The following is a 288,358-nucleotide window of genomic DNA, read 5'->3' on the forward strand; positions in this document are numbered from 1 at the left end:
TGGGTGTGATCCAAAGTCTTATAGCACCACAGGTTTTTGTTTTCCTCATGGAGCTTTAACTACCCTCCTTTTTTTCCCAAATACATGCCACTTAGGGTCAGATTCTGATTGCATGGACCTGAATCCCACAAATGCTGGAGTAGAGCATAAAGCCACAGGGCTTTTTATTTATTTATTCATGTATTTTAATGTAGAGGAATTCTAAAGGAAAACTCCAGGAATTCAGTGGAACAAGAAACTTTTACCATAGCTAGTAAGGATTAACAGCCCATAAAATATTAACAAAAAAAATTATTTCTGCACATGCATAGCACTGATCATGCAAAATATGTTAGCAGCTTTCAGCAGGCAGGTCAACAGGGAAACTCGCATAATCTTAAGCGCCTGACAGGACTGGACCTTAAATGTCTCTAGACACAATAATAAGTATGGAACAGATTCATTTTGTGCAGTATTTTCAGCACAAACTGCATCACAAAGTGTTAAATAATAAATAATAGCAAAGAAAAGTATGCACAAGAGAGGAATGATATATTTCAGAGGAGACTTGAAAGAGGATGTTGATGAGGTGGAGGTTTTACCAATTAAATATTAAAACCTCAAAATGCTGGTTTGGTCTGGAACTGATTGTTTGACTCTGCTGAGAAATAAAGGGGCTTTCTAACCTACCTACTGGACAAAGATGCAAGGCTTACTGCCAGACTGTTCAGTGGAATCATCACTGTACTCAGAGTCTATTTTTAAGAGAAGGCAAAGGATCACAATTAGCAAACTACAGCCCTCTCCGATTCCAAACGTCTGTTTTGTCCTCTACCTCACCTTTCTGTTTATTTACCACTTAACAACTCCACCCGGAGTTGGCCTAAGTTCCTGAAGTGCAGCAGCAGTACAGCCCTTGGCAAGAGCAGGTGGGAGAAGGGTAAGACGCCATTACAGAGCCCCAGTACACCAGCCCCTCTTCCTCAGAGACACCAGTAGCCCACAAGGCTGCAGCCAGGCTCTCACAGATGTGCCCCCAAGAAAAAGGGAAGGTGCTTTAAGCACCAACCCACGCTGTTAAATCACGCCATAATGGGCTTATTTCCTACATTTGGTGGCAGCATAGTATTCAGGATAATATTATCGCTACTTGCGCAGGTTACTGCCCAACCAAAAGATGGAGATGAGGGAGTTAAGTAACAGGGATGGGGACTGAATCACTGAAAAGTCTTTCCCAGAGTCAGTTCTCAGTTTGGGGGAAGTTATTTTAATTCCGTGTCTCGCAAACAACCCGCAGCCTCAGTGTGTCCTCTGGAGCCAGTCTGACTCGCATTGCAACAAGATTTTTAAATAAATGATGTGCAGGGGCAGCTCCTGTTTAATAGGCATAAAGGCAGCCCCTCTCCGAAGCATGCAGTACAAGTAACACGGTACCTGTGCACAGCGCGCCGGGGCGCGGGCAGCGCCTGCTCACGCCTATGGTTTAACGGAGGCACGGCCCCATGGACACCGCCCCGCCATCAGGACCGGCCTGTGCCTCACAGGTGAGCTAATTCCGGAGAGCGCGGGCTTGCGAGGAAAGCAGTAACCGGGAGAAGGAGCAAACACCGGGAGGAGCACTCGCCGGGAGAGCGACGTTCTGCTCTCTTCCCGCGGAGCTGCCGCCGGTTCCCCCGCGGCGCCCACCTGGGCCCGCAGCCCGTGGGGTGCCTGCGCGGGATTGAAGCGTCCCCGCGTCGTCTCCCCCCGCCCTGGCCAGGCGCCCAGGCCGGCGCGCGCTGGCCGTTATCCCCCTCAGTGCGGCGCACGCGGGGCGAAAGGAGGGGAAGGGACGGGACGAGGAGACGCTCCCGCGCTTTTGGAGACGCACCTGTGGGGAGCGCCCGCCTAGGCGGGAAGTCTCTTATGTAAGGGATGGTGGGGAGCGGGGCAGGCCCCGCGGTGGGACTGAGGGGGGACGGGGGGCGACCGGCTCCGCGCATGGCTGTATAAGGGGGGAAAACCCCACAGAGGGAATGATCAGGAGGGGAAAACCCCACAGAGGGAGTGCTCGGGAGGGTGAGGCTGGCGGCCCCTTTTGGGGGCAGAGGGGTGTTCAGGCTGGGCAGGCCGGCGAGCAGCTCCGAGTCTAAGGCACTCAGCCTTCCGCGGGCGCCTCGGAAGACGGGCTGGGCTCGCCGGGCTGCCTCGCTCTCACCCGCACGCCACTCGCTAAGGCGGATTTCCCCTTTGGCGGCAGCCTTTCTCCGCCGGCTGGATGCCACGGCGAGTCCGTCCAGCCTCCCGCACTCTCCCGACGCTTCCCTCGGGTTCCCCCAGCTGCAGGCGGGGCTCGGCGGGCGCCGTGGCTGGCTAAGGGAGTTTGTGGGAGAGACCGCGCCGGGCTCCGCAGGGGAGCGGAAGGTGGGTGCCCCCGGCGCCTGCACCAGGCAGCACGGGGGAGGCTCCTTGCTCGCCCTCTTTCCTCCTTCCCGCCCCTGCAGCGTCCTCGCCTCAGCCCTCCCGCACCGTGGTCGCCTCCACGCCCCTCTCGCCATCCCCTTCTCCCCAGCTCGCCGCGCAGCACAGCGCAGTGCCCCGCACTCCTACTGCCACCTCCACCCCTCGGTCCTCCTCCTCCTCCTCCCGCGCGCTCCCTCTCCCGCGCACTCCACAAGTGCTGCGCGCTCGCGGGCTCTTCGGCGGCGGAGCGGCGGCGGGCACTGCCCGGGGGCGGCGTCCTCCGCCCGGCGCTGTCCGGCCCGCTTGGGGCTGTCCGTGGTGCTGAAGGCGAGCGCGGGCTGAGCGGACGCCCGGCCCCTGACGGAGCCCCTTTATGTTTAGCTCCTGGCGCAGCGCAGCATCCAGCAGCTCGAGCGGCGGCGGCGCCGGCAGCAGCGGCAGCAGCATCGCGGAGCCGCGGCTGGAAGGCAGAATGGAAGGCTTTATTCGGCTGCTTTTCGGCTACTTGGTGGCGGACCTTCTCACGTTGGTGTGTCGGGCTCAGGAGAAAGCTGGCCAGCAGCTGGGGAGCTTCGTGGTGCTCTCGGGAGGAAACCACTCCAGCCTTGGGGAACAGCTAGACCCCTCGGAGCCACCTCCCACCCCGGACTTCTGCAGGGGCTACTTTGACGTGATGGGGCAGTGGGACCCCCCCTTTAACTGCAGCTCGGGGGAGTTTATCTTCTGCTGCGGCACTTGTGGCTTCAGGTTTTGCTGCAAGTTCAAGAAGACAAGGCTGGATCAAAGCACCTGCACAAACTATGAGACACCGTTGTGGATGAATACCGGGAAGCCTCCTTCCCGCATAGACGACCCTCTGCATGACCCTACCAGGGATAAAACCAACCTCATTGTCTACATCATCTGTGGGGTTGTGGCAGTCATGGTGCTGGTGGGGATCTTCACCAAACTAGGGCTGGAGAAAGCACACAGACCCCAGCGGGAGCACATGTCCAGGTAAGCCTGAGTGCCAGGCAGCAGTGTCCCCTTCCCCCCTACCTTTAAAGAGGAGAAAGGAGCCCATGTGTTCCTACTAAGCAAACAACTCCTGCCAGGCAGGCTGCATTCACCTGCAAGGCAACCAAGAGAGACCAACTTTTGGTGAGCAGAGTTCCTGTGGTTTCACAAGTCCAAGTTATCAAAGTACATGCATACCGAGATAGATTAAAAATAGTTGTGGAGTCTGCACAGACAGTAGTCCATATTTATCTGCAGTGTCTGACCCTCTCCCCAACAAAATCCAGCAAATGCTCTCAGATATACTGTGAATTAATAGGGAAACAAACAAACAATCCTGAAATCAACAACACTGAATTATAGACAGCCTGATGGGTTCTCTCTCCCAACTGCCTCAAAGCTTGGAATATGTTTTTACTTCTCAACAGAAAAATGTAAACAAATGTCATCTCTGTCACCCTATCCAGATGCAAAATGGGTTTGGCAGGACCTTCCCTATTCCCCCAACCCTTGCAAGTGTGAGCTATTTGTAACATTTCTAGGATGTGAAAATGAGCCAGGGTGGAAGGGAAGAGTGAGACACAAAAAGGAAAAGCTATTGTAGAATTTCTTAAGATTTTTTTCAGTTATTGTTGAGGGGTAAAAAATGGAATGTGAAAGTCATGTCTCATCCATACATGTGTCTTGTAATACTGTATATCCACAGTGTAATGGCTAAGTTATATCAAAGAGAACCTCCCCCACCCACAGTAAGGCATGCTATGTACCTTCTACTCCAGATACTGGCAGCCTAGTGGTGGATAGGCAGGTGGGCAACTCAGGACAGAGCCCAATAGTTTTAACAACATATTCCAAGGCATAACACATTTGTCAAGTTTGCAGTCTGTCTGATTCTTTATGCTAATCCCAGGCATATGAAAGTGAAGCAGATGGGGGAAAGGCATTAAAAAAGGCAAACAGCTCCATTAAAGCATCTAAATAGATTCCAGCATATTGGGCAACTTTAGTGATGAAATGCAATTAAAAGAATACCTCCTACTGGAAGTGCAGTGTGGCAGAAAGCTTCCTCTTGCCCTGACTGGTAATGGTGTACTTCACAATCTTTAAAGCTGAGATGAAGAGTCATCCTTAGAAACACAGTCCAAGAGGTCAACTCAACATCTGGAGCCTTATTTTTTACCGAAGTTTCTGCATGGCTTTTTGATTAACTGCTTATCTTCAAATGAACAGTGAAAGGCCACTAAAACACTCCTGCAAATGCATCACTAGTTCACTAGCAATTATTTACTATTTATAAACTGGCTGATATGGATACACTTTTACTACTGAGGGATGAAGCACATTGCAGAAATTCTAGTCAACATTGTGTGTCAGTGGTACTTTCACAAAGATAGATTCTGTTGATCAAAGTATAATAATCCTTTAGACATTCTGAATATTCTCAAGTACCAAATTGAGAAAAAGAATACATGGATCCCAATTTTATTTATTTTAAAATCTTGCTCTTAAACTACAGATCTTGTTTGGAAAAAGCTCTCCCTTGCTCTTTCTGTAATGTCTTCATGCAGGCAAAAAGGCAGGGCTCGTAACAGCTACAAAAACCAGGACAGAGTGAAGGTGCATCCATCCCTGCTTATATATGGCTTAATTAGGTCCTATTCCTACTAGCAGAAATAGTTTTTTATCTAAAATACAGGTGTGAAGTATTCTGAAAGGATATTCTGTCTTGGTTTATGGGAATAGAATTACAGGGGATTGGAGAATCATTCTGAAATCCTTCAGTCATGTATGCATAAAGATTAGGTTTCTGAAGTGGTTCTTAGAAAAGGTCGTCTGTTACCCTGATTACTTAACGGTGTCTGAGATCTTGTACTTTTCTTGCCATGAAAACATTCAAGTCAGGATTATACAGAAACTTAGAAAGTCATGATCACATGGAAAAACAGTCACCCACTCAGTACACATAATAGCTAGTCATGTTCTGAAAAAACAGTGCTGGAGGTTTTTTTTTTTTTTTTAAAGTTCTCACATTGCTCTTACAGCTGTGGGGTGGTCTTACCATTCATTTGCAAAAAGAGTTAGATTTGTAAATCCCTTTGGCAATCTAAAAATCTGTTCATTTACTGAAGAACTGAAGTAACTTCTTTGTCCCAAATTGTGTTAAAATATTGCATTCTGGCTCATTTTACACTACTAATGCTCTGTGGAAAAAAGGCTGCAAAGCTTAAGCAAAAACTAATTTATCTGTTAACAAAGTTAATAGTACCAACAATTAAAATAAGATGTAGCCTATATTCATATTAATGTTTTTTATAACACTCATCACTATAATATCAAACAACCAAACCCAAACAGAACACTTCTCAGTTGTAGTCCAGAACCTTATTAATAAGCAAAACTAATGCATTGACAATGTTAGGTAGGCCAAACCAAAAGTACTGAGGATTACTCCATTTTGGCTGGCAGCAAGAAACAGAAAGGGTGATTTGTCATCTATTTTTGTGAGCTATGGCTGTTTCCATTCTCTTCCTTGGCCAATGGCTACATGAAACATCTGACTCTTGTTAATTCCTATGAACAAATTCACCTATGGAAGAGATGCTGCTATCAAAAGAGACAAGGCATAATGTAACCTGATATTTTTATGAGGGCTGATTTTTTTAATAAGTGAACAAAACACAACTGGTGTAAATTATATATTTCCAGTTTTGATGGACTAAATATATTTAAAAATGTGAGCAGAGACTTGACACATGAGAGTAAGAACATTGCATTATAAATGGGAAGCAAAACTGTGCCACACTTATTAATCCCTTGCATTATTTCATCTTGCAGTCAGTGGATCTGCTGTTGAATTAAGGCACTGGTGTGTGCAAGGGTGGTGCAATGTTAGTAAAGGAAACTACAGGCTTGGTGAGAGTTGTTTCTATACACTTGCTTTCATTATATTTTGTTTACTGCTATAACAAAACAAACCAAAAACATGCCAATAATTTCATGGAATTTTCCTGAAATATTTGACAATGAAGAAGCATTGGGGAAATGTATTTATTTAGTGTAAATAATCCACGGGGGGGAAAATCTCTATTGGGCATGTCCTGTCAGGAAAAAAGAGCCACAATGTGTCCTTTATTTTTTGGCGAGCTTGTTACTTTCTTTTGTTTTGAGAAAAAAGGACAAGTGTGACACTGTTGACATTTTCTTTCTTGTTAGATCAGTGCTTTTCAGTAAAACACTTACTGTTGGCATGGAACTGTAAATCTGGAAGATGAAAATGTAGAGGAGACTACAGTACTAACTCTACACAACATATTTCACTTTAGACATTATGATAATGCTTTGCTTATATAATTCTTCTCATTTAATAATTTGTTACTTGACATTCAAAGATTATTCTCTTCAACCACAGCATCCAAGAAATAAGTAATAACAGTAGTACCCAAACAAAATAACTCTTCCTTTATCCTCCTGCTTTCTAGGAGAATAGGGGAATAAGATTGTGTATGTTATCAGATATGGCAAAGGGAAGGAATGTGGCAGTGTTGTGCTTAAATGGAAACAGAAACTCATCTGTCTCTTGAAGCAGACCTAGAAGCTCTGTCAGGCATGTGAGGGCAGCATGTTCTTGCTACTTAAGACTGCATCAGTGGGACATCCACTGATGGGGCTCCATCAGTTAAAGTGAAGAATACTCTCTTGAATTTGAGTGGAAAGGGAGAAACTTCATTTCTACTTCATGGACCCTTTTTTGTAAATAAAAACATACCTTTGTTTTCTTCACTAGTCTTTGTGGAGAATGTGCAAACAAGGCAAGAACTGAAAGGACAGTATTTACAATCATGCTCTATGCTATAGCTCCTGTTTCTTTCCAATAGTGCTTCTGGCAGTATGTTAGCAGCCTTCCACATACTGTGAACCACCAGCTCTTCTTTCTCCTTTCACAATGTGCTGAGCTCACAAGCTAAGTCTTTTGTTGATCATTCAGAAGGCATGTACCTGGGGCCAAAAATAGTCTGACTTGCCAAAAATCCTGAATCCTGTAAGTGAAATTATTTCCCTTATGGGTTTTGACCTGGTTTTGGAAGCAAAATGTGACAAGTGACCTTTCATGGAATAACCTGTGTTTTGGCTTCTTTAAGCTTCTACCTATAAGAGAAATGCCTGGTTCCACATACTTTATTACACTTGAAAGTAGTATTACATATCCAAAGAGAAGAATCTTATGGCAAAAGAAATGCTGTGTTTTTGTGATGCTTGACTCGTTCTGGGCCCTGAACTCCAATACAGATAATGGTTATCCACTTTTGTAGTACTGCAATCAACATCAATATACAGGACCTACTGATATTGCTACCTGAATAGAAAGTTATCTTGAGTTTTGCATTTTATAGCAAAGGTGTATGTATATATACGTACTCCATACGTATAAAATTTTTCAGTGGGACCAACAATTTCTTCAGATAATAAACAAAATCCATATGAATATATTCAATTGTGACAACTGCATGAAGATATTATTACAGACCTTGGCCTATGTGGACATTTTCAAAGCAAACATCTGTTTGAGGATTTTATAATGTACTGAGTCACAAACTTCCCTTTATCCATTTCATTATATGGGCAAACCTCTAAAAGAATGAAACACAGGCACAGCATTTCCTTTGTACTTCAGTGATACAAGCTGCTACAGATAAGGACAAGCTCTTTGTTATATGAGCTATTCTGCTCTGAAAAAAATGTACAACTTTAGCTAACACAGTATAAGCATAAGCATAGGTGCTGCATTGTTAAAAAATAGAACTTGATGTTGAGTAGTTAATTTTTCTTAATAGAGTGGGAGTTGGACAGCTAATTCCTTAAAACCCCTTCAAATAAAAGCCTCTCTAAAATGGTAGAAAACTTAGTGGGCATTTTCACAGGCAGGCAGTAGTTAATCTGCTGTCATATGGGGTGTTAGTTAAAGTCTCTAGTGAACAATATTTACCATCAGATTAAGGGCAACGAGGAAAGCATTTGTGAAACCTCCTCTCACAAAGTTGTATCTCACAGTTTTAACTCGCCCACTGAAGTAAGGAACTTACTTTTGCTGTTCTTCCCTTCCCAGAAATGTGTCCAGTTGCCTCTGGAATTAGATGTAATATTGGTGTCAGTAATTTCCTTTGCATAGACACATATTTGCAAAAATTTACTATATATTAATGGCTTTGGTCCCCACTTATTTTAACTGTTTTACAATATACTGCTTTCTTCCTGCATCATTTTTTACATACCTTTGTGAGAGTTCTTCTGTTGCATTTTTATTATTCTGCTATGTAGGCCAACTCTGCTATTTCTGCTGTATAAGCAGTGCTTTAAATGGGAGCATTGCTCTGATACCATTAATCATTTTTTTACTGTCTTCTGACCTTTTACAGCATCAACAGAGTATTCTGTAACATGTTGATCACAACTGTAACTAATATTTTAATAACATAATGATAGCCATAAACACAATGAAACATCAGTATCTTTCAGCTGTGTACCAAAGCTGTGTACAAAGCTGTGTTCCTGCAATTTGAAAGCAAGATCCAGCTCAGGATTCCTCTCTGTTAACTTAAATAAGGCTACTTTTTAATACTTAAAAGTACAGTGCTTCTTGACCAAGAAATCATTATGTCAGAGAAATACAGTGGAGGAGCTAGATAGTACTTGCCTTAGCTTTCACCAGTGAGTGTGCTTATTTTTATTTATTAGTTTATAAGTTAGTCTTTCTTGATGCATATCTGGCACACTGTATGTAATTTTGTGGAAAATTAAATGGTGCCCAGAAAATGCATCCATTCCCTTAAAAGGAAAAAAAAGCCCAGGGGTCTAAAAATTAAAACTAGTAAACCAAAAAAAGAAGACAAATAATGGTCATTGATGCATTGACCTGAACAGAAAAAAGAATTTCATTGAACCCTGAAGACACTGGTAACACATACCATAGCTTTCCTTTGCCTAAGGCAACAGCTTCTGCAGGTGGGCCAATTACTTTGCACGTACAGTAGTTCAGGCAGCTATGTGGTATATACCTACAGGCTAATCCTGCTTCTACAGAAGTCAGTTGTGAAACTCCATAGCCCAAAATCACAGGGATTGCCATGCTGAGAGTTTCAAAACTTAAAACTTACTAACTCTGGCTGCAGAGGGCTGGTACCATTGCGTGTACTTATCTGTATGCCCAAGAATAAATTTACACTCAGTAGGACAATTGGCAGTGAAACTAGTCCTTAGCAAATACACCTGGGGGAGATGAATCTGTCTCTCAGGTAGAGTTATTGCCTGCAGGTCTGCAGAAAAAGTCCACAACCAGCATCAGGTTGAGCCTGGCTTAACTGTCAGGAATCCTTTTGCTTGCTCCCTCTGTGCTAGCATAAAGCTTTCATCTTGTTTCTGTACTGGCTTCAAAACAGCAAGGATTGTTCCTGTGTAAGTTTTGCTCCATCTTAATGACTAGGACATTCAAAAGTTACCCAAGGCATTTCTGATCTTCCCTTCTGAATGGGAAAAGCTTAAATCACTGTTCATGAAGAATACTATGCCTACTGGATTTCTACATGAAAATCATGTGATCTTTCAACTTTGGTGACATTATTGAATGAAAAGGGCCAAGACCACTGTTGTGTGCAAATGCATGTGTGAGAATTTACTTCATCAGGCCATTGCTTGTCATGTAGGTGTGAAGATATCTAGTTTGTGGAAGCTACACAGACAGGGTCTAGGTACTGAGGTGCTCACCTAAACCAAGAAGGCAATGTTACTGACCACATGCATGGGCAGAACAAACATCTCAACAAGCTTAATCTACGTTCTTACAAAGCCAAGACAGGTAAAGACCTTTACATGTGTCTGTGTGTTACTGCTGGCACACTAAGACAACCTAAAAAGAGCCTTAGGTATGAAGTCTCGCTATGACTCGGGTGCCCTGATTTTCCTGTGAATAAAGCTGGTTTCTCCAGCAGTCAGTATGATGACAGACTGCATCTTAAACTTCAAGTCCTTGCAATGTATTGGTAATATCTTGCAGATTTCGCAGTTTAATTCTGATTCTGTTTGACTTTCAGGGCTCTTGCTGATGTTATGCGACCTCAAGGTCCCTGTACAACAGATCACATGGAAAGAGATTTAAACATTGTAGTACACGTGCAACATTATGAAAACATGGAGACCAGACCTCCTCCAAATAATTTACGTAAGTTGCATTATAACTTTTTCAACATCTAGAATGCTGGCACGAAAATGAGCATTATGAACCCAATATTGCTGGACCTCAAATGGGTATCAACAGTACATGGGATCTTGCAAATTAAACATATTCCTTATTTCATAATTAGAAATATTTTGGATTTCTTATTGCAAATAGTGCAACACTAAGAGAAAAACATTTTGAACAGAAACATTATTTATTATGATTATTTTCCTAATATTGGGTTTGTATCTTTGTCCCTTTCTATGCAGTGTTTTTGCTTAGCTCATTAAGCTATGCCTTATTCTGTGTTTTGGTATACTAAAATACATGTGGTTAAGCTTACAGAAAGATTGAAAGAGATGCTTCATAGGGCTGTAATATCCAATAAGAAAGCAGTCTCATTAGGCTGGTTTATCATCTCCATTAGTGAAACAGTCACAGGCTTTCCTGGAGAGGATGTGGTTGTATGTGGTTTTCACTTTATTTTTTTTTTTCCTAAGGGAAAGGTGAGAGAAAGATCATTATTTTAAGTTTTAAATAATTGTTTAATTCTGTATCTGCTATTACATGTTATATGTTATTGAAGGCAAGGTAAAAGTGCACCCTGAAGCTTCAGAGGAAATACAGTGACATTTCAAGTGGTAATGAAGTCCTAGGCAACTTATTTCTCAGTTTTATGTTAGACCACAGTACAGATCTTTCCCATGCTCAGATAGATTTTCCTTTTGTGATGCACAATCCTACTGCAATTTTGTGTTTATATATTTATGTATGTTGATGTATTTTATATTAATACATATCTATGCATACAGATTATAGATAATATATTTTACAAGTTCAATATATTTATAAAAGAAAAGGGTATCATTCAGGAAGGTTTTGATTGGTAGGCAGTGGATCACTTTATTCTGTGCTGTAGATCAATACAGACATGCATTTTACTGCAAATATGCTTTTACTGCATTGGTATTTTGATTTTGAAACATTTAAAGTACATGCACTAGTCTTTTACTTATCTTTCTGTAACTATGGGAAGCAGAAAGTTTGCTTATATTTGGACAGCTAATGAATTTGATTTGGACTGCATTGTGCAGTTGTGAGATTTTACTGCTTGCTTTTGGGGGAAGAGTGTAAAAACAATGGGAGAAAGAGAAGATTCATATGCTGCATGCACTCCTGATGGTTGTTTTCTGGTAGAGGCTGACTGCAATTTCTTATGCGCATTGTTACAGAGTAATAGGAGAGAATTAAAGCTGTGACCTCTAATAAAGATACCACATAGAGTGAAGTGTGACACCTAATCTGTCTGCACTGCTCTCCAGCAAAGTACTTCCACCTCGGCCTGTGCAGTGCTACACTGCAGAGGGGGAAGTATTATATACTGCAGCATTACATCCATAATTGTATAAAACCACACTACTTCTGGAGAGGAATTTATGGTTCTCCTGCAATCAAAGGTGTTCTAGCCCCCTGGAGCTCTGTGGTGGTGAACTTCCGCAGGTTTTAAGAGGATGGCAATATGCACTATATCACCCTTTGCTCTGTGTACTAGCTCTTTGCTAATCTCTGATCCTTCCTGTGACCATGTTTTCAAGAAGAAAGATGCCAAATGGTAGAATGATAATTTTCTCTCCTACACAAAATGTTTATTCAGAGTCCCTGTTAAAGAAGGAGCCAGAAAATGAATAGATTCTTACTTCATAGATTGTATCTAGATTTTTGTAATCATCACACTGAGATATTTTGCTTACCAAACTCTTTGTATGCCACAACATATGCCACAACATGGCAGGTCTTTAAATTCATTGTTTCTTGGATCCAAATTCAGATTTAAGCCTTACTTCTATAAAGTCTTGCATATAAATGAAACTAGGAGCCACACAGTTGCTACATCAAGGAAGGGAAAAGAAAGATACATTTAATAGTACCTTAGGATCTTGGCTTGTGATGACCCCAGACATCTGTACCACCTCTGTCTTGAATTTGGTCCTCTGGCAGAGATGGAAGAGTTATATATGAAACAGCTCTTGCATCATTGCAATTTACAACATAGAATCAGTACTGCTACTTTGGAGATCTCTTAATTAATTGAGTAATGAATAGGGGCAGCCCCATGACTGCTTCACATCCAGCTCAGGTATTCCTGCTACAAATGGAAACTTCAGAAGCAAGCAGCTTCTGATGATAACTGTTTCAGTTTTTAATCAACTTTATGGATTAAGCCAATCATTTTGGATGGTTCAGCACAGACCTTCAAGTGGTAAAATTACCAAGGGCTTTCCATAGCCAATATTACATACATTTACTTCATACATAGTAGATCATTATTCTCTATTTGTTGCCATTATATTCCCTCATAAACACATCTAAAACATGACTAAATGACCTATGAGAATTAGCCAGAACATCACAAGTGGTTCAAGTCTGTTGAGAGCATGTGCCTTTATGGTGCAGAAGAAATCTTTATAAAGAAAAACTGTTAAGACAGATTTTTCCAAGTCTAGTATCTTAGCATTTAAAAATTTCATAGTGGAGTTCTGAAACACTATGAGAATGGATATTACTTGCAGAAACTTTGGTACTGCAGCATTACTTGTTATAGTGCTGGAAAAGTGACAGTCTTTGGCTATCTTTACAGGCAAATAAACAATCAGATCTTTACTAGTACAGAGAAAATGAAATGGCTCAAAATTATAGCATCAGACACTTTGATATGTATTTTGAAATATTTTGTCTATGTTACCACTTTCTATGTAATAGCCATCCCAAAATCAAACTTTAAAAATTGAGACTTTTCTATTGGTCCATAAATATGAAGAGAGCAGGAGGAAATTTCATAGGCATTATACCCCTTTATATTGTGCCTTTCAGAATACTGAAAACAAACTATTGGAACCCAAACTTTATTAAGAATGATCTAACGTGAATGTCCATTTGCTATTTCTGCCCTCTTGAAAACATTTTGGTGGTGCTGTCAACCCGTTCTGAAAGTGTTTTGTGAAGGGAAGCTGACAAAATTGACATGATCTCTGGTACTGAAAATGAGCATGGTTTTGGATGGTTTATTACCAGAGGGCAAAGATTTTCTAAGTTGCCTGCAGCTAGCACAGCCCTTTGCCAACACGAGAAGTCCAACAGAAGGTGAAAAGCAGAGATCTCTTTTCATAATTTTGCAGTTTCCTCAGTTTCTTGTCCCTTCTTTTTTGATACTCACAAAAGAACAGACACATTGAAGGTTCTGGAAAAACACAGGGTTTTGTAATTTGCCCATGCGAATCCAGACAACCTAGATGCTTTTTGTAAAAGCTATTTTGTCCTTAGTGGTTGTGAGTTGTCATAATTTTGTTCCAGAACTCTGCTTTACTTAGGATTAATTTTCTGTTATTTCTTTTCATTCACACACACTAGAATGTAGTGATGTAAAGAAGCAGGAGGTACCTATCAAGAATCCTAGCATATAAGTTTTCTAACGTGGAATGCTCAAGAAAATATTTATTTTTTTAAAAAAGAGGACATTTAAAAGTTATATTAAAAACATGAAACCAAACACAAACCTTCCTGAAGAATTTGATTTGTTTTATTAATCTCTGACTGTCATGAATCCTAACAGCAGTTATTTCTGGTGTTGTTTCTAATGTGGAATCCATGTTAGTAGACTGAAACAAATAATTTAAATTAGTGCAATCCAGAGTCACTTTTCCTAATAATCAGTAGAAGCCTCCCAAGGTAAAGGTAATTTTAAAGGGAAGTCACTTCCAGATTATGGAGGTTTCAAAATGACAAATGCTAGCCTTTAGTTAGTTTGACATGTATGGATTATTTCTTCATTTTGCATCTAACATTAAAAAAATAGAAGTGAGTTGTAAACACATCACTCACTGAAGTAAGTGTTGTACTCTACTGAATGGCTAGTTTTAAAACTGGCCAAGGATTTGCAGCATGTGATTAAAGTGACTGTTTCTCCTCCTAAATATATGCAGGGGAATAATGTGTTTGCTGCTGTATTTGATTGTCAGTTGTCCTGGATACTTTACTGACTACACATGCTAACGTAGAAAACAAAGCTAAGACATTTCTGTAACTGGTACATTAAGATAAGTTAACTTTTGTTCCTTCTTTGTTTCTGTTGAAGTTCTTGCATGTTGGAATAAGCATTCTGCAGTACTATGCTTCCCCTCATTTCTGTAAATTGAAGCTCAGCCTCTGTTTTCCAGTGAGAGAAACTGTCACCAGAGTGACACTGTGAAAATGCAGAATTTGCAAGAGTTTTTTTCACTCTTTCACCATGCTTTTTATTGTTGTCGTAGAGCACAATGGTCTTTGGCAAACTCATAATTTTTATGTGTAACCTACATAAGCATGTTTAGATCAGATGATTCACTTTATTGCATTGCCTAAATGTAATCCCTACTGTTGCTTATTGGAAATAAGCACACCAGCATATTAAGAAACTTGAGTAAAGACAACTACTTCTATTTGAAATGCAAAGTTCCTGAACTATATGAAACATGATAGATAATTTATTTATACAGTAACTGTTGGACAATGAATTGCATAATGCTGAAGAAGCAGTAATTGAGAATGTGCAGGTATTACTGCAACATTGGTAATAGGGGCATTGACATTCTTCAAGAAACCTTGTTCAGACAGAGGGCTGCTAAATCCAAAGGACTGAGCAAATAACCGCATGCATGGCCTCACTGGTGTCTAGGTTCTTCGGTTGCAGTAAACCACTTTTTTCAAGCATGGCTATATGCATGAGTCTACCCCAGAGGAACTGTTCTATATTCTGCAGAAACTTCAGTTGGATGTTCATTTCCTCACTCAGAAAGACAGGGTTCCAGCCATGTTTTATGAGTGAAAAGATGGACAACACTTGTAAGTTTTTAGCCAAGAAAAAGATAGTTTTAGCACAGTGACAGAAAGAAGTGAAGAAGTACTGCTGATGGAGTACTTCAAGACAGTGAAGAATGAGGGAGAATAAAATGGCTATCTTAATTGGAGGACATACTTAGTTCACAAGAAACTACAGTGTTATGACAGAGAGATGGGACTGTAGACACAAAGTATTGGGAGTTTGTTTCCACTTAAAGCCTTCGTCTTAACTGCCAGTACGCAAAACCTAATTTTACCGGGGGTTCTCCAATCTACACAGGAAGAACTTCACGCTGTCCCAACCCCCCTGATCATTCATATTCAATTCCTGAGGTAAAAGCCCTAGGGGAGGGCTGCTTACTACATTTTGATTGTAATATACAAGAAGGAGGGAAGAAAAAAAATAATCCACATTTAAATGATACGCTTTAGAAAACTAATCATCCTATAAAAACCCCACACTGCCAGCCATGTCAAAGAAACACTGTATTTTAAAAATATAAAACTATCTTGAGACTACTTTTTAAACCTTTTCAAATTAATTTCTACATATGGACTTGAACTGAAACGATGATACCAGTACAGCTTCAAAGCATTAACAAACCGGTGATGGAAGTTTTGTTAATATAATTACAGCTATATCAATAGCTCTAAAGCTTCCATGCTGGAAACAGTTTCCCACATATTGGAGTCTGAAGATGCATTTCTCTTGCAAATCAGTCAGCCACTGTAAAACAGTAATGTTTAATCAGTTCTGAATGTGTTTAGCCTCACATTCATTAATATACAAAATGTTTCTAATTTACATTCAGATTTTAATTCAGATGCATGATGATGATTTAAGTGAAAATGCTATGAAACTTCTTGAAGCACCTATGAGTATTTTCAAACAAGTGAATTACAACCTGAGAAAGAACTCCTGACTTTGTCTATGAAAGAAAAAAGAAATACTTCATTTGTCATTGACTGTTGTACATGTCATCAATTAATTCTTTTAGAAAACAGGCTGATTTTGAAAAGGCATCTTATACACAATAGCATTGCATTTACAAGGACACCAGTCTTTTTCAAGCATAGTATGTCAGAAGTCTAGCAATGCTCATACAAGACAATTAATTGGATGCCTTTGAAATCATCCTGTCAGGTTAATCTGGCACATGAAAAAAAAAACCAACAAACCAAACCAAACCAAGCTAAAGCAAATAGTAAACAGAAAATATTGCATGAACAAAGACTGAGGAATTGCATCTATAGATCTATAATCAATCTGTGAACTTAACAGCATTATGTATATTCAGTGGGTGTCCTCTTCATTCCAAAATATTTCTTTTTAGATATGATTTTAGTGGAAACTCTGTGAGAATGTTATGCATGCTCCCTGCAAGTTTATTTACTGGGATATCTTTTGAACAACATTGGGCAGGTCTTCACAGGCTTTGCTCCATATAAGCATTTCCATTAGGACTGAACAATAACGTTTTTGCTCTATGTTTCTTCATTTATTGTACAATAAGAACAATTAGATTAGATTACTGCCTTGCATCCTATCATTTACTTCTACTCAGCTTTTAATTCAGATAAATTTGACATATATTTATAAAAAAAAAAAGTGTATTTGGGAGAAATAAATTTAATCACTGACATTATCCTTCTGCATCAATAATTAACATTGTGGTAATAAGAAGTATTTAGAATATAATTTTACACTTTATAATGTAGTTTAAAAGGCTGATTATTTAATAAGATAAAAATTATTGTCATGACAGAAGAGAGCATCACTGTACCAGACTATTATATATAGGCAGCTTTGAGTCACACAAGAGCAGACTTGAAAAGCACCTAAGAAGGATGAGGCTCATTTTGCTGTCGTTGGGGTGCAACTTAACATACTTTAAAATGTTGTCCAAATAGCACAGGGATGTATTTACCATATACAAAATGAAAAGTTCAATATCTAAATGTAGTTTGGCTTTGGAAAACAGTTATAGGTTTCCCTTATGATTCCACTTCTACTCCTATTATCAGCATAATTATTTAATAAGGGCTTAGTTCTGTGGGTGTTTGTTGTTAGACAGCGATATGTCCTCTTATCAAATATTCACCTGATGAAAAGGCAGTGCTTAGAAGAATAAGCATCCTCTACTGTTTTGGCACTTTGCAATCTAAGCTTTACTTACTGAATTTTATTAACAAAGTGCTATTCCTATTAACTACTATTCAGTTGAATCTCCAGAATTGTATTTTATCTTTGGACAGGTGCACTGAGTAATAGTGTACTCAATGCTGAATAAATCCCAGCGCAAAATATTCCCACTCTTAACCACAACTCTTAGCAAGATCAGTGCTTCATGCCTGTTGCAATCTTTCATGACACTGGGATTCCTGATGTCAAAAACTAGTATAGAAACCACTGCCAAACTGATAGGAATCATGTTTTGGCAGATAAACAACAACAATGCAACCTTTCAATGATTGTATTCTGCCAGATTTTAGCTCCTTAAAATGAAGAGGATAGAGACTGAGAGACTTTTTTTTTCTTTTTTTTTAAAATATGGCATGAGTCACCTCATTGAAAGGCAAACAAAAACTACCTTTTGCTTTCTCTGCTGGTTTGCCAATACCATCACACAGCCAAAGTACGCCTGTCTTTTCCACGGCAAAACAATATTGTTTTTAACTCTTAACTTACAGCTTAATTGTATCTTTAAATCCATTAATTCCCACCCTCGTATTTTGCCTCAAACCCCACAGATTTGTAACACATATCATAAAAACATAAATTCATGAATATACCTGTTTCTGCCCATTAATTTAGGCACAAGCATTAACTATTGCAAACTGAAAGCAATAGCTGGACATATACATGTTTTATCCCTCTGGCTGTGTGAAACTTTGACACTGTATTTTAGATGTTAAAATGCTCTCATCAGAAATTTAACATTCTGTAAAATTACTTCCCTCTCCATTTCTATATCAGTCATACCAACTTTGTCAGGCAGAATCAATGCAGTGCTTACAAAATAAAGTAGAAGAGGTTGGCTGCATACATTAAAAAGCTTATGAATACCTATTGCTGTATTACGAAGCAATTGTGATATGCTATGCAGTGGGAGACACTTCTATGAATTTCAATCTACTTTTTCAATCATAAATGACTTTCAGTACCTTTGTTCTATGTTCTCTGCTTTACATCATAACTTCCCTTGAAATGTACACGTTGGCTCTGATTCCAGTTATATCATCACAAGGTAAAGTCAAGAAGGGAACCAAGGGTGATTAATATTTATGAAATGACTGTGATGTTGATTTTTATAATAGTAAAAGTAGTTGAAAGATATCTCTGGAACCATGATACAGAGCTACACTGGTGATAATTTCTAGATCACAGTGTAGTTTTTAAAGTTTTCTTAGCTGTACTAATAAATTTAATCTTTAATTTTCCATTACCACGTTTAAGTAGCTTTTAAGAACTCTTCAGTAACATTTTTGATTTTAGCTCTTAGAGGAGAGTTGGACTCAATGATCTCTGGAGGTCCCTTCCAACACCTACCATGCTTTGATTCTGTGATTTAAGAGACATGTTCATGCACCCAAGCTTAAGACTATAACTATGCCTCTGAACTCATTATGAGTTTGTAATGTAATCCAAAGTTATTCACTTGTCTTTTACCATCTATTCCTTACCAATTACAGGTAATGAAAAATTTAGGTATTTATACATACACGAGCATACACAAAAGAGAGTGTGCCTGACAAGATTCAGATACTTCTGGCTTAGCTGGAAGTATCCAGAATAAACTAAGTGTCTTAAACACAGACTTGTTTTTTACCCTGAAACATTTGTCCTCACTGTGTTAGTTCACCTTTTACACTCTGCAGTACTGTCCAGAAAAATCCCTCAGCCTTTCCTATATCAACAGTTACTTTTCCAGGACTAATGTGAGCATTCATTACCACTTTTGAACTGCGTTTTTATTTTCTCTTAACATATCCCCCATATATACTATACCCTGTGCTTCCTATTTCTGTCTCTTCTGCTACTTGTAACAAGCTGGTCTTCTATGACTACAAATAATATTTGATAATGCTCATTTTGTTGTTTTAAAAAGCCTGTGGCCAGCCATTCTGGACAACATATGAAAGAATACCACAACATAGAAAAGTATGGCAAATGACTGCTAGCATTTCATCTTATAAGCAGGGTACTGAAGATTTACTGTTTTCAGCCACACACTGGTAGTGCACATGATTCAGAGGTGAGGGCAAGCACAGCATATGAACCTTGCAACAAGAGTAGGATTTTGACAGTGATCACAGTAATAGCTAGTTTAAACCAATTAGGTGGAATTCTGAGTAGTTGAAAGTCCTAGTAAAGTGTTCACCATCTTTAATGGTTCAAGGATTTTACTCAGAGCCACTTCAACTCATTTAGGATCTCATCAATATTTTATTAAGGGGAATTATGTTTTTGTTATTTATCTTGAATAAGAGGAGAAATAAAGGGATACACAGAAAGTTTATCTAACAGCTTCGCAGAAGTACATGACACAGCTTAGAGAGTTCAGTGTTGGAGAAGGAAAACTGCGTGTTCATTGCCAGGAGTAATAAAAGCTGCTCAGGGGAAGTGCAGTAAAAACTACCAAATAATTTACTAATTCGGTAAACCCTCTGGAGAAGTGTTTTGAGAAGGAGGGTAGAATTAGTTTCCAGCTAGATGTACTTTCCATTTTTATTCTGATTTCAGGCAAGTTTGGGGGTCTCAAATGAGAAAAATCTTCATGACCTTGGCACAGGGGGGAAAGGGAACCTTTCTTGCTCTTCTTCCCCACTCCTTATCTTTAGCATCACAGCTGCTGTAATTGAACAACAGTTGTCACCCCCACTATGCAGAACAGGCCTCTTGGAGGGCTTGTGAGGATATTGGATTCTCAACTGCTGAACCCTGGCACAAAATACAATTGCAGGTGGCAGCCTTCACTTAGGTAAATGGTCTAAGATTTCCCTGGAACATTACATGAGCAGACAACCATGCACAATGGAGATCTGTTTTACTGAGACACTTCCAGGTACAAAGGGAGCCAAGTCAGCACATTTGCTAGGGTGTAGCTGGCCAAGAACAGGGAGACTAACTGGTCTGGTAGTCTGGCCAGGTAGGTCTGACCTGTGTAAAACAATATGCTTGTATCATTCAGAGGCAAATTAATAGTTGAATTCTTGAGCATCCCTGTGTTAAAAAGAATGAGGCCTACTGACAATATTTTATAAAACAGCTTCCAACAAAGGAAAAGTAGTCCTTTCAACATCATTCTCAACCAGGAGTTAAGCTAAAGGAAGCTGATAGCGATGTATATGTTTTTACTCTTTCTTTCATATATCTGAGGGCCCAGAGGAGTTGCTGTGCAACATGCTCTCAGCAATTTCTGCTGGAGGCTGGGCTAAGAATCAGGAATGCATTTTTTTCCCCTAAGAGCTTTGCTCTACCTCACCAAATAAATAACTCCAGTTTAAAGAACATATTTTGCATCTATAATAATTTATTAAACTATTTCTCATTTTTTCCAAAGATGGAAGCTTGGAGAGTTATATTTCTCCTAAAGTAATTCACATTCTTGTTAGGGTTTCAAGTGAATTTCTGAAAATCCAGCGATACTGTGAGGAAAGGTTCCTTATTCTTTTACAAAACCAAACCTGGCCACCATTTTGATTAGAACAGCTTGAAGTTTCTAGTAATGGCTCTTTAGTTAAATTGCTGTTTAATGCTTTAATTCATTAAATGAACTCCTGTAAGAATTTATTAAGCAAAATAATTTATGATTACTTTCCCCTAATTTCAACACTTTATTTTTCTTCAGTTCTTGCTTTTCCTCCTTGCTTAAGGACCTCCACTTTGGAAAAGAGGTCTGTGAAAATGAATAGTTTCTCTCAAAAATAATTGGCCCCAGAAAGGATCTCCAAGAAAGTATAGAAAATCATAAAAAAGCATGAACTCTGTGGAATAAGACATTTGCAGAAGTGTTTTGTTTCAGACATTTAGCTAGGAAAAAATATCCTTTTTAAAAAGAGTTATAATGAGGGAAAAAAAGCACTTCTATCAGCCATCTTTTTATTCTCTAGTATACATTTGGCTTGTCTTTTGTCTGCAAGTTCTTGCATCAAAGTCAATGCACTAAAATGATACCTTGGGAGCCCAGTATCCTACTCCTTAATCATGCAAAGCTAGGATTGTTATAGAGAGGCCATGCTAAGCCTGGATAAAAATATTTGTAGCAAAACCAGTAAAAGTTACCAGAAACTTCTGAATCTTGAATAATATTAAAAGTAAACTTATTTATGCTTCTATGAAGATGTCCACAGTCTAGCAGATATAGTATGGAGGATAAGCAGATAAAATATCATGTATATTATTAAGGTAGCTCTTTCTCTGACTTAATTATAATAATGAATTCATTATATTAATAATATAATATTCACAACTGAAAATTACCTAACTCACTAATTATTTTTCTGATTGTGATCCTATGTCTTTTATAGAGAGGTCTAAATAACTATATGCAAATAGATTAGGCTTATTTCCTCTCAGAGTAAGCAAATTACAATAGCGAACGAATCACCAGTGCTGCAGGAATCTTTTAAAGTGTGTACAAATAACACACTTTATAATATGATGATCTTGCATTTTTGTAATCTAGCATTTTATAGCCATTAACATTTACTTGTGAAAACCTGGTTTACAATATTATTTGCAGGCTACAGCTTATTTCCTAAGTAAAACCATTTCCATAGAGACATAGATGAAGATGCCTCTGGAGCCAGTGTTACCTTGCAATGTATGAATCAGCTATCCTGTTCTATGCATAGGAAATTATTTTCAGATTTTGTAAGCATCAAAATCACCCAAACATTTTTAGAAAGGAAGACATACTGTCCATGAGGCCTGGTCTCTGTAACGTAGTGCTTTACTCTGTTGAAACTGTCCACTAGAATTGAACACTAGTGTACCCCTTTACCACCTCTTACATCTGTTTATTAGGAAGAGGAAGGACTGTGCCTCTCCAGTCCAAACCCTCTGCATCTCAATAATCCATATGCAGTACCTCAGTTTCTTCTTGTGTTTCTTGATTTAGTCTGGACAAAGAATCCAAACCTGTTTCTCTCAGTTATCGATTCTGCTATACATACACTGACAGATTATCAAACAGAACAAATGAAGCAAACAATTGGAGATGTTGTACTTTAGCCTTTTGTCTCCATACAGCCATTTTTTTTTTTTTTTCCTATCAGATGTAGAAATACCTAATCCATGAGATCTCGAGAACACCAGAAGGGACAAATGGGTTAAAAGTTACCAAAGGGAGTAACAGATAGCTAGACAAGAAAAATTACATTAGCCTTGTTCTCTTTTAAGTAAATAAATCTAGACTTATTTACTGAGTGCAACAAAATGCTACAGGGCATTGTTAGCACAAAATTTGGAACTGTAAATCAAGTAAGTATTGAGATGCTGCTTTGAGAGTCTGTAATCATCAAATAGGGAAACCTAGCCATCAAAGACCAGGAATGTGAAGAAAACAAGAGAAGAGGATAGAATGATCTATGGGACATCCCCTTCCCTGTGGATCAAAGAAATTCTATCAGTATGATGCCTGGTTTGTAGCTCTATATTAATTGTATAGGACAGTCTGAAGAGAGTTGGGATACGTTCACAGAGGAAGATAAAAGCTCAAAACTTGGCAGATGATTTCTTAATTGTTAATTATTCTTATTTCTGCTTTATGTGATATTGTTTGATACTGCACAGCTTCAGGAATGGAAAGTTGATCTGCTGGAGGGTAGAGAGGCTCTGCAGAGGGACCTCAACAGGCTGGACAGATGGGCAGAGTCCAACGGCATGAGATTTAACACATCCAAGTGCCGGGTTCTGCACGTTGGCCACAACAACCCCATGCAGAGCTACAGGCTGGGGTCAGAGTGGCTGGAGAGCAGTCAGGCTGAGAGGGACCTGGGGGTGCTGGTTGACGGTAGACTGAACATGAGCCTGCAGTGTGCCCAGGCAGCTAAGAGGGCCAATGGCATCCTGGCCTGCATCAGGAACAGTGTGGCTAGCAGGAGCAGGGAGGTCATTCTGCCCCTGTACACTGCACTGGTTAGGCCGCACCTCGAGTACTGTGTCCAGTTCTGGGCCCCTCAGTTTAGGAAGGATGTTGACTTGCTGGAACGAGTCCAGAGAAGAGCAACAAAGTTGGTGAGGGGTTTGGAACATAAGCCCTACGAGGAGAGGCTGAGGGAGCTGGGGTTGCTTAGCCTGGAGAAGAGGAGACTGAGGGGTGACCTTATTACTCTCTACAACTACCTGAAGGGAGGTTGTAGACAGACGGATGTTGGTCTCTTCTCCCAGGCGGCCAGTACCAGAACAAGAGGACACAGTCTCAGGCTGCGCCAGGGGAGGTTCAGGCTGGATGTTAGGAAAAAGTTCTATACAGAAAGAGTGATTGCACATTGGAATGGGCTGCCTGGGGAGGTGGTGGAGTCGCCATCACTGGAGGTTTTCAGGAGAAGACTTGATGGGGTGCTTGGTGCCATGGGTTAGTTGTTTGGGTGGTGTTGGATTGGTTGATGGGTTGGACGCGATGATCTTGAAGGTCTCTTCCAACCTGGTTTATTCTATGTATTCTAAAGTCATTGGCATTAAGCAACCTGTGGCTAACTAGCAAATTGCAACAGGACAAATCCTAAACACACATTTTCCTGTGTGAAATCTATGTATGTAGATGTGGATTTCCTTACCCCATATGCCTGTAGCCTATACAGAGTTTGAAATTAGTGCATCCTAGAAGTTGGTCAGCATGAGCTAGTAACTTCAAGAATATTCTTCTCATAGTTACTGACAAATCTTTCCAGCTCTACAGGAATTAACACAAGAGGAATAATTTTCTCTTGGTTATTATCCCAGTAAGTTAAAACCAGAACATATGCATGTCTTAGTCCAACATTATGGCATGACTGAATCCTGGCAGTCAGTATGCCATGATCAATATTCTATCATCTGAAGAATCCTTTTGAAATATTTTCATAGTAACTTGCAGCCAGAGATTTCACTGTTCTTGACCTGTGTGAGATAATTGCAAGTGGTATGCAAATTGCTTGTTCTGTCTTGTGGATTTATATCAGTGACGGGTCTTAACTCTGTCATTCTCACTGGTTTTCCTCTGGTTAAGACATGGAGTGCTTTTTCACACTGTACCCAGGACTATAGGAACTGCACACTTCCTCTTGTGTTGAAACAATTCCTGACATGCCCCCTGTATAAAAAATAGAGGCCTTACAACTAGATCTATGTCCATACAAAGCAAACCTGAGGGTTTTTTTCAGTCTGCATGCAAGATGAGTGCCTCTGGGCATCAGACTGTAGAAAGGTTTCAGAAGCTTGTTTGGAGCTGGCTGTGATCCAACGATACAACATCACATTTATAGTTAGATACCTACAACTCGATAGCACAGGTTGCTGCTGCCACAGCTATCTGAAGTTGTATCCACTGATATCACTACCAGTCAGAACAAACTAGGTTTGGCAAGCTGAAGTATACAATATCAGGAAGCCTGGCAGATCCAGTTCACAAATGAGGATCAGCATAGCCTTAACATAAAGAAATGCCAGATGAAAAGGTAACTTGCTCAGAGTGGATGTATTGAATACATGGGATAAGAGAAGCTGTCAAAGAAAGATGACAATGAAGAGCTTCACTTCACAAGGAAGATGTCAGAAATCACGCAGAGAGAGTGGGTTTGATTTAAAATGCTCCAGAGATTCTTTTTTCAGAAAAGGATTCACAATTTCAGTACTAGGTAGTTTATAACACCTGGAGCTGCCTACATAGCTCAGTGATCTTCCAGAACAGAGAGCTGGGTCTGCAGAGCAGTCATTCCAGCATGAGTAAATTTACCTGGACTGACTATGTGGCACTGTATCAGCTTAACTATTTTGTAGATGTTTTGGTGATAAACATCACATATTTTTCTTTTTAAGCCACAGGTTAATATTAGCAGAAGATAGTAAGTAAAAACAATCCTGAAAAGCAAACTAATTTTATACCAATAATAATAACAACAACTACTCAATGATTTACCTACTTGTGACTGAAAAGCAGTCCAGGCAAAGTCTCATTCTCCACACCCTGAGGGAGTATCTAGTGGATGATGCCATTGTTTCAGCTCAATCTCTCCCTCTCACTTGATCTCTTTCTCACTCATGAAAGCTTTTCTTGCTTTCCTGTTTGTGATTCTGCATTTCTGTGCTTGACAGTTGTAATGAAGATATACCACAGTGACAAGGCAAGTATTCCAGAAAAGTACTGCCAGAAGAGATGAAATGAAAATGCTAATACCTGATAGCAATTTCTGGAAGTGATCACCAATATGCAAATTTATGTCATGCCCTGTAACAGAAAAAAAAGTATTTGTTTAATGCTTATCATTAACTTAAACAAAACCCCCAAAACAACAAAAATCAATGAAAACACTTAGAAATGCAGGGAAGACAACAACTAACAGTTAAAGTGTCATTGCAGCAGAACGACCTGTAAAGGTGATATGGGGAAAGACAGCATATGTTTGTCTCGGTTTCAACACCAACTCTAGCTGAAAAAGTGTTATGAATTTTCAAAAGCTCAAAGTTGTGAGACTTGGCTTAGAATACAAGTGTGGGGTTTTAAAACAAATAATTGTGTGTTTTCTCACACACATTAATATTCTTATCACTTTAGGATACTGCATCTCTCTGTATGTTCTACAATGGAATATGACCTTATTCTCTCCCCACCAAATTTCTGAGCTTAGGCCACTATTGTACAAAGTACACACAGCGACATAATTCAATATATATTACCCCCACACGTGTTATGTAATATGTACCATATGTACCATGTGTACAATATGTACACATCATATTGATGGGCCCACATTGGATCAAAAGAGTAAATGGAAAGTAATGTAACTCATTCTTTTCCTCCATTTTGCTGTCACTTCACCTTTATTAGCAGGGGAAGAACCTGTTTGTTATTAATATACTTTCATATGAATATAGAAACAAAATTGCCTTCTAAGAGATGTGCTTTCTAATATTAGCTGCAGTTTGTGTTACAAGATTCCCTGAAGTAACTCACTGCACATTCTGAAGCAAACAAAGGTGTTTTAGCAGTGGCAGCATGATTTTTCACCCATTATTTACAAAAGTTTATAATTATGGTGATGATTAACTCTACAGGCAAGGAGATTTGTATCTTCAGATTTTAGGAATTAGTGCAAAATAATGAGAAAATGACAACAGCATACTGATGTTGCTACAAAACCAGGGAAAGTCAGGTATTGTCTTTCAGTGTCTTTGACAGTCTTTGAATTTCATCCACTCTGTTTTAAATAAATACACTTGAGATGCAACAGTATAGTTTGTATCAGCATAATGCTGTAATAATTTCAGAACTATAATACAATAAACACTATCATTGTTTACATAATCAAGATATTCTCATCTCATAATCCAAGGATGCTTGTAACAATCTGTTGTATCATTTACATTAACATTATTACCTACCCTGGGTACACGGAGATGTAATTTAAAACAGAAACAACAGTGTATTGGGGATAAGGAAATGCTGAACAAAACCTTAAGGATTTCTAGAGGTCACAAACATCCTGGCTGTTTGCCAGGATCGCAGTCGCTGACTTGAGAACACTTTCTGTTTTCCCTGCAACTCCAGGTTAACAGAGTTACTAAAATAAACCTTTGAAGAAATTAGGAATAGGTTCTAAGCAGGAGCTCATTTTAGGGGGCAAATGGGAGAACCCTAAGTTTTATTACATCTATCCTGCTTCAAATAAGAGTATCAAAATACAAGGCTAAAATATTTACTTTTGTGCAATTCACTAGGAAAATTATGTTAGTTAGCAATACCAGTCCAAAAATCTGATATAAAATCCCAGTGTACAAAACAGCATCTATTGAAGTGAACATGGGCATTGACAAGAACATACTGTTGTGAAAAAAACACCAAACTCACCACCAACAAGCAGACAAACAAACAAACAAAAACCACACACACATAAAAGCAAAGCCTGAAGGGACCGGATGGTGATGAAATAGACCATGGTGCTTGTCACATCTGGATCTCCAGTTTAAACAGTTGTAGTGTGTACAACAGGGGATAGGTTGTAAGTTTGCACCCTCAACTATTTGTTACTAAATTTCTAATCTTTTGAGTATTAAATAATCTGGAAAGAAATGGATTTGCCTGTTTGTTAATAGTGACAATAACCTGTTCTGACTTGCTTAAAACAGAGATGAGAGTGTTTATTAGCAAATGTTTTATTTATGAACACATTTGGTCTTAAGGAAGAAAAAGAAGTCTTTTAAACAGGGCACATTAGCTTTATTGATAAACTGAGTTTTGGGTAGAACTGTTACTTGGGGGGACTAATTTTGTGACAGACTGTCAGAGTAACTGGGCTATCTGGTAAGGTGGCATGCCTCTGCTTTCTCTTCTCTTACTGTTGTTACAGCACACTTTGGGCTAAAACAATCTCAGTGGCATTCAAATTCCTTCACTGTGGGAGGAAAAAAGGGAAAAGCAAATGGGCAAACCTGTGATCCACAGCAATATGCTCACATGGGCCAGTCTCCTCTGACCGCCTCTTAGCTGCATGAGCTGTGTAGATTCATAGCTTTTAAAGACAAGTTCTATTAGATCTATGATCTGTACAGACACCCTTTGTATAATACAAGTGCTGTAATTTTACCCAGCAGCTCCTATAATCAGCATGTGGGCCATGAAAGCCAAACTGCTGATATCCTTTTGTACTGAAGGTCATATTTCAGTGACTTTTTTTTTTCAAATGGTAAATGCTTGTTCAATTTTTTTTACTTGCTTTGTTGTCATATATTAATACAAACCAGAAGGGTAAAATATACTCATAATCCTAAGAGTTCTGTTAAACCCTACCCAATAGTAGGAAAAAGAATACTACTAATGGAAATAGCATATACAGAAGATTTTGCTTCCATGTGAATGCAATTAGAGCTTTTCCCTTAAGCTAATAGGATAAGTAACTATATGAGGAAATCAACAGACACTGCAAATGTGCAGAAGGGAGAGAGTAGTGTTTGCTTGGTGTTCAATGGTCCATGTGTAATAAGCTGGCAGTTCCATCTAGTTCCTACTGGACAAATGTCTGCATCACAAATTTCTGCTTCTCCCTACCCCCAGCTGCACATTTGGAAGTTTCAGTGCTGAAGCCAAGGCTGAATTAAGAGGGCTACATTTTCAAAGCTATTTTAATTTTCATTCTATAGATAAAGATATGCACACAAATAAATTCCTACTGCATATATAGCAGTGTGATTCAGGACATCAGTTAATTTCCTGAACTTGTATGCCTTTCACCAAATTATCCTGTGAGAGCTATTCTGATAATTTCTAAAATTTGGTCTCCCAACCTGATATAAACAGATTAATACTCTGTCTCTTGAGGGTAAAATAATGTTTTATAGTTTTCAGTAGTTGCACTGATTCCTGGATGATAGTCTTGTAATAATGTACACAATGGATCACAGTTCCTATTCATTTTTTAACAATGTTGAAAGGATTCCTCAATACTGCTAGTTCTTCCATAGAAAATGTAGTGTGTACACAACACAAACAAGCAGTGGTAGTTTGGCACAGTCATTGTTGGCATTAATTTGGGGTATCTTATTTTTTTATTTTGCCTGCACAGATATTGCACTTCAAAAACCATACTGAATAACCTCTGCAGCAAACTGTGGTTACATGTAGCTCCCACAGCTCAACAAATAAAACAGCAGGAAATTGCCAGTCTTGCTTTGGTCCACAATATTTTAGCTTGATCTTGGCCAGGACATGGACCATTTTTTGGTAATGTACCACATACAAACCATATTCAGTTGGACCTGTCCATGCCCAACTAGATGGATTAAGGTGAGAAGGGCCAGGTACAAAAGTTGGGCAAAAGTTACCTTAAATATCTAGAGCTGCGCCATCCTTTTTAGGAACTATAGCAAGCACCAGGGACTGCTGCCCTTTTACAAGGAAGAACAGGGCATCACTGAAGTTGTCCTTGGAACAGCAACCCCAGATAGTGCTGTAACTTGCTAGGAGCCAGGATGGCTTGCATAGACTTGAGGCTGCACTAAAGCACATTGTGACTGAAGAAAACACAGAATTAGGATATAAGTGGTGGAAATACAAAAGACTCTTCTCAACTGTTCCTTTAGTTATGGGCAGTCCTTAATAACACAGAGCTCTTAACACTACATATACAGTGCTATGGTTTAATGACTCAACAAAAGCTAGGAACAATGTTTTATTTTTTAAAATCTTGAGTATTGACAAAGTCATACTGGTATTTTAACATTTCTAAAAAGGAGTGGCTACTTTCACATAAAAATATTTCAAGCACTACATATGTCCTTCTTTGTCATCTAAACCAGAATCTATACTTTTTGCCCTCAATACTCCAGGTTTGAAACAACATTTAGCATAGTTGGAATGGGGACATGAGTATAATTCATCCTCTTATTGTTATAAATGGTCTCTAGTGTATGAAATGTGTTTTAATTTGTGGGCAGTATCTTGATAACCTAATCAACTCCCACTTCCCTATCTAACTTCATAAACTTCAGCCTCACTCTGTGCAATCTCTGTGGTTGTTTAGATGCATACTGACTGGTTGTTTGCATCCCATGAAGCTTTTATAACAATAGCAACTTCAACTAAACTATGCCACTTGGCTTCATCATATTTCCCCCAAAATGTCTTTGCCATCAACAGTTCTGAGTGGTAATTCTCCCCAGCTTTCCAGCATGTATAGGTCACAGGTAAAACAGCATGTTCTTGGCAAATGTTAATGAGTTTACAGACTGCTGAGTGTTATAATGACAAATTTGATAATATTTCTCTACTGACTTTATGCAGTCTTGGCACTGCAGTATTTTTATCTTATATTAGGTCTCAAAGGGCCCAATCCAAAGCTCACTGAAGTCAAGAAAAAGAGGTGTATTAAGACAAGCAGCTTTTTGATCAAGCCTGAGACAGTCAGTGCTGTAAAAACATCCATGCACAGCACCTTGCACCACTGCAGGTTTCTGTATCTCATTTTCTTTGCAGCTTCCCACCTGATCAGGAAATCTATTAAAGTCCAAGCAGCGAAGGCAGCTATCTTGAGTCAGATAATTTCCAGGTTCCTAGAAAGAGGCAACTTTATGCCCACATTACTGTTATAGCTCACATGGTATTGTGAGGGTTTTCAGAGAGAAGGGGGGCAGAATGCAAGCAGCAGTGATTTCTAAAGCCCTCTAGTGAGTCTTCTCCTTTTGCAATAGGATCCCTCTCCTGCTTTTGCAGATATTTTCACCAGCCTTCTTGGACACAGTTCACTTTACAAAGTAATTGCTATAGCTCTTAAATAGGGGTAGACTGCAGACTGTGAAAGCAGAGAAGGTTGCCTTCCTGTGTAGTTTCTCTGCTGATACTGGTACAAATAGAGAACTGTAGTCTGATGTCTTTCCTGGGCATTTTAATATATTCACAGATTGAAAGATGACCTTTGTTTAGAAAGTCTTTATTTGAGGAGGATGCAGAGATATTTAGTTATGGTGAATGACGGCATTAATTATATAGCATTCGATGTAACCAGAATTAAAGCTACTTTTAGAAAGTAAGAAAACTGTTTACACTTGCTTTGTTGAACAGTCTTCTGCAACAAATTAATTTAAAAAAACAGATTACAAAGCTAAGATTTTTCAGATGAGACTCTCAATGAAATGTTGACCAATTACTGTAAATATCTGGTGGTAACATATCAGCTATCTGTGTCACTGAAACATACATCTTAACCACCAAACCCTTGGTAAGGGCCTAAACCAAAATCACTAAACTCATAAAGGCAATTGTTCACTGTTGTTTGAAGCTATTCATATACATGTGTGAAAAAAAGTTGTATTTAATAGTTCAGTCAGATTGTCTCAGTTATGTCAACCTTTAAAATCCATATGGTCTTTTTTTGGTGTAGGAAATGGTTTTCAATCTACCTTTCCTATGACATTTAAATATGGGGGAGTATAGCATCCATTTATTTATCAAGATAAATAGAGATCAATGGAAGATGAATGAAGTAAAGCAGACTCTTACAGAAAGTAATGTAGCAGTATGGCATTGGTGTTCAATCACCCCAGAGTCACTACAAGCATGGCTTCCAAGCCAAGATGTTACCAAGCGAAGACATGTATTACATTATATAGCAAGGTTATATATACTCTTTTTGAAAGCAGATGTGTCACATCTTAATTGGTTATTTTCTACTGGCATGCATGCAAGCAAGGCATACAATAGGTTAAAATTAGCAAAACAACTTTTCAGCACATCCAAATTCTGCCAAGTCTTTCTTTCCAGTTACAAGATGTTTACATTCTTTTCTATGTCAAAGACTAAACGTAGCTTTCTCTAATTCGAGCAAAGGCAAATCTTCCTCTACAAACTAACTAAATAGTTAGAAAGGAATGAATAAATAGGACTGCCTTGGGCTTTTTTTTTATTTTTTTTTTTGCAAGTCATTAAGTTTACTTTCACACAGTTTAGGGACTAATAACTAGGCATGAGTTAGTATAAACACCTGTTACCTCTGCCAGATAAACCCTTTTCTGTTAATGAAATAAATTTTGTGGGAGTTTTAGTGTCATGCTGCTGAACATGTGGAAAAGGTTATTATCTAACCTGACTAAATATACTGTCTTATGCAAGTATCAGAATTTTCTCTCCACATTAGCGATTTTGTTTAGTTTAGACACTTGGAGGACTGACTGCTTTGGAGTGCCACTAAACATTTAAATAATAGATTTTATTTTTATGTTGAAACTGGTTTTGAAACACTTTAGTTTGTCAGCAGTCAGGTGCTTCTGAAATTCAACTGCATGACTATTTTACAGTTTCCTGAGAGCCCACTCTCATGGTAAAGACACAGAGGATGACTGTTTTCATTCCTGGTTCCAGTTTTTGCTAACACTCTGGGAAAATAAGTAGCATAGGCAGTAGTCCTTTCCATGCAAAGATAAAGATCCTGCTCAAGGGACAATCTTAATCCCTCTTCCATTCCACACAGCTACAATGAAAAAATACAAGATTCCCCAAGTCCTCAATATTAGAAAAACTAAAACTACATTTTCTGATCTAAGACACCTGCATTTTTCTTTCCTCCAAAGCATCTGCTCTAGTCAGGGTAACGTATCCTCTATAAACACTGTGTACATTCCACATACACTCTAAATATCTGGTGAAGCGGCACTTTGATTCTTTTTTCAGGGTGAAGGATGAATGTGCAGTGAATTCACAGAAAAAGCTGTGTGTAGAGATTATGCTGATAGGTCAATTTATTTTTTATTTACAATTCTTCTTTTTCTTTTCTCTCCCGCTGTCTGAATTCAGAATCAAACAACTTTGCAATCTCACAATGCTGCTTCAAACTCTAAAGAAAGGGATTATAGCCAAAGCCAATTTGGGGCAGCTATACAAGATTACACAGCAGCTACAGAGTGCAATGTAATCTTTCTTACCTTTGTATCATGTAACCACAATATTTTTTCTTCTCCCCCTTCCCTTGAGGAATGACCTTGTCTGAGTTGCTCCCATCTAGGAAATGTGCTAATTGTTATTACTTTACTTCCTAACATGAATTATGTTTAATCCTCTGCTTGCCAAATGCCTGAACAGTACTTTCATTGTACATTGTGTTCTGTTTGGAAATACGGAGCATAAGCACTGTTCAAGGTAGCACATGGTGCATGATCCGTTTAGCTCTTTGTTTTGAAGGTGAACTTTAAGAAAATGCTCTTCATTATTTTCTCCTTCTTACTGTATTGGAAATTCCTCTGCTAGTTTTGGAGAGACATTAGAGCCTACTGGTCACAATTCTGACATCTTTAAACACAGCTTCATTAGGGAACTAAAGATGTGAACGACACACAGAGCAACAGCTGTGCTGGCTGTTTCAGATGCACTAGAAAGTGCCTGGAGTCTCAAAATCTTACTATTTGCATTATACCTATCTTGGTTTTGTAAACACAGACGAATGAAATAACCTACTATTCCAATATATACTTAAAACATAATATATCTTATAATTAATTATTTGAGTTAATATAATAAGTGCATTTTCATGAATTAGCAGATTTAAATTTTTTTCCCAAACAGTATTTTTTCAACACCATCTTTACATGGCAAGATAATGACAGCAAATTGGCAGTTTAAAGTTATATAGCATGTACTTCTGAACAAATGTTTGGCTATAGTTTACTACTATCAATTAATTGTTTCCACCTACAGTGGTCATGATAGTGTTTTCAATATGAAAAGCAGGTCAAGGGAGGTGATTGTCCCCCTTAGACTCAGCTCTGGTGAGACCCCACCTGGAGTACTGCATCCAGTTCTGGAGGCCCTATTACAAGAACGATCTGGACATGCTGGAACATGTCCAGAGAAGGGCCACGAGGATGATCAGAGGGCTGGAGCACCTCTCCTATAAGGACAGACTGAAAGAGTTGGGGCTGTTCAGTCTGGAGAAGAGAAGGCTCCGAGGTGACCTAATTGTGGCCTTCCAGTATCTGAAGGGGGCCTACAAGAAGGCTGGGGAGGGACTTCTCAGGATCTCAGGTAGTGATAGGACTAGGGGGAATGGAATGCAGTTGGACGTGGGGAGATTCAGGCTGGATGTGAGGAGGAAGTTCTTCACCATGAGAGTGGTGAAGCCCTGGAATGGGTTGTCCAGGGAGGTGGTTGAGGCCCCAGCCCTGGAGGTGTTTAAGACTAGGCTGGATGAGGCTCTGGCCAGCCTGATCTAGTGCGGCGTGTCCCTGCCCATGGCAGGGGGGTTAGAACTAGATGATCCTTGTGATCCCTTCCAACCCTGACTGATACTATAAGGCAATATCTATATCTCAATATATTATATATAGAAGTGAAGAGGTACAATTATTTCTCAAATGATTAAGAGGCTTTTCACAAAACCTTTGACAAATCCATATCTAAAAAAATCAATAGTTAAATGAGCCTCAGACTCCAAGATTAGACAACAGATCCTATAATTCACAGTACCTGATATTTCATACCTTAAAAACCCACCATTTAGTCATTACTAACATTTCAGCAGAACATTAGTACAAGTTAACTTTATATGGCAATGTAACCAAAACCATTTCAGCATGTTTAATTCCGTATTATATGGAAATGGTAAATGTAATCCAGAAGCTGAATTTCTCTACCTGAAGCTCTTACATTTCTGCCCAGTGCTTTTCAGGAAATAAACACTTAGTTTGGCCAACAATTCATAGGGAAACTGCTGCTGGTTTGCATGGAAGTATACAGGTAGCCTGTTCAGTAAGTGCCCATGATGGCAGCGGGTCAAATTAGTAGAGAAGTTTAGCAAACAAGACTTTTGGAGTAAAAAAGAACACGTTTATGTTGGGTTTAAGAACTCCATCCTGCTCACATTGTAAAACATTAGCGCTCATCAACTCCTGCAAAACTAAGCAGAACTTAGCTTTTTGTATGGATTTTGTTGAGGACTATGAGGGGGTAGTATGCCTTCCATTTATAGCACACCCACAGGTTTTGTTATTGCACTTTTATTAAAGTCATGATAGAATCATTAGCTGTGCAAATTGTTTTCTTACATAAGAAGAGAATGTCATGTTGTTTTGGTTCAGGGGTGAGTAGCAGCCTGGGTACCATCCTACTGCTGTTGCGGGTACTCCCTCCCTTTGCAGGCCCTGCTGCTGCTGGATCATTTCATCTTTACTCTGGATCACAAGGCTTTGCAGTCACTCTGTTCCCATTGTCCTGCCATGAGAATGCAGTGAGTGGTGTCATGGGTCTCTGGTGAGTCCCTCAAACCTGTCCTCTTGTGCATACTGCAGTCCTCTCTGGATTATTGTTGTCCAGTTCTGGGCTCTCTGGTTCAAGAGAGACATGGGGCTTACTGGAAAGAGTCCAATGGAGGGCCACAAAGATGATCAGGAGATTGGAGCATCTCTCTGACAAGGAGGGGCTGAGAAAGCTGGGGCTCTTTAGCTTGGTAAAGAAAGGACTGAGAAGGGATCTTATCAATGCATATAAATATCTAAAGGGTGAATGCCGTGAGGATGGGGCTGGACCCTTTTCAGTGGTTGCCAGTGACAGGACAAGGGAGAATGGGTACAAACTAGAACACAGGAGGTTTAAGGGAAAAACTTTTTACTCTGAGGGTGCTGGAGTACTGGAGCATGCTGTCCAGAAAGGTTGTGAACTTTCCTTCTCTGGAGACTTTCAAGATCCACTTGGATGCATTCCCTGTGCAACCTGCTCTAGGCAAACTTGCTTTAGCAAGGGGGTTGGACTAGATGATCTCTTCCAACCCTACCATTTAAGGATTCTATGATTCTGTTGCTCTTGGGAAAGGCAAAACTCAAGGTTTTCCCACCCAGCTCCAGCTGTCTCATGGCTGCCATATTCTCCATACATCATCCTTCTTGCTATAATCCTGTGATTACAATAATCCACAGTAGTTCCTTTGAAACAATGCACCATCCCTTAACACACATGCACACACACGCAAGTGTGCATGTGAACAATAAACACCTGTTACAAATACTAAAGCTATGCATGGTTTGTGTGCCTGGCTCAGTATTTAAAGACTTTGGTGGCCCACATATCTCAGGTATATTCCATAAAACCTGTGGTTCATGCAAATTGTATCCTTCTGTTCTTTGTGGCTGTGGTTTCACAGATAACATTTTCAGCAATAACACCTCTCAGAGTGTGCTCATTTCAACCCCCAGCCATTTTTCTTTTCCAGCCTCTTTATTGAGCAGTATTGCCCTCCTCTTTCCCACCAATTGCAATAGCATTGCTGCTTCACAGCTGTCTTTTGAGTCAGCCTGAAGGGCTGTTACAACTTTAATAAAACTTAGGAGAAAAAACCTGTATATGTAGTTAATGCTAGATAGGTTCCTTTCACATAGTCCTCACTGTGGCTACACAAAATGGGGCTGGAAGAACACCAGGGCAGCAGGCTGCAGCCTTGGGGTAAGAACAAGCTCTTCTGTTTGCATCCCTCCACTTTTAGCTGCAGGAAGCTCATATTTCTGTAGACACAAGGTTTGTTTTCAACAATTTGGTGTCCTTTTGAGTTTGAAATGTGAGAGAAATAAGCCTGCTAATCAGATTTGAGCCAGGAAGTGGGCACTCCTAAATTAATGGCTATTTTCTTAAGGACTCTTAATTCCTTTAAGAACCTCTGATTTCCTTTCTTGCTGATTCCCCAATAGCTCAGAGTTAAACAAAGCAAATCCATTCACATATTTCAATATACCAACACAAGCTGCATAGTGATAAAGTAATTGTACATTAATCCTGTGTTCTTCGCATATGTATACAGACATATTAGACTAGGCAAGTCATTCTTCCTAGAAGAGCTAATCAAAGGTTTTAATTTAATCAGTTCATTTTATATTCATCTTTTCTGTTTTGTCAGCCTAATACACATAATAAAAATTTAATCTCCTCATTGTTTTAGTAATGTAGACCACTATTTTATAATGGGTACTTGTCTGACAGTTATAGCCAGATAAACAACATTGGCCTGCCTATCAAGGACTGGAAATAACTTTTTTTTATTCTATGCCTTGCCTAAAATATTTTATTCCTCAGCAACATGAGGGGCTAACAAGAAGCTTTTTTTTTTTTTTCCCCTGACATTGGTTGGAAATTTAAAAATATAAATAATTCCCAGCCTGTGCATAAATTGTCTACCATATCATGGTTTCCTGAGCCTCCTAGGAGTACTGTGAGGCAGAACTGTGGAAAGGTAGTGCTATAAAACCCCCAAACAGCCTTGTTTTGCTCACTGAAAACCATTAACAATCATGAAAATAGTGGTGAGTAGAAATGGGGTTTCAACCCACAAGGCATAGAAGAATGAACAAGAAACAAAGTGATTTTGCTTTCACAGCCACTGACCTTTTATGATGGCCAACAGAGCACCAGCAATAGTGTGAGGGCAATATGCTCCAGTGTGGCAGCACCGTGCCCATCAGCTTTCAGAACACACTGAAAATAAGCAAATGGTCCCTGTGCTATGGAGCCCAAAGAACTGCTGGCCTTGCCTCCTTTTATCATGGAAGATGCACACATGTTCTTTTTCATTATTTTTGTCTTTTCTTTCAGCCAATGCAGACAATCAGGCAACCCTGGAAGGAACACAGCAGCTCAGTGACTGCACTGTGGAAAGCACATTCTCAGCCTTTCCATGATGTTTTACACAGATATTTTCTAAATAAAAGCAACAGGTTCCTTTCCCCTCATTTATTTTTTCCCTGTCAGAAAAGCCTTTCAAGTACCATTTGTAACTTTTGAACTTGTTTATGCCATCGTTCATAGCACTGCCATTATCCCCTGGAACATATTGTTGAGGGAGGATCTCCTTTCTATAATGCTTTTTTTTTCACAGCAAATTTCTTAAAGATACTGATTTGAATTAATTGAGCAGATTAATAGCAGTTGCCTGATAGATTAGAGGAAACCTGATATGCCACACATAATTTATGCCAGGATTCAGACTAATTCAAGGCTCAGAGAGCTGAAAGCCTCCTTTGTTCTGTACATAGATTACAAGATGCAGCCCCCTGACAAATCCAAAATTACAAACATGCTGCATTTGCTGTCAGGAAAGCTGCCTGCAATTAAGAATTTTTGCCATCAACAGTAAGAGTGAAAATAGGAATATAATCAGTGACCCTGAAATGTAGTCAGGTATCATTTTGCCTTACATTTTATTTATTGGTACAAAAGAATTAATCCAGCTTGTCTCAAACAGAAAAGTTCTTAAATATTATTCTATTTTTCTATATAGATGTAGTTACTTGAAACCATTTGTATTAGCTGTATGAAATATATTAAACCACTTAAGATTGTACTATAATCATGCATGTACACACACACATTTGTAGTTTTGCATAAATGTATATAACAATAATCCTACTTGGACTCCCACAGATGAATTTAAGTAGATTTCAGAGAAGCTAGCAATCCCTGGTAAAAGCATGCCATTTTAGAAAAGGTTTTTTTCTCAAGCTGTAAAGTGAAGCAAAGGAAAGGCACTTTAAAACCACATATATATTTACAAATAAGACACTTCTGTTCTTGCTGCTAATAGGCTGTTCATTATCTTTTAGTGGTGCTACATAAAACTGTCTCCTTTATTTTTTCAACCCTGAAAGCAAAAATGCCACTTATTTCCTTTGGCCAGCACAAGATTCTTTTGTCCCCAGCCTTTATAGACTGAACAAAGGAATCAGGATGACATAGAAAACACTCAAGAGTTGTCCATGAGAAAATCATCCCAGTGTAGGCCTGCGGAAAGCCCACTGTAGAGGGTATGCCAAGACAGCCTCACCCTGTTAATACACAGGCTGCTGAAGAAAAATGGGCAGTGTAACCAGCTAGGCACTGCCCCTACACTTCTGCATTCACTTTCTGACAAGCTGGAAGCTTCTTAACACCATATGCCTGTTCTGTAAATACAAGGCTTTATCTTTCCCAGTGTTCCTAAGGTTCTTGCTACTAAACCAAATCTTTTTTATGACAGCTTTCCAATTCTCTCTTTCCCACAGACTTTGCTTGTTACAGAAAACACCTAAAATATAAGTAAAATACCCAATCCAGGACATTAGCTAGGTGAGCAGCCTGAGACCATTGATTTGGTTTTAACAATTTTGTACAGATACTTTGTAAAATAAATAACTGATTTAATAGCTTATAGGAAAAGGTTAGAAGGCTCTCTTTTCTCACGGTGCACTAATTTCAAGGCTTTTATTATTTTTCCTGGAATACGTGGAGTCTGTGGGCACAGTTTCAGGTCCTCTCCTGTTGTTTTGTGGTGGTGTGCTCCTGCAGCTGGAGATGGCATTTCTGAGAAAGCAGGTGTGTGGCCACAATATCCCCACAACTCAGTAATCCCTGGCTGCCAGAACTATCCCATAGGACTTTGGGCTGCCAGTTATCATTAACTTTAAATCCATTATTCTTCTGTGAGGGAAAAAAAAAAAAAGAGCAGTCTTCCCAGGCTTCCCAGATCTTGTTTGTATATCACATGGAGGGGAAGTACATGTTGGTTGTGTAAGAAAGCTTGCTCAGTATCAATTTGGAATATCCACAAGCAAGTTTTTTAAACCACTGCAAAAAGGGACCCAATATTTGCAGAGAGGAAAGAAGAGCAGTCAACAAACTGAAACAAGTGACCTGTAGCAAAGAGGCTTACAGTCTGATATTGTGGTGCATAACAATACATGGAGGGTCACAGTACCCACCTTTGCCATGCAGTCAGTTATTTCAGGATTTCATCACTTTTTCTTTTATTTGAGGATGATTTCTGTGTTGCTTTCTTATTTTTTATAACAATTACCCCATTTTAAAGGACTGTGACTTTTAGAGCTTTTTCTTATCTCTTTCATATGCTTCTCATACAGTTAAGGTTATGCTGTCTTTTTGTGTACAAACACACTAATCAGAGAAATTAGAGAAGTATTAAAATATACTTGTGTCACTACTCTGGAGCTGAAGTCATAAATAAAATGATATTGCAGTAGCCATGCACAACAATTACCTCAATTAATATAAGCTTTGAAGAATGCAACATTTAAAAAGTGCACTGTACAATAATATATAGTCAAAGAATGAAAATTTAGGCTGGAAGGGACCTTCAGAGGATATCTAGTTCAACCACATGCTAAAACCAGATCAGGTTGTTCAGGGCCATGTCCAAGCAAGTCCTGAAGTCTTCAAAAGGCAAAGATTCTGCAACCTTGCTGGGAAATCTGTTGTAGTATTTAACCTGTAGAGCAGCACCTTTGCAGCTTGTACTGTTGCATGATATTAATTCACAGATACAAGATCTCATTCTTTCTATTCTTGAATTTCATGAAGTTCTGCTCAACCCATTTCTCTAGCCTGTCTGGGTTGGGTTGGTTTGAAGAGCATCTGTTTGCTCCAGTGTATTCAATGCTCCCCTCAGTTTGGTGTCATGCACATATTTGCTGAGAGTGTACTTCATTCCCTTCTCCAGGTCATTACTGAAGACATTAAATATAATTGGTCCCACTGCTAATCCGTGAAGGACCCCACTAGCTACTGGCTGCCATTTGGACTTAGCACCACTGGTCACGATACATTGATCTTATCACACCAGACAATTTTTCACTCACCCTGACTATCCCATCCACATCTCATTATGGCAGACAGGGACATAGACCACACTAAAAATTAGGGTATAAAATGTCCACTGTCCTCTTCTCTACAGGGCTGGTAACCTCATCTGGGAGAGAGCAGTGAGGTTGATCAGGCATGATTTGCCCTTTCTAAATCTCCTCTGGCTGCTCTCAGTCATCTTCTTTTCTTTCATGTGTTTAGAAATGAAGATAATCCCCTTAAAAGCCATAACTTTACCAAGGACCCAGGTGAGACTGATCATGGATTTTACTGCAATGAGTTGTGTTGTTAGTATTTCACTTGTCTCAGTTAAAAAAATAATAAAAAATTAAAGCCAGATAAATTACTTTGGCTTCAAATATAGGAAAAAGCTGCAAAGTTGTTTGTAGCAAGAAACATCTCACTGACTGAAGAGGGCTGGAAGCAGCCTGTTACCAAATACACATAATAACCATGAGTCAGTTAATTTCACACACTGCTATAATGGAGATATTTTACTACTATTGTGCAAAATATTGAAGTACTTTATTAAAAGGCAGATAAATAACATCTTTTCAGAGGATGTGTGAATAATAAAGCCAGTTAAAAAATACCAACCTGAATCACTGTTAGTCTTTGGGACTCACAGTTAAAAAATACCAACCTGAATCACTGTTAGTCTTTGGGACTCACCCTGTAAAGTGCTGAGCAAACACTTACTGAATAAAATGCGCCTTACTGAATAAAATTCTAATTAGAGTAATTGAGTTCTGATAGCTGCTATGTCATTAAACATAAATTGGCTTTAAACTAATTGTATTTGCATTGTATTATGACTTCTATTAATGAATGCATTAATGTTTATACTCTGCAAACTCTTTTGAAGTGAAACATTAGAGTCTATACAACTTAATCTGAAGTGGAATGCCATTTGAACACAAACGTGGCACACCACTAGTGCAAAAGGTTCACTAAAGTAATGTGGTCCAGATCTTCACTGTTTATGATTAAGAGCAGCAGAAGAAAGGTGTCTGTCAGTTTTTTTGGACTTCATTCTAGACAAGGGGATCTGTGTGTTGGTCTCTGCAGTGTAAGTCAGGATACGGTTTGGGTTTTCTCTAATCTGGCCAGCTACCCCTGGCCTTGCAGAGCCTATGATGAAGTCTCACTGAACAGCTTGCTCTAACTATACTTCCTATTCCAGTAGCAAATTGTACAGTGGGACCAAATAGTTTCAAGTGAAAGGCAGAAAAATCATACAGCTGTTTTCCACTTACGCAGAATTTCCCACCAACCAATCCAAAATAAAGAGGTAGGAGATGTACAGTGATACTGGATACACCATAACTGAGCTACATACTGCATTCTTCTTGTGGCAATGAGAATGAATATCATGAACTCAGTCCTGACAGACCTCTCACATTGGGCAGATCAGGAAAACTCAGTGCCTTAGCAATGCCAGCTCCTATTGTGAAGCCTTATTGGCCTTGCCTAGGAAAATACCCCACACTACTCCGAAACAACACAGCAAGCCCCCAGACCAGCTTTATGCAGGTTTAACCTGAAAGGGAACCTCAGGCCACAGTGACATATTCAGAATAATTATCAATAAGCAAGTATTTGCTCTGGGAATTCTTTATACATAAAGCTTGCTTTCATATAATTGGTCTTCCTTCATTTCATTTCAGCTAACAATGGACAATATTCAACAAAGAATCATAAGACTTACTTGTCTAGTTGAACTCAGAAACATGAAGCCTGTGTTGCTGTTCTTGCACCTCTGCCACATAACTTGCCACAGCTTTTTTACCAAAATATTACAATTTCTACAGTACAAAATGCAAAAAACCCCACAATCCAAACCCTGTACTAATCTTCTTACAAACAATTACTTTCATCAACATTCCTGTGTTGACCTTATTCACTGGAATATTTGCAGAAGGCAAAGACTGGAAGAAAGGAAAATAGACACAAACTTGTTTAAATATTCTCATGAATATTCATATGAACAGGTGTGCATTATTTTCAAGTTATTGCTTCCATAAGGAAAAGGGTGCAACTTATGAAAATTAGACACAGTTCAAGAAGCACACTGTAATAAAAGTATCAGGGAGAAATTCTGAATTTAAAATCTGCTGCTTTTCTGTTAAAAATGATTGCCTAAAGCTTATTTTCAGGAGTTTGCATTTCCAAATACAAGTAGGCTAAAATAAAATAATTGATTAATTATATGCCAGCTGACCATTAATTTTCTTTCATAATCCAAATCATCCAATTGTCTGACTCAAATATGTTGAATATTCAGTGGCATCCCATAACTCTGGAATAGAAGGCAAGGATCACTTTTTGTCTAAATAATTCTAAACAGCTGGAAATCTGAAACTCCATTTGTCAAGACACTAGCACATTTCAAAGAGCTTACAATACCTGACACACTACAGGACAGATCTTGCTGTTTCTGTCTTGAACATTTGTTGGTGTTCAATTTCTGTTAAGCTTAACTCACTAACTAATACCACACTGCTACTTGGACTTCAGAAACATGGAGTCTGTTGTCTTTTTGCCTAGATGTGTATTGCAAACATTTCATGCAACGTGAATAGCTGCTCTATAAACCCAGACCAAAACTAATTCTCTCTGGGTGTGAGCATTACCTCCAGGATTTGGGTAAAAGCTGAATGTGAACTTCCCTGGATTGCAGGATGGTTTTGAGTTGAACTCAGCTTGTATTCTCAGCCACATGAGATAAGATGAGAACAGCTATTACTGTCACAAATGATAAAGCCAGAAGTAAACAAGGGAATATCTTGACAAAGTAGTGGTTTACGTTTTGAACTTTAAAATGGAAAAAAATCTCAAACAATTAATGCCTTTTATTTGCTACACACATTTTACCTGCAAAGTTTGATTAGCTCCCTCAATAGTTTTGACAATCTAATAGTGAAGTCTAACTTGTTCAGACCACTGCATAAGTGGTGTACAAAGGGGGGACACCTTTATCCCTGACTTCATGTAATGAATGATACACTGCACTGCACTCTAGGCATGCAAATAATTGACCTGGAAATCTCAGGAGAAAAGTAGAAATGGACATACTGGTGGGCAAGTCTGAGGCCTTTAAGATATACTGAACTCGCCCTGCAATTTACAGCTCTGTGCATGCACCTGCATTCCTTTTAGCATGAGTTAGATTTACTTCATACTTGACATCCAAAGAAAGAAAATCTAGGATGATCTGACAAACCATGCTTTTCTTCTTAGTATTTGCCAGCATTTCCAGTGAAAATCACTGGTAAAGCAGTTGTGAATCTCCCAATGGATATTAATATGTGGAGCTAAAGAGATGGAACCACCAAGTCTCCTAGCATTTCAAGAATGACAATTATGATGTGTCCAGTAGTATAAGCATACCTTTTATGCCTACTGAAAAGTCAGGTTGTCTTCATAACAAGACTATTTTCTAGAATGATGCTGCACATTCTACTAGAAAGCTTTTGAGTAACTGCATATTATATGTATGTTTTAAACAAATGTAAAGCCACAACCAACACTGTAGTTTAAGTGTAAAGACTAATTTTTACTTTTTCTTCTTTAAATTTCTATCAGCTGTCTCTGAAGTGCTATTGGTCAAAGGCAATAGTGAGAAGTTCTTTTTGAAATTAATCTCTCTCCCATATGTCAGGATTAAAATATAGTCTTACTGCAGCCTAACGAAAAACATTGAGCCTGCCTCCCTACAGTATTCAGTTTTCACCAGAACAACTCTGTTGACTTAGAATCTAAGCTGTGATTAAAGCAGTGTGGGAAAAAAGCTGAGCAGCTCATACAGAATAGATTAAATAATTTATAATTTCTTCCCCATCAGTAACAAGGGAAAAATACTACCTATATACACCTGATAACAAAGACAAACCTAATTACTGTCATTTTCAGACTGGCCACATTAGGTCAAGGAATTCTTAGAACTTACAAGAGGACCATTATGACAAAGGTATTTTGGATAAAGAATGTGTTGTAGAAGGAAATGTAGAGAAGAGATAGTACAAGAAGTAAAGTGCTGCTTTGGTGTCATGACAGCACCCCATTCCAAAATCTTCTTTCTACAGTGCTACTCTCCCTATGAAAATACACAGGAAATGTGATCTTTGGAGTGTATAGGTCTCTGTAAGTTAGGTGAATAAGATTTTTCATAACAAATAAAAACCTACTATTTCAGATGGTGGCTTTAATAACAACTGGGAAATGTAAACAGTCTGCACAATGTGGTACAAAGATTAAAGGTGACAGAAATATATTCGAGTTCAACAGATTGTCTTATGGTGAAAAATAACTTTATACAGTAGTTTAAGTGCTGAATAAAATGTTTTGTGACAGAAATTTCCTACAAAGGAAAAATTGAAGCAGGCATGTTTCCAGTCTAGGGTGCATATACTTGACACACTGCAAAATTCACAAATATTTAATTGTTTTCATAAAGTAAACACAGTGAGCTCTCCACAGTTTTTAGCCAGTCCTGTCTGATTACACTATTCTGAGCTAAACGTTTCAACAGTCACAAGCAGCCTTTGCTAAATGATTACCTATGATCAGCCCTACCTGATTATCAGTGACTGCACTAGCTAAAACATTCTGGAATATTTGTCCCTTAGGGCTTTGCTCACACTGTCGTTACCCACACATGACTTTTTGCTCATTTGCAAAGGTGGATGACTACACAACTTGTGGAAGCCTCAGCTCTTGCCCAACAGTTGAAATTTGACATTGATTAGCATCATCAGTACAGGTTTTGTCCTCTTCCACCCTACTGTTTGCAACGCTCTTATATCACCTATGATTAGGAACTAAACTGACTTCCCTACATGCTCTGCTCCATAGCATTACAGTTAAAAATCTCATCCTTGTCTAATAAGTACATGTCATGTCTCTGTTTTAAGAGCAGACAGATGCTCTTTACCGCTTCCCAAAGGAGTAAAGAAAAATGCTCCACACTGGATTGGAAAGAATGGGAAGTTTAAATGGAAGTATTATTCATAACTACATATATCAGTACAAAAGTATATAAACCACACAAATCTATAGCCCACCTCAGCTATGGTACCCCCCAAAACCCCCATTAGGCCAAAGCTTTCCACAACCTCCCTCCAAACCAGGCCAAAAAAACCCAGACCTCAAATCTCCCCCTGCCACCACGGCTCTCTACCCTGCCCCATACCAAGCCCAAGTGATGCCGCTAAAATTTCAGCTTGCCAGCTCCAGGATGCTCAAGGCCAAAAACCTTACCTTTCCTGTAAATATGGCACAATGAGAAGAGAGCAGAGAGAGGAAAGGGCAGAACAGATAGAAATGCCTGTTTATAAAGGGTTGCAGGGCTTATGGAACTGAAATAACAGATTACATTATCTGCTCTGTCCCTGGACCTTGCTGGTCCTCCTGGAGGTCCTCAACTCTGTAGTTCTTAAAGGCATCCAGCCTCAAACCATAACAGTACAGCATTATGGTATCTTTGTCTGCAGTGATAGAGGGAAAACTATAGCTTTGCAAACAAAGCTAAGTTGAGGATAATTTAGTTTGCATCAAAACCTGAATCTACTAGTGAAGACTACATTTCATCTAACATTTGGCCACTACACTTACTCTGTGGGAGGAAACAAGAACATAATAGATAATAAAGAAAATAATGTTCCTGCCTATAGATCATCTCTCTTTTATTAATGTCTCATGACTGGTGAATTCAGATGTATTTTGTAAATATAATTTTTTTTTTTCATATCAGTATTAGGAAAGAAAAGCAAACAAGACCAAATCTAATTAATGAGATGTTTTAAAAGATTATTTGAAGCAGACTGATTACCATGTATCTGTCTTAATTACAGTATACATAAACCAAATCATATGAAATATTAATCTTCTGTTTTTAGACAAAAAAGAATCAATACATAGAATGGAAGTTAAGGTTTTTTTCTGTGCACTTAAGAAATTAAGATAGCTTTATGTAGTTTTAGGATAGTTCTGGAATTTGACAATTAAATTAAAACAACCAAAATCCCATTCCTCCAAAACAAAAAGTGTGAGTCTTCAGAACTAAGCACTTGACTGCTTTTTTTTAATTGAATCATTAAATATAATCTATTATTCACTTGCTTCTTGCAATGCTAAATAAAAGCATAAATAATTTAATTGAAAAATTCAGGAGAATCAATTTGTGACAGATAGAGTAGTTCTCACACAATATTGAGCAACTATAGTTCTTATTTAAAAACCATATTTCCTACATGATCATAATGAATGATTTCAGAAATGTTAATTGTTTTGTTTGACTTCTCTGGTTCTCAGATTCTTACTTCTTACTGACATCCTAAAACCGTAGCTCTAAAGCTCAGCCCTGTGTTGCACCCTGCAGAAGATTCAGATGCAAATGTGGAACCTGATGCATAGGGAACATATTCTCCATGCTTCAGCCCTTAGACTTGCCACTTACATTTTCTAAAGTTCAGATTTGAAACTCTTTTCACTTGTGTTGCTCCTGTGCACTGAATACAAGTTTCAGTCCTTGATCTCCAGGATTTTAAGACCTGAAGTTATGCCCCAATATATTGTGGTGCTCTTCGTGCTCTCCTCCCCAGTGGAGCAGTGAGCACCACCCTACCTGCAGTGCAGAATAATTGGTCTCAACATGCAGCAGAATTTCACACACAGAGGACTAAAATGTTCAAGTTTGAGTTTCTAAAAGATACTGTATGAACCAGTAAGTGATAAACAGGATTTCACTGTGGTTTAAAGTGGTAGAGAAAGTGAGGCAGGATAATGCAGGCAAGCGGCCAAATAGGAAAGTCAGATTTCTCAGCACAGACAAGACCCTTAAGCTTACAACTGTACTAGTAAACAGAATGAGCTGGGAATAACTTTCTGGCTTGAGGTCAAATGGTGTTGCAGAGCACGTGGCCATACAGCTAACTTCTCTTACATCTCAGACAGGGTGGCAAAATACAAACTGCCTGTTGGAAACAGTTTGTGGCCTGTGTTGTCACCCAAGCCACATCCAGACATGCAGGTCAGTGCTGCTGGGCCACACCAAATCTGCAGGGGCTGTGCAAACTAGTGAATGATTTGGAGAATTGTGTGCTAATGCCATGGCTGATAGAGAGGCTCTATTTAATTTACTCTTACAGTTTGATTATCTGAAAGATTCACACTTAAGCAGAAAGGAGATTCAAGCAGATTCCAACAAAAACAGTGCAACAACAATAGCCTAAAATTATTTCAAGTTAATTTTAACCTCTTAAGTATTTTGTGTGCAAGTTTTGCAACTCTGGTACACAGAGTCTCAAGCCATGCATGCATGTTGGGCCAAATAAACTAGACTCAGGGATTGCACATCTCTCATTCTGGAGCAGCTGGTATTGATAGATTACTTTACTAACACTAGAGCATTGTGTGACTTCCACTGCCCTCTGGGGCTGGCAGTCACAACAATTCAGAGACGTGAACACAGTGTTGAGCATACCTCCTCCAACCTGCTCCTGTTCCTTCTCTCCTCACATCTATTTACAGCATCATGGCTTCACTGAAGGTCAGCCATGCAGCTTCCAGAGCACTAAGATTTTGTAACTAGGATTTGGCACTTAAGGTGCTTTTATTTTATTTTCAAGCAGTATTTTTGCTATTTCTCTTTGAGTATTAGTTATCCAAAAATGTCAAAGACAAATCCCAAGCAAAAAAACTGAAAACAAATAAACATTTATTTTTCACTCTTTCTGTCTGTGCATACACACCCAAAGAGCTAGTTTTCTCTGTTTACTTTTCTTACACTGAGGACAACCATACAGGTTGGGGCTGTTGGTTCATTTGTTCAGCCGATTTTGCAGAACTGTCCTTGGCATTCAGAGACAAATAATTCATTCCAATCAGCAAAAAGGAGACAAAAGAGATAATCCAATACTGCAGTAGATTTGCAAGCAGTTCAAGGTCTTATCAGGCTTAAATATCTTTTTTTTTTCCAAAGAGATGTAGAGGTTTCTCAAAGAAATGTATAGACCACTATAAACTTGAAGTAATAGTTACAACAGAGACAGCAGTGCAGAGGCAGTATATGATTTCAGAGTCAGATGACCTTGACACTGTAATTATCAGCACACAGTCCATTATTGTTATGTCTTTAAAAAGACAATGATTGCCCCTACATTTCCTGATTGTCAGGAAAAGAGATTTTGATATTCATTTGTCAATTACTTGGAAACATTTAATACCAACTGTAGTTCCAAATTTCAAGTTCAATTTGCTGAGAGAAAAGATGCCAGTAAATTTTCATTCTACTATACTTGGGCCAAGACAGATCTTAAGACAGCACTTAAAAAAAAAAAAGACATAGGTGCCATTACCTATCTACCAACACATGCAATTTTATGGTTTTTTTCCTTCATAATAAACAATTTTGCTCAAGAGTAAAATACATCACTGACTTAACATGTAAAGCAGGAAGGAATAATTTAGGAAACAATACAGGGACTAGGCCTTCCTATTGGTTTTAGTGCTCATCATTTGACAAGGTTTGACCAGGACCAAATAAATTACTTGGATTGCATTATTTCACTCCAGCTGATAGACATCATGCTTTAGCATGAAAGGAAGCCTGAAGAGAATTCTGTCATGATGAATGAGAGTGCAAAAAGTAGCCCAAAACCCAGCCAGATCCTGAAATTAAATACCTGCTCTCTCTCTCTTCTATCTAATATCTGCAAAATTTTCTTTGTACTTCTAAACATAGCAGGGATCAATTTAAAGATAGCAGAAATAGAGGTGGCAGTCAGTGGCTGCTCTTAATCTATTAGAGTAGCTGTACCTCATTTGGATAAAACTCCTATTAATCTCAAATTCTACGTGAAAAACAAAAGTAGGCATTAAGATGGCTTTCACCACTGGCTTGTGCTGATGGCCAGCATAAGATCTGTGCATCAGTAGTTTCTAAAGGCAGGTTTAGTTGAGGCTGGACCCCTTCCCTACTGGCAGCATGCACTGGCCAGACATGAAACAACTCATTAAGAAGCCATGAACTATTGTCTGCTAAAGAAAGCTCCCCAAACCACAGACACACATTCTACCACAAAATCACATTCAGCACTTCATGAAAGGGAGATGTAATACAAGCTTGTTCTTGTTTTTTTTGTCAGCTGGTTGTAAGTGTAGGTGACTGAGAGAGGCCACGCACCTCAAGAGCTTCCAAAAGTTTTGCTTCTCTTGGGCAAGGAGATACAGTTTCCCTTATGGTTCCAGATGGTTACCAGAGATTAGTACTGCTTAGCTATGTTGCATTCTCAGAGCAGGCAAGCAGTAATTAATTGATTCCATCTGTATCTACATTTGGGCAGTGAGTGATTTATAACGACCATTCCTACAAAGCAGCAGAGGGCACAGGATTAACAAGTCAGCCCCGATGGGCTGTAGTGCTGTTGAGAAATTGACAGTACTGACAAGGCCCTCCATAAAAACATTGAGACTGAGCTATTGCAACCAACTTGCTATAGCTTGAAGACTGAATACAGAACGTGCTATGCTATTGAACAGCAAGAATTATTTCAAGACAAAATTTGTCCAAATGCAGACACTGAAAATGGGATCTAAAACTACTATTGTGTAATTTTTGCTTAGAAGGTCACATCACCTCAGATAAGTGAAGCACTTTCTATCAAAATTTACCATTTGAAGTCGAAGCAGAAATTCTGTCAGTGACTTATTTTAGGAAGGACAGAGTGCAAGATATTACAGTGCATATACTGAAATTGTCTTCCATTACTACTCTTGGAGTACCTATTATTCTGATAGGTTATTACAATTACATATTCATGAAAGAACAATATAACTTTTCTCATTGCTACAAAGCTTCCAATATTTACTGTAAGTAAGGATCTTTTGAAGATCAAAGTTCAAAGACTGTTCAAAACTCAGCCTCATATGTGCCACTACATGTGGTCAGGGTTATGATTCATATTGTGTTAACATTCTTATTCTGAATCAGTCAGCTAATATAAAGGATTTTGTAGGATTTGCATCAAAAGTTCCCTGAATTAGTGTGTTTGCAAGTGGTCTTCCTGACATTGGGAAGCTCAGCAGAGAACCAAATTCTTCCTATTTACCTGATTAATTCATAAAACAAGATCTATGGCAGTTCCTTATTTCCATAAGGCAATGTCTACAGTATTGAAATGATTCTATGTAGTTTTGAAGCATGTGACTTGTATCACAGAAGCATCTGAAGGACAAGTGCAGTACTACTCTTGTTAGTGATGGCAGTTTTTCTTCAAAGGAATACTTGCTGGGATTAGTACTTGAGTACAGTCACTGGCCCTAGACTGATGGATGAAATAGGCTGGACTTTGGTTTAAAATGGGTCTTTCTGAAGATTTTGTACATTTTGGTTAGAAGCCTAGCCAATTCTCTAAGTGTATTCGCTTGATCACAAACCATTAAAAAGTGCCAGGTAAAAATGTGATACTTGGAAACAAGTGACTTCTGTGAAAGCCAACCAGCACTCTTTCATTTACAAAGGCAAACATGGCTCATGCAATTCTTTATGCTCCTTTGCAGTCCTGGTACAAAACAGGTGACTGCAGTGTTTTAGCATGGGCCTATCTATTATTAAAATAAACTTGGAAGTACTCTATTCTGGCTGTGCTCTAGTAACAGCTGTCAGAGTGAGCAGCACTTTGTAAATCACCTTCTGTTTAACATGCAGGTGTTAAGAGTTATTTATAACTGTACCGTATAAACGTCACAAAAGATGTTTAGTGATTCACAGACGATAACAAAGAACATACTGTGGGACAGACATGGGAGAGAAAGCAGCATGTTTTTTAGACAGAGCCATTTGGAGTTCTTCACACTATTCCTGAGCAGTCCCCAAGGGCATCAGCATTGTCACTGGATTAGACTTCTACTCAGTTGCTTGAAAACCCAGCTCTGCTGAAGCTAGCAAGAATGTTGCCCTTGTTTTTCTGAAAGCCAAACTTTCACTGATGGCTTCATGTGACAGCAGTATAGAAAAACTGAGTGAAAAATTGATTGTGGTAGGTTTGCATTGAATGCAGTAATCCCTTAGGTTCTATCTACCTCTGAACCGTCTGGTACTGCTCATATATAGAAGTGACATATATGCTGTTTTGCTAAATACATTGTAGATGACAGCAAAAAAGTGGCCCAGGGGTTTCACCAGCCTGAGGGGAAAAAAGACCTGTTCTGGCAAACTTGCCTAAAACTGTGCAAAGCAAACTTATTTCTAATTTGACAACTGTGATCTCTTTAACATCAGAATTTTCAAGAAGTCATCAAAAACTTAAATGAAAATTTGAAGTGTCAGAATATCCTGTGAAAGGAGGTCCCACGCCATTGAAAGCTTGATGAAGCCCAGCCTTCAAACAGACTGACTCTTCCTTTCAGCTTTTTGACCAGAGAACATATGTGTTCTGAGGACCTCGACACCATTATGTAAAGAGCTAACCTCAGAGTTTGCTGTTAATGTATAAGACAATTCAAAACAAGCCACAGATGTTTCCTCAGACTTTCAAAATATATATGCCATTGACCCCATGGTTTATGAATATATTTAATTTTTAATCTTAAGGCCTTTGTTTATGATGTTGGCCAGCGTTCTCATGCCTAGTGATCTTCAGTCTCTTTCATGGCTCTGATCCCTGCTTTGGGATTTCTTGTTGATGCTCATCACATGCAGATAAAATGCAAGAATTTAAAAACCACTGATAAATATGAAATTATTTTATCTATATGGATTACCAGAGATTTAAGCTCTGATGAACAAGGAAAAGCTTTCTTCCTGGTTACAGGGGTTCTTTCTCCTTCTGCTGTTTGTGATCTGTTTGATTGTCTCACTCAGGTATGACTGAATCTGCCAGAACCAATAAAGGTACCACATTAGTATTTGCACTACTTTCAAATCAGTAGGGATGTAAGTTTTGGTCACTTACATACATCTGAAACAATTGTTAGAAGTGTTTCCTAGCCATTGTGTGAATTTAATTCTTTGTGGCTGACAACAGTAGTTTTGACTGTAAAGGATGGCATAGTGAATTATTTCAAGGACAAAAAAATACTTAAGCAAAAATTGACAGATGGAAAACAAACTCAAAAATAGTATCAGATGTACGATTCATGTTAAAAATAAATGATTGTGATGCAACAGAAAAGGTACAGATGCATCCAAATATTTTTTTCTTTCTTTCTTTTCAAGTTTAGAATTTATTTGTCCTTTGCTCTTTTGATTTACTCACGTTTATAGCAACTTTCAGAAAAATCATGCTACAGGAAATTTGTCTTTTCAAAGCACCTCTAAAACCTCATACCATTACCTGGCAGCCAACACAAATCTAATCAACTCCTCAATTGCTTGTTGAAATAATGTCTTACAGTTGCTCTTGGACAACCTAACTACTGCCCCAAACCTGCAAGCTCCAATATCACCTATAAACCAAGTGAGCAAACAAAAAACTCACAGGCTTTATTAAAGCAAAAACAGTCAAACAGATCCTGACAAAACAGACCATCTAAATGCTATATTTATCTAGATTCTTCACACTCTTTCTTTGAAATGAGGAGACAGTGTCCACATCTCCTTCACAGTTCATTAATCTTACAGGGATCCAATGGCATATTAATCTAAAGTAGTGAGAAGAATGCTGACCACAGCTGACTGTAATACACACAAGATGTCTCATTGCATTTTTTTGGAGAAAAATCCAGCAGAGTATCCTGAAGGATGTAATTCCAAATGTAGGCATCCCCAGCATTTGCGTAAATAAAAAGGCAAAGAAATCTTTGCCAAGAATTCTTTTGTTTTACTTAAAGTAACTTTGTTGTTCAGGCAAGAACCCAAAAGATTTGGAAAGTTCTCTGTTACACTCCTTTAAATTCCACCCAGGAGTGAATTTATAACTTCATTGAAATGGGCTATAAGAGATGAGATGGAGACATCTGCTGATTAATTAAAGAAAATTAATTTTCTTTAATCAGTCCCACGGTAAAAGACAATGAAAATGAGTATTAGAAAAGAGAGCTCTTTGTGCAGCTTGACAATTGAAGAACGTATATTACAATACACAACTTTGGAGCGTACCCTGGCATTGGCAGGCTCACTATGATATAGAATCTTGGGAAGAATAATGATAACAGATTCTCTGGCTCAGCTTTCACCACTTTGACTGATGGATAGAAGTCGGTATCGCAGCTGTCACAAGAAGTAATGCCATTGACTGCCTGTTCACTGCTTTTTCTGTCTTCAGGAATTAAGATGTTTGAAGTCACATATGATCAATCATTAGTTTAATAATTTTGCTGATTTGTGTTTTATCAAGCAACAGATATTAACCTTTGAGGTTTTGAATTCTTAATGCAGTTTCAAATCATAATAGTTCTCTGCATCCCACTGATATTTCTCCCATACTATTACAGTTGAAAAAACAGAAGTCGATACAGCAAATCTAGAATGCATTCATGAACCAGCAACATATGGAGCTTGGAAATAGTTGCTTAGCACAAAACCATTTTAAATATTAAGAGGCATTAACATCATAACACCAGTAACTCAGAACTGGACTTTAAGGAACATATACACATGTTTCTAATTCTTGCAATAGCATATTCCTGACTATTTTACTGTATTTATTTGGTTTTAAAACTCTTCCTCTCTTGTCTCTTCTCTTTCCTACTTGGAATATATGTTCACTTGACTGAAGCATGCACTCTTCCTAGGAGACCTCACTATCAGTCCTGGCTACAAGCACTCCTCAAACTGTGATTTTCTGTATGTCAATGTCCTACGCTGATGCGCTTTTTTGGTGTTTTACAAAACCCAAACAACCAATACCAGAAATGATAGAGTTTTCCAGACTTTCCAAAATTAAATATAGATGTAAAATTCAGAATAATCCACTTGGATGTAAGGATTGTGTTTTGGCACAGGCATTGCAGAACTAAATTACTAAAGAAAAACAAATATAAGATAATCACTTACCAGAGATGAATTTTGCTTCCCTGCCACTTATTTTGCACTGAGGAAACCACTACAATGATCTGCCCAGACCAGGAAGGAAGTGCTCTCCCCACCCTTCCATCATCATGGTCAGGTGGGGCCATGGCTTTTAAGTAGACTCATCCAGTCCTTGTAAGGAAGGGTTCTGAAATCCTGTAGGCATTGATTAAATCAACATGATGTTAGGCTTCCTCTGAGAGATCCTGGGAGTGAGTACATTGACATGAGTAAAAATCAGTATGAGTTAAAATATATTTATAAGAGTTATATGAAAAAATAACATGGAGTGTAGAAGTAAAGTAATATCCCAGGTGTTTGGGCTGTTTTATCTAACCCTTAGAGTCTTCATTCAAGGAACATGATGCTACCAGCTTAGACTCCCTCTCCCTATTCTAAGTAATGGCAAGAATTGGAAACTGAGAACTTATGCTTAAAACCTATGTATTTGATAAAATTAGAGCACATATAGGCATCAATTAAAAAAAAATATTCTCAAAACCTTAAAGAATCTGTAGATTTTTGTCTGTAGGAATATGTTGCATTTTAAATAATTTCTGTATTTTTCCATTTAAGAACAAAGACAAAAATGGGAAAAAAATTATTTAATTTTATTTCCTGTGTTGTTGAGATTAAAGTTCAACTGGTTCAAAGGATATACATGGCAGAGAAGACTGTTTTATGGTAGGAATAACTGGACATGTTTTCATGTTACTCTAACCAAAGAACAACTCTTTCTGACAGCAGCTCTTTCCTAAGAACTGTGTCTTAAATCCAGTTCCTCACAAAGGGGAATTAGTAGAGCAGGAGGCTCTGGCTGTTCTAAAAGGCAGTTCATGCATTGCACTACATTAGACTTGTTTTCAAAAAGACAAGTAACACAATCTCTTACACTGTTTTGCCTCTTTAGCATAATAATAGGTGTACATATCTTATCCCATGTAGATTTTTAAGTACTTAGGAATGCTACTAAGCAAATGTAGTAAAACACTGTAAAGTAGGAGGAATGTGGACAAGATCAACTCATGTTTTAGTCATATTAATCACTTTTCTTATTAATCTACAGTTTGCTATTAATCTAGTTTAGTAAAGAAATTAAATATTTAGGAATTAGGGCAACAGAAACTACTTGCCAGAGGTAGAATGATCTACCACAGACAAAGGAGATTTAAACATGAGTTTGTATTACTCACAGAGGCATCCTCGGGCTCTGTTTTTGATTCTTCTCTGTGCTGTCTGAGGATGAACACTGGAATGCAAATGAAAGTTGGTCTCAGATCATCCTTATGCTACCAGATTTTTTATTATAGTACCCTTACTGGCATTCTGGCTTTTTATTTTGATTTTGCCATTTTTCCAAGCAAAAGGTTTAGAAAAGCTAAATAAGAAATCTCTGAATTTGTAAATCTGAACTAGATGAATATTCTTATACCCACAAAGAATCAACTAGATCTACTCCTCAGTCTCCTTGGCCCAAGGTATCTTTCTAGCTAGTAAAAAGAACTCCAACATAAGAAGGAGCTGCTCTTCCCAGAAACAGGTAACATGTTTCAGGAAGTGAAAGCTGTTAAGGAAGTGAAGATGAGCCAGGCATTTAAGATCTTAGTCAGTACTGATCTTCTTGGGCTTTGTTATTGTGAAAACGTTTTGGAAAATAAAACAATGATTAAAAAATTTGTGTAGATAATTTGTTCAGAAAACCTTTCATCAGTGCTTGTTTTAGCTTGCACTCACATGGAACAGCCAAAAACAGGCAGTTGCCCAAGGCAGCAAACTGGGACAGCAGAACAGCCACTTTCTTCCCAATTACTTTTCTTCTGCCAGAGCTTGGAAAAACAGAGGGGGTCTGCTAGTAACCATATGATAGAAAATTTACAAACTGATAAAGGAAGTCAGCTCACCTTACAGATTGCTTCTCATTTCCACTGGGAAAGGAGAGAGGCATGAGAAGGAGGCAAGCAGTCAAGAGTTTGAAAGACAGTTCATGCTGCAAATATTCAAACTTCCATGGAGAGAGGCTACTCGACAGTGCCCACTGGTCTCAGCTAACTGCACTCCGTGAAGGGGAGGGTGCTACTTGAAAGGCTATGAGCTGGTTCTGGCAATGCAATCCAAATGTATGGAGGGAGAAATAGGGTTCATAGGAGCCAGGGCTTCCATGTGTGGCTTTGAGATCTGGTTGAGAGCAGAAGCTGAAAGCAGCCCAGTGCAGAGGACTGCAGTGGCGGGGGGTGAGAACCTGTTAAGGGCATTTATTAACAGTTGGTTGCTATTAAATTAGCCTTCCAGCACAGCCTTTCTAGCTCCCTGTGTGGTTCTGACATCATGGAGTAGAAGCAGGAATATTTCATCCTGATATTTTTTCTAGCACTAGAGCTGGGAAGGGGAAATGTGTCAGAGGACGGCTCCTCCCATTACCCATCGCACTGGTGTGTGGCTTGGTGTGCCATCCTTCAGGGTCTTGTGAAGGAAAGAGGAGCATGCTGAAGACGTGTGATGTTTTCCTTTCTATTTTCTAATTTTCTTTCCCATGTCATGCCTCTGTGTGTCTCATGGGAGCTCCAAGTGATTAGCCACAATCTCTGGTTGATGATCCCTTTAAAAGCAGTTTGCTGTGCTCCTGTAGAAAACCACACTGTCCTTCAGGCAAAAGCAGCATATACAAAATATGATGTATTTGCTAATATTGTGTCTTACACTCTTTGAAGCTGCCTGTAATTACCTATCTAGGGAATAGTTTGATGTTTACATTTTCAAGTATATGGCTGGTTGTATTTAGCATAATATTTTTCATTTTTTCCCTTTCTTGTTGCACTTTTTGTGGCCATAAATTAAATTACATTATGTTACAACAAGAAAGGGGATTGAAAACAAGACACAGCATTCATGAAACCAGAGACTAAGAACCGCTAAAGAACTTTTAGGTGGTGGCCATCTCCCCTGAGTACCTGGCTATTTCCCATGACGTACAATGCCCAAAGGGATCTACTGACTAGTCTGACATCACTTCTCAAGGAGAAAAGCTGGCCAGCTGCCACAGCCTCACTCCCTGCAGCCAGACCAAATGTCTTTTGCTCAATAAAGCTGGCTTTGGGCCTTTGGGTTAAATCTTCTCTTGGATTTAGGAGCATAAATTCTGAAAGCCTTCGTTGGCTTCAAAGGAGGTATTCCAGATTTACACCAGTTTTCTTGTGATTGGAGGCCAAAGTGAGGTCTAGAGTACATAAAATATATCCAGGCTTTTGGTCTAAATTTATTAGGTTCCTTTATAAAGCCTTCAAACAAGATTTATCCTCTGGTTAAAAATACATTTCAGTTGACTTCGTCTTTGTCAGCCATTGAATAGCCTCCTAAAAATCTTCTTTTGCCACTAACACAGCCTTTATTACATATATGATATATGTGTATACATGCGAGCAGTGCCACAGTAATAATTTCAACTATAAATTTACTGTCTTCACAAAATAATTGTGGCTTTGTGGTTTTTCTTGAATTCATTTATTGCTTTCAAAAACTCAATCTCTAGAAATTGTAGTAGAGTAATTTATATTCTTTAGGTTGGTAGTTAATTTTCTTCACACAAATAAACTGTTAATGCAACTTTACGGCTGCAGACATGAGCTCCAAATAACGGCCTCTAGGAAGCAGGCACTGACATCAGTGGGATTTGTGTTCGTTTCTGCAGGCAAAATGTCACTCTGTGTTATTAGGTTTTGGGCAGTACTTGTTTGCACATTTTGGTTTTCAGTATCTCGGTCATTAGAATTAGCAAGGCTTAATGATGCCTATTATAGTTTAAGTCTTTGAATACTTAACATATTCTTTAAGTGTTTTCACGTGGTTCCTGGAAAAATTCCTGCTGATTTTCATCAGATGCTTTATGTGCTGTTTTATGATATCAGCTGGCTTGACACAGCATTTAGGAATCCTAGACATTTTTAGAGAGATAAGCTACTGGCATGTTAGCAGGGTCTGTCTCTTCTGAACACTGCTTTGTACGAGCACGTTTTCAGCTGCAAGCACTGGGAAACATCAACCGCGAGTTGTATTTTCTGTGCAGTCTGCTTCAGGCTACTTATTTTTTAACTAAAGAAAGTTTCAGACAGAGCAGTCCAGCCTTTAAAAAACATTTAGCCTAGCTCAGCAAATGAGTGGGAGCAGGGCACAGAAAGTGGCAGTGGGGATGGAAAGTAGGAACCCATGGGAAGGAAACTAATTTGGGAGGCAGTTATTGGGAAGGGGAAAGACAGCTCAGAGAAGGAGGATGGATAGGGTATTATAATAACCAGTGAAGTCTGCATTGAAGTGAATGATATTAAAGAGATGAGTTTAAACTGGAGTCTTGAAAAGTGAGCTGACAAAGTTAGAATAGAACTGGAAAAGGAAGAAGAAACAGAGGAAGAAAGTTTTTGGAGGGAGAGGGAAATCTGTGGAAGTGGTTTCTAGGAGGACTTGCTCCATTATCTTCCCATGGATCGTAGTGAGGCTGACTAGCCTGTAGTTCCCTGGATATTGAAGAAAGAAGTGACATTTATTTTCTTCCAGTTCTCAGGAACCTCTCCTGATCAGTCTTTCAAAGATAATAGATAGCCACATGCAATGACATCAGCTTCTCCTCAGCACTCATGGGTACAGCCTGTCAGGTTCCATGGACCTGTGCATATCTGGTTTGTTTAAATACTCCCTAATCCGATCCTCTTCCTCCCAAGGTGAGTCCACTTTTCTCCAGACCTTCCCAGTGGTCTCAGGGACCAGGTATTCCCAGAAGATGGTCTTACCAGTAAAGCCTGAGGCAAAGATACTTACTGAGTACAGTTATCTTTTTTATGTCCTTTGTCACCAGGACACCAAGCTTGGACAGTGTCTCTATTTTCCTCCTGGGTCACTTGTCTCTGCTTCCATATTTTGCATAGATTTCCTTTATGGCTGAATCTTGTAAGGAGCTCCTTGTTCATCCAAGCAGGCCTCCTGCTGCCTTTACTTGATTTTCTGCTCACAGAAATGGACCATTCTTGAACTTGGAGGTGGTGATCTTTGAAAATGAGGCAGGGAAGCTGCTGGAAAACATGTCCTGAATGTTAAATGCTGCCTCAGAAAACCACATTATAGTGCATTTGTCAAAGGTTTCCTGTCCTCTGATTAAGAAAGACACTTAAATGAATTTTTTCATAGACGTTCATTTCTTATGCTCTGTCTGTTCTGAGCTGAGGCTCTGACTGACAGAAATGCTAAGCACTATTTATTGCAACCAAGAAAATAATGATTTGTAATTTGAACATAAAGAGCTTTATTGCTCCAAACACTATGTTCAGAGCATCTCAACAGTGCACCTCTAAGTTAGAGGATACTTTTGACCTTCATCTCTCTGTGCCTCAATTAGATGCCAGCCCTTATCTTGCAGGAGTTTGTGAAGCTAAATTAATTAGTCAATGTGAAGCCCTCAGAGACAGTAGTGATAAATGAGACAGAAAAGTCTATGCAGGAACTATTTCTCTTCTGAGACCATTTGAACAGTGAGAAACAAATAAGACTGGTGCCACACAGAGCACAAAAAGTGTATGAGAATGTGCTGAACAGCTTTTTGTAGAACTCTTCACCCTTGGCACTTAAAAAGGCAAAGTTCCTATAGAAAAAAGTGCTGAGAGATTATGAAATGCATATACACAAAGAATACAAGTACAGTTATATAGACCATCTTAAATTCTGGCATTTTTCAACATTTAAATGATGATTTTGCAAACTTTGAGGTGTTTCTACATGTAGTTATGATAGAGTATTAACTCAGCAAAACAGGTGGTAACATCAGGAGGCTTTGTTTGTCACAGCCCTTTGGTTTTCCCTTGTGACTCACATTTTTGTTAAGATACTTTCATTATTAACACTAATGAAACTAATGAAATTCTGAAATGAAACTACTATTCACTAATGAACTACAGGAGTATCTCTGGTAACGTAAGAAATAATCTCATTAGAAATAACATGTTTCTTAGACACAATACTAAACCATGACATAATGGAAAACATCTGTATTGCAAGGACAAATATGTATTTTATTTTCATTAGTGTAATGGAGCATAATTTCTTTAGAATTATGGTACTGTGACCACTGCAACTCCATACATATTTTGTTACCGTCCTTCATTTGAACAGGTTCAAAGCCTGGCTACAAGCCTAAGCTAGAGAATCAAAACATGAAGACTCTCTCCTGTCACCTTTCAAAAAACTTGGATTCTCTAGTGCCATATGGAACATGAACTTCTGATACAATGCTTGCCAGTCATACAAAAAAATGAGAAACTTTTCTCCTGTTGACTTCAAAGAGATTTAAAATCAATGAACTTCAAAACTGAAAATGCAATCTGTTCAATAAAAATTTTGCTGTGGTTAAAGCCCACTTGAAACCATGGAGTCAGCATGGTTTTATAGCAAGCTGAGACTGAAAGAAATGGGATGAGTCAGTGGCCACATGCTGCTGGACCTTCAGTACTTCTTAAGTCCATCTAAATATGTCTGTTTCACGTTGCTGCAAGGCTGTTCCACAGCCTAACTTGCCTGCTACTTAGAAATCTGCTTCTAATTTACCTGTTGCCAGTTAAAAACACCTGGGTTTGTACTGTCCCTTCTTCCTCTGTGGTATTCACCTTGCAGATATGTTTTCCAAGAGTAATCATACCTCCTCTCAGCCTTCTTTTGTTGAGCTGAATAAGCTAAACTGTTAAGCTGCCTCTCACAGAATAGGCTTCTTGTGCCTATTCTTTTGGGAATGCCCTCTCTGCATTTCCCATGTTTTGATTTCAAGTTTTTGATCTAGCTGTCCAGAACAAGAGTTTAGAGAAATTCTTTCAAATACTTCCAATAGCAACCCTGTTATTTAATCTTTTCAGGCTGCAAAACACTTCATCTGTACTTACAAACACTGTACTACCTAGTAAAAGGCACGTTTTCCACAGCTGTGGCTTGTGAAGGTTTACAGGTATCCTAAATTTAAAATGCCCACATTTTTTCCCTAATCTGCTGTTCAGCACAGAAAGAGAAGACTGGGACAGTGCCTTGTGTTGGGAACACAGACAATATGCAGTGAAACTCTGAACCAGAGCTTAAGCCTAACCATCTTTTATTGCAAAAAGAGCAGCAAAGAGCAAATAAACATGTAACCTACAGGAATGTTTTGTAATATTGAAAATTCCTCAGAAAAATGATGATTACTGCCTAGTAATGCTAAAAGCAAAACTGTAGAAATGAGCTTAGAGAAAGTCAGTCCTATTCCTGATGAATACTCTGTAGGGGTAGTGAATGGTGGGGGTTGGAGTAGGATTCAAGTTTCATTGCTTCTATTTAATTTTGGGATATCAGGAACACATGTAACACAGCTCCTCAGGCAGCTTGGCAATACTCCAGCTCCCTGCTAAGTCAGTCCCCCACGAACGTTGCCACCTGCCCCTCTGCCAGCAACCCTGGGTAGAAACTTGTGTGAATCACTTCTTGTGCCTGGAAGAGGTTGCATGACTAACTGCATCCTTTCCATGTGAACTTGCAATCACCACCATAGGAAGTTTACACTTTTATGTCATTTATACACTGAAAAACTATTACTCTGAATTGTGACAGCTGTCAATTTTCACATAATTAGAGAAGGCTCAATGCAGCACAAAAAAAAATAGTAACTTTGCACTTATGGTCGCTCCCATCCACCCCCTCCCAAGAAACAAATATATAATTTGATCAGATTCGTTATGAGGGAAAAAAGTGGTACTCAGAGGGAGCTGGGATCTGAACCTTCAAGTTTTAACATTTATAGTATAAAGAATTTTTCATTAATGACAGTAGTATCTGGCTGATGTGTCAGGTACTTCACAGTTTGAGATACTGTTAAAAATGTTACCGGCTGCAGAAATTCCAAGAGGAATCTGGGTATACAAAGAGAGGAGTGCTGCTGGACCTGGATAATGAACAAAGAGGGTCCGGTTGGGGATATGAATCACAGAAAATTCCAGTTGGAAGAGAACTCAGATATCATCCAGCCCACCCTTCGACCCAGCATTGAAAGGTCAACACTAAACCATGTCCCTAAGCACCAGGTCCACATGCTGCTTAAACACCTCCAGGGATGGTAACTCCACCACTGACCTGGGCAGACCACTCCAATGTTTGACAAGCCTCTCTGTGAAGTATTTCCTAGCATCCAGCCTCAGCCTCCCCTGGTGCAGCTTGAAACTATTTCCTCTAGACCTGTCGCTTGCCACCAAAGAGAAGAAGCTGGCCCCCTCTTCGATCCAATGATCCTTCTGGTAGTTGTGAATGTTGGAGGCAGCCTTGGCTGCAGTGACCATGAGGTGGTGGAGTTAAGCTGATACAAGATGGTATGAGGGTAGTAAGTAGAATTGCAGCCCTGGACTTCAGGAGAGCCAACTTGGACCTCTTCAGAGATTTACTTGGAGGAATCCCATGTGTTAGGGCTATAGAAGCTAGGGGAGCCAAAAAGAGCTGATTAATATTCAAGCACCACCCCCTCCAAGCTCAAGATCTGTTCATCCCCATGAGTAAGAAATCAGGCAGGGGAGGCAAGAGACCTGCATGGATGAGCAAGGAGTTCCTGGAAAATCTCAAGTGGGAAAAGGAAGTTTACAGTATGTGGAAAAAGGGACTGGCCACATGGGATGGAACAAGGAAATCAAAGGCCTTCTTGGAATTTAATCTGGCAAAGGATGTGAAAAATAACAAGAAGGGCTTCTTCAAGTATATCATCAGGAACAGGAATACCCCTGTTCCCCAGGGGTCACTACTGGGTCCAGTCTTATTCAATGCATTCATCCATGACCTGGATGAAGGAACAGAGTGCAGCCTCAGCAAGTTTGCTGATGTTATAAAACTGGGAGAAGTGTCTGATACACCAGAAGACAATGCTGCAGTTCAGTGAGACCTGGACAGACTGGAGAGATGGGCAGAGGTGAACATGAAATTCAGCAAGGGCAAGTGCAAGGTCCTGCGCCTGGGGAGGAATAACCCCATGCACCAGTACAGGTTAAGGGTTGATCTGCTGAAAAGCAGCTCTGCAGAGAAGGATCTGGGAGTGCTGGCGGACAGCAAGCTTGCCATGAGCCAGCAATGTGCCCTTGTGGTCAAGAAGGCCAATGGTATTCTGGGGTGCATTAAGAAAAGAGTGGCCAGCAGGTCCCTTCCAACCTCTACCATTCTATGATTCTGTGATGTGGCATGCTCCAGTTGATGACAGAAATAAATCTTTTACATACAATGTCAAAGGCAGAGTTCTTCAGCCTACACAGACACAGTGAAAAGGAGGATGATCCTAGGTGATAGTTTTTAAGTCTGTAAGTTTTAATTCAGGATTACACAATCATTCATTTGACTTAAGAAAAGATGAGAAGACCAAAGAAAGAGGAGAGGTCTTCAGAATTGTTCAGTTTGCAACAGGTACCAAAATTTTGTCTAAGAAGACCACACAAGTAAGTGAATGAGAGACCAATGAATTCAGTGAATCATATGACTATGAACCATATAATTGTTTCTTTGAAGGCCCATAGGTCTCTGAACAGTTATGTAAACAATTTTCTTTTTTGATTTATTTTTTTTTTTACATTTTAAAATGAATAGTTACAACTATTTTTATTCATGACAAAAACTACATGTTTTGTGGGCAGCAAGAGTGCAGTTCTGTCTGGTAAAGAATTCTGTGTTCACACATTTCTTCTATGCAAAAAAAAATTATCACCTTTGCAAAAACATTTGGCCATCGTGAACAGGTTTGAGTGATTTTTCTTAAGTCAGTAATGGTTTTCTGGGTTAAATGCAGGACTGTTTTATAGTTTGGCCTTTTTACTGTCCACTTGTTCTGCCTGGGTCTCCTCCACAACCCTCAATTTTCCCCCATTGCTCCCAGTTTCACTAGATCCATCCCAAATTTGCCAACTCTGATACCATTACCCAGGTAATCTCAGCCTTTTGTGGTCTTGGTGATGCAGTTACCGTAGTGCCTTGCGAGATGTTACTCCTCCAAAGGTCTCCAGAACACCTCCCCAGTTATCTGTGAAGCTGGGCCTTCTGTTTCATTTCTCACAAAACTCCCCCTTAGCCACCTGTGAAAGCCAGCCATCCTGCACAGCGCTATCTGTAACTTTAGTCATTGCCCACACTCTTATCAATCACCTTCAGTGCTTTCTCATGTAATGTCCAGTAATTTTCCACATCCTGTTCCTTTGCCTAACCTCTGGCCTAGTTATTTGCTCACACATTGATTCCCTAAGTTAGGTTTTCCATATTCCTTTTTCCCATCCTTCATTCATTGCAGGTGGAGCCTTTTCAGTCTCCTTAATTTTCAAATTCCACTGCATCATTTAATTATAAGCTTCTTCCTCACTTATCTTTCTCCCTGCTCAGTTGATCCACTTGTTCCCCAGATTAGGGATGTTACAGGATAAATTCTTCTTTTTCTTTACCTCCTCCTATCAGCCTGTTAAAATCTGTCAGTGGCTGGCCTCAAAGAAAATATAGTTAACTGCAGAAAGACTTCAGAAAAGAGAGGAGTCTTACTGTCAGGCAGAAGCAAATGGAAGTGCTTATCTCAGAAACAGTGGTGGAGCACTAATTCTTCCTTGTACACATCCTAAACCACCTCCTGCTGTCTATTACTGAGCGCAGAAGTACAAACTCTGATGCAGGAAGATAACCAGGTGCTTTTACATGTGTATTACAGAAAAGAGGCAGTATTGGTATAAGATTAAGAAAATTAGGTCTTCTTAACCTGAAATACTTTGACACTGTGTCGTGCCCCCTCCCCCCCCTGGCCTTTTCCCCCCTTTTTTTCCTTAATATAAATTTATACAATTCATGGCTCTTTGAGGGATTCCAAATTAGGAACTCAAAACCTGACATGTCCAAAGTAACAAGAAACTCAAAAGATTTTGTTAATAACAGGGAAATATTGCAGACATATTCTTATGTACTCCCATCACAGTGCAGCACTGAGACAGATGTAGCACACTGCATTACAGCTTTTTGTCACTTCATATTTACTCTCTACTCAAAGCGAGATCCAGCCGGTGCTGTAAGTCTCTGCCGTAAGGAGTTGAACATAGCACTCCAGCAGCAAGGAGAGGATCTGCAGAGTAGGAGGAGGTAACACAATGTGTTTGGAAGTAGATGTGGTACTGATGGGACTACTTGGGTAATTAAAGTGAGCAGGGAAACTGAAGTGATAATACAGGCATCAGGATGACTCCAGTGAATTTGAGATTGTTATATTGTGGCTTGCCATTTTCTCCTTTTCATTGCTCTCGCTCAAATTTATAGAGTAGAACAGAGATTTGAGAAATGAATTATTCAGATTTCATTAGTGTCTTTTGCCTATAAGCACACATTTTGAAATTAAAAAATTACAACTTCTGGACAGTCTGTAATAGTGTGGGGTTTGAGGATGCAGAACTTACAGTTTGTCTCTTGCAAATGAAATATCAACTGTACCTACAACATTTCCTATACAAACATGTATTTAATTTCTACAGCCTGACAATTAGTGCATTTTTTTAACATTAGGTATGGATTTACCAGTGTAGCATGTGTTACTTTTGTCATGTCTAAGTGGAGCAGCCATAAAAGATGGCTCTGCCTCTTAGATGAGGCTGCATCCTACTCTGACGTTAATTATCCAGAGGTACAAGAACATCCCCTTTTTAACTGCAGTGTTACATTCATCATATTCTGAACAAAACCGTATTTAAAACCCCACAGTAAATGCAAAGAAAAGCTGTTCTCTCTTAAATGTGCCTGGAATTTCACTACCATGAACTTTTTATAAATTCAGATTTCATTACTATCCCTTATTTACATTGGACTGGAGGAAAAAAATGGAATTGGAAAAAAAAAAAAGTCATAATCTCCTCTTCAGATTCACCAGCCTCTCAATTCTCCCAGCCTGCACAAGAGAAGGCAGCTAGTATAGTAAGGATAATCTGAATAGCAGCGTTTCAATGTGAACAAAACCAGAGGCATCTAGGGCTTTAGAAGTTCATGACAACAAGGTATTCTCAAACATTTTTCATGGGGGCAACCTCGGTATGGTAATGGGTTGTAGCTTTGCCTAAAGCAATCCTGTTTTTTTTCTGAAGTCAGCTAAAAGCTAGATCAGGAAACTCCAGAAAAATAGTTCATTGGTAGGCGGGAAAACTGACATTAGCATTGAGTTAGGGGCCTTGGATGAAACAAACTGCCAATGGAGGTTATAAAGGACTGGAAGCTTTGATGTAGCTGGAGCAGGGCTCCTTTGTTTTCTATTTGTAAAAGGCTCCCCAGTGGAGGTTTTGTTTGGGTTGTTAAAATCTGTTTAACTCAAAGAGCTGACAATAAGCACTTGGGAGCAAACTGCCTCTTTGAAAGTCTTTTTGCTGTTCATCTGCATTGGCCAGCCCTGCCAGTTTATAGCTCTGTTAGCTCTCACTGCTCCAAAGGCTGTTTAAGCAAACAATTAGGCTTTGCTGATCACTCTGAGCACCAGAGGGGCAAAATACACACTTTCTCTATAGCCTAGAAGACACCCAGAACAAAAACATTTTTTCACTTGATGTTCCTCATGCCACGGTATTGGGCAGCTTGAGGTTTCTGGGTTTAGTAGTCAAGGGCAACCTACGCTTAGCAAGGGCTTCATTTCAGATGTACCAGAGCCCTGGACTAAGAGCGAAGTGTTAAAGGTGTTGTTTTACACTTAATGTTCCTTGAGTGAGGCCATCTCTGTTCAATCCCTAAAAATGACTGATCAAGGTCGTTACATGTTACCCCCACACCAACTGATCTGTTAACTATTACTCACTATTTCCAAAATAAACTGATGGGGTTCCTGCCTCATGCTCACTGCATTGGCTGCTTCTTTCTCGGCCAGGACCTCAATAATAGACACAACTGACAGGTTCACCACTGACTGTGTCCTGTGCATTTAATCCTGAAGCAAGAGAAAGGTGAAAATGCAACATGATAGTCAGCCTCACATTTATCTGATAAAGTGATCCTTGCAATCCAGGTGATGTGTGGTGGGATGACTGCATATCATGTCAGCTGTCAGATGGGGCACCTTTAAAGTGTGATTCCACCTACAGGAATGTGCCTTTGCTACCCCATTGCTCCCTAAGTCCGCCTCATAGAATGAGATTTGGAATGTGTGTGCAAGCAGAACAAATTCTGCTCCTAGGTGTATGCCATGGTGTGTATTAAAATATACTAGAGCAAAATAATTCATAGATCAGCAATCTCTTGTGCTAGGTTCAACATAACCATACAGAATTAAAAGATGGCCTTGGAAGTTTGGTGTTTGCTGTGTTCTGGAAAGTATTCTGGTGAATTGGTGAAATCTTTGCCTCTAAAACCAAAAAGATTGAATGATAATGTGTGCAAGAACATCTGATTTTTATATGGGAAAGCAAAGAAGCCATATTTTCACAAGTTTTTCAACCAATTCTAAACAATATTTAATAAATTCCACCTCTGCTTAATTGGAGACTGTCTTTTTCCTGCAGCCTGAGATATCTAGAATAGTATAATTCCAGCCAGGTCTTCTCCACACTCACTATTCCAGTTTACTGGAGTTGCCATGGCTAGAAAGATGATGGGCACAGTGTAAAGAATGCTTTGGTACCAGCACCATTTCCTCCCCTATAAACAGTAACAGAAAGAAGTGACTGAGAGTGAACTTTCTATGCTCATTTCTATGTAAATGAGCAAGAAGGTCCTTTAAGTTTGTCTCTGTGCTCAAGTTCCTCTACAGATTTGTAACCATAGCTAACTTCATTTACTCTCCTGACAGTTAAAGAATCCATTTCCACTGCAGAAGACACTGGATGGAAAGTCACTACATAGCAGTTTGAGAAAAACAAAGAAGGAATTTTGCTTAATACAATTATTTTATACTGCTTTTATCTATCAAGAATGGCAGCACTTTTTAGAACATTTGGAGAAGGCAGGAGGTGTTTTGTGGGAAGTAGTAATGAAAAATTCATGAAGGATTAAAAATAGTTGGATTTTTTGGGCTTAATTCAGAATCTCTTTATATTTCCCTTAGTTTCCTTCCCTATTTATACTGAATATAAACAACGAACTTGTTCTAAAAAAGTTAGATGAATGGGAATGAATTAGAGTGAAATAAGAAATAAATCAAATATCTCTAAAGTAGGTGGTTAAACTCGAAACCCCATATCCATACCTGTGTCAAAAGTAATATGGTTTGTTCAGATATTCAGACCAACCCAATTTATCCACAGTTGCAAGGGATTTGTAGGTGATGAATTCCCTGAGAACCTGTCCATTTTCATTTTTTACCTGAGAAATGATGACCTGAGACATTGTAGTTGCATTTAGCTTTATCTGAGCCTTTTGCTGAGCCTGCACTCCTCTTTCCCATTGCTTGAATAAAGTGTTCCTATAACACTGGGCTGTGGATACTATTGGGAGAGAGAGAAAAGGCAAGAACAGAGATAATTGATGCTATTCTGAATCATGCTATCTGGAAGATCTCTTCAGCTGTAGCCCACTAGATACTACCAAGAGGAGTACTTTAAGTGCAGTTCTTTAGTGCAGGCAGCCTAACACTCTTTTACAATTCCTCCCAATTTAGCCAGACATTACCAAGCCTCCAAAAGAACGCAGAAATAAAATAACAAGAGAACAGAGAAAACATTTGCACTGCTTACAGGGGAATGTAAAGCCCCTACCAGAAGGCTGACAATCCAATTTGAGCCTAGCTTACATGACACCAGGGTATAGGTATTTGAAGGATCACTTCCAAACTGGTATACCTTCTACAGCTATACCTGGACTTCTGCACCCTTCCCAGGGTGATTAGGTCTCAGAGAAGCTAAGCAAACATGCAATCTATTTCTAACATCTATTTCTATTACAATCAAGTTGTATCTGTTCACGGCGACAAAACTGAAAACTAGGTATTTGTTAGTTTCATACAAAGCTGAAAGCAAAAGATGAAAACTTTCTACAAGAAAGGGGAGGGCAGTGGATATTTCCTACCTCAGCTTTGCCAGGCTTTTGAGATCATCTCCCACAGCATCCTCATATGCAAGATTAAGAAGTTGAAGTTAGATGAATGGACAGTGGGGTGGATTAAAAACTGGCTGAAGGAGGTTGTGGTCTAGTTGCAGGTCTGTAACAAGTGGTGTTCCCCAGGGGTCAGTACTGGATCCAGTCCTGTTCAATATATTCTTGAACAACCTGGATGAAGGGCTAGAATGCACCCTCAGCAAGTTTGCTGATAACACAAAATTGGGAGGAGCAGCTGACACACCAGAAGGCTGTGCTGCCACCCAGCATGACCTGGACAGGCTGGAGAGTCGGGCAGAGGGCAATCTTATGAAATTCAACAAGGGTCCTGTACCTGGGGAGGAACAATCCCACGTGCTGGTACAGGTTAGGCACTGAACTGCTGGCTAGCAGCTCTGTGAAGAAAGGTCTGGGAGCAAGAGGAGGAACTTCTTTACTTCAGGGGTGGTATAGCACTGGAACAAGCTGCCCAGAGAGGTGCTGGAATCTCCATCTCTGGAGTCATTTAAAACCTGCCTGGAAGCTGTCCTGTTTAGCCTACTCTGGGTGAATCTGCTCTGGCAGAGGGGTTGGGCAAGATGATCTCCAGAGGTCCCTTCTAACCCTTACCATTCTGTGATTCTGTAAATTTCAGAAGGGTTTCAGGGTTAATATTATTTTTGCTTGTTTTCTTTTTCTCACTCTAAATACGATGAGCAGAATGATGTTGCCATGGTGAGATTTTATAATGTACTTAAAAAGCACTTGTTACAGTTTTGTACCACAGAGCCACCTTGACTTATGTGTGAGCTGTAAGGATACATGAACAATCACCCCAAAGATGCAGATAGTCTGTCACAGATATTTGCAATACCTATTTGAAGTACAGGTGTTGCAAATATTGTAGGAGCCACTATAGCATATGGAGACCTATACATTTGCAGCCAGAAAGGGAGAACAGCTTACTCCTAAATGGTCACCATTATCTGAAGTCCAGCACTGCAGTAAACTAAATTAGAGATTAAAAAAAAAAAAACAACACAGAGCTCTTGCAATAGACTCACATGAAATGCAGTGGGTTTGCTATGAGCACTACTTTGCCACTGCAAAAGCAGAGTTCTCACAGATTTCTGAGATACAGCACCACAGATACTTCTCTCAGGAAAGCAACAGCCTAGGGGCTAATGCTGCACTTCAGCTAAGTCTGTGCTGCTCTGAAAACGGTAAGCTCTGGAGCAGTTATGGGGTTACCATGCTCTGCTTCCTCTCCATTTGATTTTCTTAATGACATCTGGAAGCATACCTGTGGGCAGTGTGCCCATATACTACTGGTGGCTTCCTTTTTCCCTTGGCATACTCAGGCATGTGAGTACCCAGCAAGTTCTAATTTTTCTTGAGACCTTACTGTCTGCATAGCTGAGACAATTCTGGGGCTCATCTTAAACACATAACAGAGGCTTCTGCCCTGGGATTTCTCCAAGAACTTCAGAGCAGTTAAAGCTCTGGCACACCTGTAGCATGTCCATACTGCTGTTTGTCTGGGATAGAGCTAAACAGCTCCCACTAGAGAGGATAAACTTTAATTAACATCTTTTAAAAGCAAATGTAAGCAGTAAGACATTCTCACTAGCCCCAGAAGGAAATCTAATCCATCCTGAGTTATCACTAACTGAAATGTCATGCTGTTCTGTGTCCAGTTGGGAAAGGGGAAACAAAGATCAAAAACAGTATTTTCAGTTACAGTCAGAAAAGGGCCCTGCCGTTGCTGTCTCGTTATGTCAGCGTTAGTGTGTGCCAAGCAGTTCTACTGGAAGAAATCAACTCCCTGAATTTTCAAAGTGCCTCATCTGAGACTATGGACTCCGTACATCCACATGAGCTTGAACAACAGCAGAAGGCAGCACTTCTTGCACAGGCTCCCTTCACTTGGATAGTATTTTGCACAGGATAAAGGAGTCACTCTGATTTCCTCCCTTTCACCAGCACTAACTCTTGGCTTCATGTTGTCACAGTGAGGCAGCCACCTTAAAATGCCAAAGAACCAAGGGAAAGACCCTGCAGTAACCAACAGCCTTTCACTGCTAAAATCAGGGACTTGAAAAGCTCCAGCAGAACTATGGTGATTTATACAGAATTTATGTGGATGATGTATGGTGGTCCCCTGTACCAAACTAAAATCATGTGTGTATACACACACACACACACACACACATAAATACATGTAATATGTAGTTATCATCTTTAAGATTTGTCATATTGTATCTATATTTCTGGAATTTACTTGGATTACAAAAGGTGAGGTAGATTTTTTCCAACCCACTATTTCAAACATAAACACAGCACTACTATTTTGAAGAAATGAGAAAGATGCTAAACAGTTTTTCAGTACTAACCTAAAACTGTAGCAATTTCTGATTGCCTTGGGTCTATATGCTGTATTTTAGAGTTCTGGAATGGTTGAATAAAAAATAAATAAATCACTGGTCACAATCACTTTCAATACTTATGAATCATTTAGTTCAAATACAGGTACTCAGTGACTGACTGTAGAGACTATACCTCCTGTGAAGACAAACCTAAACACTAATTATTGTTAGCAAGTGGTGTATACTAAGGTTAAATACCCTCCAATGGATTAGAAGCAGGTGTAAATATTCCTGAATGGCTTTGATCCAATGTGGGTCCAGTTTGAAGGCCACAGGCACTGTACCATTATTACAGTCCAGTGACATGAGACTAAAATATGCTCAAAAGGTAAAAAGAACAAAACTATAATATCAGGAGTAGGGATTGTTTTGGTTGTATATGATGACTGTACAGGTAGCATAAAGTCATCATAAATGAGAGTAGCCATCCATCCAAAGACAGCTACTACTATTGCTATGGCTGTAGGGGGCTGTGGAATGGTTCACTGGTACTCCCATACAGGAAGAGTGTTTCCTTGTTCTGGTAAAGCTTTGGTTACTAATGAATATTTAGCATTTGGAATCTGAATAATTACAAAATATTTCCACAACCATGCACTATGGCCTTTGACCTTTCTTCTGCTGAAATCAGGGAGAAAACTTTCATAGACCAGTCCTAAGAGGTCAAGGCATGGGATGAAGTCCAAAGAGATCAAAATCCTACTACCAGACACATATCAAATGTTGCATTTAATAACATTCTTCATCTAACATAAATGAGACAGGTGTGCCTAGAAAAATGAGGGTCATAAATCCTTTTAGTTTTCAGAATATATGCATATATTATTAAGAAACCTCAAATATACTCTAATCTTGATCCACACACACACACAAATCAACAAAACCCCACCAAAGAAACAAATAAACTAACAACCAACCTAAATAAAGAGGTATGTGATATATAACCATACATTTTGGAGTAATATTTTCAGGTCCTAACATCCTTTAACACTTCCTGACTATTTGCAGCCTATGTATGGTCTGAATAAATCCATTTATACAGTGCTGTAGCTAAAACAACAGGAAAATGTACTAGGATCATGTGTTTTGAAAGGAAAGTATTTTTAGAATTCCATCTGAACACACAAAAACTAACTAGCAAGAAAAAGAAAATACAAATAATACAAATTAATACTTTTTTTTTTTTTTAAGAGGAAAGCAGCAACAGTGGTTATGTAGAAAAAAACTACACTCAGCAGGGAAGTTTTCCAAAGTTCAGAACTTTGAATGTCTTTATGAAATATGTATAAGCTGTAACAGCCCATTCCTAGCTACGTGCAACTGTATTTGAAGTATTAAACCAAGGGCAATTTGGAGTTAAGAGACAACAGAAAGATTTAGAACAGCTCTTCCAAGGTGTGAGCTGACGTATTTTCTTTATGAACATGGGTTTCAGAAATGGCTGCCTTGATTATTTCTTTCACAAAATTTTAAAATAAGTCACTTTTTGAAGGGGAATCTTCCATGCAGCAAGAGTTCAGCAGTTAGTAGGCCAAAAGAGGGTCAGCCAAGTTGCCATTACACCCCAAGCTGCACTGTGGTGGTTCAAACCATGGCAGCAATGCCTGCTGTTGCTACATGCACCACCTGCCTGATCTCACTGTCAGCCTGGAGATTTGCATGGTGCCTCTTATTCATTTACAAACTACCTTCAAATTATGCCCTCAGAGCTTTGACTGCTGAAACCACTAAGCTACAGGGAAATTCAATTATGGGTTAGGTTTTAAATAGTCTGTAATTTTAGTCTTACATTTCCAGCTTCCTACATAATCCCTCTAACATGTACTTGACAATGTACCTTTGTCAGACTGGCTTTGGGTCCAGCTGCTCAGGAAGACAAAGGGTGACACAACTGATGCAAGGTGAAAGGACATCTCCCTCCATTATGCTTGATAGGCACTATTTATCTCCCCTGCCCTCTGTCCCTCTAGAGGAGAGACAAATGTGATACTCCATAGTTCATTCCAGATCCTTACTAATATGCCATCCGTGAAAGCCTTGTGACAGAATCTCTCTTTTTCCTTCGTTGTGGAAGAAGAGCACCCATAAAAGAACATGAAGAAATAGCCTTGTGGAAATTGTAATAGCAAAATGGAATATAAATATTGTTCATGTTGAAAAATGCAAATCATATTTCAAGATTACCATTGTTTTAAACCAATATCCCTTTAAAACAGACCCCTGAAATAACCACATGTATACATGCATTCAAACACAGAGAAATGGACAGGAAAGACAGTATGTGTAGCCAAAGAAGCCACTCCATATCATGCATTCACTTTTGCAGTTGTTAAAAGACAGGAAAAGCAGGAGACTTAGCATATTCTATACAAGTATTTATGGCTACACTCTTCTCCCTGTGACGTAGACACACGTTTTTGTACTCGTAACATCTACACATACGCATTAGATACGTGCCCTATTTTTATCCTGTCGTACAAGTAAAGGAAAAGATAATCATGAAGCCATTTCCCTGACAAATGAAACAGTGAAGACAAAAACATTCTCTGTGGCCAGCCATCTTGTGTGCTACTTGGCAGAAATGACAATGTTTTTCAATATTGCCTTGCCTTTCTTTTCCCGTTTCCCCCCTCCTATTCTGTGTTTTAGCAATTTTAAAGTATTTTTACAAGTGGAATAACTGCTCAGATTTTTTTCCCGTGGTTCATCCAGTGTGTTGCAGTGGTTTCCATGGCTACAGTATGTGTGGTTGCCGTGGGGACGGCGGCAGCCAGCGCTGGCATTGGCTCTGCTCGCCCAACGGCTGCAATTGAGGGCAGAGTCTGAGGGGAGAGTGAGGTGCAGGTGATGCACACTGTGATCTAATGCCTGAACCCAGAAGTGCTTGATTTGTAATATGTGAGAAGTTTAATTGAATATTAAGTGGATTCCTCTTTTGAAGTGAGTTATGTGCTAGTGGATTAATTTTGCATGAGCAAAAGAATTCTGATTGCAGGGAGACAGGAGGTATGGAGAGAGGAACCAAATAAAAGTGTGGCAGTGACTCAGTATTGATGCTGATTTCTGCATGGAAGGCCTTGCCCATTTCCTTAATTTTGATTGAAATAAGAATTACAAGAAAACGCTACTATCAAGAGTTGGGCAAATGAGGAAAAACATACTTAAAGGCATATTAAAAAGCAATAGTACCAGACTGTACGTTACACTGCAGCAGCCCCTTGAAACACAAAGGCTGTGGGGCACATTGTCTGCAACTTCTTAACAGGAACTCACCTCTGAATTAATCTGTAAGGCAGCAACACTATGTCTGAGATTACCTCCATGGAGTACACCAGGCCAGCTAGCATGTGATTTTGTACAACACACTAAGTATTTGCTATCTTTAAGAAACTTCATCTTATCAAACAGCTGCATAAAAAATCACACGATTCTTTCTTTGCTCTAAGGTTTCTTTTCTCTGTGAGCAGTTTCCTTCTTCCACTGAGTTTCAGTGGATAGTAAACTGTAGCTGGATGGTAAACTATTGGAGAAGACATTACCAAATCAAATGCAATGAGCCTTTAAAGTGGCTTGGGAGTCCTAATTACTCTGACAATACTTCTTCTGGTATTAGGATAAGTAATAACAACAGATTGGAAATACTTTGAGCAGAGCAAGGAAAAATAACTGCTGCAAAGGAAACAGATAATGAATACTGCACTGAGAGAGGATGTTTCAGTTGCCTCTTCTTGTGAAAAAAATTTGTTATGATTTCTCCTTACCCAAACAGGCTGATTCAAATAAGAGTTTGCATTGGTTGACAACAGTCAGTATTTATGTCTCCAGCCTCCTTTACTGATGCCCCAGAGTAAAGATAATTTAACTCTTACTAATAGCTACAAGGAAGTCCCACAAAATCATTGCAAGTCATTACCAAATCAGGCTTTTGCCAGCCTTCCAGAAACCTCCATGAAACCCATTCTGACTACTGGCATAGCTGCATGATACTGGAAAAGCATTAGAATATTTAATTCTTTTTTTAATCCTTGCAAGCACCTCCTCAGTGGAATTTCTGGGATCCTCTTACAAATTTTGTCATTCCCACTTTGAATGCAAACTGTTCACTAGATAGTTTCCAAAATACACAAAAAGATTGTCCCTATTTGAAGAGCTTCCAACTGAAAGACAGATCATCCAATACATTTCAGAGGAAGCAACACTGGACAGTTTATACACAGTTTGAGCTTAATGAAATCCAAGATGAAATAAGAGTCAAATTAATTCCTTATCATTAGGAAGTCCATCACTACCATTGTATCTATGTTGCTAACTTTGGAGCTTTGTTCTTTTTATATCACGTATTTTGGCTTTAACGAGCCAATATTGCAGATGTCCTTTGTGCAACATGACCCAGTCTCAAACTCTTGCATTGCCTTTGGCAATCAACAGTGAAATAAATATACACATATGACTCAGTATTGTAACTGTGACTAGTATGCTAACCTCACTCATTCTTTCTGTCTATCGCAGTTATTTCTGGGGCACCACACTATCTGAATGCTAAAAATTGTCCTTGACAGGAGCTGAACCCACACATGCTCAGTTTATGAAGAAGCAGTGTAATTTCTGGCACTAGAATGCCAGTTCGTTAGGGAAGAATAAATCTCTCTAAATAAAATAATTGACCAGTATGGTAGCCCCAGACTTGAAGTGGCTTAAACCAAAACTTGTTTGTAGTCTTCAAATCCTGGTAGTTGATCCAAGATTTTCATTTTCCTCCCACCCCCACAACTCATTTTTCCATTTTAGGATCAGGGAGGGGACCTAAAATACCATCAAAGACATATTTCTGGTAGGTCTGCAACCAAGAAATACAGAAAATCTGAGGAGTAGTAGGCTGCAACCCATATCCTCTAAATTTTATATAACACTCCATGCAGTTGGGTACATCTCTGGACATTTTTAGATGCCCACATTAGCATTTCTTAGCAAATTTAAATTTGGGAATAGGCTTGGAATTCTGTCTTGTTTTATCTTTGAGAATAGCAAACACAGGAAAAGAAATCATACACTATGCTTAGCAATAATAATAATAGGTACTTTATAGAGAGTATTTCCCTAAGTTCAGATATGTTTATATTTTGATGAAAACATGAACAGAAAATGGGCAGAGTCTCGTGCTCTTATAATTTTAGTATGCTCTGACAACAGTTATGTGGATGTCATTACAGAGAAAATTCCTTGGCTTCACAGACCTTGTCTTGCCTCCAAAAATGGCACTTTTTTAATTATTGCAAGGTTAACGTATTAAAGATTGTATGTGTTACAGCACTGCTGGAGAAGGGACACTTGCAGCAGGGGAGCTTAACACAGCACTCCCTGTTATACAGTGGGAATGACACATGCCTTGTGAATTTTCATGATGGGTTCTATGTTTAATTATTCTGTAGAAAAGACACACCTTTTCCAGTTAATGCATAAGTAAGTGCTCTCCTAATTTGCACATCTAGCAGTCGTTAAGGAGGAAATTTAGTGCAAGTAAATTGGCATTTTATATATCCAATGTGGTAATTAATGTCACAGCTATGTATGCAGAGTGATTATTTTAAAAGTAAAAGCATGTGTTCTAAGTCATATTGAAAGAAAGCTAATCATTCTGTTTACAACTTAAAACCACTGAGCAGCCTTAAATACCTGGCTGGCTGCAAGTATGGGCTCTTTCCCTTCACAACAGAGAGAGATGGAGTCCTTAAAATTTTAACTGAGAACTGGAGCCTTTTTCAGGACATACATGCTAGGTGTCTAAAATGATTGCTTTGAAACCTCCCCAGATTTTAACCTGTGTTGCATGCTTCTCTTGTTAGTTTGTAATTCCTCTCATAATGTCCAGCAGGTGTTGTCACAATGAAATGGCAGCGACAAAGTGACTTAAGAAACCATTGCTATTGTGTTCTGATAACATTTGTGAGGGCGAGCAGGGAAAATTTTAGGTAAAAATGCATAGAGCCATAACCTATGGAAAGAAAATCCAATTTTTGATGCCAGGGCTAATAAACAGGCAGATGTGAATACAAGAGGGGAAAAAAGGGGCTTTTCTGTATACATCACAATATATTGCCTGATAATGATCGGACTTGGAAAGAAATTGGTTTTGCTGGGTAATCAGGAGTGCGATCTTTACATGAAATCCACACAGTATTGTACTCCTATTGCACTGATACAGGACCTATGTATTAATTCATGCCTACACAGTGAACTAGGCTGAAAACACACCTTCAGGAAAAGCTACCTGTCTATCCCTAGCCTAAGTTCATCAGGTTACAGATTGTCCTTTCCTAAGTTTGTCCTAAGAGCAAGTCCCAGGGAACCTGACAGGGTTACCTATGCTGGTGCTAGTGGACTTTTCTCTATGTCCCAGAAAGAGAATTAGGACAGAATTTACCTCCTTTTCCACCTTCATTATTTCTTTAACCCTCATAAGCTACCTTCTTTTCCCCACCCCCCCAATTATAGACAATAAACCCCTAAAATTTAACAAAATATTTTACAATTCTGTTGAAAAAGTTCTTAGAGAAAAAGTAACCAAAACAAAAAACCAGATTGCCATTCAAAAGTGAATGTGGTAATGCCTTAGGCAGTGCCCTATAGCCAGGGGCCAAGTTTTGTGGCAGGACCCACCCTAGAGGAAGTGCTGCCAGCTGGAAGAAGAGAGGAATCTGAAAGGGATAACAGAAAATATTCATGGCACTAATTTTAAATGTCACTCATACTGACATTCAAATACATCAAACATGCTTGCTTTCATAAAGGACTGATCATTTAATATCTTATCAGGGCAACAGAATAAACACTTTTCACCATTCTATCAAGTAACACACAGAACACAAGAATGGAATGAATATCCCTTGTGTTTACAGAACAGTATAAAATATTATGCTAAATTTTGTGTTGCTGCAATTAGTAATGGAAAATATATAGATCTGAGAAATACTTCACAATTCTCATACCTGCCCACACAAGGAGCACTACTGGGTAAAGTTCAGGAGTGTGGATGTTACAGGAAGACTGGTTCAGCCACATTAGTCAGGGCTATCCCTCCCATATTTTTAGGCAAAACTACTGATCAGATTCAGTTGCTCTTGCAAATATTACATTTCTAAAGAGGTTGCATAGACAGTGAAATGAAAATCAACATGAAACAATTACAGTATTAAAAAACCTCCATTATTCACAGGTCCCATTCTCTTAACCATGGTAATAAGGTGAAATAATGAGTAGCAAAGTAGCCAATATTTTTTTCAGCAGGGAAGCAATTGCTCCATGTGGATCTGAGTGCCTTTCAGCACTTCTACTCCATATATTACAATATCTTTTTATAATCTGTGCAGCTTCCTCTCTTCTTCAGACATGGAGACTACATGATAGGTAAAATCACTGCTGATGGAACATTGTCAGCTATTATTCATAAACAGAAATTTGCCCATACTTGCATGCTTACTACAGGAATGTGAAAAGGAAAGTGTTTTGGCTTTTTCTTTCTAAAATTATATTTTCAATTAGCCTAAATTCAGTATAAATGTGGCAGATATTTTAATTATAGACAATCTTGAATTTGAAACAGCATGAAGTAAGGAGTCAAGGAAAGATATAGAAAGGTGAGATAGAGAAATGTAGAAAAAAAAAAGAAGATAACTTTATGCAAATATTAATAAGAGGGGAAAAAAGAGATCAAACAAAATTACTAAGCAACATGCTTCCAGATTTGCTTTATAAGCAACAAGTTTTTTTCAGAGGACCTGAAGTCTCCAGTCAGTATTCATTCCAGCTGACATTAGGCTGATCTACTTACAGTGAATGATGTAATAGATCAAAGGAAAAAATTAAAAACAACCCTCAAGAAAGCCAAACCAGATCAACCTCCCACTGCCCAAAGAAGAGTTCTGGCAATGGCAAGTCTCTTGCACAAGACTGGCAAAAACAGGTGAAGCCAAACAGTCTTACTGCAAGAACACATCAGAGTCAGGACTTAAAAATACTGCTGCAGCTTGCAGCCCATAACGTAGATGCAAGAAGCTGCCATAGCCTGGGGAAAAAGTTGAGCACTGAATTGTATCACCTGCCTGACTGGCAATCATCTCCAACAGACAGAGTAGCTTACAACAGAGCATACTGGTTTTATATCTTGCTCAGCAGCCTCCTGGACTGAAAGAGGGAATCAGTTCTCACTTGCTTATTGGAAAGGAGGAACCCCCTAGAGAATTCTGCTGCAGCACCTTAGCAATAGGCAGACCTTAATTTGTTCAGTGTTTAAATCAGAAGACATACAGTGAACATTGTTCTTTTATGGTGAAATAAGAAGACTAATTTTCCAGTTCAAACAGAAAGTTCTAAAACAATAGTAAGAAGCATACAAGAAAGTCATACAAGAAAGAACTTCTGACATTATCAGACATTCCCCAATGCAGTTCTCCAGACCTCCCAATGCCACCAGCTGGATGTGGCAGCCCAGCATTCCTGGGCAGCAGCCTCTGTAATGGTTGCAGTAGAAAACAGAAATCATTAGGTAGGGTAGAAAAATGAAAAATGTTGTTTCTCAGGCATGGAAAAGGAAGCAATATGCATGTTTTTACAAAAGAAACACTCTTTTTTCCTGAAAGCATCATAAAACCCCTTAGAGTTAGCTGTACATCTGATGCTAACACATCAGTTAGAAGACTGGCTGGATTTCCTATAAATTATAAACTGAAAAGGACTGGCAAAAAGGAAAAAGGTGGTTTCCTGAGCCACATCTTTTGTGATGTAACCACATCAACAGTGAGCTCTAACAGAGAGAGAACCTGACCAGCAACCACAGCAGATCCAAGAGTCAGCCCAGCCCTGCCAGCCTCAGGAAGGTGGAGAGAGCAGCAGCTGGCAGGGGATTTGGTGGAGGATGGGGAGCAGCAGCCACTGGCTTTCAGGTTGCTGCTCTGTGGCAGGCTTCATGGGGAACAGCAAGCAAATGAGTGAACGTGAAGATGAGCTGACTGGGAGCTAGCTCTTTAGGATGGTTAGAATAGCATAGCCTAGTTATTAATAAATGAAAATTTGTGTGGTGGAATGGAAAGAAAAATAACCTAAAGTAAGAAATGTCAGATTCCTTGGTCTTCACTGAAGCAGCACTAGAGGATTTGTCTGTGCTAAGATGCAAGCCAGTCCTTCAAGGAGCTTTGTGTGTGGCATTCCCCGCGTGCTGACTCTCTGAGGTGGCTTTTCTGCCAATGGCAGTGACACAGAGCTGCTTGCAAATGCACGCTTTACAACAAGCAGCACGAACCCAATCGCTCCTAAGTGATTACCATTCCATTAGCAAACAGCAATATCTACAAGTCTCACACAATCTAAAGACAAATCAATTCTAAGTATATTAGTACTTTTAACACTTCCAAATTCTAAGTTAAATGCTTTACAAATTACATAATCCTCATTTAATTACTTTAATAAATCTTGCTTACAGATGACTGTGAAAATAAGTGAAAACTAATTCACTTTGTCTGTTCTGTCTGCAGTACTGACAAAAATATGGTCTAAAAGGTGGAGAAAAAAGCTTTAATTTAATATAATCACAATATGCTATTTATTTATGCTATTTCCCCTCTATTACAACTGGATATTTTAAAGGAACAGACTCCTTATATGTGAAAGGACTTTTGTTTCATTTATTACAGAAAACAAATGTTGACTACTAACTTCAGAGATTTCTATTTTAAACACTGTTATCCATCTTACAGTATCAATGTCCAAGATTTTACTGCACAAGTTCATCTGTTATAATAATTTGTTAATGGTTAGTGATCAAAACACAAAAGGATTTGGTCCAGTTTGATTAGAAACTATTGGCAGCCCCTGGGGCCATACAAACCAATTAAACATTTTGATCTTGCCTCTCTGGCACAATCTTATCAGAAAGGCAAGGATGCCACTGAGGTGTAGAAGAAAAACAGGACATGATCATGAGTTGTTAATGACACTCAGAAAGCATCAAGTTACCTGCTTCACCATTTTTATATTGTCCATGTTATTAATTGTCAGCATCCTACTAAGAAAATGAGTTATTCCTACACTTTCAGTAAATAACCGTGCAAGATAGGAGGCTTCCTCATGGTCTTTTAAACTGATTCTGAATGTCTGGGTAAGACTTGTTTGACTATCACAGAATTGTCAAGGTTGGAAGGGGCCTCAAGGATCATCTAGTTCCAACCCCCCTGCCATGGGTAGGGACACTTCGCCCTAGATCAGGTGCATATACAGACTACATGTGCATTCATAAAATGTGAGGATTGAACCAAGAAAACCCAAATTCCATTAGCACTCTTTTCAGCTTCCTTTCTGGTGTATAAATTGACAATTTATCTAGGAGCCCAAAGGATAGACAAAGCCCCCCAAACTGGCAGAATATAAGCTTCTCCAGCCAAAATTAACCACTGCTATCTCTCCAGTAAATACCAGTATAAATCTCACAGTGTGTGAGGCATGCCTAAGGATGGGAAACTTGGTCATCTGTCTAGACTGACATTCATCAAGAAAATACCTTCCAAATCTTTCTTTCTCTCTTTCAGAAGGCATAATTTCCGGTGCCATATCTTTCAGAAAGGAAGATCTCCACTGTAATAGCCTTTGTAATTTTACAGTCATGTAAACATTCTCACAGTACATAGATTCAGAAGACTGAATCTTTCCGTTATTGTCTTATGATTTAAGCTATTCAATTATTTCAAGTATTGATTTACAATTTCTTACTGACCTAGTTCCACCTGAAGCAGATCTGTTGCCAGCACTGCCTTTATCAGAAGTGCTCCTTTTGAGGGCTTAATAAGACTACTTATGAATACAGTTGGTTTCTTCAATGCATTTGGAGATTATTTCATCATACAGAAGATTTTTTCATTTTACAAATGAAAACAGTATCTGATTAATAGCTGACATATCATTATTTGTACTAGACAACTGCATACACACAATATATATTTCCTAATCACTGCACGCTACTATTAACACCACATTGCATGTGCAATATTACAACTCAAAAGCATTTTAAGCAGTCTAATTTTCTTCAGGCTTGGCACAGCTCTTTTCTTCTGATTCCTGAAATCTGAACCCTGATCTAAGGAAGTGAATGCTGTGGACATTTCCATTGTTCAGCAGTGAGGAACTGGATTTGCATTCAAATGAATAGGGGGGAAAAAAAGGAAAGAGCAATGGTCTATAATTAAGACAGTGCATACAGAGATTCATTGTAAAAACTCTAAAAGCTGCTGATATTTTAAAGGAATACATAGGAAAAGAGAGTTCAAGCATGCTGGAGCCTTTCCAGTTGAGCTTTTGGCAGGATACTTAGTTTAAGTGACCCAGTTGGAACCATTGTACCTAACCAGGCTAACTGGTGTAGATGAGGCTAAGAGCAGGATTTAGTTAGCATGATACTAAAAATACTGTACAATGATAGATACTGGCAATGATAGATACCTGTAGAGGAAGGGAAGCTGGAGCTTTCAGAAATAAAACAGTTCTGAAACTTGATGTGAAAGTTTCTCTTTAAAAAACCCAGAACTCTAGAGGTGGGAAGAAGCATTATCACAAGCCTGAGTGATCGAAGTTGTCCAGAAAACTATGGGACCAAACAGTTTATTCCACTAGAACTCACACAGGGTAAGGAGAAGAGACCATTATTTTGAAAATGAAACTGCTTCTGAGAAACTGTAAGTTTGTTTTGCATCTGGGAGGAGGAATCTCCACTCCCATATACCCTGATACCCCAACATACTACTGGGTGCTATGAAGAACGCTGCTCCAAGCATAGACTGTGACATTCAAGGAACTAGTAAGAATTTAAAACAGTAGCAAGAGTGCTCATACTTAAGTGTTCCTATTTTATATTTTTTTTTCCTTTTTTTTTTTTCCCTTTTTTTTTTTCCTAGGAAGACACTGATTTCTTCAGCAGGCAGTATGGTGTCTGTGTGGTATTGGAGTAAGTCTGTGTGAGTGCTTTCTATCACGTCAGTCAGAGGCCATTAAGCTGTCACAGTATAAAATCAGAAAATTATCTTTTAAAGGAGCATTTTTTAACCATTATTTGGGTATTTTCCTTCTTGTCATCACCAGAAACACAAGATTCTGACATTTAATCACTGATTTCTTGTCAAATGGACATGAGTAAAAAAAGGTCCTCATTAATGTTAATGATAGGCTGCAAGATTTTTGCAGTAATATTTTTCTTCTATTCATGGATTATATTGGTTTGTTTGACCTTCTTATGGAGACAGAGTTGAAAAGCTTTAGATGTTATTAATAGCCATTCTAATTAATTAATTGCCACTCTAACTTCAGAATATGCAATACATGTATGTTCGTTGGAACATAAGCCCTACGAGGAGAGGCTGAGGGAGCTGGGGTTGCTTAGCCTGGAGAAGAGGAGACTCAGGGGTGACCTTATTACTCTCTACAACTACCTGAAGGGAGGTTGTAGACAGACGGATGTTGGTCTCTTCTCCCAGGCAAGCAGTACCAGAACAAGAGGACACAGTCTCAGGCTGCGCCAGGGGAGGTTCAGGCTGGATGTTAGAAAAAAGTTCTATACAGAAAGAGTGATTGCACATTGGAATGGGCTGCCTGGGGAGGTGGTGGAGTCGCCATCACTGGAGGTTTTTAGGAGAAGACTTGACGGGGTACTTGGTGCTGTGGGTTAGTTGCTTGGGCAGTGTTGGATTGGTTGATGGGTTGGACGCGATGATCTTGAAGGTCTCTTCCAACCTGGTTTATTCTATGTATTCTATGTATTCTATGTAATACTGACTGAAACTTCCTAGTGACTGCTTAGTCTGTCCACACATAGTGGATGAGAATTTGGTATTCTTTCCTTCAAATAAAATCCTTTGGACCTGCCTGATACATTGTTATTTGGAAGCCCACTAAGTAGAACCCAGTTTCCATAAGGCTTTGAAAATCCTAAAAAAATTTATAATAAATTAAATAATTGTGGTAGGTTGAGAGAGGGCTTAGCTCTCCCTCCTCCACAGAGTAAGAAACCACAACTAGCCCAGTCGAAAGAGCAAGCTATATATTTGCAAGCATATATGGAAAGCAGGTTATATATAACACAATATATACAGGTATTTACAATATATACACAGAAATACACAGCAAAGAGAAATAACACAACAAAAATCCCTCCCTCGGGGAGGGATCCCCTCCTTGGAACCCCCTCTCTCCCCCCCTACCTCCCTTTTTCCCCAAAAAGGGGTTAGAGAGAGAGAAAGGCAAGTTACTAAGGAAAAGAGTTGTTAGTAAGCTTCAAAAGCCCATGCAGGATTAGTGTTTGGTTATCTGAAGGCCAACTCCAGCAGTTTGCAGAAGAAGCAGGCAGGGAGAACAGGCTGAAACCTCCAACTCCCCCAACTCCCAAACTGAACTGAACTGAGGAAAAAAAAAATTCCAACTGCTCTACAATCTAAAGCTGAATTTTTGTTTATCAACCAATGAAATTCGTTTAGAATATCAGAATGTTTTGGTTCTAGTACCGAAAACATTAGCCAGTGTGTTCCAGCAGTGTTTGTTCTTAAAGGCACAGCCTCAAACGACCACAATAATATAAAATAAAATAAAGCAGAAGAATTTGTCAGCACAAATGGAATGTAGGGATAATGGCAATTAGCATTTGCACATCTAAATTATTACGTGTGGGCAAGTCTGTGCCTCACCGAATGCAGCAAGTTAATAGGACAGTCCACAATCCCACAGTCCACAATCTTGACTTTATCTTACTATGCCTAGTAAATAAGTGCAGATATAACTAATAAGTAAACCCCACTACTTTTAAGAAAAATTGTCTCCAGAAACCTATTAAACACGTTCTTTGATAACGATGAAACTTCTCAGTCCTTGAGAACTCTCATTTGGAATAACTCTTACAGAAACTCTTCTGTGTTCCACTTAGAGCAGTTTATCCTGTTCCCAGTCTGTAACTTCTCAAAACAATACTGCACATTTGTGCTTTTTTTACACTTGATACTCTGCATGAGAACATTGCCATTTTAATAAGTTACATGTTTACAGCTGGAGAAAAGAAAAGCATCATTTGCACTATCAAAATTAATATCAATTATCACTGTTTCCTGAAAAAGCAGTATTGTGGAGCTCTGTATGATTTGTCTTGATGGTTCTTCTATCCATTGCAAATACAAGCTAGTTCTCTATTTTTCTGTGCACTGAGACTATGATATGGCTGTTAGATTTTTTCCCTGGATCCAAACTTTAAAAGCGAGACAATGCTTCAAATGTAACATAATGTTTCTACTGAAAATGCATCAGCCAAAATAGCATTCATTTTTTTCTTCTGTAGACATGTTATTCTGCTAGCACTAAAATGAATGAAATGTGGAAACAAATCTGTTTTAAAAGTTTCCAGCTTTGCTTGGTTATTCAGTTCTCCTTGGCTGCACTCTAAATTTCCATCATTTTATTTTATATACAAACTGATCTGCAGAAAAATTAGATTCAGGTAAACTTGGGAAAGTCAAGATATCAGAGTTCATGCTTTCTCCAGAGTACACTAGGTCTTGGACCTGTCCTGGTCAGCACTCACCAGGGAAAACAATTGCCATGACAATGCTTTTCTTGGAGTGATGTGTTCGCAGTGTGCAGGATAGACGCAATACTCCTCCTGCTGAGGGCTACTACCCCCTTGTCAGAATGGAAGCAGCAGTTACAGTTGCTCTGTATTGCATTTTAAATGGCTTAGGACTTTCTCTAACAGGGACACCAGCTAAGCACCCAGACAAGCAGACTGACATTTGTCATGCTCATCTAGAGAAGATACTTCTGTCATGTTTGAGTATGTTGACTGTATCAAACAAGCCTGCAATTGTTTCCACTTTCAAAAGAAACACGTGTTTTCAAGCCAATGTTATTTGCAAACTACTGTCAGGAAATTTTGCTATAGGAAAGTTAAGTGTATGGTGTGCTCACATTTATTGAGTGTACAGCAAAGACTGCAGAGAAAATTGTCTGCTGTTTTGTTCACGAGCCCATTCATCTGTTCTCATAGAAAATCATTGTTTATTTGTTTAGATTTGGCTGTCACGGTTAAGAATGAGTAACTCATTCCTGAGCTGCGAATGCTTCTTACTGAACTGGAGCCTAACCCCCTATTGAAGAGTAGGAAAAAACACAGAGTTTGTTCCTTTAAATCCTTCCCTAATGTATGCTTGTATCTAAATTATCCTACTTTTCATTTTATTCAGCAGCTTTCACAGCTACTACCTGTTGGTGGATTTATGGTAATCCCATGCATTATTAACAACTCAAGTACTTCTCATCAAACAAGATGTTAAGTATCATGGTCTTTGGAATAACATAGTGCAGCGTGCCTAAACATCCATGTTTTAGGAGCTGGTGATCTTTCCATGAGGCACTGTTTCTTCCATTGATATTGGAGAAATTTTACACAAACATTGTCTGCATCTAGTTCCTGTGAACACTGTATATTACAATGGCACAACGACAATCAGTCTCCTCACATAAGGTACATATCTGGGATTTGCAGCAGTCCTGTATACTTTGCACAGTGTTAGTAATCATGAGTGTACAACAAGTGTACCCTATGGATTTCCTAAAATTTTACCTTCATCCATACCATCACTTCCCTCTTGCTTGGTACCCTATAGGTGATCTGTATCAGTAAGTTTCTTGTGCATTCATTCCCTCATTGTGGAATATTTCCTAAATGGATATGAGGTAGCTCTTAGCAAATAACCATATTTCTACTTTCAAAGAAGGGAATTACTTTACTCACTAAAAACATGGAGCTGAAGATAAGTTATCAGCTCATGTAAATCAGTCAAGCTCCATTAACCTCAGAGGAACTGCATCAAATCAGCCAAGCTGATGACCAGACCCTTAATTATTCTCTCAGTAATAGATTTCTTTGACCTTCTGCCTTAAGACTCTGGCCACTAGATAGTTTTTAAACCTGAGCTTTTCATAAGCAACTGGGATTTCACTTGAAGGAGCTCAGATATTAAATGTGTACTGGGGATTCTTACTGTACATTTTAAACATCTCATGCAACATTTAGAATTTTCATTCTTGCTTAGCTGAAAATAATGTCTTTCCTTAACTGTGTAGTTTAATTGAGGTTGCTTCTTTAACCTTATTACTTCTAATTGAAGACAACAATAACAGAATTTTGGTGTGCATAGAAAGAAAAAAATGCTTCTGTCTAAAATTTAAAATAAATTACCATGGCCCTGTTGGCTTTTCAGAAGTAAATGTCTCCTTTTACTCCTTGGAGGATATAGTCAGTGCAAAAAACTTAGCTAGCAATGGGCTAAAGAATAACTAGTTCCCAAAGGATTGTATTTCAGAGACTTTGCTCAAGATCTAAAAGCTGCAATGGCATCAGATAAACTTTCAAATGATCAAGCTGGTCAGGTTTCATTGACTCATGGATTATAGTGTTCAAGTGTCCCAGAACTCCTGCAATTTAGGACTACACATGCCAGGGAAATGGTATTAGCACAGTCACTTTTGCATTGCCTATTTTCCTTGCTCCCTGTGAGCCAGTACCCAGATACCCTGACTACCTGCACCACAGTCAAGCTAATTCACTTCCAGGTTTCTTTCTGAAGTGAACAACTGTTTTCCTCTGAGAAGACACCCTGCCACAGCTGCTATGCTATTTTCCTCTAAATTCACAGTATCACAGTACATTAGAAGTTGGAAAGGACCTCCAGAGATCATTGGGTCCAACCCCCCTGCCAAAGCAGGATCACCTAGAGTAGTCTGCACAGGAATGCATCCAGATGGGTTTTGAACGTGTCTAGAGAAGGAGACTCCACAACCTCTCTGGGCAGCCTGTTCCAGTGCTCCGTCACGCTCACTGTAAAGAAGTTTCCCCTCATGTTGAGGTGAAATCTTCCATGTTCAAGCTTATACACCTGGTTTCTTGCCTTATTATTGTGCACCACTGAAAAAAGCTTCACGCCCTCCACTTGACACCCACCCCTCAGATATTTATACACATTGATGAGATCCCCTCTCAGTCTTCTCTTCTCAAAACTAAAGAGACACAGGTCTCTCAGACTCTCTTCATCGGGAAGGTGCTCAAGTTCCCTAATCATCCTCATGACTCTCCGCTGGATTCTCTCCAGCAGGTCCCTGTCTCTCTTGAACTGGGAAGCCTAAAACTGGACACAGCATTCCAGGTGTAGTATCACCAGGGCAGAGTAGAGGGGGAGAAGAACCTCCCTAGACCTGCTGGACACACTTCTTGATGCAGCCCAGGGTACCATTTGCTCTCTTAGCCACAAGGGCACATTGTTGTCCCATGGTGAACTTGCTGTCCACTTGGACTCCAAGGATTTTCTCTATTGAGCTGCTTTCCAGCAGGGCAGCCCCTAACCTGTACTGGTGCTGTTGTTATTCCTCCAAACAGGCAACATCGGTACTGATCCTATCCCTGTGGGTTCTGTTTGCTCCTCCAAGGTCAGCTTCTCAGTGGCCTTGTATGCCCTCACAGCATACTGAAGGACATGTAATCTACACCTGGCATCATACCGTAAAAGCACAATCTTAAGAGCATTTTGGTGATGAGAGAGACAGTTTTACAGAAATGTCATGGAGCATTTGTGACATACAGATGCCTAAGTTCATTCCCAAACTCTTGCTCATAGGAAAGGAAATGTGAAACATCTCCTTTTTAGTAGCTGAAACTCTCTTACATATAACGTGGATTGATACAAGGTTATTTCACTCCCAAACTAAACTGAATAGCAGCAACTTCTTGTCAGGATAAATTAAGTGGAGGCAAAGATCTACTGGTTTGGGCATCAGCTGTATGTGTGTTTCTAACTGATGCTACACGTACTAAAAGCTAAACCAGCACAATATAATAGTGAAGCTGTCAGGTGGTTTAAGACCAAGATTCAAATCAACCTTGAAGTTTGTACAGAATGTCCTCCACATTTAAACTATATGTTTTTTAAATTCATAGCCTTCTTGCTGAGAGAGAAAATCAGCTGGCAAAAAACCTGCTTGTGATTTTTTATTCTGCTCCTGCAGTAACTGCAGAAGGTATCTCGATGAACTAAAAAAACTACCCTGACATCATCAGTGTCAATGGAAAAGTAAAGAGAAATTACATGCATATCTAAACAGCATCTGACACCGAGAATTCTCTGTACAGGGAGAAAACCTCTAGGGATGTCTGTGACACAGAGCAAAGATCCTAAATCGGTACTGATGACACAAACCCTGGGACTAGAAGGAGTTGTAGCAGACTGGCACTGTGAACCAATTAGCCACAATGTGAAACAGAAACGATACATCTTTTTGCAGCGCCACACTAACATATCGTCAGCCGCGCTGCCTTTGGAGTGCCAGCTAATTCTCAGAGGAACCTCTGAAGATGCCGCGATTTTGAAACTGAGCTCCACTCGCTGAGTGAAACATGCTCAGTATGTTCAAAGTAAAATCTGCACTTGGACTCACCTTCAGTTCTTCATTTCAGATGTGTAGCTCAGGTTATTATGCACTGGTTTTCATACACAGGATCGACTTGTCAGATTAGGAAAAATGCTTTCTTGAAAAACTGTTAGATCCCTCTCCTCAGGAGTGGAAGTGGAGCCACCAGTCAGAGTACCCAGGCAAACCAGTCCCTTTATACCACAAAGATTTCTCAGGACAGTTGTTATTGTCAGACATCCATTTTGCTTACCTCCTTCATGCTGAAAAAGCAGTTTTCTTTTCCTCTTTCAGAAGCTTTGGGATAATGAAGATTTAGGAAGGCATGGCTTCAGCTAAGCTCTCTTAGTCCCTACAGCAAGGAGTCCTAGGTCAGAGCAGAGGCAGATTGCAAAGGAATTTTCTAGCATAGTATTTCTTATTTGTTGTGTATAAAAAAGCAATATAATCTTCTGTCTTGCTCCAAACTTGCTGAGGAAAAAGGAAAAAAGAGAGAGTGAGAAAATAGTTTTAAAAAGTTTTACCACAGGAAATCCCTAATAAACAGCTGAATTAAGGGACAAACTAAGCTAACCAAAGAACCACGTTACCTAGAGGGAAACTTGGGCACAATTTCAGCAATTAAAACTAAAGGTAAGAGCAGAAAATAAAAGCAGAAAAAATGAACATTCTTCAAGTGGGAATTACCACCCACATTCAGAGACAACAGACACTTCATTTCCACCTCACTGCAATGCAAAGTTAATCAGTTGTACCTAAGCCACCGTCAGCAGCTCTGACCACACACAGAGCAGTATGGGGACACTTTCCCTGTCTCTTCTGGAAACTGCACTGCAAATAGGAAACAGAAATTCATAGAGAAATCCTGTCAGTGATTAAATGTGGAGTTTATAAATTTCTAGCAGCAAACTGTTGTTGTAAATGGCGCTGGGATCTTCGCAGATGTCCACGTGTGAAGTTAAACCAGAACAGGTTCTGAACTGCCAGATGACAGTGTAAGATCAGGTACATGAACTGGCCTGTGAACAAGCTAGCTCTTTACATTGTTCTGAGGGATAAAGAAGCACTAACATTCCTAAGAATCTAATTTACAACATTTTAACAACATTTTATGCTAATAGAGACATCCAAGGGGCCTTTAATGTAAACAAGGCCCTGTATCTCAGACACTATTCCAGTTCATGCATCTGTTCAATAATAAATACTTAATTACCTCCAGGGTTTCTGGGGGCCTAATTAATAATGTGTGTAAAGTGCTCTGAGATCCCTTACATGAAAGACAGCAAAGAAGAACAAAGTACAAGATGTATTTTGTGAAACATAATGTTTTATAAACCAAAATAAAGCAAAGAACAAGGATACCAAACTGACAGGCACAACTTACTAGTTTTCATATCCCCTTTCCTTCTCCACTGTGTGCTCCCTTTACTTAAATCAGGCTTGTGATTTAAGATGGATGAGCAGTTATTCCTATTACAGTTGGATATTATCATCTTACAGGATAGCATAGCACAGGTGCATTCAAGCCCACAAGTGGTGCACATAGAAGTATTGGAAAGCCATGTAACAGCATTGTAGGATGTGAAGGTTTTTTGTTTGCCCTGCATACTCTCTGCAGCCTTGTGCATACAGTCTGCAAGAGGAACAGTCCTGTTCTCTGGGCTGACACCTGTCTTGACACTCCTACTGTACCTAGAGGATGAGCTATGTGTCCATTCACCACTGGAATTCTGCTGGACGGGAAGTGCATTTCCTAACCTCTAGTGAGGTCAGCAAAATGTTCACTTTCATATCTAAGCACAGTTTGTTTCTCCCCTCCCCTCCCCCCCCCCATTTTCCTTGGTGCTGTTATCACACTTTCAATTTGTAACTATTTTTATGATCTCTTATTTCATACATGTAGAAACCTTAAGACATTTGTCAACCATTCTTAGAACCTAAAGATGATTTAATTTTCAGAAACAAACTACATCACAGAAACACAGGAAGACAGATGGGTCATTATGGCCAGGATGTCTATCTGTCTAGCCATCCATCTAGAAATGCAGCTCCATAAAAGCCTGCATAATAAATAAATAAATAGAAACAACAACAAAGAAACCCCAACCAAACCAGAAAAAAACACCCAGACCTATTTGAGTTTTAATACTTGTACCCATCTTATGGTCTTATGTGTACAAAACCAGTTCCAGATATAAATGATCCATATCAGCTGCTGTTACAAAGGACATCATTGTGATTCAGTGGAGGTGAAAGGAACAGGGAGTACCAGGTGACAGACTACACAGCAAGGCTTTACATCACACTGTCAAGGTCAGCCCCTTTGGGTTCTGTTCCATCAGCTGTAATGCCGTATCTGCTTGGGGAAAGATAATCAGGACAAAGCAGAATTTATCTAAACAGAGATGCAAATTTAAAGTGTCTTCAAATAGAGCCTTGAGTTCATGTGGATACTGTCATTCTGAAATAAAGCTTTAGGTGACCAAAGTAAAATTAATTTACTTAAAGAGAATTTGTTTCTGATGAGAGGCATGAATATTGTAGTAAACTAATTTAGTCCCTGTCTAGACATGTTTTTAACTTACACTCTTGTAGTAGACTTGTAGAACAAAAGATCTTATAAAATCTTTCTATGCATTTCTTATCCTTTGAATACCAGCAGGAAAAGATGGAAGTACAGTCATATTCAGTGACTACTGATATGAATTGTGGTTGAGGGAGGACTGATTTTAACAGAGGCTTATAATTTTGTAGGTGAAACTCTGTGTTGCCAATTGTATTGAACTAAATAAACATTTTACCACTGCAATTAAATGTGGATTTAACTAGCAAGACAAAACTACAACCCTCAGACAGTAAAAAACTGAGTCACTGACAAACGCAGCTTGTGACTCTTCTGTATATCAGAATGACTGCAGCACTCCTGCTAAACAACATGCTCTGTGTGAGAATGGACAGAAATCACCAGCCATCAACACAGCTTCACAAGACAGGGCTGTCTTCAGGATTTCACTGTACTGTGGGCTACTGCTTAAATTATGTGGGTATGGTTGCTTAATGGATTTCTGATCCTTTCTTAAGGCAAACATTTTCTGCTTTCTTGCCAATAAGTATTTGTCTTGGTATAAAGTCAGGCAGTAACACAGAAAGCCAAAACAGTGAGAAGACAGAATGCAGAAGCAGGAACTTGCAGGTGGCAGAAAGGACACACACACCCAGTGCTCCCCAGTGACTCCCCCAGGAGGCAATGACTGCTGCCATACTAATGGAGCATTTCACACCAATCTTACCCAGACACACTTTTGTGAAGCTGGCACAATACAGAGAAACTCTCTGGAGCTATTCCATGTTTTTCAAGAAACTGCTTCACAATGCAGAGTAAGTGCAAGATACTTTGAGAGGCACTGATGAAGTCTCAAGTTTTGCTAAACCTCAAAACATATGCATCTTGTAAGTTTTGCTTATGGGCTGACTAGGAAATCTTTTCTCTTTCCAGAGGTACTCTCCTGTGTTTGGTGAGTTTCACTGGGCAGTGTATATGTACATAATACAAGATCTGTATGAAGAAAAACTATGTTTTCTTTTATGTTGAGTTGAATGAGAAATAATTCCATAATGAGGTTAATGCAGTACTCAGGACAAGTGTGTGAAATACCATTTTCTTTGATTGTGACAAAAATGTTTAAGACACACCTGGTGGTAGGGGACTGAATCTTAATGTAACATACTGCATGTTGGCTAGACAAACCAAAGGAAAAATAGAAGGAAAGGAATTAAGAGAATGATCCTTGTGGAAGCAAGGTCATTAAGTATGATCAATGCCCATTTGGACAACTCACAAATGCTCCGATGCTCATATGCAATTCATTTGAGTGGTTTAAAAGACACTTGAAAATCAATACATGAACATTCTGTTAAGTGCTTAAGTGGATATAAAGAGTATGCATGCTGTTCTCTAGCATTTGACATGGTAAACAGGCAAAACCTTGCTTCACTAATGTCACCAGGTAGTGCTGGACATTATTTATATATCTGGTCTCTTTTGACTGTTGAGTGACAATGATTAAACTTGTAAAATCTGAGATCAAAAGGCACAGGACTACATCACCTGCTACAGAAGGTATTAATTGGTCCATGTATTTATTTACCTTGGGCTATTTCTGTCACTTACCACAACTGCAGTGACATGAACTTTCTTTTCATCATCAGAAGAAAGAAAATTCACAACATGGCAATTCTTGGCAAGCTTAAGCAAGTACAAGCTTTTCTTGTCACATTTCCAGGTCCTTCCATAGTGTTATCTGTATAGTAGATGATAACAGCATGTGCCATATACAGCTGCATCACACAAACAAAAATACATACAATAGCAATTGTATGCTGCAAATTTTCTGTGGAAAGCTTTTCCTATACAATTAGGCTGTGACAAAGAAGCTGCTTGCATTTTCAGCTTCACAGAAGTATAATGACAACATTTGTAGAGATCTGGAACTTCATTTATGGCGCAGATCACTACATGTAACGTACCTCTCAGGCACTGATTCTTGTTGCAAGAAGCCCTTTAGCTCTATTTGATACATTGTAAATGAAAAAAATAAGAGAGTAGAATTTTCAAAGGTTTGGCTGGGTGTTTTTGTGATTGAAAAATAAATATTTTTGCCAGTCAGTGCATAGACTCTGAGTTTAGCTTGGTTGTACTAATCCTTAAAGAATTACCAAGAATTTTCTCTTGAAGCTGCAACTCAGGCACACAACATATAATCCTTATAATTAAACTGGGAAAAGGCAAATAAAGAAACTCCAATTTGATTAAAATAAAGCCAGTTGTATTTTTTCTGTGATTAGTTCCATGTTTGATTACTTAACACATTAAAAGCTCATTACATGCTATGTTAGGATTGGATCAGGGAACTACACTCTTGTCTTGAGGTTTTCTAGTTCATTTGAGTTGAAATATTTTCTGCCATACCATAATATTTTATTTTTTTAATTTATGAAAAATTAATAATTTGAAGAAGCCATTAAAAATAATGGTTTTGATCTTAAAAACAGGCTCAGTAGGATTAATCCTTCAAATCAAGAGGGTTTTTTAAATTGCAAAGTAACATTAATTTCTGTTTTCAGTCTGATTGTCTGCTACACAGTGTTTCATGCTTCATAAGATGAAAATAAAGTGCTACAGATTGTGTGGTCTGGATACAAAATTTTACATAGAATCAGATATTCTTAAAAGTTAATCACAGAAATTTAATAAACCTTAAGGAAAATAATAGCAACAAACAAAAAAAGGTAAGAAACTAAAAATGGTACACCTTTTATCCCCAGAAAAACCCACAGCAGAAACATCATAAGCATTTTTAGAACAAGAACTTGACATCTTCTTAGGAACACCATTTCATTGCATATAGACAAGAACATGAACAAAGGTGAAAAAGTTGCCTCTGTTATAGAAACAAGACACCAAAAGGACCTGATCCCATCAGAGGATAACTGAGGAGGCTTATCAAGTTCATTGGCATTAAGCACATGAAAATTCAATTGTGTGTTTACAGTACAAAAATTAGTTGCCAAAGTCATGTAAATGATGAAACACTTCTGTTGCTAAAGATTCTCAAGGGCACAGAATGGCTGTCAGCACTGTGCTACAGATCATGAGCACGACCATATTTCAGAAGCGACCTTGATCGTATTTCTCTCTTACTTTTGTAGCCTATCGTCGATGTTCTCTGCAGGTGTCAAATACAGCTCTGCTCCACCGCCAACTTTCATGTATATAGCATGCCACTTCTGCCAGATGATTAATGTTCCAATTCTTAAAAGTAAACACATTTCTCTAGTTTGAATTCTACACCAGGAGATAATATTTTAAGAAATGGCAGTTCTAGTTATTTGCAGTTACTAAAAGCATTCATCTTTATTTTTAAGGATTGAAATTTAATAATGGTGCATGGGGGTTACTGAGAGATTTATTTACTATGTTAGGAATGATTTATGAAAGCCTTGTTATGGGAGAGGAAATTATTGCAACTGAAGGTGAATTATTGTGTACAGTTTAACCGCAGAACATCTTAAGTACCTGTAAAAGTATAATGACAGCTTTAAGGTTCTGATGGAATGAAACATAGTTCAGATTGCTTAGTCAGCTAGGAACACACCAGTGATGTCTCTCCTGAAGCTCAGACTAAAGCTAAACATTTCCTTAACTTCAAACTAATTTGGTGACTGTTCTTCCTTTTTCTTTCTCTGTTATAACAGGGAAAACCTCTCTTCCAAGTTTCTAACCAGGGCTTTAGAAAAGATAGTTTTTAGATAATATATTTCAAACGAATTCCAGATCCCTGGTCACTGGAGCACGCCATCATCTTGGGAGTGCTAAAATTCAGACCTGTGAAGTTTTTTCCTGGGGCTACCTACTAAGCATATTGAGGATTAAAGACAGTTCTGTTACCATTTCTTGTTAATGAAAGACTGAAAATAAGAGAAACTCATAAAACTGTAATGCAGCTGCAGAGCACTGTGTAAAAGGCAACATGTAGCAAAGAACTATCCCAAGCAGCAGCACTTCCCAAGAGTGGTAATCGTATCGCTAGGGGCAAGGAGCAGGGTTGTCAGTGAGGTGAAGTGACAAAGAGAAATCTCAAACAGCCGGAGGAGATCACAGCGGGATCCACGGTCATGGACTGTTATGCAACAGGAGGAGAGTGGTGCAATGCAGGCACTGCCTGAACAAGGAATTAATCTAGGAAGTTAAACAGTCAAAGGGATTTCACATGTTTCTTAGCATCTGCTGATAGAACTTTATGTTGCTTCCAGATTAAATATGGTTGTAAATAATTAATGAACTTCTCTTACAATTATTATTACCTTATCGCAGTATCTTATCTATGAGTGAGAACAGGTATGGTAGAAAGTCTAGGAATCTTCATTCTTCCCATTTGCGGCTTACCGCAGTAATGCCCATTCTCCTAATGAACACAAAGCAATCACAGATGTCAAGAACAGCTTGATGCAATATATTGGCACACTCCTAGGGAGTGATACCAAGTGTCTTATCATTCCTCCCAATGGGATTTTTATAACTTATTTATTTATTTATCTTATTGTAAGAGTAATTTCCTAGCAATGTGCCAGATAAAGAAAGATTCCACACAGCATGTAAGTCTTTGCTTCTACTCCTTTGTCTTAAAGAGGATGTTTTCACCTGCTGAAAGCCACCAGAAAGGCACAAAGATGAGCAGAATGTTTGTTGATGCCATTATTGTTCAATGACATGGAAAGGACAGCAGAGGGAGTTTTATCATCTTAAAGTTGAATACATGCTGTGCCTGTCCTTTTCCTGATGCATGCTTTTGGTAAGGGTGAAGAAATTCTAAAGAGAACGATTTTTTAAAAAGTAATATAAAGAAATGTAGATGCTGGAATATGGAAGGAGGAAAAGTAAAACAATGAACAGATGAGCCGCTGTAATGTATGTGAAGTTTGCAAGTCAAAAGCACAGATTGCATTTTGAATAATGCATCTTGTATAGAAAGCTCTCTAAATAACTCAGCAGAGAACACAGTGTGTAAGAAAGACAATTAAACAATTCTGACAATTAAACTATGGTCTATCTCAAAATGAGAATCATTATTTACAGCTGAGATTGGACACTGATGATATTTATAAAACAACATGTTTAATGTAGACTGGAATAAACCTATTTCTTTGTAATACATAAAAATAATAGATCAGCTTTGGGTGTGAAATAAACAATAGGCCAAAAGAGTCTAATCTACATAAATAAAATGTGTTCACATTCAAGGATCCTGTCATGTGAGCATCCTAATGACATTTTACAAATCACAAGAAAGTAAAATGGGAGCTGCACTCAGTCTCTTTTAAAGTTGTAAAACATTACTTCTAAACTCTGACGGCAGCTTTAGAACTTGCATTTTGAGGGACTGTGGCTGCAGCTGAGCTGGGGCAGCACTTAAGAAAGACTATTTCTGCCTTCTCAGAAATATAAGTCTCTTGTGACTGCAAAGTTGTGATTTGGAAGTCAAAGATGTCTTCTACTCTTATTGCTACATCAATTCCCTGCAGAAAAGAAAGGAGAAAGAGAGAGACAAAGTCTCAGATATTTATTAAATTGAATGATAATCAGAAGGGGAAAGCTGACAGTCTCTTCCAGAGTCTAGCCGAAGTACAAGGCAACAGCAAGACAAAGCAGCAAGGAAAAAGCAATGAATTCTTAGTAAGACTGAGATAATAGGTGTCTTCCTCTTATCACTTTAGATGATAAAATAAAGCTGAAGACAAGCTAGAAAAAAAGTTTATGATGTTTTATCACTCAGTACTAAGTCTCTGCTCAGCTTAATGGTTTAAAACCCATGACTTGATGTTTAACTGTCATTTTCTATGATCTCATGCCAATAGCTGGGCACATTAATACACCACTTCTATTGACAAGTCTTTAAACAGAGAAGACAGAGCACTGGCCAATTCATAGAAAACATGAAATTCTAAAATAAAATTGTGAACTTGTGCTTTTCAAATTATATTTTGTATAATTTGCTGAAGTTTTTCCATTTTCTATTTTGCTTTCTTATCAAAGCTAATTCAGTTTTGGAGATCTTTCGATTTTGATTTAAACATTTTGTTGGTTTTGACCGAAAAAAGCTCATAAACAAAAAAATTGCACTGAATCTCTAATCAAGATAGGATAAAGAGATATGAAATTCACAGAATACTGAGATTTATAGAGAAAGCAGTTCACTTTCAGAAAGTGTAAACTGCAAGATGCCAGACTGACATTTAACCTTTTCATGACGTCACACAGTGGCAAATACTAGAAATTAACTAGCGAAAACAAACTATCTTGAAATGCAGGAGAACACCTGCCTCAGGACTCTCCCTGAGCAGTAATTGCAGTTATGAGATTAGTGAACCTGGAAGCACAGTCCCAGCTAGAGGAGTCCTTCTGGACACCATTCATCCTATTCTGCCAATCCAGAATACCCAACCTGCATGGCCAAACGGAGAAAGATCGTTTCTGCTGAGCAGTCATTGCTTCCTTTCTCTTGTGGCTGGTGGAGGAGCATAGTGGAAGGAGAAAAGGCATATCCACAGTTTCCCTGCAGCCTATGGATTACAGCCTACCTCTAAAAGGATTTTAATAGAGACCTCAAGATAAAACTACCATCAGGTTGGCAAACACCGATGGGCTTTGCTGGCAATAGCACCTCACCTCAAACATCTGTTTCCACTATCACAAATTTCAGTGGAATTACAAAAATAATATCCTCAGTATCAAAAAGGAGCTGACTCGCTCAGTCTTTCAGATTTTTTTGTCTAACGTTGCTTTTTAGTAAATATTTAATAGTCGTATGTTAATAGTTAATTTACTGAAACATGGCTCTCTCTCAAGGAACACTACAGGAATTTACTATACAGCAAGCTACTTATTATCATAGAATCATAGAATGGGTCAGGTTGGAAGGGACCATTAAGAGTCATCTAGTTGCAGCCCCCTTGCTGTGGGCAGGGGCATCTTTCACCCTTGGTGGGGGACACTCCTGAAATACTAAAAATGTGTCACTGGAAGTATTACTTAAATGCTCCTTGGATGGAGGATGCAAATCCTTTTAGTTGGCTCATTTAAGAGACTTCAAAAGGTAGTCTTTGAAGTTTAGGAAAGACCTTTGAAGTGGCTGAATATGCAAAAAAGAAATTAGAGTGTTTAGCACAAAGCACTGAACTTCATTAAGTGTTTTTATCAATTTGAAAAATACAGCAGGTTTTGCATAGCAAAAGAAGAAAACTAGGATATCCTGTTAACAAAAATTATAGGTATCTCCTGACAGAGCCTCTGAAGTTACTTAAGGGCTGCTTAATAACCCCCAGCCTCATTAGGGGTACAAAGACTGGACACACTTCCCTTCAGTGATGCACCTACCTATCAGATAAAGGTAATAATCTGTGTTCTTATCAGCCATTTTGGTTATCTGCTCCTGCCCATGGGACAGAGCTGCAGCTTTGTAGTGTCTTGTGTAGTTCCCTTACACGCATATGTTTAGAACAGGGCAGCATCTGCATCTGACACAAACACTTCAAGCTATGAACTGTATCTGCTCTGATAAATTGAAAAGCCTGAATTGATTTTACTTCTGTTAAGGCCCTCTTTAGGCAGGATATGTACTTGAAAATGCATTCTTTTTTTGCACATCATTAAACCTATTTTATCACTTTTGTAAATAAACACTAGTAGTCTTAAAGACCTCTTCTGTTTTTGGTTTCAACTAACAGATTTGGTGAAGTAGAGCTGATAGCACCTGAGATGCAACCCATCTACTGCCAGGGTACAGATACAAAGATAGTAAGAGTAAAATTCTCAATGTAAATATGGGGACAGCTACCAGGATGAAGTCTGTGCACAAAGATGTGCCATCTGTATATGCATGGCTAGCAAATGACCAAGTATGCTCTCAGTACACAAGGGACGTCACCCTGCCTGAGAGAGGTTAAAGCAAATGTTGAAGAGCTTCAAGCTCAAGCCCTAATAAATACTCTTGCAGTAAACAGTTCATCCCTTCCAGAGGTGCAAGTTCTTTATGTTCTTGCTTATTCAGTCATAATAATGTACTATGCGAAGAGACAGAACAATTTTCCTACAAGAAATATTTGAAACAGAATACAATTTACATCAGCAGTTTCTGTCTATAACTCATCTGTAGCTATGTATACATGAGGAGCTGGTGAATATTGTTATTTTGATCTGGGAAACTTTCCCAACCTGCTGTTTCTGTCTGCTTGATCAAAGCACTGAAGTTACGTGTTTGGGCTGCTTTGGGCTGCTGATTTTACAGCTTCTAATTCTTTCTCCCATAATAAGGGTAACTAAACAAGATGTGTTTTCTGATGAAACTGCTTCTATCAGAAAGAAAAAAAAAAAAAAAGAGATAAGAATGCTGTTATTGTTGATCTGGACACTGGATTGCTGTAGCACCTACATGATCACAAGCAGAAGCTATCACAGAGAATACCATCCAGGCATAAGAGAGGCAACAGATGGATTCAGAAAACAAATGGAGAGTCCGATATAACAGTGAGACAATATTTGGTGACAAGAAAAGAGAGGTCAAAGCACACCAGCTGCATAATCACTCAAAATCTTCATTCATCATATGCAAAAAAAAAGGCTTTAGGAAGCCACATGAAGGCAGACAACCATTAGCTCTGTGAATGCCGCCAGGAAGCTCGTGCTAAGTGTGTAGATCTGCGTTTGAAAATGTAACAGATGAGTTAGTTATCAAGCTGATGTTACTGCTACAGGAGAATTTGGGAGCTGATGTATTAAGAACATCAGGGCTGACAGATGAGACAAGGATATAGCATAAAAATTATGTGATACATGTTGGATCATTTTAAAGCTTTCCCAAGTGGGATCCCTTGACAAATCAAGGGGAAAAAAAGCATCAAGCCTCAGCTCTAAAAGGAGGAAAACAACAACATGGATAAGAAGAATCACTTTTTCTGAAATAGGGAAAATGTCCCTGATAAAATGAATACTAACCCTTCAGCATTAAGAATATCTTTCACCAGGTAGCCAACATCTACATAACACTTGTTTTGCCTGTTGGCTGTCGTAATACTTTAGGATAGAGCTAATAGAATTGGCAGAGCTGAAAAACAACAGTAAAACAAATGGTGTATTTTTATGGTATTTCAGTCCACAAGAAAGCAGAAGGCACAAAATGCTCATATGAAAACCCCAAACAAACAAAGAAAATCAACCCAAAGAACACTTTCAACCCAAAGTTACTCATAGCTGAGATTAGCCTGTTGCAGATTTGAGTTCAGGACAAAACCCAAACTTGAAAAGTTCAGATACATAGGTCTAAAATTCTGAGGATGAAAACTAAGACATCAGAGATTCATCCCTGCTGGTTTGAGATGAAACCCAAAACTCGTTAAAGCATTGAACTACTACATTGTGCAATACACAACAACCACTTCTAAGCACTGTCCTACCACATAAGCCTTTACCATCAACCACATTTAGACACAGAGTCTTATAAAGCTAATTAAAGATTAGACAAAGAAGATACTGGAAAGTAAAAAATAGTTTTGGTAAGACCAAGGATTTTTTAAACCTTTCACCATTTGGACATGTCTAAAGAATATGTGTGACACTTTGGAAGTCTGGGGTTTGTACATATTTTTGTAGAAAATAGTAAGCTAGCCTACCAAATGAACTAAGGCTTTGGTTATGTTTACTTATACAAATTAGGAGTTACACGGTCAGAATTTCAGTTCCTACAAATGGTTTCAGCTCTGATGACTTTGTATGTTACAAAGTAATGGAGCAAAGATGACTTACACTCACTGAAGATTTCACCCACACCGCTCCAAACGTTTTCGAGGAGTCAGAAGTGGAAATGATCAGCATTTAAATTTGCCCAGTGGCAGCAAATGGACATTTAGATCTTTCCAGGCACTTGGACCACAGAGAACATCATTTGAAGGACATGGATGATATGTTCTCAGTAATTGCCATCTAATTTCAATCTGCCTCTCTCCATTTAGTTCTTTTTTATGGCTTCTTCCTCCTGTCATTCCCACCCTCAGCCTTGGGGACTTTTATATTTCTCTCCTTGGCTGGCCCCCTTTAACAAGGCCATGCCTTGTTATTTTATTACTCCTTAAATGGTCCTCTTGGACTCTTGCAGATTAGATGTTTGGGAGCATCTGCTCTCCCAATCTGACTGCATTGTCTGAAGCTGAAATATGAAAGTGTTTTGATAGGATTTGTTATGAAGAAGGTGAAGATGCACAGTTGGAGTAGCAAACAGTTGACAGCCTGAGAAGCAGCCATTTCTTATGTCACTCAATTAACTAGATTAGATTTTCTGTGCAAAAATGAGCCTGCTTGATCCTTCTAATTCTGTCAGATTTTATGGTTTTGCTTGCAAATGTCTTGATTCTTAAGATATCTCAGGTACAGCTCTTCATCTTATACAACATTTAGCGTAGTGTAAGAAAGAACAGTCAAGTCCTACTTGCATTAAGTTGCTAGTAGTTACATCATTAAATTCAATAAATACAGTATCAGGTCCTGGTATATTATTTTGGGTCAACCTATAGGTACTTCTGTGTAAATGTACACAAAGTGTAACAGTTACACTGAAATTGTTTCACTTTTTGAACAGTCAAATGAAATAGTTCTGACTGTTCAGGCTCTCCAATTTTCAAGTCAGCTATATCTACTTTTTGACTTTCTAAGCTTGCTGAATCATTGTGATGTATGAGTCATACTTGGCATTATTGTATTATGTTGTCAGATGTAAGAAAAGAAAAATAACTCCATTCTGCCTTTTAAAAAATGTAAATTTATCACATACAAGCAATGACTTTGTATTCTTAGTAATAATGCTTTATAGCAGAAATTGTCACCAAAATATTTTACTGATTAAAGTAAAAAAGCTTAAACTCCAACCAAATCATTGATACATTTGTAAGCATTAATCCATCATTTATCTTAACCACATCTAAGCCAGAAGCATTTGAGATCTCATGTGCTTTACGAGGAAGTGAAGTTGTGACTTGATATCCTAGGGCACATCTTTTCCTTCTCTTATAGTGCTACAAATGCTTAAGGCTGATTTTCATCCCTAAGGTGTCTGCCTGAATGCAGTAAAGGAAGTGAGTCTTACTTGTCTACAAGCCCAAAAAAGTTTGTAAGAGTATCTTACACAACTGTCCCAGCTAAAATATGTCATTTCCTAGAGGCAAGGCAGAAAAAAACACTCAAGAGAAATGGGAAACTTAAAAAGCTTATTATGCACTGGATGGTTCCCATTAGCCTTTCCTGTTTGACTTTGGTTTCAATACTTCCTACTTTTTGGAATTTTAAGGATTCAGACTAATACATAAATCTGATCTAAATCAAATTAGTTGTTTAATTCTTGTTAAGAGTCATATTGACCTTTGTTCAGTGTGAAAATTTAACTGAAGAAATAAAAGAATCCATCCATTCCTAAAAAAGAGGTGTGGGCAAGCTTGCAGGCAGCTTGTCTCCTTAAGAAGGTCCAGTATCTTGAACAGATATTTTGGTATATTAGGAGGAACACTTGTTAATGTCAAATATAACAGCCCCACTTATGTTACTCAATAGAAGTCTCCTACATAACAGCACTGTTAATCTGTACAACCCCTGTGCCACATACCTGCAGTGCCACCTACAAAAGGGGTGGTGGCCAAGCTCTCCTTTCCCTGGAGGTAAAGCATGTGTCACTCCACAGGACTCACCCTCCCTAAAGGCGCTCTCAGACATTTTTGCTGCAATTTCACTTTCTAGTCTTCAACAGTCTGTTCCGTTTCTCAAGTATGTTTAACACAAGAGGGATGTGAAAGACCCTACTTAAAGAGATCCTTCAGAAACAGGATAAAAGATGATTTACTTTCTCACAGCAGTCCAACAGGCCAAACCCAGACTTACTGGGGTAAGTTAGCACTGAAGGAGTTAACAGTTTCCTTCCTCCACTCCCAGATTCTCTGCTGTTTAAGTAGTAGGTATATTTTAACTCACCTTCACCTGAAAAGCTGAATGAATTGGCAGCACTAGGAAAACAGAAACCACAATGTGTGGTGGTGTGATTAAAGATTTTATAATGTATTCGTACTCACTGGTAAGCACTTCTTAATTTCTGCATGCTTAGTTTTGCAACCTTGCTAAATAAATATTTTAACACCTTTGCTTGTAACTTTTCTGAAGTAAAAATATCTTATTGGGTGAGAGTGATAATTATCAAAGTGAAGGTGGCATTACAAACACCTATAAGTTAAGCCATTCTATATTTATTGGTCACAGTCATCACATTATTAATATGCTTAAACCAGGTTGATATTTATGCTCACCAATAGACAACCAAGATTATTATCAACCAAAAGAATGTTTTCTGCCTTACACTTGCAAGAAGCATTTCCAAGAAAGACATTTAGTCATAGCTTTGTGTGCAGCCCAAAGTGATGGCTGTAACACAAATACTGATATGAGCAAGCTTCTCAGACCTTGACTAATTGCTGACTGCTGACTGCTCAGTTTGTGAAGTCTGAGCTGAGCTACAAACACACATAACAGCTCTGCAGATATGAATCAGAGCACGAGCAATTAGTTTAAAAAAAATAAAATCAGAAGCTGTTAAAAATAAGCCATGTAATTTTATTTTTTTTTAAACTTAATTGTCCAAAATTATGCACCCCCAGTCTTTGCCCTGTATTCAGTCACTCACAGAATCAAACATGCATGATTTTTTTGGGGTGAAAATAGGCATTTGTGTCTAGAGTCTTGATCTGCACGTGTCAGTTCAGGTTTGCATCCACAACATAGGAAATGGCATGTGAACACTTCTCGGTATTTTTAGCTACTATTAAGGTTCATAAATGACCAAAGTTGAATATAAGACAAAATATTCACAAAAAAAATGTGCTACTAGACAAAATGAAATATGCTACTAGACAATAAGAAGGAAGTCCCTACCAGACATTTCAAGTGAGTTTTCTCTGCAGTTCAGGAAAACTCGTTTGAAGAGAACTGACTAACATAAGGTAAAGTCAGGATGCTCAAGGCCAGAGCTGCCATTCAGACAGATTTTGGATTGGGCTGGAGTATTGGAAAAAAAACAAAATGCAGCAAGGACATATGTTATAGTCTTGCACCTTCAGACAAGCAACCTACAAAATTCTGCTGTAAAGGAAATGGAAGTGCTGGTGGAAAGGAGGCTGACCACGAGCCAGTGTGTGCCCTTGCGGCAGTGAAGGCCAACAGTATTCCCAGCCTGCACTAACATGAATGTCACCCGTAATTTTTATCCTTTAGTCAGCACTCATCAGACCACAGCTAGAAGAGTGTCCACTTAATGTACCAAACACTCTGCATTATGGGAAACAAATCTGTTATTCCCAGAGGAAAAAACCCCAGTATCAACCAACCAGAAACCCAAAAAGAACAGCAACTAAAGCCTCCAAACCCCCAAACCAACCCCCAAAAAACCCCAAGATAGAAAGCTTGAATGGTGGAACATATGAAAGTGTTATTTGAGACATGTACATTAATCCCTCGAGGTATTTTCCTACTTCATCTTCCTTTCTTCTATATTTTTTTAGACTTTCATATGGTTTATGAAAAGGATGAAAAAAATCTTAAAAGTTCTATTTTGGACTGAAAACTCTTTTCTTTCTCATTGCCCCAGGATATATTAGTTTCCAATAAGCGACATAAAAAATCTATTTGGGATTTTCTGATATTCTCTCTGTCCTGACCTATTATTGTATCCTCTTTCAACACTTTGTGAGAACAGCAGTGTAGTAAGTGGATATTCAGAGGCTCCCTGCATACATGGAACTCAGATGCAGCTGCCAAACAGCAAGATTCAGATTGTTGTTTTGTTGCTCACATTGAGAGTTGTGGGGGTTGTTTGGTTTTGTTTGTTTGTTTGGAGTTTATTTGGTTTATTTGAGTTTTTTGTTTGTTTGGGTTTCTTTTTATTTATTTAAGTATTCATGTAAGGATAAAAATGCTTAGCAAATACTAAGTAAACCTTCAAGACTTCAAGCTTCACAGACAGACATCTTGTCTGACATGGAGGGATAAAAGTCAGTCAGAAATTCTCAACCTTTTTAATTGGCACTGAGCAAATCATCACAACTGTTTGAACTCATCTTCCAATTTAAATTTAAAGTTTAGTTTTAAATTGCATGTCTGTACATTAGAAAGAGTGTGGCCAGCAGGTTAATGGAGGTTCCTATTCTCCTGTGCCTGGCACAGGTGAGGTCACATCTGGAGTGCTGTGCCTAGTTCTGAGCAACCCCAGTGCAACAAATGTGGACATGCTGGAGTGAGACCAGCAAAGGGTTATGAATAAGATTAAGGGGCAATAAGGAGACAATAGCAGAGCTGAGAATTAAATGCAGGTCCATCTACCAAAATACATTTTTCAACATTTATACACTTTAAACCTGTAATCTATGTTTGGATGCAAATAACTACTTTCTCTCCCTCTCTCTCTCCCTTTCTCTCCCTCTCATTAATGCAGGTTTTTCCCAAACTGTGCAGCATTCCTAAGATATAAAACTGATGGGTAGCAAGTCTTCCAGCTACCTGTGTTCTCATCTCAAGGCTTCTGCTAGTTCTTGGAGGCACATCTTGTGGTTAATTCTTTTGGGGTTTCTCCTCACAGTATTATTTCCACAGTGTTTGATCCTACCTGAAGGTCACCAGCTAGTACCATTATCTTGCAAAAGTGTTTGTCCTCGAACAAATATTCCTTGCCACTACCTCTAGTTATCTTGAACAAAGATAAATTAAGTTGGCATGAGAGTGTAAGGAAGGAGGAAAGTAATAAATAATAGATCAGAAAATGAACATATTTAAGCACTGCAGAACACAATAGGTCTAGGAAAATTTATTGCATTTTCTCAAAAAAAACCCCAACAAAACCCACCCAAACAACACAGCTTTCTTAAAATAGCTGGGTGGCTGCTGCCATCTGAATCCTCTATGCATTTGCAAATTAAGTAGTACAAGTTTTGTGTTGCTTGATATAAAAAATTCAAAGTTCAATTTCTAAAATGCCTACATGTGTATTGAAATGGACTTTTCTAGTTCCTTCTGTTCTTTGGAATCTTCAAAGTTAAAAAAACCAAAACCAAACAACAAAGTGAAAATAGTGTGTTTGTTTTCAGAAGATCAACATTGGGAATGAAATTGCTTTGTGTACGGATAAAACTGTTTCACTGCATTTAGTTCTAGCCAAGCCAGCCTCTCTGTTGTTCCGTATTTCTTGCACTGCAAGTTCATTGCTCAAAGGCAGTGTTCTGGGGAAGGTCCATGCAAATCTCTCTGTAGGGAGTTCCCTGACCACACTGGCATATCACAGCAATTCTATGTGTACCTGCTTTAATGTTCACATTTTGTTGTGCCTTTTTTTTTAAAATTTAAGATTATTTTCATCATTAATTATATATTTTAATACTTTTTAAAGCTAAGTATTAAGAACTCTTCATTAACATCTTGTTTATCATAGATCAGCTCATTCAATGATTGCCATAATAAATGTGTCTACATCGCTATGCATACTCACGCCAACTTGCACAAACCTAGGAGCACTTCTGAGGAAGTAGGAGATTCACAATTACATTTTAACCCTTTTCAGTTTTCTTGGCATTTTCCTAGGCATTTGAAATGTTCTGTTTTTAAAAAACCCTCTTTGAACTCACAGGAGGGGATTAGCCTTTTAAACTGACATCACACGCTAAGTGCACATGAATTAATTAGCAGTGGAGTACCTTTCAAAAAGAATTAATTCCTTTGTGATGGAAATCAAACATCTTCATATTGTTTTTCTCTTTTTGGCTCTTACAACTACTCAAATACCATTTTTCCTACTTAACACATCTCACTGGGGCAGAAAAGTAATTTGCAGAGTGACTTGACAATCTATTACACTGCACCAATACAAGCTCCTGTTTACACAGATGCTAAATATGCCCATGAAAGACTCTCACAGTTTTGAATTTAGCAAGAACCAGAGAACCTATATTGCATATCCAAGGAGCAGACTAAACTAAACCCTTAGATCATGGTTACTGGGCAAAATATAGTCATATATACACAGTTTTGAGGCTATATTTCAATATATATATAGTGACAATGCAATTTGAAAACCCCCATACTCCTAGAATTTGTATTCAGTGCATTATCACTTGGAAAGTGAAGTATTTCAGGTAAGGGCAGGCACCAACTGATGAGATGTAACAAGCTTAACCTGGATTATGCACCATTCAAAAGCTTTTGGTTGTTTTTTTTTTCTTTTCTCACAAAACACCAAATTTTGTTTCCATAAAGAACACAGAACCTTAAGTACATATTCTACTTAATTTCTTTTTTCTTCAACAGCCCACAGAGCTTCACTGACCAGAGCATAGGGAGTTTTGCCTTCCACGTTCTTTCTAATCCATTCCACATTTTGAATTTCCCTTTGGGGATCATCAGGAAAGCAGTCCATCTAGACTGTGACAATACATAATAGCTAGTACTAATTCACATTAAAATATGCATAGCTGTTTCAAATTATTTTTGACTTATCTGTCATACCTGCAAACATACATAAAATATTAATGAACTTTTATTCACAAGGTAGCTTTATTCTGAGCGTCTTTTCTTGGGTGAGGGATGACTGTGAGGAAAAAAAATGTTAGTTCTGGTTTACTAAGCCTGAGGGGGTTTATAAGTCAAAACAAGCACTTGCAAACTCAACCGAGACTGAGGTTCAGGATTCATGATTGCTGCTAAGAATAAGCCCAGTGAAAGACTGCCTTCCAGTATTTCCATGTTGCTGCTTCTTTAAATCCACTATCAGTGTCCTGATTATCCCTGAGAGGGACATTGGGGAGTTCACCCTACTATTAACTGAATACTGTCTGAGACAGTGAGCTATTTCCCCAGCACTGGATAAGCAGGAGCTAAATCTTCCCTGGAGACAACTAAGGTCATGCACCATGAGCATGCTTTTCTAGCTGGCCTAAATCAGCTTTCTCACCAGGAAGCAAAACAGGAATGTAAGGCAGGTCCATCCTGACCAGTGCCCAAGCTATTTCATTGAGTGTCGGATCCTGACACGATAATGCACCAGGCAGGGTTGACATATTAGAGTACTATGTGAATCCTTCCACTGAAATGCCACAGGAGGAATTAAAATGTGCACCAGTCACAAAGCTCTTTGGAAAGGCAAGCGTGCTAAGGTTTAAAAAAAAACCCTCTAATTCAAATGCAAAATTTACATTCAAAGTGCTGGCAAGAGAAAAGGGAATTGCGTGGTGAGTTTACCAGATAAACAGAACTGTTAAGAAAGAGGACAGAGAATTATTGCCAAAGTTATAATTCAGTTTGGAGCATAATTAAACCCAATCTGACCGCTAGAGTTTCTGGTTGGAGTGGGATCCCTGTTTTGTCCCTTTATACTAGATTAATGTCTGTGCCAGTTGGCTGTATTGTTTCTATGACAAGCTATGATAAAATGTGCTGGGAAGACATGAATTTTTGAAAACAGAGGTAGACAAACATCTCCCAAATCTAGTCCCCTTCAAATTCTGAGGAATCCTGAATTCCAAGCAACTTGACTTTTTCTGAGAGGTATGATTTATGTCGAGGTTGCCTATACAGGATTCAGAAGATTTGTATTTGATTCATGGCATAGAGGTAGATCCCTGATATGGTTCAGCAAAAGTTATTTGATGTCCTCAGTCTTAATGCCCTTTCTGATGATAGGGAACAATCACACAAGCAAGTTTAGAAACTACATTGAATATGGCACAGTATTGAGATAAGTGGGGAGGCAAATCAAATAGCTCCCTAGATAGTTCTACATTGATTTGGTAGTGTTCCTTTGGAGCTAAGTAGACAAATATTTCAAATTCTGATCTTGTACAAGAAAGAAAGTTTAAGCTGCCTTGGTGATAGTCTTTTGTGAGAGCATGTCTAACCTGTCTCATGGATTATCTGCCTTAGTATACTGGAAGCATTGCAGGCAGTGCTCTGTATTCTAATAGGGTACTGTAAGAGAGACAAGACAACTGAAAAGCTGTAGCATTTAGGAAAGAAATGGAGGCATTCAGGAAAAGTGCTGCTTAATTCAGGGACAATAGACTAATTCATACTTACAACTTGAGAATATGTTTAAAGAAGGAATGGATAATATAGGACTATAGGCATAAGGAGATAAAAGTAAAAGGGAAATTAAGAAACAATGCTGATGGACCCACTGACCTTTGCTGTTCCAGTAATTACAGTTATTATGTTCCTAAGTTACAGCATTCTCTCATGGCTGTGACTTGTATTCTATGAATAGGATCCTTAGTGTTAAAGTAAATCAGGACTTGTGCTATTTTGGGTTCTAAGCTAATAATTAAACAAACTAAAACCCCCCCAACATTCTACATTCTATCCTTCCCCCATGCTTGAATAATAGGATGAGATAAAAGCTGACAAAAGATATTCAAACACAAACTGATACTTTGTGCTAAAATCTTCCCATTGTCTGTACATACCTCAGCAGGTGTGCTAAGTGATTCAGGCTGGGTATTCACTTAAGAACACAAAGTTGCCAAAGCCAAGGCTTCACAAAATTGGTAAAATGCTAAATTTCAAAAAAGCATACATTTTGAGGGTTGATTTTTGTTTTATTTTAGATTTTTAAACTTTAGGATATACTTCTGTAAAACTTTCAGTCTTCCTTTTGTGTAAGTAAGGCCTGACCATGCATGCAACTGATCCCTCTTCTCCCTTGCTCCTCTTTAGACGAGTTTCTTCTCGATAAGAGCTGTGACTCCGATACAAGTACAATTTCAGAAGGTGGAGTTTCAGACTTTAGAGTTTTAAAGACATTTAGGCACTTAAACATGCCACCAACGTTCAAGTGTGATTTTCTGCCTCTCTAGGCAGTTAGATATTTGTAAAAATCACTCCCTGATGCATGTATACTCATATCAGGGATGCTACAGCTGGAGTGTAAAAGACAAAGGCACATAGAACCAAACAAAACAATTCCTGATACAAAAATATGAACAGAATCAGGTGGCATCTGTATTCAGCAGAAGGTGAAAAAACTAGGACAGTAATCTGTTTTCTTCTTAATTCCAGTCCAGTCAGTTGCTGGAAGAAATCCTTTTAGAAAACCTGCTGTGAAAAGGCTGCCAGCCTCTGTTGACAGAATCAAGGCTTATAACTTATGCTAAAGGGTTGCTAGGGGAGAGCAGTACCTATGGCATGCTGTGGGGAAGGACCAAGTCACCACAAAAAGGTCAGGGGGGGCTGGGAGGGTCATCACTCATATGGGAAGAAGAAATTAAAATATTTTAGTTGATGATGAGACAGATGGGCAGGTGCCTCTCCTGCTCAGCTTGCTGCCTTTCTCTGCCTTACACAGTAGGGAGCTGAAAACATTTTAGTACATACATTTCACTCTTAAGTGGACCACTTATTATTTCTTTTATGCACTGATTAATGCATAAAAGTTGGGATCCCAGGATTGTTTTAGATAATGTAATATCACAGAACGCTAGGGACAATTGGAAGTGACTCTGGAGATCTTCTAGTCCAATGCTCCTGCTGATGTGGGTTCACCTGTATCAGGTTGCACAGGACCACATCCAAGTAGGTTTTGAATCTCTCCAGAGAAGGAGATGCCACAGCCTCTCCAGACAGCCAGCTCCAGTGCTGTGGCACTCTCAAAGTAAAGAAGTTTTTCCCCACTTTCAGAGGGAACCTCTTGTGTTCCATTTTGTGCCCAGTGTCCTATGTCCTGTTACTGGGCACCACTGAAAAAAGTTTGGCCCCATCTTCTTTGCACCTATCTTTTAGCTATCTGTAAGCACTGATAAGATCTCACATCATCTAAAATTAATTTAAAATAACAATATTTCTTAGTGATTTTAAGGTAGTAATTAATCTGTATCGCAGTGCTGCAACTGCTGCTCTATTTCAGCCCTGAAGAAAGCTGTAGGTTTCCCATTGTGTTAGTCCCATCCCAAACATATGGCAAGATGCCTGAGGGTAAGACTTTACTGGGAGCAGGAGTAATTGCCAAATGAGCACTTTGAACAGTTACAAAATCTGGCCTCTGCTGAGTCATGTGTAACACACAACAACCTATTTTTCTTTTTACTATGTAGTGTCTTTTTACTATTATTATAGATTCTTCCTGCTACATGAAGTGGTTTTGATATCAATGGTATAGGAGCTCTATTCATTTTAGTTGGAATGACTAAAAGATTGAAAATAATATGGAGAGAGATATCTGCTCAAACCACTGAAGGAAGATTATCCCATGAGATGAATCAGTAACTCCATTATGTTTTCAGGCCAAGTTCTTGTTACACAGTTTCCTGTTATAACTGTAACACAGATCCTCGATGAGTAGATTCAAAGGCTCTTTTTCAACACAACTAGCTGTTATTTTATATTTGCTTTTACTACTTGTTTGCAAATGGAGCTTTGATGCCTACAGAAGCTCCCAAATCTGATCCCCCACTGGTATCGTTCTCCCTTCCTATAAGCAAATACAGCACTTAGTAAAAGCAGAGCAGATGCTTTGTCTGTAGAAATTGGATTAGTTAAGGGAATTGACAGTCTGGAGTATTGTCATGTTGACAGAGCTTTTTAGTTTGATGTGAATTCTTGGGGTCTGTGGAACAGGGCCTGTGCATTTAGGTGGGTTGAGAGGTAGAAAGAAAATGAACTAGCACATCATATCTTCTGTTTCCATGCAGTTTAAAAGCATTTTGACTATTTCTAGACCCTGTATCACCTGTACAGAGAACTCTTTAGGGAGCAGCAAGTTTAAATGCAAACAATGTACTCTATTACTACTATTATGCAAAATCCTACTGAAAGGCAGAAAACTTTCCATTAATTTCAATTACAGCTTTCCAGTTACCAACCATTTGGAAAGTCAGTATGCTCTGGTTGACTGCACAGAAAGTAGTGTCCTGTCCAGTCAAGAGACTGGCAATTACATAACGTTACACATTAAAGCAATTTCATCGTGATGCAAAGATAGTCCACGGGGTAGTTCAAAGCATTAAAAAATTGTATGTGCTTATCTGAAGTATCACAGCTGACCTTGCAAAAACCTGCAGTAAATGTTACTGGAATATTGGTATGTCTTGCAAACCCCAGAAAGGTAGCAGCTCACATCAGGCTGTAGTTACTTGACACAAGTTAATTCTGTATTGCTTTGGTTTTGGTTTATCTAGAAGGCAGCATGCACTGCACTTCTGAGAACTCTGGTTTGAAATCAAGCAGTATATGAAAAGTGACTTGAGAATGTTTAATAGTTTTGGGTAAAAGTTGAAAGTCAGTTGCATCACAGTGACAATCTGTGTAGAACTTTCAAGTATATACTAGCTGTGATAATATTTTACTTCTGTTGTCACAAGAGATACCATATATATATACTGCCATGCTGAGTGATTCTTGGTACAGCAGCATTTACAATGGGTGGCACTGTAAAAAGCTGTAGACTTTTTATCATCTCATTTTCAAATTGACAGAAATTACTATTCAAAAGAACTGCTACAAATATTACAGCTGTCCAAAGACATTACAGGCAGTGAAAGATTAGCATTGGGAAATTGTTTATCTGGACAAACTTGACCTTAACTTCTTTTGGCTGAAAGAGGTCCCTACTATTGAGGACTTCTGAAATGCTTTTCTACAAAACAAGATCCAGAATTTCCAAACAGTTCAGCTTTTACCTAGACTTTCAAAGAAACTAACCAGATACTAAGCACCCATTGAGGAAAATGTATGCTGAGAGCAAAACAAGACAATATGCCTACCCTCAAAAGACCTTTTAACTTGCATTAGAAAAACTTAGGAAACAAGTATAGAAGTAGAGATGATTAGACCTTTATGAAAAAAATATTGATGCTAACACTGAAACCTTACCTAGTATTGACTTTTTTTCCAACTAATATTGTTTCTCAGATTCAGATTGGATTCAGATGCAGTTTTTGATATGCCAGATGAACTGGACTGTGCAGCTGCTAAATACACTGGGATGAAGATTAGGCTCTGATTTCTATTTTTCCAACAGCCACCCAAAAAAAGCAGTAAAGGTTAGCAAAAACTTATCATTTGTCATGAATGAGATTTCTCCTTAATTTCTTATTTAGGCAGCTCTGTGGAACACCATGAGAGGTGAGGTAAAGGAAAGGCAGGGGTTAAAATAGAGGTAGCGCTACTGCCAAGGACAGCAAGCACACCCATGTGTGGGAAAAGTCAGGTAACATTCCAATTGTATCCATGTATTTTCCAGCTGAACATTATATTGAACATGAGGGGGTTTAGCTCTCGTGCACACAGCAGGCGTAATGTCATTCCAAACCTCACGAGGGAATATCCATGACCCAAAACTGCACAATACATTCTCCTCCATCTTTTCCTTACTTCTGCAGGATCTGCTCTCTGCAGATAGAATAAATAGCTGAAATCTTTGCCTTTAATAATATGCTCTGCTGTTCTGGAAGAGTGTATTGATAGAAAACCAGCTGGGAATGTTCAATCCCTGTGAATGTGGATTTCATCAAGATTTCAGAATCGTTTTCCAGAAGATTTTCTTAACACTCTGTACTGCTCTGTCCTGAGAGACATCTCGGGATAGAGCAGAGGCTGGAGAAGATGCCAATGTACTGAAAGGGTTTAGAAGCAAGAAATCAAAACATTACAATAAGAGTAGCACAGTGCTGTCTGTGCAGCAAACAAATAATTAAACTGTTTAAGCCAGCAGCCTCCAAAACACAGGAGTTCATCAGCTCTTTTCTCTCCCTAGAACTGGACAAGGTCCAAGAAGGAGCAAGTGTATCACTTCCATTCTCTATACTGGAGCATCCTAATTGAAATTTGGAGAGTAGCAAATTATTTATTTTAGGAATGGGCATTAGAGAAAAGTACTTTGGGAAACTTCAATGTCTTTTGAGCATGGTGATCGCATCCCCATTCTTCTCGTAACAAAACCCAGCTTCCTCTGGGCCATAAAACTTGGACAGAGGCTAACCCTGAGCTGCTGAGTAGCACACGACTCCAGACTGGTTCTGCTAAAACCAGACCAAAACTTCCAGTGCTTGAAATACCAATGCAAGCATACTCTAGGAAATTGGCAATCTCATCAATCTTTGTTGCTATCTGATGGTAACATTTTGTTTTTATACTTCTGATTGGACTTGTTCAACTGCAGCAATTGTTGGCAAAAGATTTATTGCAAAAAAATTCTTGTACCGTTTAAAGAATTGTAATAGTGTAGTAATCTCTACAACATGACCTGATTTGGCCATGCTATTGAAACTTAGAGGTGAAAAGTATGACCTGACTTTATTGCAAATAGTATGGTGGCACTAAATTTTAGCCAGAACTGACTGAATCAGTTTTAAGGAAAGCTAGCTCCCTAATAGGGTTTGTTCATTTATGTTCTTTGAAGACTAGTTGGTGAAGCCATCTTGAATATCTTCTACTCAGAAAAGCTTTTCTTTCTGGGAGGAGATCAAGATCTTGTCATGCAATGCTGAACAGTTGAAACGATGGCATTTTTCCCAGAAAGAGTGATTATTCAAGGATTTGTCCAACCAAAGGACAAATAAATTATTTCCAGAATCTCTGTGAAAATCTCAGTCTGATCAGAAATCTCAGGATTCTCTTTTTCCTTGATGAATGACACATTTTAAAATGAGAAGCAAAGCTCTATTTGTCAAAATCTGAATGAGTGACTGCACTTAAAATGTTTAAAAATGTGAAAATGTGGAGGCAATACAGCTAATGAACCATGCAAAAGCATTTGACGGATCCCAGTTACTTACTGCTGTGTCTTTTGAATTAAAAAACAAAGCTGTGTTGTCAGGACTCATACACTTGAATAATAGTGTTATTTCTATAGAATTCCCTTTGTGCTTCTCAAGTTGTGCTTTATTTTTAAATCTAACTTTATTGGAAAAGATTTTCATTGCCAAACTTCTTGAACTTACGTCAAATTGGGTACCATGGAGAAGGTCACTGAATGGACATTACTTAGAATAGAATAGAATAGAATAAACCAGGTTGGAAGAGACCTTCATCGCGTCCAACCTATCAACCAATCCAACGCACCTAAACAACTAACCCATGGCACCAAGCACCCCATCAAGTCTCCTCCTGAACACCTCCAATGATGGTGACTCCACCACCTCCTCGGGCAGCCCATTCCAATGGGCAATTACTCTCTCTGTATAAAACTTCTTCCTAACATCCAGCCTAAACCTCCCCTGGTGCAGCCTGAGACTGTGTCCTCTTGTTCTGGTGCTGGCTGCCTGGGAGAAGAGACCAACATCTGCCTGTCTACAACCTCCCTTCAGGTAGTTGTAGAGAGCAATAAGGTCACCCCTTCCTATGATTTAAGGTCACCTACTTCGTATGATTTAATGTGGCAAACTGATCCCATACACTGTAATATTGTACACCTATTCTGTCTTATGTGACCTGGATAATTACCTCCAGAACTGTGAGTTAAACATTAGAGATTTTAAGAGGTTGTGTCAGTTTTCTTCAAATTTAAATACTAGCAAAAGTACTCAATAAAAATGTTTATGAATAAGAATAGTGAGGCAAAATTAAGATGGTGTTCAAATAGGTTTAAAGCAATGGGATGAGAAAACAAGCAGGAGTGCTCCCTGACCACATTCACTGAGGAAATGAAAAAATTAATTCCACCTTTATAACATTTTTGATGCCATACTTGATGTATAACATTTGGGATAAGAACAGTATGAGAACACTATAATAGACAAACGTTGCAGATCACAAATTACACTAAACATTTTTGCTACTAGTTCTTTAGTATTTTAAACTGGAAGAGAATTTTTTTTCATTTAACTGCATCATGAACAAGACAGCAGCAAACTGCACGAAGGAAAGCATTCATTTAAACTTCACGAAAATGCTGGGAGAAAACCATAGCAAATGGGCATGGCCATGTGACAGCTGGAGTAAAACTGTGAAGGCCACGAAATGCAAGTCCTGAGGCTTGTATTACTGATTCACCCCAAACCTCTGAGTACAAGCATACCACATGAGGATACCACATGATATAATTGCCCTCTGAGAGTCTCTGAAGGTATTGCAATAGATTTACTGGACCAATACACATGTCACAGTTACACTTATTTAATTTCCCAAGCGAGCTCTAGCAGAGCACTCTTATTTGAATAACACCAACAACTTAGAGCTCTAAAAGCTTAAGACTCATGAAGTGATTTACCCAGGAAACTTAGTTATAAGGAGTGATTGAAATTTATAGTTGAAAGAGTACTGCAGCCAGTTAGGGCAGCGAGATCTGTCTGTCTTGCACTTTTAGCCATTACTTCAGAATTGCGTCATTAAGGCAGCAGCTCATAAGTGCCTTTGCCATTTGCCTTTCACATTATTGTAACCACTCTATCTCAGCTGCCATTTTTTATGCTGCTTTAAATGACAGCAGAATCAAGATTGTGCTCCGAATACATCAATTTACAAAGAGAATGTGACTTAAGTTAAAGTGAAGGCTTCAGAAGAGCTTACAGCTACCTAAAAATAGTTATTTATTCTCTGTAACTTATTATTCATGCTCAGTTTAATAAACACTTTACAAAGGATGACAAATATCAAGTAGTTCAGACACTCTGACATCCCACAAACTACACATTCCTGAATAAAACTCAAACTGTTAAAAAGTTAAGCAGTCAGTGTAAAGTCATAGAAACATAGGATGGTTTGGGTTGGAAGGAACCTTAAAGATCATCTAGTTGCAAATCCTCTGCCATGGGCAAGGAGATCTTCCACTAGAACAGGTTGCACAAGGCGTGCTCTAACCTGGCCTTTAACACTTCCAGGAAGGAAGCATCCACAAATTCTGTGGGCAGCCTGTTCCAATGCCTCACAAACCTCACAATAAAGAATTATCTCCCAGTATCTAATCTAAATCTACCTTCTTTTAGTTTGAAACCACTGTCCCTCATCTTATAACTCTTTCAATGCAACCACCCAGCCAATTCCTTATCCAGAGTGGTCTATCCACACAATCCATGTCTCTCCAATTTAGAGACAAACTCACAGTCAAAACTTTAAATACCACCTCCAACAAAGTAGCTCTATCTGAACTACTCGATAACTTGAGAATAGAAAAGTAACAAAGATGGTATATGCAGGTGAGAGAAGAAAAAGCACATTACACACTGATCTGATTACCACACAAAGAATATTTTCATGAGTATATATCAAGGGATGTGTTTGCATCTGTAAGCTTTTGATCCCATTTGTACATGACCTATCCTGGGTGCTTGGGGTTTTTTTTGGTTTCACAAAAAGTAATTTGTGAGTATTTTAATTCCAGAGCTTTAGTCACTTTGAAAAAGACTTTAATCATCATAAATCAACTCATGAATGCATATTGAGATTAGTGAAAACTAACAGAAAGATGTATCACAACGCAGAAGACAGGAATGTGATTATAGTAACTTTCTGCAGCCTATATAATAGGTATTATGTAGCTACAGTGCTCCCTCACTCCTGGAATGACACACAAATTGAATTCTAAAGGCATCAAATTCTAGATAGTTCTATATAAATGTTGGAAGTCTGGTAGACTTTATGTTTTATTTCTTAATCCTGCAAGCATTCCTTCAGCAACAGTCTCTCACCAGTCAATACCTCTGTCCAGAAGGGATTAGTTAGCCAATAGTGATTCTCAGTAAGCTAGAAACACTTGCTCAATGTAACTATGTGTCTAAGTGAAGCTGCAGACATTTTTGCTTGCCTGTCGGGATCATATTCAGACTCAGCATCTTTGTAAAACAAAATATTCTAAAAGGTCATGAGACCATTAAAAAAAAGGCAAGGATCAGTGAAACTCCTGAGCATTTTGCTCACTTCACTCATAAAGTTAATAGGTTTATTAAAAACTTCTTCATCTGAACAGCTGTCTCTCTGAGGTTTCTAGTAATTACTAAGTCACACCAGATTAGCATTTACAAAATGCTTAAGAAGGAAATGTAAAACTTCACGAATCTCCTGGTCCCATCTTTGCCATATTACAGGAAGGTTTAAGCGTTGGAAGCCTCCAATGAAATAGTGAACTCTGATGCAGCAAGTCACACTTTGCAACATGCTGGAATGCAGTAATGAAAAAGGGGTTAGACAAACTGCATTTAATCTGGTAAATGTGCAGTCCATTCTAACCCTTATGGAAATTCAGCACGGCACACTGATAGAGCTGCTTTCTAGGACAAAAGAACACTAGGCAGAGAGAGAAAAAAAAAATTATTGAGCTCAAGCTCACACCTGGGATCAAGGTGCTATCAAAGTAATAAAAAAAAAGGAGACATTACTCCTGGATTTTCTTCATTCTATCTCAACTATTTGTTCCTATTGTCAAAAAAACCTCCAAATGCCTCCAATGCAATTAAACGGTGCATACAGATAGAAGCATATGGATGTGCAAAGAATCCCTTCTCCCTTTCCCTGCTTATTACAGGGGAACTAATACCAGCAATAAATCCAGTAAAGCTTTATCTGCTATGTGTCTCCTGAACTACTGGGCAGGAATGCATTTTCTTTTTTCCTTTCATTCCAGTTCACATCTGAGATTCAGACAAGATACAGCCTTATGTTTGCAAATGAATACTGTTTAAAATCTTGGAAGCAGAGTTAGAAACAAAATATGCAAGCTTTTCTATTCCTAGCCCAATGCCTTATTCCAAAAACTTAACATTTTTCCTCTTTCCTCCACATAAAAGAGACATAGTCAGCTTTTAGCTGTGAATGAACATCATCAAATGGAATGGTTAGGCTGCTATTCTCTAAATAGATGCACTTACAAACTCTACTGACCTTTGACAGGGAAACAGATTTTACTAAGGCACCATCCACTATGTTTCTTGTGCTTAAGGACACAATAAACAGCAATTTGCTTCCTAGAGTTTTGTGAGTAACTGCAGCAGAATGTCAAGCTTCTGCGTTGTGGTCAGTGAGCTCAAGCCCATCCTCCCCTTGCCTTGTTATAGTAGTTGTAAATCTTTCTATACGGAGCTTGAGGAAAAACATTTTGTTGAACCTAAATAGTGGGAAGGGAGTGAAGCACATAATGCATCCCAAACACCATGGTGACTATCACGGCAGTAGCACTATAGGAGATACAAAGTCATTTCAGACAAGGAAAGTGAAACAAATATCTTGAAACATTGCTTAAACCACACAAAGTTAGAATGACTGCAGGCATTAACTGCAACTGCATGGAAAATGGATACAGATTTAGTTTTTTTTTGCTTAAAACCCCTTACATTTTCTTAGCAAATGTAGATTCGTTTTGGCTAGCTTTTTATTTTTCTTTCACATTTATGATCCTTATTCCGTCGATTACTGGCAAAAAGAACAGTGAGGCAAGAGCAGAAGATCAAATGTTAAATAGACTTGGTATGAGCCTGCTTCACCTCTTCTCCCTTATGGCTACCTCTTTTTGCTTAATGCTATCCTATACCCCTCTTACACCGGTCTATGTCTTCCAAGAATTTCCAGTGATCGCACACATATTCCCACTAACACTTGAAAATACTGACTTCAAACACTGACCCCTTTCCAGGGACTGCTAGTTCAGCTGCCCACTTCTCTATTGCTGTCTTACACCTCTGCAGCTATTTTTAAGAAAATAAATAAATGAACATGGGAAAGAACATTGCAACCTTGGTTATGCTAGTACCAGGTGAGATCCATTGTTCGTTACATCTGTTTTACTTTTTCCTGAAGTGTTCCTCTTCCTATTCTCTAAACATTAGACAAATTAGATCTGCAGTGAACTTTGGGCTTTCAGCTTCCTGTGCTCTTTTGTTCTTCACTTCATCTGTCTCAGAGCTCTCTATCAGCAACGGTCACCATAGAAACTGAGCACGTTTCAGTGATTACGTTTGCTGTATTATATAAAACTTCAGATACAGTAAAAAAGTTTTAGAAAGGATTTGTAGGTGGGCCTCAGACGTCATCAGTATCTGAAAGTCTGTTCTGCACTGAGCCCAGTCCTCTGTGTATTCATCTCAGGTTTGTCAACTAGTGGGATTTATTAAAGCCTGGCTGGCATGGTAAAGTCAGATCTGCTGCAGTAGTTTAACTTGTGGGTCATTCACAAGATTAAGATCAGAGACCCATTAGCTGGATGAGAACACAGAGTGGGAAGCATATGGAAAACTATCTTCAGAAGACATCAGGCCCCTACCTGTTCTTGAAAGTATTGCAGCATCAGCATGAAGGGAGCTGCACTTGTCAAAATGAGTAGTGGTATAACTGTCATCAGCATGCTGGCAGTCCTAGGAACAAGTATTTTCTTTGTGGGCACCAGGGAAAGCATCTGCCAAGTACTGTGATTGTTGCTGTTGCAATCATTGCCTCAGTAACTATCAGAATCTTAGCCAGAGCACCATCTCCTCTTAGTTATCTTACCTATCAGCAGCTTCTTGTTGCTAACGTCAAAGCTATACAAGCATGAGGTAGAATGTGATGGTATTCAGATTTCTGCCTACAGTCAGGAGGCAATGTGGTGGTCTCCATCTACAGATTCAGTTTAGCAAGGTATTTAGGTACATGCTTGAGTAAGCAGATGACTAACACAACCAAATTCAGCCTCTTCAATGAGAAAAAGCCCGAAGAGACCCAGCACTGCTAATCTTTCCAACCTGCCAGAAGTATTTGCTTTTTGAGAATCACAGTGCAACAATAACACAAACAGTAATGTGAATGTTAATTGTGCAGTCAGGCCCCAGGTGTGACAAAGCACTACACTGATGAGCAACCAGGTCTGCTCTCAGGACCCTGCTGCTGCCCATAGGTGCTGCATTCCTGCAGTTTGCCAAAAGCTGTGGGAGTAACACAGCTGCTCGTACATTTCAGCTTAACAAAACAGATAATCTCAAGACTATTATTAAAATAATTTGAAGTAGATGTAAAAGTGACCCCTAATTAATGGGAATGATTCAGTGTGTACTTCTGTGGAATACCAGTCTATGCTTATTTTTGAACCACAGGAGAAAAAATGTCAGAGTTGAGTATGTTGCTTAATTCGTCTTGTGTGGAATATTACTTAAAACAATAGGAAGATGGAGACAGAAAAATAAGAAAACACTGACATACATCACTATTTAAATCTATCAGGCACATGCAGACTCCCCCAGTATGACACAATAGGTGTAGGAACACCAAGCTGGTATACTCCATATTCTTCATTAGAAAAAGGTAATTCCACATGGGGCATTTTAATCTTTTCTGGAACCATTTCATAATGCCCTAAGAGCTCTGATAATTTTTAATGTCTTTTCTACATAGACATTTGTCCTAAGGTCATTGTTGTAAGCCAAGTAAATGCTTCACAAGCACTACATAAAACCAGAGAAAATAAAAATATTGATTTTTTGCTCTTCTACTAATTCCCAATTAGTTACACAGAAGCTCCACTGCACATGAAATGGTATTCATGTCATCAGCATTTATTTAACTCTCTGGGCCAGACTCTGCCCTCATTGGAGTTCCCTCTTTTCTACTGTGTAAGTGAGAGCAATCCAGCTCTGTGTGAAAGTGGGAAGTATTATTCTGAGTGTAATACTGAAAGAGTAAAGGTCAACAAATCCTGTTTCTGACCATTAAAGATGCATATGAAATTTGATAGGTAGTCACAGTGCACATACACTGACTATTTTACAAAAATAAATATCTTGAGTAGTTACACATTTTGATCATTCATATTAGTGAAAGAAGTTAACATTCCAAGCATCTTCTTCTCCGGGGAAGAAAGTACTTTAGATATAGGTTGATAAACTGGGCCATTACACAATAAACCAACAAGCCTTGGGTGCAAAACCCTGCTAGATCAGTATCTAACATACATTTTGTATTGGCACAAAGACTTTACAAGATTTAATAATAATAATAATAACAACAACAACAACAACAACAAACCAGGTTGGAAGAGACCTTCAAGATCATCGTGTCCAACCCCTCAACCAATCCACCACCACCTAAACAACTAAACCATGGCACCAAGCACCCCATCAAGTCTCCTCCTGAACACCTCCAATGATGATGACTCCATCACCTCCCCAGGCAGCCCATTCCAATGGGCAATCACTCTCTCTGTATAGAACTTCTTCCTAACATCCAGCCTAAACCTCCCCTGGCGCAGCCTGAGACTGTGTCCTCTTGTTCTGGTACTGGCTGCCTGGGCAACAAAAAAGAACAGCCAGCATGTGGACGTACACACTGCTCAACAGAATATACCATGATATTTACCATAGCAAATGCAGCACTGGAATGGCAGAGTAAGGATGTCTTTTCTAGTGGCAGTAGTATAAAAGGCTGAAGAGTTCCTACAGACATCTGTGGGAGAGTCTTCCCATGGCTCCCTTGGTAGGGGAACTGACCCTGAGCTCAGAACAAAGCAGCCTTTGTGCAGCCACTCACAGAGGCAGCACAGGCTGGACTGGGAAAGGCAAGGCACAAGCAGCAGCAGCAGGATAATGGCACCTCCAGCATACAGGGGAAAGGACCACACTGACAAAAAGCAATGAGGACTTGGCTGCAGCTATTGCTTTCACAGTTTTAGTGGGTGAAATTCCTGGAGTGTTGTGAACAGTTCCAGCTGTTGCCTGTGCCTCTCCCAGTGCTGGGAACAGGGGGGTAGGATCTATACTCAGAGCTGGGCACTCTGATCTTTTTGGCTGCTTTGCCAAATGAAAGGTGAGGAAATTACTGTGGAATGGCCCACCCTTCTGGAGATGGAGCAAGTAGAAGGTAGATTCTCTCCTTTTTTATGCATTCTACAGTTTGTGACATGGGATGAGGGTGAGGCAGTTTCAACTTAAATTAAACCTTACACTGAAGTCAGTGCAATTGTCAGTGAACACAAAAATAAATTCCTTCTAACAGAGTAAGTAGACTTCAGATGCCGGCTGGAGTGCAACAAGCCCTCAAACCTGCCTGCAGGAGTTAGCACTGCAGAAGTTACAGTGACATGGACTTCAGTCTGCCACAGCGAACTACTGCAACCATTGAGGCAGATAAAACCAGTTTGTTTACAGATCATGGGTGTCTTGTGGATAGGAAAAAAATATAGCTTTTTATTTATACTGCAAGTTGCATACAACATATTTGGTATAAAAACTGAGGCAACAATATTGGATATTGTAACATCACCTTTCCAAACACAACTAGCTAAGAAGTAATTTTCAGAACAACAGATGTGGAGGTTTACAACAGATCTGTATCTCTTAATGCTATGGTTATTGCTACCTCAAAAAGCTTTCCTAAGACTACCTGTTTCATCCTACTCAGTGCATACAACCATTTCTTCCTCCTCTTTTTTCCTTTATCTACACTTAACTGTATTGGCAATATCATTACTAGTAACCAGCAGCATCTGATCTCTGCTTTAAAGAGACAAGATCTCTTGCAGAGAAATTAATCAGCATGAAGCAGGCATCAGAAACTATTTAGGTAATAATGCAGAAGATGGACAGCTGCCTTCAGCAGAAAAACAAATTTCTCTGTTACAAATGGGCAACTATATGGCTTGAAAAAAGAGCAAGAGAAAGTAAAAAATGGAATCAGAATGAGGATGCATTGTAGAGAGTCTCACTCTCTTTTTCTCTGTGTAAGAGAAGACAATGTGAAGGTCACTACACAAAACTCAGGTAGAAAAAGAGCCCTGAGTCCTGAAACAGAGAGAGGAATTAAAAGAATGGAGTTTCAAGGCGGAGTGCTGGCAATGCAAATCACCTAAGAGTTAAAGGGAAGGCAGAGATATGTGACCTTACAGTGGCAGTCTGCTGCAGGCCACCTGACCAGGAAGACCAAGCAGATGAGGCCCTCTGTAGACAAATAGGAGCAGCCTCACATTCATAAGCCCTGGTCCTTTTGGGGGACTTCAATAATCCCAGTATCTGTTGGAGCGACAACAAAGCAGAGCATTAGTAATCCAGAAGGTTCCTCGAATGTGTTGCTGATTCCTTCTCCAAGTGATAGAGGAGACCTTGTTCTCACCAACTGAGATCTGCTCAAACAGGTCCAGAGGGGGGCCATGAGCATGGGCAGGGGGCTGAAGCACCTCCCCTATGAAGATAGGCTGAGAGAGCTGAGGCTGGTCAGTGTGGAAAGAGACCTTATAGCAGGCTTACAGTACTTAAAGGTGGTCTGCCGGAAAAATGAAGAGGGACTCTTCATCAGGAAATGTAGTGCTGGGATGAGGGGTAATGGTTTCACACTTAAAAAGAGGGTAGACATTAGGAGGAAGTTCTGCATTGTGAGGTTGGTAAGACCCAGAACCTTGAGAAGTTGTGGATGCCTCCTCCATGGAAGTGCTCAAGACTGCATGGGGCTTTGAGCAACCTGCTCTAGTGGAAGGTGTCCCTTCCTGTGACAGAGGATTGGAACAAGATGATCAAAGTCCCTCCCAGCCCAAACCAATCCATGATTCAATGACAAATGAGGCTGATTTTCCTGTAATGACATAGAGAATCTTCTGTATTATGCATTGGAAGACAGAGAGAAGCACAGGACACAACTCACTTGTACAGTCCAAAGCAGAATAAAGCAACTACAGTGAATTTATTGATCTAAAGAGAAAGATAAAGCCGTAGGTGTAGAGAAGAACATTTCTCTTTGTTAGAATCATGATTCCAACACATTTACTGACCATCCAATTTAGAAACTGTCTTCATTATTGCCATAATTCTACTCACACTCATTACTCACTTTGACACAGTGCACTCTAGATGAGCAAAACACAAGGAAATACAAGTATCACTTCCCTGCAATTTAACAGTCTTTTAATTTGCCTGCCCAGTGGGAAGGACTGAAGCTCTGTTCCTTCTGATGAGAAAGGAAGAGTAAATCTGCACTGCTGAGCAGCAGTAAATTTGGCACTTGATGCTAGGAAGTATGATGTAATAGGGGTACTGATGAGTCCCTCTGGGTTTAGAAGTCTTTTAGATCTCCTGGTTTTGGTGTGTTTGCAACAGCTTAAAATGCAATCTAGTCACTCACAAAGACATTTGCTGAGTTTAAGTGCAAGTCCACCTGTGACAGCATTTTGTCTGCTAGGAGTACCTATGTCATATGATTCACTAGACAGAAGACACAAGAGTAGTTATCAAAGGGCAATGTCAGTGTTTTCTGAGCAATAAAATTCAGTCTCATCAATAACCTCTACCCAGAGCTCTCAAAACTCTCCCAAGAAACAAATAAAAAATCATTGGCTTTTGAATCAGGGCTTGGTAGGATTGCCAGAGAGAGCACTGCAAAGTAGAAAAGCTAAACAAAATCGGATGTTGTTCACAATCACACAAGGATGAACAGGGCTTACTGGGGTTAGGCTTCCTTCCTGCTATCCACTATGCTATACTTCCCTGTCCTTATCCCCACCATTTCCCCCTCTCCCTGGTGTTGCTTCTAAAAAGAAATAATATATTTTTTTAAAAAATAAAAGTCATGACCCATTTTACTGTGTAGACCTACAGCTGCATCTGTGCAACTGAGCAGGTTGTAAACTTCATCATGGTGGGACAAACAAAAGACTGGGGAAGAGTGGAAGCATCTGAAATAGGCTTTGGTGACAATAAGAGTTGCAAGAAGACACATCAAAGATGTGAACAGAATTTTGCTTTGGATTTTTTTCTTTCTACTGAGATGAATTATAATAGAAGTAAAAAGATGAACAGGTGAGAACCAAAATCCAAGCATTTGAAAAATGAAGCAGGGGAAACAGGTAATTACACTTCTTGTGCACTAGCTGTGACAGAATGTTAATCTTAACACACAGCTCAGGGTGAATAAACAACTGCAAAAAGCCTAGATGTGAATATAGGTAAAGAAAGAAATGTTTAAGAATACTGCCACATATCAATTAACTGCTTGCTCAGAACAGATTGATTTCCCACCAAGCCCTTCAAAAGCCCAGTTTGGATCTCAGAGCAGATATAGGAGAGAACTTCCTTCCTCAGAAATTGATGTGAAAATGGAACATTTTGTTTCTTAACTTCTGTGTAGGCTGAACAAACTTTTCTGAGAACTAGTATTAGAGTTATTACAAGCGCTGAAGTTTCTGGTTGCTAAGATGCACTGACCTCTCTCAGGGAGCACATTGATTATCTGATGTATCTTTCACAAAAGCAAGAATGCAAAACACAGTTATTTGGAAATTAATATACAGTCTTTTCAATGGAGGAGTTTCAGACTGAAGTGGCTGTAGCCCACTGGGTAAATGTCATCCTCAAATGGGCATCAAAAGCAGAGGAAATTTGTCATTTATTTCTGTCTCCTATAAAAATATAAGGCTTGGTAAATCATGTTGATTTTAAGTCTTCTACTACTGCTTATGACAACTATGCTTGGCAACTAATGGCATTTGGGGAGCAGTTTGTGCACATTCTGTATCAATGTTATGAAATTTGTAAAGCAGATGGAGTCTCTCTGCTACCGCAACCTAAACACCCCTGTGGCTTTTATTTGTCAAATACACACATTGCACAAACATCCTGATTGCCTCTGCATCAAGGAAATCAATCATATCCTGAGTCCTCAGCAAGAGCCCTGCTCAATCCTTTATGGCATGACGTATTTCTGTGACCGAGCTGTGACTGGAAGCTGCTCGCAGTGTCACTGGCCAGGCTGTACAGGCTCCTACAGATGAACGCTTTTGCTTGATACAGGATTTGTTATGGAACATTTTCAAGAATATTTTCAAGAACAGGAACAGATGAAACACTGTGGTTTTACTGTAAATTTGGGTAGCTGAGGAAATGAGACAAAGATCCAATGGGTGAGTGTATTGCCCATTTTATATGTCACAGCTGTGTGGCTTCTTAATAGCTTTGCTCTCCACAGCAGAGCTTAAGGTTTCCCAGTTGACTTTACTGCTATATTTAACAAACTAAATATAGAGAATACTTGACTCAGATTTGTAGAGTGTTAGTGCACTATTTCTCACAAGACAACCAGGCTGGCAAACACAATTTGTGCCCTGGAATAATGTTGTGTGGTGTGTCTAGGGACGTAACCCCAGAACTGCCCTTGGGGTTCTTCCCTGGTAGCCAGTAACATACTGGGGGATGTAGAGGCAGGGCCAAGGCACTTCACCTCATGTCCAGATACCCTCAACCTCCGTCACCAGGGGGACTCTTATTCTTTTAAGTGAATTTTCCCTAATCTGATTCTAGTAACATTTCCAACATTTCTAATTATATAATTATCCACTAGACTAGTGAGAGGGGAGGGTAATTTTTAATTGGATGGTAGCTTTGGGTGAATTTTTACAATTCTGATGAATATTTCTTACTATGCTAAATATAGGTTAACTGAAGTAGTCATTTTTTCCTTCCTTGCAGAGACAAGTGTTCTGTCTCCTTAACTCCACCTCCTAAAGATCCCCAGTAAATGTTTTACATTTGTCCTTTTTGGGGGTACACCAGACAAGCTATTGTGCTTTACATATCACCTTTGGGATGCAACAGGACAGACTGGCCAGGGAGGTAACATCTGCTTCTTGCTGATCTTAAAGAGTTTATTCCTTTGCCTTGCTTGGGTGAGAACAGCACAGAGTAGTGCTAGGATTACACCCTTTGGTACATACTCCCTTAGAAGAAACCTTTATTGTGATAAGAGAGATGCATGGGAAGTATTCTAATCAACAAGAATTTCCAGAATTGAATGTTTGTTTTCAGCATCTGGGCCTTAGCTCTAGCCTGCTTCATTGTCATTAGACCTATGTTGCCAGTGAAAGTACTCCATGCTATACAACCGTGAGCATCAAATTAAAATTCACTTCTAAGATAATGTTTTGTGTTTAAAAAAAAATAATTAAAAAAACCACTAAGATTTGTCACAGTTTTGCCTTATTTATCTATTTTTTTTCCCTGAGGAACTTAAGAAACAAGCACTATATCTGAGCTTCTTTTGTTTTTCAGCTGTGGTAATATCAAAACACATGAAACCATCAATATATTCTGAAAGCTGTTGTAGCATCTTGCTGTTAGTACATCTCTTTAAAAAGGAGATTAAAAAAAAAAGAAAACATTAATGCCTTACTTGAAGCATATTTTATGCATTAAAAATGTCACTATTCCAAACGGTTCCTTTAACAAACCCTTACAGAGATCACAAGGTTAACAAGGTAACCAGATTATTCAGAGTCAGGCTCTGCTGGAGCAGGAGCATTAGCTGGAAAACCATGAAAGATCATGCAGAAAGAGAATGCAACACAGATATCAGACAAATTTCAACCTATCTGCACCTGGAACTAACAATGGGCTCCTTATATTTCTCACATGTGTGATTATCGCTGAACACTTTTATTTATACAAGGAAATGAAAGTAAATCACTGGGGCAAGGATCAGCACAATTTACCAATCTCATTGAAATTCACATTTGTTGGGTTGGTTTTTTTGTTTGTTTGCTTGTTTTAACATTTAATGTTTTAGCATCTTAACTAAAAAAATCAGTATTTCAGTATGAGCTTTCATCTAATTTCGACATATCCTGGCTAAACACGGTTCTATAAGAACTTCCATTCTGGAGAGTGAAAGGCAGACTGTGCCTTCCATTATCACAGTATCACCAAGGTTGGAAGAGACCTCAAAGATCATTGAGTCCAATCTGTCACCACAGACCTCATGACTAGACCATGGCACCAAGTGCCACGTCCAATCCCCTCTTGAACACCTCCAGGCATGGTGCCTCCACCACCTCCCTGGGCAGCACATTCCAATGACGAACAATTCTCTCAGTGAAGAACTTTCTCCTCACCTCAAGCTTAAACTTCCCCTGGCGCAGCTTGAGACTGTGTCCTCCTGTTCTGGTGCTGGTTGCCCCTTCCTGGCTACAATCACCCTTCAGGTAGTTGTAGAGAGCAATGAGGTCTCCCCTGAGCCTCCTCCTCTCCAGGCTAAACAATCCCAGCTCCCTCCGCCTCTCCTCATACAGCTTGTGCTCAGGGCCTCTCACCAGCCTTGTTGCCCTTCTCTGAACATGTTCAAGCGTCCAGAGATTCTCCTCCTCACTTAAGCTACATGTGATTAGAAAGCATCTGAATGTCACAGAGCAATGGCCATTGTGCACCTCCTTTACAAAGCTTTTGCTTCACTTAAGCCTAGGACTTGACTCAGCTAAAAATAAGGTATCAGAAGATACTACTATAATGACAACAAAGTACAGGAAATATCCTTAAAGTAACATGTGTGATATTTTTACACTTTTCATAATTCAACATCTAAAAAGAGAGACAGCCATAAAAAAACGATACAGCCATTAATTGAAGCATATAAGCATAAACCACTCTGAACAAACCCTTTAGCTGTTACAGTGCTGTTCCTCCTGTCTGTCCACTTGTCCAATAATAAAGGGAAACTGCTTTATAACTAGAAACAACTCTCACGTTGTAGCCTGTTCTATTAATTTTTATATCTTTGTAAAAGTCCTACTACTTGAGAGCATTTGTAGAGTCAAACTGTATACCAAAAGATAACTTAAACATAAGTCAAGAAATAAGTTCTAGAAATTAGAAAACCCAGTATCCACTTAAGACAACAAAACACCACTATGTGGTTCAGGGCAGGATATTTACTCTTAGGAGCACAGAACCTGCTGGTTTCCAGGAGGGAGTGGTGACAGAGCAGTGCTGAAGCTGAGGGAGAGATTGGGTGTGCAAACACACTGCAAATAAATCCCTCTCCCACAGAATCATTGTCTTTTCAAAACTGTGAATCAACCTCTGATTACTGGCACAGCCAGAGTACCTATTCTTTCAGTGTTCCCAGTTTCTTCATGCTCATCTCAGGGAAACTGATAACATTTCTCTCTACCTATTTTTCTAAAGATAGTGTGAAATCCGCAAAACTTTTCCCAACTCACTCATGTACCTGAAGGAATTAATACTCAAGATATAACTTCAATACATTGATATTAAGATACATCTCTCCAATATATGACGCATATTTTTCAACAAAAGACTTCAAAAGAGCAGCAGAACCTTCCTCTGCTTCCAGCCTGTAGTGCTATGGTAGCTTCTAGGTAGGTACAGAAAAGGCAGAGATGGCTCATAGTTTCTTGACCTGGTCAAGTACTTCAGTAAGCACTTATGAATTATTTAGCAGTGGTTTAAAAATTAAAATGCCTTTGCTTTTTTAGAATAGGAAATATCTGACTTTAGTGTGCCACTTTCAATCAAGAGTTGAAGTAGAGATGAAGCAGATGCACTTTTGGAGGAGATCTCAATTTGTACTGCAATGGCTGCCAAGCAGGGTGAATGGCACCACTTCCAGCACCATTTGCTGCTGGAAGAACTGGGGCCGTAACCCACTCGTTAGCCTATTAACACTTCTTAGGCAGCACTTTTTGTCGCATATTTTCATCCTCACAGCTTCACCTGCCCTTATATAGAAGTCATCAGTAAATGACTGGGAAAGCTACCAGGTTTGCAAAACTAATGTTTTTCTTATCATCTGTTAGGAACAGAAAAGATTCACCAGGAGCAAAGGTCAGTCAGCTAGGGCACCTCTTACCGTTAAGTAGAAAGTATTTTCACATCCTTCCATACACATAGATAAAGCAGCTACCAGACTTAAGCAATTAAGCTTCATTTCAGAAGTAGTTGGGTGGGTCAGAAGGAAAGACGTTTTCTGGAGTACATGTGGACCTGCCTTAGAAACGTGCACTGAGACTATTGTACAAAGGAGAATGGTTACAATCCGTGGATTTTTAATGTGGGACCTTCGTTTTGACATTTAGTAAAGCAAAAAAATAGATTGCAAAGAAAACAAATATAAGAGAAAGCAGTGGAATAATAAAGAGGACCGGTATCCTGGCAAGTTTATAAACTGCCTGTGCCAAAATGGAATCAAACTGGGCTCTCTTTAAATCTGGTTTGGTTTAATCATGCTGCCATTATAGAATCATAAAACGCTTTGAGTCAGAAGGACATTTAAAGGTTATCTAGTCCAATCCTCCTGCAGTAAGCAGGGACAATAACCATCCTGCCCCTCTGCAGTCTGTGAATAAGCACACACATGAAAACCTACACTTCTTTACTCTCTCTTTTGGACAGGCAAGTGGGTTTGGGTTTTATTTTAAAAGGTAGTGTGTTTCTAGTGCTGAATCATAGTAAATACTAAGTTAAAAAGTTAACTAAGTTTCAAGCTGAAAAGATATTTTTCTTTTCAAGAATCTTATATGTTGTCTGTCTTCTCATGGGCCATCCTATCTTTAAAAGATAATGTATCAAACAGAAGGATAAGGAAAACAGAGAGCTGTACTAATGGAGAGAGACAGTTGTCCAAATAGGGTGGCTGTCTGTCTCTGTTAGGATGCTTGCTTTAAGAAATTCTAAGAAATCTCTAATAAAGAGATTATATACAACTCAATACTTACTGTTGCCAAATAAAAATCAAATACTTCCATAAAAGAGCAGGCACAAGGCAAATTTCAGTGTTTCTGAAATGCATCTCTCACTTCCAATTGCTTTCTATTTTTTTATACTTTGAGATGCCTGTCCCACTTACATAGATACAGGCCAAGCCCCATGAAATACTTTTCTGCTGTGTGTCAATTTATACACTGATGGGAAGAAAATCTCAGCTCACCATGCCCCTTCACAGATGTTGCAATTCACCTTGATGCTGCTTTTCCAGTGTGCTGCATCAGGCATACCTGTACCTATCAACCCAAATCAAAAAGGTTATACAGAAAGAATGTATTTTTCTTTTTTTGGTTAATAATTTAAATATATGATTACAAATACAAAACACCTTTTTCAATATGTTATTATGTTTGGGCAGGAGTATTTCAAAGCTACAAGCAGAAGTTGAAAACTATTACCTTCCTAAGAACTACAATTTTTATCAGGGCACGATGCTACATAGAGATGCAAGACTCTCTTAGCTTGTGGGTTACAATGATTTAGCATTCCACCTAAAGCTTTTCTTTCTTTAGATGGACTATTCTGAGATTATATTCTGTGATCATTACATTAATTAGCAGTAAAGTAAATTTTAGAGAGAATGGAGGACTTACACAACATATAGTAATAGGAGGAGGCGGGACAGTTTGGTCACACATTGATGTATCAGGATTCACAATCACTGATCTTAGATGAAGGAACACTGCCAGAACACACCTGTGGAATTCCTGAGGATGTATCTTTTTGGTTTGGCTAGGACCAAGCGACGTGCAAGTATAATGATATGAGCCCAATGGAAAGACTCACAGAACACCTCCCCCATATAGTCACTCAGCCCACCAGGAAAAAGAAAAAAGATCTTGTTTAGCATATCTTTTCCGTCATTCTGTAATATTTCTGTATATAGTACGAAGAATCAAGGCTGCTTCTTTTTCCTTTACAACGACAGCAGCTTAGAAACTCATCTCTGTTCAAGATAACACTCTACAGCAATATGCGTAAGAGATTTCTCTTGGGTGATACAACAAATACAAGAATTGACAAAGAATCTGTTCAAGCTGTTACATGGGAATTGATACCTAGCTACACTGAAATGAGAGGAGCATGCTCCAGAATGAATGTGAGAACAGAATTTCAGATTCTTTGGGCTGCTGCCCATAAGGTGAGCCCACTCAGTGTGAGCACCAAGCAGATTGTGTCAGCAGAGTCTATGCTCCAGTGTTCAGCAGTTTCAGGTGGAAAATAGAAATTTCACACCATTTCAGTAGTTATGCATGCAGTAAACTCAGTCTTGCCCTTTAGCATCCTGGTTAATCTGAAGTAACCATAGAAGAAGTCAACAGAACTGTACCTGGTACTGGAAGTGGGAGTATTTGGCCCCGAGAGCTTTAAAAGAACCTCAGTGACAGAAGGAGATCAGGCACAGAAAAACTCTGTTTTGTGAGGGTGTGGAGTTGGGTTTTTTTGTTAGGTAGGTTGGTTGGTTTGTTTGTTTTGGCTTTTTTTCTTTTAAGTTTATGCAGTAGCAAGTGCCCTATCTTCTTGAATTGCCAACCTTTACTTAATTTTCTGTGGTGAGACAGGCAGTGCAATAAAAATGGACAGACTTTTCGCAATACTTTAGGTACAACTGAGTACAGGGCAGAAGAGTTCACTTTTCCCTCAATATGCCTTCTTGCTGTAAGAGAAAGAATCAATGCCATCTCCATGTGCCATAGGCCTGGCTAAGCAGAGCGTTTACCCACAGTTAAAGCAGATTCAGATCTTCCAGGCACACACGTATGCTTTCACTGACAATTAAGATGCACTCTTAACATAGTTTGCCCTCTTTTAACTTCAGCAAATTATAGGTTTTATGGGGGAACATCTTCCAAGGAGCAAGTGAGTTGTGCTGATGAATCTCAATTATTTGCTAATGAGATGTGTAATTCCTAAGTACCACTTTGAAAATGTACCTCATACTGTTTGAATGTATCCTTGTGTTCTCTAGGGGTGAGGCAATTTCCTTGAACCTTGAAATGAGCTGGTAGAAGGAATCAGTACTGCATGCTTTCTGGGAAAAACCTAAATCGCATGGAGCTGTATCAAAGAAGCAACTGTTGTGGGCAGGGAATGATTATAATGGTGTGAGGCTGAAAACTTTATTTTAGACTCCTGCATAATTGCAACAAGAGAATCTCACTGATGTGAGGCTAAGAAGAGGCAAAAGTGAATGTACTGCCATTTATTTATTTTTAAACGGAACGGACAGTTCAGAAATTGAAGGCTTGTGCACAGCTGGCAAACTATGGACAGAAAAATAATCAAAGGGAAAAAAGGGAAGGGACAGAGAGAGGGGGAGAAAGAGGGAGAGAAGGAGAGGAAGATTACAAGTAAAACCACCACAATGGAAATGCAGTCTCAAAATACAGGAGTTACTAGTGTGGAAGATGCGTGACCACATAAAGGATAACTAAAAGAACTAGAAATGGAATCAGAAATAAAGTCATATTATTAAGCAACTTGACAGTAATTATTACTTTGCTTATTGGTTAAGTGGGTTTGCATGGTAAATATAGTTTTAGACATAAAATAAATTTAAACATTCTGCCTCAGTAATACTAGAAAAAAACAGTAAAATCCAAAAGCTGAATTTGGCTGCCAGGTACTTCATTCATAGAATCATAGAATCAACAAGGTTGGAAAAGACCTCAGAGATCAAGTCCAACCTATCACGCAACACCTATGACTAACTAAACCATGGCTTCAAGTGCCACGTCCAATCCTCTTTTGAACATCTCCAGTGATGGTGACTCCACCACCTCCCTGGGCAGCACATTCCAGTGCCCAATTGTTCTTTCTGTGAAAGAACCTCACCTCCAGCCTAAACTTCCCCTGGTGCAGCTTGAGACTGTGTCCTCTTGTTCTGGTGCTGGTTGCCTGGGAGAAGAGACCAACCCCCACCTGGCTACAACCTCCTTTCAGGTAGTTGTAGAGAGCAATAAGGTCTCCCCTGAGCCTCCTCTTCTCCAGGCTAAACAATCCCAGCTCCCTCAGCCTCACCTCACAGGGCTGTGCTCAAGGCCTCTCCCCAGCCTCATTGCCCTTCTCTGGACACGTTCAAGTGTCTCAATGTCCTTCTTAAACTGAGGGGCCCAGAACTAGACACAGCACTCATGGTGTGCCTAACCAGTGCTGAGTACAGGGGCAGAATGACTTCCCTGCTCCTGCTGGCCATACTATTTCTGATACAGACCATTGGCATTCTTGGCCACCTGAGCACACTGCTGGCTCATGCTCAGACGGCTGTCAATCAGTACCCCCAGGTCCCTTTCTGCCTGGCTGCTCTCCAGCCACTCCAACCCCAGCCTGTAGCGCTGCATGGGGTTGTGACCAAAGTGCAGCACCCAGCACTTGGACTTGTTGAATGCCATCATGTTGGACTCTGCCTATATGTCCAGCTGGTCAAGGTCCCTCTGGAGAGCCCTTCTACCCTCTAACTGACCAACACTCGCTCCCAACTTGGTGTCATCTGCAAACTTATTAATGGTGGACTCAATCCCCTCAACCAGATCATCAATAAAGATATTGAATAGGATGGGGCCCAGCACTGATCCCTGGGGGACACCACTAGTGACTGGCCGCCAGCTGAATGTGGCACCATTCATCACCACTCTCTGGGCTCGGCCTTCCAGCCAGTTCCTAATCCAGCGCAGAGTGCTGCTGTCCAAGCCCGGGGCTGACAGCTTGCCAGGAGTTTGCTGTGGGGTATGGTGTCAAGGGCCTTCCTGAAGTCCAGGTCAACTACCACCACAGGCCTTCCCCACATCCACCAGGCAGGTCACCTGATCATAGGAGATCAGGTTGCTGAGGCAGGACCTGCCCTTCCTAAATCCATGTTGGCTAGGCCTGATCCCTTGGCCATCCTTCAGGTGTGCCATGACCCGCTCCATAATCTTTCCTGGCACTAAGGTCAGGCTGACAGGCCTGTAGCTTCCAGGTTCCTCCATCCAGCCCTTCTTGTGGATGGCCAGTTTCCAGTCCTCTGGGACCTCTCTGGTGAGCCAGGACTGGTGGTAAATGATGGAGAGCTGCTTTGTGAGCTCATCTGCCAGCTGTCTCAGGACCCTAGGATGGATCCCATAAGGACCCATGGACTTGTGAGTATCCAAGTGGCTCAGCAAGTCCCTAACTACTTCCTCATGGATTTCAGGGGGATTATATTGCTCTCTGACCCCATCTACCAGTTCAGGAGGTCAGTTATCTTGAAGTCCTCCAGCCTCACTGTTAAAAATGGAGGCAAAGAAGGTATTTAGTAGCTCAGCCTTTTCCTCATCTTTAGTTACAATGTTTTCCTCCAGGTCAAATAAGGAGTGAAGGTTCTTCTTGCGCCTCTCTTAAGCATTAATATATTTATAAAAATGCTTTTTATTATCTTTCACAGAAGTGGCTAACTTAAGTTCTAACTGGGCTTTTGCCTCTCTAATTTTTCTCCTACATGATCTAACAACATCCTTAAATGTATTAGGAGTTGCCTCCCTCCCTTTCCAAAGGTGATACACCCTCTTTTTCCCCCTTAATTCCTTCAAGAGATGCTTTTCCAACCAGGCTGGTTGCCTTTCCTGGCAGCTCATCTTTCAGCATGTGGGAACTACCAGTTCCTGTGCCTTCAAGAGCTCCTGTTTGAAGTAGGTCCAACCATCCTGGACCCCTTTGTTCTTAAGGGCTGCTACCCAGGGTACTCTCCAAAGAAGTTGCTTAAATAAGCTGAAGTCTGGCCTCTGGAAGTCCAAAGTAAGGGTTCTGTTATTGCTCCTCCTATTTCCCTGTATATTGAAAACTCCATTATCTCATGGTCGCTGCACCCTAGACAGTCTCCTACCATCACATCTCCCACCAGCCCTTCTCTATTGGAGAACAGCAGGTCAAGCAGGGCCTGACCCCTGGTAGGCTCACTTAACAGCTGCATCAAGAAGCTGTCCTCCATACACTCTAAGAACTTTCTGGACTGCCTCCTCTTTGCTGAGTTAAGTTCCCAGCAGATGTCTGGCAGGTTAAAGTCACCCACAAGGACAAGGTCTGATGATCTTGAGACAGCCTCTGGTTGCTTATAGAATATTTCATCAATCTTTTCATCCTGGTTGGGTGGTCTATAACAGACTCCAACCAGGATGTCACTTGTATTAGCCCTCCCTCTGATTTTAACCCACAGGCACTCAATCCTTTCATCTGCAACCTCAAGGTCTGTGGCATCAAGAGATTTCCTAATATACAGGGCCACCGCTCCTCCTCTTCTCCCTCGCCTGTCTTTCCTAAAGAGCTTGTAACCCCCCAGTGCAGTACTCCAATTGTGTGAATCGTCCCACCATGTTTCTGCAATGGCAACTACATCATAGTTTTCCTGGTGAACCAAGACTTCCAGTTCCTCTGGTTTGTTACCCATACTGCCTGCGTTGGTGTACACGCACTTCAGCTGGGCTGCTGATTTCTCAACTAACTCTGGTTTATGTCCCTCTCTCTCCTCTCTGGAGAGACTGGTTTCATCACCCACCCCCTTCAAACCTAGTTTAAAGCTGAAATTTAAATTTGAAATGTCCTCTTCTGATGTGTCAAAGTTGTTAAAACAGCATGCCCCAAAAAGGTAGCAATCACAGGAAAAGTGAGAGGTCTAATAATTAATGGGAATGATGTAATTGCATGAAAAGCCTGTTTCCTTAGTAAGAACTGAAATGGCACTGGGAACAAAAGCTTTGCAATAGACTGTTTAAACAATTAAATAATTGAAATAAGAGTGCTTAGAATGAAATTTCTGAGCATAAGCACTAGTGAGTAACTATATGTGACGAGAACAATTTCTACAGTATCTGCATTACCATAAGCAATTCATACTTCTGAATGCAACCTCTCCTGAAGATCTCTAGTTTTCTTTGGAGGTTACCCTGGTTCAGTTCTGCAGAACTATCAAGAGTGATTTTGGGAAATGAAGATGAAGTATCAGCAAATTTGAAGTTATTCTGAGGATGAAGTCAAGATACCTAAAATCACAGTCTCCTTTCAGACTCTGGTACCACCATCACCATATATCAATGTCATGTGTAAATTCCCACTAAAAATTGGCTGGAGCACTCTGTTTTAGCGAAAGAGGATTGCAGGAAATCTTGTGTCCTCTAATTCACATTAGTCCAAGTCTGCCTACACAGTAAATGTAAGTAGTGGTATGATTTTAAAATGCATAAAAGGGAAAAAAAAAGTACTTGCCATGAATTTGGAGATGATAAATGCAGTAGATTAAAGTGAAAATATATTTATCCTCTTCTGTTTGCCATTTGCTAGCTCTTCTCAGACACGTAACTTACTCTGTAGAAATCTGCAACAACAAATTCATGCATATTTTCTCACATTACACTTCTTAGAAACAAATAACTGGCTGTGGGTTAGTTCTTTCCCTAGGGCTAATTAAGAGTTAAGCTACTCTAAGAAGTTATCTTTGTAAATTATAGCTATTGTATGCTATTAAATGTCAGTTACTGGGGGATGCTGATTCCCACTGCATATTTATTAAGATTAATTTACAAGGTGTATTGAACATTTAAAAAATGTTAATAGATACAATTATTAATAAATCATCCTGACAACAACAAAAAATCCCTCTTGTTCTTCAGTAAGACCACGAGGCTCATTAAATCCTTAAAATGAAACTATGAGTGTTCTGTCAGATACAAAATTAGTGGTTTTCAGCTATTGCACTCAAGCAACTGTCTCAGCTGCACAGGGATGTTGGATAGTGTCAGTGTGGTAATTTTCAATATATATAAAATATGCTGACGGGTCCCTTCCCTCTAGCTGGCTGCCATTTCTGCCTGCATTTGGCGATGTCTTACTGCCTTCTAAATTCCCAGGCCATGTTTCTGTAACAGGGGAAACCAGCCTGAAGGGTTGCAGAAGAAAGTGCCTCTAGAGGTTAGCTGACAAGTAATAGCTTAGGAAATTCCCATGTCAAAGATGAAAAATTATTTCCAAAGTCCCTTGTCAGTGTAGATTTCAGTATTTATTCCATTTACACAAGATGACTTGAGGACACAAATGACTCTGCCATTTCATCATTTGCAACCAATCCCCCAACACCTACAACAGCTGTTCACAAGAAAACACAGTGTCAGGGAACCTGGGGTTTTCTTCATATGTTTGTTCATTTTGTTCTTTTTTTATTGCTATGACCTTTAAAAATAATTATTTGTGCAGATTTCATTTGATCCTTCATGAGTTGCTCTCTCATCTGCTCTTCTTGCATATTTCCTTTTAAATCTCTACACAACATGGTCAGTGGGTGCATTCCTCTGATTTTTGTGTTGGCCTTCCCTTGAAACATATTTTCCTAACATTTGGTTCTCTATTAGCCTGTGTCCCTGAAAACACTACCAACATGATTAATCAGCGACTGATTTTTCTCTCCTGCTCCTTTTATTAAAACATTTGGAAGACTATTCTTTGCTACCCTGATGACTCCTTTGCAGCTTGGAGCTGGCAGCTCTAGTTGTTTTTCCTAGGGTAATTCATCTTCTTGCTTTCTATGCACAGTTACTAACAAATCAATCAAACTCCTACCAAGAATTTAGCAGAGGCCTCGGATGGCAGGCTACACTGTTTCAACTTGTATTAAAAAGGGACATGTGAAAAAGGGACAGAATTGTTCCCTCATTTTGTTTGAATGGAAACAGCTATTTATTCAAATCTACAAGCGCTTGTAAATCAGAGGCATACGTAACAGAAGTAGCACAATCTCTTTGGTGTAGTAATACAGAAATTCACCATTACATTTTTTTGGAGGGTCTGGATATAAAGCTGTATCCCTGGGATGAAAGCATCATGATGTTAAACTTGGTAGAGATTAATTGGTTATAATGATCAATACAATTAGGAGCACATTATGTAAATATGAAAAAAACAATTCCATTTAGGGGGGAGGTGATTAGAGTATGTGACAAAATTGTTTCCTTTCATCAGTCAAGGCAAAGCAACATATTTCACTATAATATAAGGAGACTAGTATTAAGAAACCATTAAATCAAAATATTTCTCTGAGGTATTAATTAGAGAGGATTCGGTTTATGCACATAAACCTTTTTACTCTTTTTCTTAGATAGGTCATCTCATAAAGAGCTCAATGTTTGCAGTTCTGGGTTTAAAAACCTGCAGCTGATGAAATGGAAAAAAGAAAGAGGAAATAAATAAAAAGGTATTTTTCATCATCTTTTATATGATACTTCTTCAAATATACGGCATGTGGAAGAAATAAATGCAGTTCTCCCCTGACTCCTATCAGCTATTTTTAAGGACAACAAAATACGATCTCTGACAAAGTTAGGAGCTGTTTGCTCTTTACAGCCATTCCCAGTGCCCCCAGCAGGCATGGAGAAGCTGCATTCCCTTCCTTCCTCTCTGCCAGCAGCCACTCAAGCTGGTCAGCCAGGCAGGGACAGAGAACTCAATGTACAGGCAATGAACCCGAAAAGGACTGGGCAGCCTCTCCTCTGGGGCCTCACAAAAGGCCTCCTGTAGTTCCTTTGCACCAATGCCCTACTACCCAGAGCTGCACTGCATGGCTTTTCTGCCATTCTTCTCCTGTTATTCCTTTTCAAAATAAGTGGAGGAAGGAAACTGGGCAAAATGTAGATTCACACTGCTGCAACAGGCGTAATACTTGTTACTGTGACTCTGACCCCATCAAAATAACTCTCACACTCATATTCCTGTGTATGCTAGCTGAAGAAAGAGCTCAGCTGGCTCCCTTCCCACTCAGCCACCCAGTCTTTGCGTCACTGAAGCAATTTGCTCCAGCAGACTGAGTCACTCTCCCAACACACTGGGTGTGCCGCAAGTGCTGTCTCGCATTTTCAGCTCTGAACAGGCCCTCCTGTCCCTGCTGTACCAGTGGTGGGACAGAAGGATCTGAGCAGCCCTGGACTCATGCAGCCCTGGGCAAGGAAGAACCTGGTAATCCCCTACATTTCCTCTGGCTCTGGGGAGATGCAAAATGCAACACATCCATCTGCTATTCCATCCCAGCCCTCCTGGGCTTATGGGACGCTTTGTGCTATGAGGACTGAATTCGTATCTACGCATTCATGTAAACGCAGCTACACTCCTAACTGCATGTGAGCCCGAGATGTGGCTATTACTCCTGCAGGCCTATGAAAGAAAAGCCACTTTGATTTAGGGGATGCCAGTCAAAATATTCTGAGGACTTTTATATGGTGATAGATAAGCCCCATTTGCCATACTGGCTATATGTTTGCTCCATTCACAAGAGAGAATCTCACCCCTGATGCATAATCTTTGGGGCATTTTTACACTAAGTAACAGGAGAAGAGATGACCTTTGAATGAGCTGCTTACAGAGTGCAGCACCTGGCCACCCAATGACACTCCTCTGTCTTAGCGTAACAAATTGACATGCTTACCTAGCAGTGTGTTTCATAATGAGCACCTGCAGGATGCCCAAGTCTAACTGTAAACAACCTCAGCTACCACTGTGGACCTTGTGTCCACAACAAAAGGAGAGCTACATTAGCTCCAAAAAAGTTGTGGAAGTTGTGGAAAAGTAACAAAATTTAATGGTCTAGTTATATCTTTGTCTTCAATGAAATACAGAAACAGGTTCTTCTATGGGCAGAGTACTGTCTCACCTATATAAGCATTGTTCAAAAAAGAACAGGAAAACTAGAAAACTACATTCAGAAAATCAGTTTCTAGCTTTGTATATTTCTCCACAACGTTATATACTGTTGCTTATTGTCACTATTTGTTTCTAATAACAATGGGGTTCTGACAAGCCCTTTCAGTTTGAGCTGAAATACTTAGTTTCTTAAATATATGACTCTTTCATTCTCTGCTTGGAGGAGGCCTGGCTGAACTGAGGACTTACGGTATCACTCTGTGTTACTCCTTGTGTTTCCTTCCTTTGTCACAATTTAATATATCCCATCCTGCTAGCTGCTATGAATCAAGAGCTCACTTTTGATTGGAAAATAATTCAAATCAGTGAGCAAGTGGCATGACATATTTACCAGCTACAGCTGGAGTCTAGGTTGGTGGTTTTATTGTGCTCTATAGGTCATAAATGTTTTTCTTATGTCTCATACCTTTGTCTGTGTAGAAAGCATCAGCCTATGTTGTTGCTGTTTACAAGCATATAGATCAAAGCCACTTTTCTCTGTCCTATATGTATGTATGTATGTATGTGTGCACAGAAGCAGTATGTTTGTATCCTTCATCAACCAGCTTGGCACAGTGGAGCTCCTGGAAAAAAGACAGGGTCTGGTTTTGAAAGTGTAAGCAACAATAATTGCCAAGATTACCTTTTCATTATCCTCATTATCCTAGTCACATGCATAGTTTTTGTCCAAGCAGCCTTTTGTCTGTGAGGAAATAGAAGTGAACAGGCAGATGAGACAGTGTAAGATCAAGCTTGGTGCTTGTACAAAATCAAAATGAAGCCCATGCTTATGACACAGATCAGCCACAAGCCTGGTGTCTGTCTGTGACAACTGAATTAGAAACATTTTTCAAACAGTTCATTCCTACACAGAGGCTAAACATGTAAAGGTCAACAAAATTCTGAATTATTTCCTATTAGAACTTCAGTTACTGAAGGATACTTTTCCACTGCAACTGAATTTTCAAAAGATTGTGATGCTTTGCTTTTGTTTATTTATTTATTTATTTATTTTTTTTCCTGCTCATGCATTTGCCAGGAGAATATATTCTGCACTATAGGCTGATCTGGAGATAGTAGCTGCAAGACAGAGGAATTCCGGATGCATAGCATTGCTCAGTAACAACTGAATATGCATCCCTTTGTTATTGTTCACTACTGGAAAAAGCATCACAATGCTTACAACTAAGAGTAATAAAATAATGGGAACAGTTTATACTTTGTGCTTGGAAGGGTTTTGAAATTTCATTTACTTCTGGTTTAGAGAAAAACTAAATATTTTGGCACTTCACAAAAGGCCAGTCCAGCACTGAAGCTCTGGCTGTCCTGCACTTCTCTGGGTGGGACACAGCTGTGGAGCTGGGCAGCTGACTGCTGAGGAGCTGCAAACTGAAAAGCCAAAATCCCAGTGCCACATCAGTGCACCAGGAAAGCTGCACAACAGCCAAGAGCTGGAGCTGTCTCCTCAGCAGCTTGTCAGATGTGCCACAGAAGATGAGGGAGTTGGGGAGCAGCTCTGAGCTTTTGCTTTGCCATCAGCTGGCTGGGCAAGCAGCAGAGGTACTTGGCAGATCAGCTGAGAGAGACCGAACGAACATTCGAAACCTGTCCATTTTTCATTAGCCTTTGGTTAAAACCAAATTGCCCCTGGGTAATGCTTTGATCTTCACAAATCAGCATTCTCCAGTCAAAGCATTTTTGACCAGATTTAGCAGAGGCTCCAAATCACGAATTCCACAAGAGCTGGAATTCTCTAGCAGACTCCTTTACAAATCCACTCTTTTGAGAGCATCACGTTCTTGGGACCCAGGCCTGACGCCATAGGCTTCAATGTGTTGGGGATTAGAGCCCAATGGATTTCACACTAAGAACAAACAAGGAATAAACAAGAATCTTTAAGACTCTTGTGAACTACAGTCTGTTTCTGAAGACTCAGGACAAGAGAAAAACCTTATATTCATATGAATTTACAATATTAAAATTGTTAGTTCTCATTTTATCCTTCTTGAAGAGTGAAAAAGATTAGTAATGATTTATGCTATTTAGGAGTGGGGAAAAAACATGAATAATGAATGTCATTAATGCCAGCAGCAATTATAATTGAATTGCCCACAGACACTTATTTCTGCATATTTTTCCCCTCACTGATACTACTATAGGAAAACATGAATTCACAACTGAATTTTATATAATTTTACATAGCTAGAATTAAGACTCAATATTTTCCTTACATGAGGGTCACGATACTGGCATTTAGTTGACTTCAACAGCCTGTTCTAATTGCACTTCATTTTAAAATCAGAACAATTCATTTGAGACTTATCAGTGTTGAGCCACAGGCCTGAATTTTTACTGCTGCATATACTCCTTCAGCTTCAGGTGTTTTGGAAAATATAAGTGAAGCCAGAATTTAACAAATCATTAATTTATATGTCCTTTGTATTTGCTCAGAATTATTACCTTATATTAACTCTTCTAGCTTTGGTGCTCTCAGAAAATAAACACCTTGATTCCAGGATTCAAATGTCTTGTTCTTGAGATGGTGGCCAATCTCCCCAAGCAAACACCTACTTTACCTTAATCTGCCCTGTGTATGTATTTCTAATTCATTGTGTGGTTTTTAACTCTTTCTATGCAACATTAACACAGGATTTGCAGATGTACTGCACCAAAATAAAACTGTCACAGGATTTCCTGTCTATAAACCCAGTACAGCAAGTACTGGCACAGCAAGTAAGCCACTGGGACACGCAATTTTTATACACCTACTCATCCAACCAAGGGTCAAAGCTGGTATTTTTTATACAGCCTATGGGTTTTACAAGTTCACTCTTTTGATGGAGCAAATATATCAGACTTTCTTCCTGAAATCAAAGTGGTCATAGCTTATTTCATAATGCATCATTCTCCTCGTGTAGTTATGGGTAAGACACAGATTATCAACAGTATCTGCACAGCAACCACAATAGGCAAAGTAAGAATGGACTTCAGGGTCCAGAGCCTCTTAACTCTTTAACCTAATGATAGTATTGCTCTCATGTAAAATGCATGACACTGTCAGAACAGAGATTCCAGATGAAACAAGCATGTATACGATCGCTAGATACAACACATTTAAACACGTTTGGTATTACACAGCTAAAAATGTGGGAGTGGGTGGTTGGTTCACATAAAACTGCTGCTAATGCACAATAATTGCTGAAATTTCAGAGGCTCAGCACATCTCAATTCTGCTTTTGGAAGCAAGCACAACAATAACATACAAAAGTACTACAATTATTTAGATTATTAATAGCTCCCATTACTTACAGTTATGTACAGCTATATCATTTTGTACTGTTGATATTGACTCTGATATTGCTTAATTGAATTCTACCCAAAAATAGGTAGGAACTAAAGCTATTTGGAGGAAGATATAAGACAATTTTATAGCATGGTTTCCAGTGTCTCATGCCAATCTTTACTATTTCCCTGCAACTGTGCAGGGGCTGATTCCTGAAAACAGCAATTCCTGTTAGAAAGATTAGTGAAACTTGGGGTTTTCTTCAAACCCCACTGCATACAATCCACCATCATGGATTAGCCTGAGGGATACACAGTTTTTACCTAAGCGCCTGCATAGTGCCACTGTGGGGATGGCTTTAGATGTTTAATACATTATGCTCAAGCACTTTTTATCAAATGGATCCCATATAGAAAATAAAATATTATGGGTGAAACTCTGCTCTTGTCCCATCTTGCCCTCAACTGGGCTAGAACTTCACATGCAGAATGTCTCTACATGCACAACATGATTACCCAGAGTACACATAATCAAACTGGTAGCAGGCTGGCTGGCTTGGCTTTAGAAGCATCAGTGCTGGGCTCTTCCAAACACAGCTGTCCCTGCTGAGACATCCATATGCAGAGGACCTTCTAACTCAAATGTAGTCCTATCCAGAGCTGAGACTTGAGAAGTTCAGACTTAAAATGCAAATATATTGCTTTTCTTCCCCCTTTAGACTGTTTGTGTTATCTTGTTATACACTAGATGACATCAGTGGCTGAGCAATGAGGCTCCCCAGGCAGACTGGTATAAAACGAACAAAAAGTCAGTGACCTTGCTGCTAGCAGAACAACGTGTTCATTACAAATTACAGCACCTGTTTTCACCTTTGCTCCATAGAAAGGCTTCACATTTTAATATCCTGAAGCTTAGAAAACATAGTTTTCTTGCAAAAAAAAGTTTTCTTGGAAAAAAGGTGTTTAATTCATTGCCTCTTTCTCAACTTCAGACAGAATGGATTAGAACAAAAGCCAGACCTACTCCATCTGGAAGGGACTTACAATAATAATCTAATCCAACTGCCTGACCATTTCAGGTCTGACCAAGTTAATGTTTATTATTAAGGGCATTGTTCACATGCCTGTTAAACATTGATAGACTTGGGACACCATCCACCTGTCTAGGAAGCCTATTTCAGTGTTTGAGAACCCTCTCAGTAAAGAAATGCTTGTTAATGTCCAGCGTAAACCTTCCCCAATGCAGCTTTGAGCCATTCCTGTCACCGTATACCGTATTTAACAAAAGACAAACTGTGTTTCAAAGTTTTTTCATTTATTTGTGGGGGGTTTTTTGACGTGAATTCCCCTAAGCAGTAGAGGATATAACAAATCATTAGTGGTCCTCTGCAGATATAAGTGATTCTCCTAGACAGGAAATTTAATCAAAAAGATCTTGTGGTTGAAATCAAACAAGGGTTACTTGTTCATATACTTTCTGTGCATTAAGAACACAAGTTCTAATATAGGCATCTGAGCTGCTGGCTAAAAATTACATTGTGTGTGGATTGTACTGGATGCGGAAAGGCTCAGTACTAAATGTGCAGCCTTAGAACAGCAGACTCCTCTGACTTGCAGACATTATTGCTATTTCCTTGCTTACAAAGTTTTGTCTGACTTGATTTTTATTTCCAACTATTTGATGAAACAGGGCTGTAGGATAGCATTGTACCTTTCAACCATTTCTTCTCATTCAAAATGGAAACATTCCAACTAAGCTGCCTCATGATACTACCTTGCTTTCTAACCATACATGAATCCATCCTGCCAGGCCAGTGCAATGAGCAAAAGCTCTGTACAGACCACTTAAAATGAAAAAGACATTGTTGTAGTGCAATAATTCTCCACCTTCAAATGTAAAAACCACTGGCAGAAGTATATGAAGCGCTTCCAAAAGATACAATAGTTGCACTATTTACATTGTAGGTCTTTTGGTGACTTCACCATGAGCACACACGGTTGCAGTGGTGTAGTCAGGAATTGAGGCACTGAATTCTGAGTCTGTGGCTGTTTAATGACTATTTGTTCTCTCCTTGGAAAGAGAAAGGGAGGCTGGTTACCCTACCTACCATGCTAGGGACCCCCTACAACTATCAGCAAGAACCAGACTTGGATGAAGCATGACTGTTTTTTAATAGGTCATACAAATTACAGAATCATGGAGTGTTAGGGGTTGGAAGAGACCTCAAAAGATCATCTAGTCTAACCTGAAGCAGGGTCACCTATACCAGCTCACATGGGAATGCATCCAGGTAGGTTTTGTGTCAAATATTACACAAAAGATAGGAACATGGTAAAAAAATCCATAATTAAGATACAGAAGGGACTATTAAATTATTGCCATGTGATTTCTCTTTAATTATACGGGAAAGGAACTATTAACCACAGTATTTCTGGCTGTAAGCATACAATACAGAGAGAATTTTCCTGAAGTATCATTAATTAAAGTTGGAGGTAAAATACAATAAAACAACAGGAAACACATTCACAGCATATTCAGTTTCTGTGGGAAGTTTGAGTAATGATCCATTATTGTAAACAGAGATTATTTACACTAACACGCTGTGAGAAGCAATAGTTCTGACAGAATTAATACAAGGACATAGCCTTTGGTTACAGAGGAAATTCATGGGCATCCAAACATCACAGCTTCCAGCAGGCTCTCCTTGAAGCAAGGACTGTGCCTTTTTCTGCCTGGCAAATTCTTATCACATCAGGAATAAATAAATAATGATAAGATTGTATGGGAAAGTTTTCATTAAAATCTATGTAACCCTGAAAAAGTTCATTGCTGTGCAGGAAGCATCTTGCTCATGAGCAAAGCCTTCCACACAGGTAACAGTCCTAGGGATGAAAACCTGACCTCACGTCTAGCTCCTGTTGATATTAATGTGCTTAGAGTTTCAGTTCTTCCAGGGACTGTTCATTTAAGCTGTCATAAATGAAAGCCCACAGAAAACAGGCCCTCAGCACCTGACTGTATTTGACACTAAAGCACAGAAGGTTGAGGCTTTAGCTTCCACAAGTTTCAGAGCAAAATGCAATTGAAGGAAGTGCAGGAATGCTGTTGCCAAAACAGTTTTGCTACTATCAAGAAAAGAAAAGGACAGCATACAAATCATATGTGTGTGTGCCTGGCAGGAGTCCACAAAGCCTTGTTCTTGGAAGACATTCTGAGAAAGCTAAAGAGGCATTCTGCAATTCATTAAAATAACGCATGCAGAGTAATAGGTTATAACCAGAACTAGCTGAGAATAGAAGCATCAATTTTACTTTTCCTTTTCGGCCTGTAATTTATTTTTGAGATGAAGAACTACACTGTGAAAGACCAGTGGGTGACAACAGTCCAGCTAATAAGGAGATGAAACAGAAATGAAACAAAGGTCATAATTTAAAGGGATATAAATTGGGTCTCCCATTCAGCCTGTCTTCTGACATGTTTTACTTGAGGCAGGTAGCATTAGGCAGGCACTTGTCCTGGATGTTGTCTTCATGCCAAGATGAACTTGGGTTCAACAGCACTGTTAATTAGCATCATTGCTAAATAAACTGTCCCAGTCCTGCATTCATCATTTTGTATTAGCTAATTATGGTTCTTAAAGGAACTTACCTTTGATGTAGTGCCACTGTAAGTAATTATTGAAACCAAACACCCTGTATTTCTGTTTGAGTACCAATTTATCAAGAGAGAAGAGGTCCTGTTTTGAAAGGTTTCTCACATTTGGTAAACCCATCCAACTCACCCTGCTGAAAGGCAAAGGACTGTGGGACAACAGCTTTTTATTTGGATTGTAACTAAATAAACAAAGTGAACTCCTTTACGCCAGAAATGTCAGTCATTAGGGCATTGTCTCATTTAGAAAAAAAACACGCTGCACAAATACAGATGCTGGTGAAAATACTATATACTGGACTCAAAATAATGCTCCTATGGTTTAATGAAAGACAAAACCAGAGCTCAGGGAGTTGTCATGGGATAACAACCACCCCACTTCCAAAGCATCAGTGCAAACTTAGCCCACGTTCATTTGCAGGGGACTCAACTCATTTTTATTCAGTGGCTTTTGTGGAAAAGGTTGGTGGTCTCAGCCAACTCTCAAGTGACAATGTTATACAACACAGCTCTGAAGAAGAAATTAATGAGAAGTGTTTCTAATTAGGAAGGTTAAAAAAGATGAATGGGCTGAGACATTCTCGCTGAGCTATGGGGCTTCTGCATGAGGTTAAGGCACACTAGCAATGAGGAGCACAAATAAACACCTCGACATGCGCTGTGATGAGGCTATGAAAGGCAGTGTGAATCTAATTCATCAGCACCACATTTGTAAATGTGATGAGGTATCACTACAGAAGAGATGTTGAGTAACTGCAATTCAGTTTCTAAATATTGGCCCAACTCCATTACAGTAGGTGTTCATAAAATGCGTTCAGACAGAGCTTTGAAATATTCTAAATTTGTCTGATTCTGCTATTCTTGAAAAATCTCCGTTTCACTGGGAACAAAGTAAAGACTGATCAAAACCGCGCCCTAAATAAGACAGTTTCCAAAGTATTGGATCTACATTTTCATACTTTTGCCTCAACTTACACATTATACAGTGCTCCAATTTCTAATAAGAGAGAATAAAGAGCAGAAGAGTAAGTAGAGAGAGGCCATATAAGGAACAACCCAGGAGCTGAAAGACTTAATAGATATTTTTTTCAAATAACAACATTCCAAAGAAATGAAAATAAATTGTCCAATGAATCATTTACAAAGGCCAGAGTCTTTGCTGTAGACTCACACTGGGGGAATTTATATTGTAATCAGAAAAGTAGGACACCTTTTATTTTAAGTCAACTTAGCAGCAACTAGGAGACAATCATCTTCCTCTCTTTTTATTGCTGCCATGCCACAGAAGAGTAGTATGTGCCTGGGTTAATGTACATCTGCACCCAAAAAAAGTGTAGCACATCTCCAGCTCATAGCACAATAGTTCACACAATCTCACATGCTCAGCCTTACATAACTAATTCATTCTTATTTCCACCACTGGACAGATAGAGGCTTTTCCCAGCTCTCTCTTCAAGTCAGCTGCATAACTTTTATTAATAAGAGTTGTTCTGGACTAAGCAACTTGCCTATGATAATGTAGCCCATTATTCTCAGAGGAACAGAGTGACCTGTGCCTAGACTACTGCAGTTACTTTGATAACTGCTTTCAGTAAAGACTATTTAGAAGAAAATATTTGCATTTAAGCAAAAAACCTCTGTTCAGGAGGGTGAAGTCTTTCTAAAGCCATTGAAATTTGCTTCATCAAAACAATAAAATTTTCGTATTTATTGAAGCATATGTTCAGCATTGTCCCTTTAACAGTAGACTTACCACTCTACAAAAGGCTGTTAAAATGCAGAAATAGAACTAGGTCATCTTTATGCTGCACGTCAGCGTATGTGCATGGACATTATTGATCACAGAAATTACACATAAGAGGTTCTTAAAATAACACAGAGGCTGAGACGGCTGCTATCACAGTTGCCTTTTATGTCCAAAGCTTCAAAATAAAATGGGAACAGTACTGAAATGATAAAAAGGAAAATAACATTCCTGTTGATTCAGGATAGCCTATGTCCCAATTATGGAAAGATATATAGGACTCCAAAAGACTTCATTTTTGTTTAATTTTAGGTATTAAAAGCTAGCATCTTCAGATATTAGAACCAAATTGGCCCTTTCAGGAGATGGTGTCTCAGCACTCAAAAAAAAGTCAATAGTCTTGAGAAACTAACCAAAGTCATCATAAGTAAAGGCAGAGGACACACCTGAGGACAGGAAACACATTTTTCAAGAGCACTTGGGAAAATTATAGCATGTTTGTACTTGATGGCCCAGAAAGATTGATCCTGCTCACAGAAAGAGTCCTTTAAGTGCCATTGTCTTTAAGAAATCATCCAATGGATGAAGTTCCACAAACTGCCAAAAACCAAGCAAACAAAAAGCTTTGCTGTAGAGCCTTGAAAGAGAAGAAAGAACACAAACAAAATAATTTAGTAATCATTTAATTACTGAATTAAGGGACAGCGGAAAGAAAGGGAGGAAGGAATATAAATCAACAGTTAATTCATCAAACTTCTTGGAGCATCTAGTCAAGACATGGCAATGAATAACAACTAATAAAGATTTGTCAAGAACAAATGGAGCTAAATATAAGTAATTTTCTTCCATGACAATGTAAAAGGCCCTTTAGATGGGGGGGGAAATTTAGATAAAATAAATCTTGATTTTCAATAGGATTTCAGAAACTGTTTCCAGAAAGTAGGTGCAAAAATGTCTAAAGAATGCATTCAGAAAATAGTCCCCAATGAGTTTTTTTTGGGTTTTAATGGAAAGATACACTGACCCGTCTTCTGCAGGCATTTATTCTCTCTCAAATATTGCACAGTATTTTCATTAATGAGGACAAGGGGACAGAGGATACATACACTTACTCAATTTGTGGGCAACACCAAGCTGGAAGTGATGTTAAAGTTCTTGAAGGACAGAATTAGATTTTGAAAGACTAACAAATGGAAAACTGGTGGGAAAAAACAAGGTGTTTCCTTATTAAAGGAATTGTAAGGTTCTATGTGTAAGAATAATCCTGTAAATGAACATGGAACAGGAAGGAGATGTTAAGGAGTAGTCTGAAATAAATGGATTTCTGGACTTTAGAGGATCAACACCATCAGGCTAATGCCAGAGAAGAAATGGTATGCTAGGTTGCATAAATAAGTGGAGATCCTGCGAGACATAAAACACAAGAAGATTTGGGATGGCAAACCTCAAGATGTCTTCAGAAAGAACAGATTTCTGAAACCTCTAATTATCCTGTATGAGAAGACAGAAAACAATGTTATTCTGTAGTGAAGAGACTTCAAAATACATAAAATGCTGCAGCACAAGGGATAGTAATCATCTCTTATCCTTGAAGGATAAGAGAAGTAATGGACTTAAACTGCCTTGAAGGAAATGTGAAACAGATAATAGGCCAAGCTCTCCAACAGTGAGGACAGCATTACAACTGGACCAGGTTGTGCAGGGAGGCTGTAGAGCCCCTCACTGAAGGCTTTTTGAAAACACGACTAACATCCATCAAGAGTATATGTAGCTCTTCCTGGGAGGAGTATAGGATAAATGAGAGAATCTTTTGAAAAGCCAGCCATATGAATCTTCTATGCAACCAGATAACATGCATCCTACCCCATCGTTGTAAATTTTGTTCTCTGCTGTTCCAAAAGATAACAAATTATGGTTATTTCTCTGAGAACAGAACTTTGATTCTTTACTGACCTTTTCAGTTCATACTCTGAGGGTTTTTCTGCTTAACACAGACTAGCAAATCAAAAATGGCACCAATATTAGTAAGACTTGCACATGCAGATTGGGAAAGAAGAGGTCCATAAGTGGATATTACAGCTTCATATTTGCTTTTCAAGTTTTAATACAAGAAAAAGCCTAGTCTTTTTCTTCTAAAGAGTTGCTGTGTGAGGACAGCTAACAGACAAGTTAGTGGAATGTCTGAAGTAAGGGAATTTTTACATATATTCAAGCTGCCTAAAAGTGTACCACTTACTGGTCATCAATAACTATTATAGTAAGAGCAAACAATAAACAAAGGATATAAACATTTAGAATAAGCATTATAATGACAGGCTCATTCCCATCAAGTATATTAATTGTGGAAAGAAAAGTAGTTTCATTGAAAGACAAAGCAGGCAAAAGAAAGAATCGAGGTGGCTGGTACATCTTAGCAGACTCTTTTTATTTCTGTGAAAAGGTACAGAGGTGTTTGATTTGTAAAACAACTAATACCTCATGGGAAAGTGTAAAGAACATTATTCAGGGCAAAAAACCCAACCCTCTGCTGTGTAAGTCACATTCACTGAATTTATCATTTCTTAATTTGCATAGCTAAGGATATTTGCAGTGCTCAAAGTGTGTATAACTGGTGGGTTTAATTAATTTCTAAGCTCTGCTACTTGAGGCAAAAGAAGAGGAAAGAAACAAAAAACATGGGTGGGAATGAGAACACAGCACTGCTCCCTGCCCTCCCACAACTCAAGCACTGGAAATTGATATGAAAGCAGGGTCTTGGTATCTCAAGAGTTCATCTGCTTATTGCCTTCTTAAAGGTTATAATCCCCTGTTTGTGAAGATACAATGGGTTGCTCTAGAGAAGATTACAAAGTCACAAATCCTATCAGAGGATTATAAGTCTGTGAGGTTGTAATTATGAAGGAAAAGCAAACCTTCAGAGGACACAAAAATAACCTTCATAAAAGGAGATATGGTGTCACTTAATGAAAGTCTTCATGGAAAACCAACCTCAGACTGTAGTGCTTTTGCAAAGTAAGCACCCAGAAAATATTACAAGAATGTGAGTGAAATTGTACAGCATGGGGCCCACGGGAAACGAAAAGCAGGAGAGAGGCTTCCAGCCACTTCAGTCACAAGGCCAGTGATAACCCACACCCACCCTTCCAGGATGGCAGTAAAGCAGCCAACTGATTTCACAGAACTCTGCTCCTACACACTTGGGAGTCTAACCAGAAAAAAGAGCCCAAACCTGACCATGATGAAGGACACCTCTCCTAGATCACTGTGACCACAGAGAATTCAGCACCTCACTGCCTCAGAGATAGTGGGAAGCTTCAGTCACCAGCTCTTGAATTTGACTGATACACAAAAATGCCATTGTCTCTCTCCCTATTTGTAACCTGTCACACAGAGTTCAGAAATACTCATGGGCACAGATTTAAACATAAAGTGAGAAGGCAACCCTGTTTCAGGAAGATTGTATGCGCTTCCCTGGTTGGACTCAGATAGCAGTGGAGTCCCATAACTCTTTGGCCACATTACTATAATTTTCTTCCGTTTCACTTCACCTCAAAAACTGTTATTCAAAGAAACATAATCCAACATGGGTGAGTGTCTGAAGGATGGAAATAGAAAATTAAACTGAGGGGAAAGGGTAGGATCTGTATTGTAAAATTAGTGCTGTTGTCCTCATCTGCACTTCAGATGAAAGTATTCAGAACAGAGAGTCCATCTGTTTCTGAGCATGTACACAGCACTGCCTTCATGTGACAGCAGCACAGAATTCCACTGCACTGGAAGGAAATTTGGCAAATTTTGCCATCTCAAAAGAGAAACAGGACATTGTTTGAGTAACAACAGCACTCTGACTATTGAGCTCACTGATATTTGCAATTTACCTCTCCTGCTAGAGGAAAGTCAGTTCCTCCTATGATATACACCATGGGCAGAGCACCATGGATTTCTTGGCCTGGCTCCTTGACCATTTTCCCCACATCAGGATGAGTGACATTGTCTCTGAATATCTGCTCAAGAACCTCCCTACAGTAATGCTTTCTCAAAAAGACTGTATCCACAATAATCCTGTTGACCTGTGTCTCAAACTAGATCAACAAGGTGCTAAGAGCCACTCTACCATCCTATCTCCTGTCAATTTTCAATTTGATCCAACAGGAATTTTGGTGTCCGTCAGCATTATGAACCCTGCTAATTCATAAACACTTGCAGCAGGGGATATATTTCACTTGCCTATGCTCCATGCTGTCAGCACAGCCCACAACACCATTGTGCTATAAGGAGTTTAATACCTTTTTGAATCTGTGTAACTGAAGATGTTCCTGTGTCAAATATTTTTCTGTTTGGGGAAAAAAAGTTTCTCTTCAGAAGCCCACTGAAATTATCCATATGTGAAAGACCATGCAACCTCTACCATGGAAGACAGCAACATAGCAAGAGGTTAATCATGTAGGAAGTGGACGGAAAACATACAGCAGTAGATGTCAATATGCTGAGTGACACTCGCGTTCAGTGGCACCTTGGAGAATCAAGAGTAGAGCATGTAGCATAGGACTGACTCCTACGATTGCTTGATGGGACAGGGAAAGGCACAAAACAGTATTTTTGGTGACAGGCATCTACACCGTAGACTGTCACTTCCATTAAACAGAAACATTTTTTTGTCTGGATGAAATGCCATCCCACTCATCTCAGATCCTTTTTGTGGTGGTGATTAGACGGGTACATTGTCTGTGTTACAGGAATGTTTCTATGATACAGTGCAGAGACATAGCAAATAACTGGCTAGCATAAAGTGCCATGAAAAATATGTATTGTCTCAGAACTATGAGATTTAGGGAAAATATGACTACTCACATGGCTTGTGCATCACTGAAAACAAGAAAGTCTGCATGTCGTAAGGGACAGAGACTTATAGGGATTACTTATGATACCATTATATACAGAATAACACAACTCCATGTGCAACTAAGGGTAGAGCCTCATCTTAAAAGCTGCATTGCAAGGCTTCAAATGTTGAGAAATGGCAGCAGTTATAATCAAACCATGGAAAGACTGTCAGATGAAGAATGATCAAAAGGAGTGAAATTATTTACTTCAGAAAAGAAGCTAATATTTGAAAAGGGGGGGGGGGGGGGGGGGGGGGGGGGGGGGAAGTCACACAAAATAATAGGTACAGAAGCTGGATTGTGAACATTTATTCCTGGTAAAATACAAAACCAGTTAAACTGCAAGGCAGAGATATTAATTTCAGATAATAGGCGTACTTTCCAGTTTAGGACTTGTACTAGAATGTGGAAAATGTTGCTGCAGAGTAACATTAATTTAACAAGAGCTCAAATACCATTTCCTGATTATGTGGAGAACAAGACCACATACAGATTTGTAACAGTTAATGTCACACAACTGGTGGACTAAACTGGATGGACTACACGTATTATGTATATTCTATATGTGCACAAACAGCACATTACCTAATGGGTGTACAGCCTCATTTTGATGCAGCAACTGTTGTAGAGCAGAACTCCTGTATCCTCCTAAATCAGTGCTGCTCTGGATGGGAACAAGAACGTCCTTTAAAAATGCAAATCTGAAGAAAGGGGCAAAGAATCTAAATCAAAAGACAATGACAATGGCAATAAAATACCCACAAAGAGAGAAATCACTCAAGTCACATTGGTGTAGGAAAATGCATGCATGCAAAAGCTCAGTTCAATTGCACTGGGACAACCTACAGAGAGACAAGAACAAGTATATAGGCCAAGGACTTCAGTTTCATGTCAAAAGGAGGCTCAGTCCCATGACTGAAGAAGTCATCTTATCTATGAAGGAATTGGTCTGAAAGGCACAATCAAGTTGTTAAAATCCCACAGCTTTCATCATATCTGCGGTTTGTTGGTGAGAGTTGTAGGAAAGTGAGCATGAATTTGCAGTGCTGGAGGAGATAATCTTGTAATTACATACAATAAGAACAAAGAGGCAAATATGTGTGTTGGTGGCAGTGCAGTTACAGATAGGAGAGGAGCAATCACTCATATCTATCATGATTTCATAGCTGTTATTTTCAATTTCAGTTAGTTCAGGGCATATCTTTTTCTCCTGAGTATCTGAAAATGCTCAGCTATTATTATATTTTGCTCTGAATTTTTCCTGCCCCCCCGCCCTTGACTTCACAGTCTTCTTTTGTCCGTCTTGTTCTCACTTCTTTTGTATGTGTGTCTGCAGGTGGCTTTTGTAGCAAAACCTCATTCTACTTTGCTGCCCTTCCCCCATCCTCTCCTGTTTTGTTACAGCATCCCCTGTCTCATTTGTTCTTTTCCTTATACCTCTAACTGCTCATTTACTAATAGATTCCATTCTGTGCCTGTGGAGGCTTTTTTCATTTTCCCAGTCTTCAAGCACCAAATCACTGACTTCATTGTTACAGAAAGGAATAAATCCCCAGGCCACTCTATAGAAAGGTTTAATTCTCCCATGGCTGAAGAGGAGAAGAGTAGTGGTATCTTAAGGGATATTCATGGCAGGCTGTTGGCTCTCAAACAGTGAACAACCTCATTTTTGCTAACCACCTACTAGCAGTCAGGTTGGATGAGGCAATGAGCAACCTGGTCTAGGGGAAGGTGTCCCTACAAATGCTAGGGGGGGTTGGAACTGGGTGACCTTTAAGGTCCCTTCCAACCCAAACCATTCTATGAATCTATGAATCCCATCCTCTAACCCTGAGTACTTCCCACAACCCTGAAAGCTTCTTGACAAGAAAAATCACTAGGTGAACACAACAATATACTCTATAAACAATGTAAAACTCAAAATAAACAAACACACAGAAGTTTTGGGGCTTTTGACTTGTTCTACTGCATCCATACATGTGTGTCAAGTGTTTCTGCATTGGGTTATTTGTGTTTAATAATTGCTGAGATGACCATTCCTTGATTTCTGAATGAAGTGCATAAATTGGATATGACAACATCTTAATGAGATAGAGTGATGCATAACTACAGCAACTAATGACATTATTCTTGTCACTATATCGCACACTAAAGCAACTCCAAAATTAACAGTGAGGGAGGGCTGAAAACACTCAGCAAAACCCAAACAAACAATTAAAAAACCCAACCAAACAAAAAAAGCATTTTCACTGGAAAAACACAGTGAACTGCTATTTCTGATATCTGGATACAAGTTTCAATCACACAGGCTGAGATACAGGTCAAGATAATAAAAAGATAACCTAATGATCAGCCTTCATCATCTACTGGAAATGTGACTAGAAGCCAATACCTTAGCTTTTTCCAAAGGCTCAGTGTTGGGGGATATGATATTCACTCCACTTTCTCTAGCTTTACACTGGTTTTAGTGCAGCTTCCTTCCAGTTCTTATTTTCAGCCCCATTTGCCTCCCACAAACTTTTCTATCCCTAGACCACTGAGGCAAACAACAGTCAAAAGCACTGCTCAGCATCTGAAGACTTTTGTGGAGAATTTTTCCCCCCCCGTATGTCTCATTTTCTGCCCAGCAGACATCTAGCTTCTGTGTGGTGAGCTCCAGAATGCTTTTACAAAATAGTGGTAGGAGGACAGAGAGCAAATTACTAATGTTCAGAATGACTCCTCAAAGTCTTGGGAGGTAGGGAGCAACCTGGCATCATACTTCCTTGCTTCAACAGAATATAAGAGAGGTTGTGAGCATGCAGGTTTGTAACAGTATCACCACTGCTAATCAGGTCTGACTATTCATGCTAGAAGCTGCAGCACAAACATTTTTTTGACTCTTTGTGATGTTCGCATTCTCTGTCTTTCAAAAATAAATACATAAATTGGCAGAGGCACAGAGCAGCTGGTTATATGGAACACAGCTATGCTAGACAATCTACCAGGGTCATGACAGAAGAAATGCATCAGCATAGCCACAACTTCCAAGTTAAAGTTGTCCCCATTCAACGAAGCCAGCTATTTGCAAATACCAATCACAGAATATCTGGTTTATAATTATAAAGGATGTAACTTAGCATGAGAGGTCAATGATAAAGCTGGTAGGGATTTTTCTGGGTAAACTTTCTTCCAACTGAAACCCATCCATTTTATCTCAAAATATTTAGAATAATGCAATAGATTGTGATCTTCTCCTCAAAATTTAACACTTAATATTTTTGTCCAATTGCAGGGAAAAAAATGTCCAAGTCTCAAAAATGGAAAGATCTTGAATTTCACACTGAGGTCTTGCAAAGCAGTTTTTGTGAAACTTCTTTATTTCCTGAGTGAATCCCTGATCTGTATTGCTGAGACTGAAGCAGGGCTGGCAAGGACAAAACAGAACTGCCGAGGCCAATATCTTCTTTAGGTACGAACGGGGATTACCCCAGCGTAGCTAGGCAAAGCAAGTCCTGTTTACGACCCGCGGGCTGCTCCCGGCTGAGTCGGGCTCCCTCTAGTGGTTAGACTCCCACTGCCCATCATTGTGCCGGCTGCAGGAGCTGAATCGCACCATTGTTACTTCAATTAGGCACATTTACTAAATAGCATCCAAATATAGGTGATTTTACTCATCATTATTATATTTACTGTGTGAGAAGAAAACAATGTAAATGTCCCATTTGCTCATTTCTTTCTAGAAACCCAAAGATAAGGAATCAGATCACAGAAGGTTTGGCAAGCTTGCAAAGAAATGCAACGTTCATTCACCAGTTGCAGACAGTTCAGCTAAACTTTAGTATGATACAGATGTAGGCGGATGGATATATTAAGCTGAGATTTTCCTTCTAGGCCCTAGGAGTTCATTCCAATGGGAGTTTCTTTATAAATAGGAATCATTCTTCAATCTAGTTCAATGCACTTTGCCAGACTTTGGCCTTTTGCTCAATTTACTTTGTGCAAATGGCCAGCAGAACAAGTAATGTGAACTGTGTCCTCTGTGTGATGATTTAGTCTTGTGTAAGAATCTGAGTATAAGTGAGAGGCACTATGAAGTCAGTGTGACACTGAAAGAATGACTGTCATTAATTTCATAATTCAGGAAAGTCTGGGGCTTTTAACAACACAAAACAGAAGTCAAAGATGATCTGCAAATGGAAAATACATTTCTTTGTATCTTCATAAACACCAAGGGAACAAAACCTCAGCAACATTAGTAACCCAGCAACCGAGTAACAGCATAGTCTGCCACTAACACTTGGACAAAACACAAGTGCACCAAATTAATTTCCCTCATTACATCCCAACTTTCTTCACTACTTACAAAGAGATAACTGAGCAAAAATGATAGACCTAAGTAAGAAACACACCTAGAAAAAACTACACCAGCAGTAAACCTTTTCACAGGCTTCAGGAGCTCTTGCTCATGCATTCAGCTTCATTCATCAGCTGTGGAAATCCAAGTGGCTCAATGTCCTTAAAATCCTGTCAAACTTCAGGGATATTTGGCTCCTGCCAGATCCTTTGGGCACTTGGGGGGTGGTTCACCCACTCCATCATGATTAGCCTTCTTTCCCCTAATTGCCCAGCTTTCTTTACACATGACCATAAGCCTGTGCTTGATGTTCTGAGAGTTACTGCATTGTCACCAATTCAGTACCATGGTTTCACTGCAGGAGAAAAAAGCATTAATCTGTTATTTTCAAAGCTGTGATAAGGATCTAGGATTAACAATCGGCTCCAAGTATCTCCAAAGTCTGGAGAATGACTCTCCAATAAAGGTATGCTGACAATGCTGAAATCTGAGCAAAGGTACATTTGCAAACTGATTGCAGCATATAATTCTGACCAAACTTTTTAGAGGCTGGAATCAAACATTAAAAATAACTAATATATTATGGTATATCTTACCAAGGAAAATATCCAGACTGTGTTAACTACTGAAAAGGAATCAATCAATTACAGAATGGATATGGGGTAAGTGCTGGCATGAAACACATAAGCAGTAATTAGCTTCGGCTTTTAGATATGTCTGTTGGAGAAGAAGTTATCTTGGTAGGACATTGTGATACCTACAGTCAGGTACCCTCCCTGGGTAACTCGGTGCAGTACCTCACCATCCTTACTGTAAAGAATTTCTTTCTAATATCCAGTCTAAATATACCCTCATTGAATCTTATGACATATCCTCTAGAACCTGCACTGGGATAATGATGTTAAAACCTTAAGACTGATTTATTTTTCCTTAATGCTTGTCAATTTTCTTTAATACAGATCCACCACAGATGAATAATGTCATGCCAACATCTCCCCTCCTTCCCCAGATGGCACATCAACATTCATATCCCAGCCTGGGACAGATCACAAACCCGTATGAGCAACAGCCCCCAGGCAAAGAGCTTAACAAGTACGCCTCTCTAAAGGCAGTTGGTAAGTAAGAAACACGATGCATGACTTCCTCGTTAGATCAGCATGTTGCATTTGCTATTGTCAGCTGACATTCTGCTTCAAAGTTTAAAACAGTCTTGCTCATCTGGTCTACTTCATGATAGAATTTCATCTAGAATGTCATGTTCAGTGGGAAATGTATTAAAAATTAATATGAGGACTACAAAATTAACAGGAGGGCTACAATTAGTGGTAAGAAAATGACCTATAAGAATTGGTGATCATATGCATGTGTGTTTGTATATGCATACAAAACCACACCATACCTACTGGATACCATTTTCCAGCCAGTTTTACCTGTGTTGTAGGCACAGCGTTCAGCTCTAGCTCTTTACGCCCTGCATATGCCGACCTATGCATTTCAGATTGCATTTTTCATACCTATCTGCACGAATGACAAACATCAGATGTGCTGCACATTTAAAGTGTATAATTTAGACACCTGCTAAATACTTCCAAAAAGACAACATGCTTCTGAAGTAGGAGCTTACAGATTTTCTGCAGGATGTGCATTAGTAGGTCACTGGAGGAATATTCTGAGGCCTTATGATTGCAAACAATTAGTGCATCGTAAAGCTCCTGATAAAGATCCTGTTTGTGGCTATTTTCTGTAACTGATTCATATTATACATTATTATTTAAACCAAATGGGAGAATATCCTCAAAGAAACAGTTGTGTGGGAGGAAAAAAGACAATGGCAGGTAAATATTTCAACATAATTTTGATACTGGAAACATAAGCTGATAATAGTTTACAGGGGTTGTAAAAACCTGCTACAGACTATGTGAAGACGGAGAGTTTATCACCTTACATTTCTGGCACCTTCTAGACAACAACAAATTAAGAAGTCAGGGGGTCCATTCGTAAAGAGCTTCTCACTAACCCTTGCCCAACTTACACATATGGATGCTAACACAATTTCCCCATGAATTTAGAGCAGCATGCCACTGCCTATTTCCAGAGAGAGCTATTTAGCTCAGAAAAAAAAAAGACAGCTGAGAACGTTCAGACTTAAGAATCTAGCACCAGAAAAATTTTCATGACAAACTGACAGTCCTTTATCCAGACCCTGGGATAGCAGACTTCTAACAAAATGTACATCAAAGTCTCTTCTCAAATAGTTTAGCTTTGCTGTAGCTTGCTTGTTTGCATCTTACATGGTGTTTTTAAATCTGTTTTTAAAAGGCAAAGGTTAATGGCTTTCTGCTGAGTTTTGAATACAGTAACTTCAGGATTTCTCCTTCAAAAGGTGATACTGTATAATGTGCTGATTATCACAGATTTTGCACTGATACCAGGCTTCTGCAGATGTCAATTTAGGTCAAGCCAGTCATCAAAGCTAAAAATTACTTAAGCATAATGAAATGAGAGATGAAACACTCAAAAGAAACTTCTCTCATCTGCCCAAGAGCCACTGAATGTAATTGTTTTTTTCAAATTATTACATGAGAACTTAGTTATTTCTTGAGTGTCTGGGTACAAGTTTTTAAAGGAGCTAGATTATAACCATACAGTTAAATCAACCTTGAAAGACTGTGCACTTCAGCTCAGAAGTTGTGTAATGTCTCTCAGAATCTTAAATTAAATTAAACATAACTTCCAGCGACATTTTCTTCCAGGAGGACTGCACCATCTTCCTGTGCTTTCTCCTATCCTTCTTAGTTTCAAACCGTAGTAGCCAAGTTGTAGAATCAAGAGAATTTTCACAACAAAAGTACAGAAGTGCTATGTCATTTTCCAAACTTCTCAGCAGAGAACAGTAGAGATTCTGAAACTGCTACGTGTTCACACCTTCTGTTTGGATGTATGGAGTAATAGTTAAATACACTCAAATTTTAACCACTTCCAGACTCTCAAGGCCATGATTCTTCCCAAGTAGAATCTCTTGTGTACCTCTCAAGGTCACAGAGAAGTTTTTCCATGATGCTAGTCAGGCCTAGGTTTGTGACCATGCTGACATCAAGCTAGCAATAATTTGGCTGTAAGTGGCAAGACGTTTAGATAACTGAAACAGTGATGCTTTACCAGATGCAGTATTAAATTAATTTTCACACAGCTGCTTTTATGAACTGTGGAGGTCCTAAAACTTTGACTGTCTAATTTTAAAAGTGAGCTACTCATCCCTCAGTAACTGGCTGCTTGAAAATTAAGTTCATGCAAAAGGAGCAAGTCACAGTAAACTCTAACCTGAATTGCTTTTGGTAGTTGCATTAAATTCAGTACCAAGATTCAAGGACTTGTGAAGCAAAGAGACACCAGTGCCATTGCCATTAATTTGCACTGTGTTACTGAATGAGAATGACCAATATGTTGGTAGTGAGGCCAGCTTGATCTCTAGGAAGCTATTTTACAGCTGCACCCTGGATTTCAGACTGTATAGCTTAGCAGATCACAGTTTGAAGTTGGACTGTTCACACATATGTAATGCAATGTGTGCACTGCAGAGTGTCTGCTTCAGCACAACAGGAGAAGAGAGTTGAAAAGGCCAGTGTGAATATATTTTACTTAAAAAATGAAATATTTTCATATGAACCAGTTCAAACTGTGCAGCCAAACCCTTACACATCCAACCAAAGAGGGCATTTTACTCACTCCTTGTTAGGAATATCTTTATTTGTTGCAGCCTCCAGAACCCCATAAATACTGACCAGAAGCCACTGACCAAATTCACCTTTTCCACTTATTGTCTGCTGGTATTTACATCTGTGAACAATGAGAGTACATTCTGTGCCTATTTTATGTTCTCAGGTGAATGCTTGGAGTACAACAAGGTTATAGTCATATGAGATTTTTTCACTGCATCACAATTTTACTGTCCTACTTCAAGATACACACCACCAAGGAATAATCAGCAGAGGGCAGAGGACCCCTTGGAAATGAGACAGAGGAACATGCACCTTCTGAAAGCACAGATAAACAATCCATCTCCTAACATCTCTAGTCTGTCTGACTGACAGGGGCACTCCATTCATTATTTGGCCACTATTGAACAAAAGAATCTTTTTTCCAAAGTGCCAAATTTGTCCCACCAAAGAATGTCAGAGAATGCATTTCAGGGCAAAAGTGAACAACGTCTAATGCCAGTCCCACTAAAAGTTGTTGCTGAATGTCGTGTGGCATTTTGATTTTTTTGGTCACCTGAGATGACATGATCCTGGTTTCCTTCAGTGCTTTTGCAGTGTTTTATTATTTATGTGAAAAGTGCAGAAAGAGGTTTTTCTGCATAAATTATTCTTATTTCCAGTTCATCAGCCATGTTTTCACTCCATGCTTTAATGGTTATTGCTCACTTAAGCAATCCTGACATGCCTAAAGCTACAAGTAGATGGAGAACTTGTATGTGAACACCTTCATGAAATTCAGGTCCCAGGACATATAAAGGTAGCTCATCACACATTTTTGTACACATCATTTGGACACTCATTCAGAAAGTATGAACAGGCCAACTTCAGATTGCACTCAGCTAACCTGTAAGAGATGGAGTCCATCCTGCGGCTTTACAGTATAGAGTCACTATGCTGAGGTATTAGCTGTATTTATTCAGCTGCATTATTCTGCAAGTTTGCCTCAGTAACAGTAACTTTCCTAAATTTCAGGGAGTGCAAAGGGAGTAATATTTTTTAGAGCTTCTTGCAAACATTAAAAAATGCCTCAACCCCAACTTTCTAATGCCTTGCAGGAGTGGGAGAAAGATAACCCAGCTGCGGGAGAGGTTCACAGACATGCAAGTGAAAACTGAAAACATAAAACTTTCTGCTGTGTAGATGATTAAGGGACTGGAGCATGTGCCCCATGAGGAGAGGCTGAGAGCCCTGGGGCTTTTTAGTTTGGAGAAGAGAAGACTGAGAGGAGATTTAATAAATGTGTATAAATATCTGAGGGCTTGATGTCAAGAGGGAGGGGACAGGCTCTGCTCAGTTGCACCTTGTGATAGGACAAGGGGCAACAGATACAAACTACAGCACAGGAGGTTCCATCTTAATATGAGGAGGAACTTCTTCACTGTGATGGTCACAGAGCACTGGAACAGGCTCCTCAGAGAGGTTGTGGGGTCTCCCTCTCTGGAGACTCAAAATCCAGCTGGATGCATTCCTGTGCAACCTGCTATAGATTCTATGGTCCTGCTTTGGCAGGGGGGTTAGACTTAATGATCTCCTGAGGTCTGTTTCAACCCATAACATCCTGTGATCCTATGATCCTGCAGTTTAATATATTTTGATATTTCTTCCATAAAATGTATTCTTCTCCTCTCTCACACACACAGAACTTCAAGGAACTGACTGGGCACAACTTAAGAAGAGATAACTCAGCCAGTTTAACTTCTTGCCAACGAAAATAGCAAAATACAACAAACAAAATTCCTCCCTGAAACTAAGACCCAGAAAGCCTTCAGTGATGCTGGAAGTTGTAGTCTCCTGTGGGATGAAATCAGATCTAATTGATTGGATATAGTAGGCTAGAAGGAGAGTATAATTGGCAGCAGATTCACCGTCACATCTCTGAGTCTACAGCTTCCAGCATTTCCCGAAGCTTCACAGTTCTTTGATCCCAAAGGAGACATTAGACAGTGCTCCAACTGCTTGCAGCCACTAAACTCCAAAGTGAGATTCTGCAAATATGTCACTCAAAGAATAAATATCTCCTGTTAAGGTCACTGTAACTATGTAGAAAACCCTGTGATTGCAACTGCACCAATTGCACAAGGCAACACCACCCTCTAAAAGGTGAAGCACCTGATAAAACAGCCTGGTTTGTTTGTATTTTACATAGACATACACCAAAGGATCCAGAGGGAAAGACCATCATAAGGCTAACTACAAGGTGTAATCTTTGACCATCCTCCTCTCTGATGATCCATCATTTATATAAGTAACAGACAGACAAAAGTCACAGAAAATTCAAACCCTTCTGTTAAAAAATAGGTTTATCTTATGGAAACAGTTTGATTTTTATAATTCTTGTGATAGTGAATTGAAAAGGAAATAAAAGAAGAAAGGAAAGGAGAGAGAAGGCAAGAGAGAGAAGGTGAGAGAGAGATCACACCATGGGCTGATAAAAAATAATAGTAAGATGAGTCCAGTTGACCAGTAGACAATACTTGTCTTTCAGGTTTTTTTACTCTTGTCTTCTTGTCTTCTGTCTTTGAAGACTGCAGTCTTCAGCTTCCAGTAACCAGCTTTATTTCCATCTACTGAAATCAGTGATGGCCACAGGAAGGAAACTAGTACATCTAAATCAAGCATGGAGTAGTCAAACCTATTTCTATGAAATATTAATGAATTATGCATGAGATGTTTTACACATTAAGTGAAGACATGAGTTAAAATTTATGCTTAGACAATATCATCAAATAAAAGTGAATCAATAAAAATCAAAGCTCAGCTCACACAAAGGCAGTCTAACAACCTTAAGCATTTTCACTTGCAAGCCTTTTTAAACACCCTTCTCCTTAGCTGTTTTATTTATCACTATAAACATAAGTGTACATGTAACCACATTTCTCATTCTGCAGTGCCTTTTTCCCCCCATTATTTAAGACTAGTGGATGAACACAAAGACATGAAAGCAACTGTGAACACTTGCAGATAAATAGCAATACTGTGAGATCCCATATAAAGCTCAGATTTAATCTGAAGTGTGACTTTTACAGTTTCAGCCATGTTGAAAGTCTTAAGTAAACAAATAATACCATGTTTGGGTCCTAACCAAATTCAAAGCCACAAAAACTGTTATACTCTTCAGCTTTGTACATGGATATATGTCAACAGCAGTAGCATGATGTTCCTCAGAATTACCCTTGAATACCAATGACGACTCATAAGACAACTGATAGAAATGAATCCTTTACCAACAATGTAATAAAAATAGTAGCAGTTATCTGTCTGCTATTTCGGCTCTACAGAGGATGTTCTAAAGAGAGCAAATGTGTTTAAGAGAGAAATTACACAGATAAAAGCCACAGAGATCATTGCTTTACTCCTACACATTCATACTATGATAACAAAGGGCTTTGGCATGGAAGGAGGAAGAGCAATGACATGATTTGTAATGTACACAGTTAATTTTCCCACAAATCCTTCCCCTGACAGATGACTTGAAAAAGAATAAGAGAAAAAGAGATGCTAGGATAAACCAAAACAGACCACAATCTGATGTGTAGTAGCTATGATATTACAGCATCAAAAATGTCACCAGCAGAAAATCAGTCTGTCCCATCCTAATGACAATATTAAGTACAATAGGTAATTTCTATAGTTGGAAAGTCTGCAAAGCTTTCTAAGCTATGGAAGAGGCTCCTGTAAAAAGTTCACCTTCCCTTGGTGGGGACATGCCACAGTGGGGGAGGAAGACATGCAGCTCAGTGCTGTTGGTTCTCTTTTTCACAAGTGAGGGTTATGATTACAGTTCCTGGGAACAAAGGTAGAGGCGGGAACCGAACACTCCAATATGGCAGAAGACCTCTGTGTGTGTGTGCACACTATTAAATATTCATTGAAGTGAGCTTCATCACTGATCCTGCCTTGACTGTCTGTCAGCCACAAAAGCTTTTGCATTATGTGAAGGCAGGCTTCACATAAGGGTTCTGTTCAGAGCAGGCGTTATTTCTGCTTTGCCATTGGGTTTGCTCAGTCTTCATGAAGACCTTATGAAACTGGTTTTCTTCTGACTGCAAGTTTGGCAATTGCCAGGGAATATGATTTCTTTTCAGTTTGACATAGATCTCTGGTTTGGAAACCACTGTCGATTATGCACAAGACTTTAATATTACAAACACCACACAGCTTAATAGGAGGGAGAGAGGAAGAGTGGGAAAGGAGAAGGAATAACAGGAGTGGCTGTGTGCAAGTACAGCTATGGAATTACTGCCTAAATTTTTTCTCTTGGTTAATAACTGCATTAAGAAGGATTCCTTCTGGCAAAAATAACAGAAAAGTACAACTTTCTAATAGAAAGAGCTTATGTCACAGATAATTTTGAAAACAAAAATATCTACTTCTATTGGAAATGATTGCTAGACTATTCAAAATGATAGCAGTTAAGAAACAGATCAAACAAAAATAACTCCTGCTAAAATAGTTATTACATCACTGGACATTTTTTCATTTCGTTTGCACAATCTGAAAAGTCTTTAGGCCTCATTTTATATTGCAAAATAACAGTGTAAATCTAGTATGATGCTAGTGGAAAGAGTAACACAGGTTTATCTGAGCACTACAAACATGTCTTAATTATGTATTCAGAGACCTGGATTGGGTCTTCTGCGTTCTCATGCAGCTTTCAACATCATCACAACTAGGAGTGTTTGTAGCTGATTTGCAGCTGATTTAGATGTACATTTAAGTGTTATAACCCCCTGTATACTAAAAGAAACAAAACCATCTAATAAAAAGTGTTAAAACTGAGAATGAAATTCCACACACAGAAGAATGCCAACAGCAACGTGCAAAAAAAATGAAATGATGTTCATGCTAAGAACTGTTATTACAAATAAATGTGGTCAGGATCGCAACAGTTTTTTTCAGTCAGCATTAAATAAGATAAATTGACACCTTAAGGAAAAACAAACACTCATTTTTAAATGCTGAATCGCATTGCAGAACACTGTGAAATTTTCTCCAATGTGACCCACATTACTCAGTGTTCAGCCTGCCAGGACAGTTCACCTGGTTTGCGGTCCACTCCCAGGAGCAAGGCACATTGCTGTGTGCAGACTGCCTGAATTACTCTGACTGCAGCAGTAGGGCCTGTTATTGCACATGACTGCACAGTTTTTCTGCAAACATACAATGAAGCACTGCTCCTAGAATACTTAGGAAGCCCTGCTCTTAAACAAACTCAAGGTCTGCACTGACCAAAAAGGTTACAAACAATTTCATGTTATTGTTGATGTATGAAAGCGTTGCTGCAAACTTTTGACACAATCAGATTTGTCCTAACTGATTTGCTTGAAAAGCATTAAATACTACCCAGTGAAAAAGTAAGTAGGATTACTGAAGGAAGAAGTGGAAGAAGCCTTTTAAGCAAATCTCCTAAGTGTTAACCTCTTTGGCTTTGGACAGCATTTTCAGAAAGCAAGCCAAACCCTCATTTCTGATAATCAGTTTATGATGCAGTCATGCTTTATTCAGAAGTTAAGCATGACAGCATGACTCCTTACATAGTTCCTATTTCAAAAGGAAGTTTTCTTACCATGTACAAGGTTTCCAGTAAATCTCAAACTGAGAAATATGCCTAAATGAGATAAAACAAAATAAATGTTTCACAGTAGAACTTTTCATATTTATTTACCATTGTAGATGCTATGAAAGGACAAGAGCTCAGAGGCCTTTAGAAAAAAAAAAGATGAAAACCCATATTTACAGATGCAGGACAGCCACTGGCTGCATTTTCAATGAGAAGTCAGAAATTTGAACACATAATTCATTTAGCTTTCTTTTACAATTTCATCCCTTGGTTCCAAGAATAGAACTGACAATCTTACTTCCTTCCCAAGTTTATAATTCAATCCATGATATTGAACCAGCAATTTAACATCTTGATGCTTGAACTTAAAACTTTAAATTACTTGAGGATGTAATAAAGTAGTGTGATCGTTGTCTAGCTGCACACAACAGATTCCAGTTCTCCTGAAAACATTTGCAATTTTAACATTAATTCTACACGGTATAGCCACCATATTCTCAGGTTGGTAGAACCTATTGATTCTAGTAAATTAGAAAAGCTCTGTTTTTCTTACACTGGTCAGATACAAGTATTCTGTATGTTATTGGTCTCTAGACTAGGTAATAACGTGTGTGTGTCTAGAGCATTTTGACCAAAATCAAATCATGCTATCACTGCAGCACTTTGCAAAACTGTACCATAAATATTGCAATTTAAAACTATGCAAATCAATGCAGTCAAATAGACAAAGTACAATTGGAAAAGCTGTTTTACATATTCAAGGCAAAACCTGCCTACATCTAGTAAACAAATGTTTATTAAAAGAAAATTTTGACTTTGCAGTGCTGTGGTGGTTTTTTTGGTCACAGAAGAGGGATGCTTCTGCTCACAGACATGGGGCTGCTTTGAGTTCCAGGAAACTGTAACCCCGTACACAAGGGTACACACAGTGCCTGATGCCTGAGGAGTTAATCAAATTCTGTCTCAGCATTCTCAGCCAAGCAGCAGCCTTTGCTGCCTGTAGTGGATAAAGAGAACATTGCTGAGACTGGAAGCTCTACTTACCAAGTCTAATTACATTCCGATTCTAAACCATTCCTAATGCCTTTCAAAACCCAGAAATATTCTGGCCTCTTCAGTCTTTCAGAAACCATCATATAAGTAATCAATAGAAAAGAAATGTTTGGGCCTACATATAAATGTTTCATCATGTCTCATCATGAAAGCAGTATTTTATTTCACCGGCAAAACACAATGCAGTCTGGTATCTGGAGATGGACAAGCTCCTTTTGAGCAATGTCTGCAGAAGAAAGAGTTGATGTGGCATGTCTTTTCACACTTGGTCTCTCTCCAGATCAGTATAAGAAATTAAGTGGTAAAAGAGGCCAGAGGAACAATATTGCAGAACCACAAAAAGTAGATTCTGCCAAAATTATGAAATTTATGGTGGTTCTATGCATTATGCATTTTCGTTACCTCTGTCAGTAACAGGAGGAAAAAATATGAGAAAGTATCCAGAGACATAAAATGGTATCTGCCTTCTTAGAATGCCTCAAACAAAAGTAAATTTGTATTAGAATTTTGGGGAGAAGAAAGGCAAATATTTAGGAGAGAAACCAATGCATTGCAGCCCACAGGCTGAATTCTGCATTCTCAGAGGTCAATACAAGAACAGAGAAGGAGAGATTTAAAAAAAATCATTGTAAATGGCCTTTGATCTTTCTTGTAATTCAGCATGATTTAAAATTGCCCCATTTTATACACAATCTTTCAGTGTCCCTGACATAAGAACCGCCAACAACCAACCATGAAGAAGCTACATTCCTTCCTCTTGGTCACATACAGATCTGTCAGATCATCCTACAATGTTAGCATTGTAGGAATGGAATCATGTCTACCTGCAACATCTAGCTGTACTCTGTTTTCCAACAGACTTCATGTTATGCAAACCAAATTCTTCTATGCACTGTGATGCCTGGTGAATCCCTTTATTCGAAGGACAGGTCATTATTTATGTGCTTTACTGGATGGAACACACACTATTCAGTGAATTTATTAGATCAAATTCACATCTGAGGATAGCTAGTATGAACTCAGTCCGTGTTAGTTTTTCTCCCTCACCCAAGAAAAAAAAAACAACTTCTGCTAGTGTAGAAGAGATATTTCTTTGATTTTCAGATGAACTCCTCCAAAACCTCACAGTTACCTTTTATCTTGGATTCTTGAACATTTGGTCTTAGACGTCAGCTTAGAAAAGCAAATGAGTAAGGAATCACATTCAGACAGGACTGACCACCAAAGGCAGCAGCCCAGTAATACCCTGGGCAAAATTCTTGTGTTGTCTTTAAGCTGGGAGTCATAAAACTTTTGTCTTTCCTTGAGTTTTTACTTTCATTAGAGAAATGTAAGGTTCTCGCAGCTTCAGGTAACTCTACTAACTTCTCAGCAAAGTCACGGCTGTAGAAGCAAAGCCTTGTTACAAACTGTTAAATATTACATAGGGATAGCTTTACTGTTACAAAGAAAACATCCACAAATAGGCAGTTAGTGCATTTTAGGTGTTATCTGGTGTGTCATTGTACTAGTTTCATTGCTATCCTCTCCCCAGCACTTTCCATTGGCTTGCTTTCTGTATCTCTAGCCCCAGTTTTGAAATACAGTCTCTTTGCGGCTAGAGGAAAGCTCTCGGTTTCACAAAGTGGTTCTTAAAATACATCCAGATAACAAACAATTCTGTGAAACATCTACTGAGACATAGGGCTCCCTATATATTGTTGTATCTTCTAACTGTGACTGCAAGCTTTCACTGAAGATTATTTCCTTTTTTAAAAAAATGTCTTCAGAGCTTTTATAAGGGCTCGCTCCTTTGTGGATTCTCCTCTTTCACTTCAGAGGTTTCTTCCCACTCCTAGGTGCCTACTTTGACAAAACCTGTAGGACATAATTGTCTTTTAGGATTCTACACATCTCCCATTGCTGTAAGAAGTGGTGCAAGGATTCAGAGCCATTTTGCAGACCCACAAAGATAAGAGGATTGTCAATGAGGAAAAGAGTAAAAATTGCTGCCTTAGAATTACACAAGACCTCCTTATTTAGCTGCACTTTCTACACAGAAACTCTTGTAACTGCAATATTTTACAAGGAAAAGAAAAGCACTACACAACGCTAATGCATGTTTCACAGGACTCTGTGTCAAGAGTCAGCCACTTCGATGACTACTTAGGGAGCAGAACAATATTACATAGCTTTAGGGCCACCTCTTGGCACAGATAACATACACTTGAATAAGCACAATGAGAGAATCTGGACCTATTACAGCCACAAGGACTTTTGCCAATTATTTCCAAGAAAACATGTTTTCATCTATAGCATTTACTCTGTAAGTGACTCACTGTTTTTTGAGTGACTCAATGGTTTTGTTTTATAACACATGAAGCTTTCACATCTGGTCATGGTCAATCACTATCAGTGAAAGAAGAAACTTTGTCTCTGCTAGTGGCAGACTTAGGCAGAATAGTGAATCTTGTATCAAAACATACCATCAAAAGCCTATTACTTTCTGGCCACTTCATCTAAATGAGCCTAAACTCACTGAAGGTTTCCCAGGTGTTCCTCTAACCTTACTATCCCATGTAGCTTGGTAGCTAGACCCTCTCAAAACCAAAACTCAAGGAAAGAGGCAAAGGTCCCAATCTGAGACATCTGACACTGATACTGACAAAGTCAAGATCAAAAGAAAACAGACAGTTGTGGTCACTTTAAGGCAATGCTGGATTCAGATAAGAGTGAGGAGTGATCCACCTTTTAGATGATAAATTCATGGTTGTACAAGAATTCAAATCTACATACTCTGGCAGCAAGGTGCATCCCAGCTTCTGCTGGGTGGTCCTCACCCAGACTCACATTTTGAAGAGCTTGTGCTGTGGAGCAGATGAAAATTCAAGATTTATTAGTCTAGAAAGACAAAGGAAGACAAAGCATCTCTTTAGCTTAATAAAGTGCTCAGCTGAGAGGGAGAAATCCTGCTTTTGGATCCTTACACCTTTTCTACATATTTTCAGTTATTCATTTCATGCACAGCAGGTACAAAAGCCCAAGTTCTCCCCGCTTCAAGGCATGCATCTTAATGTTGGGGAAAAAAAAGTCATATTTCAATATTTTTTCCAGATGAACAGCTACAACAGTAACTAAAATTATGGGTGCATTACCCTAAGGATTAAAAACCTTACAAAAATATTAAAAATTTAAATATTTCTATAATTAGTTGCCAAGACTGGAGGAAGGGAACACAATGAATTACCCTTGGAATTAAAGCCCTTCTTTTACTCTTGTTCATTGGGCAATTTTGCAGTTCTAGTTCTCTATTCCTTTTGCAAACACAAGAGTGATATCTTTAAATCCTGTTTTATTGATTTATATACAGAAGATGGTGCAAAAGGCACTTCTATATCATCTTTCATCTACAAATCTCAGTATGCTCTACAAATAGCAATTAAACTTCATAACACTTAACTACCTCCTTCAACGTGTTAACAACTTGTTTTACGGCTGATGAAACCAGCGCAGAGGGAAGTTGAGTCATGTACTCAAGGTCACAGAATAAATCCATCCTGTAACTCAAAAATGTCACTTTGCATGCTTGAAGTCCATAAAATATTTATAGGAGCTGGTTAAGAAAAGGAAAATTCCTGAGATTCACAGTTGATTTATAAAGTCATTGGCATTAAGATATTACAAAAAAAGGCTTTTCTTGATAATATATTTGTTACAAAACCATGCTCAATACTATTCTGAATCTTGTCTTCTTTGAGAATTGGAAGTACAAAATCTCGTTTCTGCACTAAACTAGCATCAGCCAGACTGGGGCAGAGCACACTGGTACTATGCAACCTATAATCTAGTCAGTATGCAAGAATAAGGACAGCTTCAAGACTTGGTAAAAGCTCTTTCGAACCACTGAACAATATGGTTTTATCAATGTGTTTTTCTGCTACTTACCTGCTACAATCGTTTTTTCCCCCACCCAATTCTGGTAACACTTCTATGTGTAAACCTGTGTGTGCATGATGAAAGAAAACTGCTTTAAAGAGGTTAAAGCATTAGATTAAGAGGCTGGCTTTCACTATTAGCGCTTAACTCCTAGGCATACATAAGAAATTCTCAGACCATCCTGTAAACCATTATTTGATCAAGACAAACACAAACAGCAGCTCTCCCACACTACAAAGCACATGCAGTGAGCCATTTGTCATATGTTTGCCAGCCTTTGGCTTGACTTTGCCAGATCAAAGCCTGCTTTGTTCTCTTCAAGTCCAATTTCCAAACAACAGCCGTGAAGTCCCTAGAAGAGAACTAGGTTTCCTAAAGCAACTTTAATGTAGTTATATTTACAGAATTAATAATTCCACTTTCTGTATAATCTTCCCTAAGAAACCAATAAGGAGATAAAAATTTATATATAACATAGCATAAACAAGAGCAAACCCAAAGATGTGTCGCAGGCACAGTACTTGTGAGGCTGATTTCTTCTTGGTTTAGTTTTTACAGTGGGGGTGTTGTTTATATGCAGCAATAATACAATTTACTCTTCTGTGAGGACATCAGTCTTGATGTGTTTGGAGATCTGAGTAACATATCTAATGTCTAACAACTCAGAGATGCATGAACACTGCTGGCAGTGGAAAAAGGTACAAGCAAGAAAAAAATAAAAAGAAATGAAGGAAGCAGCTTCAACTTGTGGCTTTTTTCACTTCCTCATACAAAAGAGAAAACCAGCATGAAAAATCAACCAATGCAGATATCTGCAGTTCTTGGCCATTATTTACATAACTGCATCACCACCATTTTCTTTTGAAACAGAAGTGATTATTTTCTTTGCAATCGATCATCAAAGATCTTGGTTATGCAAAACAAATTGTTGCAGCTTTATTAAGATAAATTTTGAATTGCAAACTTAATACTTGACTCCTTCCTTACATGAGATTACCTTACTTTTTAATTTTTCTATGCAAATTAAACCAATTTAAATATGGGAAAAATAAATCCATATAAATATCTGGACATTAACTACACTGAATTTAAATTACATGAGCTAGCATGACTTTTCATATGTAGACAAGGCCTAAATCATAAGATAGAGACGCCTGCTCCCCAAACCAGCTGACTTGCAGTGTCTTTGATATAAACAGGTATACACCTAAATACTTGATTGAATATTCATGATGCCACTGTTTTTCCTCAATTATTAACAACAGATTAATGAAAAAAAATAGCAATGCTGACTGTGTTTCCACCCTGGGTTTATTCAACTTGTATATAATACTGTTTGGGGAGTTTCAGTGAATATTAACAAATAAAAAGTACAAGCCATATTCAGAAATTAAAAAGAAAAAAGAGAGAGAGTGAGAAATAAGTACAACTTCTGGATTGTTCAGATTACAGATCTTTAATTGAAATAATTCACCCCAAAATCAAAGCAGAACTTAGCAGGTTCTCTTTGTAACATATTACACATCTATCAGGAATTGCAACTGTCACTCACTGATTAAAAAAAGAGAGGGAGGGAGATGAGCGAAACTTACAAAGCCTAATTTTACAGCACAGACAAGCAATTTCAGTTCAACAGAGAGGAAACATCTTCTTTGACAACAAAATTAAGAATTTAAGAGCAAAGTCCTGTTGCAGTTGTTATAGAAAAAAAATACCATGAGATAATAAACAGCAGATCCTTGTGGTAATATTCCACCCTGTTGAGAAGCCAGGGCAAGGAAGATGAAGAAGTGAAATCTGATCTTGAAGATTAATGTGGTGCTCATGGGAATTTCACCATTGTGCATAAAGATACAGTTCAGAACTAAAGAGAAGGAGAAAATTCAGAGCGCAACAAAAGCCTCCTAGCAATTCTAAGGAGAGAGAAAAGGAGGAACAATAAACAAAAACAGTGCAGGGAATTAAAAACCTGTTTGTGATGAAGGCAAAGGAACTGAGCTGTACAGACAGCTACATGTACAAGACTGCTGCAGAGAAACCTTAGATGGCATAGCTTCAAGGAAAATGGATGGATCTAGTCAGGGCACAGCAGAAGTCAAATCGAAGCTGACACAATCATATATTCAAAGCACACCATTAATGATTAACACACCACTATGTTAGTTGATCTACATATCTGGCACTATGTTATATAAAAATCAAGATTTTTTTATTTTTTTTTTTTTGGGGGGGGGGGGGGGGGGGGAGAAGAAGAAACCCTCTTTACATAAAAAGCAAGAATTTACAAAATGAAATTCAGTTAAGTGTCCCTTAAGCCCCTGGTACTAAGTCTCAAAATTGCAATCAGTTGCTGAACTGCTGCAGAATGCCTTTAGCTTCCTAAGCATGGTTTGTACTTTTAAGCAAGTAAATAAATAAATGCCAGCAATAACAACAGTCATCAGACTTGAGCATGCAGTGGAAGACAGTAGTCTAGGAAATCACAGAGGGCAAAAATCTTAATTTGAGAACTGCAATGCAGTATATGTTGACAAGGCTGTTGCTGTATTTCTTAGTGGCATTGAACCCAGAAAATTCTGTTAGAACCTGGGATTTAGGCTTTTCCTTGTCTGTAAAATTACTGTCTGAATACCTGAGCTTCAGCAACCAAGATATTTTCAGGCCTGGAAAGCACTAGTGAACTTCCAACAATTTAGAAGAACAGATCCCACTCTTCATTTTGCCCTAATCACTATTCAACAGGAATAGATCCACACCACCTGACCTTACAACCACCACCTGAACGGCGCTTTGCATTTAAAGGGCTGTGGCCTTATAAAACAGGGCATCCCAAAATGCCCTAATATTTCTAAGAAAGTCCTAAACTTCCTATGCTGTGAGAGATGAGCAGCAATAAGACTCATAGGACCTGCCCCCATAATGTAAATATCAGCACAACCTGAGTTATCTGGGGCAGGGCACAACCTTTTGTTAAAGGACAGCAGGTTTTTGTCTGCATGTATGAAAAGTCTATCATAATAACATCCAAAAATACAACACAGAGAGAAAATAAGGGGTGGGAAGCGGCATGGATTTACCTTAGTGGTAAGAGAGGAAAGGTGGCATGGATTTCTCCTACTGATGTACCTGTGTCTAGTTGGCAGATGTAGCTATGCATGACCTACTGTAAAACTGCAGTAGTTTTCTTAAGTCCAACTGATGTTTTTTGTCCCCTCTCTTTTTTAAATCCAAATAGCCGACAAAGTCAATGATGACTTCTACACCAAGCGCCGACACCTCGCAGAACTGGCTGCCAAGGGGAGTCTGCCGCTCCACCCAGTGCGCCTAGATGAAGAGAGAGCTTACACAATCGACAGTGGCCTAACCAAACAGAACGGGCAGAAATCCAAAATGTCAAAGATCCACACACACCCACTAGGTTACAACGCCCACTACAAGACCTGGGATCCCACCGACCAGTCTCTTAGACGGCAAGCGTACACAAACAAGGGGAAACACGGCATGCCAGACCCAACGTTAAGCGATCCACTGACAACCCGAAGCCAGCATTATTTGGGCCCACAGCCATACTTCATAACTAACAGCAAGACAGAAGTAACTGTTTGAGTTTGTTTTCTTTTTTTTCTTTTTCTTTTTTTTAAATGAAATCCTTTAAAAATCACACTCAAATACACACACAACACAAACACTCAACTGAAAGGCAAAAAATACATTTAAAAATATAAAATAATAATTACAAAAAAGGAAACAAGAAGGAAGAAACTTCCACCTGGACACTCTTAGTATCCAGCCAACTGTAGGCCGAAGAGTGGGTTAATACCATTCAGCAATACACACTGAAGGTTGAATTATAAACTCCATTTGTATTTCACAATGGAACACAGACCCTTGTGACTAGATTTTTTTTACTTGAAACTAAAATCCATGATGAGAAGTAGCACAATCTAGAAAAACTTTCTGTCTGCTTAAACATTTACACTTTGTTCCTGCCTTGAGACAGAGGAAGAAAGAGAAAACAATATACTGTAATATATTATTTCAGAGAGGAATTTTGTATAAAACCTACTAATAATCAATAGACCTGTAAAAAGCCAAGAGCAAATATCTTGGTACAACCCCTAACATCTATTATTTTACTTCTACACCATCCTATAGAAAGTGCAAAAAAATATATAGACAATAAGGGACAAAGACTCTTTCACAAGAAATTTATGAAGACTGTTATGATTAAGAGCATATGGGAACTTTCTGGCTGGTAGAGAATTCTGCAGGATGATAACAAACAGCAGAAGATTTTATTTCTATTTACTTTGTTTGATTTGAGATTTTTGGGAACCTCCAAAATAAGAAGAGACGTATGACACAGAAAGCTGCTGGGGGAATAAGGGCATCAAAATATTCCCTCTCAGTCCTCCTGTTTTCAGGCAGATGGTAACAATTCTCACTTTGCAGACTGTCAGGACTTTTTCTTCACCTAAATGTTTTGCCTATCTTCAACTGCTTCAGACTGAAATTAAGCGTGGGTGGTGCCTTTACTGTATTACTATTGTTCAATGATGGTCTTGTTTCTCAAAGTGACCCCTCTGTTCCTTTAAGCTATTTCCTCATGTTTTGCTAAGGATGACAAGGGTTCTGCCCTGCTCAGCCTCCTCTGTTTGTCTCAAAGGGAAACTGGACTATATCTCCATGCAGTGGTTGCACAGTCAAGACTATTTAGTTAGCCCCTCCATTTTCCCAGTTTAAACTTTTCCCCTCCAGTCTCTCATTTTGTACTTGCTTTTAGCCATGGTAGTTCTTTGTAGTTCAACTAAATGTTATATGGTATATTGTCTCTACTGTTTGGCTTTCTATAGTGGTGTTCCCTCTTGGTGGACTATTTGGCGGAAAAGGCTAATGGATTAGCCTCAAACGTCAGAGATCTGGGTTTAAACTAAACAATTGGACTTGTGGTCTTGACTGTGGTTCTGATGAGCTGGATGCCTTGTTTGCATGAGTAAAACCACTCTTGAATTCGGCATTAGTAGTAGACTCACAGTCCTGGGCCTGCAAAGGCTTTGGCACATCCACAAAGAGATAAACAGAGTTGGGATGGGACGGTGGTGCTGCAACAGCCTGATGGCAAGAAATGCACTTAGTCTTTCACTTAAATTCCTGCCCTTCCCTCAAACCAACTTATTTGGATAAATCCTAACTAGCTATCTCACTAAAGTTGCATTTTCACCAGCTGTTAAATTCTTCTGGAGATTAGTTTTGGAAGAGTATACAGGGAGGAGTGAGATCTGTGATGTAAGAAGAATAGGAAGTGGCATTTCTTACCATACTCAACTCACTAGCAGTGTTTCTTCTTAGTCAAGGATGCAAGGGCTAAGAATTTGCAATGTGATTAAATAGAGAGCCCTTTTTTTTAGCTATATTGAGATTGATTTACATCCTGAGAGCACCGGCATCTCTCCATAAGAGCACTGCTAAATTGTACAATCATATGTTTTAAGACTATCAGAAGTGGACAAAGCCCACAGGACAAATACTTTGCACACAACCCAGATTCTCCATTACCTTACTTTTATTCCTTTAATCTTTATTGCCTTCACAACTGGCTGACTTAATTTGACCCTTTATGGAATGTTGCTGTTAATCCATATGCTTTAGGTACACATTACAGCTACACTCTAATTCACACAGGTTTCGTGTAACTTAAACATATTTTACGTGGAAATATTTTAGTAACTGTATGTTCTGTAAGTAAACCCGTGTTAATACTTGTTAACTACAGAGTTTATGATACCAATAATACTTCCTACAATAAAATGTTGGTTTGTTTTTTAAGAATGTTTATTTGTAAACATATGTATTCACTATATTAATATGAATTTCTTACCTGGCAATAAAACTGATTCTATGTGAATCCAACTTGCTGGCTGATTCCTAAATTTGTATTAGCAAGCCAATATTTAGTATTAATTGAGCTTCTGGAGCTTCTCTCTGCAGCCCTTGGGGTTCACCTCAGCATGAAGGATGGTCTGACTCTTCCATTGGCAGTATTGATGCTACCAGAAGGCTGCCTAGTCTGGTGCAGCCCTCTGACTACTATCCCTTAATAGTTACGCAGTTAGGGAATGACGATGTTGCAACCAGAACTCCCAGGGCTATCAAAAATTACTTCAAGGCCCTGAGGGATCTGGTTGAGGGGTCAGGTGCGCAAATAATTTTTTTGTCTATACCTTTAGTTGCAGGAGGGAATACCATAAGGAACAGGTCAGCAGCTATAGTCAACAAGTGGCTTAGAGGCTGGTGTAGTCAAAAGAATTTTGGGGTTTTCGATCTTGAAAAACTTTCTACTGCACCAGGTCAGCTGGCAGCAGATGGAGCACATCTGTCCCAGAGGAGGGGAAAGACCAGAGTGTACGAGAATGGCCTATCCCTCAAAGAGAAAAAGATTCTAGGAAGGGAATTGGCAGATCTCATTGATAGGGCTTTAAACTAGATTTGAATGGGGAAGGGGCTGGAACTAGTCCCCCCAGATAGGAGTCTGAGGGTGGTAAGCTGGAGTCAGGGGTGAAACCAGCAGCCCAGCTGCAGTGCATGTACACTAATGCACAAAGCATGGGTAACAAACAAGAGGAGCTGGAAGCCTTGTTACAGCAGGAAAGTTATGATGTAGTTGCCATGACAGAGACGTGGTGGGACGACTCGCATGACTGGAGTGCTGCAGTTGACAGCTACAGGCTCTTCAGGAGAGACAGGCAAGGAAGAAGGGGTGGAGGGGTGGCCCTGTACATCAGGGAGGCACTAGATGCCATTGAGCTGGAGATCAGGGACAATCGTTTTGAGTGCTTGTGGGTGAGAATTAGAGGGAAGACCAGCAGGGCAGACATCCCGGTTGGAGTCTGTTCTAGACCACCCAACCAGGTTGAAGATGTTGATGAGTCATTCTATAGGCAGCTTAAGGCTGTCTCAAGATTGCCTGACCTTGTTCTCATGGGCGACTTCAACCTGCCTGACATCTGCTGGGATCTCAACACAGCAGAGAGGAGTCAGTATAGGAGGTTCTTAGAGTGCATGGAGGACAGCTTCTTATCCCAGGTGCTGCGTGAGCCTACCAGGGGTAAGGCTATGCTTGACCTCCTCTTCACCAACAGGGAAGGGCTGGTGGGTGATGTGGTGGTCGGAGGCTGTTTAGGGGCCAGTGACCATGAGACAATTGAATTTTCAGTATTCAATCAAGCTAAGAGGGGCAGCAAGAAGACCTCCACTCTGGACTTCTGGAGGGTGGCCTTCAGGTTACTCAAGGAACTAACTCAGAAGGTTCCTTGGGAAACAGCCCTTAAAAACAAAGGGGTCCAGAAGAGCTGGACCTACTTCAAGGAAGAACTCTTGAAGGTGCAGAAACAGGCTGTGCCAATGTGCCGGAAGATGAGACGCCGGGGCAGACGGCCAGCCTGGATGGGCAATGAACTTCTAAAAGAACTAAGGGAAAAAAAGAGGGTGTACCATCTTTGGAAGAAAGGGAAGGCAACCCATGGAATGTTTAAGGATGTTGCTAGGTCTTGTGGGAAGAAAATTAGGGAGGCAAAAGCACATTTGGAGCTTAGACTGGCCTCTGCTGTGAAGGACAACAAAAAGTCCTTCTATAAATATATTAATAGCAAGAGGAAGGGCAAGGACAACCTCTACTCCTTGGTGGACACGGAGGGGAACGTTGTAACACAGGATGAGGAAAAGGCAGAGGTACTTAACACCTTCTTTGCCTTAATTTTTACTAGCAGGACAGAATGTCTTCCAGACAGCTGGCCTGCCGAGCTGGCAGAAGGAGCCAGGGAGCAGCATAGTTTCCCGCTGTTCCAGGATGGGGTAGTTACAGACGAGGAAACAAAACCCACAAGACATTCGAGCTTTACAAAGCTGCATGTGCCCTGTAGGCCTCCAGGCACAACACACAGCTTGTTTCACTTGATCAGTTAATTAGTTTTGAGTAAAAAAAGAGCTAAGTGTGCATAGGGCCAGATCCTGGTCCTCATGAATGCATGGGAGCTCTGCAATGAGCTTCAGCCATGTTCCAGAATTGGAACTACGCACTATGCACAGATGAAACACTGGTGTATGCTGCTTTGAAGTCTTTATATGTTCATTACAGAAAAACCTGTACCCATCTGTGTACCAAGACTGCTGGAACATAAAGTCCTTTACAGGCTTTCAGTACTGCTAATGGCTCATAAACCTGACAAAGAACAGAAGTTCAGAAAAGGAGAGTGTTTGGGTAGCTCCTCTTTGCTTCGCTGCAATGATATCTCCAGAACTCAGATTTTAGATTTTAATAGATCTGGGAAAAGAGTAATGCTTTAGCCTATTCTTATATAGAATGGGTATTGAATTTTCAGTACTAAATAAATAACCTTTTGCAAATCCCTTCTGCACACAGTCCTGCACACTTTATTTAATCCTGGTCTCTACACTTAAAGTTGTGAAGGACTTCCAGTGATAAATATAGTCTTTACTGTAATTATATCATCTTTCTATTTGGCATAGATAATTTAATTTTGCTAAAAACAATTATGACAGGAAGTACTATTGTATTAGATTATATCATCTCATTTATCATCTAGTGGTGACAATGTGAAAATAGGACGAGTACCACATTACTAAAAAATAAGCAATGTTATTTTTCTGAGTGGGAAACTCATATTATTGTCTCTACTGATTATATATGACTTCAGATAACTTGTGTCATTTATTTCAGCATTAATCTGTGTATAGTAGTAGCGATGCCATTCTATCTTGGGTATGAATGCTGGTTTTGGCCAAGATGGAATGAAAGTCGTTTACATTTCCAGTTATAAAGCAATTGTTCCCTGTATTGTTTCTAAAATATCATTACTTGATCAGTAAGAAATACCTTCAAGGATACTTTAAAATGTTAATTAAAAATAAAGAAAAAAATCCTATATTAGTTCAATAACAAAGCCCTAAAGGTGTAAAATGCTGTTGCAAGATATTAGGAACTGCTTGGATAATTCCTGGTAACTAATCCTCTAAAAATGAGAATGGTTTGGGAGACCAAATCTGAAGTTTTCTAATTCCAAATAAAATTATTGATTTACCAGTAGTTTGGCAGAAGTTGTAGCATACAGCAGCATTATTCCAAAAGTCACCTGGAGTCATGGCACTTTCCTGGTTTACAAGATGTGCATTACATTTACATTACACTTCATACAGCTGCTGCCCACCTTAAGAGGCGAGATGTACAAGATGCCACATCCTTCAAGCCACATTCAGCAAGTCCCATGAGGCTGCACACAGAAGAGTAGATGCCTAATGTGATAGTATAGGATTCAAGCTTACCTCAAGTGTTTGCCTATGACATGAGCAGTGTTTTCTCATCAACAGGCTCAATGTCAAGGGATGACAATAGACATGATGAAGGAAGAGGCTGTGCAAGGTGAGTTTGTCATTGGCAGCTTGGGTTGTTACTCATAGAGCGCACCTCTTGCAGCACTTGTGCTCTGCTCTAGCAAACTGCACAATCAGACCAGATGGCTCTCCTGGTATATATTGTGTTGGACCATGTTTAGGAGGGCAATGGCAGATAAGTGTGACTAATGAGGGAAGATAAACTTCAATGTTTTATGCTAAACCACTAAATCAATTCAATTGAAAAATGTGACATAATAGCACATTAATCTCAGCCTACAGATGGGGAAAAAAAAAAAAGAGCCAGCAAATGCTATTACAGCTAAAACCCCAGGGGAAAGCTTTCAATGTAAACACCAACATACAGCTCTAATTTGAAAAGTGGCTGTAAAAAACAATTTGCAGAATTCATGCTTTAGAGATTTTCAGACTCAAATTAGCTCAGCCTGCAAGTAAGATGTGTCCTTATACCTGCCAACTCAATCTGGAACATGAGTGTTAAACCAGACTTTTCCTCCCCATCCAGCTGCATTAATGAAAGTCAGGACTGAATGAGGAGAGTGATTATATCCTGTATTTGCAGAAAAAAATACTGTCAGACAAAAGCAACTGACGGGACCTAGTAGATGCTTCTTCAGAAGATGTACCATAGACAATTTGATGCAACTCACTCAGTTGTGCCAGCCCTACAAGGTTAGCAAAACCTAAGAGAGATGTATTTGTCACCAGTGACAACAAATGACACTTTTTGACACTGGAAGAAAATCAGTCCTGATCCTATGTCTTCCTGTGTCAGAATCTGCCAAATAAACAATGCTCAAACAGGCCAGGGCTCCCTGGATAGGCCCTCCCCATCCCAGGACTCTTAGCAATATAATGGTCCTGCTTCAAAAGCAAGGTGTTCTCTTCAATTTAATTTTTCATCTTCAGAGTTTAGGGTCCCTTTCTGGGACACGGAAGCTACAGATTCAAGCTTACATGATGTGGAGACAGGTCTAGACCCCCAGTCTATCACCACTGCTCTGGTTTCACATGAGAAAAGAATCAAATGTTACTTGGAGCTAAGAGCATGATTCAATGTTAGAGTAATTTTGGTCCTTCACAGATGCATGAAGAAACTCTTTGTACCCATCTTTCTCTGCAGGCAGCTTGAGGTCAATTTTGCATCCAAACCCAAAATAATTTTGCAAAATGCTGGGGTTTTGTTGTTGTTGTTTGTGGTGTGTTTGCTGTTGTTGTTGTTGTTTATTTTGTTTTGGTGGGGTTTTTTTGTTTTTTTTAGTAAAGGCAGAATTCATTTTTTTGGTCTATCCAGAGCATAACAATACACTCACACTTAAATACACAGCTGCACCTTGTGTAAGTCAACACTAGCTTGCTTCACTTAGCAACTTCACCTGTATTTAAATTGTAAGAGGGACTGCTGTCTGTTAATAGGGGTTGATGCTGCAGTGACAGAGTTCATCTTCTGAACTTGCACATCAAATGTTGTGTGCATCCCTCACAATAAATAAGGCTGGGAGTACAACAGGCTATCAACAGAGATGATCTCAAATCAAGAGAGAATGTCAGGCAGTGCTGCTGCTCAAGCTGAGGTTCAGCTACAAACTAGAACTGAAAAATGGGAATAATCACAAGCTTTTTCAGTGGCCATTGTCAGGGTTATTATGTCAAGGAAACAAGCTCCAGCATGTGTGCCAATGGAGCCACTAAAACTCCCTGAGCAAAAACAAATTATTCTTTAAACTGCATGCAGCCATTGGCCTCATTTTCACTCTCTCATATTTGGGTTCACACTAACATTTTGATCACAGATTTTGCCAATGTTAGTGCATATAATTCCCTGAGGTAATTGGTCCCCAAGGGAAAGAGTACTTTACCTGCTTCTTAATATTTCTTTAAGCAACAGAAACATTGCAAAATATAACTGTGCTCTTTTTCCCTGCCACAGGTGAACAGAAACTAGATTTTGCTTTGTCCTTACACAAGTATGGAGAGACCTCAACAACTTCTACTTTTCTGTCTCTTTTCATGGCAGTGTTATGCTTCAGTATGGAGTGTTTGCATACCATCAAAGAGTAACCCACCTAACTAACTTGCTACATTTTAGAGATCTTATATTACTTTTGAAGATGGGATCTATATTCCTAATTTACTTCACTACTTTTGAAAAGGAAATACTAAGAATGACACATTTTAAAGAAGAAACAGTCTAAACTTCAGGAGGAAAAGTGTCCTTTAAGGCTGTAAGGGGAATGATATTAAGAATGATAGAGAGCAACTTGACAGGCTCCATTAAGGCAGAGACAGCTTGTGTATGCTATTATGCACAAGACTCTGCACAAGTATGCCTATGCAGAGGGAACTGTTCTGATTTTTACTAACAGTGATGTATGAAATGTATTTTTTTTTTCTGTTCCAAGAGATGCATCTGAAGAGCACAAGGTTAAGAGTGCTCATAACAAAGGTGCCCCATTGAACACAGCAAGAGACACAACATTGTACAGTGTGACTCTAATAGCAAAGGCCTTGATCCCATACTGCTGAGTTGGTGGCAGGCTTGTCAGTGTGGGAAGACCAAAACCCAGGCAACACACATTCACTCTTCGATATTCAAAAATATTTAGGCTCCACTACAACTCATTTCTTTCAATCAGACACCAAGTAAATGATACGTGAAAGAAAATGCAGCAGATAGATGACACAGATCTCCTGGATTCAGTCACTGCTGAGACTGCAGCTCAAAAAAATAATGTCTGCAACACTGCCTAGTACCAAAATGCAATTATCCTGCCAGGATCTCAGCTACCTAGTTGACACAGCTCGTAATGGTAGGGAAGTCTCCACTCTCAGGTTGTTGCTTGGCTTTAGTGTGCATCTTCAGAATCTGTGAAAAACAGCCACTACAGCCAATAGGATACTGAAATCTGCATAAAGTCAAAGTGCAGGGTATAAAATGTATCACTTTTTACAAATAGCATCAAAATATACTGAATTTTGAGGCCTAGCTCGAATTTCCTTGTGATTTGCTGCCTAGCTTCTCAGAAACCTCTGCCTTAAGCACTCATCCTTTTTTTGGTTAATATTTGGCTGCTTACTTATCAAGATACTTTTTTTTAAAAAATTTTCTACACAGAATGAGTGCCACACCAAACACTGGTATGCCTCATGCTGCTACTGCACTGTGTAAAATAGTTTATTATTAATTGATTATTTTATTAGCTGAGGTATTCTCCAAAGATAGCAGCATGAGTTTTCAGCAGGAAATGCCAATTTCACCACTCCCAAATTTACTGATATTCACAGTTCACTTATTTTTGAGGTTGCACTTCCTTAACAGGTTCGCAACAGAAATATTTACTTTAAAAATAAATAAATAATCTATATACACTACAAAGGCCATTCTGTTTCTTTTTATAATAGGAAGAGAATATATGTATACTTGCAAAAAGATTGTGTCCGTGTGGAGTGTGAATGAACTGGTAGAAGAGAGAGGACACTACACTTAAGAGACAATACTGAATCTTTTACCAGCTCTGTCTGTAATATTACAGCCCAAACCATTGTGTAATACAAAAGTACTACAGAAGGTGAAGTGTAGCCAGTGCATTTAATAACTTCAGGGAAAGATGAAGTTGTCTTTCCAATAATGAATTTCCACCACGTTCCATTATATTTCTGTACTCTAACAGTGACCTTTCAAGATGGGCCACAGTTCAGAAAAAAAGGTAACATACAAAACTGCATAGATAGTCTTTGCAAAATATTACAGTAATCAGGAGCCCTGAAAACTCTTTTCTGTTGTCTTATCTGAAAATGGGAGGCACATGCATCTCTTATACATATATATGGGAAAACAAGAAAGAAAAAAAAGAGATGGTCATGCAAGGGGCCATGATGTGCAACACCTTGTTAATTCTGTCAGCATTAGAGAACACTAGCCAAAGGGCATATTACCAGTATTAACATCAGCAAGCAAGCATGCATTAAAATGGTTAAGTAGATAGCATTACTTTACAAAGACATAACAGTGTGTTTTTTTCCTCTCCCCTCTGCACTGGTTTTGGCTTTTAGTTGTTTGTATCTGCTCGACTGGTTGATTTTGGGTTTGTTAATATCAGAAAGGATGTATTCTCATCAACAAACAGAAAACTGAGGAAAAGGCAGATTATCAAAACTGTCCACTAGATCAAGAAAAAAGTTACAAGATTTAAGAGGTGACTAAGGCTGCAGTAAGAAAAAAATACATAGAACTGATAGTTATGCCTTTTAATCACTAAAAACATTTTACACCATCTGCTAATTTCCCCTCTGTCAGCTGCACAAGGGAACCACATGAGAGATGCCATAATAAACAGAGGTATTTTTCCCTCTTGGAGATCATAAGTCTCTAGAACCTGTGGCATATATGTTCACTTACACTCAAGCTGTTAATATATACAAGTGAGAAGAGAACCAGTATTTTTATCAATGTGGAATAGCAGCTGAGACAGACAACACAACCTCCGCAGAGGGACATATCCATATGTTACACAATAATGAATGCCAGAAAAATAATACAGTGTTGGGGCTTCTCTTGGAGGACTCTATTCAAAGGCATTTTAACTAGAGGTTAAAATAACACACCGCCTAGAGCTGACATAGAACATGATATTAGGAAAAAAAACCAACCCACAACACATTTGGAAATGATCCACATTAGCCCCCGACCTGTTTCTATTACCCACTTAGGACACATACTGCCTCCTGCCAAAGCCTTGCTATGCATATACTATATTTTTCCATCTTTTCTGTTGCCTAGTAAAGGGTTTTGAATTTGCTGCCAATTCAATCCCTAAAGCACAGATGGGAATAAAAAGCATCTTATCTCCTCGCATACTATTCTGTATCATGTTTTCCACTATTTTCAAGCTGTACAATCTTTCAAGCTGCATGACATGACTGTTTCCCTTAGGAGGCTATTTCACATAGACACAGAATTCTAATACCCCTTGTGCATATTCCTGTAGGTAAGGTTTGAAGCTGTGATAGAGAAAGAAGCCCTCTGCTCTCATCAGTTTTCATCTCCTTTCAGCAACAAGAGGAAGAATTGCCAGAAAGCTGTTTAAAGCTTTCTCGATCCAAACTTCATATTGACTGAGATGCTAGCAGAGAAGGCACTTTTGGCACTCAGTGAAAACAGAAAGTATCTCCTGGAGGATCCTAATCACAGGTGCAGGTTTCTGTCCTGAATTCTCTCAGTGATGCCTTAAAAGTCAGTTGCTCATTTCTAATGGTTAAGTTCTGCCTCCAATCAATAAGGTAGCAAGTAGCAGTAGATATCATGCAGTTTATCAAGACTTTTGATCCTGGTTTGTGTCACATTTTCATCAGAGATTTGAGGAATGTGGGTTACAGTAGTGTACTGCAAAGAATGATAATAATGAAATTGCATAGCTATCAGTAACATTCTAATCAGCCAAAAAGAATCACAAAAGTGATCAAAGCATATTTGTATTTCCTTGTCTAAACCAGTAAGGAAAAAGTATTACATTTACAGTAAACTGCTGTCAATTTAAAAGAGAAATGCAAAACAAGAATCAAAGTGTTTACCATATGGAATGGTGGTATAAAAAAAGTGGGACAGAGCACTGAGGACTAATGCATAGTACCATACACACAGAGTTATATACACATATGTATACATGTATATATTATAGGTAGGAATAATAGCATAGACATACACATTCTGTCGTAACAGCTCAGGCAGCAGACCTGCAAAGTATGGTGCTGAGAACTACAACACTATACAAAGTGACTATGAGTCAAGAAAATCAGAGGCCAAATAGGAAAATCATGTAAAATAACCTTCCCACTCTGCTCAGATGTAATAAAGCCTCAGCTAGAATACTGTGCCACGCCTTCCAGAGATAAGCGGATTGCTGGAGAGTACCAGGGAAGAGAAAAATCAGTAAGGTCATTGTAATCAGTTATCACTTAATCAGTATGAAGCAGAGGTGTAATGAAAATAAACTGTGAGGAAAACAATGAAAAAAACCCTACAGTTGTTTATGCTACAGAACATGGGGACACTACTGGAGAGATATGATATAATTTGTAGCAGAGTTACTGAAAAGAGGATAACACAGTTCATGTCTAGTGGAAATAGAACACTGATTTAGACGACTTCTCCTCGGAGAAGGGGAAGGCTTACACAGGACCTCAATGTAGTAATGCAGTTGCTATAAAGGACTGTGGTAGGTTGAGAGAGGGCTTAGCTCTCCCTCCTCCACAGAGTAAGAAACCACAGCTAACTCAGTCGAAGAGCAAAAGCTATATATTTACAAGCATATATGGAAAGCAGGTTATATATAACACAATATATACAGGTATTTACAATATATACACAGAAATACACAGCAAAGACAAATAACACAACAAAAATCCCTCCCTCAGGGAGGGATCCCCTCTTTGGAACCCCCTCTCTCCCCCCCTTACCTCCCTTTTTCCCCAAAAAGGGGTTAGAGAGAGAGAAAGGCAAGTTACTAAGGAAAAGAGTTGTTAGCAAGCTTCAAAAGCCCATGCAGGATTAGTGTTTGCTTATCTGAAGGCCAAGTCCAGCAGTTCGCAGAAGAAGCAGGCAGGGAGAACAGGCTGAAACACCAAACTCCCCCAACTCCCAAACCGAACTGCACTGAGGACAAAATTTTCCAACCGCTTCACAATCTAAAGCTGAATTTTTGTTTATCAACCAATGAAATTCGTTTAGAATATCAGAATGTTTTGGTTCTAGTACCAAAAACATTAGCCAGTGTGTTCCAGCAGTGTTTGTTCTTAAAGGCACAGCCTCAAACGACCACAGTCCACCCCTTTCTAAACAATTTCATTGGCTGTTCGTACTGTCCATCCAATCCAGAACAATATTTACAGTTCGTAAGTTAAGTTCATCGTCCATTCCGGCTATACTCAGATGTAGATGATTCAGAAGTCCAAGAAAATCCAAAATCAAGAAAATGGAAAACAGTTTGTCTCTCCGCAGACGAAGCGAAGAAAAAGGGAAACAGGGACTCAGGGACTCTCAGTTGACTCAGGGCTCTCAGGGTTCTCAGGGTTCGTGCACCGTAGATTCCTCAGGGACTCTTTCCTTTGGACGCGCTGTAGCTGTACAACATTCTGAAATTAAACTCTCTCAGCTGAAGTTAAATCTCTTTGTGGAATACACTGAATTTCACCATTCTCTTGCATTACCCAATAAGTGTGACCCGGACCTTCTGCTGAAACCACCCCTCGGACAGGTTTAGCCTCTCCTGAGGGCGAAAATACCCAAACAGTTTTACCTAACAGATTCTTTTCCCTAACAACAGGAACTCTATCACCTTCTACTTTCTGTAGCAGATCAGAATGTGCAGGTCCAGCTCGGTTCACTGAACCTCTACTGTTCACCAGCCAGGTTGCTTGTGCTAAATGTTTCTCCCAGTTTTTCAAAGATCCACCTCCCATGGCTTTGAGAGTGGTCTTCAACAAACCGTTGTAGCGTTCAATCTTCCCTGCAGCTGGTGCATAGTAAGGAATATGGAAAATCCACTCAATACCGTGCTCTTTTGCCCAGCTCTTTACAAGGTTGTTCTTGAAGTGAGTTCCGTTGTCTGACTCAATCCTCTCTGGAGTTCCGTGTCTCCACAGGATCTGTCTCTCCAGACCGAGAATGGTGTTGCGTGCAGTTGCATGTGGGACTGCGTAAGTTTCCAGCCATCCAGTGTTTGCCTCTACCATAGTAAGCACGTACTGCTTACCAGAACGAGAACGTGGCAGAGTGATGTAGTCAATCTGCCAAGCTTCACCATACCTGTATTTGGACCATCTGTCACCATACCACAAGGGCTTAATTCTCTTTGCCTGCTTAATAGCAGCACAAATGTCACAGTCATGGATGACTTGTGTGATGGCATCCATGGAAATGTCTATGGATCTGTCACGAGCCCATTGGTATGTTGCATCTCTGCCTTGATGTCCTGACGAATCGTGAGCCCACCGAGCTAAGAATATCTCACCTCGGTGTTTCCAGTCGAGATCAAGTTCAGAGTCCTTGTCTACTTGAGAAACTCTTGCAGCTAGATCTGCCTGATGGTTGTGCTGCTGTTCCTCAGTAGCTTTGCTCTTGGGAATGTGAGCATCAATGTGTCTCACTTTCACTGGAATTCTCTCGATTCGATCAGCAATGTCTTGCCACAGTTCAACTGCCCAGATGGGTTTTCCTTTCCTCTGCCAGCCATTCTTTTTCCAGTTCTTTAGCCAACCCCATAGAGCATTGGCTACCATCCATGAGTCGGTGTAGAGATAAAGCTTTGGCCATCTCTCACGTTCAGCCACGTCGAGAGCTAGCTGGACAGCTTTTACCTCTGCAAACTGACTGGATTCTCCTTCTCCATCCTTCGCCTCTGCAACTCGGCGTGTTGGACTCCACACGGCAGACTTCCACCTTCGCTTGTTCCCGACGAGACGACAGGAACCGTCTGTGAACAAAGCATATTTCTTTTCATCATCTGAAAGGTCATTGTAAGGAGGAGCTTCCTCAGCACGAGTTACTCTCTCCTCCGGAGGTTTAGCACAGTTGGTATCTTCAGGCCAACTTGAGATCACCTCCACCAGACCAGGTCTTTCAAGATTTCCCATTCGAGCTCTCTGTGTTATCAGGGCCATCCACTTAGACCAGGTGGAATCTGTGGCATGATGTGGTGTGGAACCTTTGCCTTTGAACATCCAATTCAAAACTGGCAATCTGGGAGCTAAGAGAAGTTGTGACTCAGTTCCAATTACTTCAGAAGCTGCTTTCACTCCTTCATAGGCAGCTAGAATCTCTTTCTCTGTTGGAGTGTAATTAGCCTCTGAACCTCTGTAACCTCGACTCCAGAAACCAAGAGGTCGTCCACGTGTCTCACCTGGAGCTTTTTGCCACAAGCACCAGGTTGGACCATTGTCACCTGCAGCCGTGTACAAAATGTTCTTAATGTCTGGACCATCTCGCACAGGTCCCAGACCCACTGCTTGGACTACTTCTTGCTTTATCTGGTCAAAGGCTGCTTGTTGTTCAGGTCCCCAGTGGAAACTGTTCCTCTTTCGAGTCACATCATACAGAGGTTTCACAATCTGACTGTATCCAGGAATGTGTAGTCTCCAAAATCCCACTATCCCCAAGAAACGTAGAGTTTCTTGCTTGTTCGTGGGATTTGCCATGGTAGAGACTCTATTTACCACATCCACTGGAATGTGTCGGCGTCCATCCTGCCACTGCACTCCCAGAAACTGGATCTCTGTGGTAGGACCTTTCACTTTGTCTCTCTTGATGGCAAAACCTGCATTCAGGAGAATGTCCATGATTTTGTTACCTTTCTCGAAGACTTCCTCAGCAGTTTTACCCCAGACGATGATATCATCGATGAACTGGATGTGTTCTGGAGCACCACCTTCCTCCAGAGCATCATGGATTACTGCATGACAGATGCTGGAGCTGTGGATCCAGCCCATTGGCAGTCTGTTGAAAGTGTACTGGATTCCTCTCCAGGTGAAAGCAAACTGAGGCCTGCATTCCTCTGCTATGGGAATAGAGAAGGCGGCATTAGCAATGTCTATGGTAGCATACCATTTGGCCTCTTTGGATTCCAGCTCATACTGGAGTTCCATCATGTCTGGTACTGCTGCACTCATAGGCGGAGTTACTTCATTCAGGGCTCGGTAGTCCACTGTCAGACGCCAGTCTCCATTCGGCTTTCGCACAGGCCACACTGGACTGTTGAAAGGTGAATGAGTTTTGCTGATGACTTTCTGACTCTCCAACTGACGAATCAGATTCTGAATGGGCAACAAAGAGTCACGGTTGGTTCTGTATTGTCTGTGATGCACAGTCCGAGAAGCAACCGGCAACTTAATGTCCTGAATCTTGTGTTGTCCCACAACTGCAGATTCATCAGAAAGCTCAGGTCTAGCAGACAGCTTCAGTTTTTGTCCATCAATTTCTACAGAAGCTACTCCAAAAGCCCATTTGTAACCTTTAGGGTCTTTGAAACGCCCTTCTCTCAGAAAATCAATTCCCAAAATACAAGGTGCATCAGGTCCGGTCACAACTGTATGCTTTTTCCATTGTTTACCAGTTAAGCTTATATTAACCTCCACTTTACTTAACTCTTGAGATCCACCAGTGACTCCCAGAATAGTTATGGACTCTGATCCCTGATAATTTGATGGCAATATGGTGCACTGAGCTCCTGTGTCAACCAAGGCCCTGTACTTCTGAAAGTGTGAAGTGCCAGGCCACTGGATGTACACATCCCAATAGATTCTGTTATCTGTATTACCCCTCTCCTCCCCCTGGCGGGAGGCAGGGCACCCCTAGTTATGGGGAACATGTCCACAGGTGCAACGAGCACACTGTGCAGTGTTAGAACTGGAGCCACTGTTGGAGCTACTAGAGTTGTCCTGGGGAACTGTAGAAGTAACAGCTACCCTTCTGGTATTGCTACCTCGGGTTCGGCCACTTTGCAGTTCTCTCAGTCTCCTGAAAAGATTAGAAGTTGGTTGACCATCCCACCTGTTCATGTTCTCACCAAACTGATCACGCAGGGTAATCCAAATAGTCCTACGTGACTGCCTTGGTGGTCTGTTTTGGTTTGATCTGTTTTGGAATGACCTCCTTGGAGGATGTCTATTCCTCACAGATGAAACCTGTACCCACCTGGAGGAAGAATTGGAATCATCTCTTTGTGCCAATTGGGAGATGGTGTTTTTAAATTCATCCTTCAGCTCTTTCATGCAATTCTCCAGTTTTCCAGACAGAGTTTCAATGGCTGAAACCAAAGAAACACGTGTCATGCTATCATCCAATTGTCTCAATTGATCAGTGAATTGGCCAACCGTAAGAGGAGCTCCACCATAATTTCTTGCTACAATTCTGCTTGCCAGAATGTTTGCATAATTAGAAGGAGCAAGCTTGATGAGCTTTTTAGCAAGACCATTTCCTACAGGAACATCATCAGGATTCAGAGATTCATGTTCACCATAGAGTACCTCTCTAACAGCAAATTCTCTCAGACGCTTGATTCCCTCATCTATGGTAGTCCAGGGCTTAGGATTCCATGGAAGATCATCTCGGGAAGGGTATCTCATGAGAACCGCCATTAGAAGGCGTATCCACAGATTAACCTTACCGAGAGCCTTGCCTAGATGTCTATCTATTCCATTATCCTTTGAGAGAGTTCCTAGCTGGGCTGCTGACTTGTCTCCAACCATTAGAGCTGGAGCACCTGTATCATAGCATCTACCAAGCCAAGCGAGAACTGGCTCCTTATCTGCTCTGAGATAGTCTTTTCTTACATTTCTAAGCTCCTCCCGGGGTGAAGAGCAGTCGGTTATGTCATCTTGTTGCTCTTCTGCCTCCTCTTCCTCAACTTGTGGTCCAAACAACCTTTCTGTCACTCTCTCAAGGATCCCTTTAAGCTGAGAGGCACCACCACTAGCTGCTGTCCTACCAAGAGATGCATCTCGATCCTCTGATGATCTCAATAACTCAGCTATATTTTTAAGACAGATTTTCTCTTCCTCCCCAGCAGAAGAACCTTGCTGTGCATCCCCGTCAGCTCCTGAATCAGCTTTAGTCTTACCCTTCCTTGTTGTTAAAACTGCTACTTGCTTTACTGGAGCTGTGTTTGGGTTTCCAGCTGCCTTATTATCAGAAGCTGATAAGCTTTGAGACAGATTAGTTGCTTTGGAGGACGCTTCCGCTCCTGCCATGGAAGAAGGAGGAAATGACTTTGCCTCGTTAATGGTGGCTGCCTGGGACACAGGAGCCGCCATGTTTGGGGCTACTGTAGCCCCTGGCTGCTTGCCAGAATCATCACCATTGCTATTCAGAGCTGCCTTGCCGATTGACTTTTTAGCTTTATCTTTAACTGACACAGATTCTCCATTATCATCCTCACTGGATGTTCCTGAAACAGAGCTAGGGTGGCGTTTTCGTCTCTTTGTCCTCCGTCTAATAACAAAACATGCCTTATAAACTTTTCTCTCCCGGTACAGTGTCACTAGCAAATACACATTACTTATCACCAGCAGCAGGACTACACACATCAAGAAAATCAGCTTTGGATCCCAGCCATCACTTAAAATTACCCTTTCACCGAGCGGAATCTTAAACTCTTTTATCTCAATAGGGAGTGTGCTAGATGTAACATTCCTGTACTTTTTAACATAAAAGAATTCCAGGCACTGATCATACAGAAGCCGAATCTTGTACTTAAACCACAAATATAATTTTTGCATTATATATTTACCTATCTTATCGATAATCATACCCAGGCAATACTTGTAGATCAATACACCAAAGACCGAGAAGAACAGACGCTCAAAAAGCCAAAACACCTTCATGTTTGCTCGTTCGACTTAAGCAAGCAATAAATCAAACTAATTTGTCAGCAAGCCCCGAGTTGGGCAGCCAATAAATGTGGTAGGTTGAGAGAGGGCTTAGCTCTCCCTCCTCCACAGAGTAAGAAACCACAGCTAACTCAGTCGAAGAGCAAAAGCTATATATTTACAAGCATATATGGAAAGCAGGTTATATATAACACAATATATACAGGTATTTACAATATATACACAGAAATACACAGCAAAGACAAATAACACAACAAAAATCCCTCCCTCAGGGAGGGATCCCCTCTTTGGAACCCCCTCTCTCCCCCCCTTACCTCCCTTTTTCCCCAAAAAGGGGTTAGAGAGAGAGAAAGGCAAGTTACTAAGGAAAAGAGTTGTTAGCAAGCTTCAAAAGCCCATGCAGGATTAGTGTTTGCTTATCTGAAGGCCAAGTCCAGCAGTTCGCAGAAGAAGCAGGCAGGGAGAACAGGCTGAAACACCCAACTCCCCCAACTCCCAAACCGAACTGCACTGAGGACAAAATTTTCCAACCGCTTCACAATCTAAAGCTGAATTTTTGTTTATCAACCAATGAAATTCGTTTAGAATATCAGAATGTTTTGGTTCTAGTACCAAAAACATTAGCCAGTGTGTTCCAGCAGTGTTTGTTCTTAAAGGCACAGCCTCAAACGACCACAAGGACACACATGGAGAAGGGACAGTAAGGTTCAAGTTGCACCAGGAGAGGTTTCAGCTTCGGTTTTTTGTTGTTGCTGGTTTTGTTTTTTGTTACAGTGAGAACAATCAGTTAATGGAACACCTCTGTCCCCTCATCACTGGATATTTTATAGATGTGTATGGACAGAATGCTAGATAATCTCATACAGGCTCCCTTTCCCTTAAAAGGTTAGACCACTCAGCTCATCAAAGTTCCTCCCAACCTGAGCCATCCTCTGAGTTGTAAGCTTCTCTTCTCGTACCACTGGCAATGAAGGTAAGGAGTGACTTACATAAACACCAGTGTTAGTACTGCTCCATTGATTACTAACAAGCACAGAGGACTTCTAATTTTAAGACATCATATAGCCAGTAGTTGACAATAAATCACGTTGTAGGTGGCAGCATAAAGTTGTTTGTACTATGTACACTTTAGAAATACAATCCCTTCTTCAAAGAACTTGATTTTGAAGTAGAATTACCTGAGGCTAACACAAGAATGAGTTTTGAGGATTCAATCAATTTACACCACAGAAAAGTCAACAATTTTACCCTGGATTATAATTATATTCAGTCAGGCCTCTCCTTCCCAGAACATCATCATGCTCTAAAAGGCTGATGTCCGTTTGCCACTCCTTAGAGAATCTGGTTTTGATCATTTATCTCAACAGACTTCAGCATCATCCTAACTGAAGGTGGCAGAAACTCCAACAAGGTTATTAGAGTTCTGCCATTTGGCTCACAGCATTAGTCAGAAAAAGTGCAAACGTAAAGCCAAGGGACATCAAAGCACTGGTGAGGAAAGGGGCCTCAGACATAGAGAGGGATGTTATTTTCAGAGTGTATTTAGCTCATTTCAACAGGGTACACAAATTATGCCAAGGAAAGAAAGAAAAAACAAAAACAAACAACAAAAAACCCAACAAGCAAACAAAAATACAGAAACTCACTTCAGAAGTATGACTGGAAAAGAGAAGGAACAACCCTGAGTAGGTACAGAAAGAAACTGAATTGTGTAACAGGGGAAGATTCTGTGCATAACTCCTCAGCATCTCTGTAGCCCTCCCAAACTACTTTTTCCCTCACAACTTGTCTAGATGGAACTAGTGTAAACCGAGTGCTGAGTCTGCTATTCAAATGATAGCTATCAGGGAAACTTAGATGTTATATTAAGACTTTACAGGCAATGAGTATTTTCAGTAATGACTTGAGGACAGACTAGAGAGTACACTTGCAGAAAGGAGTAATTTTTGTCTTCAAGAGCTTGAAAGACATGATTGGAATTTGAATAGTCTTGATGATCCAAGTTATTTCAGACCACTACAGAACTGCAATGGCATTTGCAAAGTACTGCTAACATAAGGACATGAAAAACAGACAAGGCAGGAAATGATGGACTAGGTAACTCATCTGTAAAAAGTGGGTTTGAGTTCAAAAGTTGTATAGAAGAGAAACAATACAATCCTTCTACTCATACGGGTAAGGCTTTAACCGAAATAGAATCCAGCACTCCAGAAATGAAGAACAGTAATGGTCAGATGATTAGAAACCACAGAACAGAGCAAAAGTCAAGATAAAATAAATCTATATTTTAGAGAGTATTTCTTCCTTTTATTCTAGAGAAAAGACATCTATGGAGAGACATGATTACATGCATGTAAAGAGGTGCTGAAAAGAGGAAACTAATATACCCCATTGGGACACAAGAGAAAAATCTAGTTGGTATAAGGACAATTTAGACAAGTGTTGGAAGAAAAACCTTTTGAATGGCGTGGAATGACAAGCAGTGAAATGGATTATATGCAGAGGCTGTGGACCTTCCATTACTAAATGGTTTTAAAGAAACACTGAACTGATTCTGTCAAGAATGATTTAAATATTGTTGAACCCTTCTTGAAGAAGAAAGATGGACTAGATGATCTCTTCTGTTATTGTTTTCTTTGAGGTCCACAAGAAAGATGGGACCAAAACTCTGTTCCCCTTAGGAATGAGGGTTTTCTTGCACATTTCTTTATCAGTTAGAAGCATGTGAGAGCTCCAATTAGCAACAGAAAGGTATCCACCATTTCCCCACAATTCAATGTTTTACACTGCAATTGCAAATCAGTGCATTATGGACCCTGGATAAACACACAGCAGCTAAAACTGCCCTCACCTGGCAGTCAACCACAGTCTTTAAAAGACACAAATCCTGATCTCCAATATAACATCCCACACAACTGATGTGATCTCAGAAGTATGGAAAGAACCTTCCTCTACAAGACAGCTTACAGCTACAATATGAATAAATCATGCCTCTGAATTCCAAGAAGGCATTTCAAAGGGTACAGAGGAGAAGAGGTAAAAAGGTTAGAACCAAGAAGCAAGATTTTGCTTCTGAAAAACATGGGTTCCATTTCTCAATCTTCATTGGACTTCCTAGGTCATTTAGGATGACTCAGTTTCTTCCTTTTGTTATTTCTTCATTAATAAAGAAAAAAAGAAAAAGAAAAAAGGGATAAAAATAATCTATCTATAAGTTGACTGTCAGTTCCCTGGGACAAATAGCCCATAATGTTTAAAAGATATAGGAAGGGAACATATTCCCACTTGCTCCCAGTAGCATTTCTATACAAGCTGTAGTCAGTTGAGAGAAGCACACACAGGGTTAAAACTTGAAACAGATAAACTCACTGAGACTTTAGACAATGATGTCACTGTGACCAAAAGTTGGCCTTAAGACAAATAAATGGGCTTTCAGTATTCCCTGCAGTCATTTGCTGTCCCTTGGCACCAAGATGAAATCATAATGCTCTGCAATTACAGATAAAAGAGACAAGACATGAGAGCTCTCCAAACAAGCCAAACATCCTGGAAAGTAAAAAAAAAAAAGAAAAGGCCCAACAACTTGCTTGCATGCTCATTCTCCAGACTTGAGGATAACCATCAAGACAATTTTCTTCTTATTAGCAGCTGTTCAGAAATCAGTACTAGATTCATTACTTAAATCAGTGGGCTTTCCCAGACAAAAAGAAAATTATGAAAAGAGGAGGACTCGAGAATAAATTAGCCAGCCTGTAACAATGTCACAAACACAAAACCCTACAGCTCTGGAATGTAGAAACTACAAAAAGACAAATCACATGTTCCCAGAATAACTCAGTGTAACCCCCCACCCTTGACAACACAGAGGATGGACTCGTCTACTCTAGTGAAGACTCCTCGAGAAACATTACCAGATGCAACAGATGAAAATTAAGGAAATCTTATGCACTGTTTGGTTTGTAATTGAAAAACAACTTTAAATTATACTTGAGGAAATGTTGCCAGTAAGTATCAGTCATATGCTTAAAATAATTACATTGAGATTTGTTAGGTATCTACATGCAATAGCATAGAGTGCTCTACAGGTAATTTTGCAAGTACTAACTTTTATGGGCTGGTGTGGTAGTGAGAAAAATTCAATTCCTGCCCCCCCCCCCAACCCACAGCTAACTCAGTCGGAGAAGCAAAATGGAAAAGAGCTGTATTTTTACAACCAGAATGAAAGGCAATGAATATATATACACAATATACAGTATTTACAGTATATACAAAAATATACAGGAAAGAATGTAACACAGAAAACTCCCCACTCGATGGAGGAGGGTTCCCCCCAAAGCCCCCTTTTCCCCCTAAAGCCCCCTTTTCCCCCTTCCTCCTTTTTTCCCTAAAAGGGTTAGAGAGAAAATGGATATTAAGGGAAATTTTGTTAGTTAAAAGCTGTTGTTAAGGGAAGAAAAGAATTAGTTTCTTACCTCATTAGTCCAACATCAGAACTGCCAGGAACAGAAGAAAGACAGTAGCTGTCCAGACTGACTGAACAGACTAAAAACCTTAAAGTTACATTCCTACTGATCTACCAATGAAATTCATTTAGAATTGTCTTTGTTCTCCTTTTTACACCAAAACATTCAGCTAGAGCATTCAGTAGCTGTCCTTTTCCTAAAAGGCATAGCCTAAAACTGGCACAATCCACCCTTTCTAAACAATTTCATTGGCTGTTCGTACTGTCCATCCAATCTAAAACAATATCTACAAAAACTGTCAGAGCTGTTTTTCAGTTCTGGGCTGCAGCAGAGATATTTGTGAAAAATGGTGAGACTGACAGAACAACTTGCTTCCTCTTTCAGGAAAATCACTACTAACCCACTACAGAGAAAAGCACTATAAAATAAATCTAAGTTGAAATTTATCAACAGTATAGATATGCATGTAAAAATCATATCCTAGATTTACACTTGCAAAGCATGAAGTAGAAAAAAATAAAATGCTAATTGCAAAGGCAATCATCACCTCATATAGGACTTCACATAAGTTTCGGCCATTAATTTTCTAACCGCTGTCAGTGCTTTGAAGTTGTTTTGCTTTACTGTTGTGGTTTGCATGAGAATCATCGTCTTCAGTTTTGTAAACCTATGTCATGGTCTCTACTAAGTAGAGTGTTGTGAAGTATGTTGAAAGAGGATGGTTAAACAGGACTTTTATTCTCAATTGTACTGGGTAAGAATCCATCTCCCTTGACAGACTGTGGGAGAAACTCATATATATGCCAAAAAAAAGCCACAATTCTTTTTATTCTACATATCCATAGGCAACCATTCTCCACAAGCACTCCAGATCTGCTTGAATACAATTATATATGAAATATAAAAAAAGCATCCCCACAAGTTATTCTGCGGCTAAGAGATAGCTTCTCCATCTCATTACAGAATTGGTTGCTTAATATTTATAAATGTAAATTTAAAACAATTGTTCAGCTATTTCAGAGAGAAAGTGGTGATACTTGCTGAATAATGCTGGCAATCATAATTTAAAGAATTTACAAGCACAAGTTTGACTCTTGAAGAGAAACAGTTTGCTAAAAGAAATATAAATTGGATTAATATCTTTAAAATCATTATAAACTCTAGATAAATGCTTCACCACTGATACCAATAGGATCACTTCAAGTATACTGATCTCAAGAAGAGGCAGCATTGTGCGCCCAAATATAATCCTTACAAATACTTTTCCTACTGACCTCCACAAGGATTAGCTCGCACTTGGTGACTCTTACTCAGCAAGGTATTTAAGCACATACCTTATATCTGACAGTTATCTCATAGTTAAGGGCAGAGGGTCTGGACCAAAAGCTAAATATGTTCTTAAGCATCTTATGGCACTGGGCTCAAGCTGAGAAAATACCTTTTTGAAACATGTGGAGTTACTGAAATCAAAAGGATAGCATCTGAATTTGCTGGATTACTTAACCTAATACAGCAAGCTGCTGTCTGCATGCTGAGCTCAGTTTTGCCCAATACTGACTTCCACAGCAAGCTTCTTGTGTTACAGTAACTGTTCTAGTCTCAACAAAAAAAAGAGGAATTAGCTAAAAACTTTCATTCTGTGATCTAGCACACTATCTGATGTTGCATTAATTTTATTCACTATTTACATAAAGACTAAAGTAACATATAGTAGGAAAACCTATCTTACATATTATTTCAATTTCTACATGTATCATGTCCCTTTTCCAACTGGTACTATCTTCTAAGGAAATGAAGCTACAATGTTGTAAGATGATTGTAGACTTATCAAAATTAAGAAATACATATTTTATTTTTTTTTAAATAAAATGCCACTCAATATACACCCTGAAAAGGGAAAAAGTAAAGAATAAGGCGAAGAGGCACCTAACTGCAAAATGGGAAAGTAAAGTGAAGAGCCTTTTTTCAAGCAGTATCAATAGGAAACAATAGTTTTCTGAACAGAAGCGGTCACTGGTAACAAGTGGTGAATTCTGAAAGGCCTGAGAAACTTAAAGTGCTCTGGCATCACTTAGTAGATCTTCATAAATTTTAATTTCTTGACATATTATTCCTGTTTGTATGTAATTTTCAATTGTATTATTTTTTTCTTTCTGGTGGTAGCATTTAACCTAAACAAATCTATTTTCAAATTGGAAGTACGAATCTTTACTTCTTTACTGAGGAAAATTATTGCTAGAGCATTAATCAGAAGAAGGATACATTAACACATCCAAAATGCTTAGTCTTTTCATTCTCTGTAAAACCAATGCATGGGAAGGACAAAAAAAAGCATAAGGAAGAGACGTCCATTTTAGCATGAGATTTTTCTTCAACTTTTTTAATGGCTATGGAACTGAAAGAGAAGCTGCATTCTGATCCTGGAGGGAGCTTTCTCAACTGAATTAATTAAATCATGTTCACTGATGTTGTGAAAGATTTGGAAACAAAACAATTTTTATTTTTATTTGTCCTCTTTATTAATAAAAATAAGCAATCAGTTGTAGGACTCCCCTAAGAATGATTTACATCTAACTAGCCTGTAAGCTTTTATACATGAGATCCCTCTTGATTTCAGTATTAGTTTTGTGTTTTCACCAGGTGAAAGGTTGACTTTAATAAAATGTTTTCACTTCCACACATTATCCATAGATGGGTGGTTCGTGATTTTCTCTCACCATACTTTATCTTCCCCTAAGTGACTTTATTCAGCTTGCATGCACTCTCCAGCTTTCTAAGCACTAGCAAAACATACATCATTGGATAAAACAGCATCTCCAGTTTTAATGGAAAGTTGCAATGAAGACATATTTCATAAATGTCTAGAAAGATGGATAGCAAGCCAGAGAGAATTTTAAAAAATAGACAGTATCAATCTACATAATAGCATTCCCTGCCAAGAAATGGGCTATCTTAAGTGTGTGTAAACAGCAATATTATTCATGGTTACACCACAGTGTAATTGCTTGCTGGATTTGAATGAGGTTCCCCTGAATATAAATGAAGAGACAAAGTGGAGAATAAAGAAGCAGCTGAAGCTAGAAATCAGAAAACTTAAAATGAAAATCATGAAGTCAGATGCACCTCCTTTTATTGTGTGTGAATAGGAATGATTATTAAACCCAGAGATTTATAACATTAGCCAGTGAAGAACACAGAAAGGCGATTGTTTCCCAGTCATGTTCTGCCAATGTGCCTCATCCCTGACACTCAGCATTATTGCCAGCAGAACCATAAGCTTGTTTTAAATAAAGTCCTTAAATTGGTTCAAACTGCATCAGAAGAACTGGTGATTGTTAGGAAGACAGACACAGTGCAGAACACTCACAAATCTGTATCCCTTCGTGCCAAGGAAAATCCACCATTGAGGTCATTTATGCTAAAAGGCACCAACCAGGCCTGCCACATCTTCAGCATGTTGATTTTTAACTAAAAAGTGTAACAAGAAACAAAAGGGAATTTAATCTGCCATTTTCAGTGTGTTGCCATGATTTGGAACAAACCCAAGTGAGTAGCAATGTTCAATTTGCAATTCCCTTGTTCGGAAACTGGAGCAATAGCATTATACCTAAACCTTTTAAAAAAAAGACCAATACAGGAGGTGATCCACCTGAACTGCTTTTCCATATCATACTGGGACCTCATCCACTAGACTCTCAAGAGAGGTAAGAAACCAGCACAGAAATTGCCATGAAACCCTTACAAGAGAAAATCTGGTCTGAAGCAGCTTGAAACGAGAAGACAACCTCCTCTCTGTAGCCAGTACAGAGATGACAGGACACTTGACATGGCAAAAACAAAGGAACATCCCAGAATAGATATAGCAAACTACTACCAGTAAAAACAGTGAAAAGATACTGTATGTCTTCTTTGAAAATGAGCATCTCTCTATGAAGCACACAGTTGGCCTTTGGATTCCTCTACACAAATCAGGGCTGTCTTCCTCAAATATGGACATTAGGACAATGTTAATAATAAAAGACAGGAGCAAAGACTAAGCTGAAGGAGTGAGAAAAATTTGACTCTACCCAAAGAAAACCATGCTGGAGACTGCAGTGGCAATCACAGAACAGTGAATATATTGGCTGTGTTGTCAGTCCACACTGCAGCTAAATTTCTGCAGAGGCTAGCTGAGCTGGACAGTTTTCCCATTACAGTCCCACCTCCTCCACAAGAGGAAGATCTGAATTCAGGTTAAAAAAAGAGAAAGGTAGAGTCAGACATCTGCTTTATGAAACATGATTACTTTTGATTCAGAAAACTTATTTAATAATTCTGAAATATTTCTGCTGCAGGCATTTAAAAGTACTTCTAATTTTCTAAATTAAAAAATGAAAAGTTCTTACATGGAAGATGTAGATGTGCACTTCTCTGTTCAATCAAGACTGATGAATCAGAATCTTCTAAAAGCCCGAGTTGAAAAACTATTCTTTAATGACCTTTACCTATGACTGTTTTGTTTTGACATCTAGGTAACAGTCAGCTATACTGTTTTTTCCTCGATAAATGCAAAATTTACTCCAGCTCCTGACACAACAGTATTAATTTCTGAAATTTCCCATGTGCATCCTTAGTACCTAAACAGGCTATTTCCTAAATGAGTAAAGCAGCCCACATGCATTTAGCCTTCTTTCAAACTTCTTGAAATACAAGAAAATTCCTGAAAAGAATTAAAGGATTTGGAAAGCTTTAACTTACAGCAGAATATACATTTGGATCAAGTTAATGTTTCGCTTTTCTACTCTTTTGAGTCCAGTGGTACTTGTTACCTTGTGTATTTTATGACAAACTGTGGATTCATCCACTGTACACTGTCAGCTGAAGTGGCAAGTTGTATTATTCAAACCTAGACATGTGCCTGCTTCTGTAATGAGAACAAACACTTATTTAGAGTTCCTGAAATCCTATTTCACAACTTGTTCAAACATAGTGGGACAAAAAGGGAGCCAAAGACATTCTGATATCAATATTTCCAGGAGTTATTCAGTGTACTTCAGACTCCACATGTTACAATTTTGATTACAGCAGATTATTTGCATACTGTCATTTCCCCAAAATATAAAAGCTACTTATAAATACAACTGCAACTGGAGTTGATAAATGTTTAAAATTGTTAAAATGAAAAAAAGAATTAAAAAAAAAAAAAAAAAAGGAATTGCTGCCAATCCTCCTGAGCAAAGTTGTAGTTCTGGAATTTCAATGCTTTCAAAACTTGCTGTGCTTCAAACAAGAAATTTTATGACAGATGGGATTCCCAAACTTAGTTTTCAAATGCTGGAGTTAATTTTAATTTTATTCACTCAAATGTTAAACCTTGGGCAAACATTGTTACAAAGATTAAATCAAATCAGGCATAAAAAATTTCAATAGAAACACCTGTGCCATCTACAGAGTAGTTATGTTTGAATGAATACATCTAGAATAATATCTATTATTAAAGTATTATAGATAACAAGTGTTTAACCCAGGAGATAATCCTGAGGCAGTCCAACAAAAAGACAGAGTCAAGGAGGAAAAAGTACTTAAATAGCTTTTTGAGTCGAAAAGAGGCTAATAAGAACTACTGTACAACATTGTTTTAATATCATATATAATAGTTATAGGATTTTTTGATTCAGAAGGGGACATCATCTTTCCCTTTCCCAGATCAGGCTATAGAATGGGTCTTCCCCAAGATCAGGAAGCTCTTGGAGATGGTAATGCTTTCCTCTTGATTTTGGTGCAAGCCCTTTTTGACTCTGACAAATGGTTATGCCTTGGACAGGAAGTTATTTGATAACAGATGTGAGTTTAAACGTCAAAGATGGCCAGAGAATGAGAAACTACCTTGACAAACTTCACCATTAAAAGCAGCTGAGTGGCTCTTTCAAGTTTCTTTCTTAATGCAATGCTGACATGAACGAAAGGAGAAACCGCAACATCCAAGTCAATGCAATGTAAGTTAATTAGCTTCTAAACAGCTTCAATATGTCAGACTTTAAACTATTAGGATAAATTTTATCTCTTTAAATAATAATAAAAAAGGAATAATAATTAATATCATTGTTTCCAAGATCTCTGATGGGAATAGAAGTTTGGCAGCAGTTTTATAGCTGTCCGCCAAGTCATCAGGCATAGAATGTTACTTTAATAATGGATAAACGGCAACAGATTTAAAGTCAGCAGGTACGTAACCTAGGGACATAGAAGCATTAATTAAATCAGTATAGGCAGGCAGAAGCTCAAGAGGAAAAACCTAAACAAGAATTTGGGAAGCACTGATAAAGCTTGATTTTCTCTCTGTACAGCTTGTGCCTCCAGCAATCCAGCCCCTAAGATGCAAGAAAGCTGTGAAACGAGTTCTCAACACACTTGTCAATCACTGGACAATCACTGTATCATGGTCAAAAGGTACTTCTAGGGCCTGCAGGAAAATAATGGAATGAATATATGATGTAGGATTATCAGTGACTAAGCAACTGCAATTTTGATTATTGCAGCAAAGAGGCTTAAACAGAAGGGGGAGAGTGATAATGGATCAGTTAAGGATTATAATTTTTACTCTCTTTTCATTTCAAAGACTTTTGTTGTTGTTGTTTGTTTCAATGTATTTGCTAATTTCCGCTTTCTGTATTATCGAGAGAAAGAAGCTGGTTCTGCAAACTGTTAAATGAAACTAGATCAGGTGGTATTCTTTTCAATTGCAAATCCAGGGTTTTGAAAGGTTCATAGGCAGAAAGAGGTATGTATTTGTCACTGGAAATGGCTGTTCCTTTTAGAGGAAGATGCAATACAGAATCAGAAAAGAATAACATAGATTCAGATGAAATCTGACTCTGTGTGTATGCACTTCTGTGGAAATTACTTGGTTTATTGTATGTAGATATGACTAAAAATCTAGCAAACTGTCAATTGTCTAGAGTCTTTATTAGCGGTCTGAACAAGAATGACTAGTAAATGAGAAATAACTTCAACTTTGGTCTACATAATCTGTATTCTATTGGTTCAATTTGCAAGCCAATATAACACATCAGTACTTGTTCTCTTCATAGAAATCTGTCACCTTTCTATCATGTGAAGAAGGTTTTTCAAAATGTAACACATCAGCACTTGGTCTCTTGATACAAATCTGTCACCTTTCTGTCACATGAAGAAGGTTTTTCCATCTGGTTAATAAATATGGAAGATTAATGCTGTCAGCTCCTTAGGTCAAGTGAAATTAAATTAAGATGATGGTTAAATGGAAACTACATCGTTGTTCATGTTAGAATGCATCCTACAGAGCCAAAAATACTAGCCTAGAGCAGGAGTTTGTGTTCCTACCTCTACATATTCTTATTATATGAATGCAACACTTTTGAAAGAATCTGGCTTCATACCAACTTTCAGTAGAGCAAGAGCAACACAAAGAAGCTTGTTCCACTCTTCAGAAATGAGGTGAAACAAAAAGAACGTGGAATAGAGAAGTCAGAGTAGTATTTGTCTTATAAAACAAACAAAGAAAAAGAACAGCTTTTGCAACATCACATGTTCAGAACATGACTGACCATTACATTTAAAAATTAAAAAAAATCCTTGCATTATAATCATTATCTTTCCTGGTCTCAATTTACATGCCTATATAACAAGATGGAAATGTAACATTTGGGAAAAAAAACAACACAGCACCTGAAAATGCAATGGGCTTTCAAAGCATTATTACTTTAGATTTGTTTTATTATTAGCAATAGATAAAATAGATAAAATATGCATCCAGGTTTCAAAAGAATGGGTCTGCCATTACCAGTATGTGGACCACACGCTAATCTGCATTCTTAGTGAAACCGAAGCCAATCTAGAACACTAATCTGGAAAGGGATCCTGTTTCCCAGGTTTTGTAAGAGATGGAACAGGGCCTAATGGGCAGACCAGTGATGGAAAGAGCTCTCTGAGAGTGGCTAAGGCAACCACCTCAAAATACCAGAAACAGATGATAGATCTCCACAAGAATCCTTTTCATATATGCTCACAGCAGTTCAAGTAACAGATATTTTCCATTCTCTTCTCCATATCTTAATGTGCAGCCAGAACAGGATTCTTTTTTCCAGCATGATACTTTTCTATAAAGCCTTCAAACTGAGGGAGAAGTTGTATGCTTCAGTTATTTAATTTATTCATGAAATATTATGCATTTCATGCTACCTCCCTCCCAGTAACTGCAAGCAAAATTTGCATAAAATGTGTGCTTGAGAAAGGTATTTCAAATTATTTGCACTGCACTGAAAACCTATCTAAATCATGAAATTCATTTAGTTAGCCTTTGATGCTGAGACTCTAAAAGAGATGTTTTCTCACTACCAGAAATCTTCTATTAGCGAATAGTTTACCTAGAGAAAATTAGATCAAAACAATTCCAAGTGCTAATTATGTTCTGCATATGAAGTTGCCCCACCTTCATAGGCACAAAGAATGAATGGACAATTTTTAAAATATAAACTCCTCAAACAGGAAATTAGAAAAGTACATCTCTATTGAAGAGAAATGAACAGCAGAGCTCATTTTCAATTCACTGAAAATAATCCAGCAGTTCAGTCAGAACGGAAGAAGGACACATCAGTTACACAGGACCTGTGCATTTACAGCAAGACTAATCTGCATAGGCATGTTGTACAGCTCTCTCTAGAGTCCAAGTTAGAAGAAACAAGATGTGACAAAATGGAAGAGCTGCAAATGAAAAAACTGAAAGCATTTGTGAAAAGGTTCAGCAGCCTTGCAGCAGCCTAATCAATCACCTGGTAAGTATGTGATTAACACACATGGGAATTCCTGGAGTGTAATAATAGGTGGATAAACTGGGTGATACAATTTTGCTCTTTCTGCTGCTACAACTGGAAAGCAGCCATTCATTCTGGTGATGACAGCTATACCCTCTGGCCATCACCACTAATTAAATAGCTATCTTTCCTATTCCATTTTTCCCCTAGATACACATGCGATCAAAGATAGAATATAGAGAAGGAACAGGAAACAAGATTTAGGTAATAATTTTAAAAGCAAAGTGAGACAGCTTGAGAAATTAATGCAATCTCTTGGAAAACAAACAATGATTCTGCCAGGAAGGCAGGTGCAACAGTGTGTGAGGTGATGTGTGCATGGCCATACTGTTCTACTTGAAACTTCATGCTTTTAACAACTCCTAAAATTACTAGGAAAATGCATAGCACATACTAATGGGAAAGGTTTATGGATAGTATGTTTCAGTGTAATCTATTAGCCACAAGTTATTGCAAGTTACAAAGCAGCCTGTTCCAAAATCAAGACTGAATCTGTTTGAAACACTCAGCGCACTGTCACTTTTTCCCAGAAAAGACAAGCACTCACAACATTACTTAGCCAAAAGGTCATACTCATAGCATTACTTGTCCAAGACCCAGCCCAACATTTACAGGTCTCTGTGTGCACACTAGAAGCTTCATTCCAGTGCCCAAACCCTTTTCTGCCCTGGTAAACACAGGAATTAGAAGGGGAAAAAACAAGCTTAGGCTTGAGGTGAGGAGAAAGTTCTTCACCGAGTTGTTAGCCATTGGAATGGGCTGTCCAGGGAGGTGGTGGAGTCACCATCCCTGGAGGTGTTCAAGAGGGGACTGGACATGGCATGTGGTGCCATGGTTTAGTAGTCTTGAGTTCTTGGGTGACAGGTTGTACTTGATGATCTTTGAGGTCTTTTCCAGCCTTATTGATTCTATGATTCTACGATATAAGCATTTATATTAGTGCATCTGCGTGGTTACAAAGACTGCACAACACAACAAACAGGAGAAAGATTTGGCTAAAGTGATCTGCCTAACTAAGGTCAATTCCCCTTTCTAAGTGCATCAGACTGCTTTTCTGATGAGGCTCATATACTCTTGTATGTATCTGTCATATGGGGAAAGGCTGTAAGATCCAGGTCTTTTCAGCTTGGGGAAGAAGAGGCTGAGGGGGATCTTATTAAGGCTGAAGGGGTGGTTGTCAGAAAGATGGGGCAAATCTCTTCTCTGAGGTCTCCAGTGACAGGACAAGAGATGATGGGCATAAACTTGAACAAAGGAAGTGCCATCTAAGTGTGAGAAGTAACTTCTTCACTTTGAGGGTGGCAGATCACTGGCACAGACTACCCATAGAGGTAGTGAAGTCTCTGTCTCTGGTGACTTTCAAGGCCCTCCTGAACATGTTCCTCCATGATCTGCTTTAGGTGATCTTGCTCTCGCAGGGAGTTTGGACTAGATGATCTTCAGAGGTCCCTTCCAATTCCTACCATTCTGTGATTCTATGATTCTTTATGGTTTCTGAGAACAGACTGTTTCATAACCTCTCCTAGTTACAAGCTGCTATAATAGCAAGATCATAGAATACTGGTATGTTACAATAGAGAAATACTGTAGGAAAAGGACAGACATAAAGAAAAATAATGAAAAATATTTACAAGACTAAGTGACAACAGGTAATTTCAACCTCATAGTATGGATCAGCATGTGGTTGTACCAGTTCTCACATAAACAAATTAGTTACTCTTGCCCTAATCTTTGCACCATCATCCTCTCTCAAAGATTCTTGCATGTAAATGTGGCTTTGAAATTAGTCTTAAGTTTCAATCACCAAGAACTATCCTGTGGCCTACTCCTTTGTGGATGAGAACAGTAGTCTCCATCCATTCTTATTGTATTTAAAAAATAATAATAATAATAATAATTTAAAAAAAAAACAACACCAAAAAAACCCACAAAACAACACCTGCAAAAGCCTCTCATTGCACAGGCACGCAAAATGCAGAAAATTAAGAGGAGAAAGCAAAACTTCAAATGAAAAGGGGGACTGTAGATCACTAGTGCAACTTAAAAAGGGAAATAAAGCATCCAGTACTTAGGAAGTAATTGAATCCCACACTTCAATCATATTAATTAGCAACTTAATGTCCTGACACACTTTCTCGGGCTAGATCCTGGCAGCTAGATTTAGCGTAACGGGTACAAGGCACACTCAAATTGCAAATCTCTGTTGCTGTGCTGGGTGTCTAAAAGAAGGGTCCAAAGAATATGAAAATGTGTTCCTTGCACAATAGTCCCCTAATTTGCAGCTCGTTGTTCACTCATACTTTTCCTTGGGAGTTGTCGAAATACTGACATATCTTCAGAAGAATTTTGCAACTTAAGGCATTACTGCCCCAAGCTGTAGATCTCAACCTTTTCACAGAGGTCATTCATGGCATTAGCTTAATAGGAGATGCCAACGTGTCAGCTAAGGAAGGTGGGATCTCCACACGCATCCTGCTCTGTCAACTCTTGTATGGGCATGCTAACCTATGGCACTGAAGTTGGTGATATAACGCCAGGAACTGTTGCTACAACATTCATCACAAGATGTCTTTATCCTAAATATGAGCCTTATTGCAAAACCAGTTTTAACGTCTTTTAACTTCAGTACAGCCAAATATTAAACCTGTGAGCACTGTGTCTGACATTAGTGTGACTACAATAGTGTGACTATAAGATGGTACTTAAGTAGCATGATGGTATCTTGCTGAATTCAATTTTACATACTGGTATTTCTAAACCAATTATTGAAGAAAAAAAAAGTTAAGCCAGAACATACCAGCAATCACCTCCCCAGGAGACTGCATTAACTGAAGCAATCATGTAGTTGACACATGGTTTCTATTTCTAATGAGGCATGCCAACTAAAGTGAAAATAAAGGAGATACAAGCCCTGATACTTCCAGATAGAAAATAATTAGTCTCAGGACAGAAAGAACTATTATCCTGAGAGCTGACTACCCAATGGCTCCCAACAGGTTTCTTGTGCTTTGTGACTGCTATGGCCTCAGCAGATGCACAGACAACAGGTTCGACCTGCTATGGATGCTCCTGAATAATGTTTCTTTAAGGGACACATTTAATATGTGTCCATATGTCTTTCCTTTTGACTTCCTAACTCTTATTGAAGTGATTAGTGCTGAGGGAGTTTCAGATGGGCAGAAGACAGAAAGTTTATGTACATACAACTATGAGTATCACCCTTCATTAACTTAGTACAATTCTCCCTGGGACAGGAGCTAAGGAGATAGCTGAAGACCTTCCTACAATATTGGCAAAAATTGATCAGATCATTGTGGCACTGGCACAGGGAATTCTCACATACTCAGTTCTCATCTGCAAGGGAATACATTCCAATATTTTCAGGAATAGTTACACTAACAACAGCTCCTAAGACATCTATTTCATGTTGTTATTACCCTGCAGTAACAATTAACTGTGAAAAAAATAATGCCTGAGGAGCTGTAAAACTACACTAAGACTTCACTGATCCTTGGTATGTGTTATGATACACATCTATATACAGATATATGCATATATTCAAAAATGTATCAATCTGCAATGTAAACTTCAGAAAATACAGAACTGAAAGATAAATTAAAATCCACCTAACTTTACTCCCATCCTGAAAGAAGCAAAATGTAAACATATCATTAAGGGTTGGATTAGCATGTCTAATTCTGTGGAAATTATAATATAGATAAAAATGTAAAAGTGCAATTAAAAGAATGAAGAGAGAACATTAATAGGATGCACCATACACTCTAATGCAAAATGAAATTTAAACTCCCGATCTGTTTTTGAAATTACTAACTGCAGGGAAAAAACTGCAGTTTGTTCCTGGGAAAAGACTGGTAATGTGTGGTTAGAGGTATCGTGCAAAACCTGTTCACAGCTTCAAAAACTTTTTAGGTATCATTTATCATTCACAGGTACATAGAAGAATGGTTTTTGTTCCATGCTTTACAAAAGGAATGGAAGGAAGTAGAATTTTTGTTAGAAATACTGCTGCATAGATTATTATTATTTCTTCTTAGGTCCACAGCTACAGATTAAAATGACAGCTTTATGTTATCCATTCTGTGATTCTGTGACTTTTTCCCTTTGCAGTCTAAGCATCTCAGAGACTTTCCATTTCTAACTATTAAGAAAACAGTCTTAAGTACCATGTTAGAAGTACAGACAGTCCCTGTTTCTTGATACAGTGGTTTATTTTATCTGAATTTAAATTTCACTTTGAGGGTTGTTAAAATGTTTTCATGTTATAGAATAGTTTGGTCAAGACCTGTTTAAATTAATCAAAGGTAAACCAAAAAATACCAGTGGGTAAGGTGGTTTTTTTTTTTTGACCCTTATGCTGATGTAGGAGAAGAGGCACCTCCTCTGAAGACTAATGATCAGTTATAGTACTGAAATAATTATATCCTTTTATTTTGAGAAGTGATGTATAAACTCATTTCCATAGTAACTTTGTCTTGCATTTCACAGTTCTAACTGTGGAATTTCTCTGTTGTACCCAATACACAATACTAGTTTGCCTCTGAAGTCTACAGAATGAGATGCAAGAGTTGCAGTTGTATTTTGTGTATTTACAGGTGCAAGAGATGTCAGAAGATTTATATCCTTATCTCTACCCTATTTGGAACCAAGATTTCATTTTTAACTAAAACATGAACATGTAATCAAGTGATTCCCACATTAACTGACCTCCCTGCAGTAAAACCTCCCTTTGTATCATGTGAGTTTTCTTGCTGCTGAGCAGAGAAAATAGATTCTGACCATTTAACTCTGGCTCATAGAGTATAATGCCTACATAGAAAGCTATAGTCACACCTATGTCTAGAACGTCAGTTTCAGAATATCTTTTGAGAATCATTAGAAAATATGATAATACCAAGAGTGCATGTATGCACAGACAATCCAGAAACAGACAGAAGGAATGGCGGGAAACAAGCTATTCTTTCAACCACTGCAGCCAACTCATTATTCACTTGCTATGGACAGAAAGCAGCACCCATTTTATGTTTTCAAAACCATTAACTTTACAGAGAAAAATTACTGTTTTCGTGTACAAAGTAGAAATACAGTGTTTGGTGCCTTTTTAACCCACTAAAGGGTAACTTCTGGTGAAGTTAACTTTCATAATTTACTAATTTGCTCTTAATTTTCTAGCAATAAAAGTGTACAGGTATGACTCACAAAGATATTTTAAAGAGATATTTTTATCTGGACCTCATAATTTGGAGGTTATAATTAGACTTCAACAACTAGAATCAGGGATTCTATTACTGTATGCGCTCCGCTCTACAAAGAGAATTTATTTACAGTGATCTTACAGGCGCAACTTCTTACAACAGATTGTTGACATCACTGGATTTCAAGCCCAGAAACAAGTAATTGTTCTTAGGTGCAAGTTGGTGGTGGGTCAGGTGTCCTAACAACACACTTACACATGCACCTCAATAACTGGCTTAAGGTCAGATAAATGTTTTTAGTGAAATGAGTATGACAGCTTCCAGTTTAATGTCTACATTGCCATAGGTGCAGAGGGCTGAAGAGCTGCATTTGGTGAAGCTCTACAGATGATCACCTCAGCAGAGAAGCTTGCAGGATCAAAGCTGTGCCTTCAGGCTAAGACCAATGAACCCATTTCACGGATGACTTGAACCAAATTTTGATGCAGAAGTGAATCATTAACTCATTGTCTCTGTGTGGCACTAATATTTGTAAGCCACCTCAGATAAATCATGGCATAATTCAGGCTGGAAGGGATCTCAAGAGGTTATCCAGTCCAGCTTCCTACTCAAAACCTCCTTCTGCTCATCTTTCTGAACTTTATTTATCTACCTATCTATCTATCTATCTATATGTATATAACGCATAAATACATTTCTCTGCTGTGCATTGTAAGCAAATCCAGTTTAAGAAGGAGATGGCATTCAAAGATACAATTTTGCTCTGAAAAAAAGCAGCCCAGCTGCTTATGAAAAAACTCACCATCTAATACAACTTGCAAAATAATATGGAGCACATAGCATTAGCTTTAAGGTCATACTGGCTTTTCTGTCAGCAGCAAAAGTGCACAGAGGAGTTAATGTTAGAAATTAAAATGAAACAAAAATGCTCTCTAATGAACTAATATACGTGGGTAAGGTAACATCTGCTACTTTGTTTATAACAAATGTGTCAAACATTAGATATGCCAGCATTTATGCACATGTTCTGGTGGAAGCTGGCGATTTTGCTTTATTCACCCAGCAGAAAATGGATGATTTTATGTCAAGGCAGAGTAATATCAGACCTCAGACCATTAAGACAGAAAGACTTTCTTCTTAAAGAGACAGTTCTTCTGATAACTGCTGTAGGCTGGATATCACAGAATAGGAGTATTAATGGAAGTGATTTGGGAGCAAGGTAAGAATGCATTTTTTAAGACAACCTACTTCCCATCCCTAAACTAAATTCTAGTAAGAAGTGATTAGTAAACTGCACTAGGTCAAGATTAACTCCATGACATAATGTGACTCTGCTGCTTCCTTGGTGTTTCCTGTTCCTTACCAGAAAATCTTAACAGGAAAATCCCAGTACTTCCCAAGGCAGTCTTCTAGCACAAAACCCACAGAGAATATCCTTTATTTCTTCCTGAGGGACCTCTATAGAAAGTCTTGGGGGTAATGAACATCACTAGATTGGTTAGTGCCCCCCTTAAACAGTAAACAGAAAGGATCTATGCCAAAGCCTATTTTTTTTACAATAGTGAGAATGTAAAGTCTGAAAAGGTGCTCTTGGAAGAAATTGCAAATTGACTAATGCCCAGTTTCTTCTGTCATTATGTAAACTGATCACAGACATTTATTTGCTATAATGGACAACATCTTGAAAGCTTATTGCATCTAGATTAAAGATTCAACAAGGCACTAGACTAATTCCTCCATTTTGTTTGTAAAGTTCAACAGTTCATGTTAACCAAAATATGCTTTTAAGTTGCCTTCAGTCCACAAAACACAAAGTCCCTAAATAACAGAATCACAGAATCCTATGAGGTAATAAAGAAAATCTAGTTTCCAAACCACTTGTTTAGATTCTTTTGAAATAAACCATGCCTTGCAAAATTGCTAACATGGAGTAATTGTTTTTGTTTAAACTGTTTTCATACAGAATATTTCAGCTGGTTTACCCTCTTAAATTTTTTTTTTTTTAACCTCACTTTGGATAGACAGGAAACCACAACTCACTGGAATAATACATCATAATATTACATTTAATTATAACTGAAGCATTTTCTATGAGGATTAAAATTGCTATGCTTGTTACTGCCTCTAAAACAATAGCCAAGATCACTCTGTGGTCATAACATATGCTAATTAATCCATGATAAATAACTTTAAATTTAAAAAAAAAAAAAGGCATTTAAAATTGGGGAACTTTATAAGAGAGAATTCTACTTGAGAAGTGGAATATCAGAACTGTCAAAGTTGTTTGGGCACTAAAGTGCTAAGCACAATAAGGACAGATGGGTAGGTATGAAAAATAGGGTTGTAAAAATATAAACTTTCTTTATAGTATCTCATAAGCATATCCTATCTGTTATTGAAGATCTTTCTGCAGTTGCATTTAGAGACTGAAAACTGAGAACAGAAACTTCAGTCTTACCTGCTGAACATACTATTGGTGCAGGAAGATCTTGACAATACACAATGATTTATAGCACATTTATTTCGTGGTACAAAAGGAACATTTTTTCATTCTATAGGTATTGAATGGCTATGACAATTTCTAGTGAAAGAAAGGTTGCTCTTAGTGTTACCCAGCTCAGGGATATGCTCATTTTTCAAAAGTCTACTTGATGGTCCCTAATACAATAGTATGTTGTGCACAGAATGCTGAAAGCTATATGCATTGACAAAGGATACAGACTCTCAACTCCGCACTCTCAATTCTGCCCATGGGCAGAACTCCACTTGAACATGGAGAACTCTTAGCACCAACATAAAATGGTGTTTGCTTGCACTGTCAGGGAGAAGAAAGTAGAGGACTGGGCCATGATGGTCGTGGAAACAATGTAAGTAATGAATAGCTCTTTGGTAGTGGGAAAATGAGAAGTTCACAGATATTAAAAATTGCTGTTTAAGAAGTTTCTCACATCAGTTTTGCGTATTATCTACAATAGTTTGGATTACAGCATTAATAGCACTGGATTTCTTATTTTTATATTAAAATAATCCAGGAAAAGGCAACATAACTATCATCACTCCTTTCCCTTCTGCGCAGCTGAAGTCAGAGAGACTCCAAAACATTCAATTCTTTGTTGCTCAAATAAATCAGAACTTCTTGGCACTGTGATCACTACCTTCTAAGATCAGTGTACAGGTCTTAAGGAGATGATGCTAAATTCTCCAAGTGTCAGAGTAATTTGATGGGGTTTTGAATGTGCAGAGGGAATGGCTGTTCAGCTGCTACCTTCCCTTTACTTCTGAAAATGGAAATTCATTTATAAAATCTTATTCAGTGCTACATATCAGATACAGACAGAACTTAGTTCACAAACTCATTTCAAATGATAAACACAAAATGTGTCTCATGCATCTCACAAGCAAACACTGTGTTAACATCTAGGAAAGCTATCAGTGAGTTACTCAAAAGTTTAAATGGAACTGTTTAAACTGAGATGTTTAAAAGTGAAAATTAAACTGATGGCTGTGGACCAACTATCAACTGCATTTTGAAAGTACTAGATCAAAATGTGTTAAAAGACAATTGCATACAGTTTTTAGCATCTTTATAGTTACATATATATATATAAAAATTATCCATTAACTCTCCAAACTGAAAAGCAGTATATATCAGTGAGAAACTTGTAGGATAGATTATGACTTCAAAAAAATTCCCTAACTATGGATGTCAGCAGAGACTCTCATGATTCTTACAAAACCATTCAAACAGGCAGTCTGAGCTCTGATTCAGGAAAATGCTCTGATATTTAGAGTATCATTTCACAAGTACCGAATACTTAATGAGGATGTCTTCCTCAATATTTGGCTGCATTTTCTCTTAAAGATCTTAAAACAGTAATACTAATCAGTACACTAAGATTAACCCATGTTTTAGGTCAATGTCTTCATCAATATCCAATAGACTTGAGTGATCTGCAGCTGGTTAGCCAAACATACATTTTGATTGCCACATGGCAGAAACCTAAATTTGTGGTCTTATGTCAAGGCTGCTGTGTTAAAGTAATTTTAATACTCCCTTCACTGATATTTGAGAGGATGAAAAAAATCAAATCTCTGTGGTGAGCATCAAAATTCATCTCTAGTGTATCATTTCATAAAATCTGGAGGAGATAAATGGGTGTGGATCAGTCTGGTTGGAATGAATGAATCTTGAAGGACACCTCTCAGGATACTTGCAAATAATCCAATACAGATTGGACTGTAGTGAGGAATGCATTTATTTAAAAGGCACCACCTCAAAGATCAGAGATGCAACCTGTTATTGTAACCACAGATTCAACACAGACACTTAAGTTTACTCCATCAACATGGCACTTATGAAATGTTAGGTAAAAACACAGGAAAAAATATGCATAGAAGCACATCACAGTTTCAACTACAGTCAAGTCTGGCAGAAGTCTATCACCTAGTGACAGCTTCCTTTTCTCTCAGTTAGGATGATATAAGGAGAAATGAGTAAGAAAAGTCCTGGGCTTCATTACTGTAGGAAGCAAATGGTTCCCAAGAGAAAAAGGATCAGCAAGTTGAAGTAGTTTGATATAATGATCAAAGTCATAAACATTTTAAAATTTTTTCAGATTATTTAAGCCAACCATATTCATGTTCAACGCATTAAAAACCAAACTTGCTGACAGATAGAAAATAGTATTAGAGAAGAAGTGTCAAGGAAAGGACTGAAACTTAACTCCTACATCTGCACCACCCACTGCTAGGTTAGAAGGAGAGTTGTCTGGTATATAAGAATCATAATTGCAAGTTCTTCCTTTGATTTTGGTATTTATTTCCCTAAAAGACAACTATCATGTGCCTGGGACATGCTAGTCACTGTGTATTTCTGAACAGTGCATGTGCCAATAGAAAACAACATTGGTAGAAATACCACAGTCAGAATATTAATGTCATTACTTTGAGGTTACATATGCAGTGGGAAATCTTCACTGAACTAGTCTTGTGAGAATCAGAAGTAAAAAAAAAAAAAGAGGCATGAATTATTATTTTCTATGATTTCTATTGTTTTAACACCCCTCTCCCCAATCTTCTTCCTGGTTTAAATTCTCTGTTGTTTTCTTCTCCTTACTGATTGTAATGGGTTGGGGCAGATCCCCTCCCCACCACAGGCAGAAATAACGACTCAGGCAAACGGATTGCAAAAGTGATGAAAGTTTAAATAGAAAGCGGTGAATGTTACAGAAAACCCAAAGCGCAGTGACAAAGAAAGATCCCATCCCCACCTGAGGGTGCATCCAAAACCCCCAGGGCTCCTTCTTCCCCCTCCCTCTGCTGGGCTAGTCTCAGCTGGCCAGGCCTGAGACTGCCCATCCCCCTGTGGCCTTGGGCCCAATCAGGCCCATGGCCGGGAGATCTCTCCCCCAGTTACCAAGTCTCGGAGAGGGAAGGAAAGAGGAAGTGCCAGACTCCGCACTGGATCTTATAGTGGTGCAAAGAATTATGGTAGGAAATACACAATTTCCTGTGTCCATCCCTCTGGGCTGGACTTCTGGACACAGGAAGTGAATGCACCAGGGGGGCACCCAGCTCAAACTACAACACTGATGCAGCTGGAAAAGTTACATAAAACAACGTCTTAACACCTTCACTGTAAACAGTTTGCTAAGATAAGGAAACAATAAGCAAAAAACCTGTCTACACTGTTAGCAGGTAACATGTTATAATAAGAGATGTCCTTACAAGAGACTGAGTGGCTTTTATCAAACAGACATGCAGATGTGCAGTGTGGGCCTCATTAAGGCTATATAATGATGTTTAGATGAGCTACAATATGGAGCTCTCAAGACAGTTTTGGATCTGTTTCCAATACAAGAAGGATGAAACAAGCCAACAAGAGGAAGAGATTACATTAAATATAGTTGTTTTGCTGTTTAATTAATGAATTAATTTCTTCAAAGAAAAAAACCCAAACTGTTGAAAAAAACCCTCTCTTTTATTCTTTCTCTCATAATGACTGTATCTAATGCACTTCAGTATATAAACCCAAACACAACCTTTCTGCAGAGGTAAACACCTGCAAAAGACTTCCACGTGATGCTTGCAGTTCAGATGAGCTCTCATAGCAGACAATTTATGTGAAGTTTCGGAAAACATGGTTTCAAAAGGACTTTCTCACCTGGGAAAAGGACAAACATTTTTGCAAAATGAAATTAAGTAGGATCATTGTGAGGTAACAGATACAGTCTTCCAAAACTCAATTATTAATCACTGGCTTGAGCAAATCCTTGATCAAAATGATGGCCATGTATATTTCATCGCTCACAGGAATAGTGTGAGGACATCATGGGTCTGTAAAAATGTCCCAAGATCTTTGTGTGGAACGTGCAGTATTCAAGTAGCATTCATACTGTCTTCACCTAGTAACACTGAGCAGTATTTACATGCAAATCACTGGTATTTCTAACAGCAATTGACCAACTGAAAAGCTTAATTACAAAGTGTTTCCTAAATCTTTACCACACCACCACACAAAATAAAAGCTTGGTTTATACCAGTTCAAATAGCAGGATATTTGCCAGGAGGACAGGCCACACCTGTACTCCTTTCAGAGAGTGAAAATGTACCATCACCAACTCTGAGGACCCCATGCTGCAACCCTCATTAGAAGTGAAAACCTCCTTTTTCTCCTTCCAAAAGAATCAGGAATGGCTGGCAAACTAGCTGGGTATTTCTAGTTTCCTTTCCATCCAATATGGTTGAACCCAGGTCATAGTTGAAGAACAGCAGGCAAAAATGGGCTGATGGTCAAAACCATGTATTTCCAATTTGATATTTATTCTGAGTGAGATGTCAGTACACTGTGAATGATCTCAGAAGTAATTCTTACTACACACAAGTACCATAGCACCAATGCTCCATATAGAACAAGTTGCCATACTTGAATTAATAACTTGGGTTTGGCTCCCTTAAAATAACACTTGTCAAAATGTTCAAGTTGTTTTTATAATCATTTACTGTATTTCATACTTAGAATCATAGAATCAACCAGGTTGGAAAAGACCTCAGAAACCATCAAGTCCAACCTGTTACCTAATACCTAACATCTCACAACTAACTAAACCATGGCTTCAAGTGCCACATCCAATCCTTTCTTGAACACCTCCTGGATGGTGACCCCACCACCTCCCTGGGCAGCACATTCCAATGGCCAATTACCCTTTCTGTGACCATTCTTGTTGTTTTCTAATAAATACAGACATTGTAATGACATTGGCTAGACTTCATCAAGGTTCCCTCAAGCACAAGAAACATGAGCTGAGAAATCAGTTCAGTGCATGGGCAAATTCAGGAAGAGTCCCTGTGGAAGCTTGCATCATAGACCTAATTCCATTTTTTCCACTTCAATTTGTTAAATAAATGCCCTACAAATGACCAAACATATTCAGGGAAAGAAAACAAAAAAGAAAACAAAACCAATAAGGCCCCATGATGATAACATAAAGACAATTAGTCTCTGACTGCCATATAAAAGAGGTATGAGAAGGAGGCAAGGGTCATGCAGACAATAATGGAAGTCATATAATGCAGTAAATCTACATTATATAAAATCAGAAAACCTGCCTGATTAAAACAAAAACCAAACAAAAACTATATCAAAGAGAACTCTATATTCTAGAATAAACTCAAAATAGAAATGTTTTTTTATATTAATTCTCAGGCCTCTGAAAACAGAGCGCTCTTTGCATTTCTAGAGGATATTATTAATTCCACAGATTTTTCTTTTCAATCTAAAATTGAAATCTTAATTCAGTTCTGTTCCAATGAGGCAACCAAAATGTTTTAATTGTATATATATCATTATTTTGATCTCTTGGCTTTGCCCTAAAACACTGGCAAAGAATATTCAACCTTGGTAACGGAATTTCATTCACCCTCTAGACGATGATAACGTTCATTAGCAAGCTTTGCATTTGGCATGAAAACAAAAACTTCTACTGGTTCTTTGTGTGCATGTCCTCTGTCAGCTCAAAGCATGTTCACTTATGCTTTGCTCAATTTGGCCTTTGTCTGTACAGATCATATATGAACTATTCAGATTTAGCCAATGGGATTTTAGAAAGCTTTTCCCTTTGTATTCCCCAAATATTGTGCCATACAAGAGTTTTCACACTCAAAGTACCATCATAGCACTTAAGGATCTTAGAACAGCTAACTACTTTAAGTCTGTGCATTTGAAGGGCATTGATTAAATTTCATAAAACTCTGTAGATGGTTTCACTCAGAATTTAAATAGCTTATTTCATGTGGCTTAATTCATATTCACTTTAATCTAGATCAAAGCAAATTAAGACCAATTTAATTATGAGTAAGGTTTCTTATACAGAGATTAAGCCTTGTTTAAGCTGCTAAAAATTTTCTGTCACTGCACATGCTCACATATTGTTTTATCCTCAGTGACAATACTACATTGAAAAATGGCCACATCACTCTGATATTTTTGCCCAAGCCAGTTGTACTTGTGCCCTTGTACACTGCAGTTTGTAACAGACACAATTTTGAAACGATCCAAACCGAAAATAACTTATTTGAAACACAGCTCCTGCCAAGAGCAACATATGACAGCACCTCAGATTTGGCAGTTGCAAATCCAGGAAAGCCAGGCTGACCATTCAGTGCATTTCCTTCTCTCTACTGACTGATACTTTATCTTTTATTTTCCCCCTGCTTTTGTGCATGCCAGCATTACCTTTGAATCAATTACCGCAGAGCACTTTTCTTACCAAGCGACATTAGTTAAAACTATTAAAAAGGGAAGTTTAACTAGCTTTCTCAAAGTTGGGGTTTGATCATAACATCTCTTCCAATGACAGCTTTCTTCCTTCAGACAATACACCTGTGTGATGTGCTTGAGACCAGAGTAAACGCCCATCCTATTGGGATCCTCTGTGTTTAACCACACCATACCACAAGCTGCAGTGCCAGCCATTTTTAGTGCATGTGAATACATCCGGATCGTGATGCTTCTGAAACATATCTAAGTGCCTGAACAAAATCACCTGTGATTTCTGTTAGTATTGTGATTCTTTGGTGCTTCCAAATCCACACAGGTGAGGGCCATTTTACATATAAAGCAGTCACAACACTGTAACATATAAATGCCAAAGATGCTTCAAAGGTCTGTTAGAGCCCATTTTCCTTTGAACTGTGGTGCCTGCCGAAGTACACACAAATTTTACTGAAACTGTATTTAAATTTAGATCACAGCTTCTCAAAGAGATCAAAATGTATATAAGACATCATGCTCACCAGATTGACAGTTCCTGACCAAAGCTAAAAGAGCTGGATCAAATGCAAATGGGAAATAAAAACCCTAAACTTTTATTTCAGTTGGAATAGGTACAGGAACTTATCTACATTCATAACAACTTATTTTCATTTCACAATATATTCTAATATGCAGGAGAAGGAGTCTGCTTCACTGTTTTCATATTTGAAATCTGATTCACAGCAGTGAAATTATGCAGGTAACTTGACAGGCTGATTCTTCTGGTCCATGTGGGATAAAGTCTAGGCTTTCATGTGTTTTATATATTGCTATAGTTGCCTTCAAATCCAAGCTAAAAAGATGTATTTAATATAAAACTTGGAGGCAAAGGCAACTCTTGAATGAGTGAGTGCCTGAACTTCATCCCACACATTTTTAGAGCAGACACAAAAGTATTTTATCAGAAGTTACAAGTTTTCCTCAAGTCTAAGACTTTTGGTTAGGTTTAAATAAAACCCAAAGCTGTTCTCAAATTCTGCCAGTGTTACACAAAGGCACACAAGTTACCCACAGGCTGAATTTAAGTGGTGCTGCTTTAAACAGGGAGTTGGAATGACCTCCAGAAGCCCTTTGCAACCTACAGCGGTCTGCAGTTCTACAAACAGCCATAACTGATGGCAGTATGTAATTATAAATCAGAAGTGACACCTCTCACAAAGGAACTATGCTGAGACTGTGATTCTTCCATTAATGATAGTTCAAAACTTCAGGTAAAATACCACCACTGCATCTCAACCTGTAACTGTATGTGCGGGTGCTTTTTCTCCTGTGTACTTTTCCCCCTGATTCTTCCACATTTGGCTGTGATGTACGGGATGGTCTAGAGATCTAGGAGGCCTGTTTGTTTGACTATGCAAAGAAAGCCTTGTGACTTGTCACACTTAAAAATGACAAATAGTTACAAATGGAAAGAAAAAATACCCAATGTCATCGTGCACGATGACATTGTGCTAGGTTTCTCTTTGTTCACGATTAACTTAAATCAAAGGGTGAAACAGTATGCATAGAACACAACGCCAATAGAAAAACCTACAGTATTTTCCGTATCAAAGTCACCACAATGCTATATCTACATTCCTTTACTTGCAGCTTCTATAACAAAGTGATTATTAAATTTGCTACCCCCTTAAGCAAGGGGATTTGGTCCTCAGCAAATATGTGAAGATATAGCTGCAAGAGCTGTTCTTGGAGTGTAATGCAAAAACTGGTGAGCTTGTCTAGTCAAGACACAGATACATTGCTAGAAGGTTCATGGCATTTTTCTTGGTTTAGGTGGGGGTTTTTGGTGGAGGTGGGATAGGGTGTTTTCTTTTTTTGCTTTTGAAGGCATTGCCACATGTATCTCCAGTGCCCACATCTTTTAGATAATACAACACCTTTTCCCTTTTCATGAAAACTTCTATTTTATGGGAACAGATACCTGAGGAAAGATGGACAGTAAAAAGGTTTTGACATCTCTGTCAGTACTGGTTCTTTACAAAGTACTGTGCTCAGCAACGTGCAGAGAAGTCTTCCACTGATTTTAACAAAGCAAGATTTTCCAGAGGCTTTGACTGTCTGGTTTTCCTACCTTTACCTAACTTTCTCCTGCTTATGATGGAGAACATACAAAAGACATCTGCTGTAAAGCAGTGTAACATCTAATGGAGGAAAACCACCAGCTTATGCCAGCAGAACATTTTTGGTCGTAAAAGTCTGATATACAGATTCCCTTGCTGATGGAGAATCTAAAGTTTCTATCTCAAGACTCCTGTGTGGCACTTTCCTTATGAAAACATCTGTAAGGTTTAGAGTGGTTTTGGTCAAAAGAATCTCTTAGTGAAATCAGATCTTAAGTTAGTGGGAAACCATAATCTCACATGGCATTGAGGGACTCTTCCTCATCTGGAAAACATAAGCCTAATTTTAACTCTCATTTGTTATACAGCAAAGTCAGTCAACTGTTTTAATAGTATGATAAAGTAATCAAAATTCTATGCATTTAATATGTTATTGTTGTGATAGTTGAAGAATCAATATCCTGGTTGAAGTTCTCCCTATATTAACCACCCTTCTATAATAAACCCCAACATATACTTTTACTGTCCTATATGGATCAGATCCTAATGCCATTCACAGAGAACTAACTTAGTTAAAATAAATAATACTTCAAGCTACTGAAATAATTCTACATCTATTCAAGCAGGGGCGTGCAGAGTCTGCACAATTAGGCTGAGTTAGTGGTTTACTTTCCCTGTTGTTCTTCCTGAGATAATCTTTGATATTTCTACATTTCAATAGTGAAACCATCCATAACATCTTACAATAAACATTATGTTACTAATGGAAGATTTAATTGCATTCAACTAAATTCACTAATAGTGCTCTCTACACACTTAATTTGAAAAAGCACAGAAAACATTAGGTGGCTCAAGGTTTCTAGGGTTTTTCCAATTATTTTAGTGACATACTTCAAATCAAGTTGTACTTGATGATCTGTTTCCTAATCAGAAATTCACCTATATTTATGAAACCAGCCAATGAGAATACAACATAAGTTGGGAGAAAGTCAGTTCAGCTAAATTTTGAAATGTGTTTAATGCATTTTTCAAATAAGTTCATGTGCCAATTTCTCATGCTTGTCCCTCATTGCTGGTCACCCCCATCACAGTGAAATCGTTAAAAGATCAGATTTTAGTCACAGAAATTAAGGTCACTAAGAGGCATACAAAAGAAGCCACTCCTTGATGTGAATATGGAAGCTTTTTGTTTGTTAGGTTACCATGTCGTTTGAAAAAGCTTATCACTTGCTCACAGAAAAAGTCAGTATTTGCATGAAAAAAGGATCTCGGCATGCAGTCTTAATAGGAAGGTTCTACAGCTGATCTCTGCTGCAAAGACTGCCACAGGAGACCATGATAAAATTCTGGTTTGGCTGAGAGCTTGTTAACTGTAAACCTGATCATCGTCATCATCTTACTTTATACGAGCACACAATACATTAACATTACGGTTCAGCAAATAACAGGAGATTTTGCTACCCTCCTTGTACTGTAACCCCTCAAGGGTCATGGGTTTTCCTCAGGAGAAATGCTGCATTCCACAAGCATGAGATTTCCTGTGTGGCTGCAATATGCTTCAATCACCATTACTGTGCATCTAGAATAATTTCACTGTGGTATAAACAGGGTACCAAACACAAGGAAGGTAGAATCCTTTGTGCTGTTGTGTGTGGCTACATAGGAGGCAGTGAAAAGAAAGGTCTGGAAGTTTGCTTCCTACCATTCAGTGTTAAGATTAAAGTATTTCCATTCTGTTCCCTAAAACTACTTTCCAATCATGATACATAAAATAAAGCCTACCTGTTGTAAAGTAGAAATGGCAAATAGCACATGCCGTGCTCTGAAAGTTTCTCATTCAGATATGCTGCCTTCTCTTTGCAGGCAAGTCTCTAGAAGATTCAGGGAAGTTTATAGATCCATACAAACAATAGTATGTTTTGTCACTCAAGGCTACACCTCAAGCCACACCTTCTTACTTTTTACTCTATCAGGAAATAAGAACAGACAGAACAATTATATAGTATATAAAAGATAATCTAACAGAACAGTATGTTACTGAGTGTCAGGTTTCTGTTTCCATCCCAAATAAGAGAGCTAGAAAACACAGCCTCAATACACAGTGTCCAAATCAAGAGACCCTGCCCTCTCCACCTGCAGAAATGATTACAGCACAATTCAGGCTATTTGCCAGGGCAGGCCATCATGAAATTGGCAGAGAAGTGGCAGATCCTGACATTTTCAATGTGATCCAAACAGAGAATGAGACTAATGAAGAGGTGGAATGTGGGCAAGAAAAATATACCCACATCACATATGCCAAGTAAACAGAAGAATGCCTGGTACCTCAAGCTTGAGTCCTGACTATAAGAAAAAATTTGCACAGAATTGGCTGGTGTGTGCACTGCAATAGACAGCCTTAAGCTAGCAGCCAATTTCCTAGGACAAATGAAGGTTACTAACTGTTAAACTGAATTTAAAACAAAGCAAAGCCTATCTGGAACAGAACTAGATAAGTGAGCACATGAGGAAGGTAGTTGCAGAAGAAAATGTGCAATATACTTGATACTGTTATATGTCGTCTTACTTCAGATCTGTGCCCTGGTCACACCACAGTCTAAGCAAGTGCAACACCCCTAAAGAAACTTGGAACAGCTCCAACTCAGGAATTAGAGACTGGTTCAACTCAGCCACTTCAAGAATGAAAATGAGAGCAAAAATCTCAAACCAGTTAACACAAAAGTACCCCAAGCACCACTGCTTCACCTCCCCCCCGCAAAACCCACATTGCAAGTGTTGTGTCACATGTCCAGGTAGTGATAGACAGCAGGCACAAGGTCTTTCCCCCATTCTTCTCTACATGACCAGAGGCTACACAATGTGATTCCTTCATTTGCATGACTTCCCATCTCAAGGAAGACTTTACTTTTGTTTCTGAGGCAGTAACTTTGTCTGCAGTGTGGGCTGAACATTTGTTACACCGATAAACACCACTGCTGTGTCTGATCAAGGCCTCCAGGTGCTATGTACACTACAAATAAGTAATAGAAATTTATAACAGTTCCTTCCCTGGTGACAGATTATTATCAGTTTGTGTTGCCAGGATAGTTCACTACTCTCCCATACCTCTTAGAAATGAAGGAACAAAGGTTTTAAGCATTTTCGCTTCTTTGTTACATAGAGATGAAAAAAAAAGATAAAAGATAGAAAAGCAAGAGGAGATTAAAAGGGCTCTAAGAGTCTCCCTTTTTACCTCAAGCCTTTGTAAAGCCTCAATAAACACTGACCCCATTGCATGCTGCTTACCTCCAAGTGAACGTCCCCCTTATTAAGCTGACGAGGACAGACCTCACTTAGCCAGCACTTCCCTTCCCTCTAGAAGGGAAATATTTTCCCCTGTTCTGATCATTGGGTAGACAGCTTACCTGACCTCAAGGACAGTGATTGGTCTGAAGCCTTCCTTACATCACAGCCCTATTTACAGAACTTAGATAAAATATTTTTAAAACAAACCCCAACAAGGTTTGTGGGGTTTGTTTGCTTGTGTTTAGGGTTTTGCTAGGGGTTTTTTGCAATTACTTTTGGGTTCCTCAGGCTCAATATGAGCTTAAACTTCTCTATTTCAGAAGCCTACTGACACTTCATAGCATACAACTTCTGGTAAAACAACATGTGTTATCACCTCTTGGAAACAGGCTTGTGAGTTCACCTCTTGCAGGGTTTATTGGGTTGTTTTTAAAAGCTATATGCAGAGAAGCTCTCAAGAAAGTCATCCTATTGCCACTGAGGATTCAGCAAATTGCTTTTAGACAGGGAGCTACTATAACGCAGGAGAGTTTTTCATTGCTGACCCAATTACATAAAATTTTAACAAAAGGGATGTTACTGCATAACATCAAGAGCGCTGAAAATTATAGCCAAAGTTACGTAGTTCCTCCTGTTGCTGATTCTTAGTACCCAATATTAATTTCACTCATTTCTCTGCACAATGCATAAAACTCATATGCGTTAATTCATTCAGGTAAGCTAAAGTGTCTTCCATACAGAAGTCTTCATCTGAAAATTATTATTTATGAGGTGTCAAGTGAACAGTGTTATAACTGTAAGAGACTATTCAGTAGAGACATGGGACACATTAAATTTTAAGAAACTGACACACTTTGTTAATTAGAAATGCCAACATTTGACATTTTTATTCCCAAGAAAATTGATTTATTATAGATCCATTTAATCTGAGGGGAAAAGCTGATGCTAGGATTTCTGATTCACATTCTACAAAGGTAGAATTCCAGCCACAGTGCAGTAGAATTTTAGATCACCTTATGCAGAGTAAATAGATATCAATCAAAGTCCTGTATATCTAAAAATCTGAGTAAGCACAGCTGTGTAAAATAACTGCTTTCCACCCACTTTCTGATTCCTCATTTCCAACCTGGGACTCTGCAAAGCACTTTTAAAGCAGTCTTAGCAGCTAGAAACAAAACAAATGGTTTTACCACTCAGTAGCCAGTGCCAAGCAGTAGCTTTTTTGTTGTTGCATAATTTTGTTAAAATAAAAATTCCTCATTTTTCAATACTATTTTTGTGCCTGGCAGTTTTACCTAATGAGGGCTGTTGATGCACAGTAAAAAGATTTCCTTCTATAATTGTGTAATACCTCCATGGAGCACTGATAAGTCTTAAAGAGGTTCTTTCCAGAAATCTTTATATTACCCCTCACCAAGATAGTTAAAATGTTGGAGCAAACTGCCTTAAGCATCAGTATATAAAAAAATAAACCACAAAAGCACAATGGTACAAATTGATTTTTTTCCCCTACCACAAACATTTAACTGTCTCAGGTGACCAGCTTATAGCCTCCCAATAAATTAATCAAAGTGGTCAAAAAATTTGCACAACCAGAGTAATAGAGATAATGGTAACTCACATGCCAACATGAAGTTAAAGTGAGGAGATGGTGAGATACACATCTTGCCTCCTACCAAAGAACCTGCATGAGGACCAAGAGGATACTTGACTATTCAAGGCAGTACTTGGCCAAAGTTCATCAGCAGTGATCCTTTCAGCCTGACTCAAACAAAACCTGGTTTATTCTTACAACTGTGCTATAGTGTACAAGAAACTTGTTATTTTTCAATATGTAACAACAAGTTTGTGTGCTTGAGCTTCTTTGTTATTTATGCGGAACATGAATACTTCTGCTAAACAAACACAGCAAAACCTGCTCATAATGGGCACCAAAGGGACTTGCACTTTTCAGCTCTTTGTAGCAGCTGGTTGAATAAAAAAGGGTAATTAGACTCTAGCACTCAGATGGCTGAGATTTACTGACTGTGAGAAGTAGCGCTGCCCCAAGTGAAGAAAGCAACATAAATAGCTCTGGCTCAAGGGGTACCTTGGACATTGTCTTCATGAGGCATCAGTATGCCAAGTTTCCCCTGTGAAGGATGAACTGGCAAATCTTCTGCTGGCATGGGGTTATCATGCAAAGAGAATAATAGACAGCCTATTTGAAGCATCTGGATATGACATACAAGAAGAAAAGGTTCAGGGGAAAGATGCAATAAGAAAGGTATAGCAAAAAAAAAAAAAAAAGGCATAATAAAGCAGAAACATATGCAATAAAGAAACCGAGCTAGAATAATCTTCCAGGCTCCACTTACACCTTTAGATCCACATTACTAAAGACTATTCTCTGAGGAACTGTTGCACTTTGCTTATATCTACACTGTAGGTTTCACCTGTGTCCCTACAAGTGCTACTGCCCAGATGACATAAATCCATTAATTTATTCTCCTACTGCTTGTTGCCATTTCAGTGAAGGAGTTGTTAAGTGTCCTTCTGTATTTTGAAGTAATGCTCTCCATGGTTTGCTGATGGGGAAAGCAATCCTTGGACATTTGGCACAGAGGTTGTTGCAATTTATCTGCACAGACACAGGTGAGAACAGACCAAATGACAGCACACCAACAGGAGGCAATCTGTTCATACGCCACACCAATCATATGGCCTAATTGTGCAGCAGACTTACCTTTATCTGTGTCACCATGGTTATTTCCCAACAGTTTGTTTTGGAAGAGGTGCAGAAAAATGTTACAAAAACAAAGCTTTGTGAGAGCCTTCCTAGACACCACTTACCAAAAACTGCTGAAGGCAAGTGGAAGACGAAGGCAAAAGAAAGAACAAAAGGAATAGCTTGCCTTTTTTTCCCTACTGATGTTCTGAAATGCCCTTTCAAAATGGTTTATCTCGAAGCATACAGACATGTGGTAGAGGCTGGGCATAATTATTTAGACTTACTGACTCAGATGTTACTTTTACCTGGTTTGTCAGTTGTCATGCACCATCTGACAATCATGTTGAAGAGATAAAGCACCAAAGTGACTGTCAAAGACAAATCTAAAGAGCAGCTGTTTAGGTAGAATTTTACAGAAGTAAAGCAACAGTCCACATACTCATCTATGAGACACTGGCCTTTTTGTTTTCATACCAGGATTTAAGGTCAGAGACCTGCAGAGCTACTGTATTTAAGCTAAGGTGCCAAAGGTAGGAGGCATTCATAACAGTTACCGATATTTTGCTGTCAGAATATGAGGTCCTATCAAAGCTTTTGGATATGTCTGCCCTTAACAGACAGTTAATCTGGTCTTAACAGTCTGGGTATTTCAAGTCATGATGCATTTATGAAGCTGTAGATGTCACTAATCTAAAGGAGTTTGCAGTCATCCTGAAGGGACCAAACTAAAATTGCTGTGAAATCTATTTATTGGAGAACTGTATCCTCTCCATGTGCTCTGGACTAAGAGACTGGAAAATTTCTTGCCTTGCTGCAAAAATATTGATGCTCTAACACCTGCTAGATGTTAAGCCCACCTTTGGAGGTATTTCTTTTGCCCCACTAGCAGGAGGTAAAACCAGGAGTTGGAGTGACATGTTCTAGGCAGCTCTGAGCTATATCTCAGGGTGATGATCTTAAAGGTCTCTTCCAAGCAAAACAATTCTATGATTCTATTAGATCTAAAAATTCCATGTTCTGTGATAAATTTAATGAGTGATACAATACAGAATTAAACCCCAGAGTGTTCAAAGACATGACAGGACAGCGAATAGAATGGAATGGAATAGACCAGACCAGGTTAGAAGAGACCTTCGAGATCATCGTGTCCAACCTATCATCCAACACTCTCTAATCAACTAAACCATGGCACCAAGCACCCCATCCAGTCTCCTCCTAAACACCTCCAGTGATGGCGACACCACCACCTCCCCAGGCAGCCCATTCCAATGGGCAATCACTCTCTCTATGAAGAATTTCTTCCTAACATCCAGCCTAAACCTCCCCTGGCGTAGCTTGAGACTATCAAATTCTCACTGAAATGGTGTTGGAAATGGATGTCTGTTTCCAAAGGTTCCCCTAGAAATTAAAATTTTACCTAGGAATTCATTTTGCATTGTTCTGCCTTATCCCAATGCCACTGCCTCCTACAAGCTTCCTTCTCTAAGAATCTTTCAGTCATAGAAAGTACAAAGTCCCGGGGATACCAAAAGTAAATAAATGGAATATTTTATTATTTAAGGTAATGAATTCATGTTATATTCTCATAATGTAATTTTAAAATCCATGACAAAAGTATCCTGGAGGATACTAAAAATACAACCTATCAAATTAAATCTAAAAGCAAAACCTACCATCCTGCTTTCTTGAGGGAGAATAATTCCACACTGAAAACATACAGCCATTCAAAGTAAAAAAGCAGACATAAGAGCTATAAGATACTAAGGGATGGGACAATGGGAACAGTGAATTAACTACAAAGAGATTAATCAAGACAGGGACATATAATTTGTATGATAGAGTATCTTCAGCTTTTACATGAAAAAGGAACAAAAGGAGCATATGGAGAACCAGTGTCAGATTAACAACTAAAGATGATTGGATCACTTAATACTCCTGCCCCTTCCAATACTGTTTCATCACACTATGCCCAAGAGGTACCTTCCAAATAATTCCTATTAGAGAATGGACTAATTAACTGAGCAGAAAGACATTCAGAAACTCCTGTCAGTAAAAGTCAATGATTAAATCTGGCACATGGCTTTTAAAGTTTTTGTTAAATAGGTAAGATTTTCAATTAGTGTAGATTAAGTAGAGATTTACAGATTTCAAAGGCTGGCAGTTTAACAACTGTTTCAAATCTTCAGTAAAACATTATTTGGTAACAGATGTTAGTCTCCTTTGTTTCTAAATCCAAAGGCGAGGAAGAATACCTTCTAAAATAGCTTTGTTTGCAATTTCATCTCAAGGGAGAAGGGGGGAAAAAGTACTTCAATAAAAAGCCATAAAGAAAACCAGTTTTCTATTCACAGGAGCTAATTATGTTTACTAAAAAAAATTAAAAATAATCAGAAATTACTTTCAGTAAAAAGCAAATAACAGCAGAGGGAGATAAATAAAAGCCCAACAGAATTGCTTCATGTGATTTTGCAATCACAGCATTTAGTCACAGAGCTGAAAAAAAGAATAAAAAGTTGCTTTCCAACAATACAGAAATAATAATGTTACAAGTAGCCAGTCAACAGGGACAGAAAATGGGTAACTAGAGGAGAGTGACAAAACCAGCTTTTAGTGACACAGAGATAACAAAGTGATAAAAAAGCAGTAGAAAATACTGATGCAAACAAGTATTTGCAAACACCAGATAAAGAACAGCAGAAGGCAATAACTCAGGCTATATAACATGGCTGATAAAGCAGCCTTGCAACACTAATCACCTACAATCCCAGGACTCCTTTTTTTGTGAGGAGCAAATAACTCATTGTTTTGATAGGGTAGTAAATTTCATGCATAATTTTGAAGTGCTGAATTAAGATGCATCCCTTAGGAAAGCAGACAGTTTTCAAGTAATTGAGAAATGGTCATTGGAAATGGAATTACAATGCAGTTTGGAGAGAACAATTCCCATATGGAGATTCCTGCAAAGCTGGACGTCCTTATTATTAGACCCCTCTTGGTGCCCAGAAGCACCATTGCTTCTAACATTTGCCTCTGCACTAGTAATTTCTGACCATTCCACCTCCTCTCTATGGGAAGAGGAGATCTAGCACGACAGAAGAACAGTCAGGTACAGGTTATAAGAGAGGATGTACAGGCTTTATAGAAATCTCCCACAGCCACCTGTAAGTACACACAAACCCTGGCAAAAGATTATCTGAGCATCTTAATTTGCTTCTTCTCTATAAACCAGGCAAGCCTCAAACAAGTTTTCAATGTAATCAGGCTTCTACCCATATACAAACACGCTGCTCAGAAAACAGCTAAAGGGCTCATAGATCTAACTAATAAGAGTATGGCCAAAGCCCAGAAAGAAATGTCACTTCAATACTATTAAAAACTGTCTTAAAACATTTGTCTTCACTGTGTTTACGAGATCCTGAAGTATAGAGAAATATGTGGCTGCACCTTGGGCCAATAATAAATTCAACAATGGAGCCTCAGAATGCAGGTAAATGACATGAGTTGGACACAAATTAGACACAATAAAATAACTGAATATTAGTCTGAGAACAATTTATTAATAACTGACATTAATTGTACCTTTCCTCTCTGATCTGTGAAGCTGTTCTCAATCATACAGTTTCAAATTTGCCTGAAGCCTTGTAAAGAAGCAGCATGTGCAATAACACAGGGCAATGCCTCCCATAGCTCCCTGCTGTTATATTTTAAATGACTCCTCTTTGCACAGCCTTATTTTTGTATTTTTTTTTCTATACATCTGTATTAGAAGTAGAGCCTTCACACTTGCTAAAGGCTTCTGTCATCTGCATACAAAGGTTAAAGATAGCATCAGGAAGGAATCAGAATTCATACCTCTGAGAAGGAATTCTACTTTTTGCTATACATAAAAATATCCCTGCATGCTCCCATTAAGAATAACAAAAAACACAAGTATGAGTCTCCTCTCTGAGCCTTCAGCTCTAAGGTTGTCCCAGATCCTGACAAACAGTATGCAATTAAACAAACAAGATCAGAACAAGAAGAGAACAGGAAACATATTTCTAAACCTCTCTGGAGGGTGCCATGTTTGTATGTGTTGATAGGACTACTGCCTTTACTTTGGTAATTATACTGCAGACTGCTTTATAACTCTTTCCTAGACTGATAAAAATGCACCTGATTAGAGCTTCATTGCTGAAAGCCTACAAGTTCTTCATGCACAGTTTCCCTTTTATAACAGAGGTTCCCAACTGTTACTATTGCCCTGACTGGTCTTTTTTGAAGGATGATATTGCAGTGATATTTTGTGGCATACATCCGACAAAAGTGTATCAAACATTAAAGATAAGGTTTTACCTTCTAGAGCTATGTAATATGTTGGCCACTCTGAAACTCTGACAAATTGACAGTCATCCTCAACCCTATGAATTCAGCCTTTGCTTCCTCAGCTGCAATTAATTCTAAGAGAAGTCAAGCAAAACATACTAAGTAAATTTTAGGGACTTACTAACCTGCTGTACCATATGGACCTTGGCTCTTGATTGCACCTAGTGAAATCAGGAAAAAAGCCCAAAGACTAGTGGTGTGTATGCAAACTTTAAGGCTTATTAAGAAAAAATCACTTATTAGGAGAAGTCCTGAAACACTGCAGCAGAATTCCCTTGTGTTTAGCCATTTTGACTGATAGACAGACTCGGACATGGTGTCTACTGTCGTTCCATAAAGAAGAAAACACTGGTTTAGAGTATGTTGTGTGTAAGTGTTCTTTGTTACCTTGTGTATTTTTCTGCAAGATTCTTACCAATTTAGTGTGGTAGCAAATCTCCTGCAGAAACCTTAAATAGAATAAGAAGTATAATCTGGGAAGCTTTTCCTCACTGTTGTTAGGTTCTGACTGAAAAAAAGTCAGTTCAGAGAATCCACAACAGCTTTCAAACTCCAAAGTCAAAACTGAAAGTTTGGCAGGTATTAAGTCTTAATATGCTGAGCCTCACTCTGAATAGTTTTAAGGTATTCCCTGTGCAGGGCAGAAACCTTTTCTGGAATCTGATCAATACAATATTGTCATTGGGTACCTACAACTCAATCCAGGTAATTTTTCCCTCCCTCTAATTAACCACAATTTAATGGTTCTGTTGGATTTACATTTTCCACAGGCTCTAGACAAGTGAAGATTTGCATATTACTTCTGTCAAAAATAAGTTGGTCTTAATTACAGTTTAGTTGTGGTTTGCTTTACTTGTGAAGGGTTTATTAGGATGAGAGGCACACAATGAATACTCCTATACCTTTTGGAGCTGGGTTCTGCCACAATATTTACATCTTTGGCATATATTTCAAGCATATATACAAATAGTTAGTCAAGCATTGAGAGGCACAACTCAGGCTTAAAATTACCAAATATGAAGTGCTAGAAGATTATGTATGTCTGTACCTGTGAAATATGAGGTTTCTTTTTGATATCCAATCTTCATGGCTGTAAAGAGACACACAGCAAAGCCTCTTAACTGAGTTTGCATCTTTTTGTACAGCAATATTAATGGAATATCTAAAGCAAAACAGTAAACAGACTCAAAGTAGTGGGCTGAAATCCCTGAGAAAGTTTTAAGAACAAATTTGCTAGAGGGAGAAAATCTCTTTTACTTCTGCTATCTGCTATAGCTGGGGGAAATACCCAAACCCAAGATATGAAGTATCAAAGTCCTTTTGAAGTCATAACACAGCTTCATACAAGCCTGTATGCCCCTTGATTTCACTTAAGTGTTTGTGTAGGGTACAGGTCTCCCCCACTGTTGAAATGACAAAGTTTATTTTAAGATGTTTTATCTGTTCAGTTATTTGGAAAGCTTGCAGCCATACTAAAATTTCCCCTAGTATTAGGCTATTTTCAGTTGTTTTATCTGTTCAGTTACTTACAAAGTTTACAACTATACTAAACTTTCCCCTAGCATTCTGCCAGCAACACTAAAATGTTAATTGGTATAAAAGTCATTAAACCAAAAAATAAACTTCTGACATTCATTCTCATCAACTGTGCCACATAGTGGTTAAAAAACCCAACCAAACAAAAAACTAAAACAAATGTTATCATTAAGTACAATGCTGAAAAGAAGGAACTATGATCACAGAGTTGCTAAAAATGCTTGACTGTTTTCAGAGCTATAGGCCTGAGTGACTTAAGTGTTTAATTCCCATTGATCTCAATGGAGCTTATGCACCTCTATTCCTTCGTGCATCTGAGACTTGCATTCCTAGGGCCTTTCAATCATGGTGAAAAAATGTACCCTACCACTTGCCAAATAAGTTCAGTCTAGGTCGTATTTATGTCAGCTTTCATATGGGCAATGCTAGCAAAGAGAACAGCAATCATTTTCATGTAGCTTGGGGCTTGCAACAAGCTCTTACTTATACAGGAGTAAATTCTGAGTAATTCCATTTACTTCATTTGATTGGATCTGGCCTCTTGACTCTGACACTGCCTGTGGTTAAAAAACTGTGCAGTAACATTTTTTTCCCTCCAAAAGAAGACTGCATTTTAAAAGGAATGCTTACTAAGAGGAATGTCACATTTTTGCATCACTTACAGAGATTACTAGCATCTCTATATGGCTATATAAGGACAAGCAACCAAAATGATTTTTTTGCACAAGAAGAAGGGGGAAAGTCAAGCAGAAATATAAAATTTGCTACAAAATACCTTCACCTTACACAAACAACTACTTTCCCCTCCTTGTGCCTTCAAAACAAAACAAAACCAAACTAAAACAAGAAAAAAAAAAGGGGGGGGGGGGAAGTCTAAACACACAAGATGCCTGTGGTTGTGTTGCTGTATAAACTATATTGACAAGGGCAGAAAGATCCACGCTAGAGATCATTACTCCAGTAGTTAAGGGAAAAGAAATGAAAACAAAACAAAAGAAAACAAAAGTCAGATACCTAAACAACTTCTTTCACTTTCTTGGTTGCTCTAACACAACTATTTCCAGCAGCAGCCTGGCAGGCAGGTGCAGGTATACAGCCGTTACTGTGCTGGATATCACACTGCTGAAAAGGGGAGCCACTTCTAAGCACTTACAGAACACCTTCTATCACTCCTTTAGCAGAGTTTCAAATTTGGCATATCTTTGTGTCACTACTCTTGAAAATTTTGGCTTTGCTAATTAAATATATAAATATATAATAACTTACTTACAGTTCCCTGTGATAATTATTCTTTCCACTGAAAAATATGGCAACTGGAATCCTATGCACCACAGCATAAACTGTGTATGCCAAGAAAGAAATCAAAGTGTGTCATCACTGTTGATAGAAGGATAAATATAGTTGAAGTCAGATTAATATTTCCAAGATTACTCATTTCTACTTCAAAAGAGAAGCAAAGACCACGTGCAAAATGACAGCTACCCATCTGGGCCTAGAAAAGTCACCATATGGATGTCTTTTTACTAATTATAGATAAATTTTTGAACTAAAGGATTTCAAAGTAGGGATCTGTCAGTTCAAAAATATACTTCCCCTCCTCCCTCATTCAGGCAGTGCTTTGGTGCTAGCTAACCAATTAAGCAGAGCACTGGATCACATAGATTGGTGTCACCTTTAAGATGACAGTTTTCTCTTACTTATATAATATGCAGTCACATTTGCAGCTCAGAGGAAATTTGTTACAATGATTTCTTCCTTTCCCCCCGGCCCAGATCAGAGGAACCTCTATAATCTTTTAGCCCAATGACACACGTATCAGAGGCCAGGAGATTGCCTTAAATTACTGTTTCATGAATAGTATGTCTACTTGAACTGTAGCATATGTTCCTGAAAGGCATCTCAAATGGATTAGATGTTTCAGCGACATAATTACCACCTAAGGTAAGTTCTTCAAGAGCAATTAATTTACATAAATCACAGAATGGACCTCTGGAGATCATCTAAGTTCAACCTTCCTGCCGAAACAGGTTCACCTAGAGCAGGTTGCACAGGATAGTGTCCAAGTGCACCTTGAATGACTCAAGAGATGGAGACTCCACCAGCTCTCTGGGCAGCCCAGTCCAGTGTTCCATCACCTTCAACATAAAGAAGCTCCTCCTCTTGCTTAGATGGAACTTCCTATGTTTACATTTGTGCTTATTGCCTCTTGTCCTGTCATTGGGCACCACTGGTAAATGACTGGCCCCATCCTCCTCCTGCCACCTACTAATTGAGGATTATAAGCAGTGATAAGATTCCCCTTCAATCTTCTCTTCACCAGGCTAAAAAGCTCCACATCCCTCAGCCTTTCATCATAAGAGAGGTGCTGTAGTCCTCTAATCATCTTTGTAGTCTTTTGCTGTATCCTTTCAAGTAGTTTTCTGTCCTTCTTGAACCCAGGAGCCCAGAACTGGGTATAGTACTTCAGGACAGAGTAGAGACTAGTATAACATTGAGTGTTGTGGCCGTTTGACGCTGTGCCTTTAAGGAAGGGGCACACTGGCTAAATGTTTGTAAAATATTTTGGTTTTCTAAACGAATTTCATTGGTAGGATTGTGGGAGGTCAGATTGGACCTGGGGGAGCTGGGAACTTTCTCTCAGTCTTCCTTCCTTCGCTGTCCCTCTCGGCTGGATCTGCTTCTGGGATTCTGGCCAACTAAGATAAGATACTAACTCCCTGTGCAAGGCCTTTATTCCTTTCCTGCCCTGTTAACTGTCCTCGTCTCTTCTTCTACCTCTTTGGGGGAGAAGGGAGGTAGGGGGGTGAAGGGGGCACAGGGGGAAGCCCCTCTGTGGGGGGTCTGGTTTCTGGTTGAGTTCATTGGCTGTATATTCCTGTATATACTGTAAAATACCTGTATTTGTTGTGTTACATAGAATCTGTTTCCTTGTAAAATATACTCTCATTTCTCCGACTGGGTTTAGCCGTGGTCTCTCTCTCAGTGGGGGAGGGAAAGCAGAGCCTTTCCTTTCAAACCACCACAAGTGTATATACCTAATGTGCAAATTGATTCCTCTCCCACAACAAGACTTTTTTTTGTTGCTGTTGCATTTTGTCTGCTGCATCAACTGATTCTCTACCAGATTATTGAATTGACTGCATGTGTTTATAGACCAATCGCATGGTTCTTCAGCCTTTGCTTTGATACGCTAACAGAGTGGCCTTCTTGATCTTGAGAGATGTTTTGCTATAGTTCAAGTCAGAAAGCTGGCTGCTCTAAACCCTGCAGCTTTTGGCCTCCTGTTAGAACTGTGAACACTAGTCAGTACTCTGATAGCAATTATCTGAGTGCCAAATGCAGAGGCTGCGCAGTCTTTTCCTGCCTGCTTAGCGGTTTATAGCATTTACACATGGATTGCATTAGCCTTTTTGTCACTACAGTGGAAATTAACTTCAGCACATAAAGGTAGATGGTGTGAAGAAAACCACATCCCTAGTCAAGGTGGAGAAACAGGTTTTTCCCAATCATGTAGAGTACTCATACTGTGCTCATGACCTCTGATAAAGTCTCTTTTTCTCTCCTCTCTGCTGACTACACTATAGATTAGGCAAGGCAAACACACTGGATGTCACTTCTCTCTCCCAAATATGCTAAGGGTGAAGAGATGTGTGGGGAAGACTTTAAAAAAATTATAGTTGAGACCAACAGCTGTGCTCTTCACTTCTCTGCAGATGACTGTACAGTGGATTATGCTTTAGGGCAATTGCCTCCAAAATGTACAAGCATTTTATTAAAATATGTAATATTTTTGCCAACTGTTAAGTATTGTGAAATAGCTTCTGGGACATTAAGGTCCAAATTACATATTTCCAAGAGATGTAAATGTGTTACAAGAGAAACCAGGTTTGTTCTTAGCTGCTTTCCCCAGGCTTAGTTTGCTTAGGATGGCTCAACAAGTTTGCTTAGAAAGTTTCAACAAAAGATCCCTCTGCAAACCTGAGACTCAGAGGAAGAAAGGAGGAAATCCCTTTGAAGAATAAACAAATAGAATTTAGCTTGTCTGCTGATAAATGCATTGGTATTCATAGAGTTAAGGGATTGGCACAACCAAGTTGTTTATGTGCTGAAAATATGAAGCAGAATATGAATCATTACAATTCCAAAGAAAATAAGATCTTTTTGAAAATTATCAACAGCATATGCTTATGCTCCCTTAAAATTAGCTTCAGGGCACTTGTTTGTATCCCATGATAATACCAAGCCTGACACAAAGAAGAAAGTTTCTATATTGTAAATTGTCTTCAGGAGAGAGTCCCAAAGCACATGGGTATGCAATGAGCATTGCTCAGGAAAAACCATACCCAAAGATTCTGTCCTACCAGAACTACTAGCAACCCAGCCACTTAAATACAGTAACCAGTTTGGTGTTTTAAATGTAGATCTTCTCTGTGAAGGGGAACAAGTAATGTGAAATTAGGTATTTTTGATACAATAGTAACTTTCTAAACACATGCAGATCTGTTTAGGAGAACAGGGTATAAGGTAATGGCCTCTCCAACCATTAAGATAGTTTAGCAAAAATGTACTTCAAATGGCGTGGCATGCGTGGTGGGGGTGTTTGTGTATTATCAGTGTACAATATTGTAATCACAGACAAATTACAAACATTAACCCTATTTGGCATGTTATTCTATGACACAATTAGTGTCATTGTGTGTATCTAAATCTATAGCAAAACCTGTTCTCAAGCAACTACAAAATTAAATCATCAGATTCTGAACAGAATGTTAGAATATTAGCCCAGACAGAAATCAATATTTTTTTACTAAGGACTTTAATAAAGACATTCATGATTTAATGGCACATTTCTTTGATTTAGCATAGACAAATATCAAAGTAGTAAGACTGCTTAACTTGAACGACAAAGATATTTTCTTTCATAGAACTTTAATTAGCAAGGGATACTCTACATCCAACCTATCACTTAAATCTACTGTGGGTATCTTAAAAGGACTTCCTACTTACACCATGCATGCGCCATATATCATCTGTACTAAGTGCCACCTCTATCCTGTATTACACCAATTATTTTCTTAACAGGTTGTTCTGATTTTTTTGTTTTAAATCCATATTAAATAATGTAAAGAAAAGGGAAAATCCTTGCCTAAACAGAAAAAGTATTTGTTTCTCTGCTAACCATAAATAAGAGTTTGCTGACTTTTACAAGATGAAAGGTTTTCTCTTTTCTTCAATAGGATATTTCTTCTCTAGGCACTATTCTTAAGTTTTATGTTTATACTAAATAAAAGAATTCTTACATGACATAACATATGTCCAAGGTGCTTTGTAGACCTGCAAACTCACAAATGGAAAAGGATGTACCTGTCTAGCAGCCTGGTTGAACCACAGGAATTAAGGTATTCTGAGCACGGGGTGGGGGTGGGTGGGGTGTGCAGCAGCCTCCTTTGTGCTCGGTGAGGATTGGGCTGGCAGCCTCATGAAGAAGGGGTGGCGCTTGTGCAGAGCCAGCACAATCAGAGCAGCTGCTGAGGTGATCAAGGTTCCAGTATGCCTCTGTCTTGGAAATGTGCTAACTCTAGCCACCATGGGAACTATCAGATGTCAGCAAGCATAAGGTGCTTGTAGGAGGGCTGGCAAATGGAGGCCTCTCATTAATCTCTTTACAGATGAATGATGCCTTTTCTACAATCTCACACAGGTGTTTAAGTCAATTTCTGTTTATTACCCAGCATACAAGAATCTGCACTGAAATTTGAGAAGCTGCCACTGGAAATGCCTCTCTCCTTTCTCACTGGAATAAGTCTTGATCTTCTCTAGCATAGCTAGAGGAGAGAAGGAAACTTCACAGAGTGAACCTATTTCTCTTAAGCAGTAACCTAGAATTTTACAGTTCAAATAAGCATTCAGAGCAGTGTCTAAAAATGCTAGTCTCAGTAAGTACTGATTAAGCTTTTAAGAACTAAGAGAGCCTTAATTGTGTATTTATTTTGTGTGTGTGTGCAACTGTATTATTATGACAATTAAAAACCATTTCTAGCTTCAAGTCACGGCTGTGTATGGCAACTTCTCTGAGGACTAGATAATCCTATGAAGCACGTTTCCATCTAGGAAGCTTAGAGTGATTGATGATGTTTTCTGCCTAATTCTTGGAAGTGATGTGTGCTCATGTAATAGAAAGTTACCACAATGCACAATCACGCCCAGCAGCAGCTTCAGACTGTTGAACAACTTTTAGCCTGAGCTGGCATGATCATGCTACAAAACATTACTACACAGTAACACAGTCTGACCTAGAATAAAAAAGTGATGCTTGACCTGTCATTCATGTCATTGACGTATATGAATTATGCCACTAAGAGCTGATGGCCTTGCTCCTTTGTTTATCAACATACATAACTCAAGAGTGGATTTCTACAAGACAGAAAGTTACAGTTTTGCAGGTTTTAGGAGCCAAAGCCATAACTCAGAAGGCACACTGCTTTCACCATTTATTCAAAATGTATTTCTAAACCTTTAGTTTCATCAAGGGTAGTGAAAAGTTAAGGATGCCAATCAAATAGTTATGACTTGGAGAACAGTCTGTATAAAATTATCCACTGTTTTAACATTCATGAAATCTTTAATATCAGTGGGTTAAACACAATTCCAGTTTTGCATGATCACTTTAACAAAGGATTACTCTTCATTGGTACATGATGTTGCCATGATGAATGTGAAGCACAGTGACTGTGCTTTAATACACAGTTTCAAGCTCCCCATGAAAATGTAATAATTTTTGATGTTTCAAAGAAACATCTGGATTAACATGTGCTTGTGCCATTACTCACATGTACCTAGTGTGTAACATTGTTGTCATTTCTTCTGTTTTCCCCCTCTGGAGAACATAAGAGAGAGAACAGAAAAATTCCCCCGAAATATCTTCTAGTCCCTGTGGACTGAAGACAAAACAAAGATAAACATATGCTTCAAGGCATGAAGTCATCCAAGAAAGCTGTAGTTCAAACTTTCTTCTGTCTCCTGCTCCTACAGTTCTTACACAACAGGTCAAGATCAGAAGCACAGCAAATGGTAGGCAGACCCTGAATCAGTCAGCTTTAAAAAATGGGTTTGAGTTCAAAAGCAGGTAAACTCCTCAGACATAAATAATACCAAAAAATCTCAACACCCCCAAAAATGGTCAAGGAACCAGGAAGCATGTAATAGGATTGTTCAGTACATCTGGTCAGTGGTCTTTTCTCACAGGATATAAGAAATGAGCTTTTCTAGCAGATGGAGAGGAAGGAGGGGCAGCCTGTGTTATCTTTTTAGGGAACCTTCACCTAGAAAAGTAGTTTGGCAGGCAGGTATAAGTTAACATAATTTACACATCTCTATAGCTTGGGTAAGTGTAGCCTATTAGTGCAGGATGATGTAACCTATGTGACAAGAGGTTCAAAACTGGGCAAAGATGAAAGAAGATGTGAGATGAAAGAGCTACTGTATATGCTGTGCAACTTACACCATTATTCCTATCACCTCTGTTCCCCAGCTCTTATAGATTAGGAGTGAATCACGATCTGCATGTAAGTATGAATATATTGAAAGAGCCATAGGCAGCAACCAGGGAAGCAATAAAATTGGACAAGTATTTGAAGGACACTTCAAAGAGTTTTACCCTAGAGAAAAAAAAAATTGACATTCTTTTTTTATCTGATTTTCTTTCCTCCTATGGTGCATTTGCACTGCAAGAAAAAGAACTATTTCCCTGTCTTTCTGTGCACTGAGGACCAAACCCAGCAAATTTGGGACAGGGCATACTATATTTTGTGTTTTATCACTCAGTAAGGAGAAAAGTAAGTAAAATTCAATATTTCATCTCAATTTCCAACAGAAGTCATTACTTACATATTATTTTATTTTCCCACTCCCCTAGAATTCCTAAATTGTTACAATGGCCTGGCAGCCTGACTGGCTATTTTACTTACTACCTTTAATACAAGTCTTCTTGGAAGTCCTCTCTTCCAAATCTATATTTAGAATGTATATTCACCAGATGTACATCAACAAAAGCAACATAACATTTCCCTCATTGTATTTAAACAGCTTCTGTCTCATGAAGATGTGTAACCTTACAGGTTCATATGTTACAGAATTTCAACTAATTCTGACAAAAACTCTTCAAAATACATATTTGTAAGTTCCTTCCCAGTATTTGCATAAGCCTGTGGCGCCCCTGTGGCAGGTGCATAAAAGGCAGATTAAAGTGCCTTTTTCCCTAGAAAATACCCAAGTATATCCAGTCCCCTGCAATAGAATGTCTGCTACAAAATGAGCTAAAAGAAAGCAGCAACTAGGATCACTAAAATATAACTCTTCAGATTATGCGCTTATGGACAGACTGTGTTAAAGGAGATGGGATGTGGTAAGTTATTGAACTTTGGTTATTTATGTCACTTATTAACTTCCAGATATAGAACCTGAGAGAGCAGGAATAAGATGGACAAAGAATATTCAACATCATGTGTTAGTGCATTACATCTAGCTACAGGACAGATGAATAGAAATCTTTAAACTTCTATGTCTCTTTACAAATAGCTCAAAAACAATACAGTAAACCCCACTGTAACTATGTTATTTCAGTGTTCTTGTACCTATATACTGCTGTATGAGGAAACCAGGCCTCAACTCCATAAAGTCTCCAATGTCTAGCAGTACTTTTTCCTCCATTCTACGTGCCATTCTCTGATACCTGGTGCTTACCCTCTGCCCTCCCCTCATGGTGCTTTAGATCTCCTGTCTGTGGGAAGCTCTTTCTTCCTCCTCAAACACAGCCCTAGCAGTGTGTGTAGCTGTATAATAACCTCCATGCTTCTAAATATTTTTGCAGATCGACAGGATTTTGTCAATGAACAGCTTATGCAGTCACAGAAACAGGTAGAGACCAAATTTGGGCCAACAACTTGTCATTGTCCATCATCCACCAACTTCAAAGTTAGATCAAATTATTTGTTCAGCAATTTATTTGATTATTATTTGTTCAGCACTTTATTTGATTATTCACACCACAATATTTCTGGGCAACCTGTGCCAGTGCTGGACTGCCCTGACAATGTAAATCTTTTTCTTTGTACCTGGATGGAATTGTTCTTGCAGTATTTGTGCTTGCTGGCCTTATTCCTTCTGCTGTGTACCTCTAGAAGACTCTGTCTCTGATTTCTCTATAACCTCCCATTAGCTTAGTAATTAGATCTCCCTGACCTTGGCCTTCTCTAAGACTGAACACCTGTAGGTCTTGTCTTATCCTTGAGCCCCCTAAATATGTTCATGGTTCTCATCCATACTGGCTCCAGTATATCAATATCTTGTACTGGAGGTAAAAAGGACACAGTGGAAGTTAACTTTTCCTCTGTTTCTTTAGCTATATTTAGAGAAAGACTGACTTCCACTTTTCTCCAAGTATCTTCAAGGCAGAAGAAATTCTTGCCAGTTCTGCGGCTAGATAGTATTTTAGGGAAAAATATCAAACAAGATGAGTTTCACATGCATTCAGAGTAACAGTAGCAGCAGTTTTTCACAACTATCTTAAAAAACAAATCATTATCTTTTCCACTTTGAGATCATACATATCCCCATGCATCCTGGGATGCATGAAAAACAATTCTACCCCAATCTAACAAAAATTACATTTATAAAGCAGTACATAATTTTTAAGCAAAACATAGTATGTTAATGGAGAAAAATAACTGTCTCTAGAAGTAGGGTCTCTCTTCCTACCATATATCAAAGGGGCTCATCAGGAAAGTAGCTAATCTGTTTCCACAGCAGGCATTGTCTAAAGCTTCTGTGTTATACATACGAAGGTGTTTGGGAGACTTACCAAACAACTCTGATTCAGGGCTGAGAGGACATCTTTAGTTTGTATTCTGTTTATAAACTGTCCTTTCAGTACAGATTGATTTTAAAGAAATGAGGAAAAGACCAAATGAAAAGTAGTAATAATTTCAAGTCTGATCAATTGAAAGTAAAGGTTGAAAATTCCTTTACCAGTCTGTTCACATATTTATTCTTTGAAACAGCCCTCAAAAAGGGGGCTTAATAAATAATATTTAATAGCAGCTTCAGGGTTCCTCTATAGGAAAACATAACTAGAATCAGAGACAGAAATATTGGACACAGGAGGACAAAGATATCCGCATTCTAATTCTACCAGACCCTATAATCTTGAATTAGATCCACAGATTACAAAATTGAACAGATATTTCTGTAATAATTCAGTAGACTTTATGAAAGAATAGTTATTCATTAAATACAAAGTGCAAGTGATAACAACAAGGTTCAGACTGCCTCAAAATATCTTCTTTAAAATGAAAATAAGTAAACTCCCTGTTCAGAAATACACTCCTGTATCTAGCTTTGGGAAACTGAAAGCTAACCTCTCTCATTAGCCTGCTAAGTACTTGCAAATTCTCTGGAGCCTTTGTAACATGGAATCATCTGTACCTTTAGAAGCTCTCTGCAAAACAATTACATGAGCATAGCCCCTATCAGTTAATCCAACGTTTTGTAATGCCTTCAGCTTCAAGCACTAATTGTTCAATGTTCTGTTCTCCAGAATATATTCACAAACAATTCCCTCATGAGCCTGAAAGTCCTTGCTAATTACCCCAATGATATCCATTCCTGCCCTACTGTCATCCAGCTCTATGATTCACCTCTATTACTCCTACATGGCCAGTCTTTGCTGAAGACAGCCATCCTCTTGATCTAATCCAGTCCCTCCCCTCTCCTTCCCCAGCAAACAGAGTCCAAATTACCATAATCTTCATTTCAGAAAATAACAAGTCTGATGGAGGGGAAAAAAGCAGTTCCTTGTGACAGAACTGTAGGCTGCTTAAGTCCTCCTGATGGAACATACATATCTTGTGCCACAAGACTCAGGTATGAGGGCAATGTGATTCACTCACTCTAGGGCATATTTTACCCAGTTGACAAGGCTTATGCAGGTGCAATCACAGCGTCAACCATTTATATAATCAAAACACAACCCTTCAACCTGCATAATGTGTTATCTTGTGGAACAATAACAGGAGAGTATCATCTGTCCTAAGGGTGAAATAAAGCAAGCATAAAGTTCATACTACATCCTCTGGCTGCAATCTGGATCATGATTCTTGATCCAGTGAATCTACAGCACTGAGAAAACATGTTAATGATCACCTGATAAATAATGATCACCATGACTTAACTTTGAAGAAAGATGGAATGATAGTGTTGTGATGTCCTTGCAATGAACTAGCAGGACTCTGCATAACTGTACCAAGCTCTTACAGCACAGTGCCTTCTAGAAAAGCACTGCTGATGTCTAGGCTGGTATATTTAAAAACAAGATTGACTGCAGGCTATTTATAAGAACTTCTGCTTGTGCACACTAAAAATGAAAGAGTTTAAGCTAAGAAATGTACTGACTTCATGTCATTTGTTTCTCCTTCAACATAAAATTGCACCTCAAGCTCCTCCCTGCCCCCAGCCCTGAAATTCCCAAATAGTTAGGCAATAAAAAAAGCAAAGAAAACCAGTGATGTGAAAATCTTGTTGAAAGAAAAATCACATTTTTCTGAATTATTTTCTGTCTTGGAGAGATTTTTAAGATGGTCAAATTTGCTTTCTGATTTACAGATTACTTATACCTGGATCTCACAATTGTCTTAAAAAATCCCTATTTCATGCAAAGAAATAAAAGTACAAAACCTATTTTTAACACAGTGAACAACAAAGTCATGTACAAAGAGTGACTGCTAATGCACGAGGTTTTTCTCACCAGAACATTAAAGAGATCTTTGAGAAAAGAAAACATATAGGAAGAGTGATACTTAGAAGCGTTTGTTAGTTAGTGTTGTGATATTTATTCTCCCTGAGTGTTCTGTAGCTTTTCTGCTACCTTGGCCTCTTACTTTGCTTGAAACCTAGATCATCTGACGTAAGCTTCAAGATATACTGTGGTATGTAACAGTTTATTAATATGGTATTTACTTCTCTTATCATGCCTATGAAAAAAATCTTGAATGTTTATTGTAAGTTGTTGCAAAATTTCAGTACCCAGATAATACAGATATTACATCATTAAAATTACCTGAAATTTCAGATGTGGTATCAGCACATGAGCATGGAAATTCATCTCTGGTTTGCCTGGCAGTGTAAGGGCATGCTTTGGAGGCAGGCAGGCAGAAAGAGGTTAACAGAAACAACAGCATGTTTGGAAATCTCAGTGCAGTTGGAGCAATAATTACAGATCAGCCTCTCACTAAACAAACCATTTTCACCTTTTACTGCTGTCTTTGATTCTTATTCTTTATTTTCTACAGTGACAAAATAATTTTGTGAATTGACCATGACTGTTAAAGGATGATACTGCAGTCCAAGGTAGCTTACTAAATAGCTAATATCACTGAAGGAATTTGTAAGTTCTTCCTGCATTTGGAACATTGTTTTTAATCACTTGCGGTATTCTAAAATGAAAACAGCTGTTCCATAAATAACCTGTCAATAGAGGATGAGAGATTCAAGTAATGTGAAGTTCCCATCTTAAACATGCTCCAGAGCAGAGGATGAGGTCTTAAATCCAGTGTTACCAGGCAACATGTTAACCAAATCAAATGTAATGTTTATACTTTGGTGAATGTTTTGAACATTCTGATCTCTAGGTTTTAGTCCTTTCCATCATTTGCTCACTGTAATTACACTCTATACTTGTGCTCCCTCCAGTTTGACTAAATTTATTTCTGTCAGAGTTCCCATAAGGACAAAGTTCATTCCATGACAAAAATTAAAGTTTTTGAATAAACAGACACCTGGAAAGACTGTGGGTGATTAATTACTCCAAACAATTTTCTAGCATGGCATTTCACAAAGTTAGAATGAGATTTCTGTTTCTCAAAGATTTCATACTAACTAATCCAGTTCTATGCCAAGACCAATTGCTTTAAAAAGAATCCAAATCGCACAACAATTTTATACAGGTAGAGCCTATAGTCCCACTTATTGCTAATTGATCTAGTCAATGTATGTATACTGCATAAGGAAGAGCCTCTGCTCTCCTAAAGTGAAGCTTTTTCAGTTTGGATTTTTTTTTTAAGTACTTATTGCTGATCTGTGGCAAGGACAAGAGGAGGGGACACGCTTCCCCCAACAACTGGTGAAAAAGCCAGAGACTGTGTGTAGATGCCCTCAATTTCAGAGCCAGGTGAACACTTTGCTTTGAATTACACTCTTTTACTGAAAAGCCCATGTGTAGGTCAGCCAGAGCTTGGCTGACTCAAACTTGTTTCCATATGTTGCAAAAGATTTCACAATTTAAGAACAATATTTGTTTCAGATTTTCCTCAGCTCTGTTGCATTAGTCACAAGACTGGTCTTGTTCAATAAGCACTTGCACTTCTGATTTTACTTATTCCAGGTACACTAGCATGCCTGATTTGGCTTATTCTTAAAACAAAATTTCCCATTAAATATGATTTTTAAAGCAAAATCAGTCAACCCTCTACATATGTAATGGTTCAAAGCTTTTATACTTCAGTTTGAAAACATATCAGACTGAAATGCTCACATAGTAGTATTTCACTCTTTGTTCACACTGTTCCTTTCAAACATGTCACGTGAACGAGTACAGCTTATTATTGATGTTGGCCCATTAAGAAATCTGTTTTATGCTCACACTGGCTGTGGTGTACTGAGGGCAAGGAAAAAACAACAAGAGACCCATTTGCCTGTATGTGCCTCTGCAGACAGTATCCATTTTCTAAGCATCAGACAACACACTAAAAGATCTCTGAGCTTGGCTTTTCATATCTCAAACCTCTACTTAATATATGAAAAAGTAATGCTCAGTTAATAAGGAAGGCTTAAGCAACTATTCAAAGGAAGATTGAATGACTTGCAAATGCAATATAACTGGTAATCAGATGGGGAGGTTATCCAGAGTAACTGATCTGTGCATCTGCTCCATAGAAACTTCACAGCATTCTTATGCCTGAATTTAATTTATACTTCCAAACCCATCTCAGTCTAATTATCCTAAATTTTACAGAATATGATAGAAGCACAGAAGATACAAGTTGACACATCACCTAATTTCTTTCTACATACTTTAAACCTGTATACCAAAATATGGGACCTCCAATTAACACAAAAAAGCATGACCTCCAATTAACACAAAAAGGCATGAATATCTGCTCTTATGAGAACTAAATGGTGAAATTCAAACAAAACGAAGAGGAATCCTACTTGATTGCACTAAAACCAGATTTCTTTTTCAAAAAAAAGCACACAAAACCAACTGGCAATCTCGTCTCCTTTTTTCTGTTGCTCCAGTTTAACATTAACATGCAATGTATTTGTTTAAAAAACAAAGAACAAAAAGCCTCTCAGGTTTTGTTGTTGTTGCTTGGTTTGTTTTTAATAACAAACACTTTTGAACTATAGAAATCATGGAAAAAAATACAGATGTCTTGTTTGGTTTATGCTTAGGTGAAAATTAAAAATGTTGTTTCAATTATGACTTTATATCTTAACTCTGAAACAAAAATTACTAGGATTTAAAAAGTAAAATGGCTGATTTATTAGAGCTTGTGAACTGCCTGCTGTGCCCAGGCAGTAATGTTTTCTAATGTGTATGTCTATATCAATATAATGACAGCACCATGCTTCAGATCAACTGGATACTAATTACAGATTTACCTGATAGACTGGAATGGCTCCCAAGGAGCTGTTGCACTCTATTTAGCAAGTAAGTGACTCTTCTAAAAGCTGCATAAGGACTTGTAATGCTAAATAATCTCATCTGGATACCATTTTGTAATACAATTAAAAAAAAAAAAAAAAAAAGTTTTAATGAGCTTCAGCTAATACCTTGCAAAGATGTGGCAGGCCACTGCTTGGAGCTCCAGACACCAAGGTTTTCCTTGAACCCACAAAGCTCATTTGCACAGAAGAGAGATTACAGCCCTTGAAGCGGCTCCTCAAATATCACATTTAATATCTCCTTTAACACTGGGAAAAGCAAGAATTCTCCATTACATGCATTATGAGAACTAGGGTACATCCATTGAAATGATGAAGCAGAATATTCAACAAAAACCTCATTTATTTTTCAAAGAGCACACAATTAGATCATGAATCTCATGACCACAAGAAATTGTGAAAGCAAAAGGAGTAAGTAGGTTCAAAAAAGGTGAGCACAGGGAATACAGCCAACAGATCTTTAACATGGTCTGGATATAACCTGACAGTCAAAAGTGATCTAAAAGCTCTCATTTTTTGAAAGCGAGAGGATAAGTTGATGAAATAATTGCTTTAAAGACCCTAAACATTATCCACTGATTTTTCACGTCATTGAAGCAGTTCAGGCCGGTACACAGCCTATAGTATGTATGCTAACTCCCACCTCCCACTGTACAGCATAAACAATCCCACTGCATCACTGTGGGAAGGTGTTACTCAATGTGAGCAGAGTATCAGGTTGTGAGCTGCAATCATTGTTTACACAAACTTGGAAAGCCTTAGACAAAGACCAAAAAAATGACAATTTTCAATGAATGCTCTCCAAAGAGGTGATTAATTTGTTCATGACCTGTTACTAAAAATGTAATAGTGAAGTGTAAAAGGTTCTATACTCAATATAATTGCCTGCCTATAATGTAATAGTAATAATGAAAACACCTACAGTAAAAACTTGTTAACTCAGTGTGGGATATATGAGCTCTCCAGTCTAAAGCAGAGAAATTATTCTGAGCCAGCATCTAGCAGAATTAGACCCTTGCTTATGCTCATTATATCTTTTTGTTTCAAAATCACAGTAGCATAATCAATTGTTCCCATCTCATTGGGAAAATCAACACTTACAGTTCCTATTATGAATCACTGTTCTCCTTGTCTATCACTTAGAGCAAATATGTTTTGCTGGTTTTTGATTGTTCTTGTCTTCCAGGTTTTCACTTCTGGATAATAAAATGCACATCACTCACAATGCTAATAATTTGGTGATTTCTGAAATGCGTACCCTGGACAAAGAAATGAAAATTGCACCAAAACAAGTTAAAGCAGAATACAAAATATACTGCAATTTAGGAATGTTGTATTCAGATTACAGCGTGAACAAATTCTTGTCATTTACCTAAGCTGTTTAATATCCTGCTCTACAGGAAAAATTGATACTTATCTTTACATAATTTATATTGTATTTGGTGTGGTAGCAAACGCTTTCATGCTATTCTGGATCTGAACTTAATCTGTGGATACTGGGAGGGGAAAAAAGGAGAAGAGCTGAAGAATTCTAAAACTCTGGCATGTGTAACTGTAAGCCTGCTCACTCACTTTCCACAGATACTGTGGTTGGGTTTGTTGCAGTGATTCTTTGCTTTTGTTTTAAAAACAACAAATACAATTTACCAATAAACACACAAGAGTGAAGTGAGTCCACACAGCAGATCATAGATGAGACATTCTTGGAAAAACAAGTGAAGGCCAGAAATAGCCATTGCTGCTAGGCAGAATTCCCTGATCCCAGGGATATACAGTAAGTCTAAAAGATTCTGTAAGAATTAAGCTTTATCACATCATAATCAATTATCATCTGGAAGAAATGGCAGTTCTGCACAGTAATTTGATGAGAAAAAAATTATCTTGTATTTTGTTATTTATTTATTATAGGGTATAAGTCTGTATTTTGCTAAGGGTATAAGTCTGTATTTTGCTAAGGGTTAAGATCTTCTTAATTTTCTCACAAATAAGCACATCAAAAATAGCTTGAGAAATTATGAATAAGAAGCCTTACACCTTCCCTTACAGGAAATACAATTACAGTAACTCCTGCAATCAGACTGAATGTAAAAGGATTATCTGTTCAATCTATTCACTGAATGCCTCCATGCACACTTCTTCAAATCAATAGTTAGACTTAATAAAGAACTGTAAAATCCTTAGCTATTAAGAACAAGGGGAGGGAAAAAACCTTAAAACAGTATGTACTTTTGAAGTGTCTGCTCAGTAAACAAAGACTTCCCTTTTTCTGAAAAAGAAGAAAAGAACACCACATTGTATTTTAATGCTACAAAAGCTTAACAAACAGGATTCTCTAAGGAATCCAAGGAGATCAGGCACCTATTCCCTTAACGTCCTTTGAAAATCGTAGCATTTATCTTTAGAAGTGCTTGCAGCCAGCTGGAGTGAGGCTGGCTGAAAACATCCCACCAGAATTTTACAACCCTGAAGTCATGTAAATTGTACCACCCTCTTGATTTGCCAGCTTTTAAGTAAGAGGCATTTCTGTTGCAAAAATCGCAAGCATACCCCAGCATGCTCTGTAAGGGTGGGGGTGAGGAAAGCACACACTGAGCTTAAAAAAGAGGATGGAAATGTAAGAGAGCAAGATGCTCCAGGGGAGGCAGGTGGTCTGTGAGATGCATGGGAACCAGCCATCCTTGAGCTGAAGAGCAAAACAGGACCGAGGAACAGAGAGCTGCTTTGTTGGTCTCCCCTGCTAGGAGTTCTATAAAGGGAAAAAAGAAATAATCACAACTGAAAAGGGTTATTTACTGGCTTGTATTGAGCTGAGAAGATTCATTATGAGGCTTAACCGTGTAACTCTGTGACCTGAAGGCAAATACCACCAAGGATGCACTTGCCTCAACCCATTCCAGACTGGGCATCCCTGCTGGGAAGGGAACTCAGAGCCTCTGGGAACTGTCTGAGTGGCACTGGCAGAAAGCTGGTGGGACTGGAAGGGACAGCAATGGGGCCAAGAAGGCTGGAGATAAGACAGCCTTAATCTGTGCCTTTCAGTGTTAATGCTGTATTAATTGGAAATATAACTGGAGCTGAGACTTTCAGACTTGTTTTGCACTGCTGAGGAAAAACTGTCCCAAGGTTCACATCCATTGATAGATGGGAAAAAAGAAATGAGGAAGGCAGCCCAGACAGCTGCAAGGGAACCATAAACCATAGTTTGTGACGGACTCTTCTAAGTCTTATTCCTAGTGATAAAATGATTGTAGTTCTTTCCCAAGAGCATTCCTACCACATCAGAATTCAGAAGCAACTGGGGCTTTTTGGTTGTTTGTGTTTGTTTTTTCCCTTAGAAATTTGAACTATATATATTAAACTGAACTTCTTGCTCAGATACAATATCATCATTAGTGAATGTATACAGACCCAGACTTTCAAAACCTAGCTTGGAAAAAGGACAGCAAATGCTACTGATAACATTTTGTTAAGCAAACAGAGACATGTGAAACCTTTGACTACTTCAAATTGATTCTTGTGCTGACAATGCTGTATGTTTGTAAAGATTTATGAATATGGATCAAAGGGTTTTTTTAATAGCTCAGAAGCCACCAACTATTCTTCTCAAGATCTGGGTAACTTTGTTCTGTGACTGCATGGATGGAAGAATTACTTTTCCAATACAAGATTTGCATTTTAACACCAAAGAAAACAGCTATATCTTATATAATACAGTACAGGAAATACACTTTCAAAATTGCAGAAGTGTATTGAGCATACATTGCAAATGATAAGAAATGTAGCTGATCTCATATTAAAGGGCTGATTCTTCTGCAAAACATGCTGCATTCAATACTCAAGGAAACAAGTTCAATAAACAAATATATACCATCACATGCAAAAAACAGTGAAGTCAAGCACAGTGAGCTCCTTTCATGCATCATTTCTGATTGTCCTACTTTGGTCTGTCAGGAACAGCAGCGACAGCTTAAGCGTTAAAGCTTTTTGACGTTGCAACAAACCAAACAAAGCCTAGTTGCACATTTATTTTCTGCCACATTTAAAACATAAACAAAATAGGGAGGTCTTGGCATTCTCAAACAATGGCAGCCACTGGGGACCATTTCCAGAGATGATGTTTTCCTCACATAAGGATTCTCACTAGCTGAGTAGAAAAAACATACTTGATAGCCAGCTCCCGCAGCCAGGCTGGCCAACACAATTATTGCACATTCTGTCAGCACATTTCCTCCCTTCAGCTTTACTTCTCCAATCTTTTTCAATATTGTTAAAATGAGCAATCATTCGTGATTCACACTCCCAAAAAAGGCAGAAACCAACAATTCCCAATGGCTATAAATTATTAATGCAATTGTGCCAATCACAGAGAGCTTAGTGCTTTTAAAAATGGAATGAGATGATCTGCACAGTTATTTTCAATCAGATTCATCTCTTATTAGGGGGCATTATGCATATGGCTTGCTTTCAGAAAGCTATCTTCTTTAAAAAAGATTATTGCACAGTCATTTCTTATGAAATACTATGCAAACTCTACACTTAGATACTAAATCAATTTTTTGTTTCAGGAAATAATTATATGTAGTGAGTATTTGCTTGTGTAGATAGGCTGATTCTTTCCAGTGTTAAAAGGCTGTTCTGTTCTCAGTTGTTATGCCCATTCAAACCACCCTTGCTTTGTGTTGCTCCTGATTTACACCAGTCTAGCAAATATATAGGCAGACCTGGTGGCTGTGGTGTAGCATTTGCTGCAATAGCTTTAACAGGCTGTTAACAGAGAAGTTTGTAAGAGTTCCTGTACAACCTATCTGTTGAAATATAGCTGGGTTATATGGCTGTCTCATAAACTACAAGCTAGAAAAAAAATCTTCCTTTCTGGTACACAAAAATGTGGAAAAAAAAAATACAGTCAAAGGCAGTTGAGATTCAATTTTGCAGAATCTAGCAGGTGGTCAAGGGGATGATTCTGTGTGTTCTCTGGTAAATGCTGTTCAACATTAGATTTTGGATTTTGTCCTCCCAGGGCCTGCACTGGAGAGTGTATGGAAGAGACTACACAAACTGGAGACACAGGATGATTTTATATTTACTGTTGCATCTTTAAGAGGCTTGTAAAAACCTTTTCATACTTCCATCTCCATATGACACCCACAGATTACCCCAACATCACACCACGGTGTCTAAGACCCATCAATACATGGAATACAAAGAAACAACAATCAAATTCAGTAATGTCTCAAGCTGCGGGAATAGAAAAGTCCTATTCGCTTGACCATACCTGGCTAGCAAGGTGTAATCTGACCTGCATTATATTCAGATAATTGAAGAGCTGAAATACTGAAATCACAAGGCTAAAGACAGCGAATGAGTGTACATAAGCATGTTCCACATAATGGAATTTAAGTTGACTGAAGGAATTTAATTGACTCAACAAAAACATCAGTAGAAGACTCAAGCACATGCTTAACTGCCTTCTTTAATATAGGCCAGAAAGCAGCTCTCACTTTCTAAGACCTTGCTTTTCCCCATAAGCATCACCTTCTTTTATCTTGCATTGACGGAAAAAGTGATCTTTAAAGCACTGAGCTGTCAAAATATTGCATCAGGATTTTGCTATATTATTTTACATATTCCAGCTCTGTATTTCAAGTACTGGCAATCCTCATACCAAGCACATCTTCTACAATATGGAGAATAGTCTGCTTCTTGCGGTCATATGCCACGGTGCCATTTAACAACATGTATTCCCATCTGTGAATCTGCTTTATGGCATTTGGCTTGTACTTTATTTTTCCCATCTAAAAGTCTGGCAATAGTTTCTCACTATTATTCTGATAAGAGTATGGGTCAAACTCATTCCACTGTGAATGTGCATTTGTACTTGGAGAGAGTGATTGATTGATTGGTATCAGGCAGAAGTGACTTCTCCTGTTACATTTCTGGCATGTTATTCTGTGGTTAATCAGTTCTACTGTGTGTCAGTCAAACCTACCAGATGTGACTCTAAAGGATAGCTGTTAGTTGCCTGATGTCTGTTTTGTCACTGATGTGGCTAGAGTGCTCCTATAAGTTAACAGCAAAAGAAAAAGGGGAAAGGGGGAAAAAAAAAAAGGCAGAAAGAAAAAAAAAAAAGAAAAAAAAGAGCATGTAGGCATGTAGCATAGCAAGGATGAGGAAGCTGCATTTAGAAAGTAGCTGTATTTGTCTATCTCCATTTCCAAACATTCAGTCAGTTGATTTTTTTCAATATGAATTAATCACAGGACTATCTGCCCTTGTTCAATCAGGAAAGATTCAGGCAAAACAGTACTTGGGATTTTTGGTATGTCCTGGGGAGGGGTAATAAAGCATTATTATTAATTATTGAAACGCTTAGCAGTTCTGGAACACATGCATTATGTATTATCTACACCAAAAACACCACAGAAATTTGATTCACGACTATGCCTTTCAGACTGAAGCGGAGTCCCATTGAAATAAACACTGTCATGAAGACAGAAAGGAAGATTGTTCTTTCCCAAAAGGACCTTAAAATTCAGCCATAGTGAAGGACTAAAATTCTTTTCATTTAATTAAAAAACATAAATTCATCCAGTTTTAGATACAATATGAGTCAAAGCCTGGAATTTGAAATATCCCCAGATTCCTTTTCCTTTCTGGTTTATGTCTGAGACTGGCCCTGAAATTGCCAGATATTTGACAATCAGTAGACTGGAAATCACAGCTTATATTTACGACAGATTGTCATGGTAGGGCCAAACAGGCCCAGCACAAACCCAGACAGGCCCTGATGTGTCTAGACACGGTCCCCCTCTCCCGGCTCCTTTCTGCAGAAATCAGGGTAACACGGGAAAAGGAACAAAGGGACAGGACCTAACATGTCTGGTAAACAAGTTTCATTCTGGGGCAAGAGCACATGTACTGGCCACTGCTTCTCCCTGACCAGGCCTATGTTTCTGCCTTTTATGGCCAGAGGCTGGCAGAATCTCTTTTTGTTGGGTAACAGTTTGCTGGCGTCACTTGCCCTATTAGCCCAATTGAACCTCAGGCAAGATATATGTACAGGCCAATTTCTAGTTGCCTTTGCCTTGCTTTTGTTTGTCTGCTTGGACCTGCCTTACTTGAAGCTGCCTCGAATTGCCTGGTCCAGAGCCTGGGATAAAAGCCACAAGCCTACTCACTGCAAGTTAGAGAAGTCACAACCTTAGGAGCTGGAGCCAAGCCTTGCTACCCCTTGCAACTAGAATTTTGCCGTGCCTCATTTTACCCAGGAAGATGCAAGAGCCTGTCACAAGAAGAATCATAAACAGCCTGCTCTCCTGCTGAAGCCAGACCAGCCCCAAGACCCCACGGCATTCCTGCCGGCAACCAGGCATGCTTGGTGCACGAGAGCACCCAAAAATCCTCAATAGCTAATACACAGCAGCAGCACTCCCCACTTGGGTGGAATCAGCTGTGAGCAATTAATTCATTGCCTCTTTGACTTAACAGTTCTTGTCGAGTCTTCCCTGCTGTGGTCGAGTGCCATTTTGTTTCCGGGGACTCTCTCTCCCTGTTATTCTTACCGGTTTGCTTAAAACTGTTAAAATTGCTATATTTCCCTAAATACTGTACATTCCCACTGTAAATATATATTCTAACTGTACATCATTTTTTGCTATTTCAAAAATTAAGGTGTTCTTTTTTTAATATCCATATTTGCCATATCTTAATTATAAAGTTAATACATTCCTTAACACACATATGGTTAGATTAATCAAATTGCAGGGATATTTATTAAAATATAATCTTTAGTAATTGCACATTCAGTTCCACTGAATCTAAACTTTATTTATGGATCTGAATAAACCTGCTACAATTTTTTGAAAGAAGGTTGGTACTTCATTGCTGTTCAAGACCGTATTATATTTATGTTCTACTTACTATATAAGCAAGCTTATATTGTGTATTTGCAAAGCCTTTCAGTAGCAGTTAAATCCACTGCCTGCAGAGTTCACTTATTCTCTTCATTCATTAGCTTCAGCAATATTATTTGTTTCAGTAGGATTTGGCTTCAGAAAGCCTGCCTGTCATTTGAAAATAAAACATGTAACACTTGCAGCCAAACTGTGCGCATCCCATTCAGTTATACTAGAAACAAGATCACCCAAGTGCAGTGCTAGGCCGGTTTGTTATGAGGTAGAACTGAGTAGTGGAATTAAACAACTCACAAGGCCTGAAGCCTGTCAGGGAGCAAACTGTGAAATAACCTCCACATTTTAAAGCTTTGAAATATTAAAAGCATATTTGAAATAAACAAACATCAAAGTTCAGGGTGACCTTGGTAGGTTAGCATGTTTCAGGAATCACCATGTTTATTTTCTTGTTTTCTGGCCTTTTTTTTTTATTATTCTTTCTTTTAAAAAAAATTTACTACAGTATAATTGATTAACACTAGTTTCTGAAACAGAAATTGGATCCAAACATTAATTATCATGGAAATTCCAGGGCATGTACTTGCCCTAATGCAAATCTACAGCTACTGATAGCTGACAAAATTTACATTAAAATCGATTCCCAATCTAGCAATTGATATTATGCACAAGGTGTCTAATGGAGAACATCAGGAAAGGAGTGGTTTTTTCCTAAGTGATGACTTAGGAGATTTTTTTAATTTTGTTTATAGCAAACTGTAACTTAAATCAAGCACAGATTATAAACCCTGCAAATGAGAATAGAGATGGTAAATGTGCTTCATTTTGATCACACAGTGAACACGACCCTTTCTCTTCTGACACCTTAGAAAACACAGTTACGCATCCAATGCAAAGCACAAATTGACTTTCATTCACTGACCTAAAATATTTATTTGCCTTTCCTGCTTTTAATTTTCAGTGAAAATGACGTAGTGACTTATGCACACCACTAAACAGCACTGTGGTGGTTTTACATTTTACTAGTAGGTCAAAAACAGATAAAAGATCACAGTCATTAGTCTTAAACTTCCTGTTCTACTCAAATATGTGTCATAAACTAGAAGTGAGCTTGAGTTTTTGGCACTTCTCTAATTGGTACAAGTGCTTTATTTTCCACATTGCTGAGGTATCATTATTGTGGTATAGAGGGAAGAATAGTATGTTAATTGTGAAGAAGAATCATATCTTCCTTCAGCTAAATAAATGATACTGAGAAATGCAGAGAAAGGAGTCAGAATTCAGCAGATATTTTCACAGCTTCTTACACATTTAATATGTGTAAAAGCATGCATATGCCTGTATATATGCACACAAAACACTCCAGGTTTTTTTACAGACAACTTCCTTGCACCATAAACAGATAGAGTCACAACGAGCTTTAGCTTTAATAATTCCTTGTAAGCAAATGCAGCACTGGCATCTCGTAAGGAGGATACTGGATGTAGACAACATTGATTATGCCAAGAAAAAGGATCTAGATGTGATTTTAGAAAAAAGAGCAGTTTGACAGTAAGTATATTTATAATACTGGCAGCACAGAAGAAACATGATGCTAAACTTAGAAATTCAAAGGGACCAATTAAGGAGAGGTAAGTGAAATACTGTGATTATAACCAAGACTCTCACAAAGGCAGTGATCACCTTTGTAATGTGCTTAGCAATGCTCTCTTATATGCGACAGAAAAATTAAGCACTGGAGAATTTTACACTGCATAAACCTTTACAAAGGGGATAAACAAAACACCACAGAGCTGACCTCATCCTGTTATGAATTTAGGGAAACCATGCTTCCATTCTTTATCAATTTACCCATCTCTGCCTGTGCTGTAACAGCAGTTCTACAGAACTTAATTAACTGGTACTTGTAAAGTAGTGCAAAGTTAATATTAAAGTAGCTAAACAAGTGCCAACTATTACAATTTTTAATATGGAGATCTGCTCCTTGGAAAGAGATAAAATTTTACTGGACGTGGAGGAATAGGTTAGGCCCCTGAAAAAGCAGTGAGAAAAAAAAACCCAAACAAACTCAAATCCCATAGTTTTAATTGGGGTCTCTCAATTTAAAATCTGCAAGATAAAAAATAGCTGTTTGTCTGTCAAACCCATTCCCTTCATATCAGTGCTAAGAAACCTTTTTTTTTTTTTGGTGTCCTGGGATGTGGTCATTACCAGAAACAAATTTGGCACAAGTGACAGGAAGCTGTGGGGAACTGCATAGTGTCACTCCTACTCCTCTGGGTAGCACTGGTATTTCGTAAGAGCCAGGGAGCAGGTTCTTTTCTGGAGTAACTCATTTACATGGATCTGCTCTGACCCGCAGCAGGCTCTGGTCCTCACAGGGAAAGGGACCATTACAGTAAACATGTAAGAGGATAGTAACAACACATATCTACAGGAGAACAAGAACACTCTCTCAGTAATATTGCCTCAGCCAGTGACAAGTATATATGTAGGCTCTCAGACAAATATGCCATTAGACAGCTACATTCTATAGTGCAGAATCACCGTGCTAGTTTAAGATTCAGTCCTTAATGGCTTTCTGACAAAGCTTTGGTTGTAGCTGGAGCAGTAAGTAGACATGTCCTTTCAAATTGCCACTTTATTTTTAATGTCTTCATCGTAAGCTTACTAGTAGTACACTGGTTTTTTCCTATGCATTCACATTACACAAAACAACCTGCTCTAGTAACTACCTTTGAGCACCTTCAAATTACTTGTCTGTTACATCTTTGTTTCCTTCCTGGACAGTTGATCAAGTACAGGAACATAAGCTATTTTTGTTGGACCCACAGTATTAATGATGGGGTTTCAAAATCTGTCTCAGGACAGCACTGAGGAAATCTATTACTGAGGCTGACTTACTTCATAAACCTGTCAGGTGCATTGGTCAAAGCATTTATATCAACATCTCTAGAGAGCTGATGGACTCTTATGTAAAAGAAGATACAAATACTTTTATAGCTCCATTACTGTTTTGCTCCTTAGGATGCTCTAAGTTTTTACACTACTGGAAAGACAGGATTAAAAAAACTCAAATTCCCACAATGAAAGCAAGCTGTTAGGTTGTGAGGTAATGCTGCCAATGCAGTGTCACTTTGGCAATGCTTTCCTTATACTGTTTGTCAGCCCACTCTGATCAGTCTCACCTGAATTTTCTCACAGTCTCTCAAATTACATGTATACGGGACTGAGTGCTGGGGGACTCTGTGTGTATGTGTGTTAACTGCTGGCCTTACATGTTGCACAAAAAAAGCATGCTTCATGAGTTGTAGATCACAAAGTATGAATGCTGAAAACATGTATTGCAAATATGGAAGTCTGAGTAAGGAATTTCTTCACCTAACATCAGTCTCATCATCTTCTTTAAGATCTATGAGTCTGATCAATGAATGAGATTGAAAGTTTGCTGATGGGTAATCCTAGGTACTGGTAGGAGCACACCACAAATCTGTGTGGTAGGTTGAGAGAGGGCTTAGCTCTCCCTCCTCCACAGAGTAAGAAACCACAGCTAACTCAGTCGAAGAGCAAAAGCTATATATTTACAAGCATATATGGAAAGCAGGTTATATATAACACAATATATACAGGTATTTACAATATATACACAGAAATACACAGCAAAGACAAATAACACAACAAAAATCCCTCCCTCAGGGAGGGATCCCCTCTTTGGAACCCCCTCTCTCCCCCCCTTACCTCCCTTTTTCCCCAAAAAGGGGTTAGAGAGAGAGAAAGGCAAGTTACTAAGGAAAAGAGTTGTTAGCAAGCTTCAAAAGCCCATGCAGGATTAGTGTTTGCTTATCTGAAGGCCAAGTCCAGCAGTTCGCAGAAGAAGCAGGCAGGGAAAACAGGCTGAAACACCAAACTCCCCCAACTCCCAAACCGAACTGCACTGAGGAAAAAATTTTCCAACCGCTTCACAATCTAAAGCTGAATTTTTGTTTATCAACCAATGAAATTCGTTTAGAATATCAGAATGTTTTGGTTCTAGTACCAAAAACATTAGCCAGTGTGTTCCAGCAGTGTTTGTTCTTAAAGGCACAGCCTCAAACGACCACAGTCCACCCCTTTCTAAACAATTTCATTGGCTGTTCGTACTGTCCATCCAATCCAGAACAATATTTACAGTTCGTAAGTTAAGTTCATCGTCCATTCCGGCTATACTCAGATGTAGATGATTCAGAAGTCCAAGAAAATCCAAAATCAAGAAAATGGAAAACAGTTTGTCTCTCCGCAGACGAAGCGAAGAAAAAGGGAAACAGGGACTCAGGGACTCTCAGTTGACTCAGGGCTCTCAGGGTTCTCAGGGTTCGTGCACCGTAGATTCCTCAGGGACTCTTTCCTTTGGACGCGCTGTAGCTGTACAACATTCTGAAATTAAACTCTCTCAGCTAAAGTTAAATCTCTTTGTGGAATACACTGAATTTCACCATTCTCTTGCATTACCCAATAAGTGTGACCCGGACCTTCTGCTGAAACCACCCCTCGGACAGGTTTAGCCTCTCCTGAGGGCGAAAATACCCAAACAGTTTTACCTAACAGATTCTTTTCCCTAACAACAGGAACTCTATCACCTTCTACTTTCTGTAGCAGATCAGAATGTGCAGGTCCAGCTCGGTTCACTGAACCTCTACTGTTCACCAGCCAGGTTGCTTGTGCTAAATGTTTCTCCCAGTTTTTCAAAGATCCACCTCCCATGGCTTTGAGAGTGGTCTTCAACAAACCGTTGTAGCGTTCAATCTTCCCTGCAGCTGGTGCATAGTAAGGAATATGGAAAATCCACTCAATACCGTGCTCTTTTGCCCAGCTCTTTACAAGGTTGTTCTTGAAGTGAGTTCCGTTGTCTGACTCAATCCTCTCTGGAGTTCCGTGTCTCCACAGGATCTGTCTCTCCAGACCGAGAATGGTGTTGCGTGCAGTTGCATGTGGGACTGCGTAAGTTTCCAGCCATCCAGTGTTTGCCTCTACCATAGTAAGCACGTACTGCTTACCAGAACGAGAACGTGGTAGAGTGATGTAGTCAATCTGCCAAGCTTCACCATACCTGTATTTGGACCATCTGTCACCATACCACAAGGGCTTAATTCTCTTTGCCTGCTTAATAGCAGCACAAATGTCACAGTCATGGATGACTTGTGTGATGGCATCCATGGAAATGTCTATGGATCTGTCACGAGCCCATTGGTATGTTGCATCTCTGCCTTGATGTCCTGACGAATCGTGAGCCCACCGAGCTAAGAATATCTCACCTCGGTGTTTCCAGTCGAGATCAAGTTCAGAGTCCTTGTCTACTTGAGAAACTCTTGCAGCTAGATCTGCCTGATGGTTGTGCTGCTGTTCCTCAGTAGCTTTGCTCTTGGGAATGTGAGCATCAATGTGTCTCACTTTCACTGGAATTCTCTCGATTCGATCAGCAATGTCTTGCCACAGTTCAGCTGCCCAGATGGGTTTTCCTTTCCTCTGCCAGCCATTCTTTTTCCAGTTCTTTAGCCAACCCCATAGAGCATTGGCTACCATCCATGAGTCGGTATAGAGATAAAGCTTTGGCCATCTCTCACGTTCAGCCACGTCGAGAGCTAGCTGGACAGCTTTTACCTCTGCAAACTGACTGGATTCTCCTTCTCCATCCTTCGCCTCTGCAACTCGGCGTGTTGGACTCCACACGGCAGACTTCCACCTTCGCTTGTTCCCGACGAGACAACAGGAACCGTCTGTGAACAAAGCATATTTCTTTTCATCATCAGAAAGGTCATTGTAAGGAGGAGCTTCCTCAGCACGAGTTACTCTCTCCTCTGGAGGTTTAGCACAGTTGGTATCTTCAGGCCAACTTGAGATCACCTCCACCAGACCAGGTCTTTCAAGATTTCCCATTCGAGCTCTCTGTGTTATCAGGGCCATCCACTTAGACCAGGTGGAATCTGTGGCATGATGTGGTGTGGAACCTTTGCCTTTGAACATCCAATTCAAAACTGGCAATCTGGGAGCTAAGAGAAGTTGTGACTCAGTTCCAATTACTTCAGAAGCTGCTTTCACTCCTTCATAGGCAGCTAGAATCTCTTTCTCTGTTGGAGTGTAATTAGCCTCTGAACCTCTGTAACCTCGACTCCAGAAACCAAGAGGTCGTCCACGTGTCTCACCTGGAGCTTTTTGCCACAAGCACCAGGTTGGACCATTGTCACCTGCAGCCGTGTACAAAATGTTCTTAATGTCTGGACCATCTCGCACAGGTCCCAGACCCACTGCTTGGACTACTTCTTGCTTTATCTGGTCAAAGGCTGCTTGTTGTTCGGGTCCCCAGTGGAAACTGTTCCTCTTTCGAGTCACATCATACAGAGGTTTCACAATCTGACTGTATCCAGGAATGTGTAGTCTCCAAAATCCCACTATCCCCAAGAAACGTAGAGTTTCTTGCTTGTTCGTGGGATTTGCCATGGTAGAGACTCTATTTACCACATCCACTGGAATGTGTCGGCGTCCATCCTGCCACTGCACTCCCAGAAACTGGATCTCTGTGGTAGGACCTTTCACTTTGTCTCTCTTGATGGCAAAACCTGCATTCAGGAGAATGTCCATGATTTTGTTACCTTTCTCGAAGACTTCCTCAGCAGTTTTACCCCAGACGATGATATCATCGATGAACTGGATGTGTTCTGGAGCACCACCTTCCTCCAGAGCATCATGGATTACTGCATGACAGATGCTGGAGCTGTGGATCCAGCCCATTGGCAGTCTGTTGAAAGTGTACTGGATTCCTCTCCAGGTGAAAGCAAACTGAGGCCTGCATTCCTCTGCTATGGGAATAGAGAAGAAGGCATTAGCAATGTCTATGGTAGCATACCATTTGGCCTCTTTGGATTCCAGCTCATACTGGAGTTCCATCATGTCTGGTACTGCTGCACTCATAGGCGGAGTTACTTCATTCAGGGCTCGGTAGTCCACTGTCAGACGCCAGTCTCCATTCGGCTTTCGCACAGGCCACACTGGACTGTTGAAAGGTGAATGAGTTTTGCTGATGACTTTCTGACTCTCCAACTGACGAATCAGATTCTGAATGGGCAACAAAGAGTCACGGTTGGTTCTGTATTGTCTGTGATGCACAGTCCGAGAAGCAACCGGCAACTTAATGTCCTGAATCTTGTGTTGTCCCACAACTGCAGATTCATCAGAAAGCTCAGGTCTAGCAGACAGCTTCAGTTTTTGTCCATCAATTTCTACAGAAGCTACTCCAAAAGCCCATTTGTAACCTTTAGGGTCATTGAAACGCCCTTCTCTCAGAAAATCAATTCCCAAAATACAAGGTGCATCAGGTCCGGTCACAACTGTATGCTTTTTCCATTGTTTACCAGTTAAGCTTATATTAACCTCCACTTTACTTAACTCTTGAGATCCACCAGTGACTCCCAGAATAGTTATGGACTCTGATCCCTGATAATTTGATGGCAATATGGTGCACTGAGCTCCTGTGTCAACCAAGGCCCTGTACTTCTGAAAGTGTGAAGTGCCAGGCCACTGGATGTACACATCCCAATAGATTCTGTTATCTGTATTACCCCTCTCCTCCCCCTGGCGGGAGGCAGGGCACCCCTAGTTATGGGGAACATGTCCACAGGTGCAACGAGCACACTGTGCAGTGTTAGAACTAGAGCCACTGTTGGAGCTACTAGAGTTGTTGAGTCTCATGCTCTTCGACTGAGTTAGCTGTGGTTTCTTACTCTGTGGAGGAGGGAGAGCTAAGCCCTCTCTCAACCTACCACAATCTGTCTCAAGATGTGTCATGTAACAAAATGTAATGAAGTTATAACAAATAGGTTTTTTAATTATGTTTCCACTACACTTAAGGACACTGAATGATTGATAGCATTTACCTTAGCGGAGACATGTTTTTCATTCATTATGTTGTGGAAGATCTAAAGTGGCTTATAAAGCCTCCTGGCCTGGAACTAGATTTCCTAACATTTGCCTCACTACAACAAACTTCTAGAAAACTGTTAGACCCAGTTTTAAACCTTGATATAGCTGCATTCTAACCCCTTCAAGTCATTGAGATCACCCCCTTTACTCCTCCATACTCCTCCTTCATTGTACCTGAGCACAAATAGCATTTGTAAATGTCATTTGGGTTGCCATGAAGGCCTAATAATAAAATGATAATGCTTGCTCTTAAGAAAAAGTAAGTTACATACACTTCACAGCATTTTACCCACATTAGATGTTGGTCTGAAACTCCAATCAAAGATAAAAAATGAAACAACTCTGCAAAAAATTTCATATTCACTAAAAAACAGCAAGAAGTTTGAGTAGGCTTTCTCCCAGTCTTAGCACCAGTATTTTTTAGATTTGTTGATTGTCAGATTACAGAAATAAAGTTAAAATTATAAAAAATGAAGGAAAATCTTTTGGAATGTCCAGGTGCAGAAACAAGCATCCAGACGCTCTGTTCACATCTTAGCCATAATTAGTCAGAAATCTGAAATCTCAGAAGTATCACATATAACAAAAGATTATTTCTATTTTGTGACAGGTCTCTAACTGCTTACTGTGATTAAAAACAAAACCCAAAAATCTCTCAGCTGCCTAGGTAACACATTTTCTGATGTTCATTACTAAATCACACACAGAAATAACTCAGCAATGAAGAAAGCTCTGGATAAGTCACAGAAATAATATCAGAGTCCACGGGTTCTCCTATGTTAATAAATAAATGACCTCGTGTTATATCATATCGGCTGTCTGTTAGCACCCTATGTCACCGAGCACCGGCCCATCATTGCCATAGCATCAGGCTACCTCATTGTAATTCTTTAGCAAGACATTATTGCTTATTTCCAGTTGGATTTAACTGGAGATTCAACTCCTGCCTCCCAAAGCTCAGCCCACAATGCTGGTCCCTGGTCCATCCCTACCTTGTTTTCTCTTCTGTTGTAGGGAGAGAAGAGCATGTAGGAGTACTCCATTGCTGAGATGAACTGGAGAGGGTTGCTCTCAAAACATCTTGCAGTCATGTTTTTCCACAATTCTGCCACCTCCTAAATCATGTCATTGCACAGAGCATCTTGTGAACCTTCTGCACCAGGAAGGATTTGTAATCACCTGCAGTACATGAACACAGAAATAAGATAATTTTTTTTTGGCTGCTAGGAATAGTGGTTAATGTCTTCATCCCACAATAAAATACTGGAAATCAATTGAGCAGAGCAAATCAAATCAAATGAGAAGTGCAGACCACATAGCTGAAGTTCATGCACCCACAATCACACAAAAAGAATCATGAGGAGATAAATGAAAACAAAACTTAACTACCCAGATACGCCCTAGAGAGAGGTTGAGCATAGGAAAGCAGATAGTATAATAGAACAGATGGTTCACACTTCAATCAGAGTTAAGTCATGAAATAAGTCCAAGAAGTTTATTATCTCTTGAAGAAGACAGGTATTGGTACAGAGACCTGCAGCTATTCTCTTGATCAGGAAGTCATGAGTTTCATCACTGCCTCAGTCCTTGGCCTTTGCACTTCAGATAGGTATGTTCTGCCCACCCACCCACCCGCGTTTCTAATCAAAGCCTGAGTTCAGAATGCATGCGGTATTATGAGTCTCAAAAGGTACTGCAACATTTGGTAGAGCCAAACATCTTGCTTAATTCATTATTCACTACTTAAAATTTTGTCAGAATTCCAGGCATGAAGTGAAAGAATAAAAATGTGAGATAAAGAAGTTAAGCAATCACACACCATCATCAACAACATAAATAAATCAGAAAGCCCATATGCTGAAATTCATGAATCCAAATTGCATGACAAAACCCCCTTAGACTTCACAGAAATATCACAAAATCCAGGATAAAAGCATAAGAGGGGGATATCTCCAGTAATTACCACAGCTAGAAATGCCTGTAACTTCATGTTTTTTCTGTGAACATGTAGCTTTATCAAGTGTGACAGTAAACATCCCTTCCTGATGCTTCCTGTAATCATTCGCATCCTCCTGGAAACACAGTGGTGATCAGGGATACACAAAAAGCTTTGCTGTCAAAGCTCTCCACCAAACCCTACAATTTATGTAGCAAACAACAAGCTTTTCAGATTTCACTGAATCAAGAGAGAACTCAGACTTTTCCATAAGTCCTTGTACTCAAGGAGCTCCAGAAGAGGACTGTTAGAGAACTGGGTCTCAGTATTTCGAACTCTGGGTAAGGGTGCACTCTCCATTAATCAAAAGCAGTTTGACAAGTCTCTTGCAAGCTGCACAAAGAGTGGAGCAGCTTTGTAGCTTTGGCAACCCAGCTTCAGTCTTTCTTTACACTACATCGGTGATGAAGTGGAAAAGCACCACAGCACCATACTCTTTTTCTTTTAACAGGTTTGATTGACTTAGGGTTCCAAACCAGATTTTAGCTGCATAAGGGTATTTAGCAGGTATTAACAGAAGTCTAAGAAGCAGACTGAGCCACAGATGGCAAACTAAAAGCGTCCACTTCAGGACAATGGGAAGATGTGGAAGCTTAAAGGACAGGTCATCTACATTGTGGTTACAGAAGAAGTTGCCCCTGTGGACATGGGCTGTAGTCACTGAACAAAAGGCATTGCTGTCAGGTAGACTTAGAAAATGAGACTACAAGGCTTTCTCAGCAAGGCTGTGTACCAGTGATTTGATCAAAATAGAAAGGATGCACAACTCTTCTAAAATTCAAAATACAGCTGATCACAAATCATCAAAGTGCACTTTGCTATGAGCAGTTTATACAAACCTCCAAATCTTCTCGGAAATGCTACAAAACTTGATAGGCAAGTCAAATGATACAAACTCTATGATAATGTGTTTTGATATATTTACTCCAAATTTTGCAAGGGAAACCCTAAATATTAACTGCTTTACAGTGTCACTAAAGAAGATTTTAGTATATCAGTCCTAGGGAAATAAGATTTTAATAATAAATCAGTTGTATAATACAGAGGTTCTATATGTTGAAAATATTATCTATTGCAAAAGTTAGGTTTAGTTGTTATCTGGAGAGACTGACTAAAATTATTGGGAGAGTATTAATAGTGTCACAAAGTTGTAAACTGTGGGTAGGAAAAACATACGAGAAAATAGGATGTTATCAGAAACCTTCAGGCTAGAAACCTGCCTTTGAATTCCTAAATGTGTGATAAGAAGAGTTATATAACATGGTTAAAACTCAATAAACAAAGCCTGTCTGCTCAGGAAGCCAGAATTAGACCATTTGCTTCCTATAAGGAGAAATGTTTAAACTTCCTTCTCTGTCAATGGTAAAATTATGAATAAACCTAATGAAAAAAAATATAGAATCTGTGGGAGTGAAGAATATGCTTGGCTATAACTTCGCTTTTGTTTAACCACAGAAATATTGCTTGTTAAATGTTCCCCTCTCTTAAAATACTGCCTTTGGTAAGATAGCTCTCTATTCTAATCACCCACAGAGTAGGAAAAAAAAACAGAAGTGGGGTACTGGAAGCATATCTGGGAGTCTAACCACCTTCATTTGATAAAACTCTCTAGAAAAGAAAAATCAGCTTTAGTCAGCTTAACTGTATCCTAGTTAATTGTTAATGACCTGGTTTAAAACTACCTGTACTAGGGAAAAGTGTCAAGCTTCTTACAAAATTACCAGAGACCACAGAGTAGGTTTACAGCATTCTCTTCTTTTTCAAAAGTGAGTAAAAGTAAGGGCCATCAAGAGTTCACACAAGCAGCATTCAGTCTTTTAAATATCTTCCTAACTTCAGAAAGTGGCCACTTCTGTTGTTCAAATACCATCTGAGTCTTCAAACTGCATCATGTGTATTTGATGTAAGGGACTATGTTGTTTCTACCTCTTTCTTCTGCTCTATGTTAGCACATAATCTGAGTAAGACCAACTGCATACTCGGATTTCTCATTCTGGAAATATGTTTTGTAGAAATTACAGCCATCCTGACAATGGACAATTCCATTACAAGAGGCAGAAGAAGTTTGGTCGCTCCTAGGTTATTGTTCCTTGTAAAGAAAGGAGAAGCTACTAATCGGGGAAGAGGGAGTGAGGAAAAGATGGAACATGAATCAGCAGTGCACCCTTGGGGCAACGGATGCTAACTACACAATTAGCAGGAGCACAGGCAGCAGGTCAAGGGAACAGAGTACTGCATTTATGTAGCACTTGTAAGAGCTCAGCTGGAGTACGCCCTTCAGGTTTTTTATCCTTAAATAAAAAAAAAAAAAAAAAAAAAGCCGACGACATTGACATACTAGAGACAGAGAGACAGTCAGTTAAGAGGCTGGAATACGTAAGGTATCTGGAGATGGTGAAGTCAAAGTCAGGGTCTTCTGGCAGACTAGCAAAAGGACAATAATGAAAGCTTCAAAAGTTAGCTCTGCTTTAAACAGATAACCTTTGGAGGGGTCTGTCAGTTTATTCTGTGTTTTTAGTCTGGACATAAACATGGTGTTTCAACAACTTATAAAATAATAATAACATGACAGCAAGAATGTACACTCATCATTGTCCAGTTTTCATTTGTGACTTTACTGTACAATGAGAAAATGTCTCTCCACTGTACCATGTGGTAGTATTCCAATAACAGTTCCTTTATACTAGGTACAATGAAGGTACAAAAAGCTATATTCTAAAATCACCATTCTGCAGTGATCCCAAAAGAACTGTTTACAGGAGTTGCCCAAGAGTTTAATAAGTACACAAATAACAATTTCACAACCCAACTGCTCCTCAACACCTTTTCTGTAGTAGAGGTACTTTGAGAGCCAGCATGTCCTAGTATTACAGCAAGAAGACGTGGGAAACAACACAATTCCTCTACCAGCAAACAGGGTGGTGAGAAGCTCTGCGGAGACTGCAAACAGCCAGCTGTGAATAATCCAGTTCCCTGAGAAATCAATGGAAACTGGATGAGGGGGTTCCAGAGATCCATTCTGGTTTGTATCTGTTTTGCTGTCATATTACACATTGTACAGAACAGGATTCAACACATAGGCAACCTTAAGTCTGAGTCATTACAGGGGATAGAGCTACTTTTCTTAAAGGAAAGTAACTAAGCAATTTAACTCTTAAAATATACTCATGAATTGGAAATGCAGAGGTGTGCCCGTTTAACTCAATGTGTGAGCACAAAATCTTCAACTATTCTTGTAGTGAAAACAGTACTGAGAAAGCAGTATCACCCAGTGTGCCATCACATCCTCAGGACAGAACAACTACTTTTATGAATGTCACTACTCTAAGAAAGCAAATAAGCACTTGAAATAACTGAGCAAGGAAAGGAGTGGGAGGTTGATGTGTAAGCATCTTCTTTGCTAAGTAAAAGCAGCACAAACTAAATCCTCTGAATGTCTGGAAGCCTATTTGAGCAGAACAGTCCTGATCTGCATGACTTTCTATGACTACCTGGGTGTCAACAAGGAGAGTATTATGCATAGCTTGAGTATGCATTGAAAATAATACAATTTGTCTGAGTTATGGATTTTTATAAATCAGGAATAATCCTAACATAACTCAAAATATGGTTTTGTTTAGAAGAGTTCTTTGCTTATTCATGAATAAAATAAATTAGATGGAAATCACATAGATGGCTTCATAAATACTGTATACAAATCAGAAGCAGGCAGACATGTATCTTGCTCTGATCACATTCCAACAAAACTCAGCTTTTGAGCTACTTTGCAGGGAAGAGCAAAATACTAATCAAATCTATGTTTCATAGCAAAATAATCCAGAGATTGACTTTTTGTTTCTTTCTTTCTTTCTTTCCTACCACTTTTATTACCACAGCAGGGTTACCTTGGGAGCCTAAACCAACGCTCATTCAGAAAGGCATACACGGCCTCCATCAGACATTGGGCAAGTCTTTATGAAAGTAAATCCTCTGCAGCAACATTTGTGACTCTGGATGGTTGTGGCAGGTCCCTCATCCATGGCTTGCCCTACAATACCTAGAGCCACTGCAGAGATGGTGCAGTTGCAGGTGCCTCCTTCATGAGGTCTTGTAAGGTGTGTGTGCAGGTGGCTGTGTGGAGGAGCTGCCCTTTGCAGGCATTTGGCCTGCACCATTCCTTATACAGGCAGCTGCCAGCAGGAGGAAGAAGCTGGTAATTCTTCTCAGCTCTCCATTCATCAGGGCAGTACCTGGAGAAATATTGAGAAGCTTGGCAAGTAAAATAGTTATGAGGATACTGACCTTGCATTACTTATTTTCATCTGGTTTTAGCAAGGAATTACAGCAGAGGGTGGGTCAGGCCTGTGCTGGAGTTTGCAGCAGACCAGGGTGAATGATGGTGTTAGTCTTTCCGATGAATTGATAACCTGCGGCCATTGAGCCTCAAATAATGCCATTAAATTAAATCCAGCTTTGTGTAAAAGATACATGCTGCTTCATTTCTAATGTACACATACTCATTAGATAGAAAAAATAATTCACTGCTGAACATTCATTACAGAATAATAATTCTATTGTAAAGCAAAAGCAGCATTTGAGTTTGTTTCTGATACTACGTGGTGGTATTATAGAAATGTACAACACAATGAATGCAATGAGAATCTGCTTTATGTGCAGTGATTTGTTTCAGAATGTATTTAAATATTTTACTATTATCCATACTCTGAAAATTGGAAAATAAGTACGATGAAGAGACATTACTTTCCTGTCAGTAAATTAGAAAGTATTATTAAAACAGGTGTTCATGAAGATCTACTAAAAGATGGGTTTCATCTGAAAGCAAATGTTTGAATTTCTAGTATGATGATAACTTTATGACTGGGGGCTTTAGAAATGTCTTAAGACAGTTTTAAATTAAGTTTTGCCCAACATTTGGGATGGCTTCTAACACTGAATTTTTTTACAGTAAGATACGTTACCTCCTGGAACTGATAAGTTATTTGAAAAGCTTAAAATGGATCTTAGTGGAGTTCTTAACAGAATGCATGTTTTACCATCTCTACTGCTTGTGCTTCTCATATCAGACAAATCCTGCACAGAGCTTGATGGCTAACAGTAAGGTAGAACATAGGTTTTCCAATGGCAGCTTCACTCACTGTGCTGTACAAGAGCAATGACCCCATTCACAACTGCTGTTATTCAGCCCTAGCATATTTCTGCAGATGCTGGTTTCACTTGAATAGAATGGCACCACCCACAGCCTCTCCAAGGGAAAGCCTCCTCCTACCCTAAAGCCATTCCGTTGTGCCAGTCCTCTTCTCTATTCCCAAGCCTTCATTTAACATTATCTGCTCTTGGCTTCACATCAAGATAGAACTGTGAAACATAACTAATACATAAATCAGCAGTAAACATTCCACTGTGATACCAGATCAAAGCTAGAAAGAACTGATTAATTTTGGGGCCCACTGTACCATACCCTGTCTTTGCACATCTCCTGTCACCACAGTGACAGGTTTCCCATGCACAGACCTAAATACTGAGATTTCGGCATGTCAAGAAATATTAGATCAAAAGAAGAGAATAAACTGACATTTTCCACACAATAAATAGCTTATCATTAGCATTATGTAAAGTGTTATGACAAACTTCATTTTGGGACTACTGATGAGCTTGGAAGTTATTCTTTAATCATTAACTTTCTAAAACTGCCTTTGAAAAGGAAAGTCTCTACTCATGTTCTGATACATCTGTTTTGAATTTTGGATTTATTGGCACAGAAATTAACAATACCACAAAGCTTATCACCAGCCATCATCCTAGGGCTTTGTGTATCTGTTTTGGCTGTTCAGACTTCAGAGTTCCTTTGATTCACATCACGGAAACTCGTTACTCAAATCCTTCCACTAACAGACCCCACTTCAGAAGGACACTTTTGGATCCCAAGTTAGTGAAGGCGATGAGATTAATCTGCCTTCTCTTAAAACAAACATACTACATTACAAATTATAGAACTGAATTTTATTTGAAAGTTGGCTAGAACAGACTAGAATTTCTGAGTAAATAACCTGACCCGGTGGGCCTAACAGCTTAAAATAAAAGGATTTGTACAGATCTTCTCCCCTCCAGTGACATCCTCACTGGCTGAATCCTCTGCTTCTATCATCCTTTCTAATCTAACACATTTCCATGGCTTCTTAGTTTCCAGTAAGCTCTGTGAGCCCCTTCTTGATTACTTCAGATAGAAAGTATTATCTGCCACCACCTCTAATTCTTGCCTGTGACCTGCAGTCAGGTTTTCTAAGAAGTGCTCCTAATCATGTTCTACAATTCATTTCTTTCTAGCTTTCCTCCATGCTATCTGCTCCAGGGTACTGCAGAAAGTTCTCTGAGCTGGGAACACACAGCTTCTCTGCAACAGGGTCCACTTTCCCATTTCACTGGCCAGTTCCCCTGGTGTCAGGCAGAACAAGGCAGTCTTCCTCTGACCCCTCCAGGCAGCCTACCATTTACAACAGCTGTGACCACACTAGATAATACCATTTATCTTTCACATATACATAAAATCAACCATGGTATGAAGGAAACCATGTTAGAAGTGCTTAGATACCTTCCTGCTGGAACATGTCCAGAGAAGGGCCACGAGGATGACCAGAGGGCTGAAGCACCTTTCCTATGAGGACAGGCTGAGAGGGTTGGGATTGTTCAAGTTTGGAGAAGAGAAGGCTTCAAGGAGATTGTATTGTGGTCTTCCAATATCTGAAGGGGGCCAACAAAGAAGCTAGTGAGGGACTTTTTGCGGGTGTCGGGTAGTGACAGGGCTAGAGGCAGTGGATTCAAGCTAGATGAGAGTAGATTTAGATTAGACACTAGGAAGTTCTTCACCATGAGGGTGGCGAGACACCGGAACAGGAGTCCCAGGGAGGTGGTGGAAGCCCTATCCCTGGATGTTTTTAAGGCCAGGCTGGATATGGCTCCAGGCAATCTGATCTAGTGGAGGATGTCCCTGACCATGGCAGGGTGATTGGAAGTATCCCTCAAGGGATCCTTGAGGTCCCTTCCAACCCTGACAGTTCTCTGATTCTGTGAATAGGGCCACCCCTAACTGGATCTTTTCCAGTAGGACCCATAAATGCTAGCTGAGGCCAAAACTGCAAGGTAGGGAAACATTTTCTATCTTATCATGAAACAAAAAAGGAACAAATGGCTGTCAGAGTCAGACTCCAAACTCAGGAACTTTTAACTATAAAAGTATTAAGCAAATTGGTTTTTTGGGCAATGCCTAATACAAAAAAGGAGGAAAGCTCAGTTTGGAGCTTGCCAGCTCAGCCTTTAACTTAAGCTCATAACAAATCTGAACACTCAAACACCACCCTTACTGCCAAGTGAGATAAAGAAATGGTTTAGAGGTGATACAGTAATCAAGAACACGTGTTTTGAGCACTTTTGAAATTAACTGATAAGACCAAACCAGTATTTCTCAGATAGTTCAGAAGCCAGTATCTATACATAACACTTTTTAAGTCAGGAGCAGCAAATACAGTGAAAGGTTAGTATTTTGAATGCATTTTTTGCTGTGTTTGAAAAATAGGTTGTAACTAACAATCATTCAGTCACAGAATATAAACCTCTTATCAGTTGCCTCTGAAATTAAGCTTAGTGCACCCACTTGATATAAACTTCAGTATTTGCCAGGACTTACAAAATCAAAATCAATTGTTCATACTTGTATTCTAAACTGGGAGGGGAGGCAGGGAAGAGCTTTTGACTTCTAAAATTTTCACGCTTTCAGTCTAATAATCAAAAAGAATAACTGATGGTATTTTGAAGGTATCAATATACTCCAGATGGTACATTATACTTTCCTCCTCCCCACAATTTTGGAGGCACATTTCAGTTAAGATAACTGTAGTTTTAAATAACCTAACTTCTAGGGAAAGAAACTAAATGTAAGCAGCACATGTAATCTACTTGTTTTGCTTAATCTACATATTATGCTTACCTGCTGTGAGAGTCTAATTCATTCAATTCACTTTGTGAAAGAAACCTCTACATTATCTACATTATTCCTTCCCTGATCATCGAGTTATCAAGGAACAGACACTCATAATTACTGGAAAATAATTCCATACAAACAAAATATAACCATTGCACAAATATAGACATTTTTCTGCTCTCCCCATAACACTTTGTATTACGTGCTTAATTGAGGCAGACCCATGTACCTTCCTACAAGACAGAAAGGTACACAAGCAGAGCACCAGTCACTATGTCCCATGCCCTCCACACACTGACATGTGCAAAGGCCATCTGACAACTGGGCCAGCAGCTCCCTCTGCATCACGTTTTCCTCTTCGCCAAAAAATTTCCGCAGTAGACGTTTATTTGATTCTATCCATACTCTTGTTCTTTTCTGTTCATTAAAAGTCTGTCTGCCCATAAGATACTGTTGATAAATCTGAATTAGTTTAAGCTACATAGCTTGATAGCTTAGTTGTGCTTCTTATATTATGAAGCATGTAATAAGACAGAGGCAATGGCAAAAGAACATGAAGAGCAAGTTGTATTTTGATTTCAGTGATCACTATCAGACAAAGAGAATGCCATTAATAAAAAATTTACAGATATAGTAACATACAGCTAAATCTCAAGTGCCATAACTATGTATCTAGGTCAAAGTAATTCATTCTTACTATTAAAGAAAATGAGCCCTATAATTATTTATCTTTTAAATTCCTACCAAACAGTAGATACTCTTCTTTCAGTAGAAATTAACTTATAATTTGGCCAAATTACTGAATGTCCCTTGAGGTTGGAGCCTTCATCACCTCTCTCAAGAAGAAACAGAAAAGAGAAACTGAAAACATTTTTTAACAAATAGCACCAGTTTACCATGAGTACAGATCTGATCAGCTTTATTAATTCCACTACACTGTGGCTGGCCTCCTCCTTGCATAACATTTCAATGCTGAATGTGTTGCAACCAAAGGATAATTATGTAAGGAAAAGAAAGTCTATTGCTGACAAGCCTAGCCCCTTGCTTCAGTTCCTACTTCTTCATGGTTTCTTCTTTGACCCAATGAAATTCCTTTCCAAGGAACTATATGGTTCTAATGCACGTCAGACAAATTAACAACTTAGAACATTAAAGACTTGGAAGATAAACAGGGTTTGCAAACCCCATGACTGTTTATGAGCTTTTTTAAGCTTACAGGTCTTTCAAAACTCTACCAATGCTGCCTGAAAGGGCACATAAATCCAGCCACATACAGAGAAGTTGCCATGACAAACAGTGGTAAATCTGAAATTCTTCAGAATGCTACTATGGCTTTCAATCACAGGAAACCATCTTTGGATGTGAGAAAGACAATACTGTAAGATCAAATAAGTACATGAAAGCCTCTTGTTCTGAATGTACACGAAGTTTACTGAAAGCTTTTCTTTCACAAGGATGTTAGGAGAGTCAACTAAAACAGAAGGGACTACGAGTAAGTATGACAGAAAGGACAGCAAAAGTGCTCCACAAAAACCTGCTTAATCATAGGAAATCAAAGAACAAATCAGCAAATCAAACTTCTTTGGTGCTTGCCAGCTGAAAGTTTTATTATAAACATCAGGTGAAAAAACAGAGTTCCATAGCCTTCTATTCTCTAAAATAATAAAATCTCTGTGCCTTAATTTCCAAGTTTCTAGGGTTCACTGAAAGACAAGAAATGTCTTTAGTAAAATATGGATGTTTCAATAGTTTTCCCTGCACACCAAGGGTTAAAAATAACCCAAACAAAACAACCACAATTCATTTTTTTCCAGGAAGAGTATAGGAGAATTTGCCTTCTCTAATATTACGTCAAACTCTCCACCTAATGTGTCTTGAGTTTCCACTTGCTGCAAATATTTAACATTATTTACCCCAAAGCCATCCCTCTACATTGTGATGCAGATAAGCAAATATTCATGTCTTCTGCCACAGGTAATTTGAAATGTGTTTCTTGTTACATCTCACATTTCCCCCCTCCTAGTTTAGAAGAAATGATATTTGTCAAGAATTAGAGACTGCTCCTTTCCATGAACCCTTAAAGTAATATCCAGAGCTTTGTACAACAGCAATTAAAGAAAAGATGAATTCTGACACAAGCCTTATTTTTTATAATTGCAAGAGAAAATGTGAAATTCAGATGGGTCTTGTTAGTGCTAAATGCACTCCTACTGACTTCAATTTGTTTTGTTCTATTAATTTATCATCTTACATTTGAAATGATTTTATAGTCTGTTAGGAAAAGGCCTCAGAAGCATAAAGCAGTGAGATAACAGAATGAAGATGCAGCTAACTGTGATATTTCAGAGCAATTTGAATACTACTCGTGAATACACTATTATTCTAAATGCAAGCCTGCCACTTTTTATGCCCACAGCATATACAACATTGCTCAGTATTGACAAATCTCACAGTCTTGGTGCCACAACTCAGTGAACCCCATCCACATTAGCTTGCAACCCTTACTACAAGTTCAGCTGGAGAAGACCTTGTAATTTGTTCACCAGTAACTGATGTGCCTTTGCATTGATGATCTCTCTCTGGTCTACTCAAGTCACTTCTTGAACAGCACATGCAGTGAAGAAGAAACTTAAAATCATTTTTAGCACGAATAAAGTATTTCAAAATTGTTTGAAGTGTTTAAAACCAAAAATCAATGCAGAAATTCATTCTCTGGAAGAATGCCAATACATAGAGGAAGCCAAAGCACATTATTGATTAATACCAGCATCTAGCTTCATTTTAAAACCACATAACAATGTTCATGAACACCTCTCAGTATGACAAGAAACCCAGTAATTCACCAAGGTGGCCTCCAGCATGGTGTGGCTGGCAATGGGAAGGGAAGCACTCCAGCTTGCCCCCAAGGGCAACGAGGCTGTCATAAAGGTACTGTGCAGCATCTCAAGGGAATGGGACCTGAGCAGAGTTTTGTCCTCTCACATCACAGAGCTTTTCACTGGAAACCCTCTCAGATTTCAGTGAATGAGCTGCTATCAGGTTCTAGCTGACTTATATAAATGTACTTTCTTCATATAACAGCGAAGTAAGATGAAGCTCAATTTTGCCAAGTCTTTGCACTGATCATAAATGGGTTTGCCCAAGCCACTGCTCTACCTTGGTTGAGGTAAATACTTCTGGACTTGGTACATTCCTGAGGATCTTTCCTGCAAGTCTCACTGAATCACCATGGCAATATTTTCCACTTGCAGTAATTACATATCCTCTCTGAATATCTAAGGTAGCTACAGTCTGCAGAAATAAAAGTAATTATATAGCAGTCAGTGTAATACAGCTGTGGACAGCAGTAAATAAAGTGTTTGAGGGGATGGAGACATTGCAGAGCATTAGAAAAGTTACGAAAGAAGAAAATAAGCCTGTTCCAGTTTGTGAGATTATACAATTTAATCCATGTAGAAGTCTCATTCATCAGTAATTACAGAAGGAGATAAGAATCTTCCCAATTAAGATGAGACAGAAAATGCTTTCATTTAATGTGTCCTGAGAAGTATCACATCAAAAATATTTAGAGATGTAAAAACTTTTGGATGTTTTAAATATATTACCTCCTTTGAAATTTAGAAAAGCTTCAAAGAAATGCCAGGTTCTGGCATGCTACAGAAAGAGTGCTTCTGTTTAAACACAACAACGCCTTTCCCCTAGTTTTATATATATTTGATGGAGCCACTCAAAAAATAATAACTGAAAAACTAATTTAAATTCAGACAAGATCCTTTGGATAACACTTTTAGCTCAGTGGTTGGAATTATTAGGAATGAGCCTGTGGCAAACCCTACATAGAGAACACGACACAAAGGAGTTTCTGTCAAGCTTTTTCAATTATTAGTCTTCTCTTCCTGGTTATTTATATTTCCTACCAACTCACATGTGAAAGTCATAGAGCAGTAACACAGGAGCCTCATCTCAGCAGAAGAGTCTAGCAGCCTGTGCTAGCAAGTTGTTTGCATTTTCACAGTTTAGATTTTTCTATGGGAGGCAAGAATGCATTTTTTTGAATCTTACATTATTGTCACATTTTTACAATGTCTAATCATTCTTCATGGCTTTGGTAGCCAGTCTTCAGGGCCCACTCTCACTCATTAACTAATCAATTACACACTCACTAATCTGTTTTATCCAAAGATAATAAAGTAGAAGAAAAAGGCAAATACGGATTTTATTCTAGTACTTAAAAAGGGTTTTCTTAAAACTCTGGTTACACAGCCCTGTTCTAAGGCATAGCTGCCCAGCCTTCCATATGGATTTTCCAAGCATCTGTGTGAATTCATTTTGATTCAGGTTACATATTGTACTCACTCAGTAGGCTATTTCATATGATATGGATTGGCTAAGCACTGTCGTCAACTCAATTGAAATCAATTCATTCATTGTTCACACCCTGTACACCATTTTTGACAGAGACATGGAACAATGAAACAAGAAGAAAGATCCACTGGAAGGCAAATAATAGCACAGAAAAAGGTAGGAATATAATAGTCATGGTCTGTAGACAAAAGAATAGAAAAATCAGAAACATGGAGATTAAAGACAAACATTGATCAAAGACAGAAAAGAAATAGCAGACAACCAAGAACCTGTGATCAAAATCTGACATAAAGGAGCATGATGAGACGTGAAACAAGGAGAGAGAAGAAAAAGTAATCCTAGGCTCACTGCTTCAGGATACCCTACATGGTTTTAATTCTCTAATAGTCCCTAACTTACCCCAAGTACTATATGAATATCTCTACATTCCTCAGGCATAGATTTTACCCAGACTTGTGCAAAACATTTGACACTGTCCCATATGACATCCTTGTCTCTAAACTGCAGAGGCATGGATTTGACAGATAGACTACTCAATGGATAAGGAATTGATTCGATGATGACACTCGAAGTTGCAGTGAATGGCTTGATGTCTGAGTGGAAGCCAGCAATGAGTGGCATTCCTCAGGGGTTGATATTGAGACCAAAGCTATTCAGCATCTTCGTCGGCACCACGGACAGTGGGATCACAGCACCTTCAGCAAATCTACTGGTGACACCCAGCTGTGTGGTGTGGTCAACAAGCTGTAGAGAAGGGTTGCCATCCAGAAGCACCTTGACTTCAAAGGAGAGCCTGGGCAAAACTCATTAGAATAGAATAGAATAGAATAGACCAGACCAGACCAGACCGGGTTGGAAGAGACCTTCAAGATCATCACGTCCAACCCATCAACCAATCCAACCCACCTAAACAACTAACCCATGGCAACAAGCACCCCATCAAGTCTTCTCCTGAAAACCTCCAATGACGGCGACTCCACCACCTCCCCAGGCAGCCCATTCCAATGGGCAATCACTCTCTCTGTATAGAACTTCTTCCTCACATCCAACCTAAACCTCCCCTGGTGCAGCCTGAGACTGTGTCCTCTTGTTCTGGTACTGGCTGCCTGGGAGAAGAGACCATCATCCATCTGTCTACAACCCCCCTTCAGGTAGTTGTTCAACAATGCCAAATACAAGGTTCTGCACGTGGGTCAGGGCAATCCCAAACACAAATACAGGCTGGACAATGAGTAGATTGAGAGCAGCCCTGAGGAGAAAGTCCTAGGGGCCCTGGCTGACAAGATGCTCACATAAATCAGTGTGCACCTGCAGCCCAAAAAGCCAACCATATCCTGGGCTACATTAAAAGAAGTGTACCCAAAAGACTGAGAGAGGCAATTCTCCTCCTCTACTCTGCTCTTTTGAGGCCCCACATGAAGTACTGTATCCAGGTCTGGGCTCCCTTCCTAAGAAAGACATGGACCTGTTCAAGCAGATCCAGAGAAGGGAAATAAACATCATCGGGGGGATTAAGTACCTCTTCTATGAAGACAAGCTGAGAGTGTTTGGATTGTTCAGCCTGGAGAATATTCCTGTGAGACCTTATTGCAGCCCTGCAGCACCTAAAGAGAACCTAAGGGAAAACTGGGGAGAAACTTTTTAGAAGGGAGAGATGCAAGTACCTGCTCTCCAGAACGAAAAGCTTTAGAACTACCATGGCACCAGATTTGCAAAAATTTATCAGAACGTGGAACGTGTGAGGTTTTTTCCCAGAGAAAAGAGCTGAAACCACACAGAAAAGAGAAATGGACTTCCAACCCATATATTTGAGTCCATATGCTAGCAGATGTAAGCATGATTTGTAGTCAGTTATTGCCACTGCAGATTTTGGACAGAAGTAGGGACATGTCACAGGTTCACAACCTCAGTGTGATGAGCACTCTCAGAATCCCTAGCCTAGTATAAATAATTACTTCTGATTTCTGCTGAGCTTGTGAGAGCTGAACCTTGGGCAGGTTATTGCTTTTCTGTGAAATTCCCAATCAACACTCCCATGTTTCATTTCCAAAACTGCAGACCACTTCTGAGGCAAGTCTGTTTTGCTATATAAGAGGAAATTGTCCACTTTGTTTTAATAACTGGTTTACAAACAAACATAACATTATCCTCTTTTATTGTTTTCAGATTATTTGCCACCTAACCTTTACTGTTCAAGTAAGATTAGAATGTCTTCTCCATCAAAAGGGTCAGTTAAAGAAGCCACATGGCTTTCCAAATATTTTAGGAAATGTGAAGCACTGCCACAAGACCAATTTTAGTTCACAGAACCATACAGTGATCGACATTGGCAGGAACCTATGGAGGCTGATGGTCTAAACACTCTGCTGAAGCAGGCCCACCTAAAGCCAGTTACCCAGAACCATGGACAGATGGTTTTTGAATATTTCCAATAAGATAGTACTCCCATGTTAACCTGTGCCAGTGCCTGGTCACCCTCACAGTGAAAAAGTTTTTTAATTTTCAGACAGAACCTCCTATGTTTCAGTTTGCGCACATTTCTCTAGTCCTGTCACTGGACACCACTGAGAAGAGCCTGATTCTGCCACCTTTACACCCTTGCTTCAAGTGTTTATATTCATTATTATGATGCCCCTAAGCCTTCTCCAGGCTTGACAGACACAGATCTCTCAGCTTTTCTTCATATCATCAATTTCATGGCCCTTCACCAAATTCTCCCCAGTATGTCCATGCTCTTGTACTGGGGACCCCACAATTGAATATAGCACTCCAGGTGTGGCCTCACCAATACTGAGTAGAGGGGAAGGGTCACCTGCCTTGACCTACTGGCAATGCTTTCTGTTTTCTTTGCCACAAAGGCATGTTGTGGGCTCATGCAGGTGTCCAAAACCACCGGATGCCTAAAACACAGAAGCACTGACTTGACTTGCACAGGTTCAGACAGAGACAATTGCTTATATTTGAAATGCTGGCAACAAACATTTTTCTTGTGAGGACATCTTGTGGCTAGTATTTCACACCATTGGCAATAAACCATGTCATAGAATTTGGCTGCAAAGAAGCAACTGGAGCATCAGTAGTCTTAAATCACCTCTTACGTCAGATGTACATCCTTCTACATTTACCCTTCATTCATAAAGATGGGATCAGAATCAGGACCTATACCTGTAAATGAAAACTATATTTGAATACTTAGAGGTATTCTTGTGAGATTATTTCTCCTATGGTAGCATTCAAAATACTCTGTATTGTGCTGGAGATACTTTAAACCTTTATTATTACAATTAATGGCTTGTGTGTTAAGTATATCAACATCTACTGGATAAAGAGCTGTTAATGAACCACAGATGAGCCCTATAAATTGGTGAATGTTTGGTAGATGATACTGTGGCATCTGTTCTAGGGACATATGCCTCTAGCAGGGACATAGCATCTTTCCAAGACATCTCAAGAAGCCACTAAGAACCACCCTGTGAAGATGACAGTACTTCTGTAATGTACCTAAAATACGGCTTCCATAAGATACACCTAAGAAAATAAAAGCTGTAAACACAACACTGCTTTCTACTGGCTTTACAACACTTCACAAGGCAAGTTAGGTGCTGTTCAGTAAAGTATTACTATACAAAGTTGCTGAGAAAAGTTTTTCATTAAATGGATTTAAAGGACAAAACATTTAAAACTTCAAACTTCCAACAACTGGGATAGAAGAACAAGTTAAAAAAAAATCTATATTAATTTCCAGTGAGACTGAATCTACTCTACCACTATCTTGACAGCAGCTCTGCAAAAAGCAAAGGCACTTCCCATATTATTTTAGTAAATCTCTAGTCTCTACACGTAGCACCTCAAAGAAGCTCTCAGAATTAAATATGCTTCACAAGAAGTAAAAAAACTATCCTCCTCTTTATCCCAGATACTGTCATGATGAGTTTTCTTGCACTGGCAGACATGAGGAAGTTATTATCTTAAGACAAATTTGTTTGTATCATTTCCTGATCACAAATGATAGCAGAACAGAAAATATTTTCCTTCATAAATCAAAACTTTTACAGCTACCCTAGCAATGGGTTACAGTACATTAGCATCTCAGTCTACAAGCTGCTGATGAAAGAGGAGCTACACAGTTAATGATTTAATCAGTACATTATGTTAATTACAATTGAGACAGAAATCAAGAGGAAAATGAAATATAGAAATAGCACATACAGGACCAATCCTGCTTGCTTCATTCACTGTGGCATTCCCATTTAGATTCAGTGTGACTAGCTGCAGAAGCACAACTGTTCCTCCACTGCAAATAGTCTGCAAAGACCCAAAGTCTGTGGTCAGATTTGTAGAGAGAACACCTCGAGGGAAGCTGACAGAAGGGAAGGACAGACCTACGATTAAAACCCTGCATGCACGTGCACACACACACACTTTTGTTCTCTATCTTCACTAATTATGGTCTTAAACTAGATCCAGAAATGGGTGAAAAAAGGACTATGAATCTGTTTTCTAGATTCAAGTGTTTCTAAGATAATGGGGTATTTTTAATTTTGCAACACCTAATCTGAACCAAACATTCTCCATCCCTAACGTAAGTGGTATATATTTATACATATGTATAAATTAGGTATGTGTGTGTCTTGCCACAAGGATGTATTTCAAGCA

General features: G+C 39.0%; 1 protein-coding gene across 3 annotated transcripts; it reads left to right on the top strand.

Annotated features, from left to right (window-relative positions):
- The first annotated feature begins 1,043 nt into the window (after positions 1-1,043).
- SHISA9 (shisa family member 9) lies at positions 1,044-181,529 on the top strand. 3 transcript variants are annotated; one of them, XM_054180593.1, is made up of 5 exons: positions 1,044-1,523; positions 2,803-3,417; positions 10,503-10,630; positions 162,314-162,469; positions 178,876-181,529. In XM_054180593.1, the coding sequence occupies exons 2-5, from the start codon at positions 2,894-2,896 to the stop codon at positions 179,244-179,246; spliced, it is 1,179 nt and encodes a 392-aa protein (XP_054036568.1). In that variant the 5' UTR covers positions 1,044-1,523; positions 2,803-2,893; the 3' UTR covers positions 179,247-181,529. The 3 variants fall into 3 exon arrangements, with proteins under 3 accessions (XP_054036568.1, XP_054036567.1, XP_009906231.2); XM_054180592.1 differs by lacking the exon at positions 1,044-1,523 and adding an exon at positions 2,286-2,382; XM_009907929.2 differs by lacking the exon at positions 1,044-1,523 and having other exon boundaries at positions 2,778-3,417.
- Positions 181,530-288,358: the final 106,829 nt, after the last annotated feature.

This window comes from Dryobates pubescens, chromosome 4, assembly GCF_014839835.1.
Source record: "Dryobates pubescens isolate bDryPub1 chromosome 4, bDryPub1.pri, whole genome shotgun sequence".
Lineage (NCBI taxonomy): Eukaryota > Metazoa > Chordata > Aves > Piciformes > Picidae > Dryobates > Dryobates pubescens.

Bases quoted from the DNA above. Each gene is read 5' to 3' on its own strand.
- SHISA9 (XM_009907929.2), top strand. From the start codon at position 2,795: ATGTTTAGCTCCTGGCGCAGCGCAGCATCCAGCAGCTCGAGCGGCGGC. The intron at 10,631-162,313 runs GTAAGTTGCATT...TCTTTAATACAG, and splicing joins ACCTCCTCCAAATAATTTAC to ATCCACCACAGATGAATAAT. The intron at 162,470-178,875 runs GTAAGTAAGAAA...AAATCCAAATAG, and splicing joins CGCCTCTCTAAAGGCAGTTG to CCGACAAAGTCAATGATGAC.